Source organism: Mesoplodon bidens, assembly GCF_964165515.1.
Source record: "Mesoplodon bidens genome assembly, chromosome: 4".
In the NCBI taxonomy this organism is placed as follows: Eukaryota; Metazoa; Chordata; class Mammalia; order Artiodactyla; family Ziphiidae; genus Mesoplodon; species Mesoplodon bidens.
Genome location: NC_138160.1, coordinates 135,425,666 through 135,682,124, shown reverse-complemented (window position 1 = coordinate 135,682,124; position 256,459 = coordinate 135,425,666). Strand labels below are relative to the sequence as shown.

The following is a 256,459-nucleotide window of genomic DNA, read 5'->3' as shown; positions in this document are numbered from 1 at the left end:
GAGCAAGGCTGGAAAGAACCACATTCAGGGACCATCTTTGTGGTCAGCCTTTGGGGGAGGGGCTGTATGCTGGCTCTGGCTAAGGGTGAATCCATCCATGCTCAGGGTCTGGTGGGAGGAGGGGAGCAGAGTGACTTAACCAGCCTTCTGTCCAGATGGAGACTATGTAAATCTTTTTAGAAGCTAACTTAGCCTCCTGCCAGTTTTTCAACCCTAGGTGTGTTTTCCTTAAGAGCCTAGGGAGGCATCTCTGAAATGTAAACCTCAGGGGACCTCAAGGGGGATTGCACCCTCTCTCCCTGTCTCAGTGGGAGTTTTAGCCCAGGCACCGGGCTCCAGTGGTAACTGCCTGCTTGCCGTGGGTTCTTTTTAGCCTTACTGACTTCTCCCTATAAAAGGAAAGCTCCTTTCTGCCCCAGCTCTTAGAGGCTCGCAGATCTTAGTGTCTCACTGTAGACCTTACAGTACGGTCGTAGCCCCATCCCCCTGTGGCCATGGCCTCTCGCCATCTCTTGCAATAATCCTTTTGAACAAAGCCTTCCCTTAACTATGTCAGAATTTGTTCTTACTTGGCCGAGGTTATGGAAGACTTGCGCGTTTTAAATTGGGGACCAGTTCTAAAGTCAGTGATGGCGTTAAATGTGTATGTAACAGCTCTGCTGGACACCCAAGAAAGTCAAGAGTATGCCAGCTGGAAAGGTGCTCCACCCATCCTTAGGGAACCGTGCAAACGAGAGGTTCTGCAGAATCCAAGCCAAGTGCCCCCGAAGTCACCCTTCCATGCATCCTCTCTTACCATCCACTGTGTGTATGTACGTGTGTGTCTGGGATCCAGGGCAATGTGAATTTTCTTTTTATTTGGGAGATTGTTCACAGAAAACAGATCCTCTTTTCTCTCGTCCACCTATTAATTGTTTACAATATTTGTATATCTATGCAAAATACTTGAATGGGCTGTGGTGCCTTTTTTCCTTGTTTGTATTTAATTAAATTGTCATTTGAAATGTTGTCTGGTTTGGCAACTCTTGTTTGTTTCTTTGTTTTAATGTTGCACTGGCCAGCCTGCATAGGATCCATCACCGAGGACTCCTCAGAAGAGTTCCTACAGAGACCGTCTGTCCAGCCTGTGAGGCCACCACAGAAGACCTTGAGCCGTAGAAAAGCCCTGGGTTTTCCCATGTCCAGTCGAGGGAGCTGTCTGTCTTTGCACCTGGACACAGGCCAGTCTAGTTTTAATAGGTCTGGGGGTCACTCAAGGCATGAATGATATAGATCGACCTTGAGGATTTGTGAGAGCTTAAAAGTATTCACGTGAAGCTCTTAGCACTGTGGTTGGCTTCTCATAAGGGCTCAGGCATAAACAAGCAATGGGTGTCTTCCACTGATGCTATTCCCCAAACAGCCTTTCCCTCTCTAGTGAAGGCGTGGCTGTAGAAGGCACTGGAGGGACTTCCTTGGCAGCCAGAACTCTCCAGAGATTGGGGACTGGCCCCCCCCAGCACTAGAGGAACCAGTTTAATTGTTCCGTGTCCAAGGAAAGCCAAGATGTAAGTATCAAGTAAACACACTCAGAGGTCTTTATTCCTGACCCTGCAGACCACGCTCTCAGGGCCTTCAGATTACAGTCATTCTCAAGATCCAACATGTTGCACTGATTTTAGTTACACAGAGAAATCCACATTCATTAAAAACTGTGGCTTTGAGGCTGGCGGTGCAGGAAGCCAGTCTGTTCCTTGGAGCTCCAAGGCCAGCAACAGTTTGGCCTGGGCTTGGCTATGCTTAGGGCACAGGACGTAAACACAGGCACGGGTGTGGAGTTACACAGGGGAGGCTCTGCACCAGCTTGGGGGCTGAGGGCCAGGTCTTCCTTCTTTACAGATATACTGGCTCCCTTACCTCCCTGTCAATGGTCCTCATATCAACTCTCACATTCTTGATGCTGGAGAGAAGACAGGAAGGGAGGGGATATTAATTATATCTCTCTCCAGCTGCTCGTTTTGTTTTTTTTTGTGGTACGCGGGCCTCTCACTGTTGTGGCCTCTCCCGTTGCGGAGCACAGGCTCCGGACGCGCAGGCTCAGCGGCCGTGGCTCACGGGCCCAGCCGCTCCGCGGCATGTGGGATCTTCCTGGACCGGGGCACGAACCCGTGTCCCCTGCATCGGCAGGTGGACTCTCAACCACTGTGCCACCAGGGAAGCCCAGCTGCTCTTGTTTTTTGACTGCCTCTGGTCAAATGTGAGGGGACCAAAGGCAGTCCCCAAAGCAGGTGGTGGTGGAGCAGTCATGACACACTGCTTCCCAGTGTGGGCAGCTCATCAGTGGAGCTGGGGACTTGGTGGCGATCTAGTCAACAGACAGACTGCACCCCGTGCCGAGCTTACACCCCCCGACTTGGTCACTGAAGTTCAAAGCTGATCCCACTGGCCAAGCCTCTAAGGCTTCAGCCCAGAAGTTACCCAGAGGGGACTTCCCTGGCAGTCCAGTGGTTCAGACTCTGCACTTCCACTTCAGGGGGTGCGGGTTCAATCCCTTGTCAGGGAACTAAGACCCCACATGCCGCACAGTGTGTCCAAAAAACAAAAACAAAAAAAACAAGTTACCCAGAGCCTTTTCCACCTGGGTTCTTGGTTCGCCACCAGAGTAAACACAAAAGTTAGCCCCTGGTTTCCAGAGAGCCTGTGTCTGCTTTCCTGACTGCCCCTCACTCTTCTCCCCATCTCCCCAAATCATATTTTGGTTTACTCCTTGAGGAAAAGGAAAGTGCATTCTGCTCGACAGCCAGGCTACTTTTAAGAGCAGTGCAACAATCGCTGTTCTCTTTGGAGAGTGGGCAAAATGAAACACTGGGCTTGGCCAGCAGAGCTTGGCTGGGAAGCACCTTTTGTTGTGTTGTTTTGAGTTCTTAAGATACCTGCCTGAATGTCTCCATGACTGACTCCTTAGGATGTATCTAGAGAGGGAAGGGTGGGGAAGGGGTGGGGTGGTTGGAAACAGATGCTGACCTCCAGGCTGGCTGCTCTGGGAATGAGGCTGGTGGAAATGTTCCCTGAGACGTCAGGTGGCTTTCACAGTAAGCAGGTCAGCTGAGGTCTTGCCTCTGTCTCCGAAGATGAGGTGGCAAATGTAAAAAGACCTTTTACAATAATTGTGTGTCTGTTGGTTCTGGATGGGAGGCATGGTGAGTTGCTCTCTGGGCCTCGGAGGGCCAGCTGCACTTCAGTCTTGGGCTCAGGAACGGTGAATCAGTCTCAGGAGAAGAACCAGTGCGAAGGATTTCCTGATGACCAACATTTCAGGGAAGTTCTTGGCTTGTGCTACATTCAACGGATCAAATCCTATCTTCTTCCCAACAACACAGAGATGGCATCGAGGAAACAAGCAGGACAGGAGGTCCAGGGGACCTGCTGGCACCAAGGTGAAGTAGGGTATTTGGTCACTGAGGCTGTGTTTCCAGGAGGTTCTGCCGCCACTGCTCACTGGGTAGGGATTTTTCTCCCGGAAACAGCGGTGAGGTATAAATGAACGTCTCAAGAAAAGAGAGCCCACTGGTAAGAGTTGTGTTGAAAATAACCAGGTGGCTCTGAAATTGAGCAGTCAGGCTGTACCACAGGGCTCACCCTCTCACTCATGTATTCCAAGCTTTACGAATGGATGATAAACACTTTGGGCTTCTTTCCTGGTGATGGGGCGCTGGAGAGTTCTATATTGTCCACAAGAACATTCTTGTCTTCGAGTTTAACGATGCTGGGCTCTGGGGCGGGAACGGGGGTTGGGTTTTTGTGCATGTGGGGCAGGCTGGTCTGGCTCATGTCCAGGTCTTTGAAAGCGTGAAGCATGAACACACCCAGGATGATGGTGACAAAGCCAGAGAGGGTGCCCACAATGTCCACGGCCGACATGCTGTGCCACTCCTTGAAGAGGATAATGGAGGAGGTCACCACCATCGAGGTGAAGAACACGTAGTAGATGGGGAACACCAGGGAGGTATTATAGATGTCCAGCGCCTTGTTGAGGAAATTGACCTGAGTGCTGAGCGAAAGTGCCAGCACGAGGGACAGGATGTAGGGGAGAGGGTGCCGCACGACTGGCAGCCCCTGGAAGAAGTTTTTAATGGTGATGCCCAGACCCTTGACGGCGGACACAGAGAAGGCCCCGATCACAGAGCAGATGACAATGTAGATGAGGATATTCCTTTGTCCATAACGTGGGGCGATGACGAAGATGAGGATGAGGCAGGACACCAGCAGAAGCACAGCAAACACGATGTACCCTTTGTGGGGGATGGAGACAGGTAACTGACCTGGGAGGATGCCAGTAGGCTCTAGAGCCCCCACCCATGGCAATGGGATGTCTCATTAAGAACCTAGGCTTGGGACTTCCCTGGCGGTCCAGTGGTTAGGACTCCATGCTTCCAACGCAGTGGGTGCTGGTTTGATCCCTGGTCAGGGAACTAAGATCCCACATGCCACCTGGTGTGGCCAAAAAAATTAAAAAAAAAAAAGAGAACGTGGGCTCTGGAGTCAAACATGGGTCCCAGTTCCAGCAACGCAACTTTTTTTTTTTTTTTTTTTTGGTATGCGGGCCTCTCACCGTTGTGGCTCTCCCGCTGCGGAGCACAGGCTCCGGACGCACAGGCTCAGCGGCCATGGCTCACGGGCCCAGCCGCTCCGCGGCATGTGGGATCTTCCCAGACCGGGGCACGAACCCGTGTCCCCTGCATCGGCAGGCGGACTCCCAACCACTGCGCCACCAGGGAAGCCCAACACAACTTTTTAATAACTTGTACAAGTTATTAATTAAACCCCCAAGACCTCGGTTTCCTCTTTGTAAAATAGGATTAATATTAGGACCTTCCTCATAGGAGTTTTCTTGTAGGATTAAATTAATACATGCAATTGACGGAATGCCACCCCTCCCATTTACATGTTGAGTGCTAATCCCTAACGCGATGGTATTCGGAGGTGACGTCTTTGGGAGGCGATTCAGGCATGAGGGTAGAGCCCTCAGGAAGGGAATACTGCCCTTATAAAAGGGATTCCAGAGAGCTCCTTTGCCCTGTACACCAGATGAGGACACAGCGAGAAGCTGGCCATCTATGAACAAAATCTATCGGGCCTTGATCCAGGACTTGATCGTGACCCCCGGAACTGTGAAACATAAATGTCTGTTGTTTATAAGCCACCCAGTCTATGATATTCTGTTAAAACAACCTGAACTAAGACAATGCAAACAAAGCATTTAGAACAGTACCTGGCACATAACAAATACATAATAATAGCATCCATACCTATCAGACTGGGAACCTGTAAGCTAGCCTCAGTACCAGCCCATCAAGCTTTCCTCCCTGAGCTTGCTTCCTCCTCCTCCACATGGCAGCACCTGATATGGCCAGACCCCAGTCAGACCTTTAACATGGTTCATGCCCAGCCCAGTGCTTTCCTGCTCACTGGGAGCCTGGAGCCTACCTGTATCTTTCATCTTGGCAGCCATCTCCATGATGGTGGTGATCTTCTCTTCCTCGGGGGCATGTATCACCATCACTGTGCTGCCGGCCACACAGATCACACAGCCCAGCTTCCCCAGCAGGTTCAGACTCTCTCCCAGGAAATATGAGGAAAGGATGGCACTGCAATGTGAAAGTGGAGAAAGGGATTACAGCAGCCAGCCCAGTCCCAGCGTCCTGGAGAAAAGTGAGGGCTGAGCAAGGGCTCACTACTCTCACACGTGGAAGCTTTTCTAGACCCCTAGGAAATGTGTGAAATAGAAACTTATTTAGGGGAGGGTTACAGTGTGGGCTGGAGGAATCGACAACATACATGTGAATTTCTTTCATTTTAGAGACTGACAATATCCCCAAAGAGAAGAGTTGGAAGAGCCCTTCAAAGCACTCTTGTCTAACTTCCTACCCAATGAGCACATCTTCTCTTAACATTGCAAACAGAAGGCTTTCAGCCTTGGCTTGTATACCTCTGGTGGCAAGCAGCTCCCCCCTTCACAAGGCAAATGAATCCACTGTAGGTTCATTCTGTTATTAACCCAAAATATGGTAGTTTCTACTCATCCCATATCTATTCCTTGAGCCATACAAAACAAATCCATTCCTTCTTCCATTTGTATGTGCCAATATAAACAACCACAGTGACACTTGGGCACACTTTACATACTAGATATTGTGCTAAGAACTTCCCAGTTATTATCTCAGTAACATCTTGCAACTCTGAGAAGTAAAATATACTTACGTCCATTTTATAGATGAGAAAACTGAGTCCCATAGAAGCTTAAATGATGGCAATATCATACAACTGGTAAGAGACGAGCCAGGATTTGAACTCAAGTTCTGTCTAATTATAAAGCCTATGGTTTTTCCTCTACACCTCACTGAGAAGAATTCTCCTGACTTCCTTGAGTCTTTTCTGGACAAAACACCTCCAGTTCCTTGCTGTTCCTTGGTGATGTGACTTTCATTCCCGTCACAACCTCCAAATGAGCAGCAAAGGTGAAGGAAGAAGGGTGGTGAGACAAGACAGGTATACTCGCTGGGGCATGCTTCTGTTTCTTTAAACAGGCGGCATTAGTTTAGGGCAAAAATCTTGGCTGACCTAAGGTAACCCAATGAGCCTCATGAGTCCTGCTTAAAGGTATCAGGAAAGAGGGAATTGATGTCTAACCTCCTTTGAATGTCTCCCATCTCTCCTCTAAAACTCCCAAAAACATTTTACCCACAATGGCTGTTTGCCAACCAGCGCCCGGTAGCATTAGCAAAGGCAGAGGTGACACAGTGGAGGATCCCCTGCCGCTCCAACTTCTGGGATGGGAATCTGTAAACTAATCAGATATGCAATACTGGTATCACAGCTACATCAGCCAACCGTGCCATGTGAGTCACGGCTCTATCTGGTTTTTGACTGCATAAATGCTGCAAAATTGTCATCAAGCTGGTAAAACAAAACAGGAAATTACAGGTACTGGGTGTGGTGGGCTAGGGACTTACCGGGACTCCAAGGTTAGGGTGACAATCAGAGCCAGCTTCAAATGGGGCTCAGGATCCCCACAGAAGAACTGTGTTTGTAGCTTGGGAGGAACGGGGCAATGGGAAGCACACACATTTAATGTCAGCTATCTTTAATCCCATCAAACATTTTCCAGGCAATGGGGCCTAGTGGTTAAGCACCCAGACTCTGAAATTAGACTGCCTGGGAGGGAATCCTGGCCCAGCCTCCTGGGACCTGGGTGACCTCGGCCAAGATGCTTAACCCCTCTTGGCCTCAGGTCTCCCCTCCTTTCTAATTAGTAGGGATGCTGTGAGGATTAAATGAGGGAATACATTTAGAACATTTAGCACAGAGTAAACCCTCAATATATGTTAGCTGTGGTTATTCTTCAGTGCCAGTTCTGTACTATGCACTTTCTGTGCATCATCTCATTTAGTCCTTAAATCAATGCCTTCAGGCAGGTATTACGAACATCCCCACTTAGCAGATGGGTAATTGAGGCGCAGAGTAGTTAAGTGACCTGCCATGTAACTACAAAGTGGCAGAGAGAAGGTTAGAACATGGGGAGGGTTAATCTAGGGCTTGTACTTTCAACTTGTGTGCTTCTCCTATTGGGGCACGAAAACACTGACATGAGACATTCAGCCTGGTGGCAGGGGAAGCCCTTCCACCTGGTTTGGGCTTGGCCTGCCCCTTCACTGCCCAGGCAGCAAACAATCCAAGGGTGTGGAGCTCTGAACAGCACACTGCCTCCTTCCTGAAGCTGGGACTGACCCAGGTCCTTGACTGCAAGTAGCAATTGACCCCATGTGCAGTTCCGGACATCAACAAACTGAAAATAGGAAGAGACAGCAAGAGAGGTGACCACAACCTTATGAGGATACTCAGCGCTCCCAGCGGTGTGACGACTGTCGCAGGAGCAAATGCATAGGCCCCAAAGTTGGCAACTTCTCCGGCAGCCACTAGGAAATTAAGGGGGAAGAGAGGTCACAGTGGCTCTGATGCCCCATCTCCAGCCCAAATGAATCTGGGTGGAGACGGCTTCATTCAGTGTTCAACCATTCACAGAATCCCAGACCAGCATTCCTTAAAATCCCGACCCTTATGCTGTCTCCCTGCAGAATCTGATCTGAAGGTCAGGCCCAGATGATCCTGACCAAATCCTCCCATGTTAAAGATAGGGAGGTGGCCTAGAGTCCAGGGTCACATGGTGCCTTCTGGTTCTTGAGGTCCCTTGGCTTCTAGCCTAGGCACAGTTAAGTGTATCTCAGGGACTGCCAATGATTGGTCTGTATCTTCAAGGTAAGCTCTAGAAAGTGTTAATTATCAAATGAAGACACAGCTACGGTTATTGATTCTCCAGGTACCAAATGGTCCACGGAGCCGTCTTTCCCAGAGGAGTTATGGATAGTCTAGATTGACAGGCAGGTGGTTAGAAAGTCAGACATTCCCAAAGGGCCTCCTTCTCCCCATATGAGTTTCCAGTTTGCAGACTCCTGCAAGTGCCTCTTCTGTCTCCCTGCTCGTAGGGAATGACCTGGGTCTGCCCTTTGAAAGCAGATGATGAATGTGATAACTCTGGCTAAGACAGGGATCAAAACCTGACTTAGGGGATTACAAATCGAAAGCTGGCTAATTTTCCATCCCAAAGAATTAGGGTTTGAAAGCCAGAGAGGGTGGGTGGAAAGGAATGTGTGAATGTGAAAATGTGGGCAAACCTTAGGTGGCAGACCAGCCATGTTCTAAGTGAGCCAACAATTGCCTGTGGAATGGGGCAGCTGACTTAGAGGAGTCCCAGGCTGTGCCCTGCAGGAGTCCAGAAGCCTCCAGCGGGCAGTCAGAGCTCCCTGAATTTCAAGGGAAGTTGAGAAATTACACCTTTATCACTACCAGCTCTGTAACAAACCTCTCTGGGGACAGATGCTTTATGGATGAAAGACTGACTTTGCATGGAGAAAGTGACCTGAGATGCAGGTAAAATGTTCTACCTGCAAAGACTCTTTAGATTCTCCCCCTAGAAATCTGGGCCTTGGATTCATATTTTGCACAATAGAGAAAGAAATGCCCCATCCACCCCTCCTTTCATCTCTGCCTCTGTCACCAATGGGGCACTGTCTTTAGTAGCAAAGAACCCACTTACTGGTGAGAAATCCAGCCCACCACATCGCATCCTTCAGGTAGCCGTAGCCTCCATCCACTGTAGAAAGGAATGGGCGTGAAGTTAGAGGTTGGCCATACTTTCTCAGGACCTTTCCTTCTCTACCTTCACTCACCAGTCTCTTTAAGGGTTCAGTATATGTCAGCTGTGGTGAGTCCTCCAGGCTTGCTTCTGGCCCCTGCCCTGGGTGAGTTCATCCCTTCCAAAGTTTTAAATTCCATCTAGATATCCTATTTCATATATGCACCCTGATCCTTTCTCCTTAGTCCTGATGTATATCCAGTTGCTTACTTGACAACTCTTGGGTCTCACACAGGCATCTCAAACTCTGTCCTAAATGGAACTCTTGATTTTTAAATGCTCCCTACCCACCAAATGAAGCTCAGTAAGTGGCACCTCCGTGTACCTAGTTGCTTAAGCCAGAAACCAGGGAATCACATCTGACCCTCCCACTACTCCACCTTCTGCATCCATTCCATCCTGCTGATTCTGTCTCCAAAATGCATTTCACATATGTCCACTCCACTGCCACCACCCAACTCCCAGGCACTATCACCTCTGGTCTGGGTTGAGGCAACCGCCTCCTAGGACTCCTCTGGTTCTTCTCTTGTCCCTTTATAATCCATTCCTTTCATAGTAGCCAGGAGTCTTTGCCTCTCACTGTTGTGGCCTCTCCCGTTGCGGAACACAGGCTCCGGACGCGCAGGCTCAGCGGCCATGGCTCACAGGCCCAGCCGCTCCGTGGCATGTGGGATCTTCCCGGACCGGGACACGAACCCATATCCCCTGCATCGGCAGGCGGACTCTCAACCACTGCGCCACCAGGGAAGCCCAGCCAGGAGTCTTTTAAGAATTATGTCACTCCTCAGCTTCTAGCTGGCCAGTGGCTTCGAAATGCTCTTAGGATAAAGACCAGAACCCCTAACAAGCCTGTTCATAGTGTTGACCCTGCTCACTTCTCCAAAGGCATCTCCTGCCACACTTCCTACTACAGTCTAGCCACTCAGGCTGTCTTTGAGTTCTTCAAAAATGATGAGCTCTTTTTGGCCTTAAGGCCTTTGCATGTGCTTTTCCGTGTTTGGAATAGTCTTCTTAACAATATTTGCCTATATCTACACTTACTCTACAGGTCTCTGCTTGAATGTTGCTTCCACTAAAATGCCCTCCCTGGTCCCCTTATCTTTATTGTTTCCTCTTGGGATTCTCTCTCGTCACACTCAGTTCTTCTCCTTAATGACACTTGTCATTTATAATTTGAATTGATCTATTTATTTTCTGAAATTTCCCCCACTAAAATGGAAGCTCCATGTAGCCAAGAATTGTCTTTGTTCACATGATGGACTCAGAGCCTGGCACATGGTCAATACTCAGTATTAGCGATGAGGATGAGGATGATGATGATTAGGGTGGGTTTTAGACGGTTTCGTGAAAATCCCAAACTTGTATGTTGCTTTTTGTGAATGCCCATTTTTCTAAGATGGTCTTTAATGTTCATCAGGTTCCGCAAGCAGTCAGAATCTCCCATAAAAGTTAAGTGCTCTGAGAGCATTTTACTGAGTTGAAATCTCAGAAGATACTGAAAGAGCAGACTGGAGGAAAAACTGATTTCGGGGAAGCTGCCTTTCTGATGGTCAATGATACTCGCTCTGCTCTCTCCTGAGTGGGAGCAGCTATTTTTCTGGCACTCTGGGAGGTCTCTGGCCTTTCAAACCCTTGTCCAGAAGAGGAGCTAGAGCAGCAATGACCACTGATCCTGACTTCATGCCCACACCTCACAGCTCTCCATTTTAGAGCACACCTGGCTCTAGTCCTGGGTATCCAACTGTCTGTCAGGCTCTCCCGCTTAGATCACAGTAAAACTAATACTAGTGCTTACTCCATGCTAAGCATCTTTCTAAACATACTACACATCTTCACAACAAGATATAGCTGGAACTATTCCTACCCCCATTTTTTCAGATGAGGAAACTGAGGCAGAAAAACTATTTTTCTTGCCCAGGATCATATCACCTGGAATTGAGGAGCTAGAATTGGAACACAAATAGTCTGCTTCCAAAGCTCAGTGTCCCATAGAACATTAAACTGAACACGTCCAAACCTGAACACATCATCTTCCTATAAACCTGCCCCTCCTGCTTTCTTTGTCTCAGAAAATAGCACCATCATCTCCCCAGTTGCTCAAAGCAGAGCGCTCTGAGTCACCTGGACTCATTTTTTCATCCTCCCCTTGGGGCCAGGCAACACCAAACCCAAACCCAGTAAGTCCTACCTTCAAAATCTATCTCTGGACTTCACCACTTGTTTCCATTCCCACTGCAATTTCCTGGCCCAAGTTCTGTTGTTTTGCTCCCCAGATTGGTCTCCCACCCTCCAGTCTTGTCTCCTAATCCACTCTGCACCCAGCAACCAGAGATCTTTTCAAATCGTAAATCGAACTATGTCACTCCCCTGCCTAAAACCTTTGTCACTTACAATTACACTCAAACTCTGGAGCCCAGTTTACGAGACATTTCATGAGCTGGCCCTCACCCCATCTCTTACCCCTCCATGCTCTAGCCATCCTGAGACAGTTTCAGCTTCTAATATCACTCATGCTCTCTCACCCCTGGGCCTTTGCACATGCTGTTCTTTCTGCCTGGAATACTACTTCTTTCTCTTTTCCCCTCACCTTGTTATCTCCACATCATGTAGGTCTCAGCTTCTAAATCAACTCCTACAGAAAACCTCCCCTACCCCCCAAGCCTGGCTTTACATGCCCCTCCAAAATATTGCTATAACATTCTGCATTTTCCCCATGATAGCATTTAACATGCTACAGAACAACTGTTTATCGACTTGCCTGTCTCTCCCACTCAACTCAATGCCCCACAAGGGCACTGTGTCCCCAGGTCAAGCATGGAACCTGGCACACAGCTGGTACACAATGAATGATGATTAAATGAACAAATTTTTAAACATAGGATTCCTTTTCTCAACAATTGTTTCATGGATACATGTCTTATTTTTCAAACAAGCAAATCCCTGTGGACAGACTCAGTACTTCTTTTGTAGCCTATAAAGGAGCTCAGATTGATAGTACGCGAGGACACACCAGTGTCTGACATTGTTCTGGGCAAAGGTATTATATTCCCATTTTGTAGGGAAATTGTGACTTGCCTATGATGACACAACTGGTAAGAAATAAAACCAGGACTAGACCTGGGGTTTCTGATTCTTGGCCCCGAGACTTTTCCCTGTCTTCACCCCAATTAACTGATCATGTAGTTCTCAGGAACTACTGGATTATAAAGGAAGGTCTCCTGTTGTTGGTGGATCGGCCTCCCAACGGGACTGACAATGAGCCTTTTGTGCCTATCTAGGACAGGTTCTCAAACCGCTATAGTGGACCCCGTGAAGGGAGGTTCACAGGGCTGGCCGAGGGCTCACCACCCAGCACCCCATCCACCCCCGCCCCCCAGGAACCTACCAGCCCGCGTAGCACCAGAGGCCACCAGTCGCTGGAGGCCCTTCTTCTTGAGGATGACGCTGCTGCCGATGAGGAAGCTGGACAGGATGGCCAGCCCCAGGCCGACGTAGAAGCTGTAGTTCTGCCTGAACCTCTCCTGCCAGCTGTTGGGGATGACATTGATGGGCGCCCTGGGGCTGAGGTCACTGATGACCTGGCACAGGACTTGTCGGGAGGAGCAGTACAGGCTGATCAGGGAACCTAGGGAAGACCACGGTGAGAGTCACGCTGGGGACGTTTGCATGCAGGCTAGGGGCTTTATCTTCGTGAACTCATCAAGTGCTTCCAACCATGTGTCAGATAAGTGCTGTCTTTGATTCCCCTTTCATAGATGTGGAAATGGAGGCCATGAGAGGTCGGGAACCTTGCCTAAGAACACAGGCTGTGTGACTCTAGAACTCCAGCACCTCACCACTAAGCCAGACTGATGCCCCCTACACACCACGCAGGGTCCCCACAGCGCTCAGGCCTCATCGAATCCAACCTCCTGGCCTCCACAGGAATCCCCTCCCAGCCTCTGGGCACATGGGCCTCCAACAGCTCAGGATTATACAGGGATTCTCCCCTCCCAGAGGCCTCTTCGCTTACATATCCCTAACTGCAGCCACAGTGCAGAGTCCTGACAGGTAACAGGAGGGAGTGAGGCTGGAGTCCACAGCCCCTCCTAGGCCTGATGATGAAATACGAGCATCCTTGTTTGTCAGAACCGACCATCCCCAGGCCTTACTTCGAAGACCTCTGGTGCTTGTGGTCAGGGCTGAGGCCTCCTTCAGGCCTCAGAGGGCTCAGTGTCCCTGCCACCCCATGCAGGATCTGTCTTTAGCTCTCCTTCCAAGTCCTAGAGTCCATGAGAGTCAATCAGTTCTCATGCCCTTGAGCCAGCACACCCTTGCTGGCTCTTCTGGCACAAATACCAAGGACAACAGGACAAACTTGGGCACGAGGGGCAGACCCTCAGTCAGAAGAACTAAGCTGCCCAAGTTCAAGGAAACTGTACAAAGCACAGGCAATAATCCTCTGGTACTCCCAGGGCCCACCACCCTGGGGCTTCTCAGGAGCATCCCTATCATGGAAACGGCAGAGTGGTCATGCCCAGGGTTTTAGCCGAAGAAACTGGGGCCCTCATAAGCTTGGTAACCTGCCTAAGGCTACACTGGTGGTAAGTGGTGAAGCCAGAATTGCTTCCCTAGCCCATATAATGCCGAAGTTCATGCTCTCAGTCACCAGCACCACCACCCCCCACAGCAGGTGGCAAGGGGGATGGGGTGTCGTTTAGCTTCTTGAAGGTTACCTTAAAACATGAGCTCCCTGCTAACATTTAAAAATCAGGAGATTTCCCATGAAAGTCCAGCTTCAGGGCTGCCATGCTTACTCTGCTGGGCACATGGTCCCATAGGCAACAGTAAGCTGTGGCTCAGCAGTGGTTTTGCCCCTAGACAGGACATGCTCTTTGCGATTCCCGAGTCCACACGCGGCTCCCTTCAGTCATTTTTGTTATGTGCTCGGCCCCTATAAGCATCTGAGTTTGTGACCTTTGGTAGTAGAAGGTCTTTTTCAAACTGTGGGTCACAAAGACCCAGGCTCGTGTGCCAAGGATGTAGGCCCGGGCCAGGCACTTCCCCTTGAACCAAGCTAGATCTCTAGGCCTGCACTAAAAGGGCCCAAAGTCCAAAAGGTCAGGCAGCTTTAGCTTTGGCATATCTAGAGCACAGAGTGGCATTTTGGCGTAACAAAGTAAGGGCACTGTTGCCCTTTCTTCCATGGCACAGAAGCACAGAACAGCAGAGCTGGAAAAGCCCTTAGACGGCATCCTGTCTAACCCTCTTTCTTTTCAGCTGGGGAAACTGAGGCCCTGAGATGGGGAAGGATTTGCTTGAGTCTCATAAAAGCCTGGTGGCAGAGCTGGGTCTGGAACCCACCAGGGGACGCCCATGTGTCTTCTGCAGTGGGAGACCTCTCTTTCCAACACCTGTGTCACCATCCAGAGAAGATGAGACAAGAAACCATCTGGGTCCCTAATCAAACTTGTTCTGACTGCTCACTCCTGTTCCTCAGTTAGGGCAAGAGTCAAATCCTGGGAGTTCCCTGAGTTCAGGAAAAGAGCCAGAACCTGGGAGGATGTGGGCCAAGGAGGGTGACTCCCAAGAGGAAGGCCAAGCCCATTTCCACCCCCTTCCCCCGCCCTCCTGAAGGTTCATCTCCAGCAGGTGGAGCCAAAGGGTGGGCTTGGCTCTTTGGGGGAGGCCTGAGGCATCCAAGGGGCACAGTGCCCTCCATCAAGTCAAGTCCTCCCACAGGGGTAAAAAGAAAAGGAGAGAGGGCTGATGGCCAAAGGAAATCCAGTTCTGAGGAGGGTGCTCATCTTGACAAATGGGTGTTGGGCCAGATGATTCCTGTTTCTCTTCCAGAATATGCTAAGACTGGGGAACATGTTTTTCCCCAGGGGAAGACGAGGCTGAAAATGGACTGCATCATTGTTCAGAAAACCAAGGCCAGCCAACACCCAAAAGGCCCGCTTTGAAAGCTTCACTGGAGAAAAGAAGTTAGAAAAACAGGGATATCCCACAAGCTGCATACCAAGACCAGGTAGGAAAATGGAGAAATACCAAGAAAGGAGATGAGCACAGTACAGGTTTTAGAATCCAAGAGCCCTGGTTCCATATTCCATTTCCCCACTGTATTACCTTGAGCAAGTTAATCAGACTTTTCAGAGCCTCATTTTCCCTACTTCCAGAATGGTGACAGTAAGGTAATAATATACCTGCCTTCTAGAGTTGTGTTAAGGATTAACTGGCATAATGCAGGTAAAGAGCCTAGTCTACTACCCAGGTTCATAATAAGAACTTGAGCGTAAAGCCCAGAATATTTCCTTATCCTTTCCTGGGTTGTTCTTTCCCTCCTTTTCCTAAAAGGTGGATGTGGGTTTGGGGGTGGTGAGTCTCTGCGCCCTCTACCCTGTCTTTGGTGAGCCCCAGGGGGACAGACCTGGGCAGGTACTAAAATCTGAAGCAACTATACATAAAAGACACCGCCCCGCCCCCACCTCTTGGTAGACCCGCTCCAATCGATAAATCCCGCCTCTTCCCTCCTACGCACGTCCCCCTTTCTCCCATTCCCCCCTCAGCTACCCAGCTCCAAAGAGGGGGAAAGTCAGCCAGAACCCTGCTCCTTCCCAAGACGGGCCTGAGAACTGGGTGGGGGACGACGCATGAGGACCCCCTCCCCCGTTTCGGTCCCCCTGGCAGGAGAGGACGCAGAGGAAAGGAGCAGCAGGGAGGGAAGGCGGAGCGCAGAGCGCACGGGGTCCCCGCTGGCCTCACGCACCGTTCTCGCAGCTGGCGTTGCTGGCCGGCAGCTCCATGGGGCGGACGGTGCCCCGGCTCCCCGGCTCCGGAGCAGGTGGCTGAGGTTTGTCCCACGCGTGGCCGGTGTGCGAGGAGCAGCCGGGGTCGGACCCGGGGGTGGGGAGAATGACGCGCCCCAGAGGGGGAGGGTCCCCGGGGAGGAGCCGCCCGGCCTCTTGGGCAACTCCGTGGGCCTGGGGCCCTGTGCTCGAGTTGCCCGCGGAGGGGCGCATGCCCTCCGGGGGCGCGGAGGCTGCCTGGCTCCCGGAGAGGGCGTCACCACCTCGCCCAGGCAGGAGGCGAGGGGGCGGGTCCCCGGGCACCGCCTCTCCTCGAGACGCCGGACCAGCACCTAGACAGTTGATGGGCTCCAGGGTGGCTGGAGAGGGGGCAATTTTCTGGCTGAGGTAGAAGTGGGAACGTGGGGACTAAAAAGGGGGACTGCTGCCAGTTGGGGCTCTCTCGGGCCATGGGGATCCAGGACACTGGGTTTTTTCCTTCCTGCCTGCCTTCCTGGCTTCCTACCTCCCTGCCTTATTTATTCATTTAACGTAGGTCTGATCTGCACTGGGGCACTAATATGCAACATGCACATAGTAGGTGCTCAATAAAGGGCGATACATATATGTGGAATGAATGGGCGATACAAGCTTGATAAATTGAATGAAAGAAGGAAATGAAGTAATTGGAGACCAAAATGAATCAAACATATTCCCTGTCCCCCAAGAACCTTATATATTATTAATAGGGGAAACAAAATAGGATCAACTATCCAGAGACTGGTGTTTTCCAAATCACCATCAAAAAGAAAAATGGTGGTGATTGAAAGTATATTTGTTACTGTGGGTGCTAGTAAAAAAAGTTCGAGAAACACTGAGCTGGACCTTAAAAACACTTGTGTATTGCTTGCTATAGGCCAGGCACAGCTGTTAGCGCTGAAAAATCCCAGTTCATTTAATCCTCATGACAAACTTACTTGTAGATTTAGGATTTATAGAAAGGACACTGAGGCACAGAGTGATCTAGTAACTTGCCCCGGGGTCCTAGCTAGGAAGCAGAACAGCCAAGAGGAAATGCACGCTCCCGGCAGCCACGCCAAGCCTGGCCTTTTAGGCTGAAATAACCCTGCTCCCAAGTAGTGGGGACGGCCAAGAAAGTAGTGGTGGGCGCCCATAGGTCACTGGCCTTCTGGAGGAAGTAGCTTTTAAAAGTAGTTATTTACTGATTCTTCACTCTGGGACAGATACTGTACTAAAGGCTTACAGGCATTATCTTATTTAAGCCTTCTGTGAGGCAGGTGCTAATCTCCATGGTACAGATGAGGGAAAAGGGTATTAAAATTTTTTTGATTATGAAGTAATTTTGAATTTACAGAAGAGTTACAAAAATATTTCACAGAGTTCCCATATACCTGTCACCAGCTTCCCCTAATAACATTTTGTATAGGAATAGAAAAAGCCATATTTTAAATACTGATAAACTACCCCCGCCCCGTCCCCACAAGGTCCCATAGCCAATAACTGAGAGCGCCAGGAGTAAACAGAGGTGCTATGTCCTCACCCTGTCTCCCAAGCCACCACCCTCCACTCTCTGCTGGTGGCCTTCTTGCTGGGCCTCAAAGGGAGGGTCCTTGCAGCATGTGGCTTCCCTTAACTTGCTGGATGACTTTAAAAAGTCACCTTCTCTCCAGAAGGATCAGTTTCCTTATCTGTCAAATAAGACAGCCCTTCCTGCTCGTGTGTGTGTGTGTGTGTGTGTGTGTGTGAGAGAGAGAGAGAGAGAGAGAGAGAGAGAGAGAGAGAGAGAGAGAGAGAGAGAGAGAGAGAGAACCATCATGGGGTCCAGGGCGGGGTGGGTAGGGCAGAGGTTAGAAAGGAAAGGGAAGCCACAGGTCTTGCCCACATACCAGATCCAAGTTCATGTATCTTTACCCCTAACACCCAGGCCTGTCCCTAACCTTGGAGGGATGTAACACCAGAGTTCAGATGGAGGTGAATACTTCCAAGACCAGCACGAGTACTTCCAAGACACAAAGGAGCCAGAAACTGGAGACCGGCCCTACTGGGAAATGATACTTCATTAGAGAAAAATGAATGTATCCATGCCACCTGGGAGGGAGGACTTGACAAGGAATTTAGTCTTTTCTCTTACCTAAGCATTTCTGCTGCTCAGATCCCACTTGTGCTATGAAAGAGTGTCCATCTCTGAGGCTGGCCAAGGTACAACCCTCAAACTCTCGCTGCATTCAAACTCCATCGCTTTTGTTCCAAGAACATAGGACGAGAGAGATGGAGTGCTTTGCTTTGGCCTGGGCTTTTTAAGTCACAAGAGAAGATGTTTGGTTATAGCTGCCTTGTGCCAGAGATGGGCCTGGATCTTGGGAGACTTTAATACATTAATTGTGTATGTGTTTGTCATCTGTGTAGCTGCTAAAGTTCAGGGTAGGGGGCAGGGGCCTCCTTGCCCAGGTTAAGGACAATACTGAGTTCACCCTTTGATTTGAGACGGGGCTTTTCAGAGTTAAGTGGATTTCATGTTTCAGGGCAGTGGGCTGAGGTGGAGGGAACTGGGATCTAGTGGAGGGCCTTCTATACCTTCTCTGGGCCTCAGGGTCCCCATTTGTTCTAGGAGGGGGTGGGGCCTCCCCAGGGCTGGCATCCAGCATCCCGAGCATCCCGGGAGTGCAGACATAAAGGGCCCCATTGAACTGCAGGCTCCTCGGCTGCTGTCCTGACAAAGCCCTTTTCTCCCTGAGCCACAAAAGCCCTGTCAGGTAGGTAGCAGGGCCTGCAGCATTGTCTCCCCAGAAAAGAACAACAGGGTTCACTGTCCACCCCAGGCTCAGTCTCCCAGGGGAGGGCAGATAGCTTTGGAAGAGTCTAACTAGCCAGGGACAGATGGGCTCTGTCCTTAGCCAGCCAGGGACGGGTGAACCAGCCACATCTCATTTGGTCACTTATTCAGGGATGAGCAGGAAAACAAATTTACCAAAACCCAAATTCCTAAAAATTTGGCTTTTAAGTGCATGTGCAAATGTTTTATGTTATAGAGCTGCACTGTCCAATATGGTAGCCACCAGCTCCATGTGGCTACTGAGAACTTAGAAAGTGGCGAATCTGAACTGTGCTGTATGTGTAAAATAGGCACTGTTAAACGTTTGGGGCCAGATAATCCTCTGTGGGGGGCTTTCCTGTGCACTGTAGGATGTTTAGCAACATCCCTGGTCTCTGCCCTCTAGATGCCAATAGTACACACATACCTCTACCTGCCATCCTCTACCCCTCTTGGCTGTGATAAGCAAAAGCATCCCAGACAATTGCCCGAATCACCCCAGATCAAGAATCATCCAGATTTCAAAACTTAATAAGAAAAAAGCTGTAAAATATCTCATTAAATAATTTTCTAGTATTGATTACATGTTGACATGAGTATTTCTTGGATACACTGGGTTAAGTAAAATATATTATTAAAATTAATTTTCTCTACTTCTTTTTACTTTTTATAAAGTGGCTGCTGAACAATTTACAACTACATATAGACTGTGGCTCACATTCTATTTATATTGGACAGTGTTCTTACAGAGGAAGAGACCGAGGGCCAGAGAGGGAAGATGACCAGTGGCGGGTCACAGAGCAACAGAGGGGCAGAGTCAGGGTTCCAATCAGGTTTCCAGGCTGGTACTCCAGACCAGTGCTACTACTCTCACACACCTTCACAGCTGAAAAGAAATCCCAAAATCAGCGCACTGGGTGTTTCCAGGGTGGTATGGCCGAAAAGCACTGGGGGAGGAATATAGAGTAGAGACATGAGTAATAGGAAAGCTATTTATAGAGGGCTTGCTATATATTATATGCATGCTTGTTTAATCTTTGCAACAACCGTAGGAAGCAAAGGTTTATTATTATCCCCTTTTCCAGTCCAGTGAGGTCACAGCCTGTTCCGTGAGAAGCCAAGAATCAAATGCAGACACTCTCTTCAATACCACACAAACTACTTAGAGTCCCAAGTCTAGAAACATCCCATGAGACTTGGGTAGGCCACTTCTCCTGGCATCCTACACCAGGTGAAAGGGCTGGAAAAGATGTAGCTTATGGTCCTTTCCAGTCCTGGAGAGCTGGTTTTCTGGGCAGGGAGGGGAAGGACAGAGGGCTGTCTCCTCCTTCAAGCCAACCTGGAATCATGGGAATCTAGACGGTCAGTATGCAGAGGCCGGCCTACTCTTCTCTTGCATGTGGTTCCCCAGGATGGCTGCTGTCCTCAAAAAGAGGTTTACTGTCTTATGCTCATAAAGAGCGTTAAGAAATAATGCTTGGAATGGACACAAGTGCACTCAGACTGGCCCTAAGAAGAGCACTGCGCCCAGAGATGAGGTCCACATGCAACTGGCATCGATCGTGATTATTAAAACAGCACACTGAGTCCTCCCTCTGTATGCTAAGAACTTTGCAGGCACTGGCTCACCTGGTCATTACAATCCCTTACTCTGGGTACCATTTGAAGTCCCATTTTATAGATGAAGGAACTGAGGTTCAGAGAAGGGAAGTGACTTTACCAAGGTCACACACAGTGGTAGGGACAGAATTTCAAGCTGGGCTTGGGCACCCCCAGAGTAGTGCTCTTAACCAAGGCCCTGGTTTGAGGAGGCCAGGGTCTTCTTCCCAGACCTGCTCCTCGTCCTCCTCTGTATGGGGTAGCTGGGAAGACTGGGACCATCCAGAAACTACATGGAGCGGCCGTACGATCTTCTCATCAGCCATCCTTCAGAGTCAGAGCTGGAAGGGCTCAAGGAATCCAACCCTCTTAGTTGGCACATGGGGAAACTGAGGCACAGACAGGGGCGAGTTCATGTGCAACATCACTCTGCTAATTGGTGGCAGAATCATTACTTCACTCAAAGTCACTGGAATCCCAATCCAGCACTTTTATCTACTACTATGCTTTCTTTCTGGGCAGAAAGGGCCGACCTTAGGGCAAATGATAAGAGGTATTACTTTTTGGTCACTTTTTAAGGCTGAGCCAGTGCACTGAGAATTTTACACACATTATCCCATTTACGCCTCACAATAAGCCTATGAGTTAGGTACTGCTATGATTCCTATTTCCGAGATGAGAAAATTGAGGCTCAGGAAGGTTAAGTAACTAGTCTGCAATTAAATAGTGGGACCATGATGAAACTCAGCAGCCTAATTCTGGAGCCATTTCTTGACCGCTCTTCTCAAGCTGATCACACCGTGTTTATGGGATCCTCCATCAGAATATCTGCCTAGAGGTGGAAGGAGTTTCACATTACCACGGAGAGCAGAGCTCACTGAGGAATGTATGTGGAAGGACAGCGCTGCTTGGCCTTGGTGTGGGTGTGCAGAGAGCCTGATGCACTTTGTGTATGGAAGAGAACTTCAGATCTTATCTAAAACCAGCTGGAGCTAATACTGATATGAACTCTTACTTGCTGCACAACTTCTGTGCTGCAGGTTCTTTGCACGTATTAACCTCTAATCCTTACAGCAATCTCATGAGGTACATGAAGTTATCCTAGTTTTACAACTGATGATAGTGACTCTGAGAGGTCTGGTGACTTGCTCAAGGTCACTCAGATAAGAAGTGGCTAAGCTGGGATTTGAGCGGGTCCTCAAAGCACTGATGCAGTCTCATCCTCGTTCCTGCCTCTCGTTGGTCAGCAGCCGCAGGGTGGGGGACCGTGGGGATGCTGGTCCTCTCCACCTCTTTGGATCTGCAGCATCTGGTATGGAGGAACAGGGAGGGGGCACAGTGAGCTTCATGGCCAGAGGGAAGACTGATCCTAAAATGGGAAGTCAACTAAAAAATGGAGGACAAATTTAGGCTGTTTTCCCTTTTGGATTTTAAAAAATAAGCCCATCTTGGACTCTGATGTCTGAGAGGCTGGTGTTAAAAAGAGTCAGGCCGGACTTCCCTCGTGGCACAGTGGTTAAGAATCAGCCTGCAAATGCAGGTGACATGGGTTCGAGCCCTGGTCCAGGAAGATCCCACATGCCGCGGAGCAACTAAGTCCATGAGCCACAACTACTGAGCCTGCGTGCCACAACTACTGAAGCCCATGCACCTAAAGCCGGTGCGCCACAACAAGAGAAGCCACTGCAATGAGAAGCCCACCCACCTCAACGAAGAGGAGCCCCCGCTCTCTGCAACTAGAGGATGCCCGCACGCAGCAATGAAGACCCAACGCGGCCAAAAAAAAAAAAGAGAGTCAGGCCATGTGAGTTCTGGGCCCCATTCTGTCACTAACACTCTGGACCTGAGGCAGGTCTTTCTCACATAAGTCTCAGTTTCCTCATTATGTGCTGTGAAAATGAAGGATTTTTAATGATTTTTCTTTTTGATGGTGGGGGTGGTAGGCATCAAAACCTTTTTCCCAAAGTTACATGAAAGGACAACACATAAACCTCTTTAAAAAGGAACTTCTGGGCCTCCCTGGTGGCGCAGTGGTTGAGAGTCCGCCTGCTGATGCGGGGGACACGGGTTTGTGCCCCGGTCCGGGAAGATCCCACATGCCGCGGAGCGGCTGGGCCCGTGAGCCATGACCGCTGAGCCTGCACGTCCGGAGCCTGTGTTCCGCAACGGGAGAGGCCACAACAGTGAGAGGCCCACATACCGCAAAAAAAAAAAAAAAAAAAAAAAAAGGACCTTCTTTCATTGATTCAGGGCAAGAGCCTAGAAACTTGTGCCTTGGCCTCCACACTGTCTCCCTGCTGGGGAGGCTCTAGAAGGAATGCCCGTGGGCTCAGGACCTTCTCAGTTCTCCAGGGCCAGCTGTCAGAGCCCTGGAACACAGGCACGATGCTGCCAAGTGGGTCTGAACACTTCTATGTAAGTGGACCCTCTAGGTCTCAGGGGAAGTGCCCACACACTCCAAAGTGGCATGCAATGAGCAGTGTGAGGTGGGAGAGGCATTTTATTTTCAAGCTTGGAACTAGCTCAGCCTCCTCTGGGGATCCTGGAGAGGAAGACTAGGCTTGGGGTGGTGTATGGGTCTCACCTCAGCCACACACGGTAGGTGTGTGGCCTTAGGCAAGTGATTACCTTTCCTGGGCCTGAGCCTGAGTTGTCTTATCCGTAAAATAGAGATAATGATGATGATAATGACAGTAATAAAGTTACCTCTTACTGAATACTTGCTCTATGCAAGTGCTCCTTAGGTATTATATCAGCAAACCCTCACAATACCCTTTTGAAGTAGGGTATTTTGTAGATATGGAAACTGAGGCACAGAGAAGTTAGGGGGCTTGCACAAGTTCACATAGATCCAGCTATCAAATGGCAGAGCTAAGATGCAAACCAAACCCATTTTTGTTTGACTCCAAAGACAGCATTTTCACCTGCAATATACCACCTTCTTAAATTAAACCTGCCCCAAAGGGCTGTTTTGAGAATCATGAAAGACAACCTAGGTCACAGTCACAGAACTGGCTTAGTAAATGTGTTTCCTTTCCTGTCTCCACACTAAATGCCCCAAAGGTCCCCTACAGGCCGGAAGGGGGTCCATGAATGTCTACAGGTCCCTCTCTTCCCAGAAAGTGAAAGTAAGGAAAGGGAAGAGAATTCTCTCTGATCTCAGGAAAAACTGCCTTTTTCCTTTAAATAAGCATCTCTAATGAGTGTTTCCCAAATTGTATTCCATGAAACACTTCTCTACATTGTTCTGTGTTCAAAAAAGTTTGGGAAATGCTACATCCTCAACCTGCCTCTTCGAGATGCAAATTGCTTATTAGCATATTAAAGTCCCTGAGAGGTCCTTCTATAAAGTATTCTGCTTAACTCGGTTCAACCCAGAGTGTTCCAAATCCCACTGACCATGGAATCCACCCCCCACCCACATAGAACCCACATAATACTATTAACATCTGGTTCTAAGGAACACACTTGGGAAAGAAGTTGATTCTTGTCTGTTTATGCAGATAATACAACTAAGGGGCAGCGAGCTTGCATGGGTTGTCTAGGGTCACACAGCTACCTGGTGGTGGATTCTTTTGTAAATGAAGCCTTACTCTCAAACTCACCACTCAGATGCAGGACGGAGTAGTGGTTAAAAGCAGGAACCTGGAGTTGGACAGGCTAGGCTTCTATCCTGCTCTACCATTCTCTAGCCAGGTGCTCTCGAGCAGGTTACTGAACCTCCTTGGGCCTTGATGATATGGGGACAATATGGAATATATCTCATCAGGCTAATGGGGGTGTCAGTGAGTTAATATATGGAACAGCACCTGGCATGAAGAAGTTAGTTAATTACCCCTGTCCCTGCTGGAGTTTGTGCAAAATGAAGTTCACCTGAATGACGGTGGCACTGCAGGTGAGGTCTGCTATTTAAGAGAGCCTGCTGCAGGAGGGTGGTGGGGGGGCAGGGATTGGCTGGTGGCTCTGAGGAGCCCTTTCTCCAGCCAAAGCTCCCAGGAGAGGGGTGTTCCTACCACCTGCCCCTGGGGCCAGGCCTCTTGATGCTGCCAGACCAGACAGTCTCCACATGTCTGCCTCCTTGCCCTCTTGTCTAAGCTCAGAGAATGTCTTGGAACAGTCAGTTTGTGACACAGGAGCTGGAGTAAGCAGTAAGCTTCATACAGGAATCACCAGCTTTGATACAGACAGTCCTGGCATCAAACCCAGGCTCTGGACTTCCTACTTGTAGGAGTTTGGCCAAGTCACTTAACTTCTCTGAGTCTCAGTTTCTTCATTTGTAACATGAGGATAATAGTAGGGCCTACTACCTAAGCTTGCTCTGAGGTACCGAGTAATGATCACTAATGGTTTTTTTTTTTTTTTTTTTTAAAGAAGATGTTGGGGGTAGGAGTTTATTAATTAATTAATTTTTTTGCTGTGTTGGGTCTTCGTTTCTGTGCGAGGGCTTTCTCTAGTTGGGGCAAGCGGGGGCCACTCTTCATCGTGGTGCGCGGGCCTCTCACTATCGTGGCCTCTCTTGTTGCGGAGCACAGGCTCCAGACGCACAGGCTCAGTAGTTGTGGCTCACGGGCCTAGTTGCTCCGCAGCATGTGGGATCTTCCCAGACCACGGCTCGAACCCGTGTCCCCTGCGTTAGCAGGCAGATTCTCAACCACTGTGCCACCAGGGAAGCCTGATCACTAATGTTTAATAGGTGCTTACTGCATGTCAGGCACTGTTCAAGCAACCGGGGATAGCTAGTGTCATGGTGGACAAGATCCTACTCTCCTGGAGCTTACATTCTAGAAACGGTAGATGTCCTACAAATATGCAAATAAATTTAAAAGTATTAAATCAGAATGTAATAATAGGTACAAAGAAAATGAAATAGGGTAAGAGGCAGGGAATGACTGATAAAATGGTCTGGGAAGGGCTTACTGAGGTGGTGATGTTTAAAGTGAGATGTGACTGACAAGGAGTGAATCATGGGACTATCTGGGGAAGAGCCTTCCAGACAGAGGGCGTAGCTAATACAAAGGCCCTGAGGTACAAGCAAGCTTGGTTTGTTCGAGGGATAGATGGAAGGCCCTTTTGACAAGGAGCAGGAGAGTGATACAAGATAAAATCATTCACTCCTAGCACATACCCAAGAGAAGTGAAAACATATGTGCACGTAAAAACTTGTACACAAATGTCCATAGCAGCATTATTCACAATAGCCCCAAAGTGGAAAGACCCTAAATGTTAATCAACTGATAAATGGATAAACAAGGTGTGGTACATCCATTCAGTGTAATATTATTCGGCCATAAAAAGGAATGAGGGCCTGATACCTCCTGGTACAACATGCATGAATCCTGAAAACATTATGCAAGAGGTCACATACTAAAGGCCACATATTACATGATTCCATTTATATGAAAGGTCCAGAAAAGGTCAATCCATAGAGACAAAAAGGGCTGGGGGAGAGGGGGAGTAGGGAGTGACTGCTAATATGTATGGCGTTTCTTTTTTGGGATGATGTAAATGTTTTGGAATTAGATATAGGCGATTGTTGTACAACTTTGTGAACATAAGAAAAACCACTGAATTGTACACTGGAAAGGATAAACTATGATAAGTGGATTGTATCTCAATCAAAAAAAAAAAAAGGAAAAAGTCAGAGGGCTAGGCGGGAGCCAGCCTAGAAGCTATGTGGAAGAGTTTAGGGTGGATACTCCTGTAACACCCATATTACAGAGGAGGGTCCAAGCACACAGACTGAGTAAGCGACTGGCCCTGGGGCCACACAGCTACAAAGTGACTGAGTTGGGATTCACCCCTAGGCTGTCGGGATCAGAGTCCATTCTTTTATGTAAAGTCTTTATATAGCACAGAGCCTGGCATTCATCCACTAAGCACTCAATACATTCAGTTTCTGCATTCCCACCCCATGGGGCTTTTACTCTCATTGCTAGCCTCTGCTCTCTGAGCTACATCCCTCCCATTTGCCTCTTGCCACGGAGAAAGACAGAGGACCAGATGCCTTGCCCGGCCCCTTTGGATACATCCACTGCAGGGAGCACCCAGTCCTTGTTAGCTGCTTAATTAACTTACTGCCAACGCAGTCACACTGGAAATTCTGGTTTGCAAGCTGGGCCTGGAAGAGAGTTTCCAAAGGAATCCAGAGCGTGGGTTAAGGTTTCCTCATGGCTTGTCAGGTGGGGCAGGGGGCCAAGCCGCCATTCCACCTTGGAGGACCTCTGCCCTGGTGGGGCTGGGGATGCGAGGCCGTGGGGGGAGGGAGTGGGGACAGAGCTGTCCAACTCTGGATTGGCTGCAGCCTTTTAAAAATTGAGCTAGGAATCTACTGGAGATAATTATCTGCTTTTTGCTGCCCAAAGAAAAATGTCATTGTTTGCTTTGTGACAGGTCCAATAAATATATTTATGCCTCTCCAATTCCATCCTGCATTTCCAGAATGCCTGGTCTGTACAGAGTGGTCTGACCTTGAGTCAAACCCCAGCAGAGCCATGAGCGAGTGGTCCCCATTTTAGGGAAAGGCTCCACTGGTAATTTTTAACTTTTTATGGGCCCCACATTGCTTTAAGAACCTAACACAAATTGTGAACGCCTGACACAAAGATGCACACACCTACATACACACACCATGGTGCACTGAATTTCAGGGGGACTCAGGTTGACAATTCTTGGCTTTTGGCCACACACAAAAAAAATCCTAAATTTTTAAATGTATATTTTTACTGAGGCAACACTTCATAAAGAATAGTGCACAAATGTTAAAATGATGTGTGAAGATCGTTGTAATTTTACATATGTATACGCCCTTGTAACTGCCATCCTCATAAGAATATAGACCATTTCCAGCCTTCACAATGACCCAAGGAAATTCTGACACCTTGATTTTAGCCTAGTGATTAAATTGGATGACTTTGGTCTTCTGATGTCCGTAACTGTAAGAATAAATCTGTGCTGCTGTAAGCCACTAAATTCATGGTAGTTTTTTAAAGCAGCAATAATACAGGGCTATACCCTCTTTCATTTGCACCGAGAGTAGGAAGGTGCTTGATTCCCCAAAACACTGTGCTAAGGTAACGCATGCATACTGTCATTTGATTATTGCAGTAACAGCAGAAATAGGTATTAAACCTACTATTACTCTTACCCATAAGGAACCTGACATTAAGAGAGATTAAGAATTTGCTAGTTCCTGGCAGAGCTGGGTTTTCAAGAACTTTTCAAGAACCCAGCTTTTAATCAGTTCCTCCTTTTTGCCCCCTTTCTTGGCTAAGGAGGATCCCAAGAGAAAACGAACACCACCACGAACACCACCACTCCCAGCAGGCTCTGCCTCCATGCCTGCCCCCAGACTTCACGCCCAGCCCTTCCTCTGCTCCATTCTGGCGTTTGCCCCAGTCCCTCCTGCCTCTATCCCAACTCCAGGCCTCCCTACCACCCTATATGGTACAACCATCATGGCCGCAGTCAACGCCTGACAATTAGTCCTTTATTCTCTTCTCTTTTATGACAGCTGCTGTTTTAAGGCAGGCTCACTTGTTGACACCAATTACATGGCAAACTTTTTTGAGGAGACAGGGGGATTGATGTCATCAGCACACACAGACGGAACACTTTCCATGTGTTACCTGCTGTGTAAGGCACAGGCTGTATGGTGGGTGAGCAAGACAGATGCAATCTCTGTAGTCATGGACTGTATTCATGAAATGGTCACACAATGAACGTTGAATTATAATTCTGATAAACGGCAAGAAGGTCAAGTAGAGAATGCACACGAGAGTATTTGAACAGAGCAACTGGGACCTAGGTTTCCAGGAGGAAGGGTGTTTTAAGTGAAGCTTGAAGGATGAGGGAAGGCCTGAGTCTGTGAAGATGGGGAGGTGGAGGTGAGGTACGGGTGCATTCCTGGCAGACAGGGGCAGGTGTGAGCATCTCAGAAGGGACAAGGGGGCCTGGGACCCCAGGATGAACTGAAAAGAGCCCTTGGTGTGGTTGTTTAACCTGTGTTGCTTCCTGAGCCTGGATCTTTGAGTATAGGATGGGAATGTTGATGACAGGGGGAGCAAATTAAAGAAGACTACATGGCAGCTGTGGATGGGCTGAACCCAGGAGATCAGTCCCTTCCCCACTGCAGCCCCAATGAGTCCAGCGAGCTTTCAGCAGCTCAGGGCTGGGCTCCTTGCCAGAAGTGTCTAAGAAAGGCCCCAATCAGGGGCTCTTTGATTTCCCCCTTTCCTGTTGGTCTGAAACACCAGAAGGCAGAAATCCCTGGGTTTTACTCTAACTAATGAGGGTGGAGCTTAGGGACCGTATATTTTTAGCTCTGATAGCATCTCACAGCATATTTTCCCAGGGAAACCCTCTGCCTTCCCCATTCTGCCGGAAGCTCCGGGCTAGCCAGACGAGCAGCATCTGGGAACGTGGGGAACAGGCTGAGAGGGGAGCACAGACTGAGGAAATCAGAGTAAATCAAACCAGATGGGGAAGTGGGGACTGGCTTTGGGGGTTGGTTACTCTCCTCTCACCCAGAGGGAAGTGTGTCTTTGTCCCTTCCCACCTCTGGCTTATTCACTTTAAGGGAACCGAAGGCAGGATCTGAGCAGCCCCCTCCCAACGTCTGCAGGGTCAGGGGCAAAAGTGCTACATACCAGATGTCTTTAAATAAGTAAGACTTCTAAATCACACTATTAAACTGTTATGAAATACACTCTGTCTTCCTAAAGACAAAACACACTTTTATAACACAAAATAAGATATATATAAACTCATGGGTTTTATATGGACTACAAGTTGGAAAAAATTCCAAAGATGACTGAATTTAATTACCATTGTGTATTTCTGGGTTTTCTGCTCTTGGGGCAGTGATGTTTGCTTGGCTAAAATAAAGAGATATATAATTCATAAGTTAATATGTATGTATTCTATAAAATTTATTTTTCTTGCCTTCATTTTAACATTATTATGATTTTATAATCAAGATTCCCACACCCATGCACCTATGGTCAATTAATCTAAACAAAGGAGGTAAGAATACACAATGGAGAAAAGACCGTCTCTTCAATAAGTGGTGCTGGGAAAACTGGACAATTCCATATAAAACAATGAGATTAGAACAGTTCCTCACACCATATACAAAAATAAGCTCAAAATGGATTAATGACCTAAATATATATATTTAAGACCTGAAACCATAAAACCTCCTAGAAGAGAACATAGGCAGAACACTCTTTGACATAAATTGTAGCAGTATCTTTTTGGATCAGCCTCCTAAGGCAAAAGAAACAAAAGCAAAAATAAATAAATGGGGCCTAATTAAACTTAAAAGCTTTTGTACAGCACATAAAACTATCGACAAAACGAAAAGACAACCTATGGAACAGAGAAAATATTTGCAAACAATATGACCGACAAGGGGTTAATATCCAAAATATATAAAAAGCTCATACAACTCAATATAAACAAACAAACAACCCAATCAAAAAATGAGCAGAAGACCTGAATAGACATGTTTCCAAAGAAGACATAACAGGTGGCTAACAGGCACATTAAAAGATGCTCAACATCAATAATTATTAGAGAAATGCAAATCAAAACCACAGTGAGATATCACCTCACACCTGTCAGGATGGCTATCATCAAAAAGTCTACAAATAACAAATGTTGGTGACGATGTGGAGAAAAGGAAACCCTTGTACATTGTAGGTGGGAATGTACATTGGTGCAGCCACTACAGAAAACAGTACGCAGGTTCCTCAAAAAACTGAAAATAGAACTACCAGCAATTCCATTTCTGGGTATATATCCAGAAAAAAATGAAAACATTAATTCGAAAAGATACATGCACCCCAATGTTCACAGCAGCACTATTTACAATAGCCAAGATATGGAAGGAACACAAGCGTCCATCAACAGATGAATGGATAAAGATGTGGTACCTATATACAATGGACCATTACTCAGCCATAAAAAAGAATGAAATTCTGCCATTTCCAGCAACGTGGATAGACCTAGAGAATATTATGCTTAGTGAAGTAAGTCAGACAGAGAAAGACAAAGACAAACACTGTATGATATCACTTATATGTGGAATCTAGTAATGAAAACAAACAAATGTATATAGCAAAACAGAAACAGACTAACAGATACAGAAAAAAAAAATGGTAGTTACCAATGGGGAGAAGGAAGCAAGGAAGGGCAAGATAGGGTATGGGATTAGGACATATAAACTACTATGTATAAAATAGATAAGCAACAAGGATATATTGTATAGCATAGGGAATTACAGCCATTAACTTGTAACAACTTTTAATGGAGTATAATGTAAAAATACTGAATCACTATGCTGTAAACCTGAAACTAATATAATATTGTTAATCAACTATAGTTCAATTTAAAAAAAAGATTCCCTCTGTTCCTGCCTTTACTGAGGTACAACTGAAAATAAAATTTTACATATTCAAGGTGTACAAAATGATGTTTTGATATACGAATGTACTGTGAAATGATCATCACAGTCAAGCTAATTAACACATCCATTACCTCACAGTTACCTTTTTTGGGGGGGTGGGTGTGGTAAGAACACTTAAAATCTACTATCATCAAGATTTTTATATAATTTGTATTCTCTTGTCAGTAATGTCAAATTAGACAACCTTCCTTGAGTCATTAAAACTCAGAGTTTTTAAACTGATTTCAATATGAAGAAATTCTGTTCTGATAAGGGGTAGCACCTGAAATTATCAATAAGGTTTTTTTTTTTTTTTTTTTTGCAGTACGCGGGCCTCTCACTGTTGTGGCCTCTCCCGTCGCGGAGTACAGGCTCCGGACACACAGGCTCAGCAGCCATGGCTCACGGGCCTAGCCGCTCTGCGGCATGTGGGATCCTCCCAGACCAGGGCACGAACCCGTGTCCCCTGCATCGGCAGGCGGATTCTCAACCACTGCGCCACCAGGGAAGCCCATCAATAAGGTTTTTAAAGCAACACAGATTCAGAAATGAACTATGCATTTTATACACATTCAACTACTCTTGGGGTCATGTATAATTATTATTACAGAATATATTACACAACATTCACATTTTATTAAATAAATTTATTATATAAATAATCCCTTACATTACAGTTTTCATTGCCTTTTAAAGCAGTATCTAGAGGGTACAGTATTTCCTGAACTGTTCTTTCAAATCTTTCAATTCTGGAATATTACAAGAAAACCTCCCTAAAAGCAGTACATGGCTCAATTTGTTCTGACCTCCCTCAATCAAGACGATACTTTGACCTATAATGGCCAAAAAGTAGTTTGTAAACAGGTTAGTTTGGAATTGTTTGTATGTGAATCATCTTCCTAGTCATGAAAAATATTTGTTTCATTGTTTGTGTATCTTTATATTTCACTGGAAGGCCATTTCTGCTGCATATTTCACATGCATTTTCATTTGGGAAAGCCAGTTTCTCTAAAATTTATAAAAATATGTTTTGATCCTCTTAGACAAATTTAGATGCCCTTGATTTTTTGTAATGTTAATAATAGTAAGCAATAGTTCACAGTGAGTGTATAGTGACTGTAAATTCAAAGTTAATTTTATTTCCCCCCAAGACCACAGCTCACTCTTTGAGGACTTCTGTGATTTTACTGAACTCTTTTAGTGCATTTTTTTTACCTTGTCTAAACTAAATCTAATTACTTTAACAGTATTTTGTCAGCAATTTCATCGAGTGTGTAAAAGCGGTTTTAATGAAAAATCTGATATGTGTTTCATCAAATGTTCTCTTGGAACAGCTCCATAAAATATTGTACACGATCTTTTTTGTTCCCCCAAAAACTGACATTAGAGGCACAGTTGTAACCAAGTTTCCTAGTCACAAATTCAAACTATGTGCTGGATGAGGCACAAAAAAACGTTCATGGGTTTTCAGCTAAAAATGCCAAATCGGGGACTTCCCTGGTGGCGCAGTGGTTAAGAATCCGCCTGCCAACGCAGGGGACACGGGTTTGAGCCCTGGTCTGGGAAGATCCCACATGCCGCGGAGCAACTAAGCCCGTGCATCACAACTACTGAGCCTGCGCTCTTGAGCTCGCGAGCCACAACCACTGAAGCCCGTGTGCCGAGAGCCCGTGCTCCACAACAAGAGAAGCCACCACAATGCGAAGCCCATGCACCACAGCAAAGAGTAGCCCCTGCTCGCCGCAACTAGAAGAAAGCCTGTGCACAGCAACGAAGACCCAACGCAGCCAAAAATAAATAAATAAATAAATTTATTTAAAAAAAAAAGCCAAATCGTAGGCTAGCCCTCTTTTCTCTTCCTACAAGCCTCTATTTGAAGGCTTGAAAATAGTGAGCATTCAAGAAGTGTTTCTCAAGCAATGGCATCCCAGCCTTCAAACAGTCCAGGGCCCCAGACACAGCACCTTTCCCAGATCTATTCTCTTCTCCATTGTTATGGATTGAATTTCTCTCCCAACTCAACTCATATGTTGAAGCCCTAAACCCCAGTACCTCAGAATGGGATTCTATTTGGAGACAGTCTTTAATGAGGAAATTAAGGTAAAAGGAGGTCATATAAATGGACCCCAATCCAATGTAACTGGTGTCCTTAGGAAATTATGACACGGACACAGAGGAAAGACCATGTAAAGACACAGGGAGAAGACAGCCATCTGTAAGCCAAGGAGAGAGATCTTAGAAGAAACTAACCCTGCTGACACCTTGATCTTGGACTTCTAGCCTCCAGAATGGTAAGACAATAAATTTCTGTTGTTTCAGCCACCTGGTCTGTGGTATTTCATTATGGCAACCCTAGCAAGTGAATCCACTCAGCTACCCTATTCTCTCCCATCATGAAAATGCTTCCTCTTTCCACCTGAATTCCTTCGGTATTTTGCCAAGTCCCTGCTTCCCTAATTGTACCCGAGGGTCATAACTGCCCATGTGTAAGTGGTTCTTCTCCTGTGGGAATGTAAAAAACTATCTTAACATGGATTTCCACACCCTCAGTCCAAGAGTTTTCAAAGAATGTTTCATGAGAGAATCATTAGTGATGCAGAGAAAGGCGTGTCCCAGGTCATAGCCATCTGGGAGATGTGGTGTTAATCCAGGCTGATTAAGGTCTGCAGGATTCCTCAGAGCACTGCTGACACTGCTGATCTTCAAGAGGGGACAGAGCATAATGCACTCCCCAAATTTACTTGAACGTGGAATCTTCTTTTCACTGTGCGTTTCTCCAGACTCAGAGTACTCAACGGCACTAGACCAAATATACCAGCCCTAATGATGAGAACCCTTTGAGGTGGTGACACATGGCTGAGCAAGATTTTGAGTTTGTGAAGTAGTCAGCCTCCTCAAGGTACACCAGTAGGAAATGACCTAGAATTGGGAAACCAGAGCTTGAAGGGACCTTGGATTATTTTGTCCACCTTGAGGATGAGGAACCTGAGGCCCCAAGAGATTTGAGGACTTCCCAGGCTGCAGCAGTGGGGGCCACTAATGCCCTAGAACTCATCTCTGTTGGCAGTCTTCAGGAAAGCAGGCGCTGTGTAACATAGGAGGCTCCAAGCACTGGTGCTGGTCTTAAACATATCCTTCTAGTCATCTTCTACTGCCATCTTTTCCGATGAGTGTGAGAGGTCTCCAGGTGCCTTCAGCCTGGAACTTCCTTGCCACTATGCTGGGTCTCTCCTAATACCAGGCTTAGCTCAATCTTACTGACCCAAAGCCCCCCAAAAGTCCAGTAATCAAATTCCTAAGTCTAGTTTTGGGGTCCAGACTGGCTGATCAATTTACTAGAGTGTAACAGCAAAAGCCCATCCTTTGGAAGTGGGTTCATATTCCAGCTTTCACTTAGTAACTGTGTGAAAATAAACACACTGTATAGCCCCTTTGTCAAAGGTGGGATATAACACAAAAAGTGATGGTGGTTGATTCAAAGGAATGGATGGATGAATGGGATTTAGCACGGTGCCCACACACATTAGGCCTCATTAAATATTAGTTCCCATGCTTCCTCTTAAAACTAGGGATATATTGATAAATGATATATATGGAACAGGATCGAAAGCCCAGAAATAAACCCATGCACTTATGGTCAATTCATCTATGACACAGGAGGCGAGAATATACAATGGAGAAAAGACAGTCTCTTCAGTAAGTGGTGCTGGGAAAACCGGACAGCTACAGGTAAAATGATGAAGTTAGAACATTCTCTAACACCATATACAGACAAACTCAAAATGGATTAAAGACCTAAATGTAAGACCGATAAACTGCTAGAGGAAAACACAGGCAGAACACTCTTTGACATAAATTGCAGCAATATTTTTTTTGGATCCATCTCCTAAAGCAAAGGAAACAAAACCAAAAGTAGACAAATGGGACCTAATTAAACTTAAAAGCTTTTGCACAGCCGAAAAAATCATCAACAAAACAAAAAGACAACGTACTGAATGGGAGAAGATATTTGCAAATGATATGACTGATGAGGGGTTAATATCCAACATACATAAACAGCTCATACAACTCAACATCAAAAAAAAACAAACCACCCAATTAAAAAATGGGCAGAAGACCTGAATAGACATTTTTCCAAAGAGGACAGGCAGATGGCCAACAGGCACAAGAAAAGATGCTCAACACATTGCTAATCATCAGGGAAAAGCGAACCAAAACCACAGGGAGCTGTCACCTCACGCCTGTCAGGATGGTTAGCATCAAAGAGAACGCAGATAACATGTTGGCAAGGCTGTGGAGAGAAGGGAACCCTCCTACGCTGTTGGTGGACATGTAAATTGGTGCAGCCAATAAGGAAAACAGTATGGAGGTTCCTTAAAAAACTAAAAATAGAGTTACCATATGATCCAGCAATCCCACTTCCGGGCATGTATCTGGAAAAGACAAAAACTCTAATTCGAAAAGACACATGCACCCCAATGTTCACAGCAGCATGGTTTACAATAGCCAAGACATGGAAGCAACCGAAATGTCCATCAACAGATGAATGGATAAAGAAGATATTATATATGTGTGTGTATATATATTGGGTTGGCCAAAAAGTTCGTTTGGGTTTTTCATATGATCTGACGGAAAAACCCAAACGAACTTTTTGGCCAACCTTACGCTCACCACCACCCCCCCCACACACAAAATGGAACATTACTCAACCATAAAAAGAACAAAGTAGTGCCATTTGCAGCAACATGGATGAAACAAGGTATTTTCATACTAAGTGAAGTCAGACAGAGAAAGACAAGTATCACACGATTTCACTTATATGTGAAATCTAAAAAAAAAGATACAAATGAACTTATTTACAAAACAGAAACAGACTCACAGACATAGAAAACAAATTTATGACTACCAATGTGGGGAGGGAGGAAGGGATAAATTAGGAGTTTGGGATTAACAGATACACACTACCATATATAAAACAGAAAAATAACAAACACCTGTATAGCACAGGGAACTATATTCAATACCTTGTATACTCTATAATGGAAAAGAATCTGAAAAAGGAAATATATGTATAACTGAATCATTTTGCTGTACACCTAAAACTAACACATTGTAAATCAACTATACTTCAATTAAAAAAATAAAAAACAAACAACAACAACAAAAAAAAAACCCAAAAAACAAAACTAGGGATATAGTTTGTAGAGTTACACTGTCAGACTATGAATCCCCTAGGCTCAGGAACCATCTCCAATATCTTGCCCAGTGCAAGTCAATTTGTAAAGATTTAATTCCCCCAGTGAGAAAGGAAAACAAGCCATTAGTTTAGTGCGCAATGTCTTTATCTTCTTTATCTTTATCTTCCTCCATTCTCTTTCAGGTTGTATCCTGAGTCATCAGTTTTCATGTGGCCTTCCACAGATCGACGACTAGAATATGACCCAGAATCAAGACAAGATGCTCATTTCACTAGTTTGGAAGCAGTTTTAATGGAGATGGAAATGTTTATCAACTCAACACAGGTACCCCAAAATACAAAGCAAAATATCATCTTCAGCTGCATAGCAAATATGATTTAAGAATTTAACATTATTTTGATCACAAGCGTAAATATAAGTCACCATAAATAAATGTAAATTCATTGTACAAAAATCCCCAACAACTCTTAATACAAATATGGTACATTTGACAGTTTCTGAAACAGATTTTTTTTTAACCTTTTAAAACCTAAGATTTTATTTTTCCTGGTTCTTAGATACACAAAAAATCAAAAGTGGGGGTGGGCAGTAACACCAGGAAGGAAAGAATATTAAACCCTTTCGGTGTTCGTAAATCAATGCTGCTGGTGAGCCAGGGAAATGAAACGTCTCTCCTAAAGGTGAAGACCTCAATTTACTGGGATCAAATCTCTTGAGGATAATAGGATTCTACCCAGAGGGTCAAATTCAGGGCTATGAATGCAGGGTGGGAGGGGTGGACTGTTGAAATAGCAATCTCATCCAACAGGTGATCCAAATCTCCGCAAAGCAATGGTCAAGGATTTAGAATGATCTCCAGGACTTAACAGCCAGACTTAATCTCAGAGGGTGAGCCAGCTACTGTTCCCAGACAGGAATGAAGACTCGGAAGGCTCTGGAGCTTAGAAATTTTATGTGGGTTTTGAAGGTGAATTTTAACTGGTGGTTCTCGCATGTCGCGTAATGCCTCACTTTTGACTTTGGGATACAACTATGGTCATCAAGAAGAAGAAAATGAGAAATCAGAATAGGAAGTGGCAGCTCCAGACAGGAGAATCTGACAGCTTCCACCCTGACTCACTTTCCTTCCCAACAGATATTTTCTTTCATGGCTCAGAGGGAGCTCAAAGCCCAAGGGTGGCAGTGCAGGGGGCCTCTATAGCAGTGGTCCTCAGACTTTCATGTGCAACAGAACAATCCAGCTTGTGGCAAGTGCAGGATTTCTTGACCCTGCTCCCAGAGCTGTAGAATCAATGGGTATGAGATGGGGCCCAGGAATCTGCATTAAACGTGCTAATCTCAGGAGGTCCTGATGTATGTAGCCTTTGGGCCATACTTTGGCGAGCCCCACCTCTCTTCTCCCTGGTGAGCATGAGTGGGTAACAAACCTCTTGCTATGGACACTTCTTTTGCTCTTGCCATGGGGTTGAAGTGGGCCATCTGGTTAATGGAAACCATTTCCATTCATCTGCCCTGAGGGAGGAGATCATTATTGTTCTATTTTCTCTCTTTCTTTTCCTTCCTGGGCCGGGGGAGAAATATCCAATGTCTCACTTTATACGTTCTTACAAGCTCAGGGTCACAGAGTCCCTTTGATGATGAGGTGCTCTGCAATGAGAAATTCACTTCCCAAAGGCTTCCGTCCTTCTCAACAGTCTCCCCATGCTTGGTAGGAGATTCTGCAGGGAATTTTGGTTCAGTCAGGGAAATGGAAATAGACACGTCCCTGTGAGATATACGCCATACCTCAAAATCTAAGTTAAGGAACATCAAGGAAGTTGACAGCCAAAGATAAAATGTCTCCAGAATCTTTCAGCTTCTAGGACAACAAAAGTCCTGATTCACTAGAACAGAATTCCTCTTTGGGGTATATTTTGGTATTAAATGCTCGTTGACAAGTATTATTTATATTCCTTACCTCCTTGGCCCCAAGATGATGATGTGGCTTCTATTAAAATAACCCTTTAATATTTTCTTTCTTGTGACAGTTTTCCTTGATGAGAGATTCTGTGCCAACAAGTGGCCCCTAATTTGGTCGCTGGCTAATGCTGTGGGCAGTGCATGCCTGGCCTGTTCAAAGCTGTAGCCCCAGTGTCCATTACCCTGTGCAACTTGATGCTCACTAAGCATTTGCTCAGTGAATAAAGGACCCTCTCACCATCAAGCTGATGAGATGGTCTAATAGCTTTCTGTTTTGGACTACGGAATCCCTGGCTGTGTTCATAAATACTGCTTCTACACAGCGGTCCTGACCATATTCTTACCCCAATTCTACTCACCCATTCCAGTTGTGAATGCATTTCTGAATTCTCTCTAGGAGTGCCCTGAGAGGGGAGTCAGGATGTGGTTTTGGGAGTCCATGGAAGGTCAAAGGCAACACCACAACACCATCTACCATGGTACCGATACCAGGAACCTCATCTCCCATTCGCCATGGCTCTCAGCGCCTGGTCCAGGAGTATTCTTGGTGGTAGAATCCCTGGTGTCCAGAGCAGAAGAAGATGCCATCTTGGGAAGTGGAGGGAGGGAGCCAGAGGAGGCGAAGATGCTAGGAAGTGGAAGCATGGCCAGGCTGACATCTTGGGGCATCACCACACTCTTTTCTCCATCTCTAAGACTTCAGTCCTGGGGTGGCATGTGGGCATTGGGTTGGAGGTCTCCATCTGAGGAGGAGGTCTTGGGAAGCAACCGCAGATGTAGGGGACCACAAGATGGAGAAAGGGTAAAACTAGGGCTCTTAACACAGCTGAGGGAAAAAAAAAGTAAAAGTGAAAAAAGCATATACTGCCCTGTTTCTTTTCTTTTTTTTTTTTTTCATTTACACTATGGAGAAACCACCATGGAGATGTTGTGGGAGAGCATGCACAGGCCCAGCCCTCAGGAGGTGCAGATGTGTTTGGGGAGGTTCTTGTTTCCTTCCACGTCCATCCCACACACTGTCCAGTCAGACCCTGTTGCAGGCTGGTTGTGGCTTTCTCTCTCCTGCTTCTTCTCCTCCAGGTCGAGGGTTTGCAGGACCTTCCGCCTAGCAGGTGGTGGCCAGGGACTGGTGGATGGGTGGTTGGAAGCAGCGCACATGCTCCACGGTGGAACTGTCCGTCTCCACGGACTTCATGTACTTGTTCAGGATGGCAAAAACCTCATTGTTCAAGATCTGGTACTTCCTGATCCTGTCTGCCATCTTCTTCAGGGGCTGTAGAAGGACAGGGACGTGTAGGTTAGGGATGGGAGGAGGGGACAGAGAAATCAAGAGAAAGGGAAGAATTCAGTTGAAGGTGGGGTCCGGGGTCCTGATGCTTCAATGATTATGCCACTCTCTTGCTTAAAGGCCTTCTATGGGTGTCCAGAGCTTGACAGTGAAATGTGAACTTGACCATAAAACGCTTTGAGTTTCAAAACTTATCACAAAGCTGCAGTAATCAAAACAGTGTGGTTCTAGCATGAAGACAGACATATGGACCAATGGAACAGACAGCCCAGATATAAACCCTTTCATATATGGTCAAATGATTTGTGACAAGGGTGCCCACAACAATGGAAAAAGAATGGTCTTCTCAACAGACGGTGCTGGGAAAACTGGATATCCACACGCAGAAGAAGTTCTATTCTTACTTTACACCATATACAAAACATTAGCTCAAAATGGATTAAAGACCTAAATATGAGAGTGAAAACTATAAAACTCTTAGAAGAAAACAGAGGAAAAGCGTTATGACATTGAGTTTGGCAATGATTTCTTGGATATGACACCAAAGCACAGGTAATAAATAATAAATTGGAATACATCAAAATTAAAAACTTATTTGCATTAAAGGACACTATCAACAGAGTGAAAAGGCGACCCAAAGAATGAAAGAAAACATTTTCAAATCATATATCTGATAAGGGATTAATATCCAGAATATAGAAAGAACACCTGCAATTAAATAACAGCACAAACAAAACAAAACAAAAAAAACAAGCCAAATGACCCAATTAAAAAGTGAGCAAAACACTTGAATAGACATTTCTCCAAAGAAGATAAACAAAGAGCCAATAAGCACATGAAAAGATGCTAATATCACTAATTGCTAAGGAAATGTGAATCAGAACCGCAATGAGATACCACTTCACACACATTAAAATGGCTATTTCCAAAGATACACAGAAAATAACAAGTGCTGGGGAGGATACAGAGAAATTGGAACTCCTGTGCATTGCTGGTGGGAATGTAAAATGGTGTGGTCACTATAGAAAACAGTACGGTGGTCCTCAAAAAATTAAAATCAGAATTACCACGTGATCCAGCAATTCCAATTTTAGGTATATACCCAAAAGCAATGAAAGCAGGGTCCTGAACAGTTATTTGTACACTCATGATCACAGCAGCATGATTCACAACAGCCAAAATGCGGGAGCAACTCAAGTGTCCATCGACAGATGAATGGATAAACAAAATGTGGTGTATACATACAATGGAATATTATTCAGCCTTTAAAGGAAGGAAATACTGACACATGCTACAACATGGTGAGCCTTGAACACATTATGCTGAGTGAGAATTCCACTTATATGAAGTACCTCTAGAGCAGTCAAACTCACAGAGAAAGAAAGTGGAAGGGTGGTTACCAGAGGCTGTGGGGAGGGAGAATGGCGAGTTCCTGTTTCCTAGGCACAGAGTTTCAGCTGGGGAAGATGAAAAGTTCTGAAGATGGAGGTGGTGATGGTTGTGTAACAAGATGAGTGAATTTAATGCAGTAAACAGTTAAAGATAGCTAAAACAGCAAATTTTATGTTACGTATGTTCTACCTCAAAGCAAAAAAAAAAACCTTTATGAGGTGGCTTCTGCCTCTTTTTCCTCTCAGCTGGTCCTTCAGACCCACCCTCTGTTCCAGGCATACATCTTCATGCCTCTGTGCCTTTGCTCTAGCTGTTCCCTCTGCCTAGAACATTCTCCCCATCCTGCACCCCATTTTCTGCCTGGCTATTTGCAGCTGGTCATTCTGGACTTTGCCCAAGCATCGCCTCTAGGGGGAGCCTTCTGAGGCCACTGCCCAGCCCCTCAGCTTGGTTTAGACAGCACTTCTTGATGCTCCTGCAGCAGCCTTGCCCACCCCACACATGACAGCGCTCATCCCATCCCCATGGCTGCACAACTTTTGTGTTCAGTCAGAGTTTGTGCAGATGACGAAGCAGCATTAGCAGAGTTTGACTGGCACAGGGAAGGTGTGTTTCAGGTCTGGAGGCTGGCCCTGCCCTGCGGGGTGATGTGATTCATCCCAGTGGGTTACAAGCCAGTGACTCACGGCTTCTTACGAGAAGGTCACCAGCTGCTGAATGTCTCTGTACCTACCTGCCGTGTGGGGAGCTGGCCTCCATACGCAGCTCACCCTCCTCTGCTGATGAAAGGCCTGCTTGTCAGGCCTGGCCCCAACTCCCAGAACCCAGCCACGAGCTGCTTACCACATTCTTAATGATTTCATCCTTCCCGTCCTGCCTCTGTACTTTCAGCAGGTGGTAACAGAAGTCGAACAGGTCGAAGCGACGCTGCTGGCCCAGCAGGACGATGATGGAGCAGCCAGCCCAGTTCAGGCCATCTCCAAAACACTGCCTGGGAGTGGGAGAGGAAGCAGCTGGAGTGAGAAGCAGGAGGCAGAGGGGGAAGGGACCCTCATCTTGGACCAGCAGTACAGCTAGTGAGCTGGCTCATCTCTGGGCCAATTCTCTTAATCTGTAGAATGGGTACAAGGGAAGCTGTGAGTGTGGACTCATTTGTTCCTGGGACTGTGGTTATATTATAAGCCCTGCTAGCCATCAAGAGGTGTCAGTCTGTCGCCCCACTAATTTAAGAAAAATCAGCTTTGAAGAAGACAAATTTGCAAGAAAAAAAATCCAACCAGCTTTTGAGATTTATGTAGCCAGTTAGAATTCTGATGAAGCTCTGTCTTGGCTCTGGAAAGGAACCAGAGGAACATGGGTGAGGGGAAGGGTGGTTTCAAACCAGGAGACCAGCTGGCCAGTGTAGGCGGAGAGGGCAGGGACTGGGGGTGGGGGAGGGACACGATGGGGCATGAACAGATGCTGCTGGTGTGGGGGGCTGCCAGTCCTCTTGGGTCTGGTGAAACTCAGCCTGCACGCCCCCAACTCTCAACAGCCACCTGGGCAATTTGGGAGGCTGTGGGGCATCTCTTGGCTGGATCGCTCATCCGTGAACGCAGAGCAGCCCACTGGGAAGGTTTCCCAGCTTCCCCACTGCTGTCGCGGAAAGTGCAGCTGCTCTGGAAACAGCCTTCCCATCCCACTCCCAGCACCACTCTCTTGGGGAGGCCTCTCTGGCCCCCGTGTGTGTTTCCTCCAGAGCTCCTGGCTCCTGGAGGGCAGGCCTTGTCTGCCCTCGTCACCACTCTGCTCGTGCTGTGTAGCTGGGTGAGTGACGGGAGAATGGGGCTCTGCTTCTGTCTTCTCTGAGAACAGGACTGGGTTCCTCTCAAAGGCGCCCCTACTTTTTAGGAGCAGAGGCCTCATGAGCAAGGTGGCGCCCGCCTTCTGCCAGGGGAGCCTGTCTCTGTTCTACGACCCCTGGAGCTCTGCTGGGCTGGGTGGTGAGGTCTTAATACCAAGCCCTCGCCAGGGCTCCCCCCCGCCCCTTCCATTGGCCCAGCTTCTAGTCCCGTGAAGACAGGCCCTGAGAGGTCCAAGGCCCCGATGTGCACATACTCCATGTCTGTCTTCAACCACTTGGAGCCTTTCCTGTGGGGTCCCCTTCTCCCCTCTAAGAGCTGAATCCTAAGCAGTGTTCCAGCTCAGCTGTCGTCTGTGAATTGAATTCCTATAGTCCACTTGTCTCTCTTCATGGGCATCTGTTGTCCTTCCTGCCCTCGCTGCCAAGGGACCTCATTCGATGCACCTTCTATCTGTTTTCTAGTCTTCTCTTGGCCCTGTCAACCCCACATACCAGGAACTGTCTACTTTTGCTCTGCACAGATGCATGTCCAGCACCTAGAACCCTGAACGACATAAAGCACGTGCTCAACAAACCGTTGTTGGACAACCCCGCCCCTGCCCTCCTTTCTGGCTGAGCTCTGGCTGCCCCGTGGCTCTTGGGGTGGGGGATGAGCAGGTTGGGGGGTGACCCCGCCTTCCCTGGGGCTACTCACTCAGCTGTGAACTCATTGGTCCCCACGGGGATGCAGTAGACGAACTGCATGGCACTCCAGAGCCGGTGGAACTCCACGCACTCGTCGACGTGCATGACGCCGTTGGTGGGCGGGGGGCCCCGCCAGATGGGGTCCTGCAGGTAGCTCCGGATGCGGGTCAGGATGACCTCGAACATGGACAGGCCGCAGCACAGCCGCTCCTTGGTCAGGAGGTCGCCCTCCCGAGCGATGGCGATTTGCTGGGAATGGGAGGGTACATAAACCTGCCAGTCACATGTCAGACCCCATCTTCTACCTCTCACCCGATATTCCCAAACCCCAGAGCTGGCTGCATCTGTAATTCATTCACCAGAACTGAGGTCTTGCCCAGAGCAGGGCACTAACTTTATAAACCTGAGTTCAACCGCAGGGAGAAGTCTTGGGGTAAGTAAACTCGAGGAGCCATCACTAGAGGAATAGTATAAAAAAATTTCAATCCACCTATATAATGAAATGCTAGGTAGCCTTTGAAAAGACTGAGATGATGCTACTATTAGTACTATTGCTACTACTGTACTGTTACTACTACTAAGCACACACTCACTGTGTGTGTCATACACCAGGTCCTGTTCTATGCATTCGTTAAGTACTTACCTTATTTACTCCTTACATAAGCCCCATGAAGAAGATGCCATTATTATCCCTTTTTTTTTTTTTTTTGCGTTACGCGGGCCTCTCACTGCTGTGGCCTCTCCCGTTGTGGAGCACAGGCTCCGGACGTGCAGGCTCAGCGGCCATGGCTCACGGGCCCAGCCGCTCCGCGGCATGTGGGATCTTCCTGGACCAGGGCACGAACCCACGTCCCCTGCATCGGCAGGTGGACTCTCAACCACTGCACCACCAGGGAAGCCCTATTATCCCCATTTTATTGAAGAAGAAACTGAGGTTCAGAGAGGCAGTCAGTGAGTGGAAAAGTTGGGATTTGAATCCTAGTAGTCTAGATCTGTGGGTTAAATTGTTAAGTGGACAGAGCAAATTGCAGAAGAGGACATATACTACAATCCTATTAAAAGACATCAGTAACACAATCCCACAGACAGATGCAGAAAACTGTAGGCATGTATGTGTGTGTGTGTGGGGGTGAGAGTGTAAAACATTCTAGAAGGATTAACATCAGTTGTGGGAACAGATGGGCTTGGAGAAGCAGGTGGGGTTTTCACTTTTTACTATTAATACTTCTGTACAGTTGAATGTGCTACAATAAGCATATGTTACTCTTAAAAATTTGTCGCTGATTTTACAGATTATTCCTCCCGTTAGAAGTTCTCTGACCACTGTTAACAATCTTCCTTAATAATTTAAACTGGCTTCTCATATAGCATCTGGTTACTATATCTCTAATAATCAGCCGGCTACACTAGTACTTCAAAACACATTACCGTCTGCAGGAGCAGAAAATATCTAGGGGTAGAGCTCTCAAAGCCATGTGCAAAGATAATAGATATTAACATCTAAGGTCAAAGTACAATCTCCAAATCTAGGGACAAAGTTTAAGAGGGCCGGCTTCTGAGACAGAGAGGTCCGCAGGGCACTCCTGGGATCAGCTCCCCAGAGGGCGGACCCACCCGAGAGCTCAGTGCACAGTGTGGCTGGGTGGAGTCTGCCTGCCTGCTCCCTGCATGCTCCCCACACCCTACAGCCCCTAGAAAGAGGGCAGCCTCAATTAAATTAATCCATGAAGGGAAGTAAATCAGGAAACACCAATGCTGGAGCCTGTTAGGAATGTGGGTCAGGAGTGTAGTTGTCATGACAGCTATAAACTGAAAGAAGTCTAGGACGAAAAACGTGAATTGGGGAAGAAGAGCTTGAGGACCTGTGTTTCGAACACAAGGGGGAATCCTGATTCACGGTGACTCATCTTGATTCTGGTGGCAGAGAAAGATCGCTCCAGTGCAGAGAAGCTGCCACAGTTAGCTAGAAATACTTCTTTTCAAAAACCCTGACCCCAGTGCTTGACTCTTTTCTCACCAGGCAACTCCCTGTGGTAGTATCTGGGCCCTGACAGGGCTCTCCACTTTAGAAAGAGAGTGCCTGGTACAGCGAAGATGCTCAGTAAATAAAGAACCCACGTTTGTTCTCGAGTCATGAATATTCTCCTTCAGGAACTAATACAGAGAGTTCTGGCTTACTAGTTAAAGGAACTAATACAGAGAGTTCTGGCTTACTAGTTAAAGGAACTAATACAGAGAGTTCTGGCTTACTAGTTAATCTCCTGTGCATTTAGTTAGTCTGTATCAGTCCTCAGGGCCTGACAACTGTAGGAGGATCTAAAGAATTAGCAACAGGATTTATAAACCTGCAGACAGATTTTGAACTCTAAATGACCCCCCAACCAGAGCCAACCAAAGGGCCTTGACTGAAATGGTTAGGGGCTTTGTCCCTTTCCTGAAAAACTGTTTACCTTTATGGGTTTTCCTATGAGCTACAAGAGTAAAATCTGGAAAAAAAAATTGTAAAAATGTTATAAGAAAATAAAAATCTCCCATAAATCCCATCACCCACAGATGAGCTTTCTTAAAATACTTATGTATGATTTATTTGTGTTTATGTATGTGAGCATGTATATGTATCTATTTTAACACAATTTGGGTCACACTATCTACATTGTTATTTACTCAAGATATTGGTACTAAAAAAAATTTCCTTTAGTCTCTTCAGTAATATGTTTTTTTAATGGCTACATAAAATGGCCATTGACATATGTCATTTATTTAGTTCTCTATTCCTGTTGGTTATTTTAAATTGCTCACAAGTTTTCATCATTATAGACAACTCATAAGTAATTATCCTTATATATTACACTTTTTGAGCTTATCTCTGGTTATCTTCTTAGGATAAAATCCTAGAAGTAGAACTCTTCAGTCAAAGAGTATAAATAGTTTTAAAAGGCTTTTGCTACATAGTGACAAACTAGTCCCAAGAAAAGCTGAACCACTGCACACCTATCTGTGTCAAATCTGTTCCTTGTGCCTTTATCAGTACTTCATTATCATGAAGAAAAGTTCTTAGCCAACTTGTGAAATGAAGAGCTATATCCTTCTCTTTCACATTTCATTGATTACTGGTAAAGTGGAACACTTTTTCTCCTGTTTGTTGGCATTTATATTTCTTAGGCTGTGAGTTTTCTTTCATGCCCTTTTTTCTTTCTTTTTGCTTTTAATTATGTATTTTTGGCTGCATTGGGTCTTCGTTGCTGCGCGCGGGCTTTCTCTAGTTGTGAGCGGGGGGCTACTCTTCGTTGCGGTGTGTGGGCTTCTCATTGCAGTGGCTTCTTTTGCTGCAGAGCACGGGCTCTAGGCACTCAGGCTTCAGTAGCTGTGGCACGCAGACTCAGTAGTTGTGGCTCGCGGGCTCTAGAGCGCAGGGTCAGTAGTTGCGGCACGCGGGCTTAGTTGCTCCATGGCATATGGGATCTTCCTGGACCAGGGCTCAAACCCGTGTCCCCTGCACTGGCAGGCGTATTCTTAACCACTGCGCCACCAGGGAAGCCCTCTTTTTTCTTTTGATGTGAGTGTCCTTCTAATCTGAAAAAGTGCACTAAAGATTGTTTGTTGCCTATACCCTCAATCTGTGACTTGGTGTTTCATATATATATATACTATGTGTGTAAGTGTGTGTTTAACATAAATTTTAGCCATTTCTGTTCCACTCAGTGGGGGATTTTTTTTCTCTCTCTTTCTGCCATTCTTTTCTGAGTTAACAAGGGTATAGAAAAAGCATCTGTGAAATCATGTGGAAACATATTTCTGCATGGAGTACTTTGATTACATTTAGGATACTTTGGAAAAAATATCTCCATGCTTGCTCTTTCCTTTCTGTTTTTTAGAAGCTTTTTACTTATTTGTTTATCACAGTAATGGTGAAAGGCAGCTCAGCTAAAAAGACAAAACAGCTATTCGCCCATTTTATAGATGGGAAAACAAAGACCAAGATATTAAATGTCTAGCACTAGATTATGCAACAATTCAGGGGTAAAGCTGGAAAGAGGAGTCCTTCAACTCCCTGACAGAACATTCTATTCACGATAGCACTGGGCAACAAACCAGGTCACCTCAATTTTTCCTAGAAACAAATACAAGCAATGCAATACAGTTAAACTCTCCCAGCATTAAACATGTAGCAGAATTTCCCTGTCACCGACCTAGAAGTTATGTGAGTTCCCTGAACCCCAGCAAGCTTGGAAGTTAATATTTTAAAAATGTTTCTTTTATCTACAGGAGGACTAAGTTTTGGACTATTCCTTAAGGGCTGGGAGACTTATAAAACTGGCATTTCCTCTCCGGCAGAATGTCTAGGCTTTTGTTTGTTAAATATCAGCATTTGACAAATTAAGATTTCTATCAGTCCCAAGGAAATAGTGTTCATCAGAAGAGGGAAGGAATTCACAGACTTGTAAGTGGAAACACATGCCGAAGCCTGGGTGTGAGAGGCCAGATTCTTGTAGGATGACACCAACAGTGGAGCAGACACATTTATATGTCGCTGGCTTGGGGGATTTCTCCCTAGAAGGCAATCTTTAGAGGATCTCCTGTGTTCAGCCCCGGAAGGCCAAAAAAGAAAATGTGCATATTTCACAGTATCTACATTCTCTCTGTGGTGACTAAAGAACCCAAATGTCACTAAATGTTTAGTCACTGTTTTCAGTAGGAGGTGGGTGGCCTGCAGGGGGTCTGGCTGGGGCTGCTCATCAGTGTGACACCTGGGCGGATGGGGCCCTGTCATGGGCTCCAACACTTGCCATGTTTTTCGAGAGAAGAGGCCGCCTTCCGCCCTCTGTGGAGGATGAGAATTTTTCTGATTCATGAGCTTTTGTGATAATAGGAGAGAGGACCTTAGGGATGCTAGTCCAAGAGCGGATCTGAATCCTAAACCTTTTAAACAGTCGGTTTTGGGTTTTGTTGAACGAAACAAGCCATACTGGCTTGTCTTTGCTGCAGTGCCCTGTTTTCTCTTCTTCCTGAATTCCTACCCTGATCCGTGCCCTGCCCCACCACCAAATGCTTGATCCAACTTGAATCAACTTGAAAGGAGACAGCACATGCTGTTTGTTTCACCCCTTTCCCCCCGCAAAGTGTCTTTCCTGACTGCCTGCACGGTTTGTGAGTTCTCCAAAGGCAGGGGTCCTGTTTTACTCATCTCCATGTACAGGTTCAGGTTTGTAAAAATGAGTTTTAATTACAGATTTAACACCTGAGCTCATTCACCTTCAAAAATATTAGAACATTACAGATAAAGCTGCCTTCTTTGATCTCCCCACCCATCTCTGTCCCTTTCATCTTTCTTCAGAGGTTGCCACCATTATGAACTGGGTGTTTTTCATTTCCTAGGAAAAGTTTTACTTAATATGGGTTTTTGATATGTGTTTAAAAAAATACAAATAGCATCATACTCCATGACCTGTAGTGCCACTTGCTCTATTCACCTAACCATGTGTTTATGGTCTGTCCACACTGATGCATCTAGATCTGATTTTTTTCTTTTCATTATTATGTAGCAGGTATTCATCATTTAAATGATTTTACCACATTTTATTTAGTCAACACTCTACTGATTGACATTTAGGTTGTTTCCAGTTTTTTGCTTTAACAAACCATGCCGTGGTAAACATCTTGTGTTCCTGTAAGAGTTTTTTTTTGGCAAAGATACCCAGAGATGAACTGCCGGTTCACAGGGCGTGCAGTTCTAATTCTGAGAGAGAAATCAGCAGAATTCTTAATACCTAACGGGGAGTGACAGATACTTGTCTGACTTCCTTCTTTCTTGGCAGGATAGATGATACAGGGTACAGGCCTGAGAGTCAGCAAAACTCATGCCACACCTGCCCTTGCCACTAACAGGCTGTGTGCTGTCAGACTTTCTGTTTCTCTCTCTGAGCCTCAGTTTCCCCATCTGTACAATGAGGAGGTTGGACCAAATGCTCTCTCTCCCTCTAAAGTTCCTTTTGGTTCTCTGAGTCCATGATAGGAGGATCGTACCTGAGGGGTCCCCAGCCTCTCTATCAGAGGGACCAGGTGAAGTGGCGCGTACTTGGCTTCCAGGCGTTTCATCCGGACCTCCAAACGCTCCCCCTCTGCAAAAGGAACAGCAGGCAGAAAATGAGATTCAGGGCACACCGGGGGAAATGGGGAAGGAAGAGCTCTCAGAGGACCTGGTGACGTATTTGTATTCCAATACTTGGATGGAGCGTGTAGAACTGTTTTCCCTGGTTCTGGCAAGTGTGATCAGGACTCACTACAAGGAAAATGTTCTGTTATCTGTGCCCAACAGTGGAATCATCTACCTCATGGGGTGGTGAGTTTCCCACCACTTGAAGGATTTAGACCAAGCTAGACAGCAACTTACTAGGGATGTTCTAGAAGGACCAAGGCCTGGAGCATCATTTCCAATTCTGTGACTACCCAAGAGCTGTCCAAAGCCCTCACCTTCTCCATTTCTGACCACACATCTGAGTTTATTGGGACTAAGTGAGCATGAGGTGCAAATTCAGACTGGCCATTTAGCTGCTGTCAGTGGTTTCTTACCTTTGATGTAGACTCTAGGCAAGATGTTTTGGAAGGGTGCAGCATGGAGCAAATCACAGACTTCCTCCTGAGACTGAAAATAGAGAAGGAGGGAAAGAAAGAGAAAACCATTTTTATTTTAAACCAGGAAGAACTTTCATTACTAAAAGCTTGAACACTGGAGTCAGCCAGACCTGGGTTCAAATCCTAACACTTCTACTTAACTAGCTGTGGGATCTTAAGCACGTTGCTTAACCTCTCTGAGCCTATTCATTTATCTGCAAAATGAGGGTAAGAACAGTACCTATTTTAATGGGTTACTGTGAGGATGAAGTGAGAGAACGTATAGCCTCATAGCACAGACCCTGGATATCATGAGTATGCAGTACCATTTTCATTACAATCTTATAAGGAATTTGTTGAAAGAATTCAAAGTGGCAGTGGGATCAAACAGAGATGTGGACCCAGACTATGTTCATCTGGTTGGCTGTGAGGCCTATGGGCTCAAAGCATGTAGCTAGACCAATTTTCCAATCCACTAATGCAGGATGCCTCTGTGTGAAGGCCTGGGTCTGGTTGCTTTTCTCCACCCCAGACTCCAACTGGTGAGAGAACAGGGACTAGGACCCAGACAGGTTTTGATGGGGACTCTTTATGCATAAAAGTAAGCTAAAAGCAAACGTGTACTACAAAGGTTGGAGGAGAAAGTTTGGGAGAGGGTAGGCCTGGAAGATATGGTCAGATGGGCTTACTGTCCCGGGACCAGCTCATGATCACTGGATTTCAGTGATGGGGAAGGGGACCTACACGAGCCACCCTCCATGGGTCTTGGTTTCTATTCTTTTAAACTGTGGGGATCTGGATTAGGTAAGATCCAGCCTTCATTCAACTCTGATACTCTTGGATTCTAAAGAATCTTGAGAAAATCAGGATTGTGAGGGCCCTTGGCTTTCTTAACCAGGCATCAGTAGAACATGGCCATCCTGGAAATCTCGCAGGCCAGCTGCTCAAGAAAGAAACCCCTCAACTCCCTCAGTCTTTGAAGTGAGGATGACAGAATGAGGACAACTGAACTCTCCAGAGACCTGCTTGATCTGACTGTAATTCTCAGTTTCTTAGCCAGAGGGGAAATGTCCTCACTTTCTTAATTAATCTGTTCCTCCCCAAACCAGTAAATCAAGTAACTTGGTCTTTACTGCTATGTCTAAGCTTAGATCCTTTGATGCATCATGTAATCTGAAAACTTGCCTACTGATTATTCAGGCTACTCTTCATTCATTAATACGGTGAATTATATGGATTGATTTTTTTTTTAATTTTTTAAATTTATTTTTGGCTGCATTGGATCTTCATGGCTGCTCGTGGGCTTTCTCTAGTTGTGGCGAGCGGGGGCTACTCTTCATTGCGGTGCGCAGGATTCTCATTGCCGTGGCTTCTCTTGTTGTGCAGCACAGGCTCTAGGCAAGTGGGCTTCAGTAGTTGTGGTGCGCTGGCTCAGTAGTTGTGGCACACAGGCTTAGTTGCTCTGCGGCATGTGGGATCTTCCCAGACCAAGGCTCAAAGCTGTGTCCCCTGCACTGGCAGGTGGATTCTTAATCACTGCGCCACCAGGGAAGTCCTTATATGGATTGATTTTTGAATGATGAACCAGCCTTGCGTTCTTGGGGTAAACTTCACTTGGTTGTGATGCATTATCCTTCTTATGTATTGGTGGATTTTATTTGCTAATATTTTGTTGGGGATTTTTACTCTATATCCATTAGAGACATTGATTTGGAGTTTTCAAGGGTCGTTGGTGTTGGTATTAGGGTAATGCTGACCTCATAAGTTGGAAAGAGTTCTATTTTTTCTATTTTCTGGAATTGTTATTATTTCTCCCTTAAATTTTTGGTATTCTATTTTCTGGAATTTCTATTTTCTGGAATTGTTATTATTTCTTCCAAAAATGGGCAGAAGACCTAAATAGACATTTCTCCAAAGAAGATATACAGACTGCCAACAAACACATGAAAGAATGCTCAACATCACTAATCATTAGAGAAATGCAAATCAAAACTACAATGAGATATCATCTCACACCAGTCAGGATGGCCATCATCAAGAAATCTAGAAACAGTAAGTGCTGGAGAGGGTGTGGAGAAAAGGGAACACTCTTGCACTGCTGGTGGGAATGTGAATTGGTACAGCCACTATGGAGAACAGTATGGAGGTTCCTTAAAAAACTACAAACAGAACTACCATATGACCCAGCAATCCCACTACTGGGCATATACCCTGAGAAAACCATAATTCAAAAAGAGTCATGGGGCTTCCCTGGTGGCGCAGTGGTTGAGAGTCTGCCTGCTGATGCAGGGGACACGGGTTCGTGCCCCGGTCCAGGAGGATCCCACATGCTGCGGAGTGGCTGGGCCCGTGAGCCATGGCCGCTGAGCCTGTGCATCCGGAGCCTGTGCTCCGCAATGGGAGAGGCCACAACAGTGAGAGACCCGCATACCGCAAAAAAAAAAAAAAAAAAAAGAGTCATGTACCAAAATGTTCATTGCAGCTCTATTTACAATAGCCCGGAGATGGAAACAACCTAAGTGTCCATCATCGGATGAATGGATAAAGAAGATGTGGCACATATATACGATGGAATATTACTCAGCCATAAAAAGAAACGAAATTGAGCTATTTGTAATGAGGTGGATAGACCTACAGTCTGTCATACAGAGTGAAGTAAGTCAGAAAGAGAAAGACAAATACCGTATGTTAACACATATATATGGAATTTAAGAAAAAAAATGTCATGAAGAACCTAGGGGTAAGACAGGAATAAAGACACAGACCTACTAGAGAATGGACTTGAGGATATGGGGAGGGGGAAGGGTAAGCTGTGACAAAGCGAGAGAGAGGCATGGACATATATACACTACCAAACGTAAGGTAGATAGCTAGTGGGAAGCAGCTGCACAGCACAGGGAGATCAGCTCGGTGCTTTGTGACCGCCTGGAGGGGTGGGATACGGAGGGTGGGAGGGAGGGAGACGCAAGAAGGAAGAGATATGGGAACATATGTATAACTGATTCACTTTGTTATAAAGCAGAAACTAACACACCATTGTAAAGCAATTATACTCCAATAAAGATGTTAAAAAATGTATGCAAAAAAATGTATTCAAAAAGAATTTTTTTGGAAGAATTCACAAGTGAAACCAGCTGTATCTGGAGTTTTCTTTGTTGGAAGTCTTTTTTTTTTAACTAGGTATACAATTTCTTTAGCACATATAGTACTGTTCAGGTTATCGATTTTTTTAAAAGTGAGTTTTGAGGTTTTCTGTGACTCAAAGACTTGATTCCTTTCATCTAAGTTTAATTTATGGGCATAGGGTTGCTTGTAGTATGCCTTTATTATCCTTGTGATGTCTGTGAGATCTATAGTGATATCCCTATTTCATACCTGATACTGGTATTTTGTGTCTTCTCTTTTTTTTTTTTCTTGGTCTGGCTAGAGGTTTATCAATTTTATTGATTTTTTTCCCCAAAGAATCAGCTTTTAGTTTCATTTATATTTCCCTATAGTGTTTCTGCTTTCAATGTTGCTGATTTCTGTTCTTATCTTTATTATGTCCATTCTTCTGATTGCTTTGGGTTTCATTTGCTTTTCTTTCTCCAGTTTCTTATGGTGGAAGCCTAGACTACTGATTGAACACCTGATTCTTTCTTAATATACTGTAACATTTAGGCTATTCTTCGATACCTCTAGTAATCAAGAGCTCAGTACTTCTTGAGGCAGCCCAACCCATTTTTGAACAATTCTAATGGTTAGAAAGTTTTAAACCAAGGCAGCCTCCCAGTAGTTTCCATTCAAGATCCTTGTTCTGCTCTTTAGAGTATTACTGAATGTCTTTTTCTAGCCAGATTCTTCAGCTACCCTTCCATCTTTCTCCTCCTCTCAGGGCCAAGCACCTTACAAGAGCTTTCTACCTCTCTCTCCATTTCCCAGTCTTCACTTCCCTTGACAGCAAACACAAACGTCACGCCCAGCTAAAACACGCCATGGCAGTGGCTCTGGCAAAGATTACTGAAGGCTGTTCTGTCACCCCGTTCAATGGATACCTTTCAGTCCTCGTACTATGGCATCTCTAATGTATTAGGCACGGTCTTCCCTCTGTTACTATGACAATGAGTTCTGTGGTTTCCATTATTTTGATTTCTTCTTTTTAGATTCTTTTGCAGGTTTGGCTTCTCACCACCCTTTAAATGTTGGTTTTCTCCAAGGTCCCTCTTTCTTTTTTTCTCCTCACTTCATTTTACCTACATTGTCTCACCTACTCCCATGTCTACAAGCACTGCCTTTGATTCACCAGCTCTGTATTTCCAGCCAGGCTTCTCTTTCAAGCTCCAGACTTGGATATCCACCTCCTTACTGGATATTTCCACTGGATATTCCACAGCTCCACATTTCTAAAGCTGACCTTCTTCTCCCCTTCTTATGTGAGGTTCCTTTGCTCCCAGAATGGCACAATAATCTCCTCACCTGCCCAAGTCTAAAACCCGGGGTTCATTTTTCGTCTCTCTTCCTCACGTCCCATGACCAGTAAGTCCTCATGTCTTGGATTCTCTCCACATTTCTCCACATTGACCACAACACTCTGAGCTCCTTAAGGGTAGGGATGCCGCCTCTATTTTTACCTTTTATCCCCAGTGCCTAGGACATAATAGTCTCTCAATAATTATTTATTAATGGATGTTTGTTATCTCAGGTTTCTTAGATGAATAAATGAATTTTTTTTTATCCACATGACTATCCTCCATATATGAGAATACTATTACATCCATTCATCCAACAAACATTTATTGAGTACCAGGCATTGTTCTAGGCTTTGCAGATATGATGTTGAATGAGATCTCTGTACTCACATAAATTACATTGTAGTTGAGAGAGATAAAAACAAGTAAACACACCAGAAATTTTCAGATAGTGGTAAGACACAATAGGGTACCAGGCTAGAGAGTGACTGGGAGTGGGGAAGGGACTACTTCAGAGAGGGTGGTTAGGGGAAACCTTTTTGAGGGGGTAGATATTTAAGTAGAGAACGGAATAAAGAAGGAGCCAGCCATGTAGATACGAGGTAAGTGCAATGGCGCTGGGGCAGAGAGTAAGCTGGAGTATAGTGACGCAGGTAGTCATAGTACAGTCTTAGTTCCTAACAGAAGGGGGGGACCAGATCATGCGAGGTCTCATAGTATGGTATGAAGTCTGGAATTTAAGGGCAATGAGGAATTACACAAGTATTCCAAGCAGAGGATTGGTACACATAGCACTACTGCCAAGTTTTCTTATTTTTCTTGTTTACTTTTCTTCCAAAAATTTCAGTTGCTCCTAGAAATGTCTTCTTACTAGGAAAGTTGCCCCCTTCCATGAATATCAACTTTCTATTTTGTTAATGTGAATAAAACTGACCTTAGAAGCCACCTTAGGGGACGGAGAAAGGGGAAGAAGGTTCTGGGCCCTCTACAACAAGACCAATGTTGTTGCTTTATTCATTTTACATGATGAGCTTCCACTTCAGATTTCCTTGGGAGAGACAGAAGTGTTCCATCTAGCCCCCCTCTGCACCCTGAGCCTCCCACTCGAGTTTGCAACCTGCAGGGCCAGAGGTTCTTTGGGGGTGCTTCCTGTTGGCATGCTTCCTGTGTATTCTCTACCTTGTAATGACATTTGTTACTGAAGGTGAAGAAAGAGAAGGATGTGGTTTCCTCATAGAGGTGGGAAAGCATTTGCCTGGAAGGTCCCCAAGGATGAGCTATGTGGCCATTTGCATGATGAGGTGGCTACATACCCTGCAACGCCTTTTGTGGAAGGTGTTTGTTTGGCATTCATAAGCTGAGGCCATTGCGACTGATAAAAATGTCCAGTTCAGAGCACACAAAAGCCTGTGTCAGGGATCTGAGCAGACTTCTCTGTGGGCACTTAGGCTAATGCACACCGCCTTCTCATCCAATCTCTATCCTAAAGGATGGCATTTGGCCTTCCACTCTGCTAGGAACCCACCCGGCCCCTAGCCTGTGAAGGCCACCTAGAGTGGGTTTCTTCCTCACTCCCTGCCAGCTCTTTGTGCTCCAGCCACGACAGCTTTCTGTTACTTGAATTCACCGTCTGCATATTCATCACTGAATTTCTGCCTTCTCTCTGGAATGCTCCCTAACCTATCTCTCCCACTCCCCTCCTTTGCTTAGTAAATTCCCACTTTTTAAAAAATTAATTATTTTATTTTTGGCTGCATTGGGTCTTCGTTGCTGCACACGGGCTTTTCTCTAGTTGCGGAGAGCGGGGACTACTCTTTATTGTGGCGTGCGGTCTTCTCATTGCAGTGGCTTCTCTTGTTGTGGAGCACGGGCTTTAGGTGCACAGGCTTCGGTAATTGTGGCACGCGGGGCTTCTGTAGTTGTGGCGCACGGGCTTAGCTGCTCCATGGCATGTGGGATCTTCCTGGACCAGGGCTTGAACCCATGTCCCCTGCATTGGCAGGCGGATTCTTAACCACTGCACCACCAGGGAAGTCCTCCCACTCTTCTTTCAGATCTCAATTCAAGCATCATTCCTTCCAGGGAGACTTCCTGGACAACTGCAACACCTCCCTGTCCATGCGGTTCCTTTGTTATATGTCCTCAAAGAACCAAGCTCTCTTCCTTTCAACATTTGAACCCAATTTGTATTATACATGCCCACATGTGACTATTTGATTAATACCTACCTCTCCCTACTGGAATGTAACCTTCAGGAAGGTAGGGACAATGATTATTTTTGACCATATTTTACTCGCAAGAGTAAGCACAGTGCCTGGCAGATAGCAAATGCTCAATAAGTATGTGGAATAAAAGTTGAAAGTCTGTGGCACATAAGGGAATTGAGACTTAGGACAGAATCCTTCCTATTTTGGGTTTTCTTATGTAGGCACAGATGTTTCCCCTTATCACTATAGGAAGTATTTTCTCTTCAATGTACTGATTACCCTGTATGAACACTATGTGAAGTATTTCTAGTAACTGCTCCATAAAGCTGGATTTTCAGGTGTTTTTTCATTTTCTATTCCTCTCTCTCTTCCTTCCTGTTTTTTCCTACTTGTATGTATTTACTACATTTTCTACGTTAAATATATATTACTTCAAAAAATTAATCTGGGAAAAAAATCTGAAAGTAATTCTTCTTAACTTTAAAGTAAGGAGCTTTTGGGGTCTTGATGCTGGAATCAGAGGGAAGGAAACAAAATCCTTGGTCATGACACTTGGTCCAGCAAGGAACAATATTTGCATAGGATTAATAACATGAAAAACACTTTTGTCTTTTTTCTCTTTTTTTTTAGGCTACACTTAAGGAACAAATCACAGATGCAGAACAAAATACAAATGTTACAAAAAATAAAGCTGTCGGGGCTTCCCTGGTGGCGCAGTGGTTGAGAGTCCGCCTGCCAATGCAGAGGACACGGGTTCGTGCTCCGGTCTGGGAAGATCCCACATGCCGCAGAGCGGCTGGGCCCGTGAGCCACGGCCGCTGAGCCTGTGCGTCCGGAGCCTGTGCTCCGCAACAGGAGAGGCCACAACAGTGAGAGGCCCGCGTACAGCAAAAAAAAAAAAAAAAAAATACAGCTGTGCCAGTATAAAAGTAAAAGGGTAGCTGACAGGAGGTAGGAGGTAAAAGTCTAGGAGTGGAAACTAGGACTGTTAATTTCGAGTCAAAATACTAAATAATGTTACTGAAAGAAGCAACAGAGGTGTAAGTATATTATCTCTGATTACAAGGGAAAACAACAGAAGTAATAAAATGTAACATAATCAAATACTGAGAGGAAGAGAGGGAACAGATGTAAATGAGCTGAAGTCTTATCTTTCCAACTAGGGAGAAAATAAGTATTGTTTAAAGTTGCTCATGAAGAAATAGAGGTTAGCCTCATATTACTAAGCATTATGGAGATACCAACTAGAAGAACTAGAAACAGAAAGGATTAAAGCAGGTTGCCCTGGGGATTGAGATGCAGGTGGGGAGACGTGCAGCGGAGCCAAGAACGATCTTTTTCACCATAAGCTCATCTGTACTATTTGATTTATCGTGTGCAGTTAAGAACAGTTTAAATGAAACAAAATGAAGAGGCTGGATTAAATGGTCTGTAAGGGTCCCTCCCCTAGGCTCTGTGCCAGGTGCTTTGTACCCATTGCCTGCTTTACATCTCTGAGCATCCTGTGACATAGCTCTTACAATTCCCATCCTACCTGTGAGGATGCTGATACTCCTGGGGAGATGGAGTGTCCCAACCAGGTCCACACAGTGATAAGGAAGCAGCAGGGCTGACACCGAGACCCAGGGCCACCTCACTTCCACACCCACTGCTTTCCCATAGTTGCCTATGCAGCCAAAGCCTTGGGAAGCTTGAAATATACCCCCCGTCCCCATTATACATACACTTTATGAAAAACACATTCACTTATTAAAAATAGAGACAGGAGGAAATTACTTTAAAATCTCACTACATGCGAAACGTTTTAGCCTCACTCCTATCTGATAGGATCACATCATTTGTTGCTTTATTTACTAGGCTTTTGGTCCTATCAACTAACATTCTTTAAACTTAAAAATTGTGACATACATAGGCAGTTTGAAGAAGAATGAAAAGAGTCTTGTGCCATCTTCTAGCTGAAAAACAGGCAATTACTGAAACCTCTGCTCCCCAAACTCCAGAGGTAATTTCTATCCTGAATTTGTGTAGACAATTTCTTCACAGGCAACTAATTTTTGAAGTTCTGCTGGTGTGATTCCAAGGTAAATAACCAGACCGCTCATGTGGTCAACCTATCCCTATAAATTCCTTCTTCCTCAGCCCTCCCAAACCACATCATTCTTGTCCATCCTGCAAAGCCCCATTCGAGATTCACCTTCTAGGACTCTTCCAAGACCCTTCAAGTCTACAGGAGTTTTCTTTTAAAAAACTGATCAGAGCCCTTATTCATTCAGGTCCCTCACCAAGCTGGTTGAGCTCTCTAATCCAGCCCCAGCCCAGGGTGCTTCTGAAGAAGAATCAGAGCAGTGTCTCCTATCCCATGCAAACACTGATCAAGTCCTTTCGGAGGGACTAGCCATACTCAGGACCTGCATTCTACCTGCTATGAAAGGCCAATAAGAGGAATATAGAGAACATGGGTATAATACTATCTAGAGACCAAACAAGGACGTCCCAAATTCTCAACACTTTCATTCTAACTAGGACATAGCCTGAGCAGAAATTAAGCCATTCATTCATTCATTTATTCATTCAGCAAATAGTTCGCATCTGTTATACCAAGTCTCTCTGCAAGGTGCTGGAGATACAGCAGTAAGTGAGGCAGACCTAATGCATGGTCCTTACCAAGATGAGGAGGAAAACAGGTAAAATGGGTAGTTCTAGTTAAGTGCTACAATTGGGGTACTACAGGAATATATCATAGGGGTAATCAATCCGAACTTCTGGGGAGAATGATAGGGAAGACTTTCTGGAGAAGGAAATGCTAAGCTGAGACCTGAACAAGTGTTGGACAGGTGAGGAGGGTGAACAGCACCTGTGAAAGGCCCCAAAGCAAGAGGGACCACAGTGGGTGAGGGGTTGACAGCTGAATAAGACTGAAGCTTTCAGTGCTGGGGGAAGGTGGCATGAGGTGAGGGGGGCGGTGAGCAAGAGGCACAGCAGGAAGGATCTTGTAAGCCTTGCTCAGGTGTTTGGATGCTATCCTGATGGTTTTAATCAGGGAAGTGGCATGATCACATCTGCAGTTTCAACTTTTGGCTACAGGAGAGAAAGCACCGGGGGAGGGCAAAAGGGGTGTTGGAATAGGCCAAGCAAGAGATCGCAGGGCTGGAGCAGTGGCAAAGGAGACAGAGAGCTGGGAACAGATATCAAAGACCCAACTACAGACTGGATATGACAGCAGAGAGAGGGAAAGTACACCCATGCTGAGCTGTTCTCAGGCTCAGAAGACACAGTGAGTTTGCAGGCAGGAGGAAGCTAAGATCAGATCCTGGCAAGGTGAATTTCTGTGGACATTCAAGAGAAGATGTCTAAAAGGCAACGAGGCCCCCCAGGGTCCACAGAGTGGATCTGAACTTGGGAGTCATCAGCACGAGGATGGAAACTGACTCCAGGAAAAAGGAATACACAAGTGCAAGGGTAGATGTGAGTAGGTGCTTCTCCAGGTGACCAGACCTTTCCAGATATGTCAATTCCTCTGACTCTATGAGATCAAAGAAAGACAAGGTGCAAAGTGGTACTTGAGATGAAGGGGAGACTGATAAATTCTGGGCACATCCATGTCTACCCATACACACCTGAACGGGGGTGGCCACCTTTCCAGCCAGGTGTGAGGCAGAATGCTACCCCTATGCACTTGGGGCTCCTTCTTCCTTCCTTCCCCTCAGCTCACCAAACATCCACTGAGTGCTTACTGTTTTCTGACTGGAGTGGGGCCTGGATGCTGCAGGAAACATGATGACAGGTAAGACTGGAAAAACTAGATTTTAATGAAGTTTATAATCTAGTAGGGGAAGAGGGTTAAAGAGACCTGTGACTGGGAAATAAACAGAATCACTAGGTGCAAAAGAAGTCTGCAACCAAGGGCTCTAGAGACTCGGAGGAGGGAGAAATAACACCAGGTGTCTTGCAGAGAACAGGCATTTGATAGTGTGCTGAACACGAGAACTGGGGGGAATGAGGTACTGATGGCCCTGAGATGGGCCTGGGAGGATGGGCAGGAAAGGTGCAATCACAGACAGAGGGAAGATAAGATCGGAGATGAGATGGCTGGTGTGTAGAGAGCAGGAAATCATTTGCTCAGAGGGCAGGTAACGGAGGGGTGGGCTGATGGGGCTGCAGGCAGTCAGACCTCTCAGCTTTAGGCGACTTCCAGGGAAAGTGAGTCAAAGCATCCTTGCTGGGCTGTGGGAAGAGGAGGGAGGGGTCTCTGGTAACCTCATTTCACACAAAGGCTCTGGGAAGTAGGGACCTAGCCCCAGCATTTTGGGGGTGTAGAAACTAAGGCTCAGGGATTCAATCATTTCCCCAGAGGCTCATAGCTGTCAAGCACGGAGGTAAGACTTGAATCCAGGATTTCTGAGTCCAAAGATATACCCTTTCCAGGAGAGTACCTGGGAATCAACCCGAAATTTTGGGCTGAGGGAGCCTGATGTAACACACCCTGGCCTTCCCCTCTGCCTCTTGATGCCTTTTTGGTCTTATTCTGTGTCATTGTCCCTAGACTCAGCAAAACAATTTCTCTAAGTATAAGGCGCTGCATATTCTTTTGGATATAGGCAGGGTATACGGTAATACTTACCTAATAAAGAAACGTGTGATAAGCTATAGCTGAGACCTCTCAGAATTCTCTTGCTGATCTAGGTCTGGCTTGACCTGCGCTGGGGCTAGGACTTTAGAAAAGATGATTATCTTTTCTAAAACCAACCTTACTCTGCTCTTTCATTCTGCTCTGCTGAATGGACATAGGTCTTTCTTGAGAGGACAAAAGCATGAGGACTTCCGTGTGTCTGTACCAAGTCTCAAGTTGGGAATGTTGATTTAAAAACTCTAAGTGACCAGTTAGAACCTGCTGGGTGCAAGATGTCCTCATCATCTGAGTTCCCCTTACTCATCATGAAGCCCAGCAGACCGTGCCACCCAAAACACCTCTTCAGAACCACTGGACTGCACACCCCAAATGCTGGGTGTTGGGAGAGGCTGGGCCTGCAATACGGCCAATGCAACAGCAAAGGCCCCAGGGAACTATGTTCATTGCAAATCACTGGAATGTGAAATTAGCAAATTCATGGACTGGGAAAAAAATGGAATTAAGTCTCAGTTTTAATTGGAACAAAGACCCACAGTCTTCCTTCTATCTTACTGCCCTGAAACAGAAACAGCTGACTGGTTAATAATACCTCGTTAGCGTCCTATGTCTTGCCGTATTGCCTTGCTATATGGACTGTACATCTGACCAAGACCAAGAGGAAGTGGGTACTTCAGCTGCCTCCCAGATACCTAAGTAGGACAAACTCCAGTGCTAGAACGTCAGGACAATGGAGCAGTCTCCAGGGGTCTCAGACCACTCTATTTTTTTGGGAGATAAGGATTTGTTTATTTTTTTGGGGGGGGATCTCTAGCAGAGATAACAAAAAAGTATCACCCAGGGCTGCTGTGAATGGTTTATGCAGATAGTGTATTGTTCAAGGGTATCCCATCCTAGGGGATGCCAAACATATCATAAACATCAGAGATCGATTGTTTATAATGATTTTCCAGCAGATGTATTTTGTTCCATACAAACATCAATATATTATAAAAATAATTCAAAAGAAGGAGGTGGAAGATCTTGAGAAAGGATATCTCTTCATGATTTGCCTGAAGGCAACATATGTGCTAGTGATAGCCCCGGGGTCATCTCATGTACCAACCATGACCGAGAGGCAGTGGATGCTTCTGGAGAGGATTCTGACATCATACTTGGGCTCAGCAGGATGGATTATTAATATCTGCCTTGGGTATAATAGGGGCAATGGCACTCAAGCTACAAATTTGTTATCCCTGACTTCTAAGGTCCATCAACAACAACATTTTAATCACTTTACACGTGTTATTTGACTTGACATTTGTCATTTTCTTCTGGAAATGCATCCAATACTTAATTCACCCTCTAGGAAAAGACTATCCTTTGAAAAACTATTAATTTAGTGGACATAGCTTTTTTTCCCAGATATACTGAGATCATTAACATATAATATTGTGTAACTTTAAGGTGTATGACGTGATGATTGATACCCGCATATACTGCTAAATGACTGCTGCGATAGGTTAGTTGATACATTCTTCACCTCACACAACTGCCACCTTTGTTCTTATTGTTGCGGTGAGAACATTTAAGATTTACTCTCTTAGCATCTTTCAAGTATAGAACACAGTGCTGTTAAATACAGTCACTGTGCAATGTGTTAGATATATTTTTAAAACTGTCACTCTAGCCCCTTTCTTTCTGGCTATTTTTGAAAAAATAGAAGATGCAGATACATTTTTGTTTATAAAAGGAAAAATGTATAACCCCATCATCCAGGGGTCATCACTGATAACCTCTGGGGTTTATCCTGCCAGGTTTTTCCATGCATAAAACATTTAAGCATTTTTAAAATAAGAATGGAATATAAAATATTATTCTTCTGTAATCTATTTCTATCACTTAGTGTATACTATCAACATCTCACCAAGCACAGTACAGAGTTTCTACTTCAATGTTTTCCTTTGGTTTGTTTTTGTTTTTGCCTGGAGGTCTTTTAGTTCCCCCACACCCTTTCCTGAGTGATCTTACTACTCCTCAAAACTATTTGATGGACTTCCCTGGTGGCGCAGTGGTTAAGAATCCGCCTGCTAGTGCAGGGGACACGGGTTCGAGCCCTGGTCCGGGAAGATCCCACATGCCGCAGAGCAACTAAGCCCGTGAGCCACAACTACTGAGCCCGTGTGCCATAACTACTGAAGCCCGCATGCCTAGAGCCCATGCTCTGCAATGAAAAGCCACCGCAATGAGAAGACTGTGCACCACAATGAAGAGTAGCTGCCCACTCGCCACAACTAGAGAAAGCCCGCACACAGCAATGAAGACCCAATGCAGCCAAAAATAAATAAATTAAATAAATAAAAATTAAAAAAATTCAACTATTTGATAAATGAATACCCACCAATGAACTGGCTTGCACAGCATTATCTTTCTCCCAAACAGTCTCAGCAGACGTTGTATTTTAGCGGGGCTTCTAAAGATCAGATAATATTTCAAATCAACAAATTAAGTCTCTAACAGGAGAATTTCATATACTGTGATAGAAAGCAGAAGAGATGCTTTTGTTTTGGGGGTGCTCTTAGTGCCCCTTGAATCATAATGCCAAGGGGGTAAATGTGAGCAAGCAATAGGGTAGAAGCCAAGGATAGTAAGATTCAGCCTTGGTCCTGGTGCAGATCTTCAAGGTACCTCAGATTCCTTATCTCTAGCCTGACCTTTAAAGTCGGCCGTGTGCTTGATGTGGTTGGAGCGTGCAGCCAGGGAGAGAGTGCTAATAAAAGATGAAGTCGGAGGAGAAGGTACAGCTGAATAATCTGGGCCTCACAGGCCAAAGTTGGGAGTTAGAATTTTAAGTACAATGACAGCAGAAATTAACAAAACATTATACATCAACTATACTTGAATGAAATAAATTAAAAGAAAAGATTTTTAAGTACAATGAGAAGCCACCTGTCAGTTTTAAGCTGGAGAGTTGCATGATTTGATTTACAATGGTATGAAGATCCTTTTTGCTGCTACATGGGCAAATCAGCTGTCTTTTATCCCCTAATGCTTTACCTACTAGTAAGTTCCACCTAGAGCAAGAATGGAAAGGCAGTGACGCTCAAAGAAGCTGGATGGAAACATGTCTCTTAAGTTGAGCACAGGGAGAAGGCATTACTGTTTTCTTTTCTCTCAAAGACCTAGAAGCAGAGGGAAAGTCTCCCTACCACGGGCCCCTGGGAGGAGGGCAGCCGACAGTGGTGTCCTGCGTGCTCTCCCAGCGGTGCTCACAAACCCGAGCGGCCTCCTTCCAACTGGGGCTGGCCAGCTTCCCCAGCTTTGGCTTCCTATGATCCTGAACTGCTATTTCCTGCTCACAGATCAAACAGATGGGCAGCATGAGAGTCGTGGCTGAGTTCAGCACTAGCAGATGCCTCTATAAATTGCAAAAATGAGGTCAGGGCTTCCCTGGTGGTGCAGTGGTCGAGAGTCCGCCTGCCAATGCAGGGGACACGGGTTCATGCCCCGGTCCAGGAAGATCCCACATGCCCCGGAGCGGCTGGGCCCGTGAGCCATGGTCGCTGAGCCTGCGCGTCCGGAGCCTGTGCTCCGCAACGGGAGAGGCTACAGCAGTGAGAGGCCCACGTACCGGAAAAAAAAAAAAAAGAAAAAAAAAAATGAGGTCAGAAGTAGCTCTGGGGCATATGTTACCAAGAGTAAATCTCACCAACTAGCGCAAGTAGCTAAAAAAAAGCAAAAGCCCTCATAACTTTTCTTCCTCTTTATACATCATGTGACCCTTTTTTGTCTTAACTTTCCAGATTCCATGATTCAGTTTCCTTCACACACTCCTCAAATTTGTGTTATGAAAAATGTTCGACATACAAAATATTTGAAAGAACAATGAACATCCTTATACTCTTGATGTAGAGTCCCAATGAACATTTTGCCGTATCTGCTTTGACTCTCTCTGATTTACTGAATCATCTGAAAGTAAGTTGAAGCCATTGCATCATTCAGCCTTAAATACTTCAGCATGCAATTCCTGAAAACAAGGACATCCTCCTACATAACCTCAATATTATGATCACCTATATTAAAAAGTTCCTGATATAATATAACATACTAACATTTCCTGGTTTCTCTTAAGCTGTTTCTTTTATAGCCTTTTTTGGGGGATCTAGGATCCAACCATAATGAGTGTTCTAAAGTGTGAAGACGAAGCAATTTCTCTACCAAAAAGTATTCCAGTGATTCCCTCCTTTGGGAACCGCTGTGTGCTCCTGCTTCAGTACAGGGTCCTCCCTGGGAGGAGCTAATGAGTGACAATTGCTACACTTACCAAGTGCCATTTACTATTACTTTTGCTTAGGACAACCCCTAACATATTACGATTCTGAGAGTAGTAGTTGTTAGATGATTAGTAAGAGCTAAAATTGCTCTCTGTCAACAGAGCAAGTAAAAATGAAGAGATTTTTGAAGTCAGGATGCAAAAATACTGTATTGTAAGGAACGCACATAAAAATTCAAGGGATGAGTATTTTATTTTTGTATTGCTTTCAGTCTTAAAAATTTCCTTTTCTATCTTACTTAATTTAAAACTGATGAACTATTAGGGATTTCCATGAAATACCACAAAACTTCATGTTCCCAACTCACTCTAGGGGGCTAACTGGGCATTTGACTTCTCTTGGTTAACAGATAACCATAAAGATTCAGGATACATATTTAAAAAAACAGGGTCAGTGTGATCCTACGCGTGTCAGATTCCTGTAGAACAGCATTAGACTCTACCTTTAGCCTGTGTTTCTGGATGAATGACTACATACCAGTTTTAGCTGATTTCCTAAGGGGAATGATCAAACCATTTTCAAAACAGTATTTTCTTAAATAACATTCTGAGTCTTGAGGCAACAAAGACAATAACACTAACACTTTTTTTTTTCTTGTCTTTGTCAAGTGAGCGTGGAGAAATGAGCTGGAAAACTAGAGGTGGGGCACCCCACAGGAATCCCCACCCTGGCTTTCCCGCAGGAAGGGGGTGGCGGGGGACAGGTCCTGACCAGAGAGCCCAGCGGTCTAAACATTCCCTTATATGGATGCACATAGATGTCAGTGTCAGTGTTTCCTGCGTACTGATGTTAAGCCCCAAGGATACAGGGCGTGTGGAACAGCCATGAAATGAGGCTTCCCACATCCACCACGACCCTCCTTTGCACAGAAAGTACGAGCTGCAGCTTCCAGCCCCTCAGTGGGGACTCCAGGTGCAGTGGAAAGTTCACCTGAGGCATGCTCCATCTGGTCCTGCTCCGTGGGCCCCTCACTTCCAGGAGCTCTCTGTAGCCCTGGCTGAATAAATCAGTAATTTAATTTCATCTGGTTCCGTGTGTGTGTGTGTGTGTGTGTGTGTGTGTGTGTCCGTGTGTGTGTGTGGTCTTTCCCCACCGATCTGTGCCTCACTTGAATAACGCTATATATTACTTACTATGTCTCACCTCCACCCCCCGAATTGTCAAGGGGAAAATGAATTATTATTCTGGATCCAAATCATGTCTGGTCAACTAGGAAAGATCTACAGCCAAGAAACTGACCTTGAAAGTAGCTTTTCCTTCCCTCAAATGCATGTCAATGTCATCCAAGGTTGGCATTTTCCAAAGGGTGGGAAATGCGGGTACAGTGCAATGGAATTTCATAACAGTGAGTCACAGCGAGAACGTTTTTTCCTTTTCAGTTTCCTATTAATCTTTCTCACAAGTTTAATGAGAAAGTCTCCACTTGGAACCAGCATGTCTTACTACTTCTGTAACATTTGCTAATCTCTGTTTTTAACAGAGAGAGAGAGAGTGCAGGCCTCAAGCTCAGGGCCTAGGCACACAGCAGCTGGAATTATATCATCGTGTTTTGTTTTGATGGAATTTATTATTCTGGTTGCTTTGTAATGACAGCAAGAGAATATTGTGTTTTAAATGGAAGTGATATGAAGTTTCCTTTTAAAATAAGTTTAAGGTAAAAAGTTACTTTAAATACAAATAGGACCAGTGGTCTGCAGATATGGCAAGAACTGTGACAACACATCAACGACTGAGCTTTGGCAATACTAAGAAGACGCCTTCTAGAACAGGGGCTCTCCACCCCGGCTGCACATTACAATCAAGTGTGGAGCTTTTAGGCATTTCAGCCAGGGACCCACTGGTGAAAATTTTGTTTTCCTTGGAGTGGGATGGGGCTCAGACATCAGGATATTTTAGGAGTTTGAGTGATTTTAATGAGACCATTACACTACCTCCTGGGTGTTTGAAGATCTGTAACACTTAGTAGAGCAAACTGTACCAAACGACCCCCGAACCCTCAGCTTCTAGGCATTCTATCCACTGGGGTCTCGTCATAGAAAAGTCCCCAATACAGAAGTGAGTAACTAAGGCTCTGATTTTGTGGCAACTACCGGCAAGGTTAATGACATCAGCATAGCATATTCCAAGGACAGAGGTGGCTTTGGACGAAGGTGACTGACCGCCCCTGTCGCCCACTGAATGGCGGTATCTTGAAGATTTTAGAGGACCAACAGGCATGTCTCTGCTCATCATCTAGGATGGAGATGACATGTTCCTGCCCCCATTCACTGAGACTATAATTAATGAGCTCTGTATTTGGGGCTGAGGATGCAAAAAGGACCCTCACCTGGGAAATCTTTCCTATCGGCCCCACCCCTCCTCTGTGCTCCACAGATCAGCGCTTGTTTGATGCCACTTTTCACTCAGTTGTTCTGAAATAGGCTGGTCACTCTCCAAACTTTTTTGACCACACACTTTCATTAGTAAAATCTGAGCAAACACCTCAACTAGCACATATTTATTTGATCAACTCTAGACAGCTGTCACTGTCGAGCGCTGTGTTAATAAACAGGAGGGCTGAATTTTTTTTATTTCCTGTTTTTTTAGTAAGTAAATAGTTAAAGGCCCTGAGATCATCCTGCCCACCCCCGGGAGGGCTAGCCCTCCATATTGAAAGACAGAGGGTGTAGACGGTGAACAGTGCCATCCGGGAAGTGACGGTGTCCAGTGATCGGTGAGCCCCGGAGTCCCACACACTGCCTGGCCTGTTGGGGGGTCTCAGTCATGTCTGAAGAACCTAAGACTCTTACCGACAGACCTTTTTTTTTTTTTTTTTTTTTGCAGTATGCGGGCCTCTCACTGTTGTGGCCTCTCCTGTTGCAGAGCACAGGCTCCGGACACGCAGGCTCAGCGGCCATGGCTCACGGGCCCAGCCACTCCGCGTGGCATGTGGGATCTTCCCGGACCGGGGCACAAACCCGTGTACCCTGCATCGGCAGGCGGACTCTCAACCACTGCGCCACCAGGGAAGCCCCCGACAGACCATTTTTGCCAGGAATCTGATGAACCTAACAGGTGTGTTTCCCAGATTATGACAGGTCTGAAAGGATGTAAATATATTTAAAAACTGTAAAGCCACAGAAAGGAAAGGTATTACTGGGAGTCAAGATGCCTCCTTCCCACAAATCCTGGCTCGTTTCCAGTTGAGAAAAACACTGGGTTCTGGGTTTGGGCTGGAGGAACCACTCATACAGTCAGGCCGAGGGGAGCCACTTGATGGTGCCTGGGTATGGGGACAGAATTCGTGTGCTGCGTAACTGAGGGCATCTTTTCTCGGGGTGAGGAGCAAAATAACCCTGGGTCAAGTAGAGGTGGAATATGGAGTGACAGTCTGAGGTGGGTGGTAGAGGGTGGGCTTTTGCTTTAAGTTCCCATGCATCAGGGAGCGTGAACATTTGTTAAGCGTGGGAGTATTTCCTCTTAAGGGGAAAAAAAAAAAAGCAATAAAGGCTTACTGCACTAAATTCAAACAATAATTTAGAGTGCAGAGTAAAAGTAGAAGATTCCTAACCCCTGTCCGTCCCTGCCTCCCTCAGACCCCACAGAGGTAATCACTCTTCTCAGCTTGGTGACTGTTATTTTTCCAACTAAACAAAGTAAAACACACACACACACACATATACGTACGTATACGTGGAAAATTAATATGTTGGAATGTCAACACACTGGAATGTGAACAGCGGTTACCTTGGTGTGGCACTGTGCTTTGTTTTCTTCTTTCTGCACCTTTCTGTTTTCTAGCAATGAATTTATTTCAGTGATGCAATAAGAAAAGCAAAATGAAAGAAAAGGGACGATAAAGTGGAAGCAGGAGATAGAGGGGTCACACATGGAGCTGGAACTAAAACAAAAATAGAAACAAAAGCCAACAGAGCAATCTGCAAAGCTCAGGAGAGCAGCTCTCTGGCCCTGAGTATGTGAACCGTGAGGATCTTGGGTTCTTGTCTCAACTCCTGCACTAGCTGAGTAGCTGTAGCTCTGAGAAGGTTATCTCCCTCTCCGGGACTCAGTTTCCTATCTGCTAAATGTGGAACTGGGATTGTACCAGATCAGTGGTACTCAGCGGGGGAGGTTTTGTCCTCCAAAGGAATATTCGGCAATATCTGGACACATTTTTGGTTATCGTAACTGGGGAGGTCCTACTGGCATCTATGGGGCAGAGCCCAGAGATGCTGCTCGGCACCTTGCCACGCACAGGACACGCCCCACCACGACGGAGTATCTGGCCTCAAACGTCAGTGGTGCTGATGTAGAGACACCGGCCCTGGATGGCCTCTGACAGCTCTCCCAAATCTGACCATTCAGTTCTGTGAGTTTGGGCCTGAACTGTCCTCACGTCCTGTAAAGATAAGTAATTCTCTCACGACCGACCACTATAAACATGGCTCAGTCTGCTATAGGGAGGAGAAAATAAATAAACAACAGGCCCAAAGGCAGGGAACACTCTCAAAGTCCTGAGTGGGAGGCTCTGCAGACGGAACGGCTGTCTCCGCAGGGACTCAGGCCCTCTCTCGCTCCCATGAAAGAATAGGGCCCTCTCCTGGTGTGCGTTGGCATAACAAACAATGGGCTGGTGGCTCGAAAACCACACAAAATTTGAACAGAAACTTGGTGATTGTGGAATAGTTCCCTTATGACTTCTCAGGGTAAAAGATACTAGAGGAAATTCTAGTCATTAGGAATGGAATTTCCTTTAAAAACACAACAGCCTTATAAATAGATACCTAACAAATATGGTCCATTTCAGATTCGATTCAACAAGTATCTATTAAAAGCCTGCCATGACCAGCCCTTTGTGGACACTTGATAAATGACAGACACAGCACTACCACTGCCCACAGTGAGGAGAAAGAGGGCTTTTCAATCAGTCATGTGAAGACAACTTGGAAAGAAATGAAATTGAATTTCTACCTCTCACTCAACACAAACATCAATTCCAGGTGAATAATAGACTTAAAGGTCTGTTACAACTGGAAAGGCTGAACTCTAAAACTCTTAGAAGATAACATATCTTCATGACTTAAGAGTAGGGGACACTTGTTTGAACAAGTCACAAGAGCATCAATCATACAGGAAAAAGAAAAGGTAAATACAATAAACCTTAAGAACTTCTGCTCATCAGAAGACATGCCACAGAAATATATTTATAATACATGTATCTATAATATATAAATCATGTCTACCAATCAATAAGGAAAAGATAACTCAGTAATAAATAGGCAAAAATACTGAACAACATTTCACAAGAGAGGCTGTCCAAATGGGAATGCCATATGGAAAGAGACTCAGCATCATTAGTCATCAGGGAAATCAAAACCAGACTGAGATATCGCAACATATCCACCAGAACGGCTATGACTGAAAAGACAGACAAATCCAACCGGTCATGAGGATGTGAAGAAAAAACACTCTCATGCATTGCTGAACGGGAGTAGATACTGATACAACCACCTCGCATAGCTGTTTGGTAGTATCTACCGAAGCTAAACATATGTCTACACATTGATCCAACCATTCCACTACTAGGTATTTACCCAATAAAAATGAGAGCATACATCCACCAAAAGAAATGTATAAGAACATTCATAGTATCTTTATTCATAATGGTATCAAGCTGTAAACAATCCAAACATACATCCACAGTAAAACGGATGATTCAACTAGTCTATGTAGTGAGAATACTGCATATTCCATACGCAGTTGACCCTTGAACACGTGGGTTTGAACTGTGTGGGTCCACTTATTCATGGATATTTTTCAATAGTAAATACTGCAGTACTACAAGACCCGTGGCTGGTTGAATCTGCAGATATGGAGGGCCAACTGTAAAGTTACACACAGATTTTCGGCTATGCAGAGGGTAGGCACCTCTAACCCCCATGTTGTTCAAAGGTCAACTGTATTACTGTATGCTTGTTAGACCTTCATTAAAAACACCAAGCAAACAAACAACCCATCCCATAGGTATATACGTGTTTTTCTGTACTGATATTGCACCCTGAATTTTTTATAAACACCAAACTTAAAGAAAATATATCTTTGTCCAGACAATCAATCTTTTCAATTTATATTCTCTCCATCTACAAATCAATGATATATTAATAATCTGTTTAAAAAAAAGGCAAGCCACAGAGTAAGAGAAGGTATTTGTAGCATATATACTGATATGGAACCCACAACAGGACAGAACCCTGCAAACATTAGAAAAAGACAACACGAGTGGGCAAAAGGCTTCTTACTTTGTACTTTTCAGAGTCCTTCCAGTTTTTCTGAAACTATGATATACTACTGGTATTTTTTAAATTAATTTTTAGTTCAATGATAATCATGAATTTATTTCCCTTGTAAAAAATTCGACATTCCAGATAAGGTAAAAGTCCCTGTTGACCTCTAATCCTAGCTCCCTCCCTGATACCTAGAAAAAAATGACTGAATTATTTGGGATGATTTTCCTAGATTTTTTTTTCCAGTGCAAGGTTATTTTGTGAGCTTTATTTTGTTTATCTTACTTTATGGCATCATAATGTGCGACTTGTGTTGGAACTCACTTTTTTTCCACTCAGTATTATGTCTTTCACCATTTTCTACGTTGTATGTGCAAAGCCACTTTCATATTTTATTCTTTTTGACTGTTACACAGTCCTCCAGAGCACAGATGTTCCAGCTTAAATTGCCCTTCCTCTACAGACATATATTAAGAGTACCTCCTTCTTTCCTCCCTCCCCTCTTCCTATCGTTTTTTTGTTATTAGTCCTCCTATTTAATGAGAACAATCAACATGTCATTTGAATATTTAATTCCAGCTTCATAAGTTAAAAAGCTCCTGCCTCATTCTAATCTTGGGAAGCACTGTCTTAGCTTGGGGATTTCCCCAGATGTCTAAGTAGAAAGCAGAGCGCACAGCTTTGGGGAGCCCTCATTCTCTCTATGTCCCCTCCCCACCCCCATCCCCCCAAGGACTGGGATCAGTACCAGAAACCTTCGCTTTTGTTCTTTCACCTCTGCTGCTGATGTGCTGTGTGATCTCAGGCAAGTTGTACCCTCTCTGGTTCTCCACTTCCTCACTTATGCATAGAGGGGGTTGGGACATATAAACTGCTGGAGTCTCTCTCAGCTCTGAAGGTCTTTGATGTGAGTGTCCTGTTGTCCTCCGAGGTATATGCAACTGACCACCCAGGCAGGGATGCCTGAGACAGAATTTTCCTTTCCTTGTAGCCTCATCCACAGTCTGCCTCTTGGGGTCTATACAGGGGAAGCTAACCAATGCTCCTCATGAAAGGCGGCGCTGACGAGAAACACTAGGAACTGAGGCCTCAGGGACCCGCCCTCCCCCTCCATGTCTCCTGGTGCTGCTCTTCCTGTGGCCTTGAGCAGTTTCGCCTATCTTCCCCCGACCCCCGACCCCCACCCCCCACCCCGTACGCGGGCCTCTCACTGCTGTGGCCTCTCCCATTGCGGAGCACAGGCTCCGGACGCGCAGGCTCAGCGGCCATGGCTCACGGGCCCAGCCGCTCTGCGGCATGCGGGATCCTCCCGGACCGGGGCACGAACCCGTGTCCCCTGCACTGGCAGGTGGACACTCAACCACTGCGCCACCAGGGAAGCCCTCGCCTATGTATCTTATCCCTGTGACTTCTGTTGCCATAGCAACCAGGCCCACTGAACCATGTTAAAAACCTGTTAGCGCGAAGAGGAACACTTAGCTGTCTCGAGAGTCCATCTAAAGGGGTACAGAGAGGCTATTACTCCCCACAGAAGAGCAAATCAGGCTGTGTTTCAGAGACCTTCAGGTGGGACGGGTCAGAAAGAGCAGCTGGTCCACATCCCTGGCTGCAGAGCTCACTCGGTTCGAGGCAGGAATCCTCTTGGGCTCTTATTCTAAGATCTTGCTCTTACTGCTTCCTTCCCACCTCTCTCTACCTTTGTTTCACCTCCTTCCAAATTCCTTCCCTTCTCCCTGTGCCTCCTGCCTCCAAGACGACCCCTGGACTGAACAGCTACAAGTAGCCTTGCCCTTCACTCACCTTCCAGCTGCTGCTTCTCCCAACAGGTGAAGGGCCTTTAAGAAAGTACATCAGACCCCCCCCCCACCACTCTCCATCTCACAGCATCCTAAGGTTTCCCGCGGGGCCCACGCGGCCCAGGACTGAGGCCACCCACCTCTCTCACCTCAGCCCCCACCTGGGCGACATTACCTCTTCACTCCAGCTCACTCCAGGGTTCTCTCCATTTCTGAAAGACCTCAAGCTCCATCCTCTCCAAAAACAACGCAGCCTTCCTGGCACCCGTGACTCTCTATCTGTCCTGTTTCTCTGTTTATTCTCTCACAGCACGTACCATCTGCATTCACATCTCTGGTTGTTTACTGCTTCAGTCGCCTCCCTCTCCAGAATAAAAATGGTAATAATTTGTCTCTCTTATTCATGGCCATTTACGCACCACTTAGGACTGCACCTGGCAACGAGCAGGCTCTCAATACCCTTTGGTGAACGTGTGTGCGAACAGAGGAAGGCAGGAATGGATGCTGAAAGATGCTCCTGCTGCGTCCTGAGGATCACGCAACACCCCTCTGCATTACCTTAAACTGCGCCGGCTGTACCAGTCACCCTGCGCCTGGAGGGCTGGGCCCACCTGTGGACGCCTCACGGGACCAGAGCAAAGTGGAGAGCGCTGGGAGTGTGTGGAGAACGCAGCCTCTGTGAATAAGCCATGAGGCCTGGCCGGTGGAAGAGAGTGTGCTGGTTCTGTGTGGTCCCGAGAGGTGGAAGCACAGGGACTCGTGCTTTTGCCCATTACGATGACTCCGACCAATTATCTGGTTCTTACTGTACTCACTTTACATGCCTTATCTCCTTTCAGCCTTTAAACTGCGCTGCAGGGTAGAATCACTGTCTTCCACCACAACAAAAGGAGACAACACTACATGCCCTTCCCTTAGCCTGAAACAGCTGTCTCTAGTTCTCCACCAGGCCAATTCCTGGTCATTTTCCAGGTCATCTTCTCAGAGAAGTCCTCCCTTACCCTCAAGACCACACCAGGTTTTAGGTTCCCATCGGACCGGACCTGGCACTCATCCCTCGCAGCACTTGCCGTGACAGTAAACACATTGTTTCTGTGTAAACACTTGTTCAGTGCAGGTCTGCCCTCCACCATCCAGGACACGAGGCGGGGCCTGGCTACTGCTGCATCCCCCAGTGCAGTGCCCAGACTGTGGCAGCCAGGAGTTAACCATACGTCTAGGGAATGAATGGAAAACCCAGGCTCTGATGGACTGCTGAGGCCCTGCCGCTAGCGGAAGGGGTCTGGGATGGAACCCAGGCCTGTCTTGACTCCAGGGCCTGCTTCCCCCCAGTGTCCGAATGGTCGGAGTGGTCTGAATGGAATGGAGAGAAGCGTGTGCCCGCCCTGGAAGAGCACAGACTAAGCTGCAGGGCTTCCGGGCGGGGTGCGCTAGAGGGGCCTCGGGCATCTGTTGAGGTTGGGGGAGGGTCCCTTTCATCCTGGAGACATGCCAGTCCCTTGGGGTTCAGGACTCACCAGAGCTTGCTCGATAAGCAGGCAGAACAGGATGGCGTTTCCCACCTCCCTCAGACTCTGGAACACGTCGGTTTTGAGCTCTGCGTACTCGATGATGTCCTTCAGCTGGTGGTGGAAGAACTCCAGGATTCCTGGGAGATGCAGGGGGATGGTCAGCTGGAGGTTCGTGCTAATCACTATCTGCTGGATCTCATGTAATACTCATAACGATACCGGGGACTAGGCACAATTACCCCAAATGAGGCTCAGAGAGGGTAAGTGGCACGTCCATACTCACACAGCTAAGTGGCGCAGCTAGGAACGAAAACTAGAACTTTCGGCCCCAGCCCGTTCCTGCTCTGATTCATACTGACCAGGTGCCGGACATCTTGGTATTCAGAAAAAACCCCTGGTGCCAAACTCATAGTCTCCACCTTTCCCCACCCCTCAGGCCCTAAATTCAGTCCATGTGCCTTCTCTATTAGGAAAGGAAAGACTTATTTCTCTGCCCAGAGGTTGAGTGGCAAAAACTCCTATTTCCTGACTTACCTTAGAAATGTCACTTTATGCCACACCTGGGGCACCGGCCTCTTTCAAACAGACACATGGAGGAAGGAATGTAGACGTGCTGAGCTAAGGAAGACCTTTACAGCTATACCTCGCTATTCATGATTTAACTGTTCTCTCATTTGTGGACCTCTTCCAGCTTCCGGGCAGTGCTGTGAAGCAGGCCCAGTGGGCATCATTTACTTTCACTGATGGAGGATGATATACTACTCAGGGGGATTAAAAATGGTCCCAAGGGGCTTCCCTGGTGGCGCAGTGGTTGAGAGTCCGCCTGCCGATGCAGGGGACACGGGTTCGTGCCCCGGTCTGGGAAGATCCCACATGCCTCGGAGCAGCTGGGCCCGTGAGCCATGGCCGCTGAGCCTGCGCATCCGGAGCCTGTGCTCCACAGCGGGAGAGGCCGCAACAGTGAGAGGCTCGCGTACCGCAAAAAAAAAAAAAAAAAAAAGGTCCAAGGTGATTTAGTGGCAGAGGTAGGGTGCAAACCCAGTGCTCTCACAGCTTGCTGCCATGTTAGAGAAGCAAACACTTCAAGGTAGATGGCCAGACTCTCCTTCCACAGTGGGATGGGTCGGGACTATTTTCCTATCACCACACCCCGCCCCTGGTTCCCCTGGTCACCAACCTGGGGAGCCGTACTCATGCCGGGGCAGGCGGCATATCTTGGGCATGACCTCGATCAGTGTTTTCACGTATTGGAGAATGGTCCCTTGGAGCTGACAAAAGAAGAGTACAAGATGAGTGAAATAATCCACCGCTGCTGCTGCATGTGTGTATCCTGGGGCTGAACGCTGGGCTATTGGGGCATATGGAGGTTCTGTTGAGACCCGCGGGTAAGTGTTATGGACTGAATATTTGTATTCCCCCCAAATTCATATGTTGAAACCCTAATCTCCAGTGTGATGGTATTTGGAGATGGGGCCTTTGGGAAGTAATTAGGTCATGAGGGTGGAGCCCCCATGATGGGATTAATGCCCTTATAAGAAGAGAGGGGAGAGAGAGACATCTCTCTCGCTCTGCCATGTGAGGACACAGGAGAAGGCAGCTGGCTGTGAAGTAGGAGGACGGTCCTCACATGTTGCCACTGTGATCTTGGACTTCCAGCCTCCAGAACTGTGGACAATAAACATTTGTCGATGAAGCCAGATGGTATACTTGTCACAGCAGCCCGAGCTGCCTAAGACAATAGGGCACTGCTCCCTGAGAGGAGAGGCAGGCTCTCTCCCAAAGGTGGAAGGCAGCCTCCTTGCCCTTTGTAAGGAAACATAGGCCTTTGTAAGACAGAAAAGGGAATGCTCTCAGTGTTACCTTAGGCTTATAGACTTCAAGGAGGGCAATTTCTAGGCATGGGGTCCCTCCTGGGGTTGGAGTACTTACATGAGATCCAAACTAAGATCTAAAATGAAATGGGGCCAGGGAGCTATGAAGGCTGAGACAATATCTAATTAAAGCATGGAAAATTCATGGCACATTCATCCCTCCTGTGTCTCAGGAAGACATCTTTAATCAATTACCACATCTTCCTTCTTAAATTTAGTTTCACAACCTGGAACAACCCCTGGTTATACACAGCTACTACCAGAGGACTGGAGTTAAGAGGTGAATCCTGTTTGCTATTCCTGACATGGATATGCATTAATCTATTTCTCTTTTGTCATCTCAAAATTTTAAGAAAATTTGTAGAAATGTTTCAGCCTTGCTGCAGCAGTGTCCTGGGGAATTAAATGAAGGTTCAGATGGCCATAATTGGGGTGGACACAGAATGGTGGCAAAAGTCTATGGAACTCCCTCGAGGCCAGTGGAGTATTGGTAGCACCAGTCATCAAGAAATTCCAAGGGGGGCTTCCCTGGTGGCGCAGTGGTTGAGAGTAGGCCTGCCGATGCAGGGAACATGGGTTCATGCCCCGGTCTGGGAAGATCCCACATGCCGCGGAGTGGCTGGGCCCGTGAGCCATGGCCGCTAAGCCTGCGCATCCAGAGCCTGTGCTCCACAGCGGGCGAGACCACAGCGGTGAGAGGTCCGCGTACCGCAAAAAAAAAAAAAAAAAAAAGAGAAAGTCCAAGGAGGAGAAGCGTGGTGATTTATTAGAGATGTCTGCCATGGGCATGGGAGGGAAAATGGCAGCACATGTGTCATGGATCTGTCAAGCTCAAATTAGATAATGCAGCACAGGAGATGGGTATGAGCAGTCATTAGTAGGCCTTAAAGTCAAAATCAAGATTGCTGAGTTCAGTTAGTAAGTACTAGGAGTGAGCTCAGCGTCAGAAAAGGAGAGGCAAAGCCACAGGTCAGAAGATGCACTGAAATGTTACAGAGTGATAGGTAAGAGGAATCAGGGGATAAGGGCAAAGGATTCCCTGGGTGATTCCTATAGACAGAGCTGAAGAGCCTGTGACTTGATTTTCCAGGCCAGGTAAAAAGTGAAAGCAAGCCTCATTCCTCTCAACCCTACTGGCCCGTCCCAGGCCCCCTTCCTTACCAAGCTCTTGACAATCTTCAGCAGTTCCTCCATGACCACAGCGATGCCCTGGTAACCCAGGAGTCTGCAGATGGTCTTGAAATGAGGGGGTCCCACGAAGTTCCTATAGGAGCTGTAGATGTGGCTGTAGGCAATGTTGAGAGGCTGGAAAACAGAGGATGTGGCCAAGTCAGTGGTGGAGAACTGAATGGACATTCTGTGAGTCCTGGCAGGAGGTGTTTCAATCACAGAAAGGATAGAAACTTGATATCCTTGTTCTCTCACTGGGGACCCCTATGAATACATTTTGCAAGCTGCTCATAGAGAATGGTGGTCAGTGACCACAGGATCGAATGAAGGTCATCAGATGGGGCAGCAGTTCCCTAACAGAAGAGGAGAAAGGGCCTCCAGGTAAATATGTTTTTAATAGGACTCATGCTACCCACAACTGTCCACACACAAACCAGGACTTTCACAACTGAGCTATGGGATGAGGGTGAAACAAATGATTTCCTTTCTCTAGGGGCATTTTCAGTACTAGGAACTGGCTGGAAAGACCATGTGAGAACTCAACAGTTGATTCAACATTGCCTTCTTTCTACTCTGAGGCGCCTCCATCTATCACAGGGAGGTGTCTTGGGAACCAAGAGGCCTGGGAGGCAGGAGACCCCTGCTGAGTGCATGGGAAAATCACGTTGGCTTTTTGAGCCTCAGTTTCTTCATCTGTGAAATAAGGGGGTTGGATTACAACAGTGGTTCTGTAGCTTTTCGATTAGCAATTAAAAAAAAAAGATTTCACTGAAACAAGTACATGAAACAGACAGAAGCAGAGCTGCTCTGATTGGGTGCTGGGTGGGGGCCACCTTCATTGTCCTCTGGACCCCATGAGACGCTGTCGCTGAATTAGTGGAATCTCTTTAAGATCTTTCTGTCTGAGAATACAGGGCCAAAATAAAGGGCTCTGAATTGGTCTCACCTAGCTGGTGATACACTAAGGTTATCACTGACTTTGTTTTGAAATGCTGCCACTTATGGAGCACCTCATGCCAGGCTTCATGATGCCCTCCAAGCGCATTTTCATTTAATCCACACAACCAATGTATGTGATCCGTGATCCATACAATTCTTGGCCCTATTTCACAGATGAGGGAGCTGAGGCTCAGGGTGGTAGGTAGCTTGCGCAAGGTCACACAGTTCATAGGTAACTGAGCCCTGATCTGAACCCAGGTGGGTGTGATTCCAAAGGCCATGTTCTTAACCTCTACCTACAATGCTGAACTTTGGAAGCTGAATTATTACATAAACCATAACCTTTTTTTTTTAAGAAAAAACTTCACTTCTAACCTTAGTTCTGAGTATAGTTTTCCTATTGGGAATTGTAAAAATCTTGTACACAGAACATGCAAATATGGAAAGACCACATCTGATATTCTATTAGCTGAAATTCTCTGTGAGCTGGCTAATTAGAAATCCTACATGAATTAAATAGGAATTGTAATGATGCTTTTGGAGTTCTGCAAGATTCTCAACTCTGGAGCCATCAAGGGAAGATTTACTTATGTTCAGTCTAGGTTTTGCATTAAGTACATTTTACTATACACGAATTATTCTAAACTTTACAAAACAAGCATCACGATTATAGTACACCTGAATAATGAGGATACACAAGGAACACAGTTAGAGTGCCCACTAATAACAAGAATTCGTGAGGAATGAGAACACCCACTCATCCAGCACGCTGAATAATAGTTTTCTTGGTAAGCTAATGCCTATATATGGGGAGGCTTGGAATGTGAGAAAGCAGCGTTCTGCACTCAACACTGGTGTGCCGTCACAGCAAAACTCTGCCTGAGCCTGGGGAGGGTATCTCTTGCAGGTAGTTACTAAAGATTTCTAAATGGTATGGGGCAGCAGTGGTTTATGTAAGGAGGGAAAATATAACTGATTAAAAGCATGATGTTCGCTGAGTTGATGGTCAGCAAATCCTGGAGTATATGAATTGTTGAGTTTGATTTAGTCAACCATGGGGCCAGCCCATGTAATTTTCTGTGTATGGAGCCAACCATTTCACTGTCTCTGTAACAGGCCACCCTGTCAAACAGGGCTGGGACCAGGGAGAGGTGAGTGAGGTGGCGCTAGGGCACACGTGGTACAAGGTGCTCACCCTCCCAAGTGAGTGCATCTTAGTTCTGGCCCTGTAATCAAAGGCCCACTCTGTAGTCTCCTGTTTCCTCTCCAAGGATGAGGCGGGTATAAAACAAACACCAGATACACCATGGCTTATCTCTGGTCGGGGAAGGAGAGTGACTAGAAAGGGGCACGAGAGAACTTTCTCGATGATGGAAATGTCCTACATGTTGACGGGGTTCTTGACTACACACATGTATACATTTTTCAAAATTCATGAAAGTATATGTACACTTAAGATCTGTGCATGTTATTGACTGAATGGTTGTGTCCCTCCCAAATTCTTATGTTGAAATCTTAACCCCTATTGTGATGGTATTAGGAGGTGGGACCTTTGGGAGGTAATTAAGTCATGAGGGTGGAGTACTCATCAATGGGATTAGTGCCCTTGTAGAAAGACACATGAGAGAGCTCTACATCTCTCTTTTCTCCATCACGTGGGATACGATGAGAAGAAGGCTGTCTGCAAACCAGGAAGGAGGCTCTTAACAGACACTGGATCTGCTGGCACCTTGATCCTGGACTTCCCACCCTCTAGAACCGTGAGAGATCATTGCTGTTTAAGCCACCTAGTTACTGTATTCTTGTTATAGCAGCCTGAACTAGGACGGTGCATTTTACTGCTTATGATTATACGTCAATAACAAAAGTAAATTAAAAAGCCCACTGGGCTATATCATAGCCTAATTTACTTCCCAACATTTGCTTTCAAAGATAAAAAAACATGATTTGAGTTGCTTCCCAAAGAGGGCTGCAGCTTAAGCCTGCACAGGCATGTGAGAAGGATGACTGGGCTGTGCTCACAGCCCAAGGGGCCCCTCATGGACTCATCCCCCAAGAGAGCTGCCTCCTCACTCCCCACCCACACCAGGTGTTGCAGCCTCTCCTCTGAACCCAATAAAGCTCTGGGCATGTTCAGTCTTCTTTCAAATATCCTGTGAAAGGAACTTTTGAGCAGCAGGGAGCTTTCAATGGATATCCCTGGAGGGGATGAAAAGCAACCAGCTACTTTTTTCCCCCTGTATGATTCTCTGACTTATTTTCTTGCTTTGTGCGAGTCCAGAGTTATTTACTGGGGTGGGCACACCTCACTTCAAATTCCAGTTCCATCAATTTACTAGCTAGATGATCTTGAGCAAATTACTTAAACTCTCTTAGCCTTGGTCTTCCCTAAGTAAAGATGATAATACCAACTCCTGTAAGGTTGTTGGAGGTTTAAATGAGATGACATACATACAGCACTTAGCATGGTGCGTGGCACGCTGGAAGCACCCACTGAAATAATAGCCCTTCATATTCCTTCGTTTTGGTAATCTGGTAAGTAAAGACTATGAAAATACAGCTTCCTGGTCAAATTCCCCCCAGCAGCTTTGGCTATAGTCATGATCCTCTGAATGTGGACAGTACATCTGTGGGGTACAATTTCATACAACACAGTATATCCTACACAGTGATGTGATGGAGAGCAGGGCTGAGACCAGCTGACGGAACATACCCCAAAATGCAGATTTTGCTCAATATTTAGAACTTTATAAAAATAGGAGCTGTCTAACAACAGACTGTGCTGGGTAAGGACGGAGACACATGACATAGGGGTGTTAGAAGGGAGACCTGCCTGGGACAGAGGGTTGGAATGGATGTGTTATTAACTCCCCTCTGAGGTGCAAGCTCCAGTGTGGTCCTCCGGGTGCTCATCTTTCTTAGCGGTCTTCTTAACCCCCACTCCCACCCAAGGAGTTTCTAATATAAGTCTCCCTTAGCACTTCCTGGCAAACACAAATATAAATATATTTGGGCAGGTGGAAACTGTTCAGCAGCTCTCCCCAGTTCTAGGCAGAGAAGAAGAATTGTGGAATTGTTGTATCACACACAGGGCTTTAAAAAAAATCCCCCTTACAGACCCGCTCAATGCACATAGGAGGCCTCTTGTTGACATTCCTCCATCAGTCTTGGATTCTGGTCTGGACCATTCAGGCCTCAGTTGATGGCCCAAGCTCAGGAAGGACCAGCATGAAATGAGCAGAGTTCAAATCCTCCTTCTAAGTGAGCAAGCTCCCCTTATTCCCCAACTCCCCCCCACCAAAAACACACCACACCCATGCAGGAGGAAACACATACACATGCTGGAAAGTACATGCACACACACCCACGCAGGGCACCCATCTGACCTGCTGGCTCAATAGGAGGCTGGGCCCTATTGAGAAAATGTGGGAATATGGGAGCCGGGGCATTTTCTGAGGTTTGGCAAAGAAAAACAGGAATGTGACATGACTTGAGACATTGGAAACTTGCTACAAATCTCTTATACTGAACCAATCCTGCTAGCTGACTCAGGCTACAATCAATGTCTGCCTTTAGAAACTAATTACATACGCTGTTTAGGATGTCTCACTTAAAATCAAGCTTGGATAAATCGATCCTGCACAAGATAGATACCTTTATGAGATCTGAAGAAACCATCCTGATTCAGGAATTGGAGCATATTATTAATGTGTGACACAGATGCACATTTTTTTAAAGGCGAAACAGTGTGTGTGTGTGCGTGTGTGTGCGTGTGTGTGCGTGTGCGTGTGTGCGTGTGTGTGTGTGTGTGTGTGTTGCTTTGTTTGTTTTCTGGCTGCGCCGTGAGACGTGTGGGATCTTAGTTCCCTGACCAGGGATTGAACCCGTGCCCCTTGCATTGGAAGCACAGAGTCTTAACCACTGGACACCAGGGAAGTCCTGGTGTGTATGATGAATTCCCCTGAGGTCGAATCAAGGCTCACACTAGGGCAATGTTTAGATACCGATGATGACACTAAACAAAAGACCAAACCCACATCTCTAAAGACCCAAACATTATTGGGAAGTTATTGGTATAATTCAAGGAATGATTTGTGCCACAATCTATATCACTTGCAAGGCTGTTTTATGATAGACTTTCTACAAGTTAATTACTTAGAGATATTTTTAAAGTTTCCACTCATATACTAATTTCAGTTACTAAACCAGTTGCTAAAGGCTTTTTACATTTAATACTACCCCTAACCCTAAGCGACAGAGCTCTTAGGCAAGGGTACTTGGACTCCAAACTCCAGAAGAGGAAACACTTGCTGACTGAATTTCTCCAAAGGTAGTTGATGTTTTCCCTGCTTCTGCTGGCTACCTTCGGGTGGCTGGGTGTTTCCTTTGAGGTCTTTTAATTCCTTGCCTGTTCCTATCACCCTGGAATCCACCAAATTGCGAAGTCCTGCCTCTAGCTCTCTGACAAGTCAACCACAAGGCAAAGAGCCACTGCTGACCACCTATGACGGAAGGTCGACCCAGCAGAACGGCAATGCATCAAGGAGGCTGGCTAGGAGCTTGGGGTCTGGACCGACAGACCTCAGCGTAGGGCCCTGCTCTGCCATAGCCTAGCTTTGTGATACTGGTCAAGTTACTTAATCCCTCTGAGCCTCAGTTTCTCCCTTTGTACAATGGTGATAAGACGGCCTACCTCAAAGAGTTCCCCATGGGTAAAATGAGAAAACACATTTTCTCATGCACTGAAATGTTCTCAGTGGTTATTTCTGAGTCATAGGATTTTGACTGCTGTCTTTGAACTTTCTGATACTCTTTATGTACAACGAGCATGTACATTAAAAAAAAAAAAAAGCTGTTTTAAGGGGAGAAAAAAGGAAGGAAGCATCATGCAGAGTGCAAACCCTGTCCATTACAGCCTCTGGATGAAGGTATGACCAACTCAGGAAATGGCTCTGACCCACGGACATTTTCTTCTTAATGATAATGGCTACTATTCCTAAGCTCAGCACTACAGAGATGGGTTCGTCTCACCGCTACAACATTATCAGGTGGGTAGTATTGATATTTGCCTTTTACAGAAGAGTTAACCAAGGCCTAGGAAAGTCAGAAAATTTGTCCAAGGCCACAGAGTCAGGATTTGAACCTAGCCTGGGGACTTCAGCCCCTGCGTGCCAATCAGCTTTGGGACCAAGGTATGCTCTCTCACTGTCCCTTCACTGCCACCTTCAGGGAGGGAGCAGGGATCCCACTCTTGGCTGGTTTCCTCTGGCAGTGATTTACTACTGGTGTAAACCAACCAGAGACCACCAGGCCCGACAGCTGAAGAGGCTGCCACTCAGGTGACTGCAGAAGAGTCCTGCCTGAAGGTGAAGACAGTGAGCCTGGCTGGGGTGAGATCTCCTGAGCCAAGTGTCCCAGATGATCCGTCTCATCCACAAGGGCTCACTGGCTTCTCTGGGTGCTGCTGGGGAATGGTGATGGCCCAAAGGAGCAGGATAAGCCCTGGACTTGGAGGCAGGGACCCGGGTTCCACTCCTGGCTCTGCCACTAATCAGTCACCTGGCCTGAGGAAAGCCATCCCTTCTCTCAGGATCTGCCAACCAAGAGGACTTCTAGGCCTTACATCCTCCAAGTATCTCAACTTCTCAAATAAAAAGCTCAGGGTGAAAAATGGCATCCAGGAGCATTAAAAATAAATTCTTGTTTTCAGTGGCAAAGGCTTGAGCTCCATCTCGTCACTCCACAGGCCCCCTAACGCTGGTATTATTATTCCCCTCAAAATAACCTTTTCAAAAGGCATCTGCAAACTACTGCATTGGCCTTTCTGTGGAGAGGATGCTTTCATGCTCTGCAGGGAGTCGCCATTAGCATGCATTACAGCAGATTCTAGACAGACGCCTGGGAAAACTGAATGCCACGGGAGGGAAGCACAGAGCAAGTGTCTAATTGAGGGACACCGGGCATTCCGAGACCCCACGCCTCACAGAGACCCTTGGCCTGGGGAGGGTCTGTGACTCACTGGGCAACTCTTTATAACTTTTTGATTGTCACTGATGTGAATCAAAAGGAGACCTTCATGGGTCCACTTGGATACTTTGGCCAAGAACCAAGTAGAAAAAAGATGACTTTTAAAAATGCCTAATTTGTGTTATATGATTCAGGTCTAAATTCATCGGAGCTAGAGCTGCTGTAACAAATTACCACAAACATGGTGGCTTCAAACATTCGAATCTCACAGTTCTGGAGGCCTGAAATCAAGGTGCTGGCAGGGCCACGCTCCCTCCAAAGGCTCTAGGAGAGAATCCTTCCTTGCATCTTCCAGCTCCTGCAGGTCCCTGGCAGTCCTTGGCTTATAGCAGCATCACTCCAATCTCTGCTTCTGTCTTCACACGGCTTCTACCCTTTGCATCTCTCTGTGTATAAATCTCCCTCTCCTTTCTCTTATAAAGACACCAGTCATTGGATTTAGGGGGCTCCCCCTAAATCCAGGATGATAACATTTCCAGATCCTTAACTAATTAAATTCACATAGTCCCTACTTCCAACTAAGGTCACATTCTGAGGTTCTGGGTGGACCTGAATTTGGTGAGGGGTAAGGGTGGGGAATGCTCAAACCAACTCAGTACGAGTGTCCTGGCGGTTCAGCAAGCCTCACATGGGTTCAGGCCTGGGCAGGGGGGTAGCACTCATGTTTTCTACCTGACATCCTGATCTAGCCCAAGCGATCAGCTTTACAGATGATGGAACTGAGGCCCAGAGAATAAAAGTGTCTTGACCAGTGGCATACAACTAGGTAATGCCACAGGAGGCAAGAATAAAGAAAGAAGAGGGTGTAGAGGTGGGTAAGGAGGTGGGGTGGGAGGGGATGAGGATGTAATTACTGTTTTACTTGTGGGAAAGGAAGAACGGCAGCTTTGCATTTGCAACCATTGTCCAAAGAAGGTCTAGATGGGGAAAAAAATGATAACTAGCTTATTAGAGACACAATTTAGGAGACTTTGAAGAATTAGTACCACTCTGAGGATCAGTGTGCAGGGGATTGTTTGTCTTTTCTTTTTTGGCCAAAGGAATGAGAGCTCCTCTCACTGGGCAAAAGCCTTTCCAGACAGGTCCCTGAAACATCGTGCGTACAGATGCCTGCTGGTTGCTATGGTGAATGATACTGATCTGAAGAAATGAATAATGTGGGCGTTGGGGGCGACAGTGGAATTACTCACACAGTGGTGAGAGAGACATCAAGTAGAGCCCAGAGCAGAGGAGGGAGAAGGCACCATCCTTCAGCTTTGGTCCACTCTGCCTCTGAGGGCTGCGTTCTAACCGGATCCACTGTGAGCACCAGGTAAGGGACACAAATGGCTCTTCTTGGAAATGGAAATGGCTTTTCCTTTCACACTGCTTGGAGGAGGGCCAGGCAATGGTAATACGAACAGCTAAAAATAGGGGGGGATTTAAAAACAGAAGCAGTGGAAGAAAAATAAATAATGGGAGACATTTAGTCGTAAAAGCTGTGAATGCTGCAGCTTGACAGAAAGCTCTTCAAAATGTCTGCTGTAGAAAACTCAGTCTGCAAAGACGGCCAGCACAGATGTGAGGCAAACAGGAGAAGAGATTCATGACAAGAATCAGCATTCCTGATCTCTCCTGGTGGAAGGGTTTATGAGGGCTATTGCCTCTGTATCATAAGTAATGAAGTAAGCTCTTTTCATTGTGGTCCCTATTTATAGGGCTGTGTATGAGAAGGAGACCCATGGAGGGAGCGCAGATACTCAGTGTCCTCTGCAAAGACCCTCGCTGGGGGGATCTGAGCACACCTGCCTTGTCCCTTTCATCCCCCATTTTTCTGGGAGAAAATTTCCGGCCCAATGGAAAGGAACTCCCCTTCCTGAGCATTTTAGTTCATTGTCATCCATAGAGAAGAAGAACAAGGCCTGAAAAATCATTCACTGCTGGGCATCTTCCTGCAGCTCACTTCCTCTAGGAGCATGGGCATGAACACCGGTGGTTGGAGGGAAGCAGGGAGGAGAGAAAGCAGCTCATAATCGCAATCAGTGTGGCTTAATGTCCAATTCAGGTTAAAATCTGATCGACTGTTTTTTACTCTGTCATTGCAATCTGAAATGAAACCTTCTGCATTTCGTGTGAGAGAGGAGGGGCAGAGAACTGAGCTGGAGAGAACTGAGATCTATCCGTGAACATACACAGGTTGACTATGGCTGTCTCTGAATTTTAGCTCAGGGGAAATTTGGTAGAGGAGAACAATCTCTCTCAAACACATAGAATTAAAAAGAAACTCAAAAGCTTGAGGATGGTGCACTTTTAGCAAAGCAATCGGGCTGGCAATCTGAAGAGGGTTCACTTCACGTGTCAGGAAAAACAGCAACGCAGTCTTAGTACCAGCGCCTCATTTTGCAATAACGTTCTACGACTAAACCCGGCAGCCTTGTCTTTGTAAATCCAGTGGTTACGTGGCTTTGGGTCTTGCACTTGTTAGCTGATTGCACCTCTCAGATTGCTCATCTGTAGAATGGGAATCTAGTTCAGAGGGTGTGATGAATAAAGGATATTTATTCTTATATGTTGAGCTTCTAGTGACCTGTGACATAGCAACTACTCGCTATCGCTGGTTATTACCATCAATAACAGTCACAGAACCAGCAGTATCAAACAGTAGCAGTTATGCTGGTATTCGGAGCTGATCACCTTGACCTGTGAAACTGATTTTCTGGGTAATCCGGCTTTGAAAAAAGCTAACAAATGGACAAAACATGAGCAGAGGCTTTGGGGAGAAATCAGCTGCCGCCGAGTGATGATGCAAATCTCCTCTGGCTACGGGCAACAGCACTTGGAGGCTAAAAACACAGTGGCCAGAATGTTCTAGATGAATGAGCTCACCGCACTTGGGGCAGCAACAGGAGTTCCAGAGGGAAATTTTAGGTGAAACAACTGCCTGACCTGGAGGCCACAGACCCGTGGTGACTAACGTGGGGACTCTGAGGCTGCGCTGATTTTCCCTTTCATTGCCTTTTCTCCCCTTCTTTTTTTAAGGTTTGGGAACAGTGTTGTATTTAAAGAACCTGAGCCACGGCCGGATGAGGCTGGGGCATGTGCGTGCATCTCTTTTGGGCCCGACGGCCCCCAGCTCTGGCATGAGGCAGCCCTGATTTGAACTGCGGTTCTGCCATTTCTCGGCTATGCCTAGCTGGCTACTGTCCCCTCTTGGCCTCCATCTCTTTGTCTGTAAATCGGGGTCAATACTAGTCCCCATCTCGAATGCTCAGTGAATGGTGGCTATGGTTATCATAAACACTTAAATGAGGAGGTGACGCTCTTCACTTTGATTCTGGTTTCAGAATCGAGATGAACATCGAGGTTGGGAACGTTTCTTACACGGGAGCCATCATTTCCTGGTCGTCCTCGGAGCCCTGCCTGGAGGACTATTACCATATTATGTACAGGCCCAACTGGAACAGCATCTTCTCTGGCTATCTTCGCTACAGCTTCCACCACGAGGAGAAGGTGCCTCGAACAATCAGCTCCGTGGTGCGGGAACACCTCACCCCTTCCACTCTCTACTTCCTGTGCATCATCTGCAAGAAGATCCTCTTCCCCTACAGGCACTACTGCATCATGTTCCACACCCTGGATAAGAGTCCACTGGCTGCTGGAAGTTCCCTGGTGGACCCCCAGATCTCCCTTTGGGTGCTGATGGCCATTCTGCTGGCCTGCTTCACGGCAGTCTTAGCCTTCATCTGCCTCCAGTTCTGGTGTATCCGTTGCCATGAGCCTCGATGGTCTTACAGAGCCGGCCTCATGGAGGAAGCCAATGGCCTGGTGAGATGGCCAGAGGAGGCCCCGGGTCTGGGTCAGGGGGAGGAAGACCTGCAGGGGCTCCCCCTGGTGGAAGTGCCATGCAAGAACTCTGGAGCTGACGCGGAACCAGAAGCCGCAGCCGCAGCGGCGGAATGGGATGCCCCCGACGTGGGTGCCCTGCAGAGGGAGGGCGGTGTTCATCCTGCCGCACTGCCTCATTTTGGGGAGTGAGAGGTGGAGGGGAGGCGGCCCACATCAGGTAGCTTAAAGCCCTCCGTGCAGCAGGTCTCCGGTAAAAACGCATCTATAGACTACCCATTCGCCTCCCCTCAAATGTCCGAGCTCTGACACATGGACCACGTGGTTGGATGAATGCCCTTTGACAAAGCTTCTCTAGCTGGAAAACATATAACCCCCTGGTGTGCAAAGGGAGGAACACGGTGTTTCTCAGGAGTGTCCATTTAGGGTAGGGGGGGCTCAGTTAGGAATTAAAAGCATTATTTCAATATTAAAACAACCATGAATATATTATGGTATAGAAAGTGAAATCTGCATGACTTAAATAAAACACAAAACTTCCAGGAAATTTTTGAGTCGAAGATGGGCTCTTTAGTTATGCTTTCAGTCAGCTGAGGCAAACATCCAGTCTCCTCTGCTGTTGAGAGGGATTATTTTGGAAAGATGTGAGAAGCCTTGCTCTAGAGTGTTTTCCAACTTTCAGCCAATCGCACACCACTTTGTACCCCATCTTCACCTTTTTTTAAATCACAGACTATCTTTACGATTATTAACAATACCTTTTCTTTAAATTGACTCATTTTTAAACTTATTTTAAAACATAGCCTTATGCTACTCCCCAGATGAAAAACTAGCACCCTCCTGCTATAAATAGAAGGGAAGAGACATAATAAATAGAATGAAGACAAAACAATACTAAATTTGACTTGGATACTATTGCCTAAGGACTCTGAGCTCAGGGCCTGCTCTCTCATCTCTGATCAAAAGGGAGATTAGCAGTCGTTGGAAAGGTATTAAAGACATATTAGCACCAACATAAGGTTTGCTCCTTGGTATAATCAGCAAGATTTGAAAGAGTATTGCAAAGGGAGTTACTTTGTGAGTGACTGTTAATTTATGCCATGACTGTGAACTGTCTACAGTGCTGTCTGTAAGGGTTCCCTGATTTAAGAGAGTTGCCTTGACCAGACTGGCTGCTCTGGAGAAGACACCTGTACTCTCTCAGCATCATCCTAAGACTTTCTAAGCCCCACATTCAGGCCCATGTGAAGGGCACTCATCTTGGTTCTCACACTTCCATCCAGGGCTCCCGACCTAGAGAAGCACCTTTTCTAACCATGTTATATTTATCCAGTCACTTCTTCTTCTAAGTCCATCTGTGTTTACTTTGTGAAAATGGGGTCAAAGGTGGCCATTTTTCATCTGTCACACACAAAAAAATCTTGGCTTTTTTGCCGTTGTTGTTGAGCTATTGCACCCTTTCTGTGGCGTTCTCCCACACAAACCCGCAGGGTAAGAAACGATCTCCTACGTATGTCATGGTGACGGTAAGACTTTGTGAAGGGTGTTCCCCAGTGCCCACCCCGGGTGTGGAAATGGAGCTGGAAGAGGGTGGAGATGCGTCTGCTTCAACCTCTGCTAAATCCCCAGCATGGAGAACCTGCCCAGCATCTGGCCTGCAGTGGGGGCTTAAGGAATGTCTGTTTAACGAATGGCAAAGGACTGAAAGTCCAGAACAGGCACCACCTGGGAAGCTTTGTTAGTGTCAGGACTGGCACTGTGAACAAAGCAGCAAAGAGACAGGAGGAGACCTCTCAGCTCTAACTCCGGCCGTCTGGGATTTCCTTCAAAGCTCCACCTTCCCAACTGCTTCCTGTCTGCAAATCCCTCATCTTCACGGAGCACGAAATCCCAGAATCGCAGGATGATACCGCAATGAATCAACCGAGAACAGGAGGAGATGGGACGCCGAGACAAGGAGACGCACACACCTATTTCCCTGCTTGCCTCATAAAGTCCTCCCCAGACTGCTCCTGCCCAGAATGCAGCCCCACCAGGTCTGCGCTCACCCTCACCCCTGCTAGTTGTGAACAAATAAAGATGAATATACTTGCAGTTGTTTCTGCCTGGATTTCACTGCTGCCTCTGTATCTCCATGCTTCTTGTTTTTCTGATTTGGGGAACACTCTTCTATCTGCTTTTGCTCACTAGTCCTCTTAGAAGTAGGACACAGGCAAGACCACTCACCTTGGACCCATAGAGGTAATAAGGCTGGACGTTGGCGGGTTTATCTCTTTGCGGTTCTTGGGTGAAAGGAATGGCAGTTCGGACAAAACTAGTAGAAGAAAAGAGATGGGGCAGGAGTTAACTGAGTCCTAATATTATTCTTCACGGGACTTGATATAGCAGGAGCCTTTCCTGATCAGGTGCAACCACACTGTTTCTTAGGCCGTGGCCTATACAGGTACTTCTGACAGACTCCCGTTTAACTCCTGTCTCCTTTTCATGGATGGGAACACTGTAATCCAGGTTCACAGGCTCGACTCTGGGCTTGCAGCTGCTCAGATAGTGGTCAAGAAAGTCAAGAACAGGGTGGGCCTGAAAACAGCCTTCTCCAGGGCTTGGACCCTCCGCCCTCAGTTTGGTTTCCTCAAGAGTAGAGTGCTGCAAACTCTTTTTATAAAGGCCCAGATAGCAAATATGTTCCGCTTTGCCAGCCAGATGGTCTCTGTCACAACTACTCAACTCTGCTGTAGCATAGAAGCACCCATAAACATGCTCATAAACCGTAAATGAGTGAGCATGGATGGCAGAGTTCCAATAAAACTTTGTGAATTTCAAATAATTTCTACTTGTCACCAAGTTATAATTCTTTGGATTTTTTCCCTAGCCATCTCAAAATATCAATACCGTTCTTAGCTCACAGGCTGAACAAAAAGAGCTGGCAACTAGAGGTGCCTCATGGGCTGGAGTGTGCAGATCTCTGCACAAGAGGATTGGAAGTCCCAAATCTTTAGAGAACCGGAAGTCTATCTTGCTAAGTGTGTGGCTTCCTCCCAGACCCTTCCGTGACTCTGGCACAAACTTATTCTATGCTGGCCATGAGCCAGGCCCTGATGACACTGAGAGGGCTCGTCTGGAGGAGACAGCTGGCTGCTGCTACCGCCACCCCCACTCTGCTTTGCACAGAGACTCCCTTACCGGTTGGTGGACCCATTGTAGCAGTAGTTGGGGAGGAAGTCGAAGTTCAGCTCCCAGAAGACATGCAGGGTGATGCGGCCATAGGGGGCAGACACGTTGTGATTGGCCTCCCGGAACATGGCATCGAAGCTGTCCAGGGTCATGTGCTTACACAGCAGCCGGTGTGTGAGCCGATTGATCTCCAGCAGCCACTCCAGCTCCTGCCCAGAGAGAGAGCCCGCGGCTGCTGAGGACTCACACACGCACCTTGCACGCAGACACCATTATCTGACAGATGCCTTTCATGCAGGTGAGGGCCCCTCAGACAACTTTATAACGGCCAGCATGGGACTAGGACCGCTACAGTAGTATGCGACGTTCCCTTCCTCTGAGTGAAGGAAGTACCAGACCATGCCCAGGGAGGCTGCATGCCTGCCCACAGAACGGGACCACAGACCATGTGCAAATCCCTTGTCTGCACCCCCCTCAGTAGAAAAGCATGACTACTTGCTCTCCAGTTTCTAGGTTAGTAAGGAAAAACCTTGTCCCTCTGAGTTGCAAGTAAAGTAAAAGGAAGTTGTGAACATCCATCCATCACCAGAGGCGCTATCTCCACCCTGCAGAAAGCAATCAAAAGAGCTACCACCTACTAAGTACTTACAATTAGGTTGGACCATGTGAAACTACTGTTTTTTAGGTCAAACACCATTTAATGTTAGTACTTTTTTATGGTTCAGTCTAATACATGCCAAGCAGTATTCTAAGCACTTTATATGTGTTAACTCACTTCACGCTCAAAAACCCCTATAAGGTCAGCATGATGGCTGTTCTTACTGTATACATATAGAAACTAGGCTTTAAGAAGTGCAGTAACTTGGCTTCAAATCCAGAAAGCTGGGCTCCAAAGTTCACATTCTTAACAGTTGTATCCTATAGACATTTAAAAAACAGCTGGGGGCAGAACGTTCCCTCATCTGGACTCCTCTTGTGCCCCTCACTCACACAGGGTTTGGTTACACATGTTGGCAAAGGTTTGGCTGCAAGCTATGGACGACGGACATGCATGAGCTGTGGGCCCTGGTTGTTTGGAATCCAACCTTCAGGAAGAGAACAGGAGCCGAGTGGATAATATCTGGACAGAGCAGGTCACTGCACTTGCTAGGAAGTAAAACAGATAAAATACTTTGGGCTGGCTTTAGTTCCTTGCTGTATTGCTATCGAAGAGAATCAAAGCACAGTCCTGGGCAGAAAGCATCTCTGTGATGCTCTAGGACACTCCTATACTGTAGTGGTTAAGCCATCTTTTGAGATAGGTATGACTGTCCCTGTTTCATAGAGCGGAAAACCGAGGCTCAGAGGGTGAAATAACTCGCTCAGGGTCATAGAGTGAATACAGAACAGGGCTTAGGATGTGATCCCAGGTCTTCTGACTCCAAATCATGTGTGTTTGGCCCCTGTGACACAGCTTCCTGGAATAAAGAAGCAACAACTGAGAAAGCCCTTTGAAAAGTAAAGATGGCTTTACAACGTAAAAGCTAAAAGAACGTCGGCAAAGGCAGTTCCCCGGAGTGTGGCCAGGAGGTGGGATGGTCAGAGGGCCAGCTGTAAGAGCTGGGCCTTGGAGCCCAGTTGTCTACAGTCATAGGAGGTGGCCTCACACCAGAGATTCTATTTTATTCTCATTAGCCACAAGACCCCTCTGACTCTGGTTGGGGTCCAGAGTGTTGTAGGCCCAGACCACGCTTCCAATCTTGGAGCTTCGTCTCTCTGAAACTCAGATTCTGTGGCTCTAAATCGGGCAAAATACTGTATCAAAGCTTGCAACCTTAACTGGCTGCAGGTAAGTGAGACAAGCAGGGGGCAGGAGGGAGCCCCGGGCTGGGCTGTCCGTGGCAAACTGGAGAGCCGCTGACAGATAAAGGTGGAGCGGCTACTTCACGCCATCTGATTATTTGTTGCTACGTCGGAATGGGGCTTAGTGATGGCAGGTCTTGCCATCTCTTGAAAGAAGGCCAAAATCTGGATTGCAATTCTGGAATGGTAGCTGGAAGAATATGTTTCCAGTCACTGTGCACCTTGAAGTAAACGAAGGGTGGAAATACAGAATCAGCTGTCTGCTTCCATCTCTTGGGGCCTAGCTAGCTGGATGGCATTTTTGTTCTTCTTCACTTAGGGTGGGTAAGTAAGTAAGTAAAAGTAAGTAAGTAAGTAAATAAATAAAAGCAATGAATGTGCGTGATTTTATTTCTAAGATCACTGAGTCCCTCAGCACATGGAGGTGCCCTGTTACCATGAAGAGAGCTACAGATGAGGAACCGGGATTGAACAATTCCTGTTCTAAGGTTCTGTGATTTTAACGGTCTCACAGATGTGCATCAGAGACTGAAGGAGAGGGTGCTCACCTCCGCTGATATGCGGGTGCTGGAAATGTCGGTCCACTTCTTCCGCCACGCCCCACGAGTTTTTGTTATGTAATGCAAACTGTGTTTTGCTTCAGCCCTGTACTTCCAGCCTTTCAATCAGAAGAGGGCACTTGCCTGAGGGATGCAGGGCTCAGTGCATCAAGGCACAGAGGTTTAGAAGGCCACAGGGGTGGTCCAGGTGCCTTCTGAGAGGATGTCAGCTCTCTATACTAAAGCCGGTTTACTGGGGGGGCAACACAGAGAAGCAGCACTGGGGAAACAAAACACCCAAACGGGCAACTTCTGTGAAGTAGTGGAAAGGGCTTTTCCACGGGAACCAGAAAACTTGAGTGTCAGCCGCACTTGGCCGTTAAACCAGCTCTGCGGTCCAGGCGGGCCAGGAGAATAGGGGTCTCAAACTCAGGCACAGCAAGGCCTGGTAGGTCATCCCATGAATGAATCGTGCCACAGGGCCTGCGGCAAACCCAGGAGAGCCCAGCCCAGCCGATGGGGAAGTCTAGTCATTTCTAGGCAATTGCTGCTATCTGGGAAGGCTGGTCTGAGGTTGCCAGAGCTTCTGCAGTTTTATTTGAATTCTTCCAAGTGTTAAGTGTTGGCTCCAAATTTCAAATATGCTTCACAGCCTAAACAAAACACAGCCTGCAGGCTGCCAGCTCTCAACTTTGGCATCAGATCCCTCTGAGAATCTACTTGCTCAGCTGCGTATGATTAGGGCCACCGACCGATGAAATCTCTGCAACCCTCCCAACTGGGCATCAAGCCACCCCCTCCCCTATCTCAAGATGGAGCTTCTAAGGTGGAGGGAAGGGCTGAGGGGAGCATATCCCTTGCTTTGTTTCTCAGAAGAGGCAGAAGTCTTCTCAGCCAAGGCAGTGGGGGCCTCCTGACCCCACAGGAGAGAGCACCCTTGGGCTCTCCTCTTCATGGGCTTCATGGGAAGTGGCTACTCTCCTGGGGGATGTTGCCCTCACCTGACAAACACAGGCTTTCACTGTTTGTTTTGATTTTGTTCCCAGCTAAAAGAACATTCAGTGCCTTTCAAGGGCTGGGAATAGGCCATAGATACCCACACACAACCCAAAACCAGTTTCTCCGTAAGATACGCTCATTCATTACTGGAAAACTAGAAGATACAGATAAACAAAGAAGATAAAAACAAAAATCCCACCTCTTGAAGATAATCACTGCTAACATTTGGCAAAGAAAAATATTTCTTAAAGTAGATCTCCCAGAAGAACTTGTGCTATATCATAGTCTCTCAAAGTCAGTGACCCAGTACTTTGGTGGGCAGTTGGGTCAAGTTCTCTTGGAAATGCTTCTGAGAATCTACCCTGAGAGCACCTCATTTGTAGCTCAAAATTTCTATGTTCCTCTCTTTTTTCATAAGCTATTTTCATTAAGTACAAGAAACTATGCAAAGCTCTTTCCAGGCAGTATCTCATTTCACCCTTTTGACAAGTCTATGAGGTGGATTCTAATATTTCCTCCATTGCACTACAGGCTTGCAGTATAAGATAAGCAACTCACCCAAGATCACCCAGCTAGTTAAGTGGTGGGGCCAGGACTGGAACCCCAAGGTCTTTCCGATGCTAGAGTCCTAGTTCTTAGTCCCTTTTTCTTTCTTTCTTTCTTTTTTTATTTAATTTTTTTAACTTATTTTTTAGCTGCATTGGGTCTTTGTTGCTGCACGTGAGCCTTTTCTAGTTGGGGTGAGTTGGGGGGCTACATTTTGCTGTGGTGCGCAGGCTTCTCATCGCGGTGGCTTCTCTTGTTGCGGTGGCTTCTCTTGTTACTAGGCATGTGGGCTTCAGTAGTTGCAGCGCACAGGCTTAGTTGCTCTGTGGCATGTGGGATCTTCCTGGAACAGGGATCGAACCCATGTCCCCTGCATTGACAGGGGGATTCTTAACCACTGCACCATCAGGGAAGTCTCAGTCCCTTTTTAAAAAACCACTTTGTCCATTAAAAAACAAAACAAAACCCTTTTTATTTTGAATTAATTTTTGACTTAAAGCTGTGAAAACTGCAGACTTCCTGCATATTCCTGACCCAGTTTCTCCAATGTCAACCTCTTACATAAGTTACCTAAAGTCAGAAACTAACACTGGTACAATTCTATGAACTAAATGACAGACCTTATTCAAATTCACCATTTTTTTTTCCATTTTAGGGTTCAATCCAGAATCCCACATTGCACTGAGTTGTCATGTCTCCTTAGTCTTTTCCAATCTCTAACAGATTTCAGTATCTCTTTGTCTTTTATGATATGGATGCTTTTAAAAAGCATTGTTCATTTTTTTTTTTTTTTTTTTTGCGGTATGCGGGCCTGTCACTGTTGTGGCCTCTCCCGTTGCGGAGCACAGGCTCTGGACGCGCAGGCTCAGCAGCCATGGCTCACGGGCCTAGCCGCTCGGCGGCATGTGGGATCTTCCCGGACGGGGACACGAACCCGTGTCCCCTGCATTGGCAGGCGGACTCTCAACCACTGTGCCATCAGGGAAGCCCGCATTGTTAATTTTTGAATGCCATTTGATTTGGGTTCATCTGATATATTCTCATGATTAGATTGAGATTATGCATTATGCATACATATCAGGGGATACATGAATATACCTTATTTCTGGTGATATTAACCTTTCATGCTTGGTTAAGATGGTGTCTGCTATGAATGGATAAAGAAGAGGTGGCACATATATACAATGGAATATTACTCAGCCATAAAAAGAAACGAAATTGAGTTATCTGTAGTGAGGTGGATGGACCTAGAGTCTGTCATACAGAGTGAAGTAAGTCAGAAAAAGAAAAACAAATACCATATGCTAACACATATATATGGAATCTAAAAAAAAAAAAAGGTTCTGAAGAACCTAGGGGCAGAACAGGAATAAAGATACAGACGTAGAGAGTGGACTTAAGCACACGGGGAGGGGGAAGGGTAAGCTGGGACGAAGTGAGAGAGTGGCATGGACGTATATACACTACCAAATGTAAAATAGATAGCTAGTGGGAAGCAGCCGCATAGCGCAGGGAGATCAGCTCGGTGCCTTGTGACCACCTAGAGGGGTGGGATAGGGAGGGTGGGAGGGAGACGCAAGAGGGAGGGGATATGGGGATATATGTATACATATAGCTGATTCACTTTGCTATATAGCAGAAACTAACACAACATTGTAAAGCAATTATACTCCAATAAAGATGTTAAAGAAAAAGAGAAAACATAAATATAACAAGTATTCTGCAAAAAAAAAAAAAAGATGGTGTCTGCTAGATTTCCCCATTGTAAAATTAGTATTCTTCCTTTTGCAATTAATAAATATCTTGAAGGAGATAATTCGAGACTATGTAAGAATGCTTTTTCTTCTCTAAGTATTTTTAAAATTTTTGAGTAATTTTAAAACTTTGGTGAAATACAGATAACATAAAATTTACCATTTTAACCCTTTTTAAATGTACCTGTGGCATTGGATACATTCATATTGTTGTTCCACCATCACCACTATCCACCTCCAGAACTTCTTAATCTCCCCAACTGAACCTCTGTACCCATTAAGCACTAACTCCCTATTCCTTGGCAAACACCACTGTACTTTCTGTCTCTATAAATCTCACTATTCTAGAAACCTCATAATAAGAAGAATCATAAAATACTCTTCGCAAAGTTCTGCCCGCTAATTTTAGCATCTGTTATTGGATCTTGCCCGCAACCATTACTACTGAGGTGTTCTAATGGTGATTTTCTACTTCTCTCATTCCTTCTACTCATCTGCTTTTGAAGCATTAAAAGCTTCCTTTGATTCACCAAAAGACTGATCAATCAAGTTATTCTAATTCTTGGAAAGACTTAGCAGAGAGTAGGTCAAATTGCTGATTAATAAAAGAAGGTAGCAGGCCTGTCCCATGCTTGTGCATCAGGAACAACTATATAATTTGCACGTCCCAGCACAAAATGAAAACGTGGGGACCCTTGTTAGAAGATGATTAAGAATTCCAAGATGGTGACACCAAAGCATTAAACCAGTCAAGAGCCTCTGTGGGCTCTATACTACTGCTCACCCACGAAGCTGACGCTGCTGTGTAACCTTCCCTAGTTTGTTAGGACCACCCAGCTACTTTCTGGAGCTGTAGAATCCTAAAGGACAAGAAGCTATGCCCCAGGGCTGGCCATTTCTAGAGATTTCAAGATCCCCCCTCCACTCCCATTCTCTAGGCAACCAGGAAGGTAAGATTATTCTTACTCTTTTTAAATCTTTTTTTTTCCCCTGTCTCATTCAGATGAGAAAGAGACCCATTGCTTCTCTGAAACTAGCTCAGAACGAGGCTAACAACAACCCCCAACGAGGCTTCTAGTCTGAGGAGTCCCAGAGCAGAACTCACAAGGGCCCCCATCTCTTACCACGATGGAGGTCAGGTCCTCACTCTCAAAGCGGCTGATGGCCTGGTCCAAGGATTTATACATGGCGGCAGAGATGCGCTGGGTAATGAGTCTGTTCAAGTCAATTGATCTACCCAACAGCTGCACGGGAGAGAGAGAGACAGAGGGAGAGATACAAGGTTACTTAAAGTTTGTTTGCACAAGCACAGGACAACTAAATGCAATGCACTGATAGGAAACTGTACTAAAATCATGAAGAACATGACCAGGACAAATAGGGGCTCTATGAAGAAAGTAGTATTATTAAATTTCCTGAGTATGATAATTCTATTTGGATGATGAAAGAATGTCCTTGTTCTTAGGAGATACATGCTGAGGTATCAGCGGTAAAGTGTCATGTACCTCCAACTTACTCTCCAGAAAATGGGCATAGAGGGAACGTACATCAACATAATAAAGGCCATATATGACAAACCCACAGCAAGCATCATACTCAATGGTGAAACACTGAAAGCATTTCCACTAAGATCAGGAACAAGACTAGGATGTCCACTCTCACCACTCTTATTCAATATAGTTTTGGAAGTTTTAGCCACAGCAGTCAGAGGAGAAAAAGAAATAAAAGGAATCCAAATTGGAAAAGAAGAAGTAAAACTGTCACTGTTTGCCGATGACATGATACTATACACAGAAAATCATAAAGATGCCACCAGAAAACTACTAGTGCTAATCAATGAATTTGGTAAGGTTGCAGGATATAAAATGAATGCACAGAAATCTCTGGCATTCCTATAGACCAACAATGAAAAATCAGAAAGAGAAATTAAGGAAACACTCCCATTTATCACTGCAACAAAAAGAGTAAAATACCTAGGAATAAACCTGCCTCAGGAGGCGAAAGAAATGTACTCAGAAAACTATAAAACAGTGATGAAACAAATCAAAGATGACATAAACAGATGGAGAAATCTACCATGTTCTTGGATTGGAAGAATCAATATGGTGAAAATGATCAGACTACCCAAAGCAATCTACAGATTCAATGCAATCCCTATCAAACTACCAAGGGCATTCTTCACAGAATTAGAACAAAAAATTTTACAATTGATATGGAAACACAAAAGACCCCGAATAGGCAAAGAAATCTTGAGAAAGAAAAATGGAGTTGGAGGAATCAGGCTCCCTGACTTCAAACTGTACCACAAAGCTACAGTAATCAAGACAGTATGATACTGGCACAAAAACAGAAATATAGATCAATGCTACAAGACAGAATACCCAGAGATAAACCCACACACATAGGGGCACCTAATTTACAACAAAGGAGGCAAGAACATACAATGGAGAAAAGACAGCCTCTTCAATAAGTGGTGCTGGGCCACCAAACCAGCTTTACAACAAACGCTAAAGGAACTTCTTTAGGCAGAAAACACAAGAGAAGGAAAACACCTACAATAAAAAACCCAAAACAATTAAGAAAATGGTAATAGGAGCATACATATCGATAATATCCTTAAATGTAAATGGATTAAATGCTCCAACCAAAAGATGTAGACTGGCTGAATGGATACAGAAACAAGATCCATATATATGCTGTCTACAAGAGACCCACTTCAGACCTAGGGACACATACAGACTAAAAGTGAGGTGATGGAAACAGATACTCCATGCAAATGGAAATCAAAAGAAAGCTGGAGTAGCAATTATCATATCAGACAAAATAGACTTTAAAATAAAGACTATTACAAGAGACAAAGAAGGACACTACATAATGATCAAGGGATCAATCCAAGAAGAAGGTATAACAATTGTAAATATTTATGCACCCAACATAGGAGCACCTCAATATATAAGGCAAATGCTAACAGCCATAAAAGGAGAAATCAACAGTAACACAATCATAGTAGGGGACTTTAACACCCCACTTTCACCAATGGACAGATCGTCCAAAATGAAAATAAATAAGGAAACACAAGCTTTAAATGATACATTAAACAAGATGGACTTAATTGATATTTATAGGACATTCCATCCAAAACAACAGAATACACTTTCTTCTCAAGCGCTCATGGAACATTCTCCAGGATAGAACATATCTTGGGTCACAAATCAAGCCTTGGTAAATTTAAGAAAATTGAAATCATATCAAGTATCTCTTCCGACCACAATGCCATGAGACTAAATATCAATTACAGGAAAAAATCTGTGAAAAATACAAACACATGGAGGCTAAACAATAGACTACTAAATAACCAAGAGATCACTGAAGAAATCAAAGAGGAAATCAAAAAATACCTAGAAAGAAATGACAATCTAAACACGACGACCCAAAACCTATAGGATGCAGCAAAAGCAGTTCTAAGAGGGAAGTTTATAGCAATACAATCCTACCTCAAGAAACAGGAAACATCTCAAATAAACAACCAAACCTTACACCTAAAGCAATTAGAGAAAGAAGAACAAAAAACCCCCAGTTAGCAGAAGGAAAGAAATCAGAAAGCTCAGATCAGAAATAAATGAAAAAGAAATGAAGGAAACAATAGCAAAGATCAGTAAAACTAAAAGCTGGTTCTTTGAGAAGATAAACAAAATTGATAAACCACTAGCCAGACTCATCAAGAAAAAAGGGAGAAGATTCAAATCAGTAGAATCAGAAATGAAAAAGGAGAAGTAACAAATGACACTGCAGAAATACAAAGGATCCTGAGGGATTACCACAAGCAACTATATGCCAATAAAATGGACAACCTGGAAGAAATGGACAAATTCTTAGAAAAAGCACAACCTCCTGAGACTGAATCAGGAGGAAACAGAAAATATAAACAGACCAATCACAAGCACTGAAATTGAAACTGTGATTAAAAATCTTCCAACAAACAAAAGCCCAGGACCAGATGGATTCACAGGTGAATTCTATCAAACATTCAGAGAAGAGCTCACACCTATCCTTCTCAAACTCTTCCAAAATATAGCAGAGGGAGGAACACTCCCAAACTTATTCTACGAGGCCACCATCACCCTGATACCAAAACCAGACAAAGATGTCACAAAAAAAGAAAACTACAGACCAATATCACTGATGAACATAGATGCAAAGATCCTCGACAAAATACTAGCAAACAAAATCCAAAGCACATTAAAAGGATCATACACCATGATCAAGTGGGGTTTATCCCAGGAATGCAAGGATTCTTCAATATACGCAAATCAATCAATGTGATAAACCATATTAACAAATTGAAGGATAAAAACCATATGATCATCTCAATAGATGCAGAAAAAGCTTTCAACAAAATTCAATACCCATTTATGATAAAAAAAAAACCCTCCAGAAAGTAGCCATAGAGGGAACTTACCTCAACACAGTAAAGGCCATATATGACAAACCCACAGCCAACATCGTTCTCAATGGTGAAAAACTGAAACCATTTCCACTAAGATCAGGAATAAGACAAGGTTGCCCACTTTCAACACTATTATTCAACATAGTTTTGGAAGTTTTAGCAATCAGAGAAGAAAAAGAAATAAAAGGAATCCATATTGGAAAAGAAGAAGTAAACCGGTCATTGTTTGCAGATGACATGATACCACACTTAGAGAATCCCAAAGATGCTACCAGAAAACTACTAGAGCTAATCAATGAATTTGGTAAAGTTGAAGGATACAAAATTAATGCTCAGAAATCTCCTGCATTCCTATACACTGATGATGAAAAATCAGAAAGAGAAATAAGGAAACACTCCCATTTACCATTGCAACCAAAAGAACAAAATACCTAGGAATAAACCTACCTAAGGAGACAAAAAACCTGTATGCAGAAAACTATAAGACACTGATGAAAGAAATGAAAGATGCTACAAACAGATGGAAAGATATACCATGTTCTTTGATTGGAAGCATCAACATTGTGAAAATCACTGTATACCCAAAGCAATCTACAGATTCAATGCAATCCCTATCAAACTACCAATGGCATTTTTTACAGAACTAGAACAGAAAATTTCAGTTTGTATGGAAACACAACAGACCCTGAATAGCCAAAGCAATCTTGAGAAAGAAAAACAGAGCTGGAGGAATCAGGCTCCCTGACTTCGGACTATGCTACAAAGCTACAGTAATCAAGACAGTATGGGACTGGCACAAAAACAGAAGTATACATCAATGGAACAGGATAGAAAGCCCAGAGATAAACCCATGCACATATGGTCACCTTATCTTTGATACAGAAGGCAAGAATATACAATGGAGAAAAGACAGCCTCTTCAATAAGTGGTGCTGGGAAAACTGGACAGCTACATGTAAAAGAATGAAATTAGAACACACCCTAACACCATACACAAAAATAAACTCAAATGGATTAAAGGCCTTGGTGTAAGGCCAGACACTATAAAACTCTCAGAGGAAAACATAGGCAGAACACTAGATGACATACATCACAGCAAGATTCTTTTTGACCCACCTACTAGAGAAATGGAAATAAAAACAAAAATAAACAAATGGGACCTAATGAAACTTAAAAAGCTTTTGCACAGCAAAGGAAACCATAAACAAGACAAAAAGACAACCCTCAGAATGGGAGAAAATATTTGCAAATGAAGCAACTGAAAAAGGATTAATCTCCAAAATTTACAAGCAGCTCATGCAGCTCAATAACAAAAAAACAAACAACCCAATCCAAAAATGGAGAGAAGACCTAAATAGACATTTCTCCAAAGAAGATATACAGATTGCCAACAAACACATAAAAGGATGCTCAACATCACTAATCATTAGAGAAATGCAAATCAAAACTACAATGAGGTATCACTTCACGCAGGTCAGAATGGCCATTATTAAAAAATCTAGAACCAATAAATGCTGGCAAGAGTGTGGTGAAAAGGGAACCCTCCTGCACTGCTGGTGGGAATGTAAATTGATACAACCACTATGGAAAACAGTATGGCGGTTCCTTAAAAAACTAAAAATAGAACTGCCATATGACCCAGCAATCCCACTACTGGGCATATACCCTGAGAAAACCATAATTTAAATAGAGACATGTACCACGATGTTCATGGCAGCACTATTTACAATAGCCAGGACATGGAACCAACCTAAATGTCTATCGACAGATGAATGGATAAAGAAGATGTGGCATATATATACAATGAAATATTACTCAGCCATAAAAAGAAATGAAACAGTTATTTGTAGTGAGGTGGATGGACCTAGAGTCTGTCATACAGAGTGAAGTAAGTCAGAAAGAGAAAAACAAATACCGTATGCTAACACATTTATATGGAATCTAAAAAAAAAAAAAAAAAAGGGTACTGATGAACCTAGTTGCAGGGCAGGAATAAAGAGATAGACACAGAAAATTGACTTGAGGACATGGGGTGGGAGGGTGAAGCTGGGGCAAAGTGAGAGTAGCTTTGACATATATACACTACTGAATGTAATACAGTTAGCTAGTGGGAAGCAGCAGCATAGCACAGGGAGATCAGCTCGGTGCTTTGCAATGACCTAGAGGGGTGGGATAGGGAGGATGGGAGGGAGGGGATATGGGGACATGTGTAGCATATGGCTGATTCACTTTGTTGTGCAACAGGAACTAACACAGTATTGTGAAGCAATTATACTCCAATAAAGATATATTTTTTAAAAAGTTGAGGAAAAATACGATGCATTCAGACTGTAGGAAGAGGCTCAGGACACACTCTGGTACCCCATGCATTGCTGACATCCTGAATCTACCCTTGAAGTTCTTCCTGTATCCGTCCTGTGCCCCAGTTCAGAGTCACCAGGGAGTAGCAGTCCCCGCAGCGAGGGCCTACCGTGTACCTTTATGGGGATGAATTTAAAAGCATGAGGAGAAGGGCTGACTACAGGCTGGAAAATATAGCTTAGGATAATTTCCACTGGGGTACACGTGGGCATTACTGCAGATGGTACATACATAGCAATAAACATTTATTGAGTATCTGTTGTGTGCACTGCACTTTGCTAGGTGCCCAAGGATTATTCTCAACTATTTTATTTTTTTCTGCTTCCCTTTTGGGAGAGATTTTCCACCAACTGACTAAGGCTCCTTAGAGCACACACAGAGCCCTCAGGTTTAATGTCCTGTGACTAATTCTAGCTGCACTGGTAACTGACAGCTGTAATCTTCTGAGAGGCTGAAGGAAAAACTCTCTTTGAGCCCTTACTGTTGGCAGAGGCGAAAATGTTTTTTTCCTCTTATGATTCTCCATTTCTCTTAGATTTCTCAGAGCAATGGGAATATCCAGGGTTTCCACGGTAAATCCTCTCCTCTTTATCCAGGGCATCTTCTCAGTCTCAGCCCTGCTTCCCTTCACCCAAGTCTTCTCCACAAACACGTGAACCACAGGATAAGCACACAGAGGTCACAGCATGAAGGCCATTTCAACACTGTGTGGCTGACAGCAGCTTAGGAGTAGGATGCAAGGTCTGCTGGAGCATCTCTTATTTTTGTCTGCCAGGCTCACGTGAACATCTTTAAGCAGGGATATGTTTCTAGCTCCTGGCAGAATTTCCTCTACATCTGGGGTCAAATGTTAACAGAGACTAACTCCATAAAAACAAAACATAATGGGCCCTGTTCAGGGGTAGATTTACCCATTTCTGAACATTAGTCCCGACTGAAGGAGGTGGGCTGCAGCTTATGATGGGAGGACAAAGGTGGCCGCTACTCATCAGAGGTGAATGGCAGCTGGGCTGAGAAGCCTAGAACTTGAACCAAAGAAAGCCCAATGCCTCTTGACTGTAAGATTCTGAGGGGGTGTTATATCCATGGTCAGCAGCCCACGCGGGGCAATACCCAGGGAAGATGGTAAGCAGTCCTGATTTCCAATCTCTAGGCTAACGTCACAGTTCCTCTCTCCTGCCCATTCCACCTCTGTCACCATACCTGGACGTGTCTCTGCTTCAACAGCGTTTCGTAGCGGTTGGATGGTGGGTATGGAATGATGACTCCATAATTCTTACATTCAGCCCTAAAACGTTTATCCAACAGGACACTGGAAGGGATAAAGTGAAATAAGGCCAGTAAACATGACGGTGAATGGTGATCAATCACCCAGCCATGTGTATTTCAAACCACAGGATCTACTCATGAAGTGCTATCTAATATATTTTAAATATTTTTTTCTGATCTAGAGCAAAGTTCTTCTAATTTTTTTCAGCCCAGAAAGCTCAATATGTGAAATAGAATTTCCACGTTAAAGACACGCAACACAGAAGTTGAGATGCTTTCTTGCTTTTATTCATTCACCATAAAAGCAATTGAGTCCCTGCTTAGTATATCCCAGGAAACATTCTAGGTACCAAGGATACAAAGTTCTTGTCCTTATGGAGCTTATGTTCTAGTAAAGAGAGACTGATAATAAATAAATAGGCAGAGGAATAAAATAATTTCAGATAATAGTAAATACCTGCATAGTATTTACTATTCACCAGGCATACACGTACATGCAGAGAGTCATTTTTAATCTCACAACAATCCCATGAATTAGATGTTCTATTATGATCTTTTACACTGAGCCAGGGATTGCAGAGTAATAAGTGCTCTGAAAATAATAAAACAGGATCATTTGGTGTTAGGAGGTCAGGGAAAGCCTCTCTAAAGAGGTTCTGTTGGACAGAGACCTAAATGCTAAAAATGGAAAGATCTGGGGGAAGAATCTTTCAGGCATGATTAGCTTGGTACATTGAGAAAAAGGACAAATGGTCAGTGTAGATAATGGGCAGCAGAGTATGGTGCAAAAATGAATTTATAAAGTTAGTCTAGGGGCCAGACCATGCGGGATGATCTAAGCCACAGTAAGGAGGTTAGATGTTTTCTAGATGTAATTGAAGCCACGGAAAGTTTTTAAGCAGGAAAGTGACATCATCTAAATCTACACTGTCCAATACATTAGCCACCCACCAGGTGAGCCTACTGAGCACCTGAAACGTGGCGAGTCCAAGCTGAGATGTGCTATTAGTATAAAATACACACTAGATGTTGAAGACTTAGGAAAAAAACATGGACAACTATTTCCTTAATAACTTTTTATTGGTTACATGTTGAAATTATAATATTTTAGATATAATGGATTATGTAAAATATAGTATTAAATTAATTTTTAAAATATGGCTACTAAAACATTTACAATTACATCTGTGACCTAACATTGGTGATTGCATTATATTTCTGATGGACAGCAATGATCTAGACCACTCTGTTCCGCCTGTGCTCTCTGATCCTCCCAACTTCTCACTATCTCCCCCAACTTGCCGTATCTTTGACAAACCACAGATCTTATAAGGAGGGATATAGATTAAGATTCCTACTTCAGATAAGGAGATTTTGTAAATTAAATATATAGAGGACCCAGGGTTTGACAAGTCTGAGTTTGTTTACACAGACAATGGACCAGCATACTTGAAAAGTATCTTAGAGAAGCTGGGAGCCCAGCTCACTGTTAGAACCCCATGCAATTCAATCCAGACACTTGTGAAGTGACTCCTTTGTGAAAGGCTGTGTTCTCTGCGCTTTCCCTGAAACCCTATGCATATGCTTTCTATAGTTTACATCCTTAAGAGCCATTCACTTCATTTAATGCACATTCTGTGTTAACAGACACTTGTGCGTCTGTATACCACCTCCTGTCTGAAATACATCAGAACAACTCAAGTTGTTGAAAGCAAAACAAAGCAAATTTTTATTGTAGGGAGAAAAAGTAACAATCCTTGAAATTACTGGTTGGTACATTTGGATTTCCAATAAAAAGGGAAATATCTCTATCTCTATCTATCTATCTATGTAGGCAGGGTTTTTTTGACCAGTACTATTATGGGTTCCTCAAACCCAGGAATTCTCAGGGGTCTAAATCAACCCATACTGACAATACAAATGAGCCTGTAAAACTTGACATGCCCAGACCTCTCCTCTTCCTTGGCCTTCTGTCTGGCCTTCATACTCCCATTCTTGCTCACCTCCAATCCATTCTCTACAGTTTAATGTTTTTAAAAGATCAAACTTCTAAAAATAAAAATCAAACTGGGTCACTGTCATACTTTGGAAACTATCCCGTGGTGTTCCACTTCTCCTAGGACAAATGCCTACAAGGCTGCAAGACCTGGGCCCTGCCTACCTGCCCAGCTTTACCATGCAGCCTGCCCACTCTGTGATCCGTGAATGAGACATTTACGTGTACTAATTCACATTAATCCTCTCAACAGCCCTACGAAGTAGAAGTAGGCATGCTCTTCATCTTCTGCTTCTGCCACAGGGACTCTGCACAAGTAGTTTGTTTTGCCTGCAATTTCTAGCCCTACTCTTCACCCAGTTTTACTTAATCAAGTCCTATCAACTTCAGATGTGAACTCAAATGTTACTTTCTCAGGATAGCCCTTCCAGTTACCCAACGCAAAGACTAGTTCAGGTTTAACTGTCATATATTCCCATTAGCTTGTCCTTCGTAGGAACCTCCCTTGCCACTGTGCATTCAGTCGTTTTTAGTAATGTCTGTTTTCCTCACTAGACTGTAAGCTCCATGAGATCTAGCACCACATCTGCCTTTTCCTTTCTCCTACATTCTAGCACCAAATCCAGGCCCACAGAATCACTCAGATTTCCTTAGGTCCTAAAGGAGAAGGGAGGTTTTGCAACAGAGAACCTTGCCTTCCAGGTGGCAATCTTAGGAAGCTTTGCTGCACATATCCCTGGGGCTCTCATACCTGCCAGCCATTGCTTTGTAGTAAGCAAAGATCTGGTCCGCCAGCTTGTAGACAAACTGATCAAAACACAGGTTCACCTGGTGAAGAAGAAGCAGGAAATGTCAATGGTGTCTGTCCGGCTTTATTAGAGAAATTTCAGCAACTGAAGGGGGCAGTGGTGCAGGACTGCCTGAAGTGTGAGGTGAAGCAAGACGCTTTGCAGGAAAAAAAAAGAAGATTCTGTGGCCAACTAAGTTTGGGAAGTCTGGTCCCTTGCTCTCAAGGTCCTCAACCAGGCACAAAGAAAGCAAAATTCAAAAAGCTGTTGAGGAACCACTGTCCCCACTGGTCCCCTCCTGGCTGTTACAAGGTGCCTGCCCAGGTGGAATGCCACAGATTGGGCTTCACATCCTGTAAGTACACATATCAGTCCCCTCATCTCTCTCGATAGAATTTGTCTTTTCCTTTTATTTTACTTTACATTGCTTTGCAAATGAAGAAGTTGATGGTCATTAAAAATTTAAAAACCTCTTTTTAAAACAAGTTTGCTTAAAAATCTTTGGTTTTTAACGAATAAGAGACCGTCTTGCCTTTTCAGTGTTTCATCATGTCAGTGGCAGAATGTGATGCTGAGGTGAGAAGTTCACAGCAGACATGGAGGACCGAAAGCAAATCCTCCAATGATGGCAAGAGCAGGGAACGGCCAAAGGCGGGGCGTTAAGGAGATGGGCTCTGATAGTACCAGGGTAACAGTATCACTTCAAAGGAAATAGACTGTATTTAGGGGATTAATCTTCAATCCTTTTTGCACCAAACCCCCAGTTCCATAAGGTTAACTCTTTATTCAAAGAGCTTTCATATCTTTTATTTTACACACTAAATGTTATTCTGAACATAAAAACACAGTGCTGTGTGCAGTGTTGTCCTCATATGCAGGTAACCAAGGCCTCTGCCTGGAATCTGAGCTTCAAGGATCCCTAAGGGGGCCTCCTTCAGGCAAAGGACCCATAGGATCCAGGGTGGGGTGCCCAACTCATGCCCCCCTTCGATAACCAGCTTTGAATATTCTTGCCCAAATAGCCCAAGTTCCTTCCAGGCCCTGTGTGCTCTTTTCCCTGGGTTCCTCCCTGAGGGTGGACTGCACTGCAGGTGTGTGCACCCCTAGGGCCTGGGGTTGGCCAAGGGGCCATCGTTTTGGGGCACAGGAGGGAGACAAAGCTTGGGGACCCACACATAGGCCCTTCCTGGTTCAGAACAGAGTCTGAAGATGGGAAGAGAAAGGGGGGCAGGCCATGAGCTCGGGCTCTCAATCTATACTTCTGCTCCATGGCCTCCAGTGTTATCCAGGGCTTGTCTGTGTGCTTTCTTTACATTCATTCATTCATTCATTCATTCATTCATTCATTTATTTTTGCGGTACACGGGCCTCTCACTGTTGTGGCCTCTCCCGTTGCGGAGCACAGGCTCCAGACGTGCAGGCTCAGCGGCCATGGCTCACGGGCCCAGCCGCTCCGCGGCATGTGGGATCCTCCCGGATCGGGGCACAAACCCGTGTCCCCTGCATCGGCAGGCAGACTCTCAACCACTGCACCACCAGGGGAGCCCCTACATTTATTTTTTAAATGTCACTTGGACATATGACACTCTAGATTTTTTGTTTTCAACCTGTTGGAGAACATGACTATCTAAAATCTTATTGGAAAATGGACCTGTCCAAGCTGCGATGCAACCAATTAACTTGTCTACTGGAATCTTTCTTTCCAAGTTTGTGTACTGCTCAGGAGACAAACAGGATAGATTTGCATTGGGGTCCATCAAGGTTTTCAACTCCCATAGCAACTGGAAGATTCAGAAAGAAAGCAGCGCCTCTACTAGATTTTCTTTGAAATACATAAACTTTCAAACTAATTTGGTGGTAATGCTTGTCCTAAAACACATCTTTCCTTTACAAATAAGAATGCCTTATATTTGTGTGACAATTGGCCTCATTCTACATTTATATAATCCCGTGTACTTAGGTGGAGCAGAGACTCTCATTCCAATTTCCAGATGACAAAATTGAGATATTTCATAGTCCTTAGTGCTCCTGATCCCCCGTTTCTGGTCCTTGCCGGCCCGTGGTAGGACTGCACTTCCTCGCTCCTCTTTGAAAGGAGGCACTGCCATGAGACTTGCTTTGACCAATGACATGTGTCACTTCCAGGTGGAAGCTTTAAGTATCAGAGTATGATTCACCCTGACACGTCCCCCTGCCATGGCAACTAGTGAATATCCCAGACTCCATAGAACAGAGCCCCCAGCCAACATGCAATGGAGAAATGAACCTTTGGTCCCAAGCTACTAAGAATGTATGATTATCTGTAACTGCAACATATCCAGCCTTTCCTGACGATTTCAGAAATAAAGCCATTGAGCGACTATTCAACAGCTTCATAGGTGAGAGGATGGCTATTTCCATCCTACCAGTACTAGAATGAGACTCTGTAAGCTGTGTGATGTGGGGGTAATGATACCTGAACACTCTAAGATTTATTATCTGAAAAATGGACAGTAGCATACACTTCTTAAATTACTGTAAAGATTATTTAAAATGTCCATAAAGTGCTTAGTACTATACCTGGCAAATGGTAAACATATAATAATTGATAGGTAGCATTACTGTTATTATTATTAGCCAATTAATCCAACTGTAAAAGACCCATATTTTACCCATGCAGTTCTAACATTTGCCATCCCTAAACATCTGAAAAAGAAAGACTATCATCCTGTTCTAGGTCCCTTTTGATGATCATGATGTTTATAAAGATCAGTCTCCAAAGCAAGTCACTGATCTCCCATGCTATGGTCTGAATGTTTGTGTCCCCCCAAAATTCATGTGTTGAAATCCTAACCCCCAAAGGTGATGGAATTAGGAGGTGGGGCCTTTGGGAGGTGATGAGGTCATGAGGATGGAGCCTTCATAAATGGGATCAGTGCTCTTATAAAAGAGACCCAGAGAGCTCCCTGGCCCCGTCCACCATATAAGGACATGGCGAGAAGTCTGGGACCCAGAAGAGGGCCCTCCCCTGACCAGGTTGGCACCCTGATCTCAGACTTCTAACCTCCAGAACTGGGAGAAACACATTTCTGTTGTTTATAAGCCCTGCAGTCTGTGGTATTTCATTATAGCAGCCCAAGTGGACTAAGACACCCCACTTTGTGCCCAGCTAGAGATCTGAAAAGTCCAGACTCTTGGAACACGATTATAAGAACAAAAGGAGAAGCAATCACTTGCCTCAGCTTCGATCTCATCGTACAGGAACTGCTTTTTAAACTTAGTCAGAGCATAGTAGGCGCTGTCGTTGTACAGATCCAAAGGGTAGAGGACGTATCTGAAGAGGGAAAAACAACGGCCAGTAGCTCACTAATGATCTCTCTTAAGGCAGGCAGATTTAAACTTGCTTAGGAAATATGAACAGTTGGGTGAACAAATTCAGAGTTAGGAAAAAGAGACCCTTTCAGGGTCTAGGATGTTTCCAGCCTCCACTTAGGAATGACTTACTTTACTGTCTGCCCACAGAAATCAAAGTCCATGATGTTAATAAATCCAAGGCCTGAAAAAAATTAGTCTGGGACTAAAAGAAATCTGGTGGCCGTTAAGGCCATTAGCTTCCCTATCCCCAGAGATGATAATTTTCCCAGCATGGCTGTTATGAGACTGACAAAGTCTGGGAAGGACGGATGGTCTGGTAGATTTCTGAACCTTTCTGCAAGGCTGAGTCACATCTGGTGGTGACCTGATCCTGGGTGGGGCACACTGCCTCATCTGGAAAGTTCTGGAAAGAACAGGGCTCGCTGGCTGGCAAACTGCCCTCTACCTGCACCTCGGGAACCTCCTTGCTGGCCCAACCCTGCCTCTTACTCCATCATGGAAGGTTCTTTGGTTTCCAGGATATGGTCTGTTAGAATCCAGGGCATGGACATCTCAATAGGGAACTGGATTCGCCGGCCCATGGTTAACTCCAGGAAGAATTCTCGGAACCAGAGCTGGGAGAGGTCGCAACACTGCTGCAGGGCTTCTGGAAGCATAAGGGAGAGAGCCTTGGGTTACACATCGGAAGCACCCGAAGATCTTAGTTCTTACTGGTTTTTTTTAAACTTTTATTCTTCTTTCATTGTGCTAGGTACAGAGCAGGTACTCACGAATATGACTCGATCAGTAGACCCTGCTCTCCTGTACCTGAAGGCCAGCCTAACGTCTATTTAGAAGACAGTGTTTGGGGAATTCCCTGGTGGTCCAGTGGTTAGGATCCCATGCTTTCACTGCCAAGGGTGTGGGTTCAATCCCTGGTCGGAGAACTAAGATCCCGCAAGCTGCGCATTGTGGCCAAAAAAAAAAAAGAAGACGACAGTGTCTGTTCACCCAGCTGTGTGTGTGTGTGTGTGTGTGTGTGTGTGTGTGTGTCGGGGTGTCAAAATGTGCTTGCTATAAGTGTCAAGACAGATCCACGGGTGCCCGCTTTTAACTAGACTGCAGCCATGACCCTTGCTTGTGGTAATTATGGATCCCTTACAGAGGCCTTGAAGACCCTTCCTAGGCCGCTCCCTATGGAGAAGTCTGGGCTGTTTAAGATCACTCTTTTCAATACCAACAGACACATCACCCCTCCCAGGACCCTGGGATGCTGCTCTCCCTCCACTCCCCACCTCTGTCCCACCTGCACATGCATCCCACCAACAGGAGAGGTGGAGCGGGGGACTTGGGATCCAGGTGCAGTCCGGGAGCCTCCTTTGCTAGGAGCAACGGGCACTAATCAGCTCAGCACTGCGGCTTAAAAACAAAAGGCTGATCTGGTCCCTGCATGTGTCTGAGGGTGTCACCTGTTTGTAATCCCACTTTACTGGGAACTTCATAACCAATTAGCTACAAATATCTACCAGATTTAGCTGAGTCAGAATAGCTGGACTGAGCCTGGCCTTTCCCAGAGCCTACTGGAAAGTGTGCCTTTTTTCTTTGGTGGCAAAATGTGCCCCTTTGGGTAGATGATCACGTCTCTTTGCAACTTCTGGCCCGACAGCCTTAGACGGTCAAGTTCCTGGGAGCCCTCCCCCTGCCCCCGACAGGGCGGCTCACCACTGATGTTGAGCAGGTGGGTGAAGAAGAAGGACTGCTTGTGGAAGTCCTCTATGGCGAGGACGATGGGTCCATCCAGGCTGCTCCGCAGGGTCTTCTTGGAGCCACTTTTGTCTGCGATGAGCGATTCAAGCATGGTCCGCACCATGTACAGCTTGAAAGAGAAAGGAAGATGGGAAGGTCAGGGGCTGGCCCCCCATCCAAGGGAAAAGGTTGCTTTGTGCTGTGTTTCTATTCTTTTTTTCTGAAGATATCTGCCCTTAAAAAGCACTGTCTTAAGGAAGCACCAGTTTAGGGTTGGAGAAGTAAATTTGGAATGTGTAACCTTCAAGAAGGAGATTGGCCAGCCTGGCAGGATGTTCTGCCTGGGGCAGGCGGCCTCCCGGGTAGGAGGACCTGGTAATACCAGGTCTTTCAAGGCCCAGGGTCCTGCCTGCTCTGCTTGGCCCAGGGCGTGGGCATCAGAGGAGAACCTCATTCCACGTCACCCTGGAGTCGCTCCCTGCTTTACTGGACAGCCACGGTGGCACCAGGGGTGGAGCACTGGACTCAGAGTCAAAAGAATGGGGTTCAAGGCTAGGTACGCCCCTGACTTGCTGTGTGACCTTGGGCAACAAAGTCCCACTCTGGGCTTCAGTTTTCTTGTCTGCTAACGTGAGGAGGTTGCACCAGATGCTTTCTCCAACCAGTCCCTTTCAGCCCTGACATTCCAAGGAACTGTGAAATGGGGTAGGATCAGAGCAAGCCCCCCACCACCTCAGGTTTCTGACCCTCAAGACCGAGGGACAGCGCCTCTGCAGGCATCAGCTGCGTGGTACAGCTTGCCGAAATGCTGGGTGGAAAGCAGGTGAAGATCGGTACTTACACAGGAGGCCTACTAGACAATTAACTCCTGCTTACAGAGGGCCTTAAGTGCAAAGGGCGCAAGTGCTAATCTACATCTTTCCACATCACGTGTCTTTGAATCTTAGGGCTGGAAGGGGCCGTGAGCAGCCAGGCTAGTCCATTCGTGCTGCCTCCTGGAGAAGGGTACCCAACCAACCCAGCCAGGCGGTGTTATACCAGGGATCGGCAGCCTCTTCGGCCCTGTGTGCCACCAGTGGGGTGAAACAAAGCCCGCGGGGACCACTGGCAGGCCTAAGACATAGATAGGAGAGAGGAGGAGGGAATGGGAGGGCAGGAGAGACAGGGAAGAGGGAGAGAGAGAAGAGAGAGAGAGAGAGAGAAAAGCAAGAGGTATTGTATACGGTGGGAAAGCCGCCACGACTGCTAGAGGCCACCTGCCGACCACCTCTGAGATGCTCCAACCTCCCTCTGCCACCACGTCCATGCTGGCCGCCTCTGATCTTCTCTAGGACCACACCCACCATGCGCCTGGCCTGGGCTGGGCAGCACGGCCACAGAAAGGAGTGGCACGCCATCCCTGGCACAGCACTTTCCTTTGTGGTGAAGGAACTACGGGGCTGCTGGTTTATCAGGCAGCCCATCCTCTGCAATCCTGTCGGTGGGCACGGCTGACCATCCCTAAGACTCGAGAGGCACTGCTCTAATGACGGCCTTTGGAGTCCTCCAAGAGAGGAGTCTTCAATCCAGTCTGTGCGGGCGCCGACTGATTTGTACCAAATTCTAACTATTTGAAAATCCATTTCATCCCTAAGAGGGGAAAGGTTTTCCCCACCTACTTTTATTAAACAAAGCATTTAATTCACCAGAACAGTCACCTCCCAGCTCTGCCAGATGCCATGTCTACTGTGCTCCCAAGGCCCTAACAGAGCCCCAGGGTGGGAGTCAGGAGACCTGGTTCTCGTCCCACCTCCATCTAAACTCACCTTGTGACTTGGACAAGTCACTTCCCCTCTCTGGACCTCAGTTTCCCCATCTGCAAAATAGGGGGAGGAACTAGTTTGGGACTAGTTTGTCTCTAAGGGCTCTTCCAAGCTGACTGTCTAGGAGTCTATCAAGTATGTCTGGGCCACGCTAACATGACTTGGGGGTGTCGGGGGGGCCCGTTGGTGACACTCCCTCTCATATTATCTTTATAAATGCTCCGTTCTCCCTCCCTGCCCCCCACCCCTCTCTCATTCTCTGCCTGTTGGCCCCCTTTTGCGACCTCCTCCTTTCCAGTTTCTCTTTTGCCTCGCCCGGAAGCAATGCCCAGAAGCCCTGCTCAGCCCCTCCAGGCCATTCTGGACTGGAAAGGTCTCTGGCCCTTGGCATGACACAGAACCGTCTGTAGAAGCTTCCTTGAGAAGTTCCACGTCTCTCGAGCAGGCAAGATAAGTGCAAAGGGATCTGTGGGCTGCGGGCCAAGGGAAGCTACGATGCCAGTGCTGAGAACCCAGCTCACCCCGGTGCCGCCTCCCTGCCCCCACCCCGTGCCCAGACACAGACACACATACAGTGAGAAGCGTCAGGGGTGGGCCTCAGATGGCTCATCTCAGATGATTCAAGGTATCAGGATCTCAGAGATGAGAGAGGTTTAAAGGTCATGTGAAGCAGGAGTTCCCAGCCTGGGGCTTTGGGGGCCTGTAAGACCTTTAAAAGCTGTAATGGGTCCATATGCTTTTTCTCAATACCTCAAAAAGCCTACCAGAAACTATTTATCCTTAAGTAGGGGGCAAGGATTTAACTGAGATGCCTAGGTTCTTTACTTTTTTTTCTGTAATTCTAACGACTACTTTGGATAAGCCATAGACAACCTCTCGTTGTTGAAAAAGCTCCGGTTGGCAACTCTGAATATCTCTGATTATTAGGCTTTCTCTAAGTGGTTGAGGGCTTTGGATACTTGTGATTTTGGGGGGGGGGGGTACGGGGAATAACAAGAGCGGTGTTTTGTCAGTAACGTGATCTCATCCAAAGTTTTCATTTAACGGAGAAGATAACCAGAGCTCAGAGAGGTCAAGGCACTTATCCAAGATCCCACAGCAAGTCAGAGGCAGAACTTGGGAATTCCCAAGCTAGGACATCACTACAGGGGAAGCGGGGGTCAGCATTCATTAAACAGGGACAGGACAGATGCATACAGATTCCACTTTAAACTTCTCCTATACTTTGGAACCTGTACTTCACAGGGCTAGGATACCCAGGCCTGCTATTACCCCCATTTGCCAGATTAGACAACTGAGGCACAAAGAGATCTGTGTAACGTGCCCGAGGTCACACAGGTATCTAGGACTAGAATCCAGGTCTCCTGAATCTTAAGTCAGTGGTCCTCCCTCTTATAACAAAACAAGATGGCAGAATAAGACTAGAGCAGCCGCTTGACCCTGCCCCTCCTGCCTGAGGACCCCCAGCCCCACTGCCCCATGGTCCAGCCAGGATGACCTACCATAGCCTGGCTGGCCTCTGAGTCAGCAGAGCTGGCCTGTGCCTGGAGCTGCTTACCTGTGTGCTGGAGGGCCCCACGGCACGCCGGGGCACCTTGATGTCAAATCCACCTTTGGGGTCCTTCTCCCCTCTCAAGCACGGGTCATTGGGGGGCTCTCGGCCTCCCTCCCAGTCACAGATGGTTTTCCGAATTGCCTGTAGGACACTGGGGAAGGAAGAACTGGGATTCAGACCAGCTGGAAAGAGGCACTGCAAGCCTGTTTCTAGAGTCCATGGTGTTCCAGGACCACGTGCCTTAGAACTCCTGGCACGCTTGTGAAACATGCTCACTCCAGGGCCCCATCCGCAGGGTTGCTGGCTTCACAGATTTGAGGTGCAGTCCAGAAGTCTGCATTTTACAAGTGCCCCAGTGATGCTGATGCCCACTGGCTGTCTGAGAACTCAGCTCTGAGGCCACACAGTGGGAGAGAACCTGAGTGAAGGATGGCTATTTTTCTTTTTTGCTTATAGGACAGTTTCATTAGTCCATTTAAATCTCTGTAATATTTAAAACTTGAATAATAGCTTATATGTGTTGCACACTTACTCCGTGCTACTGTGTGCTTAGGTCTATACACGTATTATCTCATTTCATCATCCCAACAGCCTGTGGAGTAGGTACCATCATCATCCACAGTTTACAAATGAGGGAAACTGAGGTGTAGAGAAGGTAAGTAACATGACTAAGTTCACACAGCTAGACAGTGGTGGATATGGGCTCCAAACCCAGAGATGGAGGCTTAATTCATCCCAAATGTCCAGTCTCCTAAAAGGGCCTCATAGGACTTGCTGGAACTCACTGGAAGGTCCCTCTGTGTTCAGACACTTCCCTGGAAGCTGACTGAGCTGGGAACGTCCTCTCTGGCTTGCACCCAGCAACCCCGATTTTGGATGTGCCCCCTGAAAAAGGCTGTCTGAAGACCCACCTGATGAGGACATTCTTCTTCTTCCGCACTGCCTGCCTGAGGGGTTCACGCAGGGTCACCTGGGCAAAGTCCTGCAGGGCTGCGTAGATGGTGTTCCTGATGGCCTGGTTGAAGACGCTCTCCATCCTGCCCATGAGCACCTGCAGGCCTTTGATCATGGCGATCACCTGGCCAGGCACAGATCGAGGTCAGGCTCACTGTGCCTTGGCATACCCGTCTGTCCGGTACCCTCACCACGTCTCCGGGGGGGTGCTGGAGGAGACATCCTGAAGCATGAGGCCAGTGAGTGCTCCTCAGAGTGTCAGTTCACGGCTGGGTGGCAATGTGTGCCAGAAGAGAAATCAGCACTCTGCTTCCCTTATCAAGGAAGTGCTGCTACAAAGCAAAGATGTCAGCCACACGCTGCGCGTGTGATTCACCATCAGCTGATTTTCATTCTGGCACCAGCTCCCCATCTTGACTCTGACTGGTGACAATTCACAGCTGGTCCATGCACCATGTTTGGAGTAGCACTCTGACTTTGAGAGGTCTCTCCACATACCGTGTACCCACAGACAATATCAAATAGAACTTCTTTCTATAGAATTTTTACAATCTTTGCTTTTGAAATGATTTGGCCAGTTGCTGCTTGAGTCCATAAAATAGGATTCCTGTAGAAGTCTTGTGGGGAAAGGCTTCTGCCCTTCTATTTACCTCCTCCATAGCCCCTTAACTCACTTATCTGTCTACAGAGGTGGGGAGACAGGTGACTATGATGCGTGTAGCGTCACTTTGACCTTGGTGCTCACTTGGGATCTGTCTGCCTGTGGGGTGTGTCCTCTCCTCTGGGTGCCTGTCTTGTCCTTGCGGTAGTCACCCCTCCCCATCCCGAGGATGGGAGGTGTATATTTATGCAGCTGCTTTGCCTGTTTCCCAGTGGGAAGTTTCATGGGATAGGGGAGGAACAGGAAGCCTGGTGTGGCCTTGAGTGAAGTCACATTCTCTGGTCCAGCTTTACCAAACCTGATCCTTTGGCCCCCGTCAGCCTCAAGTGCTAACTTCTAGATTAGCTCAGAATTCAGAGGGGAGGGAGATCAGCTCGGTGTTTTGTGACCACCTAGAGGGGTCGGATAGGGAGGGTGGGAGGGAGACGCAAGAGGGAGGGGATATGGGGATATAAGTATACGTATAGCTGATTCACTTTGTTATAAAGCAGAGACTAACACACCATTGTAAAGCAATTATACTCCAATAAGGATGTTAAAAAAAAAAAGAATTCAGAGGGGGAAAGCCTTGTCAAATCAGCCTCCTGACAACTGCCACACTTGTCACACCCCTCATGACATGGTCGATTTCCTCCCTTTGCACCAGACTGTAAGCACTGCAGGGGTGAGGCTTGGCATGCTGTGTAGGCTCCATCCCTGGGGCCCGGGGCCCTGGTGGGCCCTCAAGAGATTTTTCTTGAAAAGCAATGAGTAAATGAATCAATGAGCTTAGATTCTAAGCCTTTATGTTCCTCCAAACTGTAAATGAAGAAATAGAACATTTGAGGCAGGAGAAATAGTGAGAATAGTTCAGAAGGTAAGAATTTTCACTAGAACTAATTGTCTAATGGTTTTGCTGAAGAGAACCTTTATAGTGCAGAAATAATGAGAGAGAAGCTCTAAAGGAATGTTAATTCATAAAAGAATCTGGGCTCCTGGCTGGCAATGAAACTAGGAAATAAGGGACAAAGGAAGGACAAAATAATGAAGATTTTTCAGAATAACTCCAAACACAGAAGAGTATGCAGATCTGTTAGACCTAAGGGAAAATCTTTGCAACTTTGGGCTAGGCAGAGATTTCTTAGCTAGAACACAAAAAATCACAAACCACAGAATAATAAATAAGTTGAACTTCATCAAAATTAAAAACAGGTGCTCTTTAGAAGGCACCCCTAAGAAAATGAAAAGACAAAGTCACCGATTAGAAAAAATATTTGCAATGTATTTGTGAATAAGGACTTGTATCTAGAATATATAAAGATTCTCACAATTTAACAGTAAGAAGATGGAAAGCTAATTTTAAAAAATGGGCAAAAAATTTCAATAGACAACACTTTACAAAGGAAGATGTATGAATAGCCAATAAGCACATGAAAAGATGCTCAATATCATTAATCTTCAGGGAAATGCAAACTGAAACCTCAATGAGATGTACTAAATATCCATTAGAATGGCTAAGATTAATAAGACTGACAGCACAAGAACTGTGAGGGTGTGTGCAAAAGAACACTCATATATAATTGGTGGAAATATAAAATGGTACACCCGCTTTGGAAAACTGTTTGGCAGTTTCTTAAAAAGTTAAACATACACCTCCAATATGACCATTCCAAGAGAAATAAAAACCTATGTCTACACAAACACTTATACTCAAATATTTAAAGCAACTTTGCTTACATTGGCCAAAAGCTGGAAATGGCCCAATGTTTATCAACAATTGAATAGATACACAAATTGTAGAATAGCCACACAATGGAAAAATACTCAGCAATGAAACGAAACAAACTATTGATACAAAAAACAATGTGGATGAATCTCAAAATTATTATGCTGAGTGAAAAAGCCACACACACAAAATACATACTATATGATTCCACTTAAATAAAATTCTAGAAAATGAAAACAAATCTATGGTGGCAAAAAATGTGATTGTTTAGGGTCAAGGATAGAGGGAAGAATGGATTGCAAATGGCATAAGAAGTCTTAAAGGGAGATGAAAATGTTCTGCATCTTGTGTTTTTGGTTTCACAGGTGTATATACAACTGTCAAAACTTTGTGAATTATACACTTTAAATGGATGCAGTTTACCAAATGTAAATTATACCTCAGTAAAGCTGATGAAAAAAACAATAATATTCTCATGGAGATAGCACATTCACGACACAAGAGTCGGGTGCAATTAAAAAAAAAGAAACATTTAGAGAACAAGATGGAGCTTTTGGACATTTAAAATATTATAGGCAAAATAAAAAATACTAACAGAGTTGAAAACTGAAATTAAGGAAACATCTCATAAAGCAGAACAAAAATAAGTGATATGCAATAAGATAGAAAAGATAGGAAAATTAGACACTAACTCCTGGGCATCCAACATCTGACAGATAGAAAACCCAGAAAGACAGAACAGAGAAAACAGAGAGGAGGAAATTATCAAAATTAAAATTCAAGAAAATTTCCCAGACCTACAGAACTTGTATTTCCACACTGCAATGGCCTATTTAGTGTCCCAAACAATGAATGCAAAAGGCCCTTATCATGATGCCTTACAGTGAAACTTCAGAAAAACTGTGATAAAGCGATAGACTATAAAATTCTACAGATGAAAACGAAAGAATAAAGTTAGACTCACATTTCCTAATTTCAAAACTTACTGCAAAGTTACAGTAATCAAAATGGTATGGTAGTGGCATATAGAAAGACATATAGATCAATGAAAGAGATCTGAAAGCCCAGAAATAAACCCTTACATTTATAGTCAATTGATTTTTTGACAAGAGTACCAAGACAATTCAATGGAGAAAGAATACTCTTTCCAACAACGGGTGCTGGGACAACTGGACATCCGCATGCAAAAGAATGAAGTTGGACCCCTACTCACACCATATACAAAAATTAACTCAAAATGACCAAAGACCTAAATGTAAGAATTGAAACTATAAAAATCTCAGGAGGGGCTTCCCTGGTGGCGCAGTGGTTGAGAGTCCGCCTGCCGATGCAGGGGACACGGGTTCATGCCCCGGTCCAGGAGGATCCCACATGCCGCGGAGCGGCTGGGCCCGTGAGCCATGGCCGCTGAGCCTGAGCGTCCAGAGCCTGTGCTCTGCAACGGGAGAGGCCACAACAGTGAGAGGCCCATGTACCACAAAAAAAAAAAAAAAAAGAAAAAATCTCAGAAGAAAACATAGGAGTAAATCTTTGAGAACTTGGATTAGGCAATGGTTTCTTAGATATGACACCAAAAGCACAAGCAACAAAAGAAAAAATAAATTGAACTTCATCAAAATTGAAAACTTTTGTGCTTCAAAGGATACCAAATAGAAAGTAAAAAGACAATCCATGGAATGGAGGAAAATTTTTTCAAATTCTATGCCTGATAAGGGACTTGTATCCAGAATATATAAAAACTCTTTCTTTTGGTGTTTGAATATTGATATATTTTTAACTATGCCAGTTCTGGAAAACAAGATGCATGATAAAATTTTTTCCTCTTTTTCATCTTGGCTCATAAATTTGGCTGCATTTTAGAAAACAGTCCCTGTTTTCCTGTTTCCCTGAATTAATTAGCTTTTTCTGATACAGAATATATAAAAATTCTTATACTTCAAAAATAAAAAGACAAATAACCTAAAATAAAATGGGCAAAGAATCTGAGCAGACATTTCTCCAAAGAAGCTATGCAGATGGCCAATAAGCACATGAAAAGGTGCTCAATATCATTAGTTATTAGGGATATGCAAGTCAAAACCACCATGAGAAACTACTTCACAACTAGGATGGCTAAAATAAAACAGACCATAAGTGATGACAAGGATATGAAGAATTACAACTCTCGCACACTGCTGGTGAAAATGTAAAATGGTGCAACTGCTTTGGCAAACAGTTTTACAGTTCCTCAAATTTTTAAACGTAGAGTCACCACGTGACCCGGTAATTCTGCTTCTAGGTATATACTCAAGAGAATGAAACATATTTCCACACAAATACGAATGTACATATCAGCATATTCATGATAGCCAAAAAGTTGAAACAACCCAAATTTGTGAATATATAAACAAATATGATACATTCATACAATGGAATATTATTCAATCATAAAGGAATGAAGTACTGATATATACTAGAACATGGATGAACCCTGAAAACATCATGTTAAGTGAAAGAAGCCAGTCACAAAGGATCACATATTATATGGCTCCATTTAAATATAATCTCCAGAAGAGGCAAAACTATGCAGACAGAAAGTAGATTAGTGGTTGCCAGAGGCTGGTGGGGAAAGGGACGAATGGCAAATGACCACTAATGGGTATGGGTTTTTTTGGGGGGATAACAAAAATGTTATAAAATTAGGCAGTGGTAATGGTTTCACAGCTCTGAATATACTAAAAATAAGTGTACACTTTAAAGGGTGAATTTTTTAATATATAAATTATATCTCAATAAAGCGATTATTAAAAAATTATACAGAGGAAAAAATAACAAGAAAACAGGGATTAGACTAGAATCCAACTTTTCAGCAGCAACACTAAAAGCTAGAAAACAATGGAATAATACCTTCAAAATTCTGGGAAAAAATTATTTACAATTTAAAATTCTCTAGCCACTCACTATAAGTGAATTTAGAAGTAAAACATTTTCCCCCATAATCCCCTTCTTAGAAAGCTTTGGAGGATATACTCCACCAATATAAAGAGAGAGTCAGCCCTGGGGTCCAATACAGGAGAGGGACAAAGGGAATCCCAGGGTAATGATGATGAGATATCTCAGATCAGTAACTGAACAACAAACAGATCTAGAGACAAATCAGTTCAGATTGGAGAGAAGGAAAAGGGGCTTCAGCGGGAATGGCTCCAAGAAAAAAAAGAGTAATAAAATTCATAAAATAATGACTGTGATTAGCTCTTTTGTAGGAAGTTTTACATTGGTATGTTTGAGGGCTCCTTTTTGATTGGATCATAGAAAACTTATCAAACAAAAAGGCAAAAGCTGTGCCAGAAAAGAGATGTATTCATATTAGACCGCATGACTCAGCAATGAACAGTTACTCAGTTATAGTAATATAGAGCAACTATTAATTTAACCAAAAAGTGTTAAATTGCCACTTTGGGAAGATGGGAGAAAGGAGTTGGGTGTATTGGGGGTGGGAATGGGAGGTAGAGATGAAAGAACTAAACTGTTTTCTCCCAAAGTAGGAAATCAATAGAAAATGCCATAAATTGAAAAACCAAGGAACAGCCCCATCAGGCTGTTAGTGGAAGTACAGAGATAAATACCAGAAGAAATAGCTTGACGAGGTGAAAAGATGTTTCCTATTTTGGGATTCAGGGAGGAGTGAGGTGGTGCAGGTTACTATAATACTTTTGCCGTGTTTTAGTGTTGTTTAATGCCATGTAAAATTACTTTTCTTTCTTTCTTTAAAATTTAATTTAATTAATTGTTTTTATACAGTAGGTTCTTATTACTTATCTATTTTACACATATTAGTCTAAATATGTCAATCCCAATCTCCCAATTCATCCCACCACCATCACCGCCCCCCCAGAATTACTTTTCTTAAATTTATTTTTACATGGTTTACTAACAAAATAAAAATTATAAAACCTTCAAGGTATAGTAAAGTAAGGACTAGAAGGAAATACAGAAAATGCCACTGGTGGTTGTAGCTGGATGATTTTCTGAGACTGTGGGAAGGTGAGTGCAGGAGTGGGGTTGAGAGGAGCAATTTCTGAACTACCTATGGTGCCTATGCATTGCTTTTATTAAGAAAAGAAAGGTATAAACAGTTTTACAAAGTTGTATGTCCTCTTTGACTGTAAGTCTCATTTTATATAAACAGGCTTGAGGAGGACTTTCTCCCCCATTGATGACTGGGCAACTGTCTTCCAGGCTGACTATTTGCAATGGAAGTGCCAGGAGGTCAGGACTACTCAGCTCAATGTCAAGTGTGATTACAATCTGTCTGGGGAGAGAGGAGAGACCCACACGTCCATCAGCGGGTGAACACATCAACCGAATGGGGTGAGTCCACGCAACGGACTATCACTCAGTCATAAAAGGGAATGCAGTACTGATTTGTGCTACAATGGAGGGACCCTGAAAACATGAAGTAAAAGAAGCCAGACACAAAAACCACATATGATACGATTCTACTTATAGGAAACAGCCAAAACAGGGAACTCTATAGAAACAGAAGGAGACTGCTTAGGGCTACAGGGATAGGGAATAGGGGGTGAATGTACCAGTTTCTTTTTGAAGTGATGAAAATGTTCTAAATTTGACTGCGGCTGCCCAGCACTGGCAATATATTAAAAATTAATGAATTTACATTTTAAACTCGCGGTACTCCTCATCCGACTTCTGGCTGTGCAGCCTGGAGCCCGTCACCACCTGGGGAACATCAGTTGTCACCCTCACTGTCGATGCACCTGGCACTTTTCTACTTTATTTCACTGATTCCCCCAAGAACACTGCAAGGGAGGTGCTATTATTATACCCCTTGGCAGATAAACTGAGGCTCAGACAAGTGTCTTGCTAAAGGCCACATGCCTTGTAATTGATTGAGGGTTCAAATTCAGGTGGTGTCCTAGAGGGGTGGGATAGGGAGGGTGGGAGGGAGGGAGACGCAAGAGGGAAGAGATATGGGAACATATGTATATGTATAACTGATTCACTTTGTTATAAAGCAGAAACTAACACACCATTGTAAAGCAATTATACTCCAATAAAGATGTAAAAAAAAAAAATTCAGGTGGTGTGACGCCAGAGGCCCACTCACAACGACCCTGGTTGACTGCAGTGCAGCAGCTTTCAGACTTCTGGGTCTGTGATTTACCATAGGAAGTGTATACTATCTACTAACTCAGGAACACATACCTGCCTGAAATGACCCCACTGAGCCTCAGTTCTTTTTTTTTTTTTTTTTTTGCGGTATGTGGGCCTCTCACTGTTGTGGCCTCTCCCGTTGCGGAGCACAGGCTCCGGACGCGCAGGCTCAGCAGCCATGGCTCACAGGCCCAGCCGCTCCGCAGCATGTGGGATCTTCCCAGACCGGGGCATGAACCCGTGTCCCCTGCATCGGCAGGCGGACTCTCAACCACTGCGCCACCAGGGAAGCCCGAGCCTCAGTTCTTTAAAGTACAGCCTGGAGATCAGCTAAAGAGCAACTCTAACCCCTAATATGTATGACGCTTTATAGCCCTCACTGCTCATTTACGTCATTATCTCTGGTAATTACTCTTTGGTTTTCAACAATGATGCTGGGATGGAAGTGGGTAAAGATAATCAGCTCCATCTTATAGACAAAGAGGCTGAGGCTCAGAGAGATGAAGGGTCCAGGGGTAGCATCCAAGTCTCTGACTTCTAGGCTTCAGAGAGTCATGAAAGAGGTAGCTATCACTCATAACCGAGCAAGAATGAGCTCCGTCACCCTCACAGACATATCTTTTTGTAATCAAACAAAAAAAACCAAATCAGAAGGTTATAAAGCAGGAAGTAGAATCCTCCCTTTAGAAATTACTACTGTTAATGGTTTGGTATATATAAATATATACACTTATGTCCTTCCATTTTGAGCAGATGTGCAAAAGTATATTAATTTTAGTAGAAATGGCATCATTTTACATGCCGCTCTTTAACCTGTTTCTTTTTTAACAATATACTGTGTATATCTTTTCATGTCAGTACATCCATTTTAGTGGCTGCATAGAATTCAATGATATAGCTGTACCTTTATTTATTTTACCTGGTCCATACTGAAGGACATTTCAGTTGTTTCACATATTTTGGCATTATAAACAATACAGCAATAAATGTCTGTTATATATGTCTCGGCACAGTTGGCTTATTTCCCTGAGATATATACGTGCCAAACGGTATGCCTGTTAAAAATCTGAATACAGATGATCAGAATGCCCTCACAGAAAGCCTGTAAAATGTGGACTGGCCACTCAAAGTATCTGAGGTCTACATCCCACTTCAACCAGCAACAGACATCACCAATCTACTAGATCTTTACTATCCTGACTGGTCAGCATTCTATCTCATCTTAGTTTCGATCTGAAGTTCTCCAACCACTCCTCAGCCTGGGCATTTGTTATATCTCTTTTGGCCACGTGTTTAGTCCCTGCTGTTTGGTCTAATGGAGTGCCTCTTTCTTTGGGATTCTAAGAACAGAATGCGTTTCTCACCGCTTCTGAAAGAACAACTTGGGACAGAGATGAATTCGGGTGGGAGGAGGGGGCAGGGAAGTGCATGCACAAGAGGCCCATGGCTGCCGCCCGGCCCAGCACCCCTCCAGGAAGCCCTACGGCTGCTGACACTGAGCAGCCTTGGGGGTGGGGGGCGAGGAGACACAGGGAGTCAGCACCCACCTCGACAAAGGCAAACTTCTCCTCACTGGTGTAGTTGTAGCGGGTGGCTCGCTCATACTCCTCGGCCGTGCCCGGGCAGTCCTTGTTGCAGAACTTGTCTGTGGGGTGAACGAGCTTCCAGGAGTACTGGGGAGAGAGGAGAGACCCACGCGTCCATCAGCGGGTGAATGCATCAATCAAATGGGGTGAGTCCACACAACGGACTATCACTCAGTCATAAAAGGCAATGAGGTACTGATTTGTGCTACAGTGGAGGGACCTTGAACATGTGAAGTAAAAGAAGCCAGACACACATAACCACATATGATACGATTCTACTTATAGGAAACAGCCAAAATAGGGAACTCCACAGAGGCAGAAGGAGACTGCTTAGGGCTGCAGGGATAGGGAATAGGGGGTGATTGTACCGGGTTCTTCTTGAGGTGATGAAAATGTTCTAAATTTGACTGCGGCTGCCCAGCACTGGCAATATACTAAAAATTAACAAATTTACATTTTAAATGGGTGAATGGTGTGGTGTGTGAATTATATCTCAATAAAGCGGTTTAAAAAATAGAGTGCCAGAGAGAGGCAGGGGCAGACAGATTCCAAGTGAACCGAGTTCAGGATGCAGGGGCTGGGAAGGGGCAGACCCTCTGCCCTGGGACACCTACCACCTCCATGACATGGGCACTCCACTTGGACAAGAGCTGCAGGCCCCGCAGGGCCAGGTCAAAGAGTTCGCGGTACTCCTCGTCCGACTTCTGGCTGTCCAGCCCGGAGCCCGTCACCACCTGGGGAACATCAGCTGTCACCCTCACTGTCGACGCACCTGGCACTTTTCTACCTTATTTCACTGATTCCCCCAAGAACACTGCAAGGGAGGTGCTATTATTATACCGCTTGACAGACAAACTGAGGCTCAGACAAATGCCTTGCTAAAGGCCACATGCCTTGTAATTGATTGAGGGTTCAAATTCAGGTGGTGTGACGCCAGAGGTCCACTCACAATGACCCTGGTTGACTGCAGCACAGCAGCTTTCAGACTTTTGGGTCTGCGATTTACAGTAGGAAGTGCATACTGTATACTAACTCAGGAACACGTACCTACTTAGAGGTATTCAACATAGGCATGAACATTTTTCACGAAGCAACTTTATGCTCAATACTTGAGATTCCCTCTGATTTTTTTATTCCATTTCATAACAAAATGCTAATTAGAAACCACTAAATTGATTTCACAACTCAATTAGAAATGACTCACGGACTGAAAAGCACTGGTGAAGATAAACATCTATTTGAACATGTAATATTCCACAGTGAAATACTATATGTATGTATACTGTGCATACGCATAGATATATGTGTATGTGTATATATATACATATAGAGCCAGTCCTCATTATTTGTGGATTCTCTATTTGTGAATTTCCCTATTCACTAAAATTTATTTGTCACCTCAAGATCAATCCTTGCAGTGCTTTCATGGTCAGTTTCAGACGTGTGCAGAGTGGGAAAAAATTTGAGTCATGTTCTCAGCTGAGGCTGAACAAGGCAACTCTCTGCTCTCTTGTTTCGGCTCCTACTGTACACAAGTGTCCCGTTCCTGGTCTATTTAGTGCCCCATTTTCCACATTCTTATACTTTTTACTGGTGATTTCATTATTTAAAATGGCCCCCAAGCACAGTGCTGATGCTCGGTCTATGCCCCTATGAGAAAGGAGGCTGTGATGGGCATTATGGAGAAAATATGGATTTTAGATAAGCTTTGCTCAGGCATGAATTATAGTGTTGCTGGCTGTGAGTTAACGCTAACAAATCAACAATATATATTACATAAGGTGTCTTTAAGCAGAAACGCATGTAAAATAAGGTTATGTATTAAAAACCAGCCAATGGAAACACTGATCGGAAGCTCACAGGAACCTAACCCTGTATTTTCTTGAAGAGCGATGGTTCAGTACTTGCTGATTTAGTGTTGACGGCCACTTTACAGAATATAACTGCTGTGAACACTGAGAGTGGTCTGTCCATACACATGTATAAGCTGTATAATTCTAAAAATAGCTTTGAGCCAGACTCATTCTTAGATCATACCAAAACTGGACAAGGAATGAAGGGGTCCCCAGCACTTAAATTATTCCCATAGCTTATGTTCAGTGCATTGTCACATACAGGTAAGAAAGTCAAAGGTTTGGGCTTGACCCTGGTCCATGTCCACCAGAAGCCCTCTTGAGAATGTGGGCCACTCGTCTAATGACCGCACCACCTGCATTTATCTGGCTGTTCTCATTTCAAATATGATGCCCTTGGATCAAAGACATTTCCCTAGTTTGGGTTTTGGAAAGCATAACTATGGCCATCGGCCACATGGTGGAGCCAGTGGACATATGCGTGGTAGTGCAGAGTCTTCCAGGAGCTCCAGGTAATAAGGGAATTCAAATCTGGAGACCTATATTTATTAAACCAACATATATATTCATTAGAAGGGTTTATACAGAAAGAGATCCAGAAGGATATATACATCCAAATGTTAATCATAGTTGGTTCTGGGTGGAGGATTTTACATGATTGATTTTCCCTCCTTCTGCCTAGCTGTATTTTTCCTGAGGTTTGTGCACCGATCATGCTTCCCTACAAAAAAAAAAAAAAAAAAAAAAAAAGGAAGAAAAGAAAAATCCAGTGCCAGTAAAAATGTAATTAGTGGGATCACAGGAGATTTTTATGACCTTATTTTGCTGCTAACTGTATTTTCTGGCTTACTACAATGATTATTTATAATTGTTGTTTAAAAATATTTAGATGGTGCTATCACCATGATTGCTCAGAACTTTGTTTCTCTTGCCATCCAGGGTGGAGATGGTTTAGATCACGCACAGACTAACAATTACTGGGCTGTTACTAGCTGCTAGGCACAATGCATTTTCCATGCATCATATTGTTTAATCCTCTCAATGAACCTTTCCAGATACTATTAGCTCCATTTTTCAGATGAGGAAACTGAGGCTCAGGGATGTTGAATAACTTGTGAAGGTCAGCAGCAGAACCAGAATCACACCCAGTTCCATCTGGCTCTAAAATCCATGCCACCAGTGTGTATTCCCTTACTCCTCCACTCTCCATGATCTCACCTCTTTGCTGGCCGGTCCTCACCCCTTCCCACCCTGGGCCCACACGGGCCTCCATCCCAGCAGCCAGAGCGAGCTCACCTCACTGTTGCTGTACCGAGCGAGTTCGGAGATAAAGCGGATGTGGTCATCCCGGATCTGAACCATCTGCTCGCAGATATTGTACTGGGGGCTGATGCTGCTCTGGGTGCACGTCCACCTGGGCAGAAAATCAGGGGGGTCAGAGTGGGTCCTGGCCTTAGGCACCTGGGTGGGGCAGGCTCCTTCCATTCACTAGTTGCTCCTGGTGCTCGGCCAACGTGGCCAGCTCCCCTGGGTGGACCAAGAGGTGTCCCAGCTACCAGCAAGAGTGCCTGCTAAATCCCGCTGCGGGGACTGCAGGCTGAACAGAACAGCCTTTTCTCCTCCTGCTTGGGGCTGGCCTCCTCTAAGACCCAATCACAGGCTTTTCCAGATAACGGGCGTCCACAGTACTTACCAGTGACGTGAGCGGGGAGGGACTTGCAGCCTCTCTAGGGCTGCAAAGGACTGGAATCCAAGCAAAGAAAAAGCAAGGTGGGCGGCCTCCCAAACCTATCTACTGACCCTGGCAGCACTACGTCCTGTGGTTGAAGCTGTCGTTGGAGGGGGCCTATGGGCAGGACTCAGGAAAACTAAAGGGACTGTGCCTCTTTTTCAACAGCGAGCTGGCAACACGGAAGCTCTCTATGGAGAGGAAAACCACAGCCATTCTGAAAGGCACCGGTCTCTCTTTCTCATCTTCTCCCCCTTCCTCTCTTCTTTCTCCTCAGCTCTTTCCTCAACTTTTTTGAAAGAGATCTTTGGGAAAACATCCTAAATTGGGGAGGAAATGAATGAATGAGAATCTTCACTCTCCTTCCGCAAGAGAAAAAAAGACAACCCCGTTCACTGTCCTCTGCCATCTGGTGCCGGGTGACCCAGTGGACAGATTAAGCATGGACACCAAACAAAGCAGATATGCACTGTAGAGAGAATTTACTATTTCAGAAGGAGCTCTGAAAGGGCGCTCCAGAGAATACGCAGAATGGTGACAGACTTCCTCATGCCTATAATTTGGCATGACTTTTCTTTTGAGGTACTTGTGTATGGATGGGGACACCATCACTTGAACCTCTGACCACCATCCTGGTCACATCACCACTCCCAACCAACCTTAGGTGGCCGAGAATTCACGCAGGGAAAAGTTAAGCAATGAGTTCAGCATTCTGGACTCCGTGCTTTTCCTGAAAGACGTCCTCATACACCAGCAGCCACTGGGTTATGAAAAGACTTAAACCAGCTTTCCCTGGCAAGACTCACCTGCTGTGGCTCAAAGCTGGTGGAGTTCAAGTACACTCCATTTACATACTTTTAAGGCCCTAATACCCTCACCCCTCACTAAAGGATGGTCGGCCCCCCTCTGTATGGAAACGCAGGCAGAAACCTCTGTAACAAGGCCAGAGATCAAAGGGGTGGCCAAGACTGTAGCCGAATGTCCCCCAACTTCCAGGAAGCACTGACACCCCAGATCTTAGCTCAGATCACCTAGAGTGGTGGTTTATAAAATGACATAAGGAGAGGTCGTCAACCTACTTCACAGTTGGAACCGTCGGAACAATACCCTCCACGGCATACTTACTGCGTGGACACAAAACCTGAAGAGAGAACCAGTGTGATGAAGAACAAGGCCATCTCACTGAGGGCCGGTCACTCTTCCCCCTTCTCAGGGGAAGGAGGACTCCTGCTGTTCCCCTGCAGGCGGCGTGGGCCACCATGGGGACAGAGAAGGGGCAGGGCTGTGCTCTGAGCACTTTTGAACCCTGGCAGCAAAGGGCAGGTGCAATAGGGCTCAGAGCACCATCCACTGCTCCCCTCTGCCAGGCACCAGTGATTGGACGGAATCCACCTGCCCAGGGCTCTGGGGAGGGGGGAGGGGCTGAAGTGGCCCCTCGGCCCCCTGCCCGGGCTGGGCATCCTTGGGGGAGCCGAGAGACATTACGGCAGGCACTCACTTGGACTTGTTCTCTTCATAGTGAGCACTGGTCTTAATGTATCTGGCCAGCTCTATCTGCATGTCGCCGAAAAGGGGCACCACCTGCAGCTGCTGCAAAGGAAGCAAATACAGTGCGTGAGACATGGAGGGAAGGGCCAGGTGGCTGCCTTCCGCAGGGGGAGACAGGCCTCCGTGTGTGCCTCTGGGATGACCCCCAGTTTCTGCTTCCGAAGATGCTACTATGTGACCCTGGAACCACAAAGAGCCCCAGCCAGCATAGAGGTCCTCCCGTGCCTCCAACCATCCCTATGTTCCAGCAACTGAGCCCAGAGAGGCAAAGTGACTTGTCCAAGGTTACCCAGCAGACAGAACAGATGAAGAATGAGGACCAGATGGTCTGCCTCCCAGGGCAGGGTCTTTTCTGCTCTAATTTTCCTTGGATTCGAGGATCCTCGCTGCTTTGAGCTCTGTGAGTGGGTGCCCAGATGCCACTGGCTGGGCATGACCTTCTTGAGAAACTCTACCACGTGAAGTGATTGAAACCTTTAACACCTAACACCAGAGGGCAGACGGTACGGGGAGGCTGATATTTTCTGTCTGCTTCTTATGCACTAGGCACTGTGCCAAGCCCTTCAAAACCAGAGGGTTTCTAGGGCAGTGAAACTATTCTGTATGATACCATAATGTTGGATATAGATCATTATACATTTGTCAAAACTTACGGAATGCACAGTGCCAAGAGTTATCCCTACTGCAAACCACGGACTTTGGGTGATAATGACGTACCAACAATGTAGGTTCATGGACTATAACGAATGTGCCCTCTGTTGGGAGTTCTGACAATGGGGGAGGCTGTGTATGAGTGGAGGCAGGGGGTATATGGGAAATCCCCGTTCATCCTGCTCAATTTTGCTGTGAACCTAAAACTGCTCTAAAAAATAGTCCATTAAGCAAATCAGAAAACAGTATTTCGATCCACAGAATAACTGGGTGAGGTCAGTACTAGTATCATTGCCATTTAACAGATGGACAAACTGAAGCTTTGACAGCTGAAGTGACTGTTTTCACAAAGACTGGCTAGAAGCCAAGGAGCTGGGATTATAACCCAGGGCTTTGCCTGACCTATGTGATCCCACTGAATCCTCAAGGGAACCCTATAAAGTAGATACCCTTAGCATTGCTGTTTTTCGAGCCAGGGAACTCAGTTTCAGAGAAGTTCTGGGACTTTCCCAAAGTCACCCAGCTATGAAGTGGCAGAGCGAGACTAAAACCCAGGTCTTTGTGAGGCGTGACTGTGGTCTTCCACTCCACCCCCAGCTCATTCATGCGGATTTAAGGCAGAGGCAGATATGGCCAGTTCTCCCAAGATGAGCTCTGTTTTCACTTTGGGCAGCCCCAGAGAAAAGTGAAAGTTTCAGCTTCAAAAAGAAGCCAAGCCAAGCCACAGGATGCCTTTTGGTGACTTATTTCCCTCTTAACCTCCAAGAGTCGGTGGGACCCAGGCTTGGCCACACCTTTGAGGAATTCCACTTTTAACTGAAGCCTGGTTTTCCCGTGTCTGACCTCAGAGGCTCCACTCCAGGCCTGAAATGCCTGATGCTAGAATACACTGACAACGTGGAATTCACTTCGAAAGGAGAAAACCCCTTTGCGAATACCTCAAAGGCAAACCACAAGGTTTTATTGTTAAAGATTTGGGGCCAGAAGATCAAATCTCTGAGGCACTGGGACGGACTGAGTGTGGGCTAGACGCTGATGAGGCATTCTGACCAGAAGCAGGGAGAGCGAGGGGCCTCTGGTGGGCCAGGAGAGGCTGTGCATTTGCGAATGTGAATCAATGTAAAATCCAGTCTTTATTCCTCCTGCTTCTGTGGGCTCTGATATATACTGAAAATTAAAGTGGGCTCTGTCTTCTGGGACGCACCTCTTTCTTTAGATGGCAAGGGATTTCAGAAAAGGGAAAAAGCAGTATGCGGAAAGAATCACAAGGCCTCCTAGCCAAATCCCAGCTGAATCCTGACACTCAGGCACATGCCTTCTATAGTGTAGATTCCTCTACCGAGGGCAGCTGGAGGCCCTATCATTCTGTTCTCCTCCTCTTGGGGTCTTTAGAGCTACAGTTCAATCAATAAGCCCCACTACTTGCTGGTTAATTTCATTCCTTTCCCCAGAGAGACCACCCCTTGGCCCCCTACCCAACCCCAGCCCCAGGTGCTGACCTTAAAGAACTTATCGATTTTGCTGAGGTTGATTCTCTTCTTGGCATCCAGTTTGTAAATGTTACTGACATTTCCATCCATCAGGTAGAGACCGAAACCCATTACCTAGAGTGAGAACAGGCAGAGCCAGAAGCCAGTCACATCCACTGGAAAAGTTTCAAAAAAACAAAAAAAAGCAGATCTGTGTACGTGTACACATTCCCTGTAGTGACACATTCTGTGACAAAAAACCATGTGTCTTCAAAAAAAAAAAGAAAAAAAAAAGCGGGGGGACCCATAGGTCTAATTTCAACCAGAAATTTGATTTCTGTGAAGAAACGCAGAGGACTCTTTCATATATTATCATGGCGGCCACTTCTTGAGTCCTCCCCCATGGGCCAGTCTGTGCTTTGGGATTTAGCAGGCATTATCCTTCATTCTCACAACAATCTTATGAGTCAAGTTCTACACAATAACCTTATTCTACAGATGAGGAATTGGAGACACAGAGAGGTTAGACAGCTTGCCAAGGTCACACAGCTAGTAAGCTGCAGAGACAGGATCTGAACCGGGATCTGACAACATGTATGCACTTAGATCCTTCTTGAGAGGAAGGACTGAGTGGTGCTGTTGCTGCATCCCTGGGCCCCAGCACATCGCAGGCACTTGATGAATAATCACTAGATGGTAAATGAATGTGAAACTCTTCACCCCGTTCTCCAAGGAAACTACAACAAAGATTCCCAAGGAATCTCATTGGTGACTTCATTAACAAAAAGAACACATTTTTTGCCTGACAATGCCCTATAAGCAGGTTGACAGGTTGATTCTTGATATTCCAGTCCATACAATAGTTTCCTGAATGCTGGCTTATTTTGCTCTTTTTGTCGAATGTACAGCAAGCCTGAGGAGGCCTGAATTGCTAGGTTGAAAGCAGCTTCCCTCAGCACACAGTTGCTACGTGACTGGGGATAAGTCACGTCTGACACCTAAGGGAGTGGACTAGAGGATGGGCGTTTGCATTTTGCAGTTCCGCAGGGTGCGCACCAGACTTTTCCATTTAAGGTAGAAGGCGCTCCCTGGTGGCATCTGAGTTCACTAACAAACTGCAGAGACGAGGGAAACAGCAAGCAGTGCAGGAGTCCAGGTTGAGGAGGCAGAGAATCGAGAGGGAAAAGAAGGTTGGGAAGCTGAGACGTGGGAGGATTAAAAGCAGGCAAGAGAAAAGAAGGGCCTGAAAATCTGATGGCAGCATCCAAGGATGCTTGGAGGACTGGGGTTTAGCAACCTACTTAGTGGAAGCAGCAATTCTGGGCAGAGCTATGGTAATTGCCCCGGCATAGCACTGGGGGTGAGAGAGACTGCTGAGCTCTGGGTGACTTCTCTGCATTTCTGACTGTGCAGAGGAAGCCAGAGTGAACAAGACACAAAGCCACACTGTCCTGCAAGCTTCTTTGAGATGTTATGGAAATGTTAAGAAGGGAACACCAACAGGGCTGGGATTCTTGAAATAGCAAGAGGCGACATGGAGAGGAAGAAAAAGTCAAACCAGCAGCGGAATTTTAAAAGGAGAGGTTCTGGGGAAGAACGAATCAAAAGGGGTGATGCATGTGAATATGGAGAAGATGATTCATTTCCGGGCTATTGTTGTCAGAGGGAAATTAGAAATAATCTAAGCAGCTAACGATAGAATAATGGTTCAAGAAATTAAAGCTCATCCAAATGACATTATTTAAGGGCTGCATAATCTTCCAAATGCATTTAATGAAGTGGGATCGAAATTACACGTGCACAAAATTTATGTAAATTGCATATGTAAATTGCATACATATGAAAATATATCAGCACAGAAAAAATGAGAAAGATATACATCAAAATGCTAAAAGTGTTATCTCTGGATGGAAAGATTGTAAGAGATTCAATTTTTTTATGCTTTTCTGTATAGTCCAGATTTTCTACAATAATAAAAATTACTTGGTAATTAAGAAATGAAACTTGTAAACTGATGAAACAAATGTGACCCATTTGGCAAAATACAGCAAAAGCTTGAAGATTCTGCCTTCCCCTTGAGTTGGCAGTTTTTTCCTCCAGGATGTCTGCCTTAACAAGAGTATGGACACGAAGGTGTGCTAGAGTTTCAATGCAGTTTAGCAAAGAAATATCCAACCACAGGGGATCTGTTAAATCACAATGTCCCCATACAATGGAATACTTGGCAGCCATTAAAAATCACATTGTAGGGGCTTCCCTGGTGGCGCAGTGGTTGAGAGTCCGCCTGCCAATGCAGGGGACCCGGGTTCATGCCCCGGTCCAGGAGGATCCCACACGCCGCGGAGCGGCTGGGCCCGTGAGTCATGGCCGCTGAGCCTGCACGTCCGGAGCCTGTGCTCCACAAAGGGAGAGGCCACAACAGTGAGAGGCCTGCATACCACAAAAAAAAAAAAAAAAAAATCACACTGTAGAAAGAGCCTTAATGATGTCTGGAAAGGTGTATATGACATATTCAAGGCAAGTAACAGGTTACAAAACACTATATGCGGTAAGATCTGTATCAATGCTTAAGTAAGAAGAAAGAAATATTAAAAACAAATGATTTTAAATAAGAAGGAGGTGAGAGGGCAAGCCCAGGCCCTGGGGTGTGTGACCGAGGGAGCTGTACCTTGAGGAGCATGTGCTTCTCACTGGGGGTCAGATACATCTTGTTCTCGTAGTAATCCACACAGATGTTGACAATGTCGGCCAGCAGCTCCTCATAGCCTGGGATCACTTCCAGTTGCTGGTGGAGACACTAAAGAGCAGCGCCCCCGCCCCGGTTAGCCCCTGTCCTGCGTCCTCACACACACACCACCCAGGACGGGCCACCGCTGGGCCCTGGGACAGTGCCCGGCCTCACTGACCGCCCCGGGTGGAGGGGAGCCTGCAGCCTCTCCTCAACGTGCCCACAGTGGTTGGTCAGAGGTCCTGCACATGCCCCATGGCAGGGACCTGCTCCCCTTGGGGCCTTCCATCGTATTTCCTGGCAGTTCTGACGGTTAGAAAGCGCTTTACTGGGCTGAGCTGAAAGTTCCGCTAGGCCCGTGGTAATCTCAGCTTAGTTTTGACAGTGTGGACTGAGCCCAAGGCGTCTTCTCAGATGATGGTGGGAAGACCAGGCTCAGTGGAGGAGAGCTGGGCCAGCAGGTGTCTCCCTCCTGGCAGGACACAGCAGTACAAAGACATTTCCTGTACAAGAAGGCCTGAGGTCTCCACCCCAGGCCCCTTGTCTCCAAAGGGACACTGGCCCACAGCAGGGTGTGCACGGGGCTCAGGCGTGGGGCAGGGTCCCCGGGAAAAAACCTGAAGCCTCAACACTGAGGAGCCTTCTGTAGGTAACACAGAGCGGGGAAGGCCCAGTGAAGCCCTGAGAAAAATTTTAGCCCGGAAACCCTTTGAAGATGGAAGCCCCCTCTCAAGTTTAGGCCTGGGTCCTGCTGACATTCCTGCTGGTGCCTGTTTAGACTGAATTAACAGATGCACCAGACCGGTTATTTTAAGTCAGGCAGAGCGTGAGAGCCACAGCTGAGTGGGAATACCCTGGCAAAGCGGCGGCAGCAACTATGACTACATCTTTTTATGTCCTTGCTGTCTATCAGGCTCTACATGTTAAGGGCTTTTTATATAGTATCTCATTTATTTCTCACCACTGTCCTATGAGTGGCAAAACAACAGCCCCATTTTACAGACGAGGAAACTGAGGCTTAGACCTTGCCCGAGGCCTCACAGTGGGTCAGTGGAGGGTCTAGGATGAGAAAACAAGGCGGTCTAACTCCAGAACCCAAGCTCTCAATCTACACCGATGCAGGGGCAGAACACTGGCTAGGAGGTTTTCAGAGAACAAACTCTGGAGAGGGTGAAAGGGCCGTCTGTGTTTGGGAGGGGAGACTTAGGTCTGCAGCTTAAAGCCCGAGTAGGGCAAAGGGGACGGATGATCTGGACAGAGCTCCTCTGCTCGTGGGCCCCCCCCACCAACCTCCAGGCCCTGGCCTGCGTCACGGGATGCCAGGCCAGGACTGACATGGGTTTGCCATCACCTGGGTGATCCTGTTGTGGTTGGCCAGGAACATGGACAGGTTCTGTGACTCCTGGATAGACTGGGGGTCCGCCATCTTCCTCAGGAACTGTGCCGCCCTGGGACGGGGTGTTGCAGAGAGGGATGCTCAAGCACAGCAGGCCTCAGCCGGGCCTCATGGGCCCCATCTCTCAGCTAACCCGGATACACTGTCCCTGAGGTTAAAGGGTTCTGAACATCACAAGTGACTCTAATATCAAAGGAGAGTGTGTTCTGGAGTCATTTCATTAGGAGCTGTCTGCACCCTTGTAATAAGGGTTATCTGAAATTAGGAGGCAAGAACGCACTGAAGCTCAAAGACCAGGAAAGTTTAAGGGCAGCTAGCATCCCGTCAACCAGCTTGTGGTAGGACAGAGAGAAACAGGCATCCCTGTGCCTCACAGTGACCTCCACTGAAACTGCACGGTAAGTCACGGAGAAGAATCGCAGGCAGCAGGATGTTTTGTTTTCGTTGCGTATTATGTTATTTGTAGGAAAATCTCAATGTTTCTAAACATTGAATGGAAAAACAAAGTCTATTTAACCTGACGGGATCACAAGTGAAGGGATGATGGGTGTGGGGAACACAGCGGGACTTAAAGGGAGAAAACCACAGCCCTGGGACTTCTCCAGCCTGACCTGGAGGTGGAGGTGATGCAGCCCACGTCACGATGGACCATAGAACACAGACAAGACACCTGTCTTGCTCATGACCCTAGCCGGTCCACAGAGCATGTCGGCTGTGACCATGATGGAAGGAGTTGGCCACATCTGGGGAGAATCTGTGGGGAAGATACTGTACCATGAGCTAGCTGGCTATGGAATCTTTGTGAAATTGCCATTTCTGGATGGGGCCCTGTCTTCTGGGTACTCCCAGGTTTCAATTCACTCAGGAGGATAAAACGGTGAGGATCCGTATGTTGTCTGTTTTCTCCAGTTACCATGGAGCCCTGGGAGGATGTGGTTCCGGAGGGGGGCCCTCTTCAGCAGTGACACAGAAAACCCTTCCCAAGAGATGTGCACAGACACCCTGGAGCATATCTGAGCCTCAACCAACACAAAGTATATTGGCTGCTTTCGCCTGCCCTCCCCCACTTCTGGGTGGCTGTATCCAAATTTCTGGAGAGGACTGACCCCTCCGCCCCCCTCAGTCCTTCTTTCTTGTGAGCTGACACTGACCTCCAACTGACCCCAAGGACGAGCACCCCTCCCATCAGCACCACCCCAACACACACATACATAGTATAGTGTCTGATGGAGGGGTCAGCTCATGACCCAAGCGGGAGCAATGACAATCCTCCCTGGGGCTTCTGCAAAAGTATTTGCAAGGAGGAGCATTCTTTCCGTCCTTAGGAGCTGGGGTTGCTACATTGGCTGGCGGGACGCTTACAGCTGCTGGAGGCCACACAGGGCATGAGCCTGCCTGAGAATGAAGCTGATACTGAGGAAAGCTGAGCTGAGAGGTAGAGGGAACCAGACCAACAATATCACCTGAGTACCTGGATCAAGCTGACCAGGACTTTTCTGTTCTGGGAGCCAACGCAGTTTCTTCTTTTACATAAGCAGTTTGAACTGGCTTTCTGATTCTTGCAGAGAATGACTCCTGTGACTATTTGATGATTATATCAATCACAATATAATCTCAGACTGCACGGGACACAGAAAAATGCTGCTGCTCCACAGGTGGGGCAAATGAGGATTTGATTCTACCTTGAGACAGAAAACTCTGCCAAGACCCAGTTCTCCAAAACTCAGCTCTGCACCTTATTCCTTAAACTGCAGACACAGAGGCAGGCCCCCAACCCCACTGTGTCTGGGGACTGGCTAGCTTGGTTCCGAGAAGGAGCCTCTTAGAAGGGCTCTGTCCTCTTCCTCCCACTGGCCACTGGCCGGCGGCCCAGGAAGATGGGGGAGGGGGAGGGGCCCTGACCTCTTGTAGGCAGAGTGATCGTTCTTGACGCTGCACTTCATATTCTTCAGCTCGTCCAGGACTGCGAACATGTTGATGAACTTGCCCAGGGTCAGGAGGTAGGCCTCGGAGACAAAGTCTTTCCTCCGCTCAGCATGGCACAGCCGTTTCACCTCACTGCAGAAGCGTTCGATGGCCTTGCGCTGCACGCAGAGGGGCAGCGGGTCAGGATGCGGCGGCCTGGCGGGGTGCCTCACTGCACTCTCTGGTGAGGTCGAGCCTCCCCTGGGGCCCTAGTCAGAGCCTGGACATTTAGAGAAAGGCAAATCTGCCCAGAGGTCTTTCTCAGAGGTGTGCTGAAATACTAAGATGATTTCTAGAGGGAAGCCCAGAACCTGCCCCCAAGTGAGTCAAACCAATGAATTCATTCACCACGCCCTTGCTGAGAAAACACTGTCTTGTTCATGTGTGTATCCCAAGACCTAGGACAGTGCAGGCACCAGACAATAAGGGGGCAGAGATGGAGAGTGAGAGGGATGCTCAGAGAAAGAGGTTCATTCATCCAATAAACGGGTGTTGACTGAGCATCTTCCACGTGCCAGGCACCATTCTTGGCTCTGGGGTAAAGCAGGGAACAAAACGGAAGAAAAAGTCTCTACCGGAAGGGGCTTATATTCTAGTGATGGCTGACAGAAAACAAAATAAACAAATTCTCTATATTAGAATGTGATAGGTGCTATGGAGAAAAATAAAGCAAGGAAAGGAGATAGGGAGGCCTTCAAAGACCAGATCAAGCCCCACTTTCTCCTTCCGGAGTCTAACACAGCTTGCTGGGATGATGGAAATGTTCCATACCTGCTCTGTCCAATACAATAGACACTCATCATATGTGGATACTGAATACTTGAAAAGGCGAGTGCAGTGGAGGATCTGCATTTTAAATTTTATTTAACTTTAATTCATGGAGATAATGTGGCCACTGGACAGCACAGTTGTAGACTATTTCAGCTCCCCCCTTCTCTAAACACCTCCTGTCAGGAGGCCCTCAGTCTAGCACATACTTAGTTTGGGGGTAGCTTTTCTCTCTTAAACCTGCCTTCCCAAAGACATTTTAGGTTCCTCGAAAGCAGGTGCATGATGCTAATAACAGCAGCTGCCCTTTGTTAAACCTGCTCCGTAATGAGGGCTCTACAAACAGGGCACTTTACAAGCAGACCTTATTTATCCCTAGAGAAAACCTGTGAAATAGGCATTCTTTCCAAGGTAAGAAAACTGAAGTCGTCAGAGGTCTGAAATAACTAACAGAACACAGTCAGAATGCGACAGAACCCTGGGCTTCTGTGCCTTCGAGGCTCTATCTGCACCTTCCCCAGATGTTCCCATCTCCCTCCCCCAGAAGGCCAGCACAGAGCTGGGCGCAGGGCAGACCCTGGGCCAGTGTGTGCAGGTCTACTTATGAGGCTCATAAATACACGTGGAGGTCACAGAGTGTGTGGCAGGACTCCCACCTGGGCAGAGGGTGGTCTTAAAGCCATCAGCCTGCATTCCTGAATGGCTTCCAAATAAGCAGAATAACCAGCTTGCCCTCTTACCTTTCATTCACAGGAGGCTTTGGCTGTCTTTTCTCTCTTCCTCCTTTAAATGCTCACTCTTCTTGGCTTCCCAACTGGTCTCCCTGCTGCCACTCTTCTCCCCTGACACCTGTGCTGCCCCCCACTTCCCATCCATCAACCACAGAGCAGCCAGAACACCTCAATCAGTTCATGTCACTGGAAATCTCCAGCGGCTTCCCGTGGTGCTTGAAGAAAATCCAGGTAATTCTTCTCCTGACCTGCAGTGCGCTGTATGAGTAAGTCCCTGCCTACCCTGCTCACTATGCAGCCTCCCTGGCTTCATTCCATTTCTTAAACATGTCACACTCCTTGAGGCCTCAGGGTCTTTGCCTTTGCAGTTCCTTCTGCCTGAAACCCTCTGCCCCTGGATCATCACCTGCCAGCCTCTTTCACATCATACAGGTCTCAGTTCAAACACCGCCTCCATGGAGGCCGTCCCTAAAGCTGCGTCCATGTCAAAGATACCCTCCATGCCAGAGGTTCTTTAACTGTATTTTATTCACAGCACTTGTTCTGTTGTGTATTGTTAATTGTCAGTCTCTCCTCCCACCCAGAACACACTCGTTTGCCCGCTAGAATGTGAATTATATGGAGGGAGGGGGCTTGTCTGTCTTGCTCACCCCAGGGCGGGTCAGGGGCACTAGAAAGTGCCGAATGAATAAATAACATGGCACAGAAATCCAGTACCAGTGTCTAGAAGCGTGGGGACCTTCTCAGGTGTCCTGGTCCAGACCCACCCTGACCCCTCACCTGAAAGTACATGAACTTCATGAGCTTAGTGACCTCCGGCTCCAGCACCTCCACTGTCTTCTCATAGATCTCCACTCGGTTGGGCTGCTCGTTGCATTTCACCTGTGGGGAGACAGGGGGTTTCGCACACCCTGGTTTGCCCAGGCGGTCCTGGTTCACACCTGCTGTCTTATTAACAGGGCCCGTTTTCACTGTTGAATGCACCTCATTTAGGATGATCAATGGTATGGTTACCTAGTGAGAGGAGGCTGGGGTAGCCCTGTCTGACATTCTGACGGGGGCAGAACGGCTCTCCAGACACTGGCTGCAAGAAAGAAACCAGCTGGTCCCCAGAACAGGACCCTCCTCTCTTTCAGTCTGTTCTGTGCCCCGACCATGAGCTGTACACACGACTTCGGTGAGCTGCACAGTCTCCCTCCTGCTGCCTTTCCCCCACTCCTACCCCAGTAGCCCCTACGCCTATCTGGGGGCCGCTGCCTGATCCTAAGCAGAGGAAAACGTTCTGTCCGTGGCTCTGGATGCACTTGGGACAAAGTCCCCTGGCCATACGTGGGCCCATTAAGAAGCCCATTTTCTCTGCCCAGTGGTTTTCAGCACATCAGAATCCCGTGGCAGATGTGTTCACAGCATGCACACCCAAGGCTGCTAACAGGTCACTGAAACTGGAGAGTGAGCAAAGGGTAGTAAACACAAGGACAGTCTTCACACTGTTGTATAGAAATTCTTAAAATGGAAGCACCAAGCTAAACATCCAGAAGTCGATGATTAAATGGATAAAGTATGATGCATTCATACACTGTCATTACGTAACTGTCAGGGGCAATGAGATAGATCTCTGACCTGAGGTGGAAAGATTGCTACCATAAACTGAGGGGTGGAAACAGCTGCAGGACAGGAAGGGTAATTTAATCCCGTTTTTATTCAATAAAACACAGAACAGTGTGTGTGCGTGTGTATCCATATATAATACAGGTATAGAGAATCTGAAAGGGTGCGAAAACCAAGCTGTTAATAAGTAGTTACCTCTTGGGGTTAGGATTGGGAGCAAGGTAGAGGAATGGTTTCTGTTTACACACCTGTGGCCTGTTGATTTGGTTACAGTGGGACCTACAAATAATATAACTATGATAATGGTAAAAATAATATCTGTGTGTGTCAACATGAAAAAAGTCAGTTATAAAGAATACAGTGTAGGGCTTCCCTGGTGGCGCGGTGGTTGAGAGTCCGCCTGCCGATGCAGGGGACACGGGTTCGTGCCCCGGTCCGGGAGGATCCCACATGCCACGGAGCGGCTGTGCCCGTGAGCCATGGCCGCTGAGCCTAAGCGTCCAGAGCCTGTGCTCCACAATGGGAGAGGCCACAACAGTGAGAGGCCCGCGTACCGGAAAAAAAAAAAAAAAAAAAGAATACAGTGTCAAAAATTCAAGTGGCAGAACTGTATAAATAGGAAACAACACACTTTTGTAAATGACAATAATTTACAAAATAATAATCACAGAAATATTCATGATGTTTGAGGCAAGAGAGCCAGATGAATATGCAGCAAAGCGTCCACAGTGATTATGCTTTGGTGGGAGGTGGGGGATTTGGGTGGTGGAGGGAGGGGTGAGGATGTCTTGCTTTTTACTTTCTACCTCTCTGCAGTGGTTTGGGTGTTGTACAGTTAGCATATACTGCTTTCAAAATAAAATAATATTGAGCAATTTTTAAAAGCTGGTGTCAGTTTTACGGGATGCTCTCTGAATGTTTTCAGTGCACCCCCTCGGGTAAGAGGCCCTGCTTCACTCCCTGCTGCCTGGAGAAGGTCAGTAATCTGGACGGGGGTGGGGTGGAGGGTGGAGGCACCCCCTGAAGGGGCAGGACTGTCTCACCTGGGGGATGGCCCGGGAACAGCTGCGCCAGGTGTATAGCATGACCGCATACTCGTGCCCTTCCTCCAGCATTTCATTCTGAAAAGCAGAACATGCTCAGCAGGGAGAAACTGCTCCGGCGCCACAAGACTTTTCAACAGCTCCCCGCCCCCAGTCGTCACGACTCACAGTGTGGTCTGTGGACCAGCAGTGTCAGCATCACCCGGTGGGGGGTGGGGTGGGGCTTATTAGAAATGCAGAGTCCCAGGCCCCTCCCTGGGCCTATGGAATCTGAATCTGCATTTCAATAAAATTCCCAGGGGACTCACACTCCCAGGTGCACAATAAGTTTGAGAAGCACTGGCCTAAATTATCTCTATCAGACACTCCAGGGCTCTACAAGCAGGACACATTTTTCAAAGACAGATGGCTACCTCAGAAAGGAGGGGCAGATCTACTAGTTCCAACAGCAAAAGTTGTCCCAGATAAACAGTTAGCAAGAAAAGAAGCAAGCAGCAAAACAGTTTGTACAGCGGATAGGTTAAAAAACACAGAGTAATAATTATGAAAGTATATTATTGTGTATGGAAAAATATTTTGGTGGAATACATACCACAACTATGAATAGCAAGCTCTCTGTGGGGATGGATAAACAGGGGCTTTCGCTTTTCACATCACACGGTACTATAATGTCTGCTCTTTTGTAAGAGCCCACTTTACTATTTCATAAGCAGGAAGATGGTTAAGATCAAGATTAAGATTTTTAAAAATAATACAGAGCAGATGGCAAAACTAACAACAGCATGAAAAACAAATCTGATGACTCACCTCACCTAGTAAGTGCTTCATTGGAAAGAGCCCTAATCTCAGTGTCCAAGTATCTGGGCTGAAATCCCAGCTTCATCATTTCTTAGCCCTTTGGCCTTCAGGCAGTCACTTAACCTAAAATTCTCCATTTAGTCATCTGTTTAATAATGATGACAATAACAACCTCAGAGAATTTTATGAGAATTAAATACAATACAAACATACATACATGCTAGGTAATCTGTAAAGGGAGTTGAGAGTCTTACTAGGGAAAAGATAGTCTGGCAGTTCCTCAAAAAGTTAAACACAGAGTTACCATATAACCCAGCAATTCTGCTCTGAGGTATGTATCCAAGAGAAATGAAAGCATATGTGCACACAGAAACGTCCACGCTTGTTCACAGCAACATTATTCTAATAGTCAGAAAAACAGAAACAACCCAACGGGTGAATGGATAGATAAAATGTGGTATAGCCATGCAATGGAATAGTACTCTTCTGTAAAAAGGAATGAAGTACTGATCCAGGCTACAACATGGACGAACTTTGAAAACATTATGCTAAGTGAAAGAAGCCAGACACAAAAGGCCACCTATTATATGATCCATTTAGACGAACTGTTCAGAACAGACAAATCCATAGAAACAGAAAGTAGATTAGCGGTTGGGGGAGAGCAGAATTAGGAGGGACTGCTAAAGGTTTGGGGGTTTCTCTTTGTGGTGACGGAAATTAGATAGTAGTGATAATTGTATAACACTGTGAATCTACTATTAAAACACTGAATTGCACACTTTAAGTGGTGAATTTTGTTACATGAAGGACGTCTCAAAAAATACAATAAAAGGAGTATTACCAGATCATCTCTTTTGTGAATGTTTGTATAGATACAAAACTGAACACTTACTGATGTATTTGTTATCCCACACACCATATCTATTTCATAATATCTTCCTAGCACAAGATCAGATTTAATTTGGAGCTTATTACTTTTTAAAGTTTTGTTTTCAACAGCAAATGTCACTGACGAGTCACACTTTCAATTCTTAATTTAGAGAACTCTTTAAATCAGTCACATGTTGTGCTTGAGACCACAGAGGACCAAGATCAAGCCTGTGGGTCTCCTGCTGCCGGTGCTTCAGAACACGTGTCAGAAGAGGGGAGTGACAGTAATGCATAGGGAACATGTGTCTACGTATCAGCACCAAACTGCCCCCTGGCAGGTATATTCTCATTCATTTATCCAGTGAACCTTTCACTGAGCACTCACGGGTCCCTGGTTTGGTGCTATGTGCTGAAAAGAGGCCAGTGAACAAGAATGATGTGGACTCTGCCTTGCGGACAGTTCAGCTGACCATCAGTCAGATTTGTTGTATAATCACGCCTGGAATGTAGTAGAGGTCAGGATGGTGTGTTGGATGGAGCTTCAGGAAACTTGAGTTCTGGTCCTGGCTCTGCTTGGACCCAACTTTTATCTGGACGATGTCATGGTTTTCTCATTTAGAGGCAAAGAGTTGGCCTAAATCACTGGTTCTCAGCCCTGGCTGCATATTAGTCACCTGGGCAACTTTGAAAATGCCTGATGCCCAGGCTGGGCTCCACTGGAATGAAATCATTCTCTCTGGGAGAGGGGCCCAGGCATAAGTGTTTTTTAATGCTTTCCAGGTGATTCCAATGGGCGGCCTAGGTTGACAGCTGTAGGACTAAGGATCTCTCAGGTCCTTTACCTTGATAAGATTCTGTGAGCCCACGATTTAAACCCAATGTGAGTTCAGTTCGAATTTCAGACAGTGACAGGCTGTACCTCTCAGGTCCTTTACCTTGATAAGATTCTGTAAGTCCATGATTTAAACCCAATGTGAGTTCAGTTCAAATTTCAGATAGTGACAGGCTGTACCTCTCAGGCCTTATTTGGACACTCAGCCCCCATCTCACCCCCCAGCAAAGAACCCTTGACTGTTCCTCATAGGTGGCCAATTACATGGATTACACACTTCCTCCTCCTCCTCTTCTTCCTCTTTTCTCTGGCTATCCTACCCTTTGAGAAATTCACCTAGCCCCAGTGTGGGCAGGAGAAATACAAGAAGATGAACATCTAATGAAGTCTCTTGCTGCTGATAAAGCTACTCTACAGAAAGATTTAGCAAAAGGTACAAGGAGGAAATTGTGGAGGAAGTGAAGTTTTGGCATTAGCCATGAACGTCAACAGTACACCCTATCCTAGACCCTGACTGAAACCATATCAACACTATCCCTGTGTTGGTAGAATAGTGGCCCCAGAAAGATGTCTGCATCCTAATCCCCAGAACCTGTGAAAACAATACCTTACACAGCAAAAGGGGACTTTGCAGATGGAATTAAGTTAGCAACCTTGAGATGGGGAGGTCATCCTGGGTTATCTGGTGGACCCAGTGTAATGGCAAGGGTCCTAATAAGTGAAAGGGAGGCGAGAGAGTCAGACCAGGAGCCGTGAGGATGGAAGCAGAGATTGGAGTGGTGTGACTGCTGGATGCAAGGGGGCTGAGCCAGGGAATGCGGGCAGTGTCTAGAAGCTGGAAAAACAAGGCAACAGATTCTCCTCTAGAACCTTCAGAAACGAATGCAGGCCTGCCCACACCTTGATGTGAACCCTGTAAGATCCCATGCCAGGCTTCTGACCAAAAAAATGGTAAGCAAATAACTTTGTGTTGTTTTAGGTCACCAAATCTGTGATAATCTTCTGTTACAGCAGCAATAGAAAACGAATACAATCTGCCTCCAAACCGGCCCTTCCTCTGACTGCCCTGTTGGTGTCCCTGACCTGGTATTTCCAGGAAACCTCAGTCAGCATCGTTGTCACTCCCATGGGCCCCAGCACCCAGCACACTGTGAAGCCAGGCGGAGTCAACCTCCAGTGCCTCTCGTATCCATGTCCCCTTAGCCATCCCTCACGCCACTGCCCTCATCCGGCCCTTGACACCTCCAGTGTAGATAACTTTAACTATCGCCTCACTCACGCCTCCTTACCACTTGTTCTGCACAAAACTAACAAATGGAACTTATTCCTCAAGTGTATTTCTGTTCACATTTCTCCCATCAATGAAAAATTCCCATTGCTACTGATTTTTGATTAAATGAATTAAAGCCCTCTATTATTGGCTGACTTGTGTCCCCCCCCCGCCAAATTTATATGTTGAAGTCCTAACCTCAGGACCTCAGATGTGACTCTATTTGGAGACAGGGCCTTTAAAGAGATGATTAAGTTAACATGAGGCCATTAAGGGCCCTCATCCAATCTGACAGAATTTGGACACACAGAGAGACACCTTACATGTGCCTACACAGACAAAAGACCGTGTGAGGACATAGCCAGAAGGCGGCCATCTGTAAGCCACGGAGTGGCCTCAGGAGAAAGCAACCCTGCTGACACCTTGATATTGGACTTCTTGTCTCCAGAACTGGGAGAAAATAAATTTGTTATTTAAGCCACCCAGTCTGTGGTATTTTGTTATGGCAGCTCTATCAAACGAAGACAGACTCTATGCACTGACCCTTATCTAATTTTTGATAAATACCACCAAGAATTTCCCTATATGTACTTTACAGTCCAAACCCAGGCAGTCTCTGTGCCTTTTGATTCTGTGCCTTTTCTCATGCTGCTTCCATCAGCCAGATGCTCTCCATCTCATCCCTGACAGATAAAATTCTAATTGTGGGGGACAGCAGAGGTCAGTGCAAAGAGATCAGGGCAGGGAATCTTAAGTCCTGGATTCTAGGTTCAACCCTGTGATTCACTAATTCTGGGATCATGAGCAACCTGCTTATTAACTTCTCTAGGTCTCAGTTTTCTCATCCCTAAAATGGGAATAATAATCTCTTTGCAAGTCACAGGGCTGTTATAAGGTTCCAGTGATACCATGTATAAGAAAACCTTATATAGTTTAAAGTACCATTTATATATGGTATATATATATATATATATTACATATATATTATGTATATATAATAACCATATATTATATATATATATGTGTGTGTGTGTATATATATATATATATATATAATATATGGTTATAATGTGTGTGTTTATGTACAGTATACAAGGCTCTACTCAAAACCCACTTCCTTCATCAAGCTTTCTCTGACCCTCTCAGGGCCCCTTAAAGACTTTGAACTTTCACCATGCCTTTTACCTTTAACTTTGTATATTTTTATTTGTTTGCAAAGAGCCATCTAGAGCACAGGTTCTGTAGTCAAACAGACTTGGGTTTAGCTCAGACATTTGTCAGTGGCAGGACCCTGAGTAAGTTACTTAACTTTTCTGGACCTCAGTTTTTCCCACCCATAAAATGAGTATTGTAATAGAACCTGCTTCAAGGGGTTGAGGTGAGGATTAATTAAGACAATGCATTTAAAATATCTGCACATAAAATGTTCAATAAATGGTAAGGCTGTCTATTTCTACTTGACTCATTGAGAACCAAGACCAGCCCTATCTGTCCTTGCATATCCCCCTCTCCAGCATTTAGCAGGGTATCTCCAGGTACCAGGTACACAATATTTATTGAATGAATGGGCAGGGTGTGGTGAGACAGGCTTTAGGCTATCGCTGATATAGTGAGAAAGGTCCACTGAGCCACAGGCAGAACCTGTGAATGAGAAATTTGGAATTATTGAAATGTCAGCGATGCATGAGGATGAAATCAATGAAAGCCCAAGAAGGGAGGGCACCCTCACAGATGGGTCAGACAGAGACCCGTCAAACAACTGGTCCCTCTTTGTGAATGATTTAGGCCGCCAGGAATGTGTTACTCCAAACCTTTTTTGAGAAACTTTGTGCTTTGGTCAAGGGCCAAAATTCCACACAGCCAGTAATCTATCTATAAAGCATAAAACAAGGCAGGATCTAATCAACTGTTAACCCCCAAAGCTAGAGAAGCTCAGGGAAGTGAACAGTGGGAATAGAGTTCGGCCCCAAAGGTGAGCAGGATTTGCAAGGCTGGAAGATACGGAACAGTGTGCCTCCAGGCGCTGAGAGGGGATGGGTGGGGCATGAGGATGGGCTTGAGGAGATGGATCTGAGGCAGAGTGTTCTTGGAACAGCTGAGCACATGCCCCTGGCCAGAGAAGCTGCCCACAGCCCCGCCCCCACCAGCAGGGGGCACGCCTGTCCCTGAAGGTCACAGAGACTTACCATGCTGGAGTGGACTGTAGCCTGCTCAATGTACCTTGCAATGCCTGTGACAAAAGCATTCCTGTCCTCGAAGTTTGTGTCAAAGTTAGCCTGCAGGAATTAGAGAACAGGGACATTTGGTGGTTGGAAAACAGGTTCAAGGTGGCTGGGTGTCCAGGGAATAAACTGCTGCCAACAAATGCCCAAGTTCTCTGTGGAAATCTATCTCTACATCACCCTCTCATCTTCTGCCAAGAAATCCCACCCTGAATCCCACTGGGCAGGAGCTGGCTACAGCCAGGGCCTGCATCTGCTTCCCATGGGTAATCAGGTTCACCCAGGGAGCCTTGGAAGTAAAGGCTTAAACCATACAAGCCTAAATAGCTCTTAAAAGTGAAGACGTGTTTTTTTTTTTTTAGAAAGAAGCAGACTCACAGATATAGAGGAAAAACTAGTGGTTACCAGTGGTGGGGAATGCGAGGTACAAACTAGTGGATGTAAAATAGGCTCAAGGTTGTATTGTACAACACTGGGAATGTAGCCAATATTTTGTAATAACTTTAAAAATTGTATAAAAAATAAAAAATTTTTTTGAAAGATGAAGAAAAGGTGAAGATATACACTGCTTTGATCCAGCAGTTGCAAAAATACTTGCCTGAGGGTGCAGATACATCTGTACAAGAATAATAACTGCAGTATTTTTTTAATAAAAAAACTGGAAACCATCCAAATATCCATTAACAGCAAAAAGCTAAATAAATAATAGTATATCCATACAATGGGCTTATCTTATAAGTACTATGTGGTGGTTAAATACAGTGTGGTAGCATAGCAGTATTGTCAGGAAAAATACCCATAATAAATTTTAAGTTAAAAAAGCCAAATCATAGAGCAACATAATACAGTGTCATTCTCTTTTGGTTAAAAAAAAAATTATATATATACATGGTAAAAAGGTGTGTGGGTGTATATATGTGTATATATAGAGACATAGCTACAGGGAAATTTTTATTTGTTATAAATACTTTGCTGTATTGCTAATAATAAAAAAGATCTTTACATAATTAAAATTTAATCTGGGTTAGAAAATGTGAATAAACCAAGTGGATGAGGTGAACCTTCAGGCATGTGCTTATTTAATAAATCTAGCCATTGAATGAAATTTAAAATATACTATGTGTTTATATTCAGTCTCATTTAGCAGTCCAAGAACTTTCAAAAGGTCAAATACAGCTAAAAAGCTAAAAATTTCCAATTAACTAATTCTTTCATAACATGGTATACTTGCCCAGCACACCCAGACAAGGGGCTATTTGCAAGGATGACTACGGCTGCACCGAAGCCCTTCCCACCATGCCCCGGTGGGATCGCAGTTTTGAGCAATCCGATCACGGTTTGTCAAAAGCTTGCCTCTCAGGCAAAAGCCAACAACTGTGACTGGCTTCCCGGAGCCATTATCAGCTGTGGGGAGTTGAAGACCTCTTCTCACATACATGAAGGAAAAGTAATTACCCAGGCAGGCTCTAGGGGTTTCTAAATTGCGATATTTAATTCATGAGGTCAGAGCTGCCAAAACCTTGGTTGGTGCTGCAGCAAGAACAGCCGGGAAGGTACTTGGGGTCAGAACGGATCAACAAGCCTTCCCTGAGGGAAGAGAAACAGCCCTGGTGTACATTTACTAGCTTATCTATTGCTTACGCTCAGCTCCACCAGTGCACCAGGGACTCCATCAGCTGACGACCTTTCACCTTCTAGATGCAGGCATCCCACTTCCCTCTGCCTTCAGAGCAAACCCTCTCAGGGGATCCCCAGAATTCCTGATCCCACCCCCCACCATCCGGCCCCGGTACTCCGGGAGGACTTAACCTGGTACATGATGGAGGAAGGTGGGGGTTCGATGCATGGCTGCTGGTCAGGGAGGGGCAGCTCTTCCAGCAGGTCCACGTTGGACAGGGCATCTTCCAGGGTGACGTGGGTGGTCATGGCGGCAGTTTCTGTTGTCCGCACTGGGGGGGGGATGGAAGAGAAGGAAACGGAGAGTTTCAGGGGCCTTCAAACACTTCTCCCAAGCTCACCCTGTCCAGGCTCCTTCCGTAGAACCCGGGGAGTTAAGAAACACGCACCAAGACCGCTTCCACTTGCTACTTCTTCACGTGGTGCCCTCAACCCGTGCCTGGTATCTAAGGATCTCTTTACAGCTTACGAAGTACTTTTTTATCTCTATTGCCTTGACTGAGTCTCACCACAACCCTCTGAGGGCAGGTGGTCTCATATCCACATAACTGATGGAAAAACAAGGCTCAGAGAAGTTATGGTGACACTCATACAACCACAGTGACCAGGAGCAAAGGACCTCAAATTATGCTTGACGCTAGAGCATGGGCCAAAGTCAGCCTCCAGTTTTTGTTACTCAAGAAGATATTTATCAGTTCCACTCTTAAATTATTGCATAACACAAACATCCACGATTGAGAGAGCCAAAGATTATCAACTTGAAACCAGAGTTTGAAATTAAGCTGGGAGTCAAAGAATTCAGACTCCAGCAAATTTAACCTTATTTGCAAAAACATGAGAGCCATTGTCTTCCTTGGCCTGGACATATGGTATGTTTTGTGAGCCACACCAAACAAATCAGCCCAAAATGGACATTTTTGTGTCTCTGACCCTGGCAGACTACAGCGGGTGTGATGAGAACTTTGCCAGGCAGTGAAGCTGAAGAGGTTCTAAACAGCACCTACCTAACAGGAGCTGACTGCTATTTTAAGAACTCAGCACTCAGCAAACAGAATACTCATTTTTCAAAGCATACATGAAACATTCATTAAAAATCATCATGATTTAGGGCATAAAACAAGTTCTCACAAGTTCCCCCAAATATGACCTTCTAGAAGTAACATTCACTGACTACAGTGCAATAAACTTAGAAATCAATAATGCAAATTATAGCAAAGAAAAAACCCCGTATCTATGAAACTTTGTAAAAACATACTGCGAGGTTATTCATAGCTGAAGAGGAATTCAAATAGAAATTATAAAATATTTAGAACTGAAAGAGAGCATGAATAAATGTCAATGCATTTCACAGGAAATAAGAAAGCAGAATTAAATGAACTGAATTTTCCACTCAAAAACCTAAAAAAGGATAAAAATCAAACCACCAAAATGAGAATGCAGGGATTACTAATTACAAAAGCAGAAATAAATGAAGCAAAAAACAGCAAAACAAATAGTAGACTAGGTGAACAAAAATCTGAAAACCGAGTTTTAAAAAAAGATTAACAACATAACAATAAGCAGCAGTGGCAGCAACTGTTAACCCTTTAGCATATTCGAATGAGGAAACACGGAGAAGGCTGACTGTGCTCCGGAGAGCGCCCTCCCTCCCTCCCCATCCCTAATCCCAGGGAAGCCTGAGACCTGCTTCAGGGCTGGAATCTCAAGAGTGTCAGAGAATTTGCCTCACTCATTAGGAAATGCGGTGTCAGAGGCCAGGGCAGAAAAGGACCAGCGACAGCAGAGCTGGGCCCAGGCTGTGAAGGGCTGACACAGTTGCAGAGTGCACCCCACGCAGGCTGCCCCTGTGTCTCCTTTAGGCCCGGCTGGGAGGGCAGATGGGGCTGAGCTGCTGACTACCGCTTCACACTTCACTGAGTTCTCAAACTCACCTCCCTGTCACGCGCTATGGCAACAGTGAAGGCCACATCCAATGAGGGCACAGGGGAGCTCAGAAGTGACTGCCTCCTCTGCCCTCTGCAGGTGCCTGGCCTCACCGAGGTGGTTTCAGGCCCTCTCCACACCTATGCTGCTTCCTCTGCTCTCTTCTCTGCCCTGAATTCTAAGTGTGGCATTCAGTTCTACAGCAAAACCATTTGCCAATCCACAGAAAAGAGTGTCTTCTTTAGTACATTAATGTTAAGTCAATTTTGCAGGAAGGGTTAATGATTGCCCAGGGCATAATGATCTGTAAGCTCCAGAGCCCTAATAATTCTCTTCGTTAATTCAAATAATAATAAAACTAACTTTTTTTTTCTTTTTTTTACGGTACGCGGGCCTCTCACTGTTGTGGCCTCTCCCGTTGCGGAGCACAGGCTACAGACACACAGGCTCAGCAGCCATGGCTCATGGGCCCAGCCGCTCCGCGGCATGTGGGATCTTCCTGGACCGGGGCACGAACCCACGTCCCCTGCATCGGCAGGCGGACTCTCAACCACTGCGCCACCAGGGAAGCCCTAAAACTAACATTTTAAAGCCATTACTCTGTGTCACTCTGCCAAGCACTCAGCTATTTTAATCTTGCATCAACCTTTATAAAGGTAAGTATTATGATTATTCCCATTTTACAGATGAGCAAACAGAAGCTCAGAATTTAGGTCACTTTACAAAGTCAAGGGCTGGCAAGTGCTGGAGCTGGGCTTGGAACCTAGGTTTGTCTTATAAGAAAGGCCTAGAAGCAACTATTTATCTATGACAACAGGGCTATGTCAAAGGGACCCAGGGGCCAAATTGAGGCAGCTTCCATTGGCCAAAGATGGGGTGATCTGAGCACCAGTTAGCACAACTCAAGGGACTTGAAACAATATCAAATATATGTGAATCCAGGAGATCGTAAAGACACTTAATAAAAACTTGGTTTTATGCCTTTGTTACTGCTGGAGGATGCCTGTGAACCAACTTTTACGTTGGAAATCAATAAATAAAAGGAAAGACGCAAACATTGAACCAATCTTTCCTATACCAACTGTACCACTGGATAAATGAATTGTAGGAGAGAGAGATGCTTCTCTTTATAAAGGTATTTCTTTTTTCCCCCAGAAATATTCACAGAATTAAAATATCCCAGTTTCCAACCCCTAATGAACAAATGGATGTAGGCACTGATCACCAACTGCTGCTAACATCACTACATGAGGGACAACCAGATATTATGTGCCTCCTGATGGAAAAACACACCATCACCTTACAAAGAGTGCTGAACCCAAAACAAAATACCTGAATCTAATCAAGCCTTTCATACAATCTGACAGGAAATACAGAGCACAGAACATGTTAAAATACACCACGGTGAGGTACTCAGTAAAATACAATCTATGGGAAAGCCTGCTGGACAAATGGCTGAGTATCTTTAACAAATAAAGTGCAAGGGAAAAAAAAAAAGATGGAGGGGGAAGTTATAGATGATAAGAGACTTAGACTATCACGTGGTTTTACTTCATTTGGATCTTATTTCAAACAAACCACCATAAAGATGAAATTGTAACATGTATGAAAAAACAGGAAAATTTCTCTGGCTAGTTACTGACTCGATATTTGACAGTATTAAGGAAACATTATTTTTTAGATGTGACAATATTGAGGTTATATTTTAAAATAGTCCTTATCTTCGACAAATACCTACTAAAATATGGATAAAAGGATACAGGGGTTTGCTTCCAAATCATATTAGATGGGGGAAGCGTGAGAAATAAATGAGAGAAAACCAGCTAAAGTTAATAATTGTCAATCCTGTGTGATGCTTATACACAGAGATTTATGATAATTTTTTATCCAATTTTATGTTACTTTTTAATTTATTTATTTATCTTTGGCCACGCCACGCAGCATGTGGGATCTTAGTTCCCCGACCAGGGCTGGAACCTGGGCCCCCTGCAATGGAAGCTCGGAGTCTTAACCACTGAGCCGCCAGGGAAGTCCCTCCAATTTTAAATATGTCAGAAATGTTCCATAAAAACTCCCAGCTCAATGTATACACTCCCAGTTCTAATCTGTCTTCCGTTCCTTCATCTTCCCTGACTCCTACTTATGATCTTTACCTTCTCCTTCCTCCTATAACCTGGGTTTATTCTAAGGTTCTCAGATTCTAAAATACTCATTTACCAGAATAATCCTTAAGATTTTCCCCTTTAACACAATAATACCCCTGTCCTTCCCTTGATGAGAATCAATAAGTGAACGACCTACAGAGCCAGTAAATTAGGAGTCTTTATTTCCGTTATAAATACAGCTTCTCTAATGGATTTCTCTGTTCCTTTGTAGATCATTCACTGCCTAAGGAAGAAGGAAATCAGACATTTTTAGCCCAAGTGCTAGAAGTCACTGCCAACTCCACATCAGTCAGAAAGAAAAAACATCCCGGAAATTTTATCAGAGGTATACATGAAAATAAGTACTTCTTTTCCACCGCAAGTGTCCTGCCTGTTATGCAATCTTCCAAAGGAGAAGAATTCTTAATACTGAGTCTACGACCACGTGGTCATTTTGTCACTTTGGAAGAGAAATTAATAAAATATTTAAAAAACTAACACTGTTCTGGGAGCACCATTTACCAGACACAGCTGCAACCTGCAATGTGGGGCATTCATGGCAGATTTAAATTCAGCATCTTCATAACAAACTGAAACTCAGGGGCCTGGTTTCACCGAGTAGTAATAACACTGGGCTCTCAGGCAATCTGCTTCTGAGAAGGTCTTGTAGGCCCCGTGCCCGACCCCCTCCACCCCTCCACCCCTCCACTCCCCCACTGAGATGACTGACAGATCCTGAACAAGAAGCAAGGGGCCTCACAGACACAGGATGGGCACTAGGAGAGCCTGGCTTTGGGAATGCAGGTTGCTATTCTCTAAGCAAAAGATCTGCATTGTTATTTTCTGACTGACTTTCTGGAACAAAAACGAAAAAAGTCAGAAGGTTTAATGACATGGAAAACTAGGCTAAGTATGGTGGGTAAGCTCGGGTTCTGTGTTCACATCCGCCATCTGTTACTTCCTAGCTGCATAACCATAAGTATGTTCCTTAACCTCTCTGAGCCTCCGTTTCCTTATCTGTAAAAGGGTGATGATTAATAGTAGTCCCTGCCCTCAGTGATTTATTATGAGGATTATATAACATTACAGCACGTGAAATGCTCAGCACAACAGCAGGCACACAGCAAGCACTCGGGAAATATTAGCTAGTTGGATGGCCTCTTTTTAAGAGAGTGAATGGATGAATTAAACATTGCAACAACTCTCCTACACAAGAGGAAGGCATCAGAAATATTACACTAATTCTTAACTCTATAGATCTTTCATTTTGATTTCCTCAATCATAACACCCTTGCAGGTTCGAGGGGACAGGTGTTATTTTTGCTATTTTTCTAGGGAGGACACACTGTTGCTAAGAAATGAAAACGTTCATTCATGGTAACATGGTCACTACTAGTGACTGAGTTAGGGCAGAAATGGGATATCTTGACTCCCAGTTCTAAGCCCTTTCTTCTAGACTGCACCACTTTTGTACCTTTTTGAAAGGTACCAAGCACTTTACTTTCTTTTTTTTTTCCAACTTGGCTGCCTTTTCTTTCCTCTGAAGAGTAAGACTCTTTCAAGCCATAAAGATTAGGTAACTGTCACCTTTGGGTTTCATGAGAGGCCAAGAAATATTTTCCTTGTCTGTAAATCTCTCCAGCTAGAAAGCAACAAATAAATAAAAATAAAGTTAAAAAAATAAATGCATATGTATATTTATATCTGCAAATAAAAATATATATAAGTAAATAAATATATAAATATAAAAATAAATATAAGGGAGGCTTAGACTGTCCCCCACAAAAAAAACATTTGGAGCAGCATTTGACTGAGCAAGGAAAAAATTCCAAAGTACTGCTACTTCCTCTTCCCATACCAGGGCAAATGTTGCTCATTGATAACGTCTCTATTTCTCAATGAGTCCACGGGTAGCCTCAGAATCCTTCTTGTGAAATACAAAACTCCAAGTGGCCACTAGCACTCAATCTGAGTTTGCCCACGAGATTAAAAATACGTTGCTCCCCGAACCAGAGCAGAACGACGCATGCATGTGCAAGCTCCCTGAAGCCAGAGACCATTTCTTACCCATCACTGAAAACCTTGGAGACCTTAGTAGGGTGCCAAGGAAAGATGAGGCACTGAGGAAGTACTGGATGGATGAAAGAACGCATGAACATACTGAATTCCCCGACAACACGGGAGGAAAGAGATGACTTAGCATGTCTTCATTTCTAGTTTCCCATTCCTTCTCCTTCATTATTAATAACATAGATAATTTAAATCAACACAGAATACGTAGTCATATCCATAAACTGCCTGTACAATTATTTACTTAGTATTTTTTCTAAATAGACTTTTTGTTTCTACTTTATAAATATATTTTAGAAGAAAGCTTTATATCATAATCACTAATAGAGAAGCAGAGGGAAACTACAAAAAATAAAAAACAATGAAAACAAACACAGGTCTGAGTGTCATGTGAAAATCATCTCACGTCCACCATTGATATGCTCACTAGAGGTGGTTTAGTGTGGTAGTGAACTAGAGTCCTAACTCTGCTGCTACCTGGCTGTGTGACCTCGGGAAGATGGCATGATGTTTCTGAGCCTCACGTGCTTCATTTTGATATAAAGAATAATAATAGTTCCTACCTCATATGCTTTGAAAACTGAGTTATCCCATGTAAAAAGCTTGGTAGGCAGAAAGTGCATCATAAATGTTAGTCCCCCCAACAAAACCTAAATCCAGAAACATATAAAAAGGATTATACACCAAGACCAAGTGAAATTCACCCTGGAATGTAAGACTGGCTTAACATTAACATCCAAAAATCAATGAATGTGATAAGCCATATCAATGCAATAAATGACAAATCCCACAGGATCATCACAACACACACAGAAAAAGCATTTCACAAAACTCACACTCCTTCATAATAAAAACACTCAACCAACTAGGAACAGAAGGTAACTTTCTCAACCTGATAAAGGGCAGCTACAAAAACAGCTACAGCCAACACCAGACTTAATGATAAAAGACTAAATGCTTTCCCCCAGGATTAGGAAGAAGACGAAGAGGTCCACTCTCTCCATTTCTATTCAACATTGTGCTGGAGGTTCTAGCCAGGGTATCAGAACAATTAGGAAAGGCAATGAAATAAATGATATCCACATTAGAAAGGAAGAAGTAAAATTATCTCTATTTGAAGATGACAAGATCTTGTATGTAGAAAATCCAAAAAAATCCACTAGAAAACTATTAGAATGAATAAACATGTCCAGCAAAGTTGCAGGATATAAGAATATAAGGAAAATCAATTACATCTCTATTCATTAGCAATGCTCAATATAAAAATGAAATTAGGAAAACAACTCTATATACCATAGCATCAAAAACAATACAATACTTAGGCATACATATAGCAAAAAGAATTGTAAAATGTATACTCTGAAAACTATAAAACACTGTTGAAAAAATTAAAGACAACCCAAATAAATGAAAAGATATCCCATTTTCATAGATTGGAAGACTTACACTGTTAAAATGGCAACGTTTCCCAAACTGATATAAATCCAACGTAATCCCTATTCAAATCCCAGCTGGCTTCTGTGCAGAAATTGACAAACTGATCCTAAAATTCATATGGAAATTCAAGGGACCCACCTAGAATAGCCAAAACAATCTTGAAAAAGAACAAAATTGGAAGATGCACAGTTCTTGATGTAAAAATTTACTACAAAGCTATAGTAATCAAACAGTGTGGTGCTGGCATAAGGACAGAAATATAGATCAATGGAATGGAATTGAGAATCCAAAGATAACATTTATGGTCAACTGATTTTTTGACAAGGTTGCCAAGACAATTCAATGGGGAAAAAATACTCTTTTCAACAAATGGTTTTGGGACAGCTGGACATCCACATGCAAAAGAATGAAGTTTAACCTCTACCTCACACCACATAATGAATTAATTCAAAATGGATCAAAGACCTAAATGTAATACCTAAAACTATAAAACTCTCAGGAAAAAAACACAGGAGTAAACATTTGTGACTTTGGAATATGTAATGACACCAGAAGCACAAACAATGAAATAAAAAATAGATAAAACTACACACCATCAAAATTAAATTTAAAACTTTTGTACTTCAAGAGACATCATCAAAAAAGTGAAAAGAGGGAATTCCCTGGAGGTCCAGTGGTTAGGACTTAGCACTTTCAATGCTGGGGCCCAGGTTCGATCCCAGGTTGGGGAGCTAAGATCCCACAAGCTGTGCAGTATGGCCAAAAAAAAAAAAAGTGAAAAGACAATCCACAGAATGGGAGAAAATATTTGGAAATCATATATCTGCTAAACATGGAGAATATATAAAGAACTCTTAAAATTCAATAATAAAAAGACAACCCAATTTTAAAAATAGGCAAAGGATCTGAACAGACTTTTCTCCAAAGAAGATATACAAATGGCCAATAATCACATTAAAAGATGATTATTACTCCTAGTTATTAGGGAAATGCAAATCAAAATCACAATGAGATATTACTTCACATCTATTAAAATGGCTATAAGCAAACAAGTGTTGGTGAGGGTGTGAAATTGGAACCCCCGTTCATTGCTGGTAGGAATGTAAAATAGTACAGCCACTTTGATAAACAGTTTGGCAGTTCCTCATGTTTAAAAAAAAATTTTTTTTTAATTTTATTTATTTTTGGCTGCGTTGGGTCTTCGTGGCTGCACTCAGGCTTTCTCTAGTTGCAGCGAGTGGGGGCTACTCTTCATTGCGGTGCGCGGGCTTCTCATTGCAGTAGCTTCTCTTGTTGCGGAGCACGGGCTCTAGGCGCATGGGCTTCAGTAGGTGTGGCACGCAGGCTCAGTAGTTGTGGTTCATAGGCTCTAGAGCACAGGCCCAGTAGTTACAGCGCATGGGCTTAGTTGCTCCGTGGCATGTGGGATTTTCCTAGACCAGGGATCGAACCCGTGTCCCGGCACTGGCAAGCGGATTCCTAACCAGTGTGCCACCAGGGAAGTCCCTCCTCACGTTTATTTATTTATTTTTTTTTTGCGGTACACGGGCCTCTCACTGTTGTGGCCTCTCCCCTTGCAGAGCACAGGCTCTGGACGCGCAGGCTCAGAGGCCATGGCTCACGGGCTAGCCGCTCCGCGGCATGTGGGATCTTCCTGGACCGGGGCACGAACCCGTGTCCCCTACATCGGCAGGCGGACTCTCAACCACTGTGCCACCAGGGAAGCCCCCTCCTCACGTTTTTAAACACAGAGTTACCATAAGACCCAGCAATTCCACTCCTAGGTATATTCCTAAGAAAAATAAAAATATACATTCACAAAAAAACTTGTACATGAATGCTCATAGTAGCATTATTTGTAATAGACAAAAAGGGAAACAACTCAAATATCCATCAACTGATGAACAGATGAATAAAGTATGGTATATCCATACCATGGAATATTACTCAGCCACAAAAAGGAATGCATTATGGATACATGCTACAATGTAGATGAACTTTGGAAATAATAAATTATATTAAGTGAAAGAAGCATAACATACCTTTTAAAGGAAATGTCCACAATAGGCACATCTATAGAGATATAAGATAGATTAGTAATTGCCTAGCCTCAGGGTAGAGATTGAGGGAAATAGGTGGTGTTGCTAAAGGGTATGAAGTTTCTTTCTGGGTTGATGAAAATGTTATGGAAATTAATCGTGATGATGGTTGCACAACTCTGCGAATATGCTAAAAGTCACTGAGCTGTATGCTTTAAATGGGTGAATTGTACAATATGTGAACTATATCTCAATAAAGCTTTTACCAAAAAATGTTAGTATATGTATGACCACTTTTGGGGAAATTTGGGTATATGTAACGTAAGCGGAAGTGGGGCAAAGCAAGCTGGAGCTGGGGCAGGAGCTTGGGGAGTCTGGGGAGTACGATGCTGCCCCTACACGCAGAGACTGTGCTGAATGAAAATGAACAGGGAAGAAAAAGAAAGCAAGAGACGCAGCCACACTACCCCAGGGAGCAGCCCCTAGACCGCAGGGTGAGCGGACCACCACGAGGCAGGGCCTGAACCAGGCCCCTCCCCGGCCTGCTTCTGTGGCACTGCCACCTGCCAGCGCCTGGGGTTGCCCCGCCCAGGAGGAGAGATTCCTCAGACATACAAATCTCTGAGGTGGGGTGATGGGCTTTGAGGTTTAGAATGAGGACAAGATGGGTCTCTAGCCTCCTACCTGAGCTCTCTTTTTACTATAAGGACACTGAGGTCAAGACACGAGAGGACTTGGGCAGGGTCCCTTGGCTAGTTCGGGGCTGAGCTGGGCTAACACTGCAACTTCCTGGGAAGACAAGGGGACCTAACACAGTAACTGATATGACAAGCGCCGTAAAAGAAAAAGAGGAATATGAGAAAGAAGGAAGGGAGGGAGGGAAGGAGGGAGGAAGAATTCTGCAGTAAAACGAAAATCCATGTAAGAAAGGAAATACTACAATCGAAGGACATTACTCGGCTCTCTCATGGTCATCATTTACACGTCTCAATAAGGTAGATGCTTGAAACATGATTTGGGTTAAAACAGAGCTCTTACTATATTGGAAGATGAGGGCAGGGGAGACAGAGGGATGGTGTCAGAAAGCGAAATCTTCATCTATCACGGCAGGAAGTGAATAGATGACACCTAGAATAGATAAATCAAGAAAGAGCAGCAGAAGCATATCATTTAGAGATCTGGAGGCAACTACTGGAAGAAATGGTAAGTTAAAAGCAGCAGCCTCTGGGGGAGGTGGGCACTGGATGCTTGTTTTTCACTGTGAGTCTTTCAATACTATTTGATTCTTTTAAGCATGTGCGTGTATTGCTTTGATCAAAAATTTAAAATGTACTTTAAAAGACAACAACTCAAGGCTGCCTTGCTGGCAGTCAGACAGCTGGCTCTGTCTCAGGCAGCCTTTGATGTGTAAGTCCCTCCCTGTGGGTCTCCCAGGCCCAGAGCCCCCGTCACTTGCAGCCTCTCTCCACACAGGGGACCTGAGGTCACAGCCGAGAAGTCCAAGTCAGCCTCGACTTGGGTCTCTGGAGAAGGCCTACCCTCCTGTTTGTTTACAGCAAAGAAAAAGATCCTGGCGGGGCTAAAGGGCTTACCACTCCATTTGCCGTTTCACTCAGCTGCTTCCTGTGTTGCCAGGGTTGAGGAGGGCTTTCCGCTGACAACCCAACCCGGCAGATCCCACCCTCTTGGGAGGGGAGGTCATGCCACAGTAGGCAGCTTGCTGATTTGCTCCCGCTGGGGCCTGTGACAGGGCACCACAGCAGGGGCACCAACGTGACTTGTATCTGGGGAGAGGAGCTGCCTTTCAGAGGCACCTGCTAAAACTCAGAAAGGGAAGCCATTCCATCTGCTGTGGAAACAAAGAGCAAGACTTCAGTTCGACCACCAGCTCGGGGCATGCAAACCTCAGCTTCATGGATGTGAAGTTGCAACTCGAATGTGGCTCAGCCTGAAGACTGACATAGGCCCTCAAACCACACTTTCCCTCACTCTAAAAGGGCAATTTCTCTGCCTGTAAAATATGAAGGCTTGTCTAGTAGTGCTTCTCAACCATGATGGCAAAACCTCTGTTGCGAAGGTTATTGCAGCAACTTGTCCCAGCAACAGTTTGACTAGTGAGGTTTGCAAACAAGGTGCTTTTTATTATGTGTGAGGGAGGGTTCAAAGTCCTGCCATGGTATCATTGTTTGCATGTTCATCTCTTTTCTTGAGTGGGAGAAAATGGGGTAGAGCTGGGGAGGGGAATGGCTGCTGGGTGTGATGTACTGAGGATGTTGATACTGTCCATCAAATGTACTTAGGAAAAAACAAAAGCAAAAACAACTAGTTAGGAATCACTGAACTTGAACCTCTCTCAGAGTCATTCCAACTCAAAAGCAAATGACTGCGACTATAAATGGGACACTCCATCCAAAGGACGTCCTTCAAGACTATGCTTCCCAACACGACCTGTCCACTGCGGCAAGAGTACTTACGGTGCCATAAACCTGCCCATGGACATTCCTGCCTTGTGCCTTTGCTCAAACTCTCTCTGCTCCCTAGTGGACTGTCCTCTCCCCTTCTCATATCCTACCTTTGACCACTGTCAAGGCCCAATTCAAGACAGGCCCCCTCCATGAAGGTCTGACCAGCTGAACTCCACCACAACCTTCATTTCTTGGATTCCCATAGCACTCACAGTCTGGAGTCCATAATTTCCTACTGCATTATAAACTGCTTTATATTTTACTAATTCTTTGTACCACCAAAAACGACAAGGATAACTGTCATCTTTTGGGGGGTCTGACCCATAGCAACTAGCACAGAGCTGGGCACATCCTAGCATTACTTGCTTAATTAACATTTCATGAACTATTTGTTGAATACAAGAGCCAATGGCCAAAATTCATGTCTTCTGATTAAAAACAAAAATATATTTAAAACATCATGGTCCCCTAAGGTACCATATCTAAGTCAGCCTTATTACTATAAGAATCTGAATAGATATATTTAGCAAATTCTTCTGTCATACAGTTTCCACCTCAAAAAATAAAAAAACAGAACTTCATTTCTCTTTCTCATATGAAGGTATAGCATACTTGGAGGTTGATGGCTGACCCTGAGTTTTGAATTCTTGTCTCACCATTCATACCTTGCCTGAATCGGTCTTAAGCCATCACAATTTAAAAGCACAAACAGAAAATCATTCTCAGGTATCCCTTCACTTAACACTGAGTTACTGAGTGTCTTCTATGAGGGTCAGCCCTGCAGATTCTCTTTGATCTCAGCTGGGTCTTCAGTAAAGTTAGACAATGCTCTCATTCATCCCCATTTGATTTCTTATTCCACCCACAAAGGCAGCTGTTCCAAATCTCCAGACATCTCCCGCACTTTCCTAACCAGTCCACCACCTTTAACTTCTGCAGAGGACCTCATCTCCTGCCTTATTTAGAAGACAGAGACCACACACCATGGACACACTAAACGTCTCTCTGTTCCACGAAGAGATGAATGTCTGAGAACCAGTGCCCTAAGATGGCCTAATGATGATGCAAACACAAAATCAAAAGACCTACTGATAAGTCATTGTTGGGTCTTTATCGGGCAGCTCTCCGGGTCGTGTTTACTTTCCTCTCGGCTTGTACTGTTCCTGAGTTGCTGCAAGTCTATCAAAATGCCACTCAGCCAGAATGATCCCTGCAAGAAATTCTGCCTGAACCCAACCTCTGCCTTCTCAAAACAATTTCTTTCAAGAATTTGCACCCAATTTGTTTTTGCCTCTGTTGCCAGGGTCCAAGAAGTGTGGCCTGTATGGTGGTCCTTTGAGGCACATCACACACAGTGCTTAGCATAGTGGCCATGGCTAGGCAGCCAGTACCCAACATCTTTGCATCCTGGGAGGCGTCCCACACGCACTGACCAAATTCTGAAGTGTCTTTGTACAGACAAGACCATCCAGGGCCCTTAGCAGAATCTGTGAATCACAAAGTGCCTTTCAGTTTCCCTTTCGGTTGGCTCAGTGGTGCAGAGAGACCACAGATTTGTCTTCTTAAGTTGACACACAATATATAATAAATAAATTGTTCCTTTAGGAATGGAGGGCAGCCATCCAAAGGAGCCACACATTCGGGAACCTCCTTCTCTCCTCTGTTTCCAGGACCTTTTCTTCTCAGCCTGAGGTTTACAAACATTATCTCATCCACAGGCTCCTGTGGCCAACAGGTAGGTAACAAGCTGCGCAGACTTTCAGTTCCCCAATTTTCAAAGTCAGAGAGGTAGTGGCTGATTTAAAGGCACACAGCAAGTCAGGGATAAATCTTGTGTCCGAAGACCACAGTACTGCTTTGTCCGCTGGGGGAAGCGAAGCATGCCTTCAACATTTTTGGTTGGGTTGCAACATGCTGAATGTACACAGAGGAAGAGCTCCTTCCTGATCTGTGTTGAAATGTGAGAACTACCTCTGGGCTTCCGCTGGGCATATTCCCTCCCCATTCTCTCTTCCTACTGCAGCTATACCCACCTTCAGTGTGCTACTAAGGAGCACTTCACAGCTGAGGCCCTTGCTGACACCACATCTTACCACGCTTTCTTTGGCTACCTTCTGCAGGTCAACCTGGGGCTGGGCTCCCTGGTCACAGAGACCAACTCCCCTGGGAAAAGCAAAATCCAGGAAGGCTCTGGAGGTAGAAGAGTTGGTAAGAACTCGGGGTTGACGACACCTCCTCCCCCAAACTGGGACTCCTCTTAACAGGTCAAGGAACTCCTATCCCTCCTCATCCCCAGCAATGAAGACTTACACCAGCCAACTCACAGGTGTGCTGTTCTTGGACATGGCCACCAGAAATGAGGTGTCTGCTGAGTGACCAGGGTGGAACCTTCACTGTGGGAGGCCTTCTAAGGCCACAGAATCCTTTAGCAGAGTCAACAATGACAACAACAAAAGATCTGTGTTCTTAAATTGACACACAATATATAATGTGGCATGAGCCACATTCTTAATGATTATGTAATTAATACATTATAACAATAAACATATAAATATAATAGTACTTACTATGTGCTAGACACTCTGCATAGCATTTGCATGCATCCCTTGTTTACTAGAGCATCCAATTAAGTACCAGCTCCTTCCCCACCACTGCTGGCACACCGTGTCACTGCCCCAGGTGACAGTATGCTCTACCCTCTTGCCCCACCTCCACTACTAATGCAGGGTCCATCCTCTGGACCCTAGGCTTAGCTTTGCTCCTCAGAACAATAAGACCAAAGGCCTTTTACAAAGGCTCCAATGAGGTGACTGATGCCTGGTTTCGTCAACTACAAGTGAATAATTAATACTTGCCAGTAAAGAAATAGACTCATTGTTACAGTGGCCACATGGAGACTATAAAAGGCCATTTTGTGCAGCTCTTGGTGGAACCCTGGGGCCAACAGCGGCCAAAAGAAACCTCTTTGAGAGTGTAGGCTGATCCTCAAACATGGAGACTAGAGCTCGGCACTGTTTTCCAGGAGTGCTGTTCCCAATGTCAATTAGCTTGTTGCCTATTCATCACCTAAGTCAGCTTGCTGATCAATGACAGCAGCGGAGGCCCACTGAATGTCCGAGAGGGCATGATATATCACAGGGGACATGTACTGTTCCCCCAAGACCCTTTTCCAGTTTTTAAATTCTTGCCTACTGTCTTCTCTGGGCCAGCCTCTGATTTGATTGGAGTAAAACTCTCCGATCCTGGGGGATTTTACACCCTACTATTGGCCTAATGCCTAAAATGAGTTTTTCCTTTTCCATTACCAGCAGGGACTGAATAAGGCAGGCTTGGGTGCCTAGAGAACCAGTCAGAACTGGCCAGGAAATATAATAAAGAAGCTTAGTGAGCAGAGCGCTAATGCCCCCAGCCAGAAGCTCAGCCTGCAGAACTAGCCAGAGGAACTGGCTTTGTGAGCAATAACACACTCTCCTTGTGGCCTCGGAGCTGCCCTGGCAGATGGTAGCCAGTGCCAACAAGTAACTCCCTATAGGAAAGTTTCACCTCCTCCAAGTGTACATTGGGCGCTCCACAATACCCTTTAGTGACAGTAACCCCTGACCAGTTACACACAGAGACACACACACACACACACTACTCCTATGGTATTTTTGCCCTTAGGGCCAAAGCTGCCCCTGCCGCATGCAAACAGAGCTGACAGCTGCTAAATGTTGTCATTTCATCAAGCTGTTCCCCAAAATTGCTACCCAGTTCCCCAGTCCCACTTCCAGCCCACTGCCTGAAATTCCACCATTAGAGATATCAAATATTATTTACTTAAAGCGTTGTTTCCCATTAAAATGCCTCTAAGTCTCTGTTTCCTTTCTGGTCAGATGACTTCTAAAACACCTCCTGTGTCTAATGGGAAATTCTTGTGTATTTAGCTCTTGAGGATAAATGTGTTCACTGGCTCCTTTCTTTTTTTTTTTTGCGTTACGCGGGCCTCTCACTGTTGTGGCCTCTCCCGTTGCGGAGCACAGGCTCCGGACGCACAGGCTCAGCGGCCATGGCTCACGGGCCCAGCCGCTCCGCGGCATGTGGGATCTTCCCGGACCGGGGCACGAACCCGTGTCCCCTGCATCGGCAGGCGGACTCTCAACCACTGCGCCACCAGGGAAGCCCCACTGGCTCCTTTCTTGAAAACAATTTTTGACACAGGAGAATGGGTGGGGGGATGGTGAAGCACAGGACAGTGTATGGAACTGGAGGTGGGCAGTCTCAGGGAGGGTCACAGAGAAGGAAGGTCTGATGGTGGAGAAAACAACCTTCAAGGCCTTCACCATCCTGCCAGGGATGTGAACCTAGACTTTCGCCCTCCAACATCTGTGATCTCATGGTTGCCAGCATGGCTTGCAACAGGGCCTGTGCCCCAAAGTAACGTAAGACACCCCCTGCCCTAAAGGGGACACAGGCAGGGGGTGCCCGGGAGCCGGCAAGAAAAGATACTTGTCCCCTTCCTGGCCTGGCTGTAAGAGCCCATCAGCCCTTGGTGAGTCTTTCTGCTGTGCTGGGGAAACTAGGCAAGCAGAGGTCAAATTCCCTGGGCTGGGGAGGGCACCTGGGCAGTCCCAGCGTCCTCCTCTGCCAGGTTCTCAATACAACCATACTCCTCTTGGACCATGCTTCCCGCCGCCGTCCCCACTGCCACACGGAGAGCACGCCCTTCTTTCTCTTCCTTTTCAGACGGTGTATACCCATGGAGGGGGAGGGCTGCCCTGAAAAGCAGAAGCCTACTACTGACAGGTAGGCATCTTCCCGACTGCTCAGAGCTCATGAAAGCCCAACCTTTTCCCCAGGAGTCAGCCCACTCATCTCCTTTCCCCTACCTCCTCCCCCGCCCCCAGAAAGCCGGGAGGGAGAGCGATGCTAGGCCGGAAGGCTTCAAAGCGGGTCAGCGTGCCTCCTCTCTCATTAAAGCCCCCACCCCCAAACACCGCCTCTTCGCCCCTCGCCCCACCCATCTCACGTTCACTAAAGGGCTCTGTGTGCCCGAGGCGGCTGCCAGGCGGGCCCAGGCGGTTCTCGCTGGCCCTGCGGGAGGCGATAGCGGCCGGGGCGGCAGAGGCGGCGGCCGGCGCTCTGCAGTACCTGGGCGCGAGGAGACCGACGCCGCCGCCGGGCTCGCGGCCGCTGCAGGTGTCTGCGATGCTCTTGATGAGCGCCGCTTCCTCCCCGGCCGGCGGCTCCGGCCCAGGCCGCGCACCTGCTGCTGCTGCTGCCACAGCCGCCGCGCCCCAGCTCCGCCGTGCGTCGGCGCCTCCCGCAGGGGGTACGCGCCGCGGGGCCCAGTGTGGGCCGGAGGGGGCAGGGAGCTGTTCCGGGCCGGAGGTCCAGCCTCCGGGGGCTTCGGGAGCCCCCAGGCCGCGCTAGCCCAACAGCCGTGGGAGAAGAGGTGCCGGCCCCTCGAGCATTCTTACGGCCGCGTCGCCATCCCCAGCAGCATCCCAGTCCCCACGCCGGCCGCAAGGCCTGCCAACACCGCTTACCTGGGTCTGCGGCAGGCCTAGGAGAGCGGCCCGAGGCTACTGCGGTGGCCCGCGCCGGGGCGCAGGATGCTCTGCTCAGCTCCGCTCCGCTGCGGCCGCGCTGGGCCCCGCCCTCGGCCCCGCCCCTCCACCCGCCGCGGCTCCTCCTCCGCCCCCGGTATCCCGCCCCTTCGCCGCTGCGGCTGTCACACAAAGAGCAGGAAATGGCTGCGGCCAGGGGCTCTGGGCGCGCCCCTCTGCGCGGTCGGCGCATCCCGGACCTGCAACCCGGGCTCCCGCCCCGGGCGAGCCAGCCGCGCCGCTTAGGGAGAACTTGTCCCCAGGACCCCTCAGGCCTGGGAACCACACCTGCAGCAGTAGGAGGACTGAAGATTTGGGCTTCTTTCGGACCTCATTGATCTCACATTATTTCCAAGTGCTCATTTATCTCCCTAATATTTATCGAGCACCTATTTTGTTCCAAGCACCGTGCCAGGAGCTGAGTAGGTACTGGTGTACAAAAGACAGGCCCCGGCACTTTTGGAGCTTATCATCTATTAGGAGAGACGGGAAATAAATGTACCTAGCAAATGTCCAGTTCCAACTGGGAGACGTTCTGTGAAGAAGAAGAACAGTGTGAAGTGATAGAAAATAAACCTGAGGGCTGGGGAGAGGGGGCTTCCACCAATGGAGTCTGATCCCAAATGCTGTTCCTCTGTTCAAAATTACCTTCTCAGCCTCCCTTTCACTTCCCTGGGGCCAAATCTCTGAAGCTGCCCTCTTTGAAGCAGGGCTCTCCCTCAGCTTCATTCAGGAAGAATTAATTGCCTCATGGACAAAAAGGCAAATACATGGTGACCGGAAGTATTTACTGGCAAAGCCCGGGAAAGAACTGAGAGGACAGGCACCTTTCTCTTCAAGACTTATCTGCTCTAAGTCTCCAAAGAAACGGTTCTCATGGAGATGCAGCCTGGTGAGCCCTCAAACCAGGTGAAAGTCAGGCTGCCCCGAATTCCAACCTTGGGACCCCTGAGCAAGTCACTTCACCACTCTGTTCCTGAGGTGCCACCTTATCTACAATGTGGGGAATAAGAGTTGACTTCCTACCTCACAAGGTAAATAATTTGAAAGCATTTGAGACTTTTTAAAGTTAAGGGGTAAAGTCTTGCTACAGGGGAACCTTTCTGAAATATATCCAAAGGGCGCACAAATTTCTAGTTAATCACTCAGCTCTTCCTATCAGGGGCTATTTATAGAGGAGCCACATTACTCAACACTCAGCAAAGAACTTGTGGAAGTCTTTGCCCTCCCTGATCTCACATCATTTCCCTAGCACTCAGGATTCATGATCCTTTGTGGTTTGATGTTACATCACTCATACTAATTTAAATTGCTATTTCAGAAAGGATGAGTTATATATATATATATATATATATATATATATATATATATATATATATATATGTATATATACACACATTCTGTCCCTGGTGCCATGTGAGAAAGCTGTGGGTGTGTTTGTGGAGGATGGCTTTAAAAACAGAAGTGAGGTTTCTTTCTTTTTTTTAATTTTTAATTTTCTGCTGTGATCCTTGGGATTTTGGGTGTCCGTGATTACAAATATCTAACAATAAGATATTGGATTTTCATTCTATATGGCGTATTATTTTAGATACTGTAGATTTCTGGAAGACATATTTCTCCCTGTGGTTCCTTCCTTGTCTTTTCACCTTGCAGGAACACATTGCTTAAAAACAAAAAGGACGATTATGTATATGTTTGGTTAGATCTTGGGCAAAAATGATTCCCTGGCCCCTGAATTCTATTTGCTTGTAAGGGGAAGCAATATGGTTTTGTTGAAACCACTGTTTTGGAAATCCAGAGGCTTGCCTTTTGGTCCTGGTTTTGCAACTAAGTGATCTTAGATAAGTCACTTCACTTAGGTTTCCCCATCTGTACAGTGAAGTAGGTTGGATATACTCCAAGGTCCCCCTGCATGTGGAATACTGCATGAGTTAAAACAAAGGACATGCCCCTGCCATGCTTAAAGCATTCACTAGCTCCTCACTTCTCACAGGATGGAGCCAAACCTCCTTACCGTGGCCTCCATGATCTGGAGTCTACCTGTCCAGTCTCTTCTGCTGTGAACAAGCTTGCTGTGCTTCAGCTAAGAGGAATCTTTTAGTTCCCCAAACTTGCTGTGTTGTCTCTTGCATTTGGCCTTTGCACAAGCTAGGCTGTTTTGCTTGGAATGATCTCTCCTCCTTTCCCTACCCTTTCCACACTTTTCCCCCACAATGGTGCCTACCTTCTAGTCATCCTTCTGGTATCCACTCAGCTGTTGCTTCCTCCATGACCCCTCCACGTTTGGGTTGGGTTAGGGTCAGCCATCCATGCTCCCATAACTCCCTGGACTTCCTCTACCTTACCACTTGTTATGCTGTGTTGTAATCGTTGGCATACTTGCCTGCATACCACCATTTGAACATAAAATCTAACAGAGCAGAGATGTGTCTTGCTCTCCATTGCATCCTCAGCACCTAGTACATAACAGGCATTCTATGATGTAAAATAATAGAGATAATAGTAAAAGTGGGTTGAATGAATAATCAAAAGCGAAAGCTTACACGTTGCCATTGAAATTTGGAGCCATCTGTCTCCTGCCTTCAGATATCCTTCCCGTCCATCCCCAGGCTGCACCATCAGCAATGAGAGGACCACAGCTATAAGGTGAGAATTGCTTCGCCACTTGCAAAGTTGTGGGCCACGCATTGCAGTTCTCTGTGTGGCAACATTGCCTTGTTTTTAGAAAAGCCCCAAGTCAGGACATCTCCGTCTCCTTTTAAAATCCATCGGCAGACCCTGTTTCATAGAAACCGATAGTGGAGCATCTGAAATGGGCATAAGAACTGGTTCTGGAGAGAGAAAACATAAATATTAATAATAATGGCTAACATTTATCAAGTGCATTAGCTCATTTAATATTTAAAATTATCCTATGAGGAAACTATAACTATTAGTCCCATTTTATAATTGAGGAAACTAAGGCAGGTTAAATAACTTGCTCAAGGTAGTGAAACCAAAACTTATGCTTTTAACTTTTAACCAAAATTATATATAGCCTCATTTCCCCCCTCCCAAACAGAATCCATGTTTTCATTACTGTGTCACCTTATTCTAAAACCACATTTAATGCAAGTTATAGAGACACATTGTATTAAAATGTTTTTAAATCAGTAATATTTTTTTGAAAGGAAAAGGGATATGAGATGGAGAGAAAATGTGAATGATACAAAAGCTATCTCCATGTGCTTTGGGTTTGCTACAGTAGGCTCACACATTTGGTTTGTGTAGTTAAACATTCGTGTAGTTAGCAGGAAAAGAGAAATTTGATGGTCAGTTACACAATTTACATTGTCCATTAGATAAAACCTGACCACTTGCTCAAAACTGCCTCATTTTACAGATGAAAGAACTGGGGCCCAGAGAGGGGAAGGGTTGCCCAAGGCTGGCTGGACCCAGACCCAGGTCTTTCCATAGGAAACTGGGTTGCCTATTTCCTTCTTTGAAAATTTGTTAAAGCAGATATTCTACACTAACATTTATTGGATGTTTATTTGGGATTAGTCTCTGTGCCAAGTACTGCGTATGGATGGGCAAATTTTATCCTCACAAAATCCTCAGAAGTAGCTCTGTTGTTTTATAGATGAAATATTGGGGGCTTTTTTGCTATTGAAATATTGCAGCTCTGTCCTGGGTCATTTGGAAATGCATTCCCTCTCTTCTCTGCTGTCTTTTTCTCACTTTGCTCACTCCCGCGACTTCTAGAGAACTGGCCTCCCCTGAAGGTCAGATATTTTACATAGAACTTGACTGCAAAGGACCTTTCATCTTTATTTAAACAAATACTATTTACCATAATTTTGGATGAGAACGGATGAGGAGAGTTTGAGCATATTCCAAACCAGATTTGGAATGCAACAACATAGCCAAGGTACAATGAGGTTGGTGCTGCTGTATTCTTAGAGGCTGGCATAGTGGCCCTATAATCCACCCCACAGAATGGTTGGGAGCATGGAATTTGGGAACAGACAGGTCTAGCTTCAAGCCCAAATTCTGCCTGTTACTAATTATGGGACCATGAATGGTTTTCCTAAGTTACTGAGCACCGTACTCCTCATCTACAAAATTGAGATGATCATAATTGTTTCTATCCCTTGGGTTCTCAGAAGATTAAATGAAACAATCAAAGTAACACAGTAAGCAGAGCCATCATATATGCTCAAAAATGGGAGCTTTGGGAGACATTCAAGATGGCGGAGGAGTAAGATGTGGAGATCATCTTCCTCCCCACAAATACATCAGAGATACATCTACATGTGGAACAACTCCTACAGGACACCTACTGAACGCTGGCAGAAGACCTCAGATTTCCCAAAATGCAAGAAACTCCCCACGTACCTGGGTAGGGCATAAGGAAAAAGAAAAAACAGAGACAAAAGAATAGGGACAGGAATTGAACCTCTGGCACTAGGAAGCCCCTTCACTGGAGGAGATGCGGGGAGGTGGGGGGAAGCTTCGGAACCACGCAGGAGAGCACAGCAACAGGGGTGCAGAGGGCAAAGCAGAGAGATTCACACAAAGAGGATCAGTGCCGACCAGCCCTCACCAGCCCGAGAGGCTTGTCTGTTCACCCACCGGGACAGATGGGGGCTGGGAGCTGAGGCTCGGGCTTCGAAGATCGGATCCCATGGAGAGGACTGGGGTTGGCTGCGTGAACACAGCCTGAAGGGGGCTAGTGCGCCACAGCTAGCCGGGAGGGAGTCCGGGAAAAGGTCTGGAGCTGCCGAAGAGGCAAGAGACCATTGTTTCGGGGTGCACGAGGAGAGGGGATTCAGAGCACCGCCTAAACGAGCTCCAGCCTAAACGAGCTCCAGAGATGGGTGCAAGCCGCAGCTATCAGCACGGACCCCAGAGACGGGCATGAGACGCTAAGGCTGCTGCTGCAGCCACCAAGAAGCCTATGTGCAAGCACAGGTCACTATCCACACCTCCTCTCCCGGGAGCCTGTGCAGCCCGCCACTGCCAGGGTCCCGTGATCCAGGGACAACTTCCCCGGGAGAACGCACGGCGCGCCTCAGGCTGGTGCAACGTCACGCTGGCCTCTGCTTCTGCAGGGTTGCCCTGCATTCTGTACCCCTCCTTCCCCTGGCCTGAGTGAGCCAGAGCTCCCTAATCAGCCCTCCTTTGATCCCGTCCTGTCTGAGCTAAGAACAGACGCCCTCAGGCGACCTACACTCAGAGGCAGGGCCAAATCCAAAGTTGAACCCTGGGAGCTGTGCAAACAAAGAAGAGAAAGGGAAATTTCTCCCAGCAGCCTCAGGAGCAGCGGATTACATCTCCACAATCAACTTGATGTACCCTGCATCTGTGGAATACCTGAATAGACAACGAATCATCCCAAAACTGAGGCAGTGGACTTTGGGAGCAACTGTAGACTTGGGGTTTGCTCTATGGAACTGACTGGTCTCTGGTGTTATGTTTATCTTAGTTTAGTATTTAGAGTTTATTTTCACTGGTAGATTTGTTGATTGATTTGGTTGCTCTCTTCCTTTTTAAATATATATATAGATATATATTTTTTTCCTTTTACTCTTTTTGTGAGAGTGTATGTGTATGCTTCTTTGTGTGATTTTGTCTGTATAGCTTTGCTTTTACCATTTCTCCTAGGGTTCTGTCTCTCTCTTTTTTTTTTTTAGTATAGTTTTTAGCACATGTTATCATTGGTGGATTAGTTTTTTGGTTTGGTTGCTCTCTTCTTTCTTACTTTCTTTTATTACTTTTTAATTTTTAAAATTTTTAATAATTTTTTTATTTTTTATTTTAATAACTTTATTTCTTTTTATTTTTTTTTCTCTTTTTCTTTCTTTTTTTCTCCCTTTTCTTCTGAGCCGTGTGGCTGACAGGGTCTTGGTGCTCTGGCCGGGTGTCAGGCTTGTGCCTCTGAGGTGGGAGAGCTGAGTTCAGGACATTGGTCCACCAGAGACCTCCCAGCTCCATGTAATATCAAACGGCGAAAGCTCTCCCAGAGAACTCCATCTCAATGCTAAGACCCAGCTCCACTCAACAACCAGCAAGCTACAGTGCTGGGCACCTTATGCCAAACAACTAGCAAGACAGGAACATGACCTCACCCATTAGCAGAGAGGCTACCTAAAATAATAATAAGGTCACAGACACCCCAAAAACACACCACCGGATGCGGTCCTGCCCACCAGAAAGACAAGATCCAGCCTCATCCACCAGAACACAGGCACTAGTCCCCTCCACTAGGAAGCCTACACTACCCACTGAACCAACCTTAGCCATTGGGGGCAGACACCAAAAAAAATGGGAACAACGAACCTGCAGCCTGTGAAAAGGACACCCCAAACACAGTAAGTTCAGCAAAATGAGAAGACAGAGAAACAGACAGCAGATGAAAGAGCCAGGTAAAAACCCACCAGTCCAAACAAATGAAGAAGAAATAGGCAGTCTACCTGAAAAACAATTCAGAGTAATGATAGAAAAGATGATCCAAAATCTGGGAAATAGGATGGAGAAAATACAAGAAACGTTTAACAAGGACCTAGAAGAACTAAAGAGCAAACAAACAGTGATGAACAACACAATAAATGAAATTAAAAATTCTCCAGAAGGAATCAAAAGCACAATAACTGAGGCAGAAGAACAGATAAGTGACCTGGAAGATAAAATAGTGAAAATAACTACTGCAGAGCAGAATAAAGAAAAAAGAATGAAAAGAATTGAGGACAGTCTCAGAGACCTCTGGGATAACATTAAATGCACCAATCTTCAAATTATAGGGGTCCCAGAAGAAGAAGAGAAAAGGAAAGGGACTGAGAAAGTATTTGAAGAGATTATAGTTGAAAACTTCCCTGATATGGGAAAAGAAATAGTCAATCAAGTCCAGGAATTGCAGAGAATCCCATACAGGATAAATCCAAAGAGAAACATGCCAAGACACATATTAATCAAACTATTAAAAATTAAATACAAAAAAAATATTAAAAGCAACAAGGGAAAAACAACAAATAACATACAAGGGAATCCCCATAAGGTTAACAGCTGATCTTTCAGCAGAAACTCTGCAAGCCAGAAGGGAGTGGCAAGACATATTTAAAGTGATGAAACGGAAAAAACCTACAACCAGATTACTGAGCAAGGATCTCATTCAGATTCAATGGAGAAATTAAAACCTTTACAAACAAGCAAAAGCTAACAGAATTCAGCACCACCAAACCAGCTTTACAGCAAATGCTAAAGGAACTTCTCTAGGCAGGAAACACAACAGAAGGAAAAGACCTGCAATAACAAACCCAAAACACTTAAGAAAATGGAAATAGGAGCATACATATAGATAATATCCTTAAATGTAAATGGATTAAATGCTCCAACCAAAAGACATAGACTGGCTGAATGGATACAAAAACAAGACCCATATATATGCTGTCTACAAGAGACCCACTTCACACCTAGGGACACATACAGACTGAAAGTGAGGGGATGGAAAAAGATATTCCATGCAAATGGAAATCAAAAGAGAGCTGGAGTAGCAAATCTCATATCAGACAAAATACACTTTAAAATAAAGACTACTAAAAGAGACAAAGAAGGACACTACATAATGATCAAGGGATCAATCCAAGAAGAAGATTTAACAATTGTAAACATTTATGCACCCAACATAGGAGCACCTCAATACATAAGGCAAATGCTAACAGCATAAAAGGGGAAATCGACAGTAACAAAATCATAGTAGGGGACTTTAACACCCCACTTTCACCAATGGACAGATCATCCAAAATGAAAATAAATAAGGAAACACAAGCTTTAAATGATACATTAAACAAGATGGACTTAATTGATATTTATAGGACATTCCATCCAAAACAACAGAATACACTTTCTTCTCGAGTGCTCATGGAACATTCTCCAGGATAGATCATATCTTGGGTCACAAATCAAGCCTTGGTAAATTTAAGAAAATTGAAATTGTATCGGGTATTTTTTCCAACCACGATGCTATGAGAGTAGATATCAATTACAGGAAAAGAGCTGTAAAAAATACGAACACATGGAGGCTAAACAATACACTACTAAATAGCCAAGGGATCACGGAAGAAATCAAAGAGGAAATAAAAAAATACATAGAGACAAATGACAATGAAAACACAATGACGCAAAACCTATGGGATGCAGCAAAAGCAGTTGTAAGAGGGAAGTTTATAGCAATACAATCCTACCTCAAGAAACAAGAAACATCTCAAATAAACACCTAACCTTACACCTAAAGCAATTAGAGAAAGAAGAACAAAAAAAACCCCAAAGTTAACAGAAGGAAAGAGATCATAAAATCAGATCAGAAATAAATGAAAAAGAAATGAAGGAAACAATAGCAAAGATCAATAAAACTAAAAGGTGGTTCTTTGAGAAGATAAACAAAATTGATAAACCATTAGCCAGACTCATCAAGAAAAAAAGGGAGGAGACTCAAATCAATAGAATTAGAAATGAAAAAGGAGACGTAACAACTGACACTGCAGAAATACAAAGGATCATGAGAGATTACTACAAGCAACTATATGCCAATAAAATGGACAACCTGGAAGAAATGGACAAATTCTTAGAAAAGCACAACCTTCTGAGACTGAACCAGGAAGAAATAGAAAATATGAACAGACCAATCACAAGCACTGAAATTGAAACCGTGATTAAAAATCTTCCAGCAGGGCTTCCCTGGTGGCGCAGTGGTTGAGAGTCTGCCTGCCGATGCAGGGGATACGGGTTCATGCCCCGGTCCGGGAAAATCCCACATGCCGTGGAGCGGCTAGGCCCGTGAGCCATGGCTGCTGAGCCTGTGCGTCCGGAGCCTGTGCTCCGCAACGGGAGAGGCCACAACAGTGAGAGGCCCGCATACCACACACACAAAAAAATCTTCCAGCAAACAGAAGCCCAGGACCAGATGGATTCACAGGCGAATTCTATCAAACATTTAGAGAAGAGCTCACACCTATCCTTCTCAAACTCTTCCAAAATATAGCAGAGGGAGGAACACTCCCAAACTTATTCTACGAGGCCACCATCACCCTGATACCAAAACCAGACAAAGATTTCCCAAAAATGAAAACTACAGACCAATATCACTGATGAACATAGATGCAAAAATCCTCAACAAAATACTAGCAAACAAAATCCAACAGCACATTAAAAGGATCATACACCATGATCAAGTGGGGTTTATCCCAGGAATGCAAGTATTCTTCAATATATGCAAATCAATCAATGTGATACACCATATTAACAAATTGAAGGATAAAAACCATGTGATCATCTCAATAGATGCAGAAAAAGGTTTTGACAAAATTCAACACCCATTTATGATAAAAACCCTCCAGAAAGTAGGCATAGAGGGAACTTACCTCAACATAATTAAGGCCATATTTGACAAACCCACAGTCAACATCATTCTCGATGTTGAAAAACTGAAACCATTTCCACTAAGATCAGGAACAAGACAAGGTTGCCCTCTTTCCACACTATTATTCAACATAGTTTTGGAAGTTTTAGCCACAGCAATCAGAGAAGAAAAAGAAATGAAAGGAATCCAAATCAGAAGAGAAAAAGTAAAACTGTCACTGTTTGGAGATGACATGATACTATACATAGAAAATCCTAAAGATGCCACCAGAAAACTACTATAGCTAATCAATGAATTTGGTAAAGTAGCAGGATACAAAATTAATGCTCAGAAATCTCTTGCATTCCTATACACTGATGATGAAAAATCAGAAAGAGAAATTAAGGAAACACTCCCATTTACCATTGCAAGCAAAAGAATAAAATACCTAGGAATAAACCTACCTAAGGAGACAAAAGACCTGTATGCAGAAAACTATAAGACACTGCTGAAAGAATTTAAAGATGATACAAACAGATGGAGAGATATACTGTGTTCCTAGATTGGAAGAATCAACATTGTGAAAATGACTCTACTACCCATAGCAATCTACAGATTCAATGCAATCCCTATCAAACTACCACTGGCATTTTTTACAGAACTAGAACAAAAAATTTCACAATTTATGTGGAAACACAAAAGACCCCGAATAACCAAAGCAATCTTTAGAAAGAAAAACGGACCTGGAGGACACAGGCTCCCTTACTTCAGAATATACTACAAAGCTACAGTAATCAAGACAGTATGGTACTGGCACAAAAACAGAAACATAGCTCAATGGAACAGGATAGAAAGCCCAGAGATAAACCCACGCACATATGGTCACCTTATTTTTGATACAGGAGGCAAGAATATACAATGGAGCAAGGACAACCTTTTCAATAAGTGGTGCTGGGGAAACTGGACACCTACATGTAAAAGAATGAAATTAGAACACTCCCTAACACCATACACAAAAATAAACTCAAAATGGATTAAAGACCTAAATGTAAGGCCAGATACTATCAAACTCTTAGAGGAAGACATAGGCAGAACACTCTATGACAAACATCACAGCAAGATCCTTTTTGACCCATCTCCTAGAGAAATGGCAATAAAAACAAAAATAAACAAATGGGACCTAATGAAACTTCAAAGCTTTTGCACAGCAAAGGAAACCATAAACAAGAGGAAAACACAGCCCTCAGAATGGGAGAAAATATTTGCAAATGAAGCAACTGACAAAGGATTAATCTCCAAAATTTATAAGCAGCTCATGCAGCTCAATGTCCAAAAAACAAACAACCCAATCCAAAAATGGGCAGAAGACCTAAATAGACATTTCTCCAAAGAAGATATACAGACTGTCAACAAACACATGAAAGAATGCTCAACATCATTAATCATTAGAGAAATGCAAATCAAAACTACAATGAGATATCATCTCACACCAGTCAGAATGGCCATCATCAAAAAATCTAGAAACAATAAATGCTGGAGAGGGTATGGAGAAAAGGAACCCTCTTGCACTGTTGGTGGGAATGTGAATTGGTACAGCCACTATGGAGAACAGTATGGAGGTTCTTTGAAAAACTAAAAACAGGACTACCATACAACCCAGCAATCCCACTACTGGGCATATACCTGGAGAAAACCATAATTCAAAAAGAGACATGTACCATGATGTTCATGACAGCACTGTTTACAATAGCCAGGCCATGGAAGCAACGTAACTGTCCATTGACAGGTGAATGGATAAAGAAGATGTGACACATATATACAATGGAATATTACTCAGCCATAAAAAGAAACGAAATTGAGTTATTTGTAGTGAGGTGGATGGACCTAGAATCTGTCATACAGAGTGAAGTAAGTCAGAAAGAGAAAAACAAATACCGTATGCTAACGCATATATATGGAATCTAAAAAAAAAAAGAAAAAAGTTTCTGAAGAACCTAGGGGCAGACTAGGAATAAAGATGCAGACATAGAGAATAGACTTGAGGACACAGGGATGGGGAAGGGTAAGCTGGGACAAAGTGAGAGAGTGGCATGGACATATATACACTACCAAATGTAAAATAGATAGCTAGTGGGAAGCAGCCACATAGCACAGGGAGATCAGCTCGGTGCTTTGTGACCTCCTAGAGGGGTGGGGTAGGGAGGGTGGGAGGGAGACACAAGAGGGAGGGGATATGGGGATATATGTATACATATAGCTGATTCACTTTGTTATAAAGCAGAAACTAACACACCATTGTAAAGCAATTATACTCCAATAAAGATGTTTAAAAAATGGGAGCTTTTATTGTTTTTATTATTATTACCATGGTTTATATTTTGGCGTGGTCTTTAGGAAGAATGCAGGACTTGGAATAAAATCTGAGTTCTATTCTCACTTGTGTTGAGTTGCTCTACAACCTCAGCACGCTGTGTTTCACTTACCTTTCTGTCAAGTGAGACCCTGTCACCCACCCTTCCATTTCAAAGCTGCTGGAGAGGTCAAACATCATCTTAAATGGGAAAGAGCTTTGAGATATACACAACAGAAAAGCAAGTAAATGTCTGTATAGCTTGTCTCAGCTTATAGACATTTGTAGTCAAAATGAGTCTGAGAAAATGAAAAGGGAACAGGAACTCCTTGTTAGCTCTAGATGGGTAGAGAGGGGTGTGGGTAGATGTGAACCTGGAGGGTGAGGAACCATAATCTACTAGGTTCCTTTAACTGATTCTCCAGCACCTGCTGGCTTTGGGCCCCGAGGTTCCCAATCCTAACATAAAATTAATGCAAGGGAAGAAGGTGGAATAAGATGTGTTTTTATGCATGCTGGTTTCTCTGGCCTGAAACATTCTTCCAGACCTTCCCTTCCTTAGGAACTCCCATTTACCCTTTAAGACACAGCTCAAATATCACTTCCTCTGTGAAGCCCTCCCTGCTTCCTTGGGTATTTTCACTCTCTGTGCTCTCACTGGATTGTGACCATTGCTCCATCAGATGACCTATAGCAGTGCTTTGCAATCACAGTTGATTCTCATCATTCAGTGGTTATGTTTAATAAAGTCACCTGATTTACACATAACCTTGTTTTATGCACATTTCTGTTCAAAAACACCTTGTTTCATATGTATTGTGGCTTCATTAACATTGAATTCACAGTCAACAGAACTATAACTCATGCGGAGTGAAACTCATCTAACACATGTTTTCCTTGTAAGATACATTACAGCCTTCTTTCACTTACACGAGACAGCACCTCAGCTCTATGCTTGAGGGTCACTTTAAACAGCAAAATGACCAATAAAATGTATACAAGTGCAAAAAATTTGGCACTAAATAGACCTCAAAAAAGACACTTGTATATGGTATGAGCTGAAACGAGAAGGCAGGGCCTTGCCTTGTTCGACCTCAGCTGGGAATGTGCATGTAGAGTGACAAATTTTTCTCTGCTCTGGACATGGGCATGTCATGAATGACTGTGAAAGGGCTGCAAGAGTTGACTTTGGGGTTACAGATAGATTTTAGTGAGTAGGCAATTTGCAAGTATAAAATCTGCAAAGCATAAAATCAACTGTATTTATTTATGTGTTGGATTTTTTACTAGCCTGAGACTTCTTACAGAAAGGTTGGCATGTGTACTGGATATCTTCTCTCTCTCTCTTTTTTTTTTTTTACATTTATTTATTTTATCTTTGGCTGCATTGGTCTTTATTGCTGTGCATGGGTTTTTCTCTAGTTGTGGCGAGCCAGGGCTACTCTTCATTGTGCTGCGCGGGCTTCTCATTGTGGTGGCTTCTCTTTGTTGCGGAGCACGGGCTCTAGGCGCCCAGGCTTCAGTAGTCATGGCTCGCGGGCTCTAGAGCGCAGGCTCAGTAGTTGTGGCACACAGGCTCAGTAGTTGTGGCACACAGGCTTAGTGGCTCCGCGGCATGTGGGATCTTCTCGGACCAGGGCTCGAACCCATGTCCCCTGCATTGGCAGGCGGATTCTTAACCACTGCGCCACCAGGGAAGCCCTGGATATCTTCTCTTGCTCCTCCAGACCTACTTCACTCTTCTCACCCTGCCCTCGCCCCTGCAGACTGACCTCTGTGGACTACTCTACTAGGATTTCTTTGTCCTCTGGTTTCCAGTTGGGTTTGGCCAACAAGAAACCCCAGCAGTTGATGGGGGGAAGGGAGGAGAGTGGGGCCAGCATATTTATTCCACAGCCTCCTCCTTGTGTTTCTGCCTTGGGCTTCCTCTGTTTCTCACTAAATGTCCTCTCCTCTCGAGGCACCTTTCTCCAGGTGACTCTCTGCTTCCACAAGCAAGGAACCACTCCCATTCCTCATCTCTTTGGGCCTAGGGGTGGTAACTGCTCCTTGGCTGTTCTTTTCCTCTGTACTACTTCCTATGGTTCTTCTAAACCCACACTGTGTTAAATAGCCCTTTTAAAATAGGCTCGCCTTGAATTATCTTAATTTGACTGTGATGTGTTTGGTCCTCAACTGATATCTTATTCATCGTATACACCTGACACAGTGCCAAGTAATAGCAGGTGAATGGTAACAAATGATCTCTAAAACTCCTCCTAACAGTATCTGTATGATTCAGTCATCCCAGAAACCAACTACTCATGATGACGGGAAGAATTGCAAAGTCACTGAAGACACACTCATACACACACACACACACACACACTGCCCATCTTGCTGAATGGGGTATGTTCTGCCTTTTCCTGAGTGTGGTGGTCTTGTGTGTTGGGTGGTTCCAGGCAGAGTAGGATCTGCAGGATAAATGCTCTCTGAGAAGCCGATCTGTTCATCCATCCTGCTCTAGAAGCTTCCTCTCTGGGTCATTTGCCAGGGGGAGTCAAGCCCAGAGGTGAGTCCCACAAAGGACTGTGTGGAAGCCACAGGCTTTCTCACTGGTACCTGATGGTCCTCTGGGTGCATGAGCTGGCTCCTGCAGTGGACGTGGGCATTTGGTGAACTGAAAGGTACAGGGAGAGCTCAATACACCAAAACTATAATAACCCAGCCCTTATTTCACTGCGATTTTAGGAGGGAGGAGAACAGCTGTGCCTTGCTGTCCAACTGTGGCTTAAGAACTCCAAATTACAATGTCCACATGTCACCCACACAGCAGATGACAGAATGAGTATGAACAACACTTTGGTACTAGGAGCAAGTCAGAAATCATCTCCAGATTGGTTTCTCTTCTAGCAGCTTTGGCTCTCTGAAATCCACTCTCCACATTGCTGCCAGAATATATTTTTAAACACAAATTTGACCTTCTCTCCTTGTTCAATGACATTTTTCCTCTCTACAACTAGAGTTCCAACTTTTTTGTGTTTTAAAATCTAGCTTCTTGGGGCTTCCCTGGTGGCGCAGTGGTTGAGAGTCCGCCTGCCGATGCAGGGGACACGGGTTCGTGCCCTGGTCCAGGAGGATCCCACATGCCGCAGAGCGGCTGGGCCCGTGAGCCATGGCTGCTGAGCCTGCGCGTCCGGAGCCTGTGCTCCGCAACGGGAGAGGCCACAACAGTGAGAGGTCCGCGTACCGCAAAAAAAATAAATAAATAAAATAAAAATAAAATAAAATAAAATCTAACTCCTTGTCTAGATTTATAGCCTTAGATTAAACTTGTCTACCCCTTCTATTATCCTCACCCTTGCTGAGAGTGCACACACACACACACACACACACACAAACACACACCCGCCACTATGCCCCAGCAATGGCAAACTGATAATAGCTTCCCGATATGTTTTGTTTCCTCGGAAAGTATTTCTCTTATTTCTGCCCATTGGCTTGCCTTAAAAAAGCATAATTCATCTTCAAAACTGAGTCAGAGATGATATCTTCTTTGACAGTGCTTCACAAACTTTAATGTGCAGATGATCACCTGTAGATCTTGTTAAAATGTAGATTCTCATTCAGTGGATCTCAGGGTGGAGAGAGAATTTGCATTTCTCACAAGCTAGTAATGCTGCTGTTGCTGGTCCGGGGACCACACTTTGAGTAGCAAGTTTCTAAGAAGTTTCCACTGATGTCGCCCTTTGCCCAATAGATTCCATCACTTTTTCTGAGCTCTTCTCTACTTTGACCTTATTTCTGTTGTTGCTCTAATTGCTGTATTATAATTTTACTTGTTTATATGTCTGCCTTCCCAACCATACCTGGAGTTTCTTAAAAGTAAAGACTGTGTCTTTTTCATCTTTGTTTCTGCAGCACTCAGCCCAGCATATCAGAGATCACAGGAAGCGTTTGATATTTACTTGAAATGAAACAAAGCATTTGTTATTTACTTGGTGAAACAAAGCATTTGATATTTACTTGGTGAAACAATGTTTAATGATGTGTAGTCTTTGTCTGTGGAATGTGAAACTATGTAACCATTATTATTTGTGGAAAACTTTTGGTTGTCTGACATTGGGATAAATATGGACCCAGGCTGTACATACCCTATTTACTAAAATACACAGCTTTATTTGCTAGACCCAACCTTAACTTTGGTGCGATTTACAAAGCATAAGAGATATTTGTAACATTTTAATTGTGAACATTAGCCATCACTGTACACTAATAAATATTCAATCTATCCAAATATAAATACATAGTCTCAAAAGGGCACAATGCAAAATCTATAAAATGCATCTAGAACCAAAACTTTGCATAGGGGAATTCCCTGTGAGCACATGGCACCATTTTCAAAATATGAGAAGGCCTCTTGACACATGTTAAGTTAAAGCCTCAATGATTCTGAGCTTGTACAAGATAATACCATGTAAGGGAGAATTTTTCTAAACCATACCACAGAAATCAGTCAATTCTGATGTTTTCCTTCTAGGCTGGATGTTCCAGAAATCATCTCTAATTAAAGGTTCCAAAAAAGAATGTACAAAATGCCAAAAAAGTAAACAGGGATGATTTTGGATAAGTTGAGAAATATCATCTTCTAAATGATAGTTTTTTTTTTTGAAGCTACCAGTTTCACAATAATTATACTTAAAAGTTGTACATCTGCATGTTCAGCCGGTCAAAATATCACATGATTTTTTAGAAAGAGCTGATTTCAACAGCATCCAAAAAGAGTTTTCCCTGAACACTGTAGGAAAATTAAATCTCTCTTACATCAGGGATACCCTTCCCCAGAAAGTGTCCAGGAAGACCGCAGCCAGCTCAAAGTTGAAGTGATAATTCAAGGAAGTATTTACACTTCTGCAGGAGAATCTTTTAAAGCTGCTTTGAAGCCCATCTACAAATTGCTTCATGCAATATGACTCTGGTGGGTTGAGTGAATCGAAGGGCTAATTACTCCTTTAGTAACTCCAAAGTCATTAACTCCGATGAAGGTGAGGATACAGATGAGGAAAAAAAGATCCTATTCCAAGTTGGAGGGCTACACCACCAGCACACTGGTCGATGCAGGAGCAACTTTACTTGCTGATGGTGCTGTGTTGGCTTCTTTATTGGCCCTCTAGAACTTTCCCCTCTACTGTACTTACCTCCTCAGCAATCCCTTTCACCCTCAGTAGGAGGCAGTGTTGAATAAAAATAGAGAAACTGTGCATTACGGTCAGACAGAGATGGGCTGTATTCTTCCTAGCTCTGTCACTTCAGGCAGGTGTCCAAGCTTTTCAAAGCCTAAGGTCCATTATCTGTAAAATGGGAAGAATAATAATATCTCACTGCACTGGTGTGAACTCAGGGTGAACTGAGATTCTGTAGTTAAGGCTTGTAGCTCAGTACATATTCACTTTGCATATTCAAGTGCTCAGTCAACAGTAGGCATCCTTGTGCATCTTGGAAGCCCCCCACTCGGTGCCTGACTCAGTTTCCATCCAGATGGCTTGAACAAGAACAGACCTCTTACTCCTCTCTTAGAATCTGGGGAGACTTGGAAGTCTCAACCTTAAAGTTGCAAATCTCTAGGGCCTAAACAAGCTTCAGTTTCTCTGCCAGGCCACACTCTCCAGCACAAGCCTGCACTCTGTTGATGAGGATGGAAGAATGCAGAGAGGGGACTGATTCCTGGAGGCCTCAGTAAGTCAGTGTTTACAGAAGCCATGATTTCCTCCCAGGATGCCTGTGGAAGCATTCGGCACAGAAGGGGACTCAGAGTCACTTGCTTGGCTTGGTAGTAAAGATGAGCATCCAAGTGGTTACAACCTAAGGCCTTTCCCTGTACCAGGTGTTTCCACCATCTGATGCCCTCTTTCTGCCCAGACACCAGATACCCAGTACTCCAGCGGTGAGATCAGAATTGTTCACCCCAGTCCTTTATGCTCCCTTCAAGGAGAGAGGTGGCAGTGTACTCTATGAGTAAAACCTCATAAAGCTGCTTCTCAGAATATCCGGCCTCTAATGTGGGCAGCTGTTCCATCACCCTCTAAGGCAGGAAGCTGTGGCTGGCAGCATCACAGAGGCAGAGCTGACTCTTTGTGACTTTAATTAACTCACTAGTTCTGCTTGAAAAAGAGTCCTGCTCCTTGTTCATCTTGCCCCATATCCTGGGATTCTGTGTTGTCAGGTCAAATAAAAAATCCCTTGACCATGAACTTTAGGTCCATGTTTAAAATAACAATAAGGGTAATAATCCAGGGTCCTGACCCATCTCTCCCTCTCTCTAAGAAGTGCAAGAAATGTTGCTTGAAAGCTGTCGATTGAGGTTTGTGCTCCACACAAGATAAGAGGCTGGAGGAAGGGTACAGGCTGCTCTGGCCCTGCTCCCAGTTCAGTGGCTGAGCCTCCTGCCTGTGGCCTGGTGCCCGCCTCTATCAGGCCGCTGCCTCTGTGGCAGCTTAGGGACTGGCGCCACAGGCCAGTTGCCTCTGAGGAGTCCTGGGATGGTGGCAGCTTTTAATGCTCTGTGGTGGGAAGACCTCCTTGCCCCACTCAGGATCTGCAGCCCGTGGCCTGGCACTGAGTCTCTTTTAAAGTCCTGATTCTGCAATTTCAGCCAGTTGACTCAAGAGTCTGGAGAAAGGTGGCCGGTCTTCTGGTTTCTAGAGAGGGAAGAAAAGAACTCTGTGATTTCCTTGTACTTGTGTGTCATAGCTAATTCCAAAGCAAACCAGAGTTAAACAGCAATCCCCTCTGCTGAGTTTTAAATATGCTTCTATATATATTGTATTTGAGGCCATTATGTCTTAGTTGTTAACAGCAGGTATTTTGGAATCATATGGCCTGCTTTTTTTTTTTTTTTTTTTTCTTTGTATGCGAGCCTCTCACTGTTGTGGCCTCTCCCGTTGTGGGGCACAGGCTCCAGACGCACAGGCTCAGCGACCATGGCTCATGGGCCCAGTCGCTCTGCAGCATGTGGGATCTTCCCGGACCGGGGCACGAACCTGTGTCCCCTGCATCGGCAGGCGGACTCTCAACCACTGTGCCGCCAGGGAAGCCCTGGCCTGCTTTTGAATCATAGCTTTTCCACTCATTAGCTGTGTGACCTTTGAACAGGTTACTTAACCTTCTTGAACCTCAGTTTTGTCATCTGTAAAATGGGGATAATAATGTTATCAATCTCATAAGATTGTTGTAAGAATTAAATAAAATTGTATATAAAAATGCAACATAAAATAAGCACTCAGTAAGACTAAAAAAGAAAATATTTAGATATAAATCCCATGAAATATGTATAGGATCTATTTTAGGAAAAATATAAAATTCTAAAGAAAGAAATCAAAGGAGAGCTAAATATATCGAGAAATATTCCATGTTCATGGTTAGGAAGACTTGCTGTTGTTAAGATGTCATTTCTTTTCAACTTGATGTATGGATTCAACACAATCACAAGAATCCCAGCAAGTTATTTTGTAGATACTGACAAACCAACTCTAAACTCCATATGGAAAGGCCAAAGGCTCAGAATAGCCAGCACAATACTGAAGAAGAACAAGTTTGGAGGACTGATACTTCCTGACTTCAAGACTTACTATAAAGCTATAGTAATCAAGAGAGCATGGTATTGGTGAAAGAATAGACAAATAGGTCAATGGAAGAGAGTTGGGATCCCAGAAATAGACCCACACAAATGTAGTCAAACCTTTGACAGAGGAGCAAAGGCAATTCAATGGAGAAAGGGTAGTCTTTTCAACAAACGGTTCTAGAGCAATTGGACATCCACATGCAACACAATGACTCTAGACACAGACCTGACACTCTTCACAAAAATTAACTTAAAATGGATCATAGAACTAAATATAAAATGCAAAACTTTTAAGACATCTAGAAGATAACATAGGAGAAAATCTGGGTGACCTTGGGTTTGGCAATGAGTTTTTAGATACAACACCAAAAGCACGATTCATAAAAGAAAAAAAAATTGATGTTGAACTTTGTTAAAATTAACAACTCTGCTCTGTAAAAGACTTCTGCTCTGTAAAAGGTACTGCTAAGTGAATGAAAAGATAAGCCATAGGCTGGGAGAAAATGTTTTTAAAACACATATCTGATAAAGGACTTATATCCAAAATATGCAAAGACCTCTTAAAACTCAAAAGCAAGAAAACAAATAATCCTATTAAAAAATGGGCAGGGCTTCCCTGGTGGTGCAGTGGTTGAGGGTCCACCTGCCGATGCGGGGGACGCGGGTTTGTGCCCCGGTCTGGGAGGATCCCACATGCCGTGGAGCGGCTGGGCCCACGAGCCATGGCTGCTGAGCCTGCGCGTCCAGAGCCTATGCTCCGCAACGGGAGAGGGCACAGAGTGAGAGGCCTGCATACCGCAAAAAAAAAAAAAAAAAAAAAAAAAAGGGCAAAGATCTAAGCAGTTACCTCATTTAAAAAGGTATACAAATGGAAAATACACATATGAAAAGATGCGCAACATCATATGTTAGGGATTTGCACATTAAAATAACAATGAGATACCACTATATTCTTATTAAGATGGCTAAAATCAAAGCACTGACAACGCCAAATGCTGGTGGGGATGTGGAGCAACAGGAACTCTCATTGCTGGTGGGAATGTGAAAATGGTAGCCATTTTGGAAGACAGTCTGGCAGTTTCTTACAAGGCTAAACATTTTCATATGATAGTGTTACGAAACTACTCATTTCATATGATCCAGGAATCACACCCCTAGATATTTACCCAATTGAGCTACAAATCTATGTCCATACAAAAACTTGCACACAAATGTTTATAGCAGCTTTATTCATAACTGCCAAAAACTGGAAGCCACCAAGATGTCCTTCAGTAGGTGAATGGATAAACAAACTGTGGTATATCCATACAATGGAAATATTATTCAGTGATAAAAAGAAGTGAGCTTTCAAGCCATGAAAAGACATGGAGGAATCTTAAATGCATAGTTCTAAATGGAAGAAGCCAATCTGAAAAGGCTACATACTCTATGATTCAACTATGTGACATTCTGGCAAAGGCAGAACTTGGACAATAAAAAGGTCAGTGGTTTCCAGGGATTTGGGAAGAAGAGGGGAAGGGATAAATAGGTGAAGCACAGTGCATTTAAAGGCAGTGACACTATTCTGTATGATACTATAATGGTAGATACATGATATACATTTGTCAAAACTCACAGAACTGTACAAAAAAAGCAGTGAACCTTAATGTAAAACATGGACTTCAGTTAATAATAATGTGTCCGTGGTGGTAGAATAATTGTAACAAATGTACCACACTAATGCAAAATGTTATTTATAGGGGAGAACTCTCTGCACCGTTGGCTCAAATTTTCTATAAACCTAAAACTTCTAAACAAAGTCTATTAATTTAAAAAATTAATAAAAATTTAAAAAAGAAAAAAGTACTAAATGTCAGCTATCATAATTGTTATAGTATTTAATCCTTGAGAAGTGGACTAGATTTGTTTTGTACCCTTCTTTATGTCTTTATGGTTTATTTCTTTGTTTCTGATGACAAAAGCTCTATGAACTTACAGAGCAAACATTATTTAATTATCTTACAGTAAGAAAAAGGAGGTTCAGAGAATGGCCCATGATTAATGATTAAGAAATGATAAAACTGAGATAAAACCCAAGTATCCTATACTTTTTAAATCCCCCCTGTTACCCTTCCATGATCTGAATTTGTGTTAATTCTCTATTCAGCAACTTTCAACTGTGGTTGAAATTTAAAATTTGCTAACTCACCCAAGGACATCTAACACTCATGCTGATGTGGCTTAAGGCATAGCCTGCCACCCAAGGATAACTGAGATGTCTGGGAGGGTGCAGAGTAATTGGCTCCCATTCTGAATTGTTGTATGAATAAAATGAATTTTAATTCAGTCATTTTAATAGTTTCACAGCACCAGTGAACTTCTGTTTACCAGTTTATAGAACTAACTTCATGTATATTTAATGGTTTTATGATGTCACAGATGCTTTTTTCCTCAAAAAATTGACATAGGCCTTCCCCACTCTTCCTTTCTGACAGTATGTTGATGGCTTGTGACGTTATATTACAAATCAAATAACATTTAAGGTCCCTGCCAGCTCTTCTAGGGATGAGTAACTCCTTTAGTTAATAGATGCTCAACATCACTTTCTTGCTAATCTATTTTGTCATCCCTACTGGGGAACCACTTCCTTTACTGACCTCTTTCCAGCAATGATTCATGATCTGGTAGATATGTGAGGAGGCCAGTCGAGGCTTGTATAACCGAAATCCAGTGGTGATGTCTTCCACCACCTCTGAGTTGCTTCGGTTTTCATACGGGATTTTGCCTTCACTGAAGACTTCCCACATCAGCACACCTATGAGAAATGGTGAATCGAAACAGCTAGTGATAAAGTTCCTAAATAGCGAACAAACCAACTTACCTCTAGAAATCACAGACTCCTTGACATTAAGATTCAAGTCCCTACCTCCAGAAAGTACAATATCAAAAGCCACCTGAGGCTTATTAGGCCTGTGCTATTTCTAAAGAAGAGCGATTTCCCTACCTTCCTAGTGGTGAAGAATGTTCAAGCTCAGCCCTTTGTTATATCTAACTCAAATGTTACTACTAAAAGTTTCAGGGGATGTAAACTCAAATGTCTACACATGATATAGATGAATGGAGTGGATGAGGTCTGCATAATAGGGACTAGGGAGGACTGTGAAAAACTGGAGGTCAAAAATTCTGTCCCCAGAAGGGCAGCTGTGATTTAGCTCCAGCCAGCATAGGGCACCTGGGAATGAGGGCTCTGAATTGCCACATTTTCTGATTTTTTAAAGATAAGTCATAAATTGGGAGTTTTAAAATATAAACTCAATTTGATTTAAAAGAAATACTGTGTTAACCAAGCAAAAATCTTTAGGTTGTCCATTTTTGACCTCTGATTTAATCCCTTTTCCTTTTTTGCCCTCAGTAGAAATGTTACAACCAGCTTTATTATGTACTCATCTATTCATAGGTTGTCAGAGTGGGAACAGAGCCTGCAGATCACCTAATCCAGTGGTTTTCAAAGCATAGTCCAGGGGTCCTGAGGGCAGAGTTTTCCCAAATATGATCCCTAAAACATCTGAAGTTTTGAAAAATCAACTCAGAAATTTGTTCCAATGGCAGATCCTGGGCCCTAGCCCAGACAACTGGATTAGAATTTCTAAGGGATCCTCAGAAATGCCTCAGGAGTTTTGGAAATTCAGTAAATAAGACCAATTAGCACCCCCAAGATGCCAGGATTTCTAGTGAGATTTCTTTGGAAAATGGGGGAAAGCTGGCTGGAAAACAACTGCTTTCATGCAAACCTTGTGAAGCATTGAGGAACTGAGTAAGGCCCAAAGAGGTTAGTTGACTTGTTTAAAATAGTGCAGTTCGTATATATGGAATCTAAGGGAAAAAAAAAAAAAAAGGCTCTGAAGAACCTAGGGGCAGGACAGGAATAAAGATGTAGATGTAGGGAATGGACTTGAGGACACTGGGAAGGGGAAGGGGAAGCTGAGACGAAGTGAGAGAGTGGCACTGACATATAAACACTACCAGATGTAAAACAGATAGTGGGAAGCAGCCGTATAGCACAGGGAGATCAGCTCATGCTTTGTGACCACCTAGAGGGGTGGGATAGGGAGGGTGGGAGGGAGACGCAAGAGGGAGGAGATATGGGGATATATGTATACGTATAGCTGATTCACCTTGTCATACAGCAGCAACTAACAAGACAATGTAAAGCAATTATACTCCAATAAAGATGTTAAAAAAAATAGTGCAGTTAATTGGGGATAAACCTCAAAATGCGTGACAAAGCCCAGTGGCCTTGAGGCAGGCAAAAGCTCTCTTCCATCCAGGTTTCTGTTTCTGAGGTTTGCCACCCCAGTTTTCTCATCCCTCTATTCTGCTTTCATCAGTCAGTCTCATCTTTGGACACTTCAGATGACATATCCTAGGAAGGGATGGACTTTAGCTCAACCCTCTAATTATAAGATGCAGCAGCAAAGTCCTAGGCTGACAACCTGTGGCAGAATAAACCCCATTCCAAGTCAGCAGGTGAATGTGACAAAGTGGCCATGGCTGCAAACATCTCTTTATGGGACACCTGGCTTGGTGCAGCATGACCCGCCATACCGATAGAGAGTGGCCACACATCAGCGGTACCCTTCCTAGTTATATGCACTGGGGAAAAGAGAATGGGAGGTTGCTCAAGCGCAGTTTTTGTTCTTTTAAGTTCATTCTGTACCTTTAAATTTGACTAACCAAGTCATAGTTAGGCCTGTTGAACAGGGTAACTACTTTAAGGAACAATTTAGAAGGACTCAGAATCAAAAATCACTTGGTTGTTGGAAATGGATATTCTAAAATGCTGGAGAAGATTAGTTAGTTCTTCTCCTAAGAGATTTAATTCGTCCTCTTCTCCCTGGTTTCTACTACTAGCCAATATATTTGGCAAACCTTCCCTTCACATAGAAGGACAACATCAAACTCCAAACTATTCCTGTCCGAAGTAGAATCCTTCTTACAATCCAAGTCAAAGAGGTTGTCCAGTATAGTTTTGTGTATACATTAATATGCAAAAACTATGGCTTAGAAAGACAGGACACATCAGCAAGAATATTTAGTACTTTTTGCCACACCAGCGTCATTCATTCTGTCTTTTCATTCTTGCCCATTTGCACTTATAAGAAATTCTAATTCCTTACCATGGCCTGCCAATTTCATTGCCTACAGTTCTCCCACTAAGTCAGTACCCCTTTTCTTTGGACACACCAGACTTTGGCACTTGCTGCTTCCTTTGTTAGAGACACTGTTCCCTGGACCTTCAAATGGAGACAGCTCCCTCTCATCATTCAGCTCTCTGCTCAACAGTCACCTCCTCAGAGAGGCTTCCCGGACCATGCTATTTAAAACAGACCCTCCAGGGCTTCCCTGGTGGTGCAGTGGTTGAGAGTCCGCCTGCCGATGCAGGGGACATGGGTTCGTGCCCCGGTCTGGGAGGATCCCGCATGCCGCGGAGCGGCTGGGCCCGTGAGCCATGGCCGCTGGGCCTGTGCGTCCGGAGCCTGTGCTCCGCAACGGGAGAGGCCGCAGCGGTGAGAGGCCCGCGTACCGCAAAAAAAAAATAATAATAAATAAATAAAATAAAACAGACCCTCCCTCCATTCCAGTTCCTCTCTTTCCCATTACTCTTTTGTTTTATTCATAGCACTTACCGCTACCTGACTTTATCTTATACACATATTTGTTAGCTTGTTTACATGATTGTTGCTGTCTCCCCTTCAAACTGGGCTCCAAGAGAATAGGAGCCTTTTCTATCCTATGTACCACTGCTTTGTGAGCACCTAAATTAGCTCCTAGCATGTAGTAGATGCTCAATAAATCGCTGTTGAATGAATGGGTAAAATACTTTATCAAGAGTTAAATGTGGGAATAAATGTGAGAATAAATATAATGTTGAAAAAAACATGATCCCTGCTCTCAAGGGCTCATATTCTAATCTCCTGACTCCAGCTTTTGATGTCACAGCAGCTATCACCAGCATCCTGTGTTTGCTTTTATTTTTGCCCCTATTTCAAACATGTCCAAGAATAGATACAATAATGAGGGCCCCTTCATTCCTTTCAGAGCTGTTTCTACAGACTCTCAGTGGGACGCCCTCACCATCCAGTGTTCAGGGCAAGTAAGGCTGCCTGAATTTGACAAATAAAACAGCTGGCCCTCAGTCCCAGGTCATGTGGGAGTGGGGCCAGAATGACACTTACCAAATGACCACACATCCGACTTGCTGCTATAGCGACTGAAAGAGAAGACTTCCGGGGACGCCCACTTCACTGGGAATTTGGTGCCTGAGGAACTGGTGTACTGGTCATCAAGGACGAACCTGGGGAGAGAGATCGTCTGAGTGTCCTAGTGGCCTGCATCCCATTCCTGAGACTTTGCCGGCACCACAGGTCCGTATTACCTTGTCATCCCAAAGTCGGACACCTTGATGACCTGGTTTTCTCCAACCAGACAATTCCGGGCAGCCTGGAGCAGAGACAGGCAAACGAAAGGGAAAGGAAAACTTGGTGGGTAATCAGTAATTAAGGAGTCTCCTATAATCACAGTCCTTTGCTTTTCCATGTGCTGCTGTGCAGAAGCAATGAGGAGCTTCACAAATGCTAATTAAGCTTCACTAGTGCCTGATGGAAAGTTGAGTGTTAAGATCCTTTAACATGATGAGTAAATCTGGTCTTTCATCTTCATTCCTGGGATCCTAATCAGAAGAAAAATCCATGGTGTTGTGTAACCAACTGTAAACTCCAGTGCAACCTGACGTTAACCTCAGGGATGATATGAAGAAACTGTTACCCATTTGACTAAAATAAGAATGTGTTGAAGTTGCTAATTCTCTTAAAACTATTCCTCAGTAAGGATGATACATGGTCCCTAATTCGATTGGAAGAGCCCTTACCAAGAAAAGATCCATGAGTCTCAAATTTTAATGTGCCTGCAAATCCCACGGGGGGACATGTTAAAATGAATATTCCCAAGCCTCAACCCCCAGAGATTCTGAGGATGGTTCTAGGATCACCCCAATGTGATCCTGGTAGATCCTTGGATAACATTTTGAGAAACATGTGCTTGTCAATTTCTTTCATTTTACCAAGAGGAAAAGGAGGCACAGAGAGGTTAAGAAGGAGAGGCTGTTAGCTTTATTTAGAAAGAACGTAAACTCCAACTCAGAGGGTGAAAGAGGTGGGGCTGGAAATGGAGCCCAGATCTGAGTCCCACGAGGACATCCCACAGTGGGTGGAGGAAGGAAGAAGTTGAGAGGGGAAGGAAGATGGCTTATGCCTTGGTATTGATTCATGCATTCCCAGTCTTCGTAGCTCTACATTTCAGTGGGACATGCGCCTTCACCCTGGACCTGTAGGGGTTTGCCCTACACCCTCTTACCAGGTCTCTGTGGATGACACAAGCCTCTTCCAGGTAGGCCATGCCCTCACACACGTCCAGGCACATGCCCAGCAGGGTCTCTGCAGCAAAGAGCCCCCGCTGGCTGCGCAGGTAATCTGACAGGCAGCCGTGTTCCATGAACTCAAACACCAGGCAGATGGGGGCTTGCTCCAGGCACACTCCATAGAGCTGGACCAGCTTGGGGTGAGAGAGTTTCCTGAAGAAAAATGGCAAGGGGTGAGATGGTCTAAGTTTAGTCTCCCCAAAATACACTCCCTCCCCCAAACAAAAATATCTCATTGAGCTGAGATCTGAAGAATGCAGGGACTCGGCTGGTGTATGCAAGAATGAATGAAGGCCAGTGTGGTTGGCATGTCATGGAACCAGAGGAAAGATGGGCAGGAGATGAGATTGGGGAGTGGGCAGGGCCAGACCACGGTGGGCCTTTTAGACCACAGTGAGGAGCTCGGAGTTATTCTCCATACCATGGGAAGCCATCGCTGGACTTGAGCAGGGAGGTGGCACAAGATGGCATCAGAATGGTATTCAAAGAGCATAGCACAGAACATCCTTCCCAAGGTATCTCTGCATACTCTTGTTTTGGCCACTCACATCATGACTTCAGCCTCCTCGACGAAGTCCTCTTCTGACATAGCTCCTTCCTGAATGGTTTTGATGGCCACCTTGTCCCTGTTGAGCCAGTAGCCAAGATGCACCAACCCAAACTGCCCGCTACCAATCTCCTGCACAAAAGTGAGCTCTGAGGGATCAATCACCCATTTCCCTGGAAGAGAAAGAGTTTTCCAAAGTTGGCAAGCAGTAGATATGAAGTATAGGACTCCCAGGAGACTATATAGCCCTATACAGAATGTTAGCCTATTGTTAATATAACTCAAAGATGGCAGATGGTATAAGCCTGTATACCTAAAACTATAGACAGATAAAAGTATCTTTTTTTCCCAAATAATAACATAGAACATATATTGAAAGCCATGAAAAATGTGCGTGGGGACGATTACATGGAAAGAGAAAGGAGGATGGCATTAGTTGAGATATTAAAGAAAGTCAATGAAAGGGTTCGAAGGTCCCAACCATTTCCTATACCTGATTGAAAAATTTTTATTGTCATTTTTCACATAGAGCAAGTTTTATTTGAACTGGTCATTCATTCATTTATCCATCAAGAGCATCCATTATGTACATAGCACTTGCTAGGCTTTAGCAGGGGTTAAGGATAAGGTGGTAGATTCCAAGAGGACTGGTACAGAGGTGCAAGCCAGCACACAGTCTCGCAATAGGTAGGGTTTCAATAAATGCTCAAAAAAAGAATAAAAGGGATCCGAGTCTCAATTTTCACACTGGCAAAAATGAGTGGGTTCATAAAATACTATCTGGGCTTCCATCCAGCATGAGCACATTCGGATTCCACAGGTATCAGAATTATCTTATTTTTATAAGGAGACTGAGGGGCATTATCCTTTCCTGACGCTTGGTCTAGTACCATAAACAGTTCAGTTTCTATCTCTTTGAGGCACAGACTCAACAGAAAACAGTACCGAGCACCTACTGTGTGCAGATATGGTGCTGGTTAGGGATGGAGAGCCCACACAGTGTTTCTCAAAGTATCACCCTTTAACCCCTGTGTCAAAATCACCTAGGGCACTTGTTGAAAAGGCAACCCCAGGACCCCACTGTCTGAGACTGTGTTTTGGTAAATGTTGGGTTGGGGCTGGAAGCCAACACTTTTCTTAAGCATCCTATGTAACTTTGATGCACAGTGAAGCTTGAGAACCACCAATCTAGAAGATATAAAATGAAAGATACACCAGCCTTCTCCTCGACCAGCACAGTTTGGACCAGGGGATGCAGGCAGAAAATCACAAGTGGGTGAAACGGTTCCACAGGACAAGAAGGAGTAGTAGGGCCTATGGCCCTAGAGACGCACGCCCTGCCTAAAAGCATTCAAAAAAATTTAACACAGTGCTATGCAGACAGACATTTCTGGATGCTGCTAGCTTACAGCACTTGCAATGGACCCATACCTAACAAACTAGATGATACAGAAGTTCTAGAAAATAGGCAAGAACACAGTACTATAGCACTGGTTTCTAATATTTTTTTCTCATAGCATTTAGCAGAGTGCTGTGTACAAAGTAGGTGTTCAGTAAACACTTCATTGATGAACTGTCATCTAAAACCAATAGACATTGATTTGACCTAGATCAATGTGCATACGTATAGATGTAATCTTACACACATTGTAAATGTTCATTTATGCACACCATCTCCAGAGATCATTTTACGTCTGGGGAAGTCCATTCAGAATTTACCCCAGACCTCTAGGGATGTGAGTTAGTGCAAATGAATAACATTCCCAAATGCACTACTTACCATATCTCAGCCCTGCCGTGACCGGGGCTTTCTGCCTCCAGGAACTAACTGGATACCGGAGTCTAGTGACTAGGCCTGGGTTGATTACAAAGCGAAAGGCAGTCATTAGAGTTTTATCATAGCAACCGTCCAAGTCAAATCACCAGGAAAAAATATAATCCAATGCAAAAGCTATTTTTATTCTGGAAAACCAATTCCAAAGCCCAGTCACTGATCTTACACTGATATTACCTCTGAGAAGAGGTATAATATCACAGGTGGGCAGGTAGTGAAATCTCATGATGCCAGCGGCAGAATTTGCTAATGAAGAATATGTAATATAATCAAATATCCGGCATCCTTTTCTATTTGTATAGTGATTATTTATGGTCAGTTTGTCTGAGATGAAGAAACCCAGCTGGGTGTTTGTCACTTTTCTCCAAGTTCCCCTGTGAGGGTCCCCCTCTGGCCTTGTCCCTTGTGCACTCACCTCCTCCATTGTGTTGGTGATAATTGACGAGGAGAGGGATGGAATCAAACACGTACTTTTCAGCCACGTAATATCGCTTGGGGTTGTCGTCTGTTTCTTTGATGTGATAGTGCTTTATACAGGGGTTGTTCTCACTGAAACAAATGAAACATAAATGCAGTGATGATTAAGAGGCAACGTTTAGAGACAGAAATGTCGACAGGTAGCAGATTCCTATTAGCTTTGTTTTCTGCCCTCTCACGTGGATGGCAGATATATTTCAACTTGTGTGTCAGTCTTGACAGGCTGGCCTTGGCTGCTGTATTAAGAAGGACTCTGAGGCTGCATCTGGACTCAGGATTGGTGCCATGATGGATTGGTGATGTTTCTTCCAAAACCTCAAAATGGGCAGTCGTCTTGTGTGGGCCACATGTTTGCCTTCCCTGCTGGGTGGATTTAACTAATCTTCAGCACATGTTAAGGAAGCATCTTGGCCCCTTCGTACTTATTGGGCTTTGTATATCAGAGTTAACATAGCGGCCCTGACTGCTATCCTTAGAAAGGCCTGCTTGCAAGATTGGCCCTTGGCTGGCTTCTGAGAACTTAGATTTCAGGAGGGCTCTCACCATTCTCTGACTGATAAGGATGGCTCCCTATACCTAAGTTGTTTGTATAAACAATGTGGCTTATGCTCAATGCTTAATTTTCTCCTGGGAGTCTGGAATTTTGCTATGTGCTAGGCAGAGGGTACCCAGGTGACAAGCCCCCAGTGAAAGGATCTGTAAGGTTCTGGCATGTAGTAAGGACTCAATAAATGGTGGATAGTTTTATTAGCAGAGCCAGAACTAGAATTCGTATTTTCTCACTTGCAGTCAAAAGTATCTTTTCTGTTATTCTTTGCATTAAATTATAAATGCATCAAATGCAGGACCAGGTATTTTATTTCTTTAGAGCTTTGTACTCAGGGATGCCAACTGGGAAGACAACCTGGCATCCAGCCCTCTAGCTCTGTCACTTTCTAGGTAAGTGACTTCAGTTATGTTCTTAATCTCCCTAGCCTTGGTTTTCTCAGAGCGATCAGGGAAACACAGTATTTCTAGGGACTGTCTGACTTTCCTGTGTGTGGCTCATTGCTCACCCACCTCAGGACTGTCTCTCCCCACTTTGCTGAGTTAGCACCATACCTTACGATGGCCTTGGTGAAAACAGACACAGTGTATGTCCCTGGAGTCCTGGAATCTCGTACCATGAAGGCTCCTTCTTTGCCCTGGAAGGGTTAGAAAGAATGGAAAATCAGCGATCCCAGGAAACCAGGCTCGTCTTGCCTGTGAAAGGAGGAAATACTGTAGGCCAGCTTGGCACAGAGCAGACTTTCAGCTATAATGGCTACCGTTCCATTCATTCATTCCAGAGACGTTTCTTGAGCTCCTACCATGGTTCCAAGACTATTCTAGTGATGACATAAGCAGTAAACGAAGGCAAACAGACATAAGCTCTGCCCTCTTGGAGCTCATTACAGATATTGCCCAGCCTTCACCACAACATTGCAGTCTAGATGTTATTATCTTCAATTTCCTGATGAGGATACTGAGTGCTGCAGAGCTGAAGTGACTCTCTTACGACCTACAAATATAGGTGGCAGACCTGGGATTTGAACCTTGAATGTGGCAGGTGAGCAAAACCTTTGCTCATTCTACTAGTCCATGGTGCCTCCATTCAACAAACATTAGAAGCCATTTCTCCGTTCCCCACAAGGGCACAAAACTTCTGTCTTGGAAGCTTCATCAGTTTCTTAATGGGGATATATTTTGTAGGCCCTTTCTCAAGTGCTGATTTTGCTGCAGGGCAAAAGGAGAAAGAACACGAAGCTGCTGGTTGCATGAGGGAAGTGGAGAGAAGGGGAAGCCCTCAACATATACCCTTCACCCCACTGACAATTTTGCCAGTGCTGATGAAATAAGTACTAACAAACGGGGAGACCAGTTTTTTCAGTCCTGGTAGGAACTTGAAAGTCTTAACTCTGTTTTTTGAGTACTTTGTGTCTAAGGCTCTGTTCCTACCCACCTGTCAATCTGTGCTGGTGATATTTGCAAAATCTGTTGCTATGGTTTGCTTAACTTAGACACACTAAGGGCCATAAGTGAAAGCCAGAGAGAGAGGAACCTCGTGTGGTGGGCATACACTTGTTGTATATGGAGCAAAATATACACAGTTTAGAAGCTCTTCCACCCCCTAATCCCAAAGGTGGGTCATCTACACATACAAATAATACACAGATGGCCATGCTAATTGTTTGCATCCTAGAATCTCAGGGTTAGAAACGACCTTTTAGAAGACCCTAGAAAGGTTCTCTAGCCCAGGGTTATCCCAACCTCAGTACTATAGACATTTGGGGGGCAGTAATTCTTTGTCATGGGGGCTGCCCTGTCATCATAGGATGTTTAGCAGCATCCCTGGCCTCTATCAACTGGATGCCAGACACTGTCACATGTTCCCTGGGGGACAAAATCACCCCTGGTTGAGAACCACTGATCTGGCCTAACTCCCTAAACCCCTGTGCCCCAAACTGTTGGTGATCACAATCACCTGAAGAATCTAAATCACAGAACAAGACAAAAGAAAACAACGACTACGAGCTGTTTGCCATGCTCCCCCCCCACCCCGCCTCCCCATACCTACACACTTGGAATCTCCAGGACTGAGGCCCTGGGACCTGAACTTTTAAAAGGCTTATGGACATCCAGATTTGGTCTCCACTGAGTCAACTGAAAATGCATTTCTTATTTATAACAGTCCTGAAGAGTAGTCCCTGTCGTCTGAAAGAGCACTAATAGTTAGAAAGTTCATCCTCATGTAGACATGTAACCTGCTTCCTCTGACTTGGCCCTAACCCTGCAGAGGGGAATTTGGGGGGGACGGTTGGCCCTTACATCATTGTGCATTCTTGCCAAACTTAGAGGTTACCACAACAATTTTGTGAGACTCCCCAAACTCTTCTTCTCTCTGCTGGGAGATTCAAGAGTCTATTTTGAAAGTTGAGGGAAGCGGAGGGTAGGGGAGTTGGATGAAGGTGGTCAAAAGGTACACATTTCCAGTTATAAGATATATTCTGGGGATGTAATGTACAGCGTGGTGACTACAGTTAACAATACCGTATTGTATATTTGAAAGTTGCTCAGAGTAGATCTTAAAAGTTCTCTTCACAAGAAAAAAAACTGTAACTATGTATAGAGATGGACGTTAACTAAAATTGTATTAATCATTTTACAATATATACACAAATCAAATCATTATGTGGCACACCTTCAAATTATACAATGTTATAGGTCAATTATGTCTCACTAAAACTGGAAAAAGAAAGGAAGAAATTCAAAGCTGAAACCTGAATCTTCAGGTCTCTGTTGTCCACCCTTGACCTTCCTTTCTCAAGGTCGTGAGCTAGGGCTGCCCTGGCTGTTGCCTGAAAGCGGGGGAAGAATTGAGGAAAATACAGAAAGCTGCTACATTTCTTTTTCTAAGATGTCGTAGTACTCTAGGACAGTCCTAGTATTCTGTCTTTGAACACACAGAATTTACTTTAATGATTTTGTATTTCATGAATTTTTTGAAATTTAAGAAAATGAGTTGTCAATCTTTCTGGACCAATAGTACAACCTTATGCCCATAGTTAGCCTCCCACATTCTCTACAGTGTGCTCTGTGCATGACCTTGGACATGGTGAGGACAGCAGAGAACTAACCAGATTCTTATTTTCGTCTTCTCAGATATGAATGTAAACTATTTATCCAGTGCAACAGTAAACACCCTTCTAACTTTTGCATGCAAATTGCCCTTTTAAAAAACTTGATTTTCCAAAGACACAGACCTACTTGAGAATGGACTTGAGGATATGGGGAGGGGGAAGGATAAGCTGTGACAAAGCGAGAGAGTGGCCTGGACACATATACACTACCAAACATAAGGTAGATAGCTAGTGGGAAGCAGCCGCATAGCACAGGGAGATCAGCTCGGTGCTTTGTGACCGCCTGGAGGGGTGGGATAGGGAGGGTGGGAGGGAGGGAGACACAAGAGGGAAGAGATATGGGAACATATGTATATGTATAACTGATTCACTTTGTTATAAAGCAGAAACTAACACACCATTGTAAAGCAATTATACTCCAATAAAGATGTAAAAAACAAAAAACAAAAAAAACCCCTTGATTTTCCAAAAATTAGATTTTCCCCCCTTTGGGGTCAGTAGTTTATTCAGTTTCTGAAGTAAAGGTGATCTATGTGACACCAAAAACTCCCAGATTAGTTCATTAGATTGTAAAACAGCTTTTGAAGCCTAATTTAGATAACATGAAATTCTCCTCTTTTAAGTGTACAAATCAGTGATTTTTATCAAAATCACAGAGTTGTATAACCATCACCAGAATATAATATTAGAATATTTCATCACTCCCAAAAGACACCTCAGTATCATTTGCACCCCTGCCACACTAATATGACTTCTCTATAGATTTGCCTATTCTAGAAATTTCATGTAAATGAAATCATATAATATGTGGTCTCTTATGACTGGATTCTTACTCTTAGCATATTGTTTACAAGGTTCATCAAGTTGTAGCATGTATCAGTACTTCATTCCTTTTTATGGCTGCATAATATTCCGTTGTATGGATTACGCCACATTTTGTTTATCTATACATCAATTGCTGGGCGTTGGGGTTGTTTCAACTTTTGGCTGTTGTGAATAATGAATTTGTGTCTGGCTTCTTCTACTCAACATCATGTTTGTGATATTCATCCATGTATTACATGTACCATCACTTGTCTTCAAAATTTCTCCCCTTTTGCCAAATATCGAAGCTTTTGCTCTTGCCTCACTGAAATGTGATGGGTTAAGTTCAAGACAGGAAGAAACTAAACTTTAGCTGAGGCAGACATTATCTACATATGTAACTTATTCTAAAGGGAAGAAACATAGACCAAAAAGACCCCAAGTTTATCAACTATCTGTGAAGAAGGGAGTGGTAATGTCTCTTCTATTTAATTAAGAATGTTTTGTTGTTGTTATTCTTTCAAAGAAACCATTATTATTTTTTTTTAATTTGTGATTAGAGAGGGGCCCAACTGTTAACAAGAGTAAACTGATCCACAGACATCAGACAAAGTAGAGGTAAAGTTTTCAGTCAGCTCTGCCGAGGACGGGAGGCTGGCAGAGCTCTTCCTCCATCATAGTTGCTCTAGGTGGCATTCAGTGCTGGTGACAGGAAACTCTGGTTTAGGGCTGAGGCAGCGCAGGGTTCTGAGGAAAAGGACGCATCCGGCATGTGCCTTATCACCTACTTCCTGCAAGGGGCTCAGAGGAAGTCACAACCACCAAGAACGGTGGAGTCTAAAGGGTCTCTGCTCCTGTCATTGCCATGCATAGGGGCACTGATCTGTGCAATGCAGCCAGGGTAGGTCAGGGAGGGGGCTTGTTCCCACGGGATATAGTCAAGGTCTCACTTTACCTTTTACTATTTTATCTAGAAAAATAAAGATGTAACAATAGAAAAAAATCATGCCAAGGGGGTAAAATACACGGATGGGAAGTATAGGGATGGGAGAATAGAACTTAACTCATATATTCCCTTACTAACTGTGTGTGCGTGCATGTGTATATGTGTATGTGTGCATGTGTGTGTGTGTGTGTGTGTGTGTCTATGAAGAAGCGTTCCTGCTCTAGTCCAGGCTATGCCACTGATTTACACTCAGTTTACTCCCCTGTAGCACAAAGGGGATGGACCAGATGTTCTTTAAAAGGAATTCTAACTCAGTCTATAATTCTATCAATACAGATGTTTCCTGATTAAATGTAGGAGCTTCAGTTTTCTCAGTTGTAAAATGACTTTTGCAAGATGGTTGGGAGAATTAAAGTGCATAAAACAGTTCCTGGAATATAATACCAGAACAAGGACTATTAGGACTATCATTAGATGTTAGTATCACATGCTATGGTATACCATCTGTTAGAAGTATTAATGCCATTGTCTGCTTTCATCTGAGACATGTTGACTGTTAGGAATTTACTCCTTTCTTTCTGTCCATATGATTTGAAGGGCACCTTACAGAAGATAATCTTGCTACACAGGGTAGGTTATTGTGAAAAAGATGGACTGCTAACTTATAGCTTGTTCACACCACATTATAATTTAAGAGTGTCTCTGACAGATAGCCACTCTTCATTCTGGAGGTGGTTCATTTCTTTTCTTGAAAAAATCCTGGTATGGAGTCAGTACTGTATCTTTAATAACATCTTAGAATCATGGAAATATGATAAACCAATGTCTTAGATAAGGCTTCTGCCCAAAATTCAGGCCACCCAACGTATGCAATGCTGTAAAGTATAGAGTACCTGCTGGCAAGGAATTCATCCTCTACCTAAATGTGTTACGACAGAAGAGAGACTGCTGAGGTCCGAGGCTGAGTGAAAACAGAGCCACTGGAGATGTCATGACATTGCACCACAAGGGTTCAAAGGTGTGGAAAAACCACATTCCACAGCTTGTGGGAGGGAAAGCCTGAGTGGCTTCTTAGAGGAGGTGCTATCCGAAGAATTGATAGGACACAATAGGAGATATTTTCTGTGGTTCCCAAACTTGGGTAAGACCCAGAATCACCTGGGTACCACTTCCTAAGCTTCTGACTGGTGAGGGCTGGAGTACTGGAATTTGTATTTTTTAAAAGCTCCCCAATGATGCTCATGATTAGCCAGCTTCTCCTACAGCATATTTGTTAATTTAAAAACACTTCTTAAGCATTTGCTATATTCATTCACTCAATAAATATTCATTGAGCAACTACGTTATCATAGGTACAGTTCTGGGGTCCTGTGTACAGCAGGAACAAGGTAAAGGGTTTATATTCTAGTGGAGAAATATGCATGGGGCAGTATATCAGGAGATTTACTTAATAAAAATAAAATAAATCCATTTTTGGTCAATAACAATGAATCAATCAATCTTTTAAGGGTCCTATAATTGTTAGATAAGGAGACACTAAATTCACCCCTGAAACAATTCAGCTGATGTTTCAAAAATCATACAATATAGGGACCCACTGAAGTTTGCCCTTATATTACCTAAGGAGGCAAAGAGGATTTGGTGAAGTAGTCTAGCATATTAATAAGGAGGAATGTTTCAACTGCCCCAGCAAGCAGAATGTATTTGTGTCTCCAAAGAACTGCTGTAAAATAGAAATCATCTTTTGCTAATCATTAATGTGGGCTGTTTTAGGTGCTCCATGGGCAATACTTCATTAACCAACGTGGGATTGAAAATAACAAAACTGCACTTGTTTAAACTCAGTATAATTCTTATTTAATTATAAGTTCTTATTGGTTAATTTAATAATTTATTATGTTATCCAACAACATAGGTGCTGAGTGGGCCACATATGCATCACAAGTTTGACTTGAAAAAATATAGGTTCCCACAAACTAACCCTGGAGAGTCTGATTCTGTAGGTCTGGGCTGGGGCCTGGGAGTCTGTATTTTTAAAAATTTCCCAGTGATTCTAATGTGTGATATTGGGAACCACAGGAAATAACTGTGTTGAGTCGAGGTGGAACCAAGGAGAAACCAGAGTCTAGTAATGACTCAGCTTAGTTCCTCTTTCTCCATGAAATCTTTCTAATTCTTCTAGAATATTCTCAGAACTCTGAGGCCACTGAAAGCCTGCTGCATATGCTCAGTTTTTCTTAGATTATCCTCTGTTTCTTCTGAGTTTGTCTTGTTTCTCAATAGAGTCTAAAGCTTATTGAGATCAAAGACCCTGTCTCAAGTATCTCTATGTGCTTAGATCTGTGCTCAGCAAAATGGTAAGGTATGTGAGTTGATACTGAGAAATCCTAATAAAGGAAATGGTGCAGACGTCATAAAGGCAACAGATGCTGATTGAGACGGCTGACATCATACAGACTACCTGTTCTGCATCCGTCACTGGTAAACACAAATAGTCTTTTGGAAAATCCACAAACTGGACTTGCCCTCTTTTTTTTTTTTTCGGTATGCGGGCCTCTCACTGTTGTGGCCTCTCCCGTTGCGGAGCACAGGCTCTGGACGCGCAGGCCCAGCGGCCATGGCTCACAGGCCCAGCCGCTCTGCGGCACATGGGATCCTCCCGGACCGGGGCACGAACCCGCGCCCCCTGCATCGGCGGGTGCTATCTTCCCAGGTCTCCTTCTCTAAGCTCACCCCTAGCCACTGTCCAAACTGGTAATGGTCACCGGTTTGGGTGATCAACTGTCCCAGTTTGCCTGGGACTGAGGTGCAGGGGCTCTGGGGCCATAGGACTCTCAGTTTTAAAACTGGAACAGTTCCAGGCAAACCAGGATGAGTTGGTCACTCCAGCTTCATTCCATCCAGGAGAGGTTTGCAGTTTAAGATTCTTAAAGATAGGAAATACCTTCAAACCATAACTGGGAAATGGCAGGAACATGAAATGGCAGGAACAGGGCTAACATTTTGGCACAGAGAGACTGATGCCTCCATCAACCCAGGCCTACTGTTTTCTGGTCTCACTGGTGAGGCTTGTGTTGGGTGTGGGTCATTAACATCATGTGAATATTAGATTAACCTGGAGAGAGTTTCCTCTAAATTACGAATGCCTGGACCCTACCCACTAGAGGTTTTCTTCTTTTTTAACATCTTTATTGGAGTATAATTGCTTTACAATGGTGTGTTAGTTTCTGCTGTATAACACAGTGAATCAGCTATACATATACATATATCCCCACATCCCCTCCCTCTTGCGTCTCCCTCCCACCCTCCCTATCCCACCCCTCTAGCCCATTAGAGATTTTGATTTAATGAATCTGGGCTGGGACCTGGGCATTGGTATTTTGAAAATGTTTCCCAGGTGATTTTAATGTGCAGACAGGCCTGCGAACCACTGCTCTAAGCAAATACGCTGATAAATTGATTGATTTCCCTGTAGAAAGTTTTCTCTCAGTACCTCCATGCGTTTGGTTTCTCTGCAAGGGCCCTAAATGTGCAATTTTCTGTGCTACTTTAAGTGTGGTGTATGGTTGGGTGCCAGTTAGCAAATTGTTACTGGTCCACCACCAGATTAAAAAAAGAAATTGAGAGTAAGCATTTAGAATCTTTTTATAGCAATCAGACAGAGTAATTTTATGTTTAATGAATCTAATACTAATAAAAAATTGGACTTGCATTTTTTATGTCTTTGCTTCTTATTTTTCCTTTTTTTCTGGTAATTCATTTTTATTGTATTTTACAAAATAAAAGTCTGTGACAGATTGGGAATTAAAAACCAACCACAAAAAGTAGTCCACCACCACAGGTACTTTTAGAGGCACTGTTTTAGAATAACAAATGATCTTCTGATCCAGGAAGAGGTTTTACCTTGCATGCCAGTCAATTGATGGCAGCATCCTGGAGCACTGTTTTGAGAAGGATCCCAAAGCCATGAACTCTGATCAACTGTGTCAGCCACAGGGCCAGGAGCAGAGAGTGGCAGTATGAGTCTGGGTAATTGTCATCCCTGATTTAGTCCAGTGCTCCTCTTGTACTCATTGAGAAACTGAGGCCCGGAAGGAAGAAGAGATGTTTCCGAAGTCACACGCTGAGTTGGAGCGAGAGCAGTGGCCAGGACCCAGTACTTTCCTCACTACACCACGCCTTCTCTCCCTTAATCCTGACACCCCTGTGTAAGGTCAGTCCTGCTTCTGGCACCGTATGGCTCTCAAGAAGAATGGTTGCATGAAAAATAAGTTAAAACAAGTGGTGTATTTCCTCTATATCCACACACAGCCAAACCAGGCTGAATCTGAGGCACAGGCACCCCTGACCCAGCCAGAGATGCAGGCAAGGAAGACCAGCACCACAGCTCCCCAGGGCCAGCCATCACAGCCCGAAAGACCACCCACGGAAGTTGTGGTCACGGTCACACGTGAATACCAAGGCCTTTGATCCTCTCCAGGTTTCTTATACTGATGTATGCTAACGCTGTGAACCCCCAGAATACTTTTACCAGACATGGACACCACTGTTAATCCAATATGTCAACTCACTGCATTAGCACAAAGCACAGCATGGCTGAAAAAAAGTAACACAATTCATTTTATTTGAAGTTAAAAGACAGTTTAAGGAGACTTACTGTGTCCAAAAGAAGTTTCTCAGCTTTGTCTCGGCTGATACTCTTATTGTACCACCTGAACGCAGGAAAAAGTCATAGATCAATGACATTTTTAAAAACTTCATTATTTACTTATGAAAGATAATTAATGCCAGAAAAGTTTTTGTTCTTTTTGTTTCTACCAATGCTTTCAAACTCAAAAGCAAAAGCATGAACCATTTCCAGGTAATAAAATGTTTAATTGGAACAAATGAATCAGAATTGGTGAAATGTTGATAATTGTTGAAGCTGGGTTTTGGGTACATGGAGGTTCATTATATTTTTCTCTCTATTTTTGTGCATGTTGGAAATTTTCCACATTAACATTTTAGAAAACATTTATCTTCTGCTCTATTTTGTAAGTCAGTGGGTGGTTATTAGCAGGATGATGCTAGGGCAGCTGTAAAAATTTAATATAAATTTGAAAGTGTAGCAAATATCCTTTTAAAACAATTGCAGTATTTTCCTCTGTAAGACTGGTTTTCAAGATCTTCTGCAAAATAATTACATTTTTTTCCCAGCTGCACAAAAGCTCCTGCACAAATGACATTGACAGTGTCTCATAAGGCTAGTTTATCTTTGTAAAATATGCAAATGTAGAAAAACCTTAGGCATTCCTGTTATTCCTTGTCAAAGGAATGCTAAATTTATTTGCTGAAAGAACTAAAAAAATTTAATGGATGTAATCTGCTAAAAGTAAGGTAAACATTCACATATTTTCTACTTTTACAAAGCGAACTAACCTGAGATTGAGCTTCAAAGTTGGTTTAAAAGGAAAATGTGTCACAGGGTTCATTTGATGACACGATATTGTTTAATTTTGTGTTTCTGATTTTATCATACAGCTGTTTTAATTTCTTAAGATTTCTGGCTTATTTTCTCAGGATAAGTGTCTCATTTCTTCTCTGGAGAAGTTTTAAAATCAAATTTTCTATAAGTAATTTGAATAATAGATTAAATGTATAAATAAAAAAAGAAAGTAGAGATACTTCTTGATTTTTGCTACCAAAGAATAGATCTTAACCTGAAATAATTCATGTCAGACACCTTTAGGAACCAATGCAGTGTGAAGGAATGATTTGGATAATGGGGAAAAGCAAATCTAAGTACACTATGGGTTCAATGTCATTTTTATAGTTTGATTTCATTAACATATGTAGTGCTAAAGCTCTTCTTCATACATCTGAGCATTTGAAACTAGCAGTCCAGCCCCTTGCCTGGCTGGCCATTAATCTGTATGTGTGGCATATCATACTCAAGCAAGCAACAACAGATGACATGTAACATAAATGCAGTGTAGTATCATTCTTGGAATTTTAATGAATGATGACTCTAAACTAGAATTATACAAGTTATACAAAGATGCTAACTGACTTTTCATAAAGTTTCCATTAAAACAGCCTCGATATGAACTTTGGCTTCCTGAGTATGCCCTGTTTAGTCTCTTTTGCATTAGCTGTAGCTAGGCTGAAATCATATCTCTGGTCAGTGGACTCTATCAAAGTTTGCTGGGGGGAAAGCTCCAGCCATACTCTGGTGAGAACTTTAAGACGGTGAGAACTTTAAGACTGCAAAGAATATTTAGCTGATGTGTAGCTCACCTATCATGTGTCAGAAAGTGTTATCAGCAGGTTATGGGACTTGCCCAAGGTCAATAATGAGCTAGTAAGGCGTAGCCAGAATGTGAACGCAGCCATTCTGGCTCCAGAGTCCATGCTCTTACCACCACCATAAAGAGCCTGTAACTATCATATACCAGGGACTTAAGGAAAAACAATACCAGGCTCCCTCTCTCCCCCCAGAAAATCCTAGTTTGCTATGCTGTAGCCCCCAGCTCTACAACTTTCAGGGGTTACACCTGTCAGATATAGTTTTTGCGATCTGCAAACTCCTAAGGAACGTAATCTTCGCACTATTTATCATGTGCATGTTCTCACATGGGTCCTTCTTTCCCTATCTATATTTTAATACAAAAATTAAATGTTTAATGGATAAGTTTGAAAGAGAAATGAAATGGAGTGAAATAATTTATATTCTTTTACTACCCATACTCCCTGTATCTTCTAAAGTAGAGCTCTTCAAACTGGAGCATGTCCAAACAGGAGCATTATTTTTATAATTTTGTTGTCTGGTGAAAAAACAACTAAAAAGTGGTAAAAAAAAAAAAAAAAGAATGTGAGTGGTTTTTTAGGGTTGAAGTTTTTCAGTGTTGTTAACACTTGAACCATATCCTGGCCTCCCTGTCCACTTATTAGGTTAGAGGAGACAGAATGATCATCAGTTAACAATCAGTTGTGGAAATTAATAAGCCCAGGGGGGAGAGAAGTTCTGGGTGGGGAAGCAACACCACTTACGAAACTTGTTTGGTTATTTGAGAGTAGCCACAAATAAGGGAATTAGTGGATTCATCTGAGCTTTTTTAAAATAACTGTTCTAAATTAATTGGATTTACAATGTTGTGTTAGTTTCTGCTGTACAGCAAAGTGAGTCAGGCATACATATACATATATCTACTCTCTTCTAGACTCCATTCCCATATAGGTCATTGTAGGGCACCAAATAGTGTTCCCTGTGCTATACAGTAGGTTCTTATTAGTTATCTTTTATATATAGTAGTGTGTATATGTCAATCCCAATCTCCCAATTTATACCCCACTTTCCCCCTTGATAACCATAAGTTTTCTACATCTGTGACTCAATTTCTGTCCTGTAAATAAGTTCATTTGTGCCATTTTTTTAGATTCCACATAAGAGTGATATCATAGGATATTTCTTTCTCTGTCTGACTTACTTCACTTCATCTGAGCTTTTGAACGCATGCAACTGGATGGTACTTTCCAACTCAGTGGGCTCTTAGAACTTATTTAGTTGAAGCCTAACAAATATGCTTCATCTTATGTGTCAGCTCTGATCAGTTAGTGCTGGCTTCCTGGAGCTGTGTGGCCAGTCTGAGCTCAAGGAGTAAGAATGTCACTATCTAAGAGTGGTGTCTGCCCTGAGTTCAGGCACAGGGAGGGAATGTCAGCAAGAGTGCCACGCTTTGCTTTCCTTCATCTTACCTGACAATTCAGTTTAAGGAAAAGGGATCTGAGATCCAACCTGGTGAAGAAACTTGCCCAAAGTCATGTCCCCAAACCACAGCAGGAGACCTGAAGCCAATCAACTTACCAACCCATGATCATGTTCCTGGGGTACAATTTTGAGTTCTTATGCAGATATCTAGACAATGTTAAGTTCAAGGAAAAAAGTAATCATATTGGGCCTTTTTTTTTTTTGGTATACCCAGACATAATAACTATCTGGATGCTTGTTTATGAGTCATTTAATTATCTAGCTACGATTCCATATCTGAAATGCAAACTGACAGAGTGCAGAATAGAGTTCACAGACTTTTGTTTGTATGCTGTAGTGTTTCATTTTAAAAGTGACTTAAAATATCTTCAAGAGGGGGAATATACCTTTTTTGTGCCCCAAGCTCCAGTATTCCCTATGGCCTTATACTCTGTTGGAAGTTTGAATGTGCCCCTTCTACCATAAATGAAGTAATTCTGATTAAAAGTAAAAAACCAAAACAAAAAGAAAACTTCCCAGCCTAGTGATCATTTGAAATAAATACCTAATTTTTTCTAAAGGTGTTGACTGTAAAATAATAAAAGAATTTTATTCTTTAAGCATATCTCATATATTTCATTACAGTTTGAGTATTCTTGGAAGTGATGACTCCTGTTAGCTGAGGGAGGGGCTTCTCTTACCTACTTGATCAAAATGAATCTCAGGTTGAGAGACTCTTCAGAAAATGATAGTTCTTCACTATAGAATCTGTTAGAATTTCAGCAACAAATAACTTGACCACATTTGAACTAATAAGAACACAAATGAGTTAATAGAAGGTTTCACTAGATAGCATTCTTCAACCCTGGTATCTTAAGCTTGATGAGTACTTAAAATTTTATCTCTAAATGATTTTGAACTTAGAGAAAAGTTGTAAAATGCTGTGAAAGAACTCCCACATATAGATGAACCAATTGTTGATATTTTACACATTTGTTTTACATTCTGTCCAGATAGATAGATAGAGAGATAGGTAGATAGCTATAGATAACTAGATTTTTTGAGCCATTTGAGAATAGACTTTTACCCCTAAGTACTTCAGTATGTGTTTCTAATAAGTAGAATATACACTTGTATAACCATAGTACAATTACCAAAATCATGAAATTTAACATTGATACAATACTATTACCTAATTTTAGACCTTATTCAAATTTTATCAGTTGTCTCAATAATATATTTTGTAACTTTTTTTGGTTTGCTTTTTTATGGTTCAAGATTGATCCAGGATTACTGGTGCATTTAGTTACCCCATCTCTTCAGTTTTTTAACGTGGACCAATTTCTCAGCCTTTCACGTCTTTCATGATATTAACATTTTTGTAGAGCACAGGGCAGTTATTTTGTAGACTATCCTCAGTTTGGATTTGTCTATTATTTCCTCATGAATAATTCAGGTTATGCATGTTTGGGCAGCAATGTCACAGAAGTGATGTTGTGTCTTTCTCAGTGTATCACATCAGGAGATGCACGGTGTCTGCTTGCCCCATTATTGATGTGAACTTGGATCATTTAGTTAAGATGGGATCTACCAGATATTTCCTCTTTGTTATTAGTAAGTGGTTTGTGAGAAGATACTTTGAAACTATGTAAATATCAAACTTTCACCACCTATTTGTGACACTCATTGATGATTTTTGCCTGAATTAGTTGGTACTTTGAGTTATAAAATGGTGATTTTTAAACTTTATTGTTCCTTCTACATTCATTAGTTGGCATTTTGCTGCAAGAAAGAGCTTTTTTCTCTTCTTGCCCATTTATTTATTTATTTACTTATCTATCAAGCTATTTATTTATTATTGATTTTTTTATTTTACTCAGTGGATAGTAGTCCCTTACTGTCATTATTTATCTTGATACTCAAATTATCCCAGATTTAATCAGAAGGAGCATTTTTAAGCGGACTTCTGTGATCTTTCAATATGTTCACATTATTTAACAAAAAAATATTGGGGGGTACTTCTTTAGTTTTTGATGCATCAAAATGTTCCAGTTTCATCTTTGTTCTTTCCCTGCCCCGACTCTGAATCCCCAAGCCATTTCTCCAAGAAGTCCTAGTTCTTTTTAGTGGGAAGTGTTATTTAAAAACCAAGATCTGGGGCTTCCCTGGTGGCGCAGTGGTTGAGAGTCCCCCTGCCGATGCAGGGGGACACGGGTTCATGCCCCGGTCCGGGAAGATCCCACATGCCGCGGAGCCATGGCCCATGGGCCCGTGAGCCATGGCCACTGAGCCTGCGCGTCCGGAGCCTGTGCTCCGCAACGGGAGAGGCCACAACAGTGAGAGGCCCGCGTAGAGCAAAAAAAAAAAAAAAAAACCAAGATCTGAGTGTACACATTGCTACTGTAGTATTATTGTTTCTGGGCCTTCCAGCAGCTGAGCTAGGAAATACATGTACATGGTGAGTACATTGTACTCTACACTTGAATTTTATTAAACATTAAGTAATTCCATTAAAATTATATCCATGTGGGGCTTCCCTGGTGGCACAGTGGTTAAGAATCCGCCTGCCAATGCAGGGAACACAGAGGTGAGCCCTGGGCCGGGAAGATCCCACATGCCGTGGAGCAACTAAGCCCATGCGCCACAACTACTGAGCCTGCACTCTAGAGCCCATGAGACACAACTACTGAAGCCCATGCACCTAGAGCCTGTGCTCCGCAATAGGAAAAGCCACTGCAGTGAGAAGCCTGCGCACTGCAATGAAGAGTGGCCCCCACTCGCCGCACCTAGAGAAAGCCTGCACACAGCAACAAAGACCCAGCACAGCCAAAAATAAATAAATAAATAAAATAAAATAAAATTATATCCATGTGAACTCTTCTTTTAAATGCGAGCTTGAAATAAAGAACACAAGCTAAGCAGATATTTAATACCTATATTTTTGTCTGCTATCTTGGTATTGGAAATATGGCATTAAACCATGTTTTAAGTCAGTTTGTATTTGATCCAGTGTTCACGGTGTTTTTTCCTTCTCAAGTAAGATAAATATTCCTGGGATTCCCAGAAGAACCTTTTCCTTTGACCACAGTTATGTGCAGGCATCTGAAAATCATCCCTTAGATAAAAGGGGAGATGAGAACACATACCCTCCCCCTTCTATTTAAAGTGACCCTCGGGATTTCCCTGGTGGTCCAGTGGTAAAGAATCCCCCTTACAATGCAGGGGATGCGGGTTCGATCCCTGGTCAGGGAACTAAGATCCCACATGCTGCAGGGGGCAACTAAGCCCATGCACCACAACTACTGGGCTCATGCGCCTCAACTAGAGAGCCTGCGGGCCACAAACTACAGAGCCCATGTGCCCTGGAGCCTGTGCGCCACAACTAGAGAGAGAAAAAACCCCGCACGCCACAACTAGAGAGAAGCCTGCACACTGCAACTTAAGATCCCGCATGCCGCAACTAAGACCCGATGCAGCCAAAAATAAATAAATAAAATAAAGTGACCCTCGGGCTCCCCACGTGGTGCAGTGGTTAAGAATCCACCTGCCAATGCAGAGGACACAGGTTCGATCCCTGGCAGGTGTAGATCCCACATGCCGCAGAGCAACTAAGCCCATGTGCCACAACTACTGAGCCTGTGCTCTAGAGCCCGCGAGCCACAACTACTGAGCCTGCCCACCACAACTACTGAAGCCCGCATGCCTCGAGCCCATGCTCTGCAGCAAGAGAAGCCACCGCAATGAGAAGCCCACGCACTGCAATGAAGAGTAGCCCCCGCTCGCCACAACTACAGAAAGCCTACGCGCAGCAATGAAGACCCAACGCAGCCAAAAATAAATAAATTAAATAAATAAATTAATTAAAATACCTTTCTAATAAAAAAGAAAATAAATAAAGTGACCCTCAACTATTTACTTAGGGATCAGAGTATGGGGGGAGAAGAAAGCAGGTCAAGAAGAGAAAATGTCTGGTATTTTAATAATCAACCAATATTCACTCCTAATGTAAGAGGACTCCTTAGCACCATATTTTTGGAAAACAAATAAAATATCTTACTCGTAGGTTTCCAGGTTATTTGGAGACTTTTCCACCAGATAACTGCTTGGTACGTATCCTTCATGCCTGTTAAAAGGGAAATTAGTGTTTAGATTAATGTAGAACTAATTTCACATCTCCATTTCATAGGTTTAATCAACTCAAAGTCATTTAAAGATGAAGTCTCATGTTATTTAACATTTGGGATAAGACATTTTAAAATTTTCAAATAAAAGAATTGCTAAAAATAACAACCTGCTATCTGTTAAAGGCTATGTAGATTTTACCACTAAAATATGAATCATAATAAATAAGAAGTGGTTACTTTAATAGCTCTGCTTGCTAATCTCTTCATTGTGAAATTTCCTCCGTTGGAAAAAAGATTAATGTTCAGTCTCTATTTTCTATTAGGAAACATTTGTGTGTGTGTGTAATAATCAGTATTTTTTCCGCTTTAGTGTTAGTGTTTTACAGTCGGGAAACCAAAATAAATAAAACATAAAGAATTACTTTCCAACCACAGGTCCCAAAAGATACTGCCAGTCAAACCTGTGAGCTTTTAATTCAAGGCCTCCCTAATATTTTTTGTTAAATGAGCTCCTTCAAACATAAATGGTAAAACATGAGAAAAAAAGGATAAAATCATGCCGGATTTGGGGTTGGGGGTTTCTTTTGAGCAGGAATAAATTGTGTATAAACAAAGACATATGGATTAAGAGACTAATAAGAACATCAAAATACCTTACACCTGTGTGTAGCTTTGTACTTTTCAAAACACTATCGCATTTAATACTGCAAGGTGAGAACGGTGTCTCCTTCACTCTCTAGGCCTCTGACTCTGTACCTGTAAAATGAAGGACCTAACCTAGATCCCATGTAAAATCCTCCAGACCCTGCAATCTATAAAAAGATGTCTCATAACTTCGTGCTGTTTACTCTATCACCTGTTTTAATTTTTGTATAAGGCCATTTTGTAATCTAGTGACTTATGTTTTTTTGTTTTGTTTTGTTTTTTAAGATTTTTTTTGATGTGGACCATTTTTAAAGCCTTTATTGAATTTGTTACAATATTGTTTCTGTTTTATGTTTTGTTTTTTTGGCCGCAAGGCACGTGGGACCTTAGCTCCCTGACCAGGGATCGAACCCGCACCCCCTGCAGTGGAAGGCGAAGTCTTAACCACTGAACCACCAGGGAAGTCCCTAGTGATTTATGTTTAATGGGAAATTTGTAATCTATTTCACAGAATTGTTCTGAGGAGTGAAGAAATCAAGAATGGTGATATCAAATATGGGATATCTCATATCTTGTACCCATGGCTGACCTGACCTTGCTAGTCAATTATGGCATGCTTTCTTTGGAGAACTGAACACCCAGCCTCAGAATCATTCTTAACCCAGTGCTCAAGGCAGTCAGTGCCAACTGATGGGAGTCAACTTGTTCTCAAGTTTGCTATTTCTTTTATGTCCTTCTTTTGGCATTCCTTTTAATTATGTCTGTTTTTGCCACACCATATGTTTACAATTATATTAGTAGGTCAAATACTATTTTCACTTTCATGTAGAATGACTGTGTTTTAATATGCCAGCCAAAGCTGGGTTATCTACAAAATGATGATAATTGTCTTCACTTGTGTGTAGGTATAGACTTTACAAAGCCATTTCACTTTCTTCATCTCACTGATTTTCTCAGCACTCTGAGATGGAAAGCTGATATTATCATCTGCATTTTACAGATAAGGAAATGGATTCACAGAAGTTCAGTGACTTTTCCAAAGTCCTGTACAACAAAAGCAGCTGATACTCAAGCCCAAGTCTCCTTTTTCCCCATCTTGTGTACTTCCTGCTTCACCAGGCTATTACAAAGCAAACTGGGGAAATTCCCCTATGCCAGATTGGCCTCTGGTGTGTCCTCTCTGATGCCCTTTGAAGTGCAGAGTTGAGCCTTTCCATGGGCCAATGAACAAAGGGTAAACTGTCATTTGGGGAAGTGAGACCTAGGAGAAGAAATTTCCTGGCACATTAGTTGTGCTAAAGACATGTCAGTTGATTGAAGGGATGAATTTCTGAGTAAGTTCCTCTGGTGTTTGTAGAGCCAGGCAGTCTTGAACCTGTTTCTGCTATGGGCCTCCCCATAACAGGCAAAGAGAAGGTAATGTGACTGGTTTTGTTTGTTTCCCCCAGTCAACTACAGAGAGAGGTTCCAGATGAGGGGCTTTGGCGTCTGTTCTCAGCTAGCAAGAGACACTGCCTCCAAGATCACAGTGCTTGATCTAATCTTGTTTTATACCTCTCCCTCACTTCCCCTGCAGTGGAGTTGATAAGGCTACTTAAAGAAACGGTGCCTTGAAAATGTAAGTTTTGATATATATGAAAAGTAAAGCCTTGGGCTTCCCTGGTGGCGCAGTGGTTGAGAGTCCGCCTGCCGATGCAGGGGACACGGGTTCGTGCCCCGGTCCGGGAAGATCCCACATGCCACAGAGCGGCTGGGCCCGTGAGCCATGGCCACTGAGCCTGCACGTCCGGAGCCTGTGCTCCGCAACGGGAGAGGCCACAGCAGTGAGAGGCCCGCGTACCGCAGGAAAAAAAAAAAAAAAAAAGTAAAGCCTTAACCCTAAAGATATTTGTGTACCTCTTTTTTTTTACTCAACGATTGGTCCTTTTTTTGTTGTTAAGTTTAATGATACCCAGTGTTGGCACTCGAATACCCTGTTGGTAGGAATTTGGCAAAATTTTTGAGGGATTTATGTTTCAAAATTAAGACTTCACATAGTCTGACTCACCAGTTCCATAGTTAGAAATGTGAGATATATTTTTTTTCCCAAAGAAAAAAATTTTTTCAAAAAAATTTTTTTCAAAAATCTATAAATTTCAAAAGATTACCAAGATACACAAGCATGAGTAATACAAGATCTTCACTGAGCAACCTGGAAACTAAATGTCCCACTATAAAATATTGTCTAAATATTTATAACGCAAGCATACATTCTAAAACTATGCAATTATTTAAAGAATAAGGTAGATTTGTATGTGCTGATATGAAAGTATCTCTAAGATATATCATTAAAGGTTAAAAGCAAGGTGAAGACCAGAATGGACCACATTAGTGCAAATGAAAAAAGGATGTATTTGTATATGTATAACTTTTTTGCTTAGGATGCACAAGTAACTTAATAATGAATACTTTTAGGACTGATGTGCGGGCAAATGGAGGGTGGCTTATTTTTATGTATATTTCTCACTATTGTTAGTTTTTTATTTTTATATATAAAACATGAACGTAGGCTATCCAGATGTTGCAATGATGGAGTGTTTTCTTTTTCTCTTTAAAATATTTTTAAACTAATAATAACCTCACACTTTGAAAATGGTTAAACCCTTAATATTAATATAGAAAGGTGTTAATTGCAGTGTTGTTAATATTTGCAAAATATTAGAAACAACCTAAGCATCCAAGAAGGGAATTTGCTAAATTATGGCACACTTTTATGTTGGATTTAGGCAATCACTGAAATCATCTTCTGGAGATGATTCTGGAGACTATTCCAGGGCATAGGTAAATACCTCTGATATTTAAAGGAAAAAAAGAAAGCCTTATAAAGCAGTGTGAATCTGATAACTTTAAACTAAGCACTAGTATTAAGTCATATACATCCCAGAGCATTCTGAAGGTCAATAACAGTAATTTTCCTATATTTCAGATCAGAGGAGGGGTCATAAGATTTTTTTCATTCAAAAGTCCTATAGTGGGCAAACTGTATTTGCACAACTTTATTTTCTCCATGAATCATTCGGATGGCTAGTTCAAAGGCAGTTGGTTTAACTAAATCTTTAGTATTTTTTTCCTGATGCTTCTTAATGTAACCACCAATCTGCACCATCTGTACGCACCTTTTCTTTCCTCCAAAAATAAGACCCTCACAATGGGATGTACCTTCAACCTCACTTAAACACTCAAGGACAATGGTGCTTTGTGGAACAAGTTGCCATTCTCCCAAACTGTGGATGTCAGTGGAAGAACCCAGGAGATTTTTAGATGAGTTTGGAGGCTGGGAGTGCTTGATGGGGTGCAGGGAGCCAGTATAGCAAGTGACTGCCTCCCAGCCACTTCTGAGAAGGGCAAAGACCCTTTTCAACTACTTCTTCCTTCCTCCTCCTGCCTCTGCTCTCCTCTCCTAACTCAGTGCCGTGGTCCTGCTGAGAGAGGTAGGACAATCATTCCAGTATTTCTTTGTTCCCACCTCACCTCAAAAACTGGGACAGCAACCACGAAGGTGCCTTACCCATTCCTGTCCTGAACTCTCCACCAGTGAATCTCGGAACTGTCCAGCAGGTAGTACTCCTCATTGCGTTGTAGCGTGAGTTCCTGTGGATCATTCGTTTGGTAGTCATACAAGGCAATGACCAAGGTTTCTTCAGGTTCCTGAAGTAACTGCTGGAGGAGGGACACAATAAAATCAAGCAAAGATGTAGAAAGGAGGTAAACTGTGGAACGAGGTCAGCAAGTTCCCGAGCTGTAACTTGCTCTTGGACCTATGCCAGGCCAGACACCGGTTCCTACAGTCCATTGGGGGTATTTGCTGAGGCCATTTGCCTGCCTAGTTGGCTTTCTTTATGAGTTAGGCTTATGGTGCTGAATAGGACACAAAGACATTCAATACCTGGAGTTCATTGCCTCTCCCATTCTATGTGGTAAGTTCTGACCCCAGTGAATTCCCAGCGGCTGTGCTTTTCACAAAAGTCTGCTTGTTTCTTTCCTTGAACCATGTCACAATTCACAGCCTCTCTGCTAGAAGCATCACATTGTTCGCAAAGGGGATGAAGTCAACACTAAATCATTCAGTCCATGCTTTTCTGATTTTATTTGTGGGCTTGTCCAGATCCATAGAATCATAGACTGTTGGAGCTGGAGTGCCTCTGAGAGATCATTTGATCCATTCTTTTGTTTAGAATAGGGAAACTGAGGCCCAGATGGAGAAATGGATGTGGCCAAGTTTAGCAATTGAGTTAGCCTTATGCTTTCTCTACTATATCATGTGGGACCCCTTGTTCCTCTTGTGGGCTCTCTTGCCTATGTCTCTACTTTTCAGTACGTTTCTTAGGAAGAGATATTGAGATATGAAGAGGAGACTGTAAACAATCACAAGAGTTCAGGGTGGGCACACCTGCTACAGGTTGGCAGACTTTGTGAGACAGAAAACATGGGAAGAGATTGAGATTACTGGCTAGAATGAGATTCGGTGATGGGAAATCATAAGTTCTCTGAGTACATTGAAGCAATCAGTGGCATAAACATACTGGAGATTAAAAAAAAATAATTGTCATACTGATACAGTGTCTCAACCCAGCTGAGCCCAGATGGGAATTTGAAGTCAAGATTATCTGTGGAGCTTGTGAGGTGATATATTGGGAACTACAGATAAGAGTTGTTGGGCCTGAGGCTTTCACCCTAAGAGCCAGTGGAGGAAGGAGTTGTTGAAGGGCACCTGAAGATAAAGAAAGGATATGGTATGGTATTCATCTCATTATAGGCCCAACTGATTAATTATTATCAAGAGAAAGGTCAGAGCAGGGTTCTTAAACCATGTAGAACCTTTCCATAGGGGACATTTTGGACATCTATGGCAGTGTTCCAAAGGTCACAAAGGTTGAGGTGTGCTACTAGCATTGAATGGGAGAGGGTCAAGGATGCAAAACTCTCTGCAGCATCCCACATCCTGTACAACTTTTCAGTGTCCTGTTAGACATTCACGTGGTGAGCAGCCTGCTTACAACAATAATATACAATAACACTCTGAGCCTAGATCCTACCTCAACCCTATATGAAGTACTTGGCTTCCTAGGAGTGCAACCACCCTTTACATTGAGGGAAGATCACACTTTGTTTAGTTCAGAACTTGACCAAGAGTTGTTTGCCATTTTGGAAAATCGTATCACAGATGGTAATACTAGTTTTGAGTCACTGATACTACATTCCTGTATCAGTTGCATTTGAGCTGCCAAATCCAGCAGGATTCAAATACAGGTGCATTTTATTTTATTATGTTGTCCAGTATAGCCAGGCCCCAATATTTGTATATAAAAACATATATGGGGACTTCCTTGGTGGCATAGTGGTTAAGAATCCTCCTGCCAATGCAGGGGACACGGGTTCGATCCCTGGTCTGGGAAGATCCCACATGCCGTGGAGCAACTAAGCCTGTGCGCCACAACTACTGAACCCACGTGCCTAGAGCCCGTGCTCTGCAACAAGAGAAGCCACCACAATGAGAAGCCTGCGCGCCACATTGAAGAGCAGCTCCTGCTCGCCGCAACTAGAGAAAGCCTGCACGTAGCAACGAAGACCCAACACAGCCAAAAATAAATAAATTTATTTATTTTTAAAAAGATCAATAAAAGTATAGCTTCTCTAGATGCCAACTCAAGATGCCATCACTCATTTGAAGACAGAACATGAAGGTGAAGGGAGAAGTGAATTCAAGTAATTCAAGATAAAAGAAATGTTACTGTGGATTTAGACGTATGGTTGAAGCTACAGCTGTAATTCCAAAAGCCCTGTGGTTGGAGTGCTAGAGCAGTATAGAGGCTTTCTCCTCCAAGAAATCTGAGAAGCCAAGTGGTGGGGTCCAAGGGGAGATGGATAGGCCGTTTTCTGACTTTCACCTTCACTGATAGTGAAAACCAGACAGGAGCAAACCAGTCTAAGGTGCAGAAGTGCGGGTTTAGGTAGGACTGTGGGGGGAACCCCCGACAAGCCAGGGCAGGGGGATTCCGAACTATGTTTTCCAGGGTGATGGTGAAATATTCTTTAGAAGATGAATGAAATAAAAAGGGAGAGAGCTCATTTTCTGCTACAATTTCAGTCCACTTCTTTCCTGTTGTGAGGAAGGGGGCTGACGACAAATCTGAAAGCCAGCCCGCTTTTGAGTGACGTAGAACTTCCCTTATGGGGAAGCTGCCAGTCTTTGAAATGTCACCATATTGGCTGGAGGGAAAAAGCAGAGCTCATTCTTCAGGAAGAAGCATGAGGAAGCTGAATCAGTAGGTTCTAGAATAAAGGGTAATTACTCAAATGTGGATATTGGTGCTGGTGTTACCATAAAGTGAGGGCTTAGGTTGATCTTTCTCCTTTTTTTTTTTTTTTTGTCTTCTTAACTAAATAGCTTCCTGAGAGTTGACTTGATATCACCTAAGTCTTGTAAGTCAGTATATTAGACCAATGTGTCTCAAACTCCATTGTGCCTCAGGATCACCTGGAAGTTTATTAAAATGCAGATTACTGGGCTCCTCCCCTAGAATTTTGCATGTAGTAAGTCTGGGGTGGGGCCTGAGAATTTGCATTTTTAACAAGCTCCCAGGTGATGCTGATGCTGCTGGTCCATGGACCACACTTTGAGAACCACCACTCGGGTTCAAGACCACCACACCAGAAACTGCATCCTACTAGCTTGACTACTAAGTTACTGAATGGCTTTGGGAGAACCTCTCATGGGACTTGCTTTCCCAAGCTTTCACATGAGAATAAAACTATAACCCTCTGAAGTGGCTAGAGAAGATAGTGAGTTTCAAAATAGCTGGTAAAAGTGTGGATGTGCTTTGAAGAATAAAAGGTATTCTCAAATGTATGCTTCCAAAATGACTGTATGTCAAAGGGTGGGGTAAATACACATTTTATATAGCTGTGAACTGTTATTATGCCCCAACCTAGTCAGGTGCCTGGCTGCACAGTTTGTTACCAATAAGTGTTTGCTGAGTGAAGGCAGTGGGGTCAAGATCTGGTGGCTTTTACCTGGACACACCCACGAGACAATTCAGGCCCGAGAAACCCATGGTGTTGAGTTCAGCTGCATCACCACAAATCTGCTGCATCTGCCAGGCATTTGAGAAACCTGGGCAGATGGGAAACACAAGTGGGACCACACCAGAGCTGTAGCCCGCGGCGCTGCCGGCCCACCGCGCCCGGACCTTGTGCTCTCACTCACCCTGTTGTCTTCAGGAGTAGGAGGAAGAGGCTTCTTTGAAGCTGAAATGAGAAAAACAGAAGAAGAAAATGAGCATGAAACCGAATGTGCCCAACTAAAGGTGAGCGGCAGGGGGCTTTTCAGAGAAAAGGGGCCCCAAAGAGAACAGCAGGAGGGGAGGGTGAGACACAGGGCCTGGGTTTTTTCTCTTTCAGCCTGCTCATTCCCAATCTTGTTTTCCAGGAGACACCAGAGACTTCCAGAAGCCAATATCTGGGCCCCTCTTCCTGTATCCCCAGGAAAAGCCTCGCCCAAAGGGGCTGACATCGGTTCTCAGTGTGTGTCCTTCCCAGTGGGCATGGAGCCTTCCACGAAGGCACCTCCACCTGTTAAACCAAGACTTGGAATTGGTGACTCAGGGGGACAGTGACTCACTGGTTTCCTGATGCCCCTGTGGGCTTCAGGAGGGGGTGGATGAAGTGAGAGGTCGTCGTGCTGCTTGTTGAGAGGGCTGGAATCCACTTTCAGTCAGTTATCTTAAGGACTCCGAGTATTTGTTCTTGCTGACTCCCCCAGACAACACCCCAACACCCCGCTCTGTTTATCTCTTTGTGTCTCCACGGCTTCTTCTCTCTGTGTCTCTTACTTCTTTCCTCCTTTCTCTTCTCTTCTTTCTCTCCCTTTCCCTCTCTCTTCCCTTTCATCTCTCCATCTGTGTCTCTCAGCATTTGTCCTTTGAGGCACTAAAAAAGGTCAAGCCTGGAATCAACGGACCTAAGTTGTGTGTCTGTGTGTCTGGGAGGATGTGTGATATGGGAGGCAGTGCCCAGGCTTCTGCTCAGTTCAAGGACTTCTTTAACAATTAGAGGTAAACAGGGAGTGGGCTGCATCTACAGGCAGCAAGCACCTCATCTCTGCAAGGGGTTGACTTGGAGGTGGGCAGCCTGTGTCAGGGATGTAGTAAGAAGAGATTCACACATTGACACTGGAGCCCAACCCTTGTGCTAACTCCTTAAGCAAGGGCAGGATTGGGTATTGGGTGTGCAGTTAACAGAGAAGAAGGAGACATACATAATAGGAAACATGGTTCCTATTCAGCACTCAGCTTGGAGCCAGGAGCCAGGTGTCCTAACCCCAGCTCCACCACACACAAGCTGTGTGGACTTGAGCCCCTTCCAGCCCTGAGCATTCTGTGCCTGGTCTCTCCTTCTTCTTCCTCTGGCCTTGGTCTTGCCTTTCTTCCTCCCTCTCTGGGTGAAGCTCGTATGTGGTGAGATCGGGGCCAGTTCTGGTTGCAGATGTAAGTGCTGCTGTGCATTGGGTATAGCAGAGTCTGTTTAAAACTCAACCACCTCTGCTACTTCCCAGACAGACACACACATACTATCTCGGCTTCAGACCCTTCTGTCCACAAATGAGAAAGGCTCAGAGACACAATTACCATTTATTGCAAGCTCACTAAGTGCCTGCAGCTGTGCTAAGAGCTTCCCCACCCACACTGAGTCTCCCAGCAACCCCACAAAGTAGCTGTTTATTCTCATAATCCCCATTTTACAGATGATGAGACAGGCACAGAGACTCAGAAAGGTTAAGTAACATATATGAAGTCACAGAGCAAGGACGTGAAGGGGCTGGGACTCACACCAGGTGTTTTTCATCCTGAAGCCCTGTGCTCTTAGACCCTGCTTGGTACATGTGCCCAACACTGGGAATTCTACAAGCCTTCACTCAGAGTAGATGATCACGTGCTACGTGCCCAATGCAGTGTGCTTCTTCAAAAGTCTGCTCTCAATTCTGTTGAAACTATGGTGCATGATGTTATTTAAACCAAGTCAGAAGAAGGGAAAGTGAGAACAGGCTCAGATGAGGAGTTGGTGGTACACTGCAACTCAAAAGCAGGAGCATCAGCAGGGTGCAGTGGTTAGACCCTGGCTTCATGTGGGGAGGAGGTTAGCATGACCAGTCCTACCCTGGTGAGTCATTCAGATGTTCCTCCCACCTCCATCACGTGTGTACCACTCAGTGGAGGGAAATACTGTCTGCCTTGGATAGGAACAGCTGCTACATGCATAGTGGAAATTGCAAAACAGGAACATAGATTCAAAGAATTTCAGAATTGGAAATGGGCTTAGAGAAGATTTCATCTTAGGACCCCTAAAACTTCCCCTTCCATTTTAGAGATGAGGATATTAGGGTCCTTGATGGCCAAGTGACCCATCCAAGGACCTACAGCAAGGTGCTGGCAGGAATTTGGAGACCACTCTGGCCTTGGAAAGAGCTTTCAGTCACTGAGGCAAGCCCACACCATCCTGTTCTTGTGGTTGATTCCACTCATATAAAACCTTCCATTTCTTTTTCATGAGATACTGACCTTCATGAGGATGGTCCACAGGGCTAATGCAGGGGATCACTGACCTCTAAAACTAGGTAAATATTCTTCTGGGCCAAGGGACTGGTAACCTTGAACTTTCTCTCCCAAGGTAGAGGGTGAGAAGTAGTTGTTTTTAAAGTGACACTAAGAGGGTCTGTAACTCAGGAAGCCACAGAAAACCCAGCCACGTGTTACATTTAGCACATCCGCCTTGGGCTGTCAATCTGAGGTATTAGGTTTTAGTGCAAAAAAGAAACTGATGGATGAGAAAAGCTAAGTAGGGTAAGAGAGGTTGAGAGGAGAGGGCTATGGAAACCATCCACATGATCCATCATTCCTAGTCAACAATGGCTTTGCAGAGCACCTCCTCGCTGTATGACCTTGAGCATATTGAAGTCCTCAAGCCTCCTCTTCCTTTAACATCATACCATCTACCCCAGATGGTCATGAGGAATGAGAGTGTAATGTATGTAAAAGTGCATCAGAGTGGAGTTGCCCTTCACTGGGGGTTCAGGTCCCAAAGTCATCACATAAGATAAAATCGAGGCGCACTCCAATCTCTAGGACCTGGGTCTTTGACCTCAAAGGCCAAAAAACAATATCTTTTGTTTTTGCTGTGCAGTTAGGCTGTGGGGAGAAGCCACATTGTAAAATGAGCAGTTTTTTTGGTTTTACTTTCTTCCCCCTCCAAGTGTATAGAATTCAACTTGTGTAATTGAACATGTGTTATATGATGCCACTGTAATAGATAATATTATGTATCTCTAGGGCTGTCTCTACAATTTCAGATTTGAGTAGACTGTGGCAATCAAATTTCCTAACTTGAAGGTATAGTGGTGCTATTCAAACTTTACTGTGCACACAGATCTCCTGGGGATCTTATCTTGTTAAAATACAAATTCTTATCCAGTAGACCTAGGAGGGGGCCTAGTATTTGCATTTCTAACTAGCTTCCAGGTGATGTTGATGCCGCTGGTCTAAGAACCACACTTTGAGTATCAAGGAGTTAAAAAGATATCAGCCTTGAGATGAAAAAACATCAACAGACTGGTGGTAGAGGTGGATGATTGCCTTCTGAAAATTTTGAAATTGTGGACTTTTGCATTCAATCCTGGACACCCCTGGTGATGGGAAGCAAAGAGCCTTTCCTTCCTACTAGTAGAGAGGCCAGTCACTGTACGAAGAAGAAAGGGAATTCATAGTCACTTACCATTCTTGGTGGGATCATACTGGGCACAGCCCACAGCAAGCTTCTCCAGTTGAGCACAGCATCTCCATCTCCCATCCATCCAGAAATTAGGATGATACTTGGGCACCAAACTGTTGTTATTCCTGGTTTCTGAAAGGGGTTGGCACCAGCAGAAGAGTTATTTCCAGGTCAGTCTATCAAGGGCCACCAACTTTATAATTCCTTGAGATTGACCCTGCTGTGTGAACTTGCATGAGTATTGCCTAGAATAGTCAGAAAAATGGCCTTTTTTTCTGGGCATATACATTTATGGAGGAGTGTATATTGAATTTAGGCATCAGCAGATCTGGGTTCTTATCTGGTTCTGCCTTGAGTTAGTTGTGTGTCCTTAGGTTGGGCAAAACCCTCATCTGAGCCCCAGTTCCCACTGTGCCATGATGTTGTTAGACTGGGACCATGAGCCCCACAAAAGTGCCTTAGGGAACTTAGGGAAGGCTGAATAGGTAGGATTCTCACCACTCCATTTCTCCCACCTTCAACTACAGCAACTTTGCTTTTATCCTTTCTAGATTTGTGGCTTTAAAGTCAGATTTTGGTACAGGAAAAAAGAGGCTTTCCTCCTAAGAAAAAAAAAAGTATAAAAAAACAGAGGACTAGACAGATGATCTCTAATGCTTCTTTCAGCTTTAACATCCTGTGAGTAAAACCCCTCCACCGAGGTAGAACGGCCAATGAGCATAGTTGGGGCCCTTTTGGTTACTTCATACTTTAGGGTTTGTTCTGTGCCTGTTGACTGTTAAACTTGAGAGAACTTCCCAGTTTATCTGGCACTTGCCATTTGGGACTCGCAAAAACCTTGGAAGAAGAAAAGACTTGTATGTTTATTCTCATTTTTCAGATAGAGGCATCATGGCTCCCGAGATTTCAAATGGCTTGCCTACCCTCAGTCCCCACAGCTACTTAGATTAATATTTGAACCCAGTTCTCCTGGAAATCCAGGGCTTCAGGCTAAATGACAATAATATAATATTAAATGATAATAATAGTAAGATGGATTGAGTGCTTTCTTTGGGTAAGATTCCAAGTGTCTGACATGTCCTAACACTTTTTTTTTTAACATCTTTATTGGAGTATAATTGCTTTACAATGGTGTGTTAGTTTCTGCTTTATAACAAAGTGAATCAATGTCCTAACACTTTTAATTCTCACAATAACCTATGACTGCCTGTTTCTAGTCAGAATTTATAGCTGAGGAAATGGAGACACTGAAAAGTCAAGGAATTTGCCCAAGGTCACACACTAATAGTTGGCAGAGCTGGAATTTTCTCCTTAGCAGCCTGGCTCCATATCTTATGTTCATAAACGCAGTGCTGGTTCTGATTATGCTGTCGGGAAGGCGAGTCCTAAGAAGTACCCTTACGATGATCTGAAAACCTTTAAGGCTAGTTGACATTTGTTGGGTTCTGACTATGGGCCTGGATAGTCCCAAGGGCCTTACTCTTAGCAGCTCTGGAGGCAGGTGCTTTTGAAAAAATTTATGTATTAAAGTATAGTTGGGACTTCCCAGGTGGCGCAGTAGTTAAGGATCCTCCTGCCAACGTGGGGGACATGGGTTCGAGCCCTGGTCCGGGAAGATGCCACATGCGGCCGAGCAACTAAGCCTGTGTGCCACAACTACTGAAGCCTGCGCACCTAGAGCCTGTGCTCCGCAACAAGAGAAGCCACTGCAATGAGAAGCCCTTGCACAGCAACAAAGAGTAGCCCCCGCTCGCTGCAACTAGAGAAAGCCCGCATGTAGCAACAAAGACCCAACGCAGCAAAAAATAAATACATAAATTTATTTTTAAAAATATATTTGACTTATGATATTAGTTTCAGGTGCACAACATAGTGATTCAGTGTTTTTGTAGATTACATACCATACAAAGTTATTATAAAATAGTGACTATATTCCCTGTGCTGTACATTACATTCCTGTGACTTATTTATTTTATGACTGGTAGTTTGTACCTCTTAATCCCCTTCATCTCTTTTGCCCCTCCTCCCACCCCTCTCTGCTCTGGAGACTGCTAGTTTGTTCTCCGTTTATGTGAGTCTGTTTCTGTTTTGTTATATTCATTTGTTTTATTTTTTAGATTCCACATATAAGTGAAAACATACAGCATTTGTCTTTCTCTGTCTGACTTATTCTACTTAGCATAATACCAGAAGGCAGGTATTATTATTATTATTTTTTTTTTTGCGGTACGCGGGCCTCTCACTCTTGTGGCCTCTCCCGTTGTGGAGCACAGGCTCCGGACGCACAGGCTCAGCGGCCATGGCTCACGGGCCCAGCTGCTCCACGGTATGTGGGATCCTCCCGGACCGGGGCACGAACCCGTATCCCCTGCATTGGCAGGCGGACTCTCAACCACTGCGCCACCAGGGAAGCCCAGGTATTATTATTTTTATTCCCTCCTCCTCCCCTTGTTAAAAACAGATGGAGAAACTGAAGCACAGAGCAGTTAAGGAAGTTGCCCAAGCACACATGGCTAGTGAGTGGCAGAGCCAGGATTCAAACCCAGGTCATCTAACTCAAGGGCCCATGCTCTTATTCTTCATACTGTACGAGGGGTCAGCAGACTTTTTCTTAAAGGACTAGGTAGTAAATATTTTAGGTTTTGCTCACCAGCAGGCACAATTGATATATTATGGAGGTACTTACATAACCCTTTAAAATAGAACCATTAAAAAATATTAAAAACATCCTTATCTCAGACCTTTACAAAAGCAGGTGGCAGGGAGGATTTGCCTGACCCTGTACTATACTGGTTGTTACCCAAGTTGAAAACGTGGGACCCTCCACCAGCACGAAAAGGGAGAAATGTTTGACCATCAGCCACCCTTTAGTCTATCATGGAACTCAAGCCTTCTAGAGGATCTAGGCGTCTCAGGGATTCAATTGCACAGGAGGTTAATTACCTTCTTTAAGGGCTAGCACCCAGCGCTGCCGGCTTTCGCGATCTGGAGCAAACACATACAGGAGGTAGTTGTCATGCACAACCTGGAAACACACACAGAGTTCAAGGTGAACAGTGCAGCCAGAGATGTATGACTGACAGCAGGCCCACCTGGCTTACTGGGCCAAGAGTGGGGTCTCAAGTTGTCATCAAAAAGGCAAACATTTGGGTAATTTAGGGACTAGTGTCCTTTTAATCTAGGTGTTAGGATGCTGTGCAGATACAGGGTGAAACTCCACAGCTCATCTTCGAATACATGTCACGAGTATGCCATCACTAAATTCAAATATCTGGAGAAAAGTTCTCCACTTACCTAGACAGGATGTTTACTTCTCATATTAATTTTTCAGTGATTAAAAAAATTCTGGCATATGAAAGAGTAAGATATTAGATGATAAATATATAATTGAGATTTTTTTAAACTTCTTAATTTGAAATAAGACACCCAAGAATTTCCAAAGATAGTACAGAGTTCCTGTATACTTTTCACGCAGGAATTTCTCCAATGATAACATCTTACATAACATAGTATGTTTTTAAAACCAGGAAATTGACATTGATCAAATACTATTAATGTACTACACATCTTTGGATTTCACCAGGCTTTTTTTTTTATGCACTCATTTGTAATTGGAATTTTAATGATGTGAAAAATATGTGTTATTCCCTTTACTTTTGGTACTAAAAATTCCAACTTGTGGAGGTCATATTTCTAGTAGGAAAAAAGTCCTTTTTTATGCCACATTAAAAAGTGGAATATTAACTCCTCAGATTGGTAAACATGAACGGTACCCTAGGATGTGCAAGAAGATATCCACTCTTTCAGAACCATAAATGTCAAGAGTGGTAACAAGATTTAGATGATGTCATGACCTAAAGACTAAATATACTCTCCACCAGCTGCTCTGTCCAGTAGAACTTTCTGCAGTGATGGAAATGTTCTAAAATCTCTGCTGTCCAATAAATTAGCCACTAGCCACGTGTGGCTATTGAAGGTGTGAAAAGTTTATTCATTGAATGTGGCTTAGTGTGACTCAGGAGCTGATTAATATTGTGTAATTTAAATTAATTTACATTTAAAAGTAAACATCTGCATGTGGCTACTGGCTACTGTATTGGACAGCACAACTCCATATAGTTCTCAGATTATAAAATCTGAGTCTTTTTACTCCAGGACCTCCAAGCAGTTTATAACCAAGTATTGTAATCTGTTGTCCCAAGTCATGAGTAAACCACCCTTATGGAATATTAGGCTTGGGGCCCTTGATAGTTTTTTTCCTCCCCCCAGGAGTCGAGTACGTAGGGCTTTCCTTGAGGTGGGGAAGACATGAGGGAAAGGGAAATGAAGGACAACTTTTTCAAGATTTTGTGGTTGATCTTTGTTGAATGAATGAATGCATCATCGGTTGAAAGAAAACAGCAGTTTCTTCTGGGCTTGGTCTAAGTTCTAACCCTTGACCAGAGTCATCTCTGTCCCACCTTCTTGTACAATGACTGAGCATTTTAACCATTGTCCAAGGAATGGGGAACTAGCCCCTTTCCCTGGTGCACTTACCTGAAATGGATATTTATAGTGGCATGGGATGATAATGTCACTTTTCACAATCTCAACACATTTGATTCGGGAAAGTTCAATGGAGCCCTTCAAAGTGCGCTTTTTCTGTGGGGAGAAAAAGCACACTCCATTTAAGGAAGAAGGAAGACAATATGTTTGTCCAGGCTGCTTCTAGAAATACATTACTAGATAAGATCCACTGGAAACCAACCCTCCAAATATCCAGAAGCTCCTTCTTAGCCCTCAGTGCCTGAGAAGAACACTCTGAGCAGACTTCTGGGAGAACATGTTATTTGAATCATCTTTTTGATGGAGTGACTGACTTCTGTTCATTGAGCCACCGTGCCTTATATCCCAGTTACCTTGTGACAAACAGCAGCATTTGCAGAACTTACAGCTGGGATGGGTAGTGCAATCTGTGGGAAACCACACATGTGCCAGTTTTTTTCTGCTTTGTACCTATTCATAGCCTTATTAGCGTAGTAAGTGAGCTCAGGCCTGACCTGGTTGGTGACAAATACCTTTAGTGGCACCTTTCTTTTCTATATCTGCCTTCTCTGTGTCCCTTAGTTATCCATGATCTCACAATGGCACCCCTGTAGGACATTTCTGACTCTGCTCTGTAACTATCCCTTCTCCACACCCCCATTAAATTTTACTGGCCCCATGTGTCATTTCCTTGGAAGCTGCTAGATGTATTCCTTGATAACTAATTCACATGATGGTCTTTCTGATTTATAACCATGTCACGTGTTACCCATTTCAAAGGGTCCTCGTCCTTGGATCCCAGGGCATGTCAGGTTGGTAGACGATCAGGGTCCATAGAAGGCTAGTTAGGGAAAAGCTTTTGGAGAGCAGGAGCCTTTCACAGGTGCCTGGAATTAGGCTTCCAATGAGAATAGAGTTTAATTCAGTTATGGAACCAGTTGCAAAACACTTCATTTTAGCTTATCCTTAAGAAAGAGGTAGCACAGATGGTGGTGAATCAGGCACAAGGTTGGAAAGGGCTAGGGACAAAGTTGGGCTCTGCTTCTAACCAGCTCTGTGACCTTGGGTCATTCATCTAACCTCCCTGGACTTCAGTTTCCACGTCTGAGAAGTGAGGATAATAATGCCTACCCTTTAAGTGTTGATTGCAGAATAAAATGGGAGTATGTAAACGAATTACCTGGCTTATGATATGTGCCCTCAATAAAGGGTACCCTCCCAATGAAAGAGGTTAAAGAAGTCCTAACTATGGCAAGAGAGTTGTGATATATGAGGGCACTTGGTGGGTATTTGGGAAGTATGACATCATCAAATTCTCCAGAAATGAGCTCAGGCTTTACTCACCACTTTTTGATACTCAGCCTAATGGCTAGCCTTTGCTTTAGTAGCTGAGGCACAGAATTGAGATGAAAAAAAGTCAAGATGTGAGAAGTACTCTCTCTTGAATACAGGGAAGTTTTGTGGTATTTCTTTTTTTTAATTTTCTTTCTGAAAACAAATTTATTCTTTTTTTTTTTTTTTTTTTGCGGTATGTGGGCCTCTCACTGTTGTGGCCTCTCCCGTTGCGGAGCACAGGCTCCGGAGGCACAGGCTTAGCAGCCATGGCTTACGGGCCCAGCCGCTCCGCGGCATGTGGGATCCTCTCGGACTGGGGCACAAACCCGTGTCCCCTGCATCGGCAGGCGGACTCTCAACCACTGCGCCACCAGGGAAGCCCAAATTTATTCATTTTTGAAAGTACAAAATCTATCCATGTTCATTGTAACAAATAAAACAATATGGAGGTATGTTAAGAAAATATTTCTAGTATTTTAGTATCCTATCCTTCTCCACAACTCTGAGCTAGCCAAGGTTAACCATTTGGAATGTATTTATCTTTCCCACACATATTTATAGAATATGTAAAACAAAAATGAGCATCTCTTCCACATAGTGGCCTCCAGTGTGCTGTAATCTCAGGATGTATTAAGAGGTCAGTCTTTCCTTAAAAACCTCGGACAACATGTGCCCTTTGGACCCAAACTCTCTTCTCATTTAGAGTCTTTCACAGCTAGAAATAAGTGTCTTGATCCTGCCCATAATCATAGTCTTTGGAATGGGTAATCTGTTTTCAAAAGCAGAAGAGCACAAGAGAGCTGTCTTCTCAAAAACCATCTGCAGCTACAGGTGATAAACAGGGAGTCTGAGCTTTGAGGTTATCTTGGTTTTCAACCTCTGTTGGGTTATTTCCTTAGTAGTGTACATGGTAAAATGCAACAGAAGGCTCATGGCAGTAACAGGACCACTCTGTTTGCAGACATTTTTGTCACTGGGACTCCTGCATTCCTGAGGGTAGAGACCAGGACATCTGTTACCATATCCCCCAAGCCTATCACAGTGGCTGGTCCACCATGGGTGCCCAGTTAGGATGATATAAACGAAGCGTGCCGAGTTGGAACGCAGCTTAAATAGTCTCAGTCAGACTTAAGGCTAATGTGTTTAGCCATCAGGAATATTTATTGAGGGCCAGCTCTGAGCCAGGTGCTGTTTTGAGTGCAGGAAATAGAGAGATGAACATGGTAGACCTTCTCATGGAGCTCTACTCTAGTTGGGAAGGCAGACAATATATACAAGTCCTCTAAGGAGAACAGGACAGGTTGATGTGGTCAACTGGTGGTCAGGGCAGCCCTCACTGGAGACAGGGCATTTGAGAAGACATCAGAAAGTCAAAAAAGGAGCCAGATAGAAGGTCTGGGAGAGTTAGCACTGAGGTAGAATAAACAGCAAGAGCAAAAACCCTGGGGTAGAAACATTCTGGATAAGTATCAGTTGTTAATAGCCTGGGATCATCATAATCAGGGCATCAGGTGGACGTAAACAGTAACTGGAGTCGTGACTAGGGATACAAATTCTATGTGAAGTTCTAAAGCAGTGCTAACCCACAGAAACATAATGTAAGCCATATATGGAATTTAAAATTTTCTAGAAGCCGCACTAAAAATAGCAAAAAGAAACAAGTACAAGTTTAAGAACAGTATTTTGTTTAACCCAGTATTTCTAAATATTATCATATACACGTTATCAACATAAAAAATTGAGAACTATTATGTTTTTTGTTTTTTGTTTTTTTGTGGTACATGGGTCTCTCACTGTTGTGGCCTCTCCCGTCGCGGAGCACAGGCTCCGGACGCACAGGCTCAGCGGCCATGGCTCACGAGCCCCAGCTGCTCCGCGGCATGTGGGATCTTCCCAGACCGGGGCACGAACCCGTGTCCCCTGCATTGGCAGGCGGACCCCCAACCACTGCACCACCAGGGAAGCCTGAGAGCTATTATGTTTAAGGATTAAGACTTTGTGTATTTTACAAGATATCTCAATTTGGATTCTCCACATTGCAAGTGATCAGTAGCCACACATGACTGGTGGCTACCTTATTAGACAGTGTGGCTTCAAGATTTCCAGGGAAGATTTCTCTGAACTCAGATGATCTTCTTTGACTTCTTAATATTCGTTGAGTTCCAACATGGATTTTAAGAGACTGTCAGGTGAGCCTTCGGTTGAAATGGATTTCACATTCTATCATCAAAGTTCACTCTCAGCCCCAGAGAAGTGATCAGGTTCCCCCCTCACAATGCGTCCTGCTTGGTCAGTCTCTCTGACATCCTGAGGCCAGTTCTCCTCAGATCTCCAGAGATCTGCTATGTGGTAAATAGCAGGGTCAGCTGTGCCTTCCCCGAGCTGGGCAGGGGGGACAGTCGGTCAGTGAGCTAAACGCAGCTTTGTCTCTGGGAAATGGTGACTGCCTGTAATCATCCCAAACAAATGCGCTATTTCTGAAAACTGCCAGCATAAAACCTTCCAAGGAAGTCACATGAAAGCCACCAGAGAAAGAGAGACACCAAGTAAAGCAGGTCCTCATTCTTCCTCGTTATTCCATCTGCACCCCTTGAGGTGAAAATCACAGAACTTCACTTGGCCTTGTCTCTTTTCTTGGCCACATTCAAAGCTGTCCTCATATTGCAAAGCTTCACCCCGGACATTTGATGTATGTCAAACACAACCTAAAAAGATGCTGATGCCCACATATTTGTACAAGGTAAGCCTGTGCAAGTGGCTTTTATATCGCCTTTCTTTTTATGTTAATGTATCCTATGAAATAGAATTTTGGATTGTGACTTTTTTTTTTTTTTTTTTTTTTTGCGGTACGCGGGCCTTTCACTGTTGTGGTCTCTCCCGTTGCAGAGCACAGGCTCCGGACGCGCAGGCTCAGCGGCCATGGATCACGGGCCCAGCCGCTCCGTGGCATGCGGGATCTTCCCGGACCGGGGCACGAACCCGTGTCCCCTGCATCGGCAGGCGGACTCTCAACCACTGCGCCACCAGGGAAGCCCTGGATTGTGACTTTTAAAGAAGGCAGGAAAAAACAAAAGACCATAATGTTTGGGAGCATTTCCTATACTTCAGGCACTCAACAGGCCATCTCATTTAATCACAGTCCTACAGAGTATTATTCCCCCACTTTGCAGGTGAGGACATTGAGGTTCAGAGGGGCCAAGTCTCTTTATAAGTGAGCATACAAGCTCAACTCTGTGACTCCAGAGCCTGAGTGCTTAATGACTGCTTCATGGCTTTGCACCTGCCTTGACTTAAGGTAGGAGACTTTCATTCCCCAAACCCAATGCTGAACAATCAATTGCATGACCAATTTCTGTAAGCCGTGACCCAGTGGAGATTTGTTTCTGCCTCATTTGGTTGTGAAATGCTTATGTTGGATTTCAAAGCGGTAGCACAGAGCTCCCTCTTCGTTCCTATAACATTGGTGCCTTAGCTGCTCAGCTAGTCCAGCAGATACATCAGTAAGAAGCTGTGTGTCGGTTACCCATGAAAGAGGACATCTCCACCCTTCTGAAAAACAGTAGAACTTCAGCCTTCTCCTCCAGTGAGGCTGAGTGAGAGAGAAATGGAACTTTTACATCGGGCAAACCCATGTCTGCCTGACCAGCTGTGCAACCTCAGGCAATTGTCTCAACTTCTCTGTTGCCTTGTTTTTTTTTAAGTGGAAATAATAACTGTCCCTGAATCAGTGGGTTAACTTAGAGGATTTAAAAGATCTACATAAACCTACTAGCAAAAGAAAGTCATTCAAATGATAAACCAACCACCCAAGTGTTACTTCCTATCCTTTCCTTCTCCAAATGCTGCCCATAGAACAAGACCTCACTCTCTAGTCTTTATGTGTCCACATTTTCTTTGGGGTTTTCTTTCAGGCAAATATGTAACTGAGAACCACCATTTGGGAGGACAACATTAATATTTAACTGGTGATCCTGGTGATTTTGACATTCCGGAGTTATTTGTTTACTTTGCCAATTATTTGTAAAACCAGGGCAAAACCTTGAAAGGGGCCTGTTGCCTGGTCTTCCCAGCTGTGTCACATTTGCTCTCATTTTAGCAAATGTGAGGACTTTAGCTCTCTGTTTCCCTTCCCCCTCGCCCGTCAAAACCTCGCTCAAATAGTCATTCACCTAAGATTGACTTCCTGAGAGCTTAAGGCTTGATTTGTTTCACAGGAGTTTGGATTAGGACAGGTATTAGAGACTTAAACCTAGAAGGAGATTTTTTGATAATCAAATTTCAAGCATCAACTGGGGGAGTGTTTTTCAAAGGGAACCAGTATTTTTCAAAGGGGAGCGATGCGTTTAAGACTTTCTCGGGGACTTCTCTGGTGGCGCAGTGGTTAAGAATCCACCTGCCAATGCAGGGAACACGGGTCCGAGCCCTGGTCTAGTAAGATCCCACATGCCGCGGAGCAACTGAGCCCGTGCGCCACAACTACTGAGCCTGCACTCTAGAGCCCGAGAGCCACAACTACTGAGGCCCACGTGCCTAGAGCCCGTGCTCCACAACAAGAGAAGCCACCACAATGAGAAGCCCACGCACCGCAACAGAGTAGCCCCCGCTCACCGCAACTAGAGAAAGCCGCACGCAGCAACAAAGACCCAACACAGCCAAAAATAATTTAAAAAAAAAAAAAAAGGCTTTCTCGGATCACACTGTAAAAGGAGCCACATGCTGCTTTTACCAGGGTTTCTTTAAGATTAGGAAATATTTTTGATGATTTTAACCAGGCATTTTGAATATTTTGTTCATTGCTTCTTCTGGCGTGTGGTACAGCCAGCCATTGTACCAATCTGAAACGGCACAATGATGAAATTGAAATGAAACTGATATCATGGGAGGTGGGAGGTCACTTCAGTGACTGACTTGGGGGGTTGCTTTCGCCCACCCCTACCAGAATTCTGACTAACAGTTCTAAGATTGGTTTTAGGAGCTTTCCTGGATTCTAGTCCCATCCCCTCTGCAAAACATGCTGGAGGTAACCCACGAGTTCCCTCCCAGTCTTCCAATGCAGCTTTCTATCTTTTATGGCAAAGGGAACCCTCATGCTGAAGGGGAGACAAGCAGAAACTCGGAACTTGGAAAAGTCATGGTTGGAATCCCTGTGAGAACAAGTAATATTGGGCAAGTTGTCTCAGTTCTCTGGGCTTAGTTCTCTTAGGTCTTCTGAATCATTTAGTTCTTGGGGAGTAGGGATGCTGCTGACACCTGCAACTCAGGGTTATAATGACCTGAGCTACTTGGTACCTGATAAAGATGTGATCTCAATGGAAAAAGCAGCGTCTTCTAGAACACCAGTGTAATTTGTAATTAGCTGTTGCTGGTTCTTTCCTCTCCCAGTCCATGTTCACCTGGACCTACCCCCACTAAACTTTCAAGTTCTGGGAAGATCTGGAGCTAAGGTAGCAGGTTTCGAGGCACCTAGACTGACTTAAAGCCAGGAAACTATGATCCATCCCACACCTGCCTCCTTTTCTTTCCACAAGACCTTTTAGTCATGGCCGAACCAGTAAACTGGCTTTCCTCACCTCAGCTTTTCACACCATGGTTTACGACGAGGCTGGTTGTGATGTGGGGAAAACACTCAAGCTTCCCTTAAAGTCCCCCATCTCATTAGTAGTAGCACCCTGACTACCTGAAAATAAGAGGATTTTACTCACCCTCTCCCCACCTCCCCACAAAAACAAAAAAACAAGAAGAAAGAAAGAAAGAAAAGAAAAGAAACAGGACTATACTCTCATACAGTTTCCAGACTCAATTTGGGATCCTCTATTAAAATTATGAATGTGTTTTCTCACAAGAAGCTATTAAGAGCAGATACTCCTGGGAGTACTTCTGGGGATTGGGAGTAGGAAGAAGAGAGACTTTCTTTTCACCTCATATCCTTCTATACTGTTTCACTATTTTACCATGAACGTGTATTTCTTTTATTGTATTTAAAAGCAGTTAACTAAAAAAAATAAATAAATTTCCCTTATAGGATTTATCCTATGGAAACATTTGTTCAAAATATAAAGACGTAGGAAAATCCTTGTGGCATTATTTATTACACTGAAAAGTCTAGAGACACCTAAATATCCACCAATAGACGAACGGTCAGATTAGTTATGGTTCATCTGTCTTATGACCACTCTGTAGCCATCAACAAAGAGTAAAGCTGGTCTATACGGAGGGGAAATATATATATATATATATATATATATATATATATATATATAAAATGTAAAAAGTAGGTTTAGAACAATAGGTGGAGCATCATCTCATTTTTGGGAAAAGAGATAATAAAATATATATTAATATGTTCAATAATCAAAGAAATAATACAAGAAGTAACACTGCTATACTGGTTCTCCCTTGTGGATGACACTATGGAAGACTTTTGCAGGGTAAGTTATATATTATTATAATATTTGAAGATTTTGCCATGAGCATGTAAATTTACTAAGCAGAAAAATAAAAATACTATTTTAAAGCAGTCACACATTTTAAAAACACCACACTGTAATACGGGTTTGGCAGATGACTATGGGAGAAGGCCAAGTGGTACACATCAAATGCTGGGTGTGCAAAATGACGCAGCTGTTTGCTTTTATAACCTCATGACCCCTTTAGCAGTCAGTGGCAGCCAGGCAGCACCTGCCACCTGCTCTTCTGTATCCATGGAGGTTCAAGTTCATGACATCTCCTCTCCTGCTCTCCTTGAGTGCTAGTCATTTTCTTTATAGATTAATAAACAGCTCTGTGTGCTTTTATGTGGTGTATTTGTCTTAGAGGTGATGCAACGATTGAGGAATAATTCCAGCCTCATTCTTCTTAGCAATGATGTTAGTGATCTTAGCCTTAAAAAAGCATTGTTCATTTAAATTTGCTTACAAAAGTGGGTAGAGAGAAAAGGACTTAATGTGGAAATTAAGAGCAAGAACTAAGTGGTACAGAGTAGACCCTGAAGGTGTCCTGCACATTTTCTCTCTCAGCATCTCTGGTCTTTGAATGCTCTTTCAAAGCCCTCCTTCTTTCCAATATAGGGCATATTAGATTTCGAATGAGTTTGAAAGAATGTATTTTTGAATCTACTTTTCGAGCACTGGCGATTCAGTAGCCATACTATATAAATGGATAACAACTTCATTAGATTTCAGGAAATAACTACTTGCATAGAGATGATGTTCAATTGATTATTTGTTACTTGGTTGATTGAGGGAACAGCAGCTAGGACCAAGTGTGTAGCAAAAAGTAATATTTGTGGACTCCATGACAAAACTCTTAATAGAAATGATTTGAAAAAGACATCTAGAATGATTGGCAAGTGGATAACAATTTCTTGACAACGTAGAGGTAAGTTAAAACTAGCCTGCCCAAAGGTTTTAGCTAATAGATAAAGAGCTCCTACAAATTATTAAGGTAGATACTAACAACATTATAGAAAGATGGGCAAAAGGGATCTAAACTGCTCTTAAACATATGAAAAGATGCTCACTGACTATAATAATAGACGTGTAAATAAATTTTACTGATATACCAATTTTTAAGTCTGTCAGACTTGCAAAGATCAAAACATATGATAATACTGTTGGTGAGGTTTTGAGAAAACAAGAATGTTACACGTGGCCCTGGAGAATGTTGATGGGTGCGACTTCCGTGGAGAATAATTAGGTCATGTTCAGCAAAATAACAGATGCTAATATCCTTTGACACAGCAATCCCACTTCTAGAAATGTTTTCTATAGACTACAGCTTCCCAGCCTTGGCACTATTAACATTTTGGGCTGAATAAATCTTTGCTGTGAGTTTGTCCTGTGCATTGTAGGATACTTAACATCCAACATCCTGGCTCTACCCACCAAAGCCAATAGCACCTCCTTCCCCAGTTATGACAACCAAAAATTTCCAGACGTTGCCGATGGTGGGCAATATTGCCTCTGGTTAAGACATATTCATACATATAGAAAGTGAGATACCTATAAGGTTATTCATTCCTCGTTGTTTGTAATGACAAAAAAATTGGAAACAGACTAAATGTCCATCAAGATGGTTTTTTTATCCATACAACAAAAAATTATGCAACCCCCACCCAAAAAAGAAAAGAATAAAGAAGCCCCTTGCATATCAGTATGGATTGATCTTCAAGAAGTATTGCTAATCAACCAAAAGAAAAGTTAGGAAGTGTATGTAGCATATGCTACCATTGTATAAAAAGGAGGGAAAGAAGGAAGTTTATTTGTATGTATATATATAGGCATAAAGAATCATTGGAAGAGCTGATAAGTTGATTATGTTGGTTGCTTTCAGGCAAGGAAGCAGTGTGGGATCAAACTACAACGAGTCCCTAATCCTAAGGTAAGTTGTTGCTTTTGTACTTACAGCCGCTGTTGTGACCTTGGGCAAATTGCTTAACTTCCCTGTGTCTCGATTGCTTCCTCCCTAAAACAGAATTTGACTTTTATCTTCTTCAAAGAATTGTGAGGATAAATGAGAAAAATCCATAGGAATGTGTTCAGTCCTCTCCTTGTGGTTATTGTTGCAGGCTGCTCTTGTTGATATTGTTGTTGTGTTGTCATTCAGGTAGGCCCGCTGAGCTAACAGGAGCATTCCTACTGGTCCCCACTCAGGACTTCATTAGACAGTGTTGGAAACTCACCAATGAGTCCTTGCCCCAACTCTCCCTTCTCAGTCCCCATGGCTTCTATTACAAGACTTCTCAGACCCAAACAAGCCTAGATCTGGAAGTATCCATTGTAGAACACTTAATTCCAACTTTAATATTTGTCCCAGATGTCTGACCTAAGAAAAGGTACTTAGCCTTTCCAAGCCTCTGTTTTTCTCATCAATACAATGGGGATAACAATAGGACCTACTGCATGTGGTTATTGTGAATATTTTTGATACGATACATGTAAAGCTCTTAATCTGGTGCCCTGAAACACAGCAAGGACTCATTAGGTATTGGCTCATATTATTCTAAATTTTATGTTGGTTACATTTGAAATGACTGCCTTCTTTTTTAGGGTGCATTCTTGGGTTCATGCCTGGATTTTGATAACATGGTTTTTTATCAGCCATACAATTATTAACCTTCTCTTAGCTGTATTACTTCCTGGAAAGATTTCCATATTTAACTAATCTCCATGTCTATTTGTGAATTCCTGATATCATTGGTAGTGAGATACAATCACATAGTTTCCACTTCTTTTGAGCTGGTGGGGTCTTTAGAGATCATTCAATCCAACTTTTTATGTTAGAGATGAGGCTTCAAGGTGAAATGACTTTCTAAACTAGCTGTTATCTTTTCATTTCTACTATTCAATTTACAGCCTGGGGAGACTGAGGTCATAGAATTGGAAGCACCTTGGTGATTATTGCAGGTCAAGGGTAAGGCCAAGAGGGTAGGGTTCTGGGCAGCCTCCTTGTTCTCTCTTCAACTAGAACACTTCTTCTGCTTCACATATGGGAATGGGAATAACACGTGTAATTTTATACTAAAAGGGGGCTCCAGGCTTTAAAAAGTTGGAAAACTTTGATCTAGTCTAATCACTTGATAGTATGGACAAGATAACCAAATCCCAGATAGAAGAAGGACTTGACCAAGGTCACCCAGATTAATCAGTACCAGGTCCCCATTCTGTTAAGCTGCTGGGTTGTTGCTTTCTCACCTTATCTCACTTTTCTAGAATTACAGAATTACAGTCTGCTTGAGACTTTCAGGCCCTGAGGCCCTATCTAAAGTTAGAGCTAACCTCTACAGAGCAGTCAAAAATGGCTTATGTTATACCTTTCTGCATTTCATTTGCTTCCTGATAAAGAGACTTGATGATCTAACCCAAAGAGCTCATTCACGTGAACCTTTCAGACCCCCTAAGATGATCATCTAGGGAGACGAATATTTTGCAGAGTAGGAGGCTTTTTGGCACCCCTTCAATCCTACTATGTAGGATGGGTTCATCTACATATACATAAGACTGATTTTAAATCAAATTATCTTGCCCATGTATAAAATATTATATTTTTGCCCTTTCTCTCACTATAACATTTAAAACCTATCAAAATAGTATTAGATATTTGAAGATCACCACAACAATGGGATTCTTTTGTTTTCTTATTAGTTTCTTCTTAGAAACATAATCTTCTCCAATGATTCTGGTAACTATTGGTGGCCCCATGCATTGCTTCAATCTCTTTGGAAGATTATGTAGCAACAAACGGTAGAGATCAGAAAATGCTATCCCGTGACACAGTTATCCCACATAACTCTATCCTAAAGAGCCGATTTTAAAAAGCAGAAAGTTCTATATTAGGTATACTGTTATTTTTCAGCATTTTCACTACACCTGAAAACAACCCTAATGTCAAACAATAGATGATAGATAAGTTCGTCGATGTGTTCAGTACAGAAAATAGATAAGTACATCTCTGACATGAACCACTTGATTATTTAAAAAATCATATATTTGAGAAAATGATTACTTTGGAGTACATGAATGGAAATGTATCTACAAAAGAATAATGGAAAAAGAATAAATGGAAAAATATAAAATTGTCATGCATTATGATTATAACTACACGAAATTTATGTCTGCATGAGAGTAAAGATCATTCTCACAGAGGCAGTAAATTGATGTTTTTAGACAAAAGGGTTTTGGAGAACGATTGGGTGTAATTGTTTCATTAATTTTTTTAACAGTGTGGAGGTGTGAAGGTTCACTGCTCTGTCTCTGGAGATTAATTGTGGATTTAACTGGATTCTAACTTGTTTTCAGTCTTTGCTGTTAAAGGCCACCCGAGCTCAGTGTGAGTCTGAGGTCCTCAGTGTTGGTACACCAGGTGCTTTTCCACCAAAGCGTGGAGTGAGTCTAGACCAAGGATGAGTCTAGACCAAGTATCCCTGGAAGAGGGATGCTGTAAGCTATAAGAAAGGGACTCTTGAACTCTGAGTGTTCAATTGTCTGTTCCTAACACAGGCCAAGGCTTTTTCTACCTTGAGGCTTCGAATTGGCAGTTCCTTTTGCCTGGAATGCTCTCCTCCATTTCTTAACTTGACTGGCTCTTTCTCATCCTTCAAGGTTTACCCTGGATAGAAATTTCTTCTCTGACCACTCTTCCCACTCAGCCCCAGCAACTACTTAGTTTTTCCATAGAACCTACTGCAATCTGTATCTGCTCCCTATATTTATATACTTGCTTGTTGTCTATTTCCCCCACTAGTATGTAAGCATGAGGTCAGACACCTTGTCTCTATTACTTACCACTGTATTCCTAGTCTCTAACATGACACCCTGCACATAGTAGGTGCTCAGGAAATTTTGCTGAACAAATGAGTAAATCTATATATATCAGAATAGAAACAGTTCCCTGATACAGTGTTAGGTTAATAATAATAATAATAATAATAGTAATAAAGCTTTGGTACAAATATATGTCATTTTAGAGAGAAAAGTCTTATATTTGAATTTTTTATAATATGCAGGTATAATTCTGTGACTTTTGAATATCAAAAAAAGGAAAATATAATGAGAAGTCTACTTATAAATAACTCTAGGTTAGTGGGAATTATATGGCAACATAAGAGTTTGGATCAGGTTCTTATTCCATTAAAATACTGACAACTTTCACTGAATTTCAAGGAACTGAATTTTCTGTGCATGGGAAACCATGTCAGACCTTCCATTCCCTCCTCTGGATCACTTTCAGTGAGGCTCCTGGGTCTTGTGAAGGCAAACCCAGACGAACCTCTCAATGAAATTTATGTCCTGGAAGATAGACTATTTTCTGTAGGCCTAAAAACTCATTTATGAGTGGAAGAATTTACTACTAGTTAGTTAGGGAAATGGGGAGATGAGGACTACTATTTGGGCCTTGAAAATGTGAGAAGAGCTTTAAACTCATTTTCCATAGGGTCCATTTCTGAGTTTGAGGTAAAGATATCATATATTACACGAACCTCATGGTTTAAGAAACTAAGCTCTTGTGCTTTCCAGTGAAACCTTTCTTCCAGACTGAGTCAGGAACTAAGCCCTCACACTATGGTCTTACCCTGTGGCCTATTTTTACTGAAGAAACTGATTAATGGATGTACTAGACCCTGAGCAGTAGGAATTGAATCTAATTTTAACTTGGGAGTATTTGCCTCTAAAACAAGAATTCTCTATCCAATGGCTATCTCCATAAAACATCAGCATCACATCAGACAAGTAAAAATCAATTCACAAAGAAATGCCATTAATGCAGACATCAAAACCGCACATTCTTGGCTTTGAGTGGCCTGAACTGCAAAGTACTTTGCTTTGGATTCTTACTTTTCTTTGCCTGATTAGGCAAGGCCCACATTTTTAGCTCCCAGATACTCTTCTGAATTCAATTTGAGTTATGTGACCTTCATTCATTCCCTGGATATTTACTGACCACCTACTATGTGCCCAGCACTGTACTAGAGGTTACAGGGATGAGCAAGGCAGTCAGTCGCTCATGGACGTAACCTTCCAGTGGACGTAAGACAGAAAATGAACAGGGAAGCACATCAATAAACCCAATAAATAAGTGCAGATATTGATTACTGAAGTGTCTATGGACTTTAAAAGAAAAGAAAAAGAAAAAGGATTCCGGGAAAATACTTGAAGAGTTGGGAAACAATAAAGAACCAACCCTACAGAAATCTGGGTTGTTCCAGACAGTGGGAACAGCTAATGCAAAGACCCTGCCCTTGCAGGACCTAAAAGTGAGCGCCCCCTTAAGTGTATCTCACCCTAGTCCTGCTCCTGTACAGAGGCCCTAGAGGGGGGCATGGCTTGGAGTGTTCAAGGTTCAGAAGGAAGTCAGATATGATGGATGAAGGGATCGGAATAAATGAATCTGAAAGGCAGGTAGGGACCATGGGTGAAGAGTCTTGTAGGCCATAGTTGAGGATTAACTTAAATACTCTAAACATTCATGGAGGGCTTTAAAGTAGGGCATAATATCTGATTTCTCATTTTAAAAGTCTATTCTAGGTGTTGCATGGCTAGTAGATTGTAGGAAGCCTTGAGTGTCAGTGGGAGCTGAGCTGGAAGGCAACTCAGTCATGTAGGAATGAAGTGGAGAGAGATCACGAGTGGTGAAAGTCTCAAGCAAAAGTGCTCGGGTAGCTCTGAGAATATTATCTACCAAGGGTTTAGCTGTAAAAGGGAAGGAAGGAAGGGTAAGACAGGGTGGACGGTAAAAGAGAACAGAGTTGCTTGGTTCTTTTAAAAAGAGTTGGGAGGGGGGACTGGCCTACCTGCTGGTTTCTACGTGTCTCTGACCCAAATCTTAAGACTCCAACCTCCTGAATTCTCATGGCTAGCCATGATCTGCTGCCTCCAGGGAGTCCTAATTACTTACTCCTGCACCCAGGAATCTCCTGTTTGAAGTCCTTTATCACTTGCTTTGTTCTTAACTCTTTTGGTGTTGAGCCTTGTTCTGTTAGGGGTCCCCGTGTGTAACTCTAACCTCTCCAACTGTATCTATACATTCCTCCTTCCCTTCTTTTCTTTCTTTCGCAAATAATGAGTGAATAATATGTACCAGGCACTGTGGTAGACCCTGATGATGCCATCCTTAGCAAATTGGGCACCAGCCCTTGTAAAACTTACAGTCTTTACAGAGGGGGATGACATCAGTACAATAATCACATTAATAACTAGGTAATTACAAATTTGGCATGCACTTTGAAGAAGAGTATGTGCCACTGTATCAGAGCATAAAAAGAGGAGATGACCTAGGCTAGGGAAATGAAGGAAGGCTTCCCCAAGCAAGTGACCTTCAAAATGGGGGGGTCTTAAAGTTGAAGAAAATCTTATGTGTTTGGAGTGAGATGGGAGGAAAAGGAGCATGAACTGAAATGGAGGAGACCGTGGGATAGATTTTAGCATCCCCTCTCAGGGTAAAGGGAGAACCACTGAAGGGACATGCCAGCTTCTGATGAGGGTCATCAGGACATGATCACAGTCACCATGTGAGAAGCTCACACTGGCTACTGTGTGGGGAATGGAGTGGTGGGGGGCCGGTGGAGTGGGTGCAGGGAGACCATTAGGAAGTGGTAGCAATCCCAGGTGAGAGATGCTGGCAGCTTCCCAAGAAAGGTGACTCTAGGAAATGGAGAGAAATGGACAGATCCTAGAGGAACTTTCAGTGCCCAAATTCAGACACATGGTGGAGGCTCCCAGAAGTGAATGAAGACAAAGATTTGTCCTGGGGTATATGTGGAAATGATAGAACTCACATAACACATTTCATTGCAGAAGACCTATGTGGCATGGTTGCTGATTTTCAGGACTGCCCTTTAGGTGGAGGGCTCTAGAGCCAGAAGGCATTACGTACTTTGTAATAACCCAGTGGAATCGCCAATTGCCTATGAGCAGCAACTGTTAATAGTAATAAGAACTGTTCAACAGTGAGGCTGTGTTGGCTCTGGAGACATAAGGGAGTTATTTAAATTCTCTTTGCCTCAGTTACATGCTCTGTAAATTGAGGTAATGATAGTCCCTAACTTACAGGGTAGGTGTAAGGATTAGATGAAATAATTCATTTAGCACAGTGAATGACACATAGTAAGTACTCAGTAAATATTAGTTACTATAATTATTAGAATAATGGTAACATTCATTTCATTAAAAAAACTTAAGAAGGAATGTTTGATCATTTTAAAACACGTAAATAGCTTTATAGAGGGTCACACAGCCTTCAGCAACCTTTGCAAAGCCACACAGCTCTTAAGTGGTAGAGCTGCTCTTTGACCCAAATCTGTTGACCCCAGAAGCTGTGTTTTTGACCACTGTGCAATAATGTTGCCAAAAGCAAGGAAAGGGGATCCTCTCCCCAACTGCCATCTTTAATTTAGGAAGGATGCATATTATAATAGATGTTTCTGCTGCTAGATCAGACTTTGGCTAAAGGGAAGTGTCCATGAGGAGTGGTGGCCCTATCCAGACGATGACTAGAATGGTGATCTTGACTGTTTTTCCTGTCCTGTGTAAGTGGTAATGGCTCCCATGCTATGGTAACCATGGAAAACTTGTTTCCTAAGGTGCAAAGAGTCATTAAAATTGGGAAACCTTTCCATTTCTCCTGAGGGCCTTTCAGAAGATCAAGATGGTTGTATTAGTACCAAGCTTATAACATACTTTTCTCATGAAATACTCAGCATTGAGTAGTGTTGGGGTCCTTACTTTTCAAATAGGAAACAGAGGCTTAAAGAGGCTAAATGTCTTGCCTGAGATCCTACATCTAGAAAGTGATAGAAGCAGCATTTGAATCCAGCTGTAGCAGATTATTCTGGCCTCACCATTCTGTGACACTTGTCTCCCATCTCATGCTTACTCAAAGTACCTGAGGCCCCCGCCCCCCATTTCTCTCTTTTACCCCTAAAAAGGATCTGATATCAGTCCTGTACAACTAAGCACGTTGTTCAGTAGGTGACTACCTCTCCAGAGTTTATTTTTATTTAAGCCTGCCCCTGCCAGTGGTGTGCTGGAGCCTGCTTATGTTGGCCCACATAAGAGCTGATTGCTAAATTTTCAGGAGTTCTGTGAGCCAGTAGACTTTACATTGGTAGTTTGACATTGGTCATGATGGGAGTATTTACTCTACAGAAATTGGCAAACACCACAAACAAAGGCTCTCCCATATTCTCTACTGCCATTACCACTACAATGATTGTTAGACATTTACCAGCATACCACTGGGCCCTCATCTTTCCTTGTCCTTTGTTAAAGAATGTCTGGCAACAGGGATCACTTTGCTTAGAAATTGGCAGGCACAGGGGAGTGTCTGAAATCACTCCTGGTGGCCAGTCACCACCTGACAGCTCCACGCTTCTTTCTGGCCCACTGCTCCAGCATGACAAAGGAGCTTCCCGGCCCCACAGAAAACACTTGCACATCTCAGTACTTTGAACAGGCATCTGACATCAGATCTAAATTCATGTTAAATTAAAAGACTCAGTCAGTATGTATTATAATGACAATGGGCATGGAAATTTGAAATTAGAAAAAAACAGACTTATTTTGCAGAACTACAGTATTTGTTCCTGAATATGTAAAGGATTATTTTTATATGATATCATAAATCCACAGAATTTTAGAGCTGCAATGAACATAATTTTACAAATGAGAAAAGAGAAAAAGAAGCTGAGACCCTGAGAGGGGAAATGTTGGCCCAACATCACACATCTCATGATGCATGTATGTCTCTACCCACACAGTTATATTTAGTCACAGAATAGAGGGAATCCAGGACCCTGATGTTAGCCCGACTTTGAAGAATCCTTGAATGTTTCCCTTCATTTGAAAATGATTATATTATGCCACCCTGCCAGCTCCTTCATAGATATAATGATGATACAAATAATAGCTAATTTTTACTAGATGCTTACTAGATGACAGGACTTATGTTAAGTGCTTTATATATTAAGTTGAACTACGTATATGAAATTGCCAATATTTGATCTTTTTTTGATCTACCAAATGGTAATTTCTAATAGGTCAATCTAAATATGTTCTCTCTAAATATTCACCATTTTTCCATGAAGTGAATACTATTATCACACCCATTTTACAGATGGCAAGACTGAAGCTTTAATTTAAAAATAAATGTAAAAAAGCTTTCTTCCCACAAGTGTTATTCTTATTTATGGGCAATGAACAATGTACTCTTGTGTGCAAATCGATGGCCCTAAGCAATGGAATGTACATAGAACATAAACAATAACACCTGACATATCTTCCCTTTCTCAGTGACCTTGGAAAATTTTCTAATCAATAAATTTCTGTACTATTTAAAGAAATGCTTTTTAAAATGTTATTTATGAATATAAAGGATAGACATTAGAAAATAAGAAATTTGATGTTTGTGCATTATATATCTGCTATATCCTGCATGGAAATGTTAGAAACTATAGCTCAGGGCTCCCCAGAATGAATTAATTGTCCTAGAATTTTCATAATGCCTGAATGAAGAAGCTGAGTTACTTTACAACATTGTCTACATGCAGATTATAACCAACAAAATTCTGAATCAAGACCATTTGGTTGTATGACTATCTGCAAATAATATTGTACAGAATTCACAACCAAACAGTTCAAAAAAAGCAGTTACACTCAGAAATGGTCAGTACTACGTACATGAGATGATGCTATGTCAAGTGTTGAGTCAGGAAAGAAAATTAGTGAAAACTGTAAAATGGGCTTTGAAAAAAATATTTAAACATAAATGACTACTCTTCAAATATGAAACCAGAACTTCTAATGTCCCATTCACAATAGAAAAAAAATTGACTGATGCCATGTGATTAATCAGCTCTAAATGATGAATTCTCCAAGTTGAAAACTTGGCTATTGGCCCTCCATTCATTTAGTCAACAAATATTCATTAAATATCTACTACAAGGGCCTTGTGCATAAGTAATTTCATATTATTCCCAATTGATTGGCTGATTATTATCAGTAAGCATCTGCTTAAGATGAGCATGTCTTTTCACCTCTAAAAAAGAGGCAGTATTATTTCACCTGCAACTTAGAAGTCTAGGAATCCATAGGCTCCATTACCCGGCCTGGCCTCTTTCAAGTCTCCATCTCATTGAACACTTCAAAGCCTGGCTCTCAAAAGACCCCAAACTCATGCCTACACTTACTAAGTCAGACCTCAGCCAAGAATCAGAGTGCCTTTGTCTCTAAGTGACCATCAAGCACCAACGTTGTTTCCCCTACCTCCTTGATGATGGAAAAATAATATAATGATATAGTAAGGAGGCAAACATGCTTCGAAAAATTGCTGAGAAGGGCTCTACAAGTGCTACTTCATAGAAACAAAGGAAAGAAGAAAGGAATGTTGTAGGTGGTATTTCCAGTCCTTTCATTTTATAAAGAATGAACCTGATGCAATAGGTAGAGACATTTGCCCAGGCTAACTCACCTAGAGAGAAGTGGAGTTTGGTCTCCTGACCCCTCTTCCAGTGCTTTTTGTACCAAACTACATTGTTATGATTATTAGTGTTGCACTTATTATTATTGATGTTATGGAATATAAGACTATCTTTAGATATATAAATACTGACTTAGCTAAGCAGCTGTAATCTTCTAGATAAGAACTGCTGTTCTATACTGCATAACATTTTGTGTGTGACAGTCTCTTGGGAAGTTCTCCAAGGGATGAGGAGGTTTACCACTGGGCTTCGCAAATTCTAGACAATTAAATGCCCAAGGATCATTATTCCCCATGTCAGGTGAGTGATGACCATTGAGACAAAACTGAATCCATAAAAATGTTGAAATGGGACCCATCACTTAACCATTCCATTTGCCACATAAAATATTATAATTTAAAAGTCAAACTTAACCTTGCAGGGGAAAGATAAGCTAATGAATAATAAACTTACTCTTTTACAGTTTTTAGAACTGAAATCACCTAATACAATTAACCCATCTCTTGACTTTTCTCCTTGCTCTCTTCCAATTACTCTTACTGTACTTTTTAGGTTGTTATAACAAGTACATCTGTGTTTTCTGTGTTCTTATTTTATTCTATGTATATCTTCATGAGTCAGCCCAGTCTAACTATAAAATACTGTTTTAAAAAGGACAAAACAAAGTGCTCACATACCCCATGACGGTCCTCAAAGTATGCCAGGCTGGTTTTGGTTAAAACAAAGAATCGAACTTTAAAGTTCGAAGGAGAAGTTCTTCTCTTTTGTTGGGATTTCTTGATGAGCTGTTCTTCCAGGAGGATAAAGTTGTTCATGATCCAGTCCTTGAAAAGAGATGCACCTTGGGCATCACCTCTCAACACAACCAGAGGAAACAGCTTCAGGGCAAGGAATGAGTTGGAGAGGCAGTTGATCTTCAGAGAGTTGTTCAAAGGCAACTTGCCTCCAATGTTATCTCTCTACCAACATTCAGTCAACATTGCAGAGCTTCTCTTCTGATGTCAAAGCCCACAACCACATCCTTTCAAAATTCAGAAAACTATGAAGCGTAAGTAAAAATTATATATACCCTTTGCTGTACGGTTTAGAGATGATATTTTGAAGAACCTCAGACTCAAAATGATATGATGGATTAGAGTTTAATCTTCATAGTCCCTGCTTTAGCCCGTCTAACGGTTAAGGCATGCAGCACAAGGGGTAGAAACGTGGACTTTAGGGTCGATGGACAATAGTTGGTGTGTTAGTTTTCTGTTGGCTGCTGTAACAAATTATCACAAGTTTAGATGCCTCACGAATTTATTATCTTACAGTTCTGTAGTTCAGAAATGCAAAATGGGTCTCACTGGGCTCAAATCAAGATGTCAGCAGGGTTGTGATCCTTTCTGGAGGATCTCTAGGGTAGAATCTGTTTCCTTGCCCTTTCCAGCTTCTAGGACCACCCGCATGCCTTGACTCTCAGCCCTCTTCCTCCATCTTCAAAGCCTACAACAGCAGGTCAAAATCTTTCATCTCATACAACTGTAACCTCTTCTTCTGCCTCCCTCTTCCATATTTGAGATTCCTTAAGATTACACTGGGCTTGCCTGGATGATCTAAAATAATCTCCCTATTTTAAGATCTGTTTATTAGCAACCTTAATTCCATATTCTACCTTAATTCCCCTTTGTCATGTAAGCGAACACATGCACAGGTTCTAGTGATTAGGACAAGGACATCTTTACCTATCACAGGTTGGCTTCTGGCTCCACCAGCTAACTAACTGTGAGACTATAAGCAAATTACTCAAGAGCGCTGAGCCTCAGCTTTTTTACCTGTGAAGGGGAATAATGGTGTCCCTATATGTGAGGCTAGTCTCTGGTTTCCTTGCCAGTCTCATCTCATACCTCTCTGCTCACACATTTTCACTTTAGCCCTCATGCGTGCTTCTCATGCTGCTTTAAACATCTGCTCCCTTTGCCTGAAAACATCTTCTCTCCCCGCTTTGCCTGCTTTAACTCTAAATTATACTGCTAGTCTCAGCCATGTCACTTCCTCAGGGAAGCTTTCCTGGCTTTACTAAGTCAAATCCGCCAATTATATATGTAGAGGGCACCTTATGACATACCCCTTATGACAATTGTCATTGTACTTTTTGGAGGGTGATTTTTGGATTAATGTTCATCTCCCCCACTAGTCTGGAAGCTCCCTAATGGTGAGGAAGACTATGTGTGGTTTTGCTCACCATTACATACTCAGCAACCATCACGGTGCCTGGCACATTAAAAGGATGTTTAGAAAAATGTGTTGAATGAGTAATCACCAAACTGAGTTGGACAATTATAAGAGACAATGGGCATAAAACACTTAAGAGAAATATATTAAAGTTTACTATTTTGTTAAATTTAAATAAAAGCCCATAGTAGTTTGTCTGTGCTACAGAGAAATGATTGCTTTTCCATCACAAAACATAGTGGAAGAGCAGAAAATAAGTAAATCCTTCAGAATGGCATAATAAAGTATACATGAGCTCTGAAGACAGACAAAATTACATTGGAATCCCAGCTCTGTCACTTACTAAGCTGTTTCTTTGAGTGAGCTACTTACCCTCGCTGATCCTTGGTCTCTGTGAGGGTCCTTTTGAAGACAATCCCATAAGCTCTGTGAGTGGTGGATGCTAGTCATGTATCTGGCCTTAGAATTACGGTATAAAGTATCATGAGTCCTACTTCTAGCATGAAGTAAATAACCAAGAAATCTCAGTGTAAGGAGAGATGGCATATGCCAGACAGGGATAAATAATGAAACAGAACAATCATTATTGCTGTATAGGAGTGCAATGATCTAGAATTTATTTTTTTCATGTGAATTACCAGACTACAGCTTAATTTTGTCTCATATATTGGATGCCCCAGCATAATCAAGACACTCAAGATTGTTGGGGAGGGAATACTTTAAATGATTTCCCCACCTCCATTCTGAGATTTTAAGATATATGTGTGGAAATACACTGCCCCAAAGAGGTAGTATTTCTTTTCTCTCCTGAATATGGACTTGAGACAGGGATTACTATTTTCTCCAAGTACCTATTCTCCCCTTCTTCCCAGGTAACAGACTCCCTGAAGGTTATCTAGGCATCTGGCCAGCCAGAATAAAGATTACATTTTTCAGTCATATTAACTGTATTCTAGCTAATTGAACAGGGCAGAAGTTATGAGCACAACTTCAAGGAAATGTCCTTAGTGGCAATCATCATACCTTTTTCATTCTCTTTTTCCTGCTTCCTGCTAACTAGAATGTGAATGTGAAGGTTGGAGCTAGAGCAGCTATCTTATACCTTGAGGTAGAAATTGCATGTTGAGGTCAGTGGAGTATAAAATAGAAAGATTCTGGGGTCCTGATGACCTTGGATCCCCCTTGCAGCCTGGGAGCACTTTTTCTTTAATGTAAAAAGAAATAAAATTTTATTTTCTAAGCCCCTGTTATTTTGAGGTTCTGTCACAAACAGTAAACCTAATTTTAACTAATACAGTGCATTTTCAAACTAGACTGTAAAGTCCTTTGAAAAGGGTAGATTTATACCTGGTTTGTTCAGGTTGAAAGATTTATAGACTTCACAAAGTATTCTCATGTGGGAAAGCAAAATGTCATCAGTAGCTGTTGTAATAGGAGCCTTTCCTTTGCCAAGTCTCCATGGAGTGTAATTATAAGTAATTTTATTCTCTCTCTCTCATAGCACCTTCAAACCCACTCGCTGGGATTGGTTTTTGTCCTCACTTAAACATAACCTTAAGAGACCCAATGTTGTCCCCATCACTCTTAGGAAAACGTGTAAAAATAATCCCTTTGTTTTGTTTTAAAGTCCTATTGGGAATTCCCTGGTGGCACAGTGGTTAAGAATCTGCCTGCCAATGCAGGGGACACAGATTCAATCCCTGGTCCAGGAAGAGCCCACATGCCGTGGAGCAACTAAGCCCTCGAGCCACAACTACTGAGCCTGTGTGCCACAACTATTGAAGCCCGTGCACCCTAGAGCCCACACACCGCAACTACTGAGCCCACACGCCGCAACTACTGAAGCCCACGCGCTCTAGGGCCTGCGTGCCGCAACTACTGAGTCCACGCACCTAGAGCCTGTGCTCTGCAACAAGAGAAGCCACCTCAATGAGAAGCCTGCACACCACAATGAAAAGTAGCCCCCACTCACTGCAACTAGAGAAAGCCCATGCACAGCAACGAATACCCAGTGCAGCCAAAAATAATAAATAAAACATTGAAAAAAATTCTAAAAGAAAAACAAAAAAAAACCTATTGATAACTTTTGGAGGATGCTGGAAAACCAATTTATTATTCTGTAAACTGCAAAACAAAGAGAAAGAATAAAATATATTTCCTATTTTTCCTGAAGAGCCATATCTCAGTTTAGTAAT

At 44.3% G+C, this 256,459-nt stretch overlaps 4 protein-coding genes across 5 annotated transcripts; 1 reads left to right on the top strand and 3 right to left on the bottom strand.

Annotated features, from left to right (window-relative positions):
- Positions 1-3,270: 3,270 nt before the first annotated feature.
- Positions 3,271-16,273, bottom strand: NIPAL4 (NIPA like domain containing 4). The gene is made up of 6 exons (XM_081230638.1): positions 15,981-16,273; positions 12,618-12,857; positions 9,134-9,190; positions 7,865-7,955; positions 5,467-5,627; positions 3,271-4,271 (listed from the first exon to the last, which is right to left on the bottom strand). Exons 1-6 carry the CDS (start codon positions 16,231-16,233, stop codon positions 3,643-3,645), a joined length of 1,431 nt encoding a protein of 476 aa, XP_081086764.1. The 5' UTR covers positions 16,234-16,273; the 3' UTR covers positions 3,271-3,642.
- A 20,087-nt stretch (positions 16,274-36,360) lies between these two features.
- CYFIP2 (cytoplasmic FMR1 interacting protein 2) lies at positions 36,361-169,896 on the bottom strand. Its single transcript, XM_081230941.1, has 31 exons — positions 169,814-169,896; positions 152,343-152,482; positions 150,498-150,587; positions 144,542-144,619; positions 142,671-142,772; positions 140,329-140,510; positions 138,382-138,478; positions 136,971-137,099; positions 134,333-134,437; positions 132,133-132,224; positions 130,202-130,319; positions 127,667-127,786; positions 127,014-127,139; positions 117,904-118,070; positions 116,996-117,143; positions 113,612-113,765; positions 112,400-112,556; positions 111,773-111,869; positions 108,520-108,596; positions 105,707-105,815; positions 98,821-98,940; positions 92,026-92,225; positions 91,072-91,159; positions 78,049-78,192; positions 76,194-76,284; positions 75,023-75,153; positions 49,810-49,882; positions 49,264-49,358; positions 43,250-43,488; positions 41,556-41,703; positions 36,361-39,305 (listed from the first exon to the last, which is right to left on the bottom strand). The coding sequence occupies exons 2-31, from the start codon at positions 152,457-152,459 to the stop codon at positions 39,138-39,140; spliced, it is 3,762 nt and encodes a 1,253-aa protein (XP_081087067.1). The 5' UTR covers positions 152,460-152,482; positions 169,814-169,896; the 3' UTR covers positions 36,361-39,137.
- Positions 88,311-89,037, top strand: FNDC9 (fibronectin type III domain containing 9; the record flags this gene model as incomplete). The annotated part of the gene is made up of 1 exon (XM_081232351.1): positions 88,311-89,037. Exon 1 carries the CDS (start codon positions 88,354-88,356, stop codon positions 89,035-89,037), a length of 684 nt encoding a protein of 227 aa, XP_081088477.1. The 5' UTR covers positions 88,311-88,353.
- A 16,949-nt stretch (positions 169,897-186,845) lies between the features above and the next one.
- On the bottom strand, positions 186,846-252,868 carry ITK (IL2 inducible T cell kinase; the record flags this gene model as incomplete). 2 transcript variants are annotated; one of them, XM_081232905.1, is made up of 17 exons in its annotated part: positions 186,846-188,279; positions 191,839-191,996; positions 195,418-195,536; positions 195,618-195,682; positions 196,595-196,811; positions 197,207-197,378; positions 198,986-199,060; positions 199,455-199,588; positions 200,618-200,700; positions 209,583-209,637; positions 216,709-216,774; positions 220,968-221,119; positions 224,667-224,707; positions 228,227-228,355; positions 231,167-231,248; positions 232,760-232,864; positions 252,731-252,868. In XM_081232905.1, the coding sequence occupies 17 exons, from the start codon at positions 252,866-252,868 to the stop codon at positions 188,208-188,210; spliced, it is 1,863 nt and encodes a 620-aa protein (XP_081089031.1). In that variant the 3' UTR covers positions 186,846-188,207. The 2 variants fall into 2 exon arrangements, with proteins under 2 accessions (XP_081089031.1, XP_081089032.1); XM_081232906.1 differs by having other exon boundaries at positions 232,760-232,861.
- Positions 252,869-256,459: the final 3,591 nt, after the last annotated feature.

Bases quoted from the DNA above. Each gene is read 5' to 3' on its own strand.
- NIPAL4 (XM_081230638.1), bottom strand. From the start codon at position 16,233: ATGCGCCCCTCCGCGGGCAACTCGAGCACAGGGCCCCAGGCCCACGGA. The intron at 9,191-12,617 runs GTAGGTTCCTGG...TCCTTTCTACAG, and splicing joins CTCTGGTGCTACGCGGGCTG to TGGATGGAGGCTACGGCTAC. The intron at 7,956-9,133 runs GTAAGTGGGTTC...TTAATTTCCTAG, and splicing joins GTGGGCTGGATTTCTCACCA to TGGCTGCCGGAGAAGTTGCC.
- CYFIP2 (XM_081230941.1), bottom strand. From the start codon at position 152,459: ATGACCACCCACGTCACCCTGGAAGATGCCCTGTCCAACGTGGACCTG. The intron at 144,620-150,497 runs GTAAGTCTCTGT...TCTGCTTTTCAG, and splicing joins CTACAGTCCACTCCAGCATG to AATGAAATGCTGGAGGAAGG. The intron at 41,704-43,249 runs GTGAGTAGCCCC...TCCCACTCCCAG, and splicing joins ACCAATGAGTTCACAGCTGA to GCAGTGTTTTGGAGATGGCC.